We start from the raw sequence: 223,560 nt of genomic DNA, 5'->3' as shown, positions 1-223,560 counted from the left end.
GTGAGCCAGCTTCTGGTCCCTCTGTGAGTTTGAACCCACTAGGCAGACAGCAATCGTAATTTTAATCCCTCTTGTTGGAAAAGTGGGCTGATATGAGTGAGGCCTTACCTCCCTAGTGCTGGGCTTGTAGGTACAAGCCCACCATCACACGCGCATGTGCGCGCGTGCACACACACACACACACACACACACACACACACACGCACGCTCAGCTGGCACAGCACTTGCCCAGCGTCCATGAAGCCCTGGCTTTCTCTTCAGCTCTTCACAAAAGTGGTGCGTGTCAGGTACCTGTAATCTTGACATTCACTCGGGAGGGGGCGCATGAAGAGCATGAGTTTGAGGCCAGCCTGGGCTACATAGAAGACCCTATCTCAAAAACAAAACAAGCCTTTCCCTCTGTTTGTTTGTTTTGACACAGGTTCTTTCTATGAAGCCCTGGCTGTTCTGGAATTCACTACGTAGATCAGGCTGGCCTAGAACTCACAGAGATCACCTGACTCTGTCTCTCCAGTGCTTGAATTAAAGGTGTTCACCACTGCACCCAGAGGTCTTTCCTGAATTTTATATCAATTTCTGATTCCTGGCCTGCCCTACACTTCCACACTTGCCAGCCTGCACAACTGTATGAGCTAACGCTGTAAAATACATGCCACATTGGTTCTGTGCCGCCTAAATTCCAGCTCTAACAGGGTATCTGGCTTTACCTTTTCCTCAGGTTTCTGGGTAGTTGATGTGTTCGGAGGCATTTCTCGTAAAGACCAAATCTGGCCAGATTCAAATGACTGGCCTTCAGCTCCACAAACTGGGAACAATAATGTCGGCTGGATATGGCTTGTCACACTCTGTTTCTATTCGTGGACTTGTGAGTGATTTCTGGGAAACGCTTGTTATAAGGTAAGTCCTTTTCAGTGGACTTCACAAGTTCACCCTCAGGTAGTATTCTGTCAGGTAGAAGAAACTTCTTTCAGAGAAGCAAGGGGTGACAAGCCCTCTGGGCTGGCCATTGTCCCTGCTGGCATTGAACCTGCCTGTTCAGCACATGAAAGCATCGTCTGGTGCTCCCAAAGCCAAGCACTGGCAGCCCCCTGCAGTCAAGTGTGTGGGGTGGCTTAGCAGGGGTGCCTAGGCTGGTTTTGTAGTTTACCTTTTCAACACAAATGCAAAAGCCAGAGAGAGAGAGAGAGAGAGAGAGAGAGAGAGAGAGAGAGAGAGAGAGAGAGAGAGAGAGAGAGAGAGAGAGAGAGAGAGAGCAGGAAAGCATCTAGGCTTTGAAGCAAGCCAGCCTTCCTTCAGCTCCGTCCTTGAGCCATTCTGAGTGGAATGGAGTAATTGTCTGCTTGGAGACCTGCAGAATAGCGCAGGCAAAGAACAATTTGTACCTGGAATATATTCATTAGCTTGCATGTCAAAAGGCCACATGCAGATAGAAACCATTATCTTGGCATTCTTTAAAACCTAGCAGCCTTGAGACTTGAGGTGCAGAAACCCACGTGCCCATGTGACTACCTGTCGCTGTCTCCGGCCCTGCCTGGCTAACAGGGACAATACAGAGAGATGGTGGGAAGGGATACTTTAGACTCCTGCAGACTTGGATTGAAAGAAGAACAGGAAAGACAGGGGACTGTGCAAATAAGCACTCTATTAGGACCTATTTTTGGTGTCTTGGGACCCTCCTACTGGTTTAGCTTAAATTGATAGGGGATTTGGTTTGTCTCACTGGCTGTTTCTTCCCACTCAATTCACAATTACAGCTTTCTTCATTGTCATTAAAATACATTAACTGTGTACTTGTTGGGGTATGGCTTTCTGTTGAAATCTGCATAAAGACAATGTCCACAGCCCCCAGTCGGTGGAAAGAGCAGAAGGACCAGAAGGCATGAGTTTCCGTCCTGGGTCTATCTTGGAATGTTTGTTGAAACCTGCGCTTGTAAGAGACAAACCCTAGAACCATCGGCGTGCAGGTCTGCAGGACAGTGTTGCCAGTGTAGATAATGCCCAAACTGGGACCTAACGGTGAAGGCCTTGGGAGCTAAGGCGGGGGAGGGGTGCTGCAGGAGTCAGCTGTGGCCTCCCGGATGTCCTCCTCATGACCCTTTGCCACCCCAGCCTCCCACCACCAAGCATGTGTTTGGGATCCAACTGCTGGTCCCCGGTGTTCTCTTTCTTAGTTGGAATTCTCAGGGAATAACAAAAAGGGTCTCTGCCACTCAGCCTATGGCATCCTATATGATAACAGCTAAGGCTCAACAGCTGTCATTGTTCTTTTTCCAGATGCTCAGCAGCGAGGATGCAGAGGTGAGCCAAAGCGGTTCAGGGCTGCCTGATGATGGATTTGACAGGCCAGAATGAAACAAGATCAGTCTGTAAACAGAGTCTTTCCTACCCAGAGATTCGATGTTGCCTTGCTCTGTCACTGGCTGGGCATCATTTATTTACCAAGAGTCATGCAGACACCAGACGCCCAGAGATAAATAACACCCCAGCCCCTGGCATCCATATGACCAAGGAGTCTGGAATGTTCTGGGGAAGCTCCACCTGAGCTCCTAGCACCCATATACCCAAATAGTCTGGAATGTTATGGTGGAAGCCCCACCTCTCTCTCCCCAGACTCCGCCCCCTCAGAAAGTCCGCCAAACAAGACTCCTCCTCCCACCTGCTCAAGACTACTTCCATTGGGTATTTAAACTGCCTCCCAGAAAACAGACGCTCAGTTTCTCAGTCTCTCTTCCTCTTGGGATGGGGAGCAGGGGTGTTAGTATTCAAGCATCTGTTCTGGCCTGTCCTTGGGGTTCTGACAGGATACGACCTCAGTTGCAGCCACTAAGATCACCATCTGTGCATATTCACAATGTTTCCTTTTAAAAGGGCCCTGTCCAACTCTCTCTCCTCTTCTTTTCCCCTTCCCTCTCTCCCCTCCCTCCCACCTCTCTCTCTGCCTCTCTTCTTTGCTGCTGCTCCTGTCCCCAGAGGCCTGTCTCCCCTCTCCCCTTCCCCCTTTTCCCATTCACTTTCCCCCAATAAAAATCCCCTCCACCCAAGCTCTGTCACATGGCATCTTTCTCTTGCTCACTGATTTTTAAAATTACAATGGGGAGGGGGCACAGAAAAAATACCAGGGAACTCTATCCATTAAACCTGGGTGCTCCTTCCTTCCTTCCTTCCTTCCTTCCTTCCTTCCTTCCTTCCTTCCTTCCTTCCTTCTGTTTTTGTTTGTTTGTTTTTGTTTTGAGACAAAATTTCTCTGTAGCTTTGGAGCCTGCCCTAGAACTCACTCTGTAGACCAGGCTAGCCTCAAACTCACAGAGATCCACCTGCCTCTGCCTCCCAAGTCCTGAAATTAAAGGCACGAGCCACCATCATCCGGCTTAAAAATGGGCTTTTTCTAATTCGGTTTGATTTGGTCTGATTTGGATTGCTGCATCGACAGAGAGGCTTATTGAGATGCAGAAACTTTTCAAACAGCTTTTGAGCAAATGATAGAGAGAAGCTCGAGGAAATGGGACCGATGCTTGATTGAGGATGTCAGAGGGAGGCTTTCCAGAGGAGCTTACAACTGAGGTGAACTTAAATGTTAGGGAGTTTGTCAAGTTCAACCCACAGAATAGAGCAGGGTCATGAGGAGCTGGGGTTCTGAGTGTTATGGCGGAAGCTTCACCCCAGCCCCCAACATCCATATACCCAGAGTCTGGGATGTTATGGTGGAGGTTCCAGCCAAGTCCCCCTCCCCCATCTCCCTCCAAACCCTGCTGGATCTCAGAAAGCACACCAAATGATGTCCCCTCCCCCAGAGATGCTCAAGACCACTCCCACAGGGTATTTAAATTGCCCCCCACAGAAAACAGATATGTGGTTTTTCAATCTTTCTTTCCTGTCTCCTCTCTGGGGGAGCTGGAAGGCCATCCGGGAGCATTGTATCCATTAAACATGGGCTTTTTCTAATTTGGTTTGATTTGGTCTGATTGGATTACAGCCTCAGCAGAGAGGCTTATCAGGGGGCTGAAACTTTTCATTGGGCAAAGAAGCTGGGATACAAGGCATGATAATTTGAGAGACTAACTAGAGACCTTGTAGACTAGGAGGAGTCCAGATAGGGTGCCCTTGCCCCCAGCTTCCACATTCTCTCACTATCTCAGCATCCCCCACCCTACTCCCAGCCCCATGCCCTCCTACTTGCTGTCCCCAGCCTCCAACAGGTGCAGAGACGCCCAGATCCACCAGAGACCAAGAAGACTGGGGGTAGGCTGCCTGCCCGCCAAGCCCACTCCCCAGCTCAGCATTTTGGCATCCCTCCCACTACCATTATCTCCCGGTCCTACGCTGTTCCAAGACATCCCACTCTGTCAGAGATCAAGCAGATTAACAGTCCAGTATGCTACCTGTCTGCCCAACTCACCCATTCTCTCACCATCTTGACATATCCCCTAACCTATCACCATTCCTGTGCCCTCCTGGTTGTCTTATCCCAGCCTCCAACCAGGGTGGAAACTCCCTGCTCTATCAGAAACCAAACAGACTGGGAAAAGACCAGAAGGCCACAGAGTAAACAGAAACCAAGTAACAAAACACCCATCCAACAAAGACAAATGAAGAAATCAGCACCTGGACCTTTAAATACCCCAAACACAGATGTCTAGAGGCCAGTGTAAGAACACAAGAAACAACAACCAAGGCAATAAGTCACTACCAGCTACCCGACTACAACAAATCCTGGATATTGAAAACAACAGAAGCACAAGAAAAAGAGCTAAAATCAGCTTTATGGGGATGATTGAGGTTCTCAAGGAGGAAATGAATAAATCCCTTATGGAAATTCAGGAAATTACAGACAATTGCAAGAAATGAAGAAATCCCTAAAAGAAAACCAAGAAAGAAAAAAAAAGTTGAAAGAAATGAATAAATCAGTTCGAGACCTGACAATGAAAATAAAACAATAAAGAAAACACAAACTTAAGGGATTCTGGAAATGAAAAATCTAGGTATGCAGACAGAAAGGATAGACATAAGCATCACCAACAGAATACAAGAGATGGAAGACAGAATCTCAGGCATGGAGAATTCAATAGAAGAAATTTATACATTGTCATCAAAGAATGCTAAATCTAAAAAGTTCCTGACACAAAATATCCAGGAAATTTGGGATACACAGGACAAAACCTAAGAATAATAGAAATAGAAAAAAAGAGAAGATTTCCAGCTCAAAGATATATCCCAGCTCCCAGAAAATATCTTCAGCAAATTAATAGAAGAAAACTTTCCTAACCTAAAGGACATGCCTATGAAGTTACAAGAAGAAGCATCCAGAACACCAAATAGATTGGACCAATAAAGAAAATCCCCCTGCCATATAACAACTAAAACACTAAACATACAAAACAAAGAAAGAATACTAAAAGCTGCAAAGGAAAAAGGCCAAGTAACACATAAAGGCAGGTCTATCAGAATAATACCTGACTTTTCAGTGGAGACTCTAAAAGCCAGAAGAGCCTAGACAGACAGATGTCTTGCAGACTCTAGGAGACCACAGATGCCAGCCCAGACTATTTAATATCCAGCAAAAGTTTTAATCACCATAGATGGAGAAAACAAGATTTTCCATTACAAAGTCAAATTTAAACAGTATCTATCTACAAATCCAATCCTACAGAATGTGCTAGAAGGAAAACTCCAACCTAATGTTAACTACACCTATGAAAAACACAGGAAATAATCTCACACCAGCAAAACCAAAAGAAGGGAAACTCCCTCTCTCTCTCTCTCTCTCTCTCTCTCTCTCTCTCTCTCTCTCTCTCTCTCTCTCTCTCTCTCTCTCTCTCTCTCTCTCTCTCTCTCTCTCTCTCTCTCTCTCTCTCACACACACACACACACACTGCCACTACCACCAATGGCAACAACAACAAAATAGCAGGAATTAACAATAATTGGTTGTGTGTATATGTGTCTGTGTGTCTGTCCCTCTGTGTGTGTGTGTCTCTGTGTGTGTGTGTTTATCACCTGAGGGGTGGCTTTTCCTTGGTCTGTGAGGTTTCTGCCCAATCAATAATTCCCTTTGCTCTACTTCCTCTTGTCCTTACTGGCCTCTATTGTGGATTAAGGAAACTGTGTGGAGAAACAGCTTTCTAGAAAGGAACACTAGCCATCTCCTGTAATCAAATTGGTGACTACCCTAATTGTTATGAGAGAGCCTCCATCCAGTAAGTGCTAGAAATAGATGCAGAGATTCACAGACAAGCACTGGGCCAAGCTCCAGGAGTCCTGTTGAAAAGAGAGAGGAAGGAGTATATGAGCCAAGGAGGGTCAAGAGCATGACAGGGAAGCCCACAGAGACAGCTGACCTGGGTTTGTGGATGGGAGCTCACAGACTCTGTACCAACATCTAGGGAACCTGCGTGAGACCAACCTAGGACCTCTGCATGTGTGTGACAGTTGCATAGCATGGCCTGTTGGTGAGTTTTCTAGCAGTGGGATCGGGGCCTGTCCCTGGTGCTTCAGGGGCTTTTGGGAACCTGTTCCCCATGCTGAATTACCATACCCAGCATTGATGGGGGGAGGGGGGGCAACGCTTGGTCCTGCCTCAACTTGATGTGCTTTGCTTTGTTTGACTCCCATGGAAAGCCTTCCCCTTTCTGGAAAAAAAAAAGCAAGGAGGAGTGAATGGGGGAGGGGAATGGGAGGAGAGGAAGGAGGGGGAACTGTGATCGGGACATAAAATGAATGAAAAAATTAATTAATTAAAAAAGAACACTTGTGCTGGTGGATTGGCTAAAATGGTACAAAGATGAAAAGTACACAGGAGAAAGAGAGGAGAAACCTGGGGGACTCCAGTGATGGATGAGGGCTGCAGGAATGTCGGCTTGCTCTCTTAGTGGATGAGGGAAGAGGTGACTTACATAAATGCAGTTGTAGTTTGTATATGGAGTTTAAATCCCTGTGAATATGGGGGCATAGAGTAAAGACGTTTGAGGAGAAGGAGGAACACATGCTTGAAAACATGGTCTTCAGAACCAGCAACAATCATACAGAGTGTCCAGGGACCATGGACACTTGAAGGACAGACCAACACATTTTTAACAGTAAAGTGTACAGAGTACACCAGTCAACATAGCGTGTTTTTGGTATGAAAGTGATGGGTAAATTGCCCTGGGACTGTAACTCGGTTGTAAAGGACTTATCTGGCATGTGGGTGGTCTTGGGTTCCCTCCTTAGCACTGAAAAAATGCATATATATTCCAGTGTTTTGTAGAAAATAATCCAAAGAAAGCCATGATTTCTCCTTTGATAAATCCAGAATAATGTAGTAAGAATACACAGTGGAGTGGTTTCAGCAAACAAGTACAGGTTGTTTGTTTGTCCGCTTGTTGTATGGGATGGTTGGGTGGTTGGTTGCTTGATTGGTTAGATGGGTGGGTGGGTGGTTGATTGGTTGGGTGATTGGTTGGGTGGTTGGTGGTTGGTTGGTTGCTTGGTTGGGTGGTTGGTTGGGTGGGTTGAGTTTTGTTTTGAGACAGGGATTTACTCTATATTTCAGCTAGCCTCAAACTCATTATGTGAACATGAGTATGTGATGAAATTATCTAAGACCATAGTGTCTGTGTCCATGTAGTGTCTCTCTAGCTTAGAGAATAAGGAGTTGCTATGGCCTCCAAGAATAAGAACTGATCCTCCTATCTCAAAGCCAGCAAGGAACTGAAGCCCTTAATTTTATAGACACAAAGGAATCCATTGTGTGGCTCCTACCCAGCCAAGTCTCTGATGGACCACAGACCTGCATGGCACCTTGTGCAGTCTTTTGAGGTTCCAAGAATAGGATGTAGGGAACCCATGCCAGAATCCCAACACACAAATCCTTAGTGAGACCAGAATCCCAACACACAAATCCTTAGTGAGATAGTAAATACGTATTGTGTCTAGGCTGCTGCATTTCTGGTTATACTACTGTGCAGCAATACACAACTAATTCAAATGTGATGGCTAATATTACGTGACAAAGCCTTTAATCCCAGCACGCGGGAGGCAAAGGCAGGTGGATCTCTGTGAGTTGGAGGCCAGCCTGGTCTACAGAGCATGTTCCAGGACAGCCTCCAAAACAATACAGAGAAACCCTGTCTCAAAAAACAAACAAACAAACAAAAAAACTATGTGACAACTTGAATGGGGCACAGACACTTGGTAAACAATTCTGGGTGCGTGTAAGGATGTTTTTGGATGACATCAACATTTAGATCAGTATGCTGGGTAGAATATATTGTTCATCCCAATGGGAGTGTGCTTCGTCCAACCAGATGACAGCTGGAATAGAGAAGTCTGCCTCTCTCACAGTTCTCAGGCCTTTGAGCTCAGACTAGACAGAATTCACAGGTTCTCTGAGCTTTCTAGCCTGATGGATGTCCACGGCAGTCTTCACACTTGACAGACTTAATGATCATATGAAACAATTCAAATCCAACCATCACTGGGGCATTCTATTGATTCTGTCATTTTTGGAGAACTAATACCAAGGACATAAAATGCTATTGCACTGTTCTGTAAGCTTTTCTTCCTGTCTGTGAATATCTAAAATGAAAACTTGGGAAATGTTCTGAAACCCGCTGGCATCAGAGGCTCAGGGAACTTTCCTAAGGTGGGTGTGAGGGATATCATAATCTTAGCACACAAGAGGCTGAAGCAGGAGGATCTTGTGTTTGAAGGCAGCTAGAGCTACAAGGTGAGTCCCTGCCTCAAAGCACAACAGCAAGACAAAAATGAGCTCCAAATAAGATTCACTAGGCCCTCTCCTTCCTTCCTTCTCAGTGAATCCACTTGCTTTCAAATCAGGTCTTAAAGATGCACTAGACGCTGAACTTAAGCATAATAATAAATATCTTCCCTTATAGTACAGATCATGCTCTATAAACACTGTACTGATAAAGGTCAGCCTTAACCTTTGTTCTGTAAATGCTTCCTAGTTTTTCTACTGCCGAGTTATAAGACAAATGTCAGCATGAAGGCAGGTTTTTCAGAAAACGCAACAGCTTCACAGATGGCCTCTAATCCATGATCATAAAAGACAGGACTACAACTTTCCAACTGGAAATCATTCAAGATGTTTTTTTGAAGTCCCTACCATGTCACAAGTCACCTGGTTGCTGTGGGACATCAGTTAGGTAGACTCTGAACTGACTTCCCAAGAAGTCAAAAGATACCAAAAGCAAGGTGTCGCCTAGTATTAACATAGCCTCTGATAACTACTGTTAGTTGCAGTGTCTATTGCTGTGAAGAGACACCATGACCACAGGAACTCTCATAAAGGAAAGCAATTAGTGGGTTTGGCTTACAGCTAGCTCAGGGGTTTAATCCACTGTCGTGATGGCAGGAAGCATGGCGGCATATAGGCAGATATGGTGCTGGAGAAGCAGATGAGAGTTCTACATCCAGATTGGCAGGCAGCAGGAAGAGAGAGCCACACTGGGCCTGGCTTGAGCATTTGAAACCTCAAAGCCCACCCCCAGTGATACACTTCTTCCAACAAGGCCACGCCTCCACTCCCTCTGAGCCTATAGGGACATTCACATTCAAACCACAACAGCTACAAGGTAGCTTTTGCCCCAACTTGCTATTTCTGAAGTGACTTAGTAAATAGTCTTAGAAGCCCATAAAATGGCTCAAAACTAGTTTTAAGTCCAGTTCTAGGAGCTCCAATGCCCTCTTTTGGCCCCCATGGGCACCAGGAACACATGTGGTATATATATTCAGGCAAACATTCATGCACATAAAATAAATAAATTTTTTTTAAGAAGTGACTTGTCTTGGAATGTCTGTGGCTGCTCTGACCTTGTGTGTAACTGGACACTATCAGCATCTAAACCCTGACCTGAAACAAGCCAAAGAAAGCCTTTGTATCAGGTTGTGTGCCAAGGTATCATGTTCCTTTTAGGATGTCAAGTATCTGCTTGGGATTTATCTTACTGACAGCATCTTAATTTCCTCTGAAATGTTGATCTTTTCAAGCAGTCCTGGTGGAGCTGGCTGAAGCAATTATAATCCCCTCCCAAAACCAGACAGAAACCATGGCAACTCTGGTTTCCTCGGGCAGCACTTGCTTTAAGAATGAGCAAATGACCAATCAGCTCATGAAACTAAATACTCTATTATTACTAGAAGAAGTTTTTGAGACAGGGCTTGGAACTCATCACATAGTTCAGGTTGGCCTTGAACTCACAGAGATCCACTTACCTTTGCCTCCCAAGTGCTGGAATTAAAGGCATGAACCACCACACCAAACATAACACTTCCATTTTGAAAGAGTCCTTCTTCCAATAGATTTGAGGTTTTGAGAATGTGGCACAGAAAATATGAACTCAAACATAATGAAAACAAGAGATAACTTTCAATTTAGTTTCTATAGGTTCTTGCTAGGAAACCTAAGCTTGTCTGAGACTCTAGCTCTTCCTGTCTCTAGATCCTGAGTGTCAGTATTATAGGTATGTGCCCTGCCTTAGTGTGATGCTATTGATAATCTTAAAGAAATCAAAGAAATTTTATACCCATGAAATGACTAGACTGTGCTACACAAAAAGAAAATTCAGATGCCAAGAAAGAGTTCTTAGAAATTAAGAAATATGCTGCTAGTATTTTAGTAAATTCTTTATAAAGTAGAACGAAAAATCTGATGAAATCTTACTAAAAATAGAAAACATAAACATCAAAGACATGAATAATAAGAAAATCATATGGTGCATATAATTAGTCTAAAACATTAACATGCAAAAGTAGAATAGTCCCAAAAAAGAGTAAACAAAATAAATAAATCACCAAGAACATGATACAAGAATGATAAAACAAGAAGATTTATTATGAAAGGTTCTGTCACTAAAGCACAACAGAAACAGACTCAAAGATAAATTTTCATTGTCACTGGAGAGAAGTGCATAGTATCATAGCACTCAGGAGGAAATAAAAATCAAAATGCCAAAAAGGACCTCAGCCTCTGAAACACAAATACAAAATACGCCCCGCTTTCCTAACATGCATTGCTCTTCAATTAGCATTTTAAGAAAACTGCAAACTGTTAAAGAGAGCTTAGTACTTTAAGAAATATGTAGCCATTTCTTTTATAAGCATGGCAACTAAGCTTCCCTGATTTAAACAGACCTAGAAAACCTGGTGAGGTGAGTGGAGAAAGGGGCTAGGAAGACAGCATCCCACGTGACTCCTCCCAGTAAAGGCATCATCGTCTTCATCCATTTTATCCAGAACTCGGGGTGATTTATAAAGAACAGAAACGCATTTCTCTCAGTTCTGGAGCCTCCGTCCAGGACACTAAGTCTAAGTATACTCTCACATGAGGGAAGTAGAGAGCAAGCTCACTACCTGATGTCTCTTTCATCTAAGCTCCAGTCTCATTGATAAGAAAGAGCCCTGGCATCTCAGTTTCCTCCTAAGGACTCAGCTCTTACGAGCATTAGTAGCTGTCTGGGTCACTGAAACAGAATGCCTGATAGAAGAAACCCAGCGGAAGAAAGGATGTATTTTGGCTCACTGTCCCTGACGATTTCAGCTTATCCCAGTAGTAAAGGGATAAAGGCATTGCAGCAGGAAGGTGTGTGGCAGAAGCTGTTTGTGTCACCATAGACCAATAAACATGAGAGAGAGAGAGAGAGAGAGAGAGAGAGAGAGAGAGAGAGAGAGAGAGAGAGAGAGAGAGAGAGAGAGAGATCTAAGGCCTAACCCCAGACTGGTCCCATATCCCAAATTTCTAGGACCTCCTAAAACAACACCGTGAACTGAGGATTGGGAATTCAAGACATGAGCCTGTGGGAGATGTTTTGGATTGAAAGCACAATGCCATTACCCAGGCAGAATCTGCCTTCTGGGGGAGTCATGTTTAAGCTATGGTATCAATTGACCTCAAGTAATTTCAGAATACTACATAAAACTAGCAGATTTTTCATGATGAATTTCTAAAGCTCAAAATTCCCCTTGATAAAGGACCAACTACAAGATTTTGCTGAGTCTACAATCACACACACAAAAATGTAACTTAACATAGTCAGTCACACTGAAAATTAAGGTGTTTGGGTAGTCTGTCTTTATTAATGATGCTTTTCTTTGCCCCAGTTTTTAATATTGTTGATGATTTAGCTTTCTTTTAAGATACTTGGCCCCAAGGAAAAAAAACCAGCCTTAATTCATTTTGTTTACTCTCCTGACATTTTACAAGACACATTTATGAAGACCTAACTGTTCTGTGTAGCATTAGAAAGATGTAAAATGTTAAGGGATGCTTAAGCTGTGTAGCGTTGAATAGCACAACATTTGAGTGGCAAGATATAATTAGAGATCATCAGGGATGTGGCACAAAGTGTACTCAACCTCACCTCTCCCTGCTTAGCAGAGAACAGGGTGCCTCGGTAAGACAGGAGATTAATCAAATACAAGAAGAAATAGTAATTTTAGAAGGATCAAATTTTCCTGGTTTGAATGATAAAAACTACAAGACTTGTAACTAAAATGTAGTCAAGCCCGTTTCAACTGGAATCTGTGCTATTCATGTATAGATTAACTACAATCTATTTTAATTTTCATCTTACTTCCAAAAATATTTGTCCAAATACTCTGTAAATGCATTGGTTTCTTGTGAGAAAACATCCTATCTTTTGCAGAATATGTCTCTTTGCTTGAGGTTCTCTCCAAACAGGACCAAAACAAGGCCAGGACCATGTGATCCAACCCGTAGTCCCCAAGAAATAGTTGTCATTTTCTTATCCTAATTGCATCCCAAGGTCTCATCTCTCTTTGTGTGTGCCTTTGTGTCCTGTGACACCCCATACCAACATAAACTAAGGTGTTATATTTTGAGGCCCTGAAAGCATCTTCAGGAGTCCAGAAGTGATCCTCCAGCTGGATCTGGATGTAAGAATCTGAAAGGGCTCCTTCTCTGCATGTTCTCTTCTTTCAGTTTTTTAAGTCATCGTGTCAGGAATGACAAATGGAGAGGGGAAGTGCAATTGCTTGGTGTAGACACCCCAGAGGGCCATTTGCATCCTGTCTTTCGAAATCTCTCTGAGCCTTCCTGCCTAAGCTGTTTTGAGTTAGGTTCCTGATACCAGGACCCCTGTCCCCTCCCTGTCCTGCATTCTAACTAATGCTACACTTGGACACTCAGAGGCTCTGATGATCAGAAGGATGAGAGAGAAAGAGAGAGAGGAGAGAGAGAGAGAGAGAGAGAGAGAGAGAGAGAGAGAGAGAGAGAGAGAGAGAGAGAGAGAGAGAGAGAGAGAGAGAGAAGAAAAGCATCAGAGCACAGGATGAAAGTGGGGTCCCTTTAGACAAGACAGGTAAAAGCACTTTAGACAGGAACAAGTATAAGGGCCTTGGACTCCCTCCCCAGAAAACACACATGAATGTAAATGATGGCTAAAGGATACAGACAGGATATTGGGGCTGAACCATCACTTCCTTTTGTGGACTTGAAGTGACAGGCTGTGGCTTTTGGGTTCCTGGCATCTATTGCTGCCATATTGGAGGTTGAGCTCAGCATCTCATCATGCTAGCAAGCATGTCACTATTAAGTTCTATACCCCCAAGGTTTTCCTTCTTATTTTGAGACACGGTCTTGCTAACATACCCAGACTGGCCTAGGATGCACCTCGTAGTCCAGGCTAGATCTGTGTCTCAGCTCCCCTGAGTGTTATGATCACTTGTGTGAACCACAGTACCCAAACCAGAATATGTGTTTGGGTGTTGTGAGAGTTTACATATTGCTGCCATGAATGCTTCTCTGCACATCAAATGGCTGGTAGTGCTTGAGTTCTTGTAGGAAGCTGAGCTGGGAACCTCAGCTTCCTCCTCCCAGATAACAGTAACCCCGCAGAGACTTCCCACCAAGGCTAGCTAACCCCTCCTTCTTGTGCTGTAATTAGCAAGAACCCTAAGGTTCTGGGTCGTTGTGATACAGTTCCAGAATAGTACGAACAATCTTAGCTTTTTGTACATGTGTCTGTGTGTCTGTCATGTCAGGTCAAGTCCCAGCCTTACTGTATGTGACATGAGAGGCTATGAAAACTGAGTGTTTTGTGGGTGATCATCATTGTCTCCAGTAAGTTCAAAAAACAAATGAAGTCAGCCACCCACAAGGGTCTTTAATGAGTCAAGAGGGCAAACAGAGGTGGCTTTTTTTTGTTTGTTCAAAGAAGCCTGTCACACAAACATTTTCACAAAATTTAGAAACACATATCATATCATTTTACCTTAGTATGAAGTGCTTACAATCCATTTTGTATTAAATGATTTCCTTTGGTTAGTAGCAAAATTATGCATAAAATGAATTCCTTTGGGTTTGGAGCAAAATTACAAGTTACATTAATTATTAGTTAATTTTCTAGTTCTTATTTTCCCCAATCTCCAAGAAGCAAAACATTGCCCTAAACCCTAAAGCATCAAATTATCCTATCATACGGTGACCAGTCATCATAGCCTAAATACTAGAGCATCAGATTACCTTGTCTACAGTGACTAGTCATCATAGCCTAAATACTAAAGCATCAAATTACCTTGTCTACAGTGGCTAGTCATCATAGCCTAAATACTAAAGCATCAAATTACCTTGTCTACAGTGGCTAGTCATCATAGCCTAAATACTAAAGCATCAGATTACCTTGTCTACAGTGGCTAGTCATCATAGCCTAAATACTAAAGCATCAGATTACCTTGTCTACAGTGACTAGTCCTCATAGCCTAAATACTAAAGCATCAGATTACCTTGTCTACAGTGACTAGTCCTCGTAGCCTAAATACTAAAGCATCAGATTACCTTGTCTACAGTGACCAGTCATCATAGCCTAAATACTAAAGCATCAGATTACCTTGTCTACAGTGACTAGTCATCATAACCTAAATACTAAAGCATCAGATTGCCTTGTCTACAGTGACTAGTCCTCATAGCCTAAATACTAAAGCATCAGATTACCTTGTCTACAGTGACCAGTCATCATAACCATACTAAAGCATCAGATTACCTTGTCTACAGTGACTAGTCATCATAACCTAAATACTAAAGCATCAGATTACCTTGTCTACAGTGACCAGTCATCATAACCTAAATACTAAAGCATCAGATTACCTTGTCTACAGTGACTAGTCATCATAGCCTAAATACTAAAGCATCAGATTACCTTGTCTACAGTGACTAGTCCTCATAGCCTAAATACTAAAGCATCAGATTACCTTGTCTACAGTGACTAGTCCTCATAGCCTAAATACTAAAGCATCAGATTACCTTGTCTACAGTGACTAGTCATCATAGCCTAAATATTGTAGTGATGTGGACTGGAGCAACTATACCTTTCATCACACTATGATGTAAACACTCTCCAAATCTTTCAAAGCCTTGAAAACACAGTTTATAAATACTGTGTTTGCTTTGTTTTGAGGCCTGATCTGGTTAGGCATTTCAGGCTGGTCTCAAACTCATCATCTTCCTGCCTCACTCAGGGTCCCAAGTGCTGAGATTAAAGGTCTATGCTACCACAACCGTACAAATGCCACGTCTCCATCAGCTTATCACTTCCTAACTTTTCCTTTTCTTCTACATACTGCTAAGTAGGAGTGGCAATGACCTCAGCCTTGTAGAAATGGTTCCCATGTGAACCCTTAATCCAGAGGAAGACGCCGAACTTCTTCCATTAAGACTGGCCTCAATTTGAACTTGACTTCTCATCTCTGTTGTGTGGGGCCACCATTCCCTATACAATCTTCTGGTTTAGAGACAGGTTGTTTTACCCTCAAGATCCTTTGCTCGCCCAACAATGTAAGTTTTAATACAAACAGTAAGGTCTCTGATTGAAGTGTCATGGTTTGGGTAAGTGCCCTTGCCAAGGGCCCATATATTTCAGGGCTCAGCCCCCAAGTGATGCTTGTCGGTAGGGGGCAGGGCCTAGTTGTCAGCCTTTAGGTGATGGGGCTATGCTGTTGAGGGGGATGGTGGGATCCTGGTCCTTTTCATACTCCTTTTCAGGTCCCAGCCATGAGATGAGTAGGTGGTTTTGCCCTGCCAAGCATCTCTGTTCTTCCATGGTGTGACTGATTATAGCTACAACCTTTGAAACTAAGCTGACATAACCTGTTTATCTCCACAAGGTATACCTTATAGGTAATGGTAAAATAAAGCTAACAAAAGACAAATTGTTATAATCCAGGCAAACCTGGCCCCACCCTTTGGGGGCATGGCACAGAGTGTGCCCCTCTGTGCATGGCAAGCAGTACCCTGCCTCTGAATGCAGTTTCAAAGGTCCCTTAAGAGGCAAACTCCTCCCACCTCCTCTCTCTTTCTGCCATTTCTCTGAGGAGGCAGGTCACTGTCTCTCTTTCTCTCCCCCCTCTTCCCTTTCCCCAATAAACTTTCCACATATGTTTAGTCTGTAGGTCTCTGTTTGTCTCTCGCCTGCCTTTTGTCCCTCACCCACCACGGGATCCGCCAAAGGTCCCACCTCGAGCTGTATTCATTACACAAATGACAGACAAAAATCAACTCTGAAGAACAGTAGGATGCAGACGGCCTGGAGCTGCCCTGAGGAACACTGCCGACTTCAACATAGCCCATCTGCCCGCTATGCAGCTTAAGAGTTAGAGTGGTTCCTAAGAAAGCAGTCTCATTGGAAAACTCTTTTTGTGTCTAAATAAATTGTCTGAATAATTGTTTTAGTTTTCTTGAGAGGTTCATATATCTGCTACTGAGATTTGTATAAACTTCAAGCTGAAGGAATGACTTCCCCGAATGGCCAGATCACAAGACTCTCCACGGATGTACCCAGTTGCAACCCGAGTAGAGGGAGAGGTCAAAGTTCCCCAAGATTCAGTTAAGTTCTTGCAAGTTTTAGGGGAAAAAAAAGATGTTCCTCCATAGTTAGAAAGGAGTGAGGCTGGAGGGATGACTCACTGAGAAAGGTCATTGCCATGTAAGCGTGAAGACCCGAGCTCGAAACACCCTTGTAAAAAGAAGCCATGCATGGTAGTGTGCAGCTTCAATCCCAGCACTAGGGAGACAGAGAAAGAGACAGGGACATCTCTAGAGCTCCCTGGTCAGCCAGCCTAGCCAAATTGGTGACTCCAGGTTCAGTGAGAGACCTGTCTCAGAGAGAGGGGGAGGGAAAGAGAGGAAGGGAGGGAGGGAGGATGGAAGGAGAGAGAGGGAGAGAGACAGGGAGGGAGGGAGAGAGACAGGGAGGGAGGGAGGGAGGAAGACTGATTGAGGATATCTGAGGCCAACCTCTGACCTCACACGCTGATGCACACATGCGTGTAGGTACCTTCACACACACAGGTGCGCGCGCGCGCACACACACACACACACACACACACACACACCACCACACACACACACACACATACAGGGATGGTTGTGAATGCTAAGTCTCTTATCCACACATGTATGGAGACAAATAGAGGAATTACAGTCGTCCCTGCCTTTGATGCTACTCTGCTTCCCGACCCTGCTCCCCAGATGTTTTTCAACATCTTCTCAGCCTTGAGAGGCTGCACTCTGACCCCAGGACCTCTTTCTGTGACTTCCTTGGCCTCCCGTTTTGTTTTGTTTTGTTTTTTTCTGATGCTAAGAACTGAATCTGGGGACTCATGCATGCAGGAAGATGCTGTACCAATGAGTTATGTTTTAGTCACCCTTTTTAATTTTTGAGATGGTCTCACTAAATTGTCCAGGCTGGCCCACTTGTAATTCTCCTGCCTCAGCCTCCAAAGCAGCTGGGGTTTTATACAGATCTGTGCTTCCTGGCTGACCAGACACTCATGATCTCATTTCTGCTGATCAGGAAGTGTTCTCGTCCCTCACCTCCCTCCATTTCCCACCTGCCTTTCCTTGCCACCTGCTTCCCACAAGTGACAATCTGTTCTTCCACAGGTTAGCTGTGCAATTTGGTACGGATCATTTAGCAAGTCCAGTTTTCCTGTTTGTAAAATGGGATATTTAGATGAAATTTTCTTCAAAGGCCTCTTTGAATTAGAACTGCCACAGCCTTGCTTTCTCTCTGACCTGGGAGACTGCAGCCTGCCCCTGACTAGCCCTTGGTCCACAGAAGGACGGGCAGGTAGTGTTGAATGTGCTGAACAATCATGTACTTTGATGTCACTTGGAGTCTTGCAGTAACTGCACTGTTTAAGATGAACCCTTCCTGGCTCCGTTAGCTTCTTTTTTTGTCACTGTGGAAAAACACCTGAAAGAAAAAAGGCATGGTTTATTCTGACTCACGCGGTTCGGAGGATATAGCTCACCATGGAGGCTGGAGCTTCTCACAGCTGTAACAGCCAGAGTCAGGTGGCTAGCTATAGTCAGGTGGCCTTAGCAGCCAGGGAGCCAAGAGAGCTCAGTTGAGGAGAGTCCGGCCAGGCTATAGGCCTTAGAACCTATTCCCCAAAGATCCACTTTCTCCACAGTCTTCCAAAACAGTGTCACTAGATGATGACCAGGTAGTGAAGCACATGAGCCTGAAAGATAGTATCATTCAAACCATAGGAATAGTCTAGAACTGAACCAGATCTAGAATCAAGTTTTCTTCTCACATAATAGATAGGAATAGTCTAGAACTGAACCAGATCTAGAATCAAGTTTTCTTCTCACATAATAGATAGGAATAGTCTAGAACTGAACCAGATCTAGAATCAAGTTTTCTTCTCACATAATAGATAGGAATAGTCTAGAACTGAACCAGATCTAGAATCAAGTTTTCTTCTCACATAATAGATAGGAATAGTCTAGAACTGAACCAGATCTAGAATCAAGTTTTCTTCTCACATAATAGATAGGAATAGTCTAGAACTGAACCAGATCTAGAATCAAGTTTTCTTCTCACATAATAGATAGGAATAGTCTAGAACTGAACCAGATCTAGAATCAAGTTTTCTTCTCACATAATAGATAGCACACATTATGTTCTTGTATAGAGTGTGATCTAGGTATTGTTTCTCCAAATGGAGAAGCCAACACTGGATAACTTTAATAGAAAGGGAGGGAGGGAGACATGGAGGGAGGGAGGGAGGTAAGAAGGGAAGGAGGGGAGAAGAGTGAGAATTATTGGAACAATACCAGCGCCTCAAAAAATCCTTGGTGAACTAGAGAACTAGCCTCAGGAACTAGAGAATTAGCCCAGGCGCTTGCAACATTGACATACAGTTTGTACCAGAGGCACAGCCATCATGGAGTGCCATCTCCAGACCTGGACAGTCACCACCATGCATGAAGTCTCAGATCCATGCAGCCAATCCTAGTGATTTCTGGCCACCTAGGTCTTTTGGACCACTTGCTGGAGATCTAAGAGTCCAGGAAGAGGCATCTAATTGCTTTGGTCCCAGGATCTTGAGATGGAATGGTGTTGTCCCTGCTCCAGCTCCAGGATCAGGAAGGTGAAACTGGAAATGCATGCTAGCTTTTCTCACTTAGCAAAAACCCACAGGTGACATAAAAGACACATTGACTCGAGAACAGCATGGCAGATTTATTTAGTCAAAGTTCTACCTGACACAAGCACCTTAGGGGAATTGTCTCGCCAGAATTTTTCTGGAAGAATCAACAGGCTTGTAACTATAAATAGACTAGATAAACAAGAAGACTGGTCCTGCAGCACAAATGTGACAATAGGAGTTGGGATCCCCAGGACCCACATAAAGCACTGTGGGGGCAGAATGTCATGGTCACTTGTAATTTCAGTCTCAGATGGTAGAGAAGGGGGAGTCCCCAGAACAAGCAGGCTAGCAAGACTAGACATGTCGCCAAGCTCTGGGTTATACTGAGAGACTCTGCCTCAATGAGTAAGTGGAAGAATGATGGAGGACAATCCCTTCAACCTGGACTGCCACATGGACACACATGCACAATGCAACCGTGCATCCACACACGCGCACACACGCACACACGCACACGTGCACACACACGTAAATGGAAAAAGAAAGAAAGAGCTAAAACCTACCAGGAATCAACTGGTCTACTTATACAGATCCTTTTTGGCCTCTCTGTGTGCTTCCCTCTCTCCTGGGCATGGGGCTGGCAGGATCTGTATGGGGTGAGGGTCTTCAGAGAAGTGAACAGCCTTCCTGGGTTTTATGGCTTGGTTTGGTGGAAAGGGGTTCTAGTTTCTCTTAATTGTTTTTAAAAAATTATTAATTTATTTTTTACATTTTAGTCCCAGTTTCTCCTGCGTCCTCTCTTCTCAATTCCCCCTTCCTCCAACACCTCCCATCTGCTCCTCCGAGAGAGTAAGGCCTCCCCTAGGAAATCTACTGAGTCTGTCCCATCATCTCATCGAGGCAGGACCAAGGCACCTCCCCACCTCCACAGCCCTGTGTCTAGACTGAATAAGGTATCTCTCCATATAGAATGGACTCCACTAAGTCAGTTTGTGCATTAGAGTTAGATCTTGGACCCACTGCCAGTGGCCTCATATACTGTCCCAGTCACACCATTGTCACCTATATTAAGGGAGTCTAGTTTGGTCTTAAGCAGGTTCCCCATTTGTCAGACTGGAGTCAATGATCTCTCACTAGCATAGGTCAGCTGATTCTGTGGGTTTCCCCATCATGGTCTTGACTCATATTATCGCTCCTCCCTCACTTCAATTATGCTCCATGAGCTTGCCAATGGTTAGTTGTGGATTTCTGCATCTACTTCCATCTGTTTCTGGAAGAGGGTTCTAGCTTCTCTGGGGTTGTGGATTATAGACTGGGTATTTTTTGCTTTATGTCTGATATATACCTATGAGTGAGTACATACTACATTTGTCTTTCTGGGCCTGGGTTACCCCATTCAGGATGTTTTTTTCTAGTTCTGTCCATTTGCCTGCTAATTTTAGGACGTCGTCATTGTTTCTTACTGCTGAGTAGTACTGCATTGTGTAAATATACCACATTTTCTTTATCCATTCTTTGATTGAGGGGCATCTAGGTTGTTTCAGAGTTCTGACTATTATGAATAATGTTGCTATGAACATAGTTGAGAAATGTCCTTGTGGTGTGAGTGTGCCTCCTTTGGGTATATGCCCAAAAGTGGTATTGCAGAGTCTTGAGGTAGGTTAATTCTTAATTTTCTGAGAAATCGCCATACTAATTTCCACAGAGGCTACAAGAGTTTGTACCCCCACCAGCAGTACAGGAGTGTTTCCCTTTCTCCACATCCTCTCCAGCATAAGCTGTCATCAGTGTTTTTGATCTTAGCCATTCTGATCAGCATAAGATGGTATCTCAGGGTTGTTTTGTTAATCATCTTGAGAAAAAGGAATTCTGGTTTCTGTGACCGGCTCTGGGCAAGAGAGAAGAGGGAGAAAGGGGGAGGAAGGTGTGCCTTGAAGGCCTTGTGTTCTCCCTTAGCTCAAAGCACTCACCACAAAAAACCACCAGCCTTTGGAGGAGCATGCTTTTGCAGACGCAAGATCCTGGCTTCCTATCATCCTGAATTTGCCAAAATAGCAAAGATGTTTGGGTGCTGGACAGCCAAAAATGACAGCTGCTCACTTCACAGCTTCCTCACTTACGATTACAAGCTCCACTCATCATAAAGCTTTAATTGCATCGTGAGTGGGCTTACGGCTGAGCGGTTATCTTCCAATCCCTTCGTCCCATCACTGATTCATACAAATCACTAGGTGCTCCGGTTAATGAAAACATATTCATCAGTACAGTGACTAATTTATCAGGCCAGCATTTACATGGCTCCTCTGCATGGCAAAAATGAATATTAAGAATGAATAGTGAGTCACCAGAGGTGGGGGACATCTTCTGAGCACAGGGTGCCCTTGTCTTTCCTGGTACTCAATCCCGGCTGGAGATTCTGAACAAAGCTGAGGTTATTTTTCCCCTCGACAGTGCATTGTGGGTTAGAGATCTGTAAGCGGCTTATCTTGATTGGCAGTTTGATTGGTTCTAGGATGTACTAAGAGACATGCCTCATTGGCATTTCCAGAAAGAATTAACTGAGGGGGAAGCTCCCCCGCCCTGAGAATGGGCAGCATCATGTGGTGGGGTGCAGATACGTAAAGTGGTCCTAGTGAGAAGCCGCATGGCCTGCCTGCCTTCACTCCTTGCTGCTGAGTGTGTTATCCCATCTATCCCGTTGCCGCTGCGATCCTTCCTTGACCACAGAACCCAGCTTCCCCAGGCTCCAGCGTGGACTGAACAGTGCCTGTCCAGAAATCCCCAACTGAGGCATCCGAATGGAACTCAGCTGAATGGAACTCAGCTGATAGGGAGCGGTCAGCGACAAACTTTATTTTCCTGTAAAGTGACAAAAATAGTAAGTAGTTTGCCCTAGACATAGTGGGTGATACACATGTAATCTCAGCATTTGTCAGAGTGAGGCAGAGTTCGATGCTGGGCTATGTAGATAGTCTAAAAAAAAGGGAAGAAATAAAAAAGAAAAAAGAACTTGTTACTTAACTCTGCACAATGGTGTAAAAGAAACAATAAGCATTATGTAACCTAGTGGGTACTGGCTGTTTCAGTTTACTAACAGGCACTGAGATTTTAATTTTTCAAAAATTTCATGTGCCATATTACCCTTATTTTTATTCTCCCCCAATCATTTAAAGATGCAAATGCATGCTTGGTGATGGGCCTTACAAAACCAACCTGGACTAACCTTGGCTTATGGGTTAATCTTGGCTCATGGGCTAACCTTGGCTCATAGACTAAGGTTTGCTAATCTCTGTCAGACAGCCATTTTTTTTGCAGAGAAGAATCCCCAACTTTGGATCTTTTATTTACTCCTTTTGTATATTTGATGCAATTTATAACCACAAGAACCTACTATATGACAGCACTGTGCCAGATGACAGAAACAGCTAAGCCCCGATTCCTGTGATCTGGACTTACAGAACTTCAGTACAGGACTGGTGGTGACAAGCTCCTTAAGGCATGAGCACACTGCAGTGGCAGCCTCTGGGTTAGGAGACAAGGATACATGACACCTGGTATCTGGAAGGTATGAAGCATGTCAAATAAATACTGCCTACACCTAGGAATCAGTGACATCGAGTCTGCCTACAGCCTAGGATGAATGACACAGGGTCATAGGATGGCTGGAAATGTCTGGCCCAGCTGTAGCAGGGCTCTCTAGGATTAATTCCAGTGCGGTGGGCAACTGAGACCACGGGGGTAAGAAGTGAGCAGTACCAATGACACAGGTTTCTCCTCATCCTTACTGCACAGTGTTATGCATAGCGTTTTCACACAAGCATATAATGTGCTTGGAGCACCTTGCTTCATATCCCACCACTTCCTCTATCTCCGGCGTCCCCTCACCCCGCCTCGCTCCGTGCACCTTTGCTCCTCCTGCGTGTCCCCCCCTGCCTCGCTCCGTGCACCTTTGCTCCCCAGTTTTGTTTCTGCTTTGATGTCATCAGTGCATAAAAGATTTTGTGCAATGCATCACTTCCTGAATGGCTCAGTTTGGAAATCGCTAAAAGGTAACTTCTGGAACATTTGGGGTCATTTCGGTTTTCTCATTTACCAAACAATCCACCTGGGGGAAGATAATGGAGTTCAAGCACTTCTAAGAGGGGAATGTGCCACAGTATGCTCCAGACAGGGGAGTCAATGCTTCCCAGAGCCATGGCTTACAAAATGGGTTATCACATGACAGCAAGAATAAAATAACCATCTCAAATATTCATGAGATGTGGGACTCCTAACCATCTCACAATGCCTCCCTCGGTCTACATTAAATAAGAAACCTCCATTTTGTGCTTTGGGAGAAAAATGACTGAAGATTATACATTTGGCCTTGAAGTGGAAGTCTTTTTGAAAATCATGAATAGGAAAATAATAAATCGCTCATTTCAACATAAAATATAAGAGACAAGGACATCTACTCGTGCTCCAAGGACGGACATTGAATTTTCCATCAGGTAGTTGCGGAACGCTGTGCCACTCAATCAAAGATTCAGGATGCATTGCTCAGAGTGCATTATATTAAGAGATAGCATCTTGGAACACAGGATGCTCGGGAAATGGGAGGGACATTAATCTGCATTCAGCGATCATCTCCTGCACGCGGACACAGGAGCCTGATGGGAGATGAGCCATCCAGATGCCCACACCCAGGGGAGCTGTATTGGGCCGCAGCCCCGCGTCATTCAGCCGTGCACCAGGCTGCTCGCTCCTCTTCCGGCTCTCTCCTTCTGCTGGCCATAGGATTAGGAGATAAGGGACTCTAGGGCGGGTCAAGATGCACAAACTGCCCCGTGCTAGATCAGAGCGTCAAATTACTGTTCACCATCGTCTCTGGAGTAAGCACTACATTTACGTGGCTCGAACCTCAACAAATGTAACAAAACAAAACAAAACACGCCCCCTTCCTTCACCATCTCCCTTGCCCTCAGTTCCCATCTCCATATAGAATTTGTAATTAAAATTTCTATGTGTCTTTCCAGAAATACTTCATGCGTGTTATAAGCAAATGTGCTTTTAAAGATACTATTTTAAATTATGAAAATGGTTATATTAGTTGAGATCAAAGAATAGAATGGGAAGTTCCAGGATTTAAGGCCTCGTATGAAAATATAAAGCTCTTTCTCCAAGTCTAGGATAGGTGGACTAGATCGGCGCTCAGCTCCATACATTGAAGCCATCCAGGAGTCAGACTTCTCTGACAGCTCTGCCATTGTCACAGAGAAGTCTCTGTCACACTGCTCACACTGTCAGAGGAGCCCAGGGGAAAAGGTGCAAGATCTCCCTAGACACAGTCATCTACAGATAAAACCTTAGTCACAGGGCACATTGGTGTTAGGGAAGCTGGGAGATACAGTCGTAGCCCAGCTTCCTGTCTGTCCCTGCTCTCACTACCACCACAAAGAGGTTGCTTAGCCCCAGACCAAGACAAGGAGGGAATCAGTTCCAGGCTTTCGGCACATGCTATATCACCTGAAAGCCCCAACCCTGCTCCGCATCCCCACAAGTACAGCATATATCAGATTACAGTGTTTATAGGGGCACTCTTACGGAAGAGAGGCACAGTTGGAACAACCATGCTTGGGGACCAGTCCTACTTACCACAGAACCATGGATACAGGCTCCCTTTTATAGATGGGCTTAACAAATACATATTTAAGTGCTATTCTGCTTTGTGAAAATAACCTCGCCAATATTTAAGACTACTACAAACCTGTGAGGTTCATTGTCCGTGTGGTTAAACAGCAAAGAGTGGTTAGACAGTTGTCCTACGTCACAGAGGGGGACATATGCTATTCTTGGTTAAATAGTTGTCCTGGGTCTCAGGGGAGACATGCAATTCTGCCCTTTGTCCTGACGGACCCTGATTGCATGGACATTTCGATGAGATAAGGAAAGGAAGGGGAAAGACAACAAGTTTTGCTTCTGTTAAAGGTAGAGACAACTGCCTGTGATCCAGTTCAGCACAGTGCCTGTGAGTAGAAGCTAGAAGTCAGGCAGGAACCAAGGAAATGTATTGCTTTTCTAATTAAACAAAGGACACATAGTTGGCATTCATTTTCCTCATTTTGGCCCTTCAGTCCTGCACTGTGGATATGACATCAAGAAACTAAGCAGCCATATTGTGAACATGAGACCAAAGCTACTACATATGACTGAAAAAGAAGCCAGCTGCCTCCTCCCTGTATTTACGAGGGGGAAATGTAGGCATACTAAATTTAAACACTAAAATTGGCCCAATTTTATTTTAACTGATTCTGCTCTTGGACATTCCAGAATTCATAGGACAGTTGCCCTTGTTCAGAGGGTTCCTCTTCAGGGGTCTCCTCTCCTTCCTTAGGCCTGCTTGTCCTGTCCAAAGCTGTCCCAATGCGTCAGGCCCAGAACCAACTTCTCTATCCTGATGCACAACAGGCAACTTTGTCTCTTGGTCCCAGGACAGGACTTTCACCCAGCCACTGACATCTGTGAGACTGGATAGCCTCATCTCATCACCTCTACTAAGCTTTTATAAAGACCAAGAAACAAAGCATTGGCATCCTAACTTTGGTAAATCATAGCCTTTTAATAAAGTCAAATGGGCCAATGTACTCTAAGAAAAAAATATGGGCCTCTCAATTCTAATGGGCAGTTTTCAAGCCCTAAGAACCATAATGCTCACCTGCTGGGCAACACTCAGTTACAGAGGCCCAGCTCCCCACCCCCACCATGCCCAGAGAAATACCCAATCTGAACAATCCTTGGTCCATGGAGCAAAGGATTAGCCATAGAATTTGTATCTCATTGCTTTTTGGAAAACCGCAAAGGCTATTATGAGGCCAGTTTTTCTGGGCACCTTTTCTTTCCCATGACAAAGAGTTGTGGGCAGTTTCAGCAGAATACTAAAGCTGTGGTTTGGGGAGACAGAGCACATACTGGATTGGGGTTCATGGTGGGTGCATGGAATCAGTGCCAGGCATGGAATCCAAGAACTTACGAATGCCTGGTAGATGCTTTGTTACCGAGATAAATCCCCCACCCGGGCTCTGGCTTCAAGCATGATCTTTGGAAGGAGGCATTAGCTCTCTGCTAATTTTTGTAGCACTTTTATTCCATTTGTTTTCTGCTTGCTTGCTTTGGGGTTTTTGTTATGTTAGAGACAGTCTTGTTGTGTAGCCTAGACTGACCACAAGCCTGTGGTAGTCCTTTCGTCAGCAGACCGAAATTCCCAATTTATCTCAGAAGACAGAAAACAGACTGAGGGATGTATGATAAAGACATTCATCTGCCTTTACTTCTCTTAAAACCTATTTTGAACGGCATAAAACCATGTAGACCAGGAGTCTTGTGTTCTACATGGTCCGACTTTGTCACTTACAATGTAGGGTGCTTTCAGTAAGATTTGTAGACCTCGCCCCGTTCCACCTCCTCTGCTCTCCCTTCCTCGGGTCTTGGGGAGCCTCCTTACCAGGTGGGGTGACACAGAGTCACAGAGCTCTCCCTGCCCCTGGCTCCCCTCTTAAGTGTACCTTGCTGTTGGTCTTGCTAGCAAATGTAGTGCAACATCCACCTGATCTCCTCTCAGATATGGTTGCTGTGTTTGGATGAGCTTAATCTAGAAACTCAAGCTGTGTCTTGGGCCCCTCTTTGGGGACCAGCATTACAGAGGTCTTCCCTTCCTGTCCTTACCTCACCTTTGCTACTATAGTAAGTCAACCCTCATGAGTCCTCCATGAGTCCTGAAACATTAGTTCCAAGAGCTGGAGGATGAGGAGGGACACAGCCTGAAGCAGGGACACTTTCCACTGACCACAGGACCTTGCCCAAGTACACATGGAATGTGTTAGCCACTGTCTCCTTTCTGTCCCTAGCCCCAGTTGATAAACACATTGCCCTAGCAAAAATACCACAGACTGGGGAACTTGGGGACAATTGAAAAGGGCTTTTCAGGGTTTTGGATACTGGGAAGTACAAAGGTTCAGCATCTGGACAGGGCTGCTGCTGTGGTTTCATATGATTCTGCTGCAGCACCCTTTTGAGAGAATCAACACTGCTCTTGATGTGGTGGAGGGTGCAGACACCAACCCGCCTCCTGCAGGCCCTTTCTCAAGGGCTCTAATCCATCCTGAGGGCCATACTCTCAGGACTCATTACCTCCCCAACATCCCCTCTCTAAATAGTACCATAATGCATTTGCATTTCCATATATCACTGGAAGGGTACATATATATATATATACATATATATGTATATGTATATATCCAAACCACAGCATCCCATAAATCAGATAAGGCAGGCCTGCCTTCTATAGTCTTTCCCTTACCTTTGGTGTTTCTAGCCCAAAGCAGCCTGGACTCTCACCCTATGAATGCTCCTGGGAGTGGTGGGCACAAGTAACTTCCCATCATCCCTCTCTCCTGACCTGGCCCAGCACCAGGTCACCAGGAAATCCTCCAGGTTTCATCCCCACCCCCAATCGTCTCTCGTCTCTAGCTAACATCTCCCAATACTTCCGTGGTGGGTGTAGCAAGCCAGATGATAGCCTGCCAAGGAAGTTCACAGCCTCATTTCTGGAGCCTAGGAATATGCTACGTTGTGTGCTAAAAGGAACTTTGTAGGTGTGATTAAATTAAGCATCCTGAAGTGACAGATTATCCAAGTGAGCCCAGTGCAATTACAAAGGTAATCACCAAGGGTGAGGCAGGGAGGTCAGAGAGGGAGAAAGAAGCAGAGGGGCAGAGGGAGAAAAAGACAAGCTAGGGGAGAGGAGTGAGAGACAGACAGACAGACAGACAGACAGACAGACAGACACGAACCAAGGTATTCGAGGCAGTTTTTGAAAGTCACAACAGGCAGGGAAAACAGACTCTCTGCCTCAGGCCCTTCAGAATGAACACAATCCCACAACTGGTTATTTTAGTCACATTAAAGCCAGGTTTGGACTTCTGACCGCCAGAACTGTAGACGAGTAAATAAATCTGCACTATTGTTTAATGATTTATTTATTTACTACCTATACAGTGTTATGCCTCTATGCCAGAAGAGGACACCGGATTGAATTGTAGATGGTTGTCAGCCACCATGTGGTTGCTGGGAATTGAACTCAGGACCCCTGGAAGAGCAGCCAGTGCTCTTAACCTCTGAGACACCTCTCCAACCCAAATCTGCACTATTTTAAGATACCGATGTGATTTTTTTTTGTGAAGACAATAAGGAACTAACAAAGTGAAGTGAAAACTGGATCAACTCTGAAGTTTGCTAATATCTACAGAAGCTGGACACATGCCAATTTTGTGAGGCAGAGCTCCACTCCCAGGTATGGCCCCCACAGAAATGTATATATAGGTGGGCAGGAGATGTCACCTGCTGTGTTCATAGTAGCATCTTTGGACTTTCCCAAGCCTGAGAATAGCCCAAACATCTACCAGGAGCAAAAGAAATTGAGATATACAGACACAATAGGATGCTACACTTCTAAAAGAATGAGAAAAACCACAGCTATACGCTGTATATCATCGGAACAGTAACACAGGGGTGAGAGCCAGGCTATACTCTCTATGATGATAGAAAACACACAAACAGCAAAACAGTTCTGTTAGTGGTAATGGGTTCTGTTTCATGATCTGCATGATGCTTCAGTTTGTGCAAAAGCTCTGGACTTGTGGTCTATACCTTTTAATGTATGCTAGATATACATGAGTAAAAATGTCAAAAAGAGATGGAGGGGAGGAGACTAATGCCTTCGTAAAAGTTTGTTCTGTCATTTCTGGGACTGTCCAAGTGAACGTGTGTAAACAAATAGTGATCCACCCCAGGTAGTCCACCTTCTTAGAACCCACCTCTGCTACAACATGGCCTGTGCTTGTGCACCAAATGTTTGCTAAGAGACACAGGGGTTTTGTTTAAATAAAGGATACCAGCCGGGCGGTGGTGGCACACGCCTTTAATCCCAGCACTCAGGAGGCAGAGGCAGGCAGATCTCTGTGAGTTCGAGGCCAGGCTGGACCGACAGCCTCCAAAACAATACAGAGAAACCCTGTCTGGTAAAAACCAAAAAAAAAAAAAAAAAAAAAAAAGGAAAAAAAAAGAATACCTACCTAGGGGTATATTATCTTTCCCTTTGGGGGGCCTCAAAACTACAAACTAGTTTGAGACAAGTGTGTAGCCCAGGATGGCCTTGAACTCACACCTTCTGTCTCCTGCCTCTTTCCCCAGCGCTAGGATGGCAGGTGAGACTATGAGCCTGACCCCGGAAAACTATCTTTTATTGACATTATCTGGTCAGAAAAGGTCCACCACCGGGTCCTTCAAATGCATGAAGAGCTGAAACAATTCTACTGAATTTCCTTTTTTACTTGATGTTTCTGTGGCACTTAATACCTAATTTTATTTTGCAAAATTTTGTTTGCTTTTCTATTAAACCTTAATTAGAGTAATGAAATTGTAAATCTATAAAAATAAAGACAAAACGGTTGCTCCCACAATCACTCAGTCTAGAAGTAAGGCTCTGGCTCTACCTAAAGTGGGGGAAGAGAGTGAGGAAAGGGTCCCGCGGAAGCTGAATCTCAGACCAACTAGACGGATCTGAGATGGGAGGGAACGGGGACACAGACCCGGAGTAGGGACACCCAGGGGTCATCTCCATCATCCTGGCTGTGCCTCTACTCCTTCACTCCCCCACCTGTCTCAGCTGTCAAAGCTCAGCGGCCTGGAGGGGAGACGGGGCGGGGCTTAGGGGCGAAGGCGGAGCCTCGGAGAGCATCTTCTGGCCCCCGGGGCCCGGACAGGCCCGCCGCCCCCACCTGCAGCGAGCGCGGGCGCGTCCCTCCCAGCGGAAGCGCCAGCCCCGCGTCTGGCGAGGTGCGCGCTCCGCGGCTCCCGCTCCAGAGCTTCGTGGCTCGCCTGTGTCTGCAGAGCAGGGGCGGGGGCCCGGCGGCACGGACTGGGGACTGAGATCCTAGTAACCGCGGAATCGTAGACAGTCACCCAGCTCCGACAGCGCGTCGGGACCGGAGCAGATCGGGAAGGTGAAGGACTACTGCGGATCCGACAGCGCGTCCCAGGTCAGTCCTCCCGCTGCACTTGGGGAAACTTTGGGATGCGGTGACGGCTGCGAGACGAGGACACTGAGGGTCGCGGAGCTACATGGCCCCTGTGCGCCCCGCGAGCCGGTACCTGCCGCGCACCTGACACCGCAGCTGCCGGGGCGGGGACCGAGACCCTGCTACCTCGGACCACTGCGGGCCACCAAGGGCTAGCGGCTTCAAGGGCCTCTCGGGAGCCTCCGGCTCGCCCGCGCTTAGCCGCGCGCCTCCGGTCCTCGCCGGTCCCCAGCTCCTGTTGGCGGCTCGCGCCCGGACCCCGCGGGGCTGCGGATTCCGCCGTCTTCGGGCCTCGTGGCGCTGGAGGAGCGGCCCGGGGCCCAGGGCTGCAGGGTGGCGGCCCGCGGCGGGAGCGGCGCGTGCTCGGCCGGTGGAGCGCGCGGGTCGCGGGGGTCCGGCTGGAGCGCGTGGCCGCAGGTGCCTGTGGCCGCTGGGCAGCGGAGGTGAGGAGCGCGGGCTGGGGACGCGAAGCGGATTGCAACCTCTGGCTGCAGAAACCGGGGTCGCTGGGTGAGCAGTCCGGTCCCCGTGCACATCCCTGGCATCCAGACTCCATCAGTGGGAGGCCGGCTGCAGAGCGGCGCCTGCCGGGGCCAAGGACCAGTGCCGCCTGCTCTGACACGCCATCTCCCCAGCGAGGGCGGGGTGCTAGGCTGGCGGGCTGCGCGGGGACCACTGGCCAGGGCCTTCTGGCACAAGCCCTTGTCGTGGACAGCTGCCTGCTCTGGTTTGGAGTGGAGGAGACGAAATGAGCACCCCGCCCCCATCAGCGCCCCAACACTATCACCCCAGTCACCTTCCTTTGCCCTTCTCCAATAGCACCTTGGACTTGCTCCCTCCCGAACTGAGGAAAATCTGAGGAAACCGGGCAGGGACCTTGGAGAAGCCGCCGCCTGAATACTCAACAGCCTGGAAATCCAGTCACCTTTGTACCTCGCTGCTTCCCAGACACTTTGGAGGAGCAGGTTTGCCATTTCTACCCCCAAGCCTATCCCATCCCCCGTCTGTCTCTGCTGAGGAAGGGAGTCTTACGAGACAAGTTGGGATATAGGTACCCCTTAACATAGCCCCAGAGCCTGTGGGACAGCTCATAGGTAACTAGAAGGCATCCTAACTCTAGCTTTGTGAGGGAAACTAACTCCTTCCCTTGGGCAGTTTCTGAATATTTCTTAGAAGACTGGAGACCCAGGGAAGCCGGCTTTTCCTGGCTAGTCATGGCACCCTTTGCTTGGCTCTGACTCTCTCCTTCCTAGGAAGAGACACATTGTGCTTATGACCTCTGGCTGGCCTCGCGCCAATCGCTGCTTGGCCTTGGACTGCCCATCAGGACTGTGATTTTTTTTTTCTTTTTTAAAGACCTGATTAGGAAAGGCTGCAAGCCTCCTGTCCTAGAGGGCTCAAACTCTGAGACCTGTGGGCTCCCTAATCCCACTGTGGCAGCCCTCTGCCTTGGCTCCCACAAGAAAATCGCTTGTCAGACCTCTTGGGGGAAGATGATGGAGGCTTGCATGTGTGAGCACATGAAGGATTTGGAAGCCACCAGGCTACAGCCAGGGGTGAGGAATCTTTTTAAAAGGCTCACCTGATTCTGGGACTAAGAAAAGATGGAGACGCCACTGTTGTATGAAACGTGGCCTCTCCTGGTCCAGTCCCACTCAGCTCAGGGAACTACATATGCAGGACCTGTATTGGGTGGTGCATATTTGAAAGCTAGTACTTACTGAATTTCTAAGCAGTAAATGCATTCCGAATTTTAAACTCCTCACCATCATCTACTGCAATGTAGATATTGAACCCCCAACATAGGAACGATACCCCCAAAATTGTTAACTTTGAGAGAGCCCAGGTTCCCTGCCCCCTCTTCCCCATCAGGACAGGAACTAGGACAATGGATGGAACCATTTGAGCTTTAGAGTCATATGCCCACTTTACAGCTCCATAGTTAGGCAACTATTTTCTAAGAGGGGCACAAAGGAAAATCACTGCCCTGTCCAAATGAATAGAAAGCTGTGGATGGAGGCCAGACAAAGGCAACAGGAAGAATCATCTCCAAGATGGCTTTCCAAGCGTGTCAGTCATGTTCCACTGCCATGCTGGGTACCACACAAGTCAGGTATCCCAACCTGGGCGCTGCCTTGGGATACCTAAAAGGCAGGGAGATATTGAGATAAAGTACACAGAAGCAAGTATTTAACTCCAGGCTGGCAGATAATAGGAATGACCTTGGGAGGGTGCGCTCACCTTTCCTTCTCTCTTGAACAAAAACGTGGACTGGACCAGATGAGCACCAAGGCTCCCCCAACTCTAGCAGACCTTGTGTGGTGGGCTTGCCTGCAAACAGACTTGAGCTAGGTTGCTGTGCGTGGGATCCATTCCAGACTCATTTACAAACTCGTAGTCAGTGAAATGTGATAAACCGAACACTGTAGGGATTTCTAAACAAGGAATTAAAAAACTCGACTCCAAATGGGAGAGATGCAGGCAACAAATGACAGTGTTTATGTGCCTCTGAATAGCTTTGATTTCCTTCGGCAGGAGCTGACAGCTGGCTGACGGAAAGCTCACCCAGGGAGAGAAGAGAGACAAGTATGAGATTAGGAATAATGCTTTCAGGTAACTTTCTATTTCCATTCGGAGTGGGTGTCTGGGAGGGTGAGTGCAGTTATGGTTTGAATTGCTCCATTTATCCACAGATATTTTTTCCAAGGGCTCCTGATTCTAAGATGCCGGGCTTTGCTTCTGTCTTCTAGCTTCCTGGTAGCAGGGTAGAGAGCTGGGGTCCCAGCATTCAGCCTGCATGCTCTCCCTCTCTCCTAGCAATCTGCTGCCTCCATTATTTGTGGTCTTTCTGATCGATTTGGTCAGAGAGTCCATCTTTGGTTTCTTGCCCTGGAGACTGCTTGTTGCTGCTTGAGGTGGGGGCAGCATCTGGAAGTCTAGGTGCTCTGATCACAAGCTTTCAGACCACCATTTGTGTTTCATCCTTTGCCTTATCGCCACTTTGTGTGGTCCTGGGACTTCTGGGACTGTAGTTCTAGGGTCATACATACCCATGCTCTTCACATGACAGCACCCACCACCCTGCCAGTTCCTTCTCTTTGCAGAGTTAATTTTAAACTTTTCTCTTGATAATACCTTTCCTCTATTGTCTTTATTCTTGGGAGTATATGCCTCATAGCCTTTAAAAAAGAAGGTAAATAATTTTTGAGTGGATGCTTACCAGCAGAGAAATGTAGAGAAAGAATGTGCCAAGTCTGCAGTGATACATTCTAACTAAAGACGTCCAGTTTTAACAGGGAGTTGGGCTGGAGCCATAGCTCAACAGTTAAGAGCACTTCCAAAGGACACAGATTCCATTCCCAGAAGCCACATAGCCCCTTACAACCGCCCATAACTCTAGTTCCAGGGCACTTGATGCCCTTTCCTGGCATCTGAGACAAACAGCATAGACATACACGCAGGTGAACATTCATACACATAAAATGAAAATTAAAAAAGAAATGAAATAGAGAAGGGGTTTACATAGCTATTTAACAAATTAAGACCTAATAATGTAGGGACCCATAAAGAAAATCTAGTAAGTTCTTACTGGATTCCACTCAATCAGACCAAACATTACTGACAGAGTAAAAAGTCATTTCCAATAGTCCAAGGACAACTTTGTTTCATTTCTCAGGTATTGTCTATTGTCTGTTTTGTGGCATGTGTGCATGGTATTTGTGTGTGTGCATACAGGTGCATGTTGCTTCTGTATGAGCACGTGCAGGTGTACAGGAGCATGTGTACATGTGTGTGTGTGTGTGTGTTCATGGTGTGTAGACAGAGTTTCTGACCCACCTGGTCCCACAGTTGTTTAGCCCCAAATAAACACACAGAGGCTTATATTAATTAGAAACTATTTGGCCTATGGCTTAGGCTTCTTACTGGCTAGCTCTGTCTTAATTATTAGCCCATAACTACTAATCTATGTATTTCTACATGGCCTTATCTTACTGGAGAACACCCAGTGTCCTATATTCCCAGCAACTACATGGCATCTCCTCTCTGAGTCTTCTCCCCAGAATTCCCCTTGTCTGGTATCCCTGCTTATACTTTCTGCCTGACTACTGGCCAATCAATTTTTTATTCATCAACCAACAAGAGAAGCATATATGCAGAAGGACATTCCATCAATAGTGTGTGTGTGTGTGTGTGCGCGCATACATGGGTTCACACTGCTTGTGTGTGAGCACATGTAGGTGTGTGGGTGCTTGTGCACCTGTGTGTGTGCATGGTGGCCAGAGTTGACGTTAGATGTCTTCCTTGACCGCTCTCCACTATTTTGAAATTGAAGCTCTCACTGAACTTAGAGCTCACTGATTAAGCTAGTCTAGCTACCCAGTTCTCTCTGGAGGTCCCTGTCTTCACTTCCCATGTGCTGAAATTACTGGCTGGCCACTGTGTCTGCTCTACATTTATGTGGGTGCTGGGGATCTGAGCTCTGGTCCTCATGCTTGCATGGCAAGTACTTTATGGACTCAAGACATCTTCCTAGTCTTTACCATTTTTTTAAAAAAGAGTTCTTTTGCTAACTGGGAACTCAACACCAGGTAGGCTAGCCTACTGGTCAGTGAGGCCCAGGGATCTACCTATTTCTGCTTCTCTTCCCAAGAGATGGGACTACAGACATGTACCACAGTGTCCATATTTCTTTTAGCATGAGTTTTGGAAGTCAAACTCAGGTCTTCACGCTCACAAAGTAAGTGCTTCATCTACCAAGCCATCTTCCCATCTCTGTCATTTTAAAAGGCTTTGAATATGGGATGTGATAAAAAGAGGTTAAATTCTGAGATAAATTTCTTGAAAAGAAGAATGAATCAAGTAGAAGGCAAAATAGGAGAGCCTCCTCCTAGTGCTGTCCTTCCGTTCCGTGTCCACACGGCATCAGCATTGTGGTTCTCATTGTAACTAGTCTTCCTCTGTCTTGCCAGCTTGCTCCCAAATAATGATGCAGAGAGACTTCTTATTAATGATTAAAGGTCTGCCTTAGCTCAGGCTTGGTCAGATGATCTTCTAAAAAGGTTGAAGTTTCAATAGTCACAGAATGGCCCCACTATTAAAATGTGAGTGAACTCAGAAGTCATTGTAGCATATACCTACGGTGAAGACACTCAGGACACTATGGCAGAAAGATTGCGGGAGCCCAGGAATTCAGGCTGCCCTGAACAGCCTAGCTGGGGAACTAGCTCAATCAGTTAAGTATTTGCCATGTAAACTTGAGGACCGAGTTTGGTCTTCAGCATTCACAGAAATGGTGCACACCTGTAATTTTAGCACTGGGGAAGCAGACAGCCAGATCCAAGGGCTGCCTAGCCAGCCAAACAGCCTTATCAGAGACCCATGGGTCCTGGTGAGAGATCTTATGTCAAATAACAAGTTCCTGAAGGACACTGAAGATTGACTTCTGGCTAAACACAGGCATGCCCCACCGCCAGTGAGCATGTGCCTACATCCAATGATGTAAAGATGGAATTCATTCCAGTGAAAAGTAAGCCTCCTGGACTCCTCTTTGCTAGATAATTCTCCAGGCCTCAGGAGAGGAGGTTTGCCATTATCTACATGGCATGGTACTCAACTTCCCTGTAGTTCACAACATCCCTATTTCTGTAGGATGGAAAAGAGGCCACTGCCCCTCCCAGACATCTCCGTCTCCAGTTTGTTACCAGTTCCCTCTCCTGTAAGTGCTTAGGGTTAGTGTTGTAGAGAAGGACTTTACATGAGTGTGTGTGTGTGTGTGTGTGAGAGAGAGAGAGAGAGAGAGAGAGAGAGAGAGAGAGAGAGAGAGACCTAAAGGCTTTCCACGTTTCCACACTAAAAGGTTCTTAAGACTGAGAACAACCAGATAAGAGTCCAAATTCTAGAAGTCATGGAAAAGTGTAATATTGAAAGTCAGAGCAAGGCATGGTGGTGCACACCTTGAATCCCAGCACTCGAGACAGAGGCGGCCAGATCTCTGTGAATTCAAGGCCCAGCCTGGTCTACAGACTGTACATAGTGAGTTCTAGGACAGCCAGAACTACATAGTGAAATCTTGTTTGGAAAAAAATAAAGTCAGTACATGGTAACTTGTTCTTACTTCAGTGTCTGTTTCTTAAGCACGACTTTGGCTTTAGGATTTTCCTAAACTTGTTTTTGTGTGTGTGTGATTGCCACTGTATCATTACTTTGTGCGAAGTTACTAAGTGGTTTCTGTATTTGATATTATGTTCCAACACCTCCTAGTTCTTGGCATATTAAACCCATTTGTGTATGAAAAGTGCAAAGAAGTGGGTTTTTTTTTTTGGTGTTCTCACGTGACCTTTCAAACATTTGCTTCCAGAATAGACCTGCAAGTTGGGACCCACACTGCCATCTGAAGTCCTGCACCCCAAGTTTCAGGTATGTTTTGCTGGCAGGATAGCTTTTCTAGACTGTGGCAATAGGGGCATAAAACTGCAAAGCATTCGCTTTCCTACAGTTATGCACCCGCTCTCTGAGTGATCGGCTGCGCACCATGAGTGATATCAAAATGGAGTCAGTTCAGTTTGGAGAGCTGCCTTTTATGAGCTTATTCATGGCAATGCCAATGGAACTTTCGGCAACACATGCTGTTAGTCATGCCAGGGGAAGTGAACAGTGTTGTGCAAGGGAGGCCTCATATGACCTACCTCTGCATATGCTGACCTTTTCTGTGTACAGGCTCCTATGATACTGAGAGTGGTACTGTATGGAGGAGTGTGTGAAAATGCACTGTTTACAGACCAGACAGATTCCTCCAAATACAACGCCCAAGCGGAGAAATGGAGCATCGCCGGCACTTCAGAGGCCTGGGTCCCCCTTCCAGATCACACAGTTTTCCCTCCTCCACCAATAGCCACTTGCCCTTTGGATGCTACTCATAGTTTTCAGCTTTACTTTCATTGTTGTCCCACTGATGCTAAGAAAAACAGCTTCAACTAGTTAGGAAGCACAGCGCTAGATGAATTAAGAGTGATATCAACTGTACGTGGTGAGTCTCAGAAGGCTAGCTGCCTCAGGATTCATGAGCACTTGCAGGAACCCTTTAGGCAGGCTCAGGAATGAGGCTTAGGATCCACGCGGCTCATAGTCTCCAGCCTAGACAGCACAGTGATTGAGTGCCTGAAGGGAGTGGGCTTCTTCAGCCTCCCCTCCCCATCCCCAGTCCCGCCAGGTCTTAGCCCCAGGACATCAGAGCTGAGTGAAGAACAGAGCTAAAAGGAGCATCATTGGAGTCCTAGAAGCAGGACAGGAGGGGACATAGAAGCATCAGGACACAGCGCACAGAGACAAGAACTGAAGCCAGACTGCTGTGTGCTTTGGGCCTCAGTTGACAGAAGGAACATGTTAGGGTGACCGCATGGAGAACGTCTATGCACATATATCAAACTGGCAGGTCCCCCCAGCATTTTCTGGGGGCTTGGGGACCTCTTTTCCATGATCTTCAGCCTCTGTATCCTATGTGAACTGTTTTTCTTGTTTACTGTTTCATCTTGGTAGAGTCTATCCTTCTGTTAATTCTTGAGAGTATGTTCCAATTCTTGCCTGGAGGTTTGGCTAAATATAGAATTCTAAGCAGAGGGTCATTTCTCCTTCAGATATTTAAAGACACTTCTGCACTGTGCCGCACTGCTATTGTTGATGTACCTGAACCTAAATTCATGCTTGATACCTTGGTGTGTGACTTATCGCCACAGCCAAGGGCCCCTTCCCCTCCAGTCTGTGCTCTGGAAGTCTGCAGGCACGTGGTATGGGTGTGCACTGTTTCATTCATAATGCAATGCTCCGATAGGCCCTTTGATTTGATAATTCTATCCCTGTCCCCCACTCCCATTGATTACTTCTTTTGTTCCCCTTTTGATATAGTTTCCTTGCTGATGCTGTGCTAAAATACTCCTCCTGGGGAGGAGAGGCTTTGCTTGGATTACAATTCCAGCTCACAGTCATCCAGGGAAGTCAGGGCAGGGTCTCAAGGCAGGGAGCATCGAGGAATTGCCTGCTGGCTTCCTCACAGGTTCTTGTAGGCTAGCTTTCTGATCCGTCTCAGGACCACGTGCTTAGCAATAGTGTGGTCCACAGCAGGCTGGAACCTTCTGCATCAGTTACTAATCAAGACATTTGCCCAGAGACAGGCCCACAGGCTGGATCTATCTATATAGGCAGTTCTTAAGCCTTTTTTGTCAAGCGACTCTAGACGGTCAAGCTGACGGTTGATGCTAACTAGGACACTATTCTACCACTTTTTCTTGGTAGAAATATTATTTGGATATTGGAGTTCTTGGACTAGTTTTTCTGGTTCTCTGTTTCTTTCTTTTCCTGTAATTTATATTTGTTTTGTGAGACAGGGTTTCTCTGTGAGGTTGTCCTAGAACTTCTGGCCCTCCTGCTTCTACTTCCTAAGTGCTGGGATTATAGGCAGGTGCCATGAGCCCAGCTTTCTTCTTTTCTTTTCTCTGCACTGTGTTTGAGAGTCTCATCAATGCCACCACTCACATTTTCTGTTGCCTTGTTTTTCTTTTTAAATGTACATTGGTGTTTTGCCTGCATGTATGTCTGTGTGAGGGTGACAGATCTTGGAACTACAGTTCCAAATAATATTTCTACCAAGAAAGAGTGGTACTTGTATCCTAGTTGGCACCAACTGTCAGCTTGACAGCCTTGAGTCACCTGAGAAGAAAGACTTGATTTAGGAGCTACCATGTGGTTGTTGTGAATTGAACCAGGACCTCTGGAAGAGCAGTCTGTGCTCTTAACTGCTGAGCCCTCTCTCCAGATTCCTCCTATTGACTTTTGCAGGCTTCTTTCATGTTCTTTTGTGATTCCGTCGTCTCTGACTGTTCTTCACAGACTCTTACCTCATGCTTATGATGTCTCTTACTCCGTCAAGGGTACTGAGTTTTTGAAGTTTTAATTCTCCTGACTACTGTCTTTCCCCTCCAGTTTGTCATTCTCTGTTTGCCCTGGCCTCTGTCTTTCATGCAGGAAGACCTTCCATTTGCTTTCAGGTTTTTATTTTAACTATTGGCTCATGACTGAAGGGCTATATGAAAAGACCAGTGAGAAGACTGGAGCATTTGGGTGATACTTGTTAACTGGGAGCCTCGCCGCGGACGCTCCCGTGGCATGCGAAATCCTGTGGTATTTGCTCAGGCAAGTGCGGCTGTTAAATGCAGACCTGAACAGCTTCCTCCCGAGGGGTCAGGTGTCTTTCTGCAGTTGGTCAGGAGGGTGGGGTAGACTTCAGCTCTTTTCAGACAGTGGCCATTAGACAACCACTTGTCTTCAGTCCAAAGACCCCGTGCTTTACCGTTTTTTCAGAGCACAGACCTCTGGATGGCCCCGGGTAGAAGCAGGGCACCTGGGTGCTCCGGAGGAGTTGGAGGAACTACCCCCTGTCCACATTCCCCAGGTTTCCACATGCCAGCGTCCCTCAGGGATCCCATTGAAGGTGGGGCTGACATGATGGCGGGGGTTGGAGTTCCAGACTCAGAGTGTGTGGTAGGAATGAATGCTGCTGTCTGGGGAGGACGCACCTGAGCAGTGGAGGCTTTGCCTGTTCCTTGACACCGTCTGACCTGCCCCTCCTTATCTGGGAACCCCAGCTCTAAAGCTCCCTGCTTTACGGACTCTGTGTTTGGGGTAAGTTCTTAGCTTTCTCAGGCTAGGTCCTCAGTTCTTAGCCTTCTACGGTGCTGTTGTTTGCCCTCTGGCTTTGTGTTTGTCTTTTGAAAAACTAGCTAGTTTGGGCAGGTTGCGGGAGGGAGTCAAATGGGTTGTACGCATCTTGCCATGTAAGTCCTAACCCAAGCCAGGCACTGTGGTACTTCCTGAGTTTGGCTCTGCCCCCATAGGCAGAGTCTGTCATCACAGATAATTGCAGTTGGAGCTTGAGCAGCTCCCTTCCTTGTCTGCCTGCAAAAGTCTCTTCATAAAGAAGTTAATGTTAATTTTTTATTGTGTGTGTGATACCTGAGTAGACACATGCTATGATGCGTATGTGCAGGCTGGAGGACAACTTTCTGGAGTCGGTTCTCTCTTTCTCCCTTCATGTAGGTTCTGGGGATTGAACCCAGGTCATCAAGCTTGCACAGCAAGCACCTTTACCTACTAAGCCTTCTCATCGGTCCTTTATTTTATTGATTGGTTGATTGATTGATTGATTGATTCAGGGGCAGAGCCTAGGGTCTTTCATATACTAAGCAAATGTTCTACCACTGAATTGCACTCCTAGCCCAACCTGCTAAATTCTTGCACAGACTTCAAAAAGAAGCTCTGGTACTGGCTTCTGCAAAGCCAATTTTTATGCCTAAGTTCTTAAAGCTCTTTAAACCTTGTGAGTCTTGCTGTGACCAGCTCTGTGCATGGTCTCCATGAGCTCCTCGGGATGGGCTGGTATCTCTGCAGCTCTGTCCTGCGCCTACCAGGAACTTACAGGTGTCGCCAATGAATTCATTTCTGTGCATGCTCACTTTATTTTGTCCCCCTTCACTTTCTGCTGTCACTCCTTCTGGTAAGAGACAAGCGTGTTAACTACCTGTGCTATCATCAGACAGAAATTCATGTCCCATAATCTTAGTCCTTCTTATTTACTTATTTTGAGACAGGGTCACACTCTGTAGCTCCCACACTGGCCTTAAACATATTATGTAGACCAGGCTGACCTCGAACTCATGGTGATCCTCCTGCCTAAACTTCTCAAATACTGGGATTACAAGAGTGACCCACCATGCTGGGAGCCATAATCTTAAATTTAAAAGTAAGGGACCAGTCAGTTTACTGTGCTAGGTTGGCATTATGTAGAAATGAACAGCCATATTGGTCTGGAAATGTTCCTAGTTTTCTTTGTACAAGGATAATGCACTGTGTGAAACAAGGAGAGTCGTATCTATGTGGGTTTGACTACAGCAATTAATAAAATATGCTCTAAATAATGAAAAAAGCCAGTGACTAGTAGTGTAACACAAAAGATAAAAGACCCAGAGACTGATATTGGGGTTCAAACTTCAAGCTGAATGTCAGAAAAGCAAAGCAGCCGGTCACTGGCTTCCTACCTCTACCTCATGCTGAATGTGCTGGTCCTGTCTCCATGAGCTCTCACCAAGTCTCAGACTGTAACCTCTCCTCAGCGTGGCTGGAGAATGAATGCTTCATACTGACTACTGTCTTTTATGCTTCTCTAGTGCTGAAATTAGAGGTGTGAGCTATAATTCTCTTTTAGAATGATTCACTCTTGTATAGATCTGGGTTACCTTGGACCCACAGAGATCTGTCTATCACTTTATCCTGAATCCTAGGATTAAAGGTGTGTACCACCACCTCCTAGCTCTGTGGTTGCTGGGATTAAAGGTGTGTATCACCACTGCCTGATCTCTATAGCTTGAGGCTGACTTTGCTTTTCTGGATCCTCAGTAAAGCTTTAATACATTATAAATAATATATCACTATACTAGTAGAAACAATATTTTTCAAAATTTATTCAGAGTATATCTATATGTTATACATATCGTATTTATAGTACAATCTGATCTTTGTCATATACTATAAGCACAATTGAAAGACAAATTTTCTCTTAGCTCAATATTAAGTCATAATTATTATCCCTGTAATGAAGCTACATATTGAGGGAGTCAGAATCTGAGATAGTTAAATAAATTAAACATGTATTTTTAGAGTCAATGGTAAAAATTAAATGTTCATAAAGCCTGCGTGACTCCTTTTAAAGTTTTTAAAAATTTTTATTATTTTTATTTTATGTGTATACTTATATGCATGTTTTGCCTTCTTGTATGTCTGGTGCCTGAGGAGGCCAGAAGAAGGTATCAGATCCCCTGAAACTGGTATTACAGTTTTGAGCAACTATGTGGCTGTTGGGAATTGAACCTGGATGCCCTGAAAGAACAGTCAGTGCTCTTAATGACTGGTCCATCTCTCCATTTTCTTGCATTTACTCTAAGATTTGCTTTTATTTAGGTGTATGTGCATGAGTGTGGTGTATGCATTGGGGTGAGGAGGTGCAGGGACCCACATGCTTGGACTAGCACAGTCACAAAAGACTCGAGGAGGGTCCCTACTATTGCTTTCTGTCTTCTACCCTTGAGACAGGCTCTGTCACCGAACCTGAAACTCACCTTTGCAGCCAGGCTCCTGGTCAGAGAGATCCTGCGATCTCTTTCTCCCTGACCCTAATGCTTGAGTTACAGGCCCATGTGGCCATGCCTGGCTTTTTACTGGGGTTCTAGAGAGTCAAATCCAAATCCTCAGGCTCGCATAGCCAGCGATTTTACCCGCTGAGCCATTTCTCTGGCCCCCAAGTCATAATTCTGCTCTGCTTCCAGTAATAACATAATCCCATCTATGTGCCCTACACACATATTTCAGAAATAGACAAAAATGAATACAAGTTGGACATCGAGTCTGATTGATCTTCAACTTCTTTGATAACCAGGCATTGATTTCTGACTTTTGAAGATGGATGAAGGCACAGAAGTCTCCACTGATGGCAATTCCCTGATCAAAGCCGTCCATCAGAGCCGGCTTCGCCTCACAAGACTTTTGCTCGAAGGTGGTGCCTACATCAACGAGAGCAATGACCGTGGAGAAACACCTTTAATGATTGCTTGTAAGACCAAGCACATCGACCAGCAGAGCGTCGGTAGAGCCAAGATGGTTAAATACCTTCTAGAAAATAGTGCTGACCCCAACATCCAGGACAAATCCGGGAAAAGCGCTCTGATGCACGCATGCTTGGAAAGAGCGGGCCCGGAAGTGGTTTCCTTGCTGCTCAAGAGTGGGGCGGACCTGAGCTTGCAAGACCATTCCGGCTACTCAGCTCTGGTTTATGCTATAAATGCAGAAGACAGAGATACCCTCAAAGTTCTCCTTAGCGCTTGCCAGGCAAAAGGAAAAGAGGTCATTATCATAACCACAGCAAAGTCACCTTCTGGGAGGCACACCACCCAGCAGTACCTCAACATGCCTCCCGCAGACATGGATGAGAGCCATCCGCCGGCCACGCCTTCAGAAATTGACATCAAGACAGCCGCGTTACCACTCTCCTGTTCTTCAGAGACGGACCTGACACTTTTTGGCTTTAAAGATAAGGTGTTTCCTGGAAGCAGTGACAATACCTGGGACCCAGACTCTCCTCGGCAGAAGGCTCTGATGACCACCAACGGGCCCAAGTTATCCCAGGTTGGTTCGGCCTGGATCAAGAGTCCCCCATCATTAAAGCACCAGGCCAGAGTGGCCTCCTTGCAAGAGGAGCTCCAGGATATCACTCCAGAGGAAGAAATAGCCTACAAAACCACCGCGCTGGCACTGTCTAAGCGCTTCATCACCAGACACCAGAGCATTGATGTAAAAGACACGGCACATTTGCTCAGGGCCTTCGACCAGGCCAATTCCAGGAAGATGTCGTATGATGAAATAAATTACCATCCTTTGTTTCCAGAAGGAAACCAGCCATGCATGGAAATTCCCAATGACCAGGACCCAGACTCTAACCAGACCCTATTTGCCTCCACTTTAAAAAGTATAGTGCAAAAGCGAAACTCAGGGGCCAATCACTATAGCTCCGATTCTCAGCTCTCAGAGGGTGTTACCCCTCCAAACTTAGAAGACGGGAAAGTCGGAAAGAAAAAGATCTTCTCTCCATCTCCTTCCTTGCTAACGGGATCCAAAGAAATAATGGAGACTGTCCCTCCGAGCGCCCTGAGCAGGAGGAACCACGCGGTTTTAGAAAGGCGGGGCTCTGGGGCTTTCCCCATTGAGCACAGCCTCATGCAGAGCAGACCCGGGTTTCTGCCACCCTTAAATGTAAATCCTCACCCTCCCATCACAGACGTCGGTGTCAACAACAAGATCTGCAGCCTGCTTTCTTGTGGCCAAAAAGTGCTTATGCCAACGGTTCCTGGTTTCCCGAAGGAATTCAAAAGCAAAAAGATGTTGTTGAGGAGGCAGTCACTGCAGACAGAACAAATTAAGCAATTAGTAAATTTTTAAGAGACGCCTGGAAAACACATCGTGTTCAGACGTCTGGATCAGAGAAACATAGACTTAGAGAAGAAATCTTAACTGTATCCTTTTAAGTCTTAGCTAGTACATCACAGCTAGGCAAATCAAAACATAGAGCATTTTGTATTAGGTACCGTGAGCACACCATAGTATAGAGCTTCTGAGGAAATTCTACCAAAGTGAAAGATGTTGTTCTCAAAACCTCCAGTATTTATCAACTTCCATGTGGTCCAAGGGTTCCATCTAAACAAAACCCTCCAAGAGAAAGTTGCCTATGCTAGAAACCATTTTTAAAATTTCAGATTGGCTTCACATTCTACTAAGAAACAATGTTCTCAAGTTAGTAATTTTGTCAACACTTTAGTCAACAAGATTGTAATTTTCCATGATGCCAAAAATTGTCAAAGAAAACCCTGGCATCAGTCAAGCTAAACTACAAAGGAAGGGTAAGCAGATTAGCTAAAAATGTTGACTCAGGCAGGTAAAAGTCTCATTCAAAAACTGTAAACGTGAAAAACCAGTCAGAATGAGCAACCACGGTTCATACTGACTGCTAAGTCTGCATCAAAATGGCGGGCGAGGGGGCTGAGGGGGCTGAGGGGGCTGAAGGAGCTTACTGACCGTGCAAGGCTGATGACCTGAATCCACATAACAACTAGGCCCAATAGTGCCAGGTTCTGTAATCCCAGTATTCTCTGTGGGGAGATGAGGGGCAGAGCCAGGAGAATCCCCAGAAGCTCATGGCTCAGATAGTCTGACTAACGCTGAGGTGAAGAGACCCCGACTCAGACAAAGGGGCAAGGGATGACTGACACCGGAAAGCTACCCTCTGACAGCCACACAACCCTCCCCCCAACTGGCAAGGCAGGGCAGCACACCACATGCCAAATTCTGTTGTTTTTGCACTGTGTATCCCTTTCAAATGAACTTACCAATCATGTTACCTTACGGAATTTTTTCTCATGCCATTTTTTTCGTATCTTATACCAAGATGATATAAAAATTAAAAAGTATTCACTTTGACTTACATTAATCCTGTCTTCCTAAAAGAGACACCCAAAACAGGGTGGGGGCAGGATGCAAAAAGTTTGGGATTGAACATAAATGGAAATTAAACGCTTGCTTCATTAAAAAAAGAAAAACTGATTAATAGATTAGTTTAGTTTAGTTAAAATTACAAAATCCAAGTAGAAACTTAACCATAAAATGTATTACTGGGTCATTACTAAGCAGTATCTTTATTTCTGAGATGTAGTTATTAGACAGTCATATAAAGATATATAAAGATAATGTCCTCGGTGTGACATTTGGATCATCTAGTACTTTAGGGTCTATGAATAACTTTTAACAAATACACACTATAATAAGATAGTTAAAAATGACAGTATTACCTACATGACTTCCAAGTATGGTATTCAAAGAATCCTTCACTTGTAGCAGTTCTGAAGCAAAGACTAACAGAAACTAGAACCCCCATGGCTGTGGAGCTAATGACATCATCTACAGCTTTATTTCTTTGCCCAACAGGTGGCACGATGCCTTTCTTGGTAATTTGATATGAGCAATTTGAAATGTACATAGAAATTATGTAATTATCTGTGGCTTTTATTTTAAAAACTAATTGCAGGTTTTTTCCATTTAATGTTTTGAAGAAAAAATTAGTTACATTAGAAAATACTTTTTATTCAGAAACTAAAATTGTACTGATGTTTATAAGTAGCTGAATTCCTTTCGCAAGTTTTAATATCACAAAAAGTACTTGACCTCACATTGTAAGGACACAGTTTGGAAGAATATGTATATAGAGTAATTCATTATCAAGATGCTATCAATAAAGATTTAAAATATCATTTTGACTAAGTTTTATTTTTCCCTCAAATACTAATAGTAAACATTTCAACATAATTTCAAGAGAAATTGTGCCACACATGTAACTTAAATAACAAAAGTTAAGAATAACTTGTCTTCCCAACATGAAAACTTAATTTAACATGATTAAAACTTTGTTGGCCATCATTAGAATTTTTTACCTTCTAGCAAGCCTAAAAACATTTTAAATTCTCAGGCTGTCAGAGTCTGGCTGTAAGTCATTCAGTGAGGCTTTTTACAGCACTAAATGGGTGTCACTGGGCACCCATGATGGGTCACCAATGTTTTCTACAGGAATCTGTGTGTGTGTGTGTGTGTGTGTGTTGTATGTGTGTACACATGTGTGTATGTGTGTGTTTATTCTATATTTTGCTTGAATTTCATGTAGAGTTTGATTTAGTTTTAACTTAAAGGTCAAATAATACTTCACATACTGGTTTTACAGGTACCATTCTTAATTCCTGGTGAGCAGAATTTCCTAGATTATAACTAATAAAGACCCAGGGAAATAGTCATTCACAGGGGCAGGGCAGCCCTCGTCACCATCTAAAGAAGGTAGTGACATCTGCATAGTGTATCCTTTGTGGCATCAAGTGACAGAACCCTTTACAAATCTCATCCTGTTCCCTAGTGATTCGATTGCTTAAAAGAGTGACTGTATCTTGTGGGTGATGACAAAGTGTCTAGGAACACCAGAGATAGAGTCAGTCAGCTGCAGCAGACTTGCCCAGCAGCCTCACCATGCACAGGTGAGTCAGTCAGTCATAAAGGACAAGGTGACATCACTTGCAGGAAAATGAATGGAAATAAATATTATCAGGTTAAGCAGGACATGCTGGACTTAGGTAAATATACATATCGTGACATGCAAAATCTAAATTTAAATATATATTTCAATATGGCTATGAAACATAAGTAGGAAAGGGTCTAGTTGTAAGGGGAACAAGAGAAGGTATTGGGGGGTTATATATGAACAAAATGTATGATATTATCTGCAGGAATATATTAAAATGAAACTAGAGGGATGGTTTGGTGAGGAAAGTACTTTCTGGGTAAGCATGGAGACAAAGAGTTTAACAAAGCTAAGCATGGCTATGAGCATGTGTAACTCCAGGGGGTAGAGTCGAGAGTCTGAGGCGGAGGGGGCGAGTTATGGCTAACCAACGCACAAGTTCAAGATGTAGTGAGAGACCTTGTCTCAAAAAATAAAATAGAGAACAATAAAGGAAGACACCCAAGGTTGACCTCTGGCCTACACACATACACACACACACACACACCTGTGCATACAGCAAATAGATGTTACAATTGTAAGGTATTTCCACCAAGGAACATACACACACTTGTAAAGGCAAACAGAAAGTCTGTATTGCCAGCTGGCAGCTGTGTGGGAAACTTGCCCAAATTATGTAGCCTCAAGCCACAGTTAGTGAGAAGTAAAACCACAGAAGCCAAAAGGCACGGTTGGTACATGGAGGGACTTTCCCTCAGACTAGGGACTACGTCTTTGATGGATTAGGTCTTTGTTCCTGGTTTGGCAGTTGTAGGGACTTATGTGCTGGGTTGTAAGGTCTGAATGGCGCCTCTAACATGGTACGTTGTCAGTTGTGCTAAGGTCTCGAGGCTTATTACATAAGGACACATTTTGTATAATGACTATGTGCTAATCAACTATTTAGAATAAAAGCAAATTTTAAGAGCATCTCTTACCAACTTTGCCCTTGCCGATGCAGCCCTGGGTGGTGATAACGGTGTTGCTTTATTGCCTACTTTTAAGAAATGGCAGTTTGGGGTTTTGTTTTGCTTTTTTCCTTGCCTTTTGTTTTGTTTTGAGACACGATTTCCCTGTATACCCCAGGCTGTTCTGGAACTAGTTCTGTAGATCAGGCTGGCCTCAGACTCAAGAGGTCTGTCTGCCTCTGTCCACCCCAAAGTGTTTTTCAAATTAGACTCTCCATTCCTACCCCCTTCCTATCTTCCTCTTCCCCCTTTTCTCCATCTCTCCATCCCCCTTCCCAACTCTCTGTGAGTCTCCCTACATTTCCAGGCTGACCTAGAACTTCTGGGCTCAAGGGATCTATGTGCCTCTGCCTACCAAGGAGCTGGGATTATGTGCAATACCTCTGTGCTTAACTCGAAACCTATTTTAATACAATGCTTAATCCAACTGGAAGCCATAATTCTTACTAGATTAATAATTGTGTTTATATAGCCTTGTCTAGTTCCAGTGTTCTCTAGATAATATTTACTTTGTTTTGTTGAGATAGAGTCTTACTGTATAGCTCAGGCTGCACGTCAACTGAATGCTGGAATTATAGGCATGTACCACCATACCTGGCTATTATTTATTCTTTGATAATTATGTGCATATACGCAATGTATCTTATCCACCCATAGCTGGTTCTTAGATCACAAGTCCATGTTCCTAGGAGGGTCAGAGCGTAGCAAATCTGTCACCTATGGTAGACTCACCAGCCCACCTCCCAAGTTGATACCTTGTCTCTGCAAACCTTCTCTTAAAGTCTACAATTAAAGGGGAGGAAACAAGAGGGAAGGCTAGGAGGAATGCACTGTGCATATCAGAAACTGCGAAGGACTCCAGTCTGCTGGGATGCAGGATCAAATCTGCAGTGAGAAGCTAAGTAGTCATGAGCACAGTGGGTTAAGTGACATGGGGTTACGATGACCAATGGCTGATGAGGGAGATGGATGGCCAATCACTGGCTTAGGATAGTCTGTGTAAGCTGGAGCTGCCAACAGAACTAGATCACAATGCTGGAAGATTAATCTGTGCCCACCACGGGTCCAGCAGTCCTTAATCAACTGTGAAAGATCTAATTCTGCGGGTGGCATTTAAGCCAGAGTGTACGCACAAGAAAAGCTGTGGTTTGAATTGAGAATGTCCCCATACCCTCCCGTTCTGAATACTGGCTCCCCAGGCTGGTGGCACTATTTTGTAAGACTGGAACCTTTCGGAGGTGGGGCGTGCAGGCAGAGAAGTCATCTGGGTGTGTTTTTGCAGGGTACAGTGTGACCCCTGGTTGGGAGCCACTTTCTGCACCCTGTCTGCTGGCGCATGCGTCCACGCCACGTATCCCACCATCATGGACTGAAATTGCTTCCTCCAAAACCATGACTCCAAACGAAGCTTTCTCTCCTTAAGTCGCTCTGTAGAGTTTTTTGTTTGTTTGTATGTTTGTTTGTTTGTTTGAGACAGGATTTCTCTGTGTAACAGCTCTAGCCATCCTGGAACTCACTCTGTAGACCAGACTGGCTTCGAACTCACAGAGATACACCTGCCTCTGCCTACCAAGTACTGGGACTAAAGGTGTGCACCATCAATGCCAGGAACTGTAGGTGTTTTTGTCACACTGACTCAGAATTAACCAATGCAAGAGGATGGAAAAGGTGATCAAGTCTGGAAAGTATTTAAAAGTGAGTAAAAGCGGTGTGCAGCTCAGAAAGACTCAACTGGGATTAGATGGCTGGCCTCAGTTACTGAAATGAATGATGAAACGACTGAGCCGAGTCTTTCAGATGAAGTCACACATGACGAGAAAATGAAGCTACTGGAATATTTCCACTAGGGATGTCACCCATAGAGAAGCTTGCATTAGAGAGACATAGGGTACCACTCCTGGAAACACCCAAAGATGGCTGCCGATCAGACATTCAACAAGAGCACCTCCCACTTAATGACCTTTGAAACTGCTTCATCCAGAAGGTTCTTTGAAATGTCTTTCCATGTTCAGAGTTCTAGACTAAGCAGGAAAATTGAAAATAGGTTTGGAATCTCAGTCGTGCACACGAAGTTTTGCATTGTTTTTGTGTTCAGCCAGTGTTGGTTATGAAGGCATGGCTTTTGATTGCCGAGTAAAACATTTGGATTCAAACCAATTTTCTCAAGCTGAAAACCACTTACTGGCTGACTTCTGCACCTGAGGGTCCTCACTGGTATCCAGAACTTGGAATAAAAGAAAGAAATCACTTCCAGGAGACACACGGAAGCTGCCCTCAGGCAGACGCTGAGGTAACAACACTCTGACTGGAGCAGACTTGGTCTTCCCTGCAGCAAGCAGGCATGGTGGAGCTGTTCTCAGAGGTGCCATGTCAGCTGAAAGGAAGAACACAGGGGCCTCACTGGGTCAAGCTCGTAAATCACCACAGGCAATAATAAAGTGACTGCAGGGGGCCACGAGGCTGTGTGATGGTGGGGATGGAGCCTCCAGCCTTTCACACACTGTGGTAGTTTGAATGAGAAATACCCCGCAGCCACAGTATCTGATCACTTCCTAGTGGGTGGTGCTGTTTGGGGGTGGTTAGATGATGTGGCCTTGCTGGTGAAAGTCTGTCACTCCAGGGAGCCTTGAGATTATACAGCCTTGCCATTGAAGATGTGAGCTCCCAGCTCTGGCTGCCTGCTACCCTGCCTCAGCACCACCGTGACAGACGCGTCCCTCCGGAACAGTAAGCCAAAATAAACTCTTCCTTACTCGTCTTTGCTCATGGTGCTTTATCACAGCAACGGACGCGTAACCGACACATGTTAGGTAAGTGCTCTGCCCTGAGCCCCTGAGTTCCTCTTCTTTCATAGTTACCCTTGAGCTGACAAAGAAGCAAGACTTTCACAGTCAAATACCTTCATTAAAAGTTTGGACTTGTTTATGTTCTTTCACTCCAAGAAAAGCAAGAGAGTGAACACCAGCATCAGCTCAGGCACCAGCTATGGCCGGCCTGGTGCTCGGGCGAGCCTAGGCACAGGAACAAGAGCAGCGGGCAAGATCCAGGAGGCTGGCCAGCCGCCCGCGTCCCCGCTCCCTCTCTGCTGTAACTGTGGACTGTGTGGGAAGTTTTATTGTCTAAGTTATGAAATAAATGCGTAGTAAAGTCAAAAGCTCTGTGGGGGTGGGAATGAGGTTGAGTCCTTAGAAAACAGGATTACTGAAAGAAAAGAATGTCTTTCTTGGAGTGGAAACTAGGTCCAGAGTTAGGTGGGTGGAAGTTTTCATTTTCCTTTCCAAATGGTTGAAGTAGAGTCAATGACCCTCTGAGAAATAAAGCCCCAGCGGGCGATTTTCCCGTTCTGCTCCCATCAGCCAGGTCGCCTGTCAGTCACCCTGCTTGTTTCTCGAATCCCCTTTCCCATCACCCCACTTTGGGTCTTCATCTTTCTTCTCTTTGAGAATCCCCAGTGTGGTTGGCTCTCTCCTGCCTTCCTAAAATTCCATACTGTCCACAACCATTCCCTGCTTAGAGTGGGAGTTGTGGTCCCAGGATTCCCACAATCCTCCCCTGCTTATAGTGGGGGTTATGGTCCCTAGAGTCCCACAATCCTCCCTTGCTTACAGTGGGGGTTATGGCCCTTAGAGTCCCACAATCCTTCCCTGCTTACAGTGGGGGTTATGGTCCCTAGAGTCCCACAATCCTCCTCTGCTTACAGTAGGGATATGGTCTGTGGAGGAGCCAAGCATCTCAGCAATATCTCAACTTCCTCTCTGCCATCCAGGACCCTCACCTCAACCAGGATGGAGTCCCAGCTGGGTCTTGAACATGGAGACCAGATGTCTGCTCCATTTCCTTCCCCACTGAGCCCCAGAAAACTTGATGGGCTTGTTCACAAAACCATGTGACGGGTCAGACTGTGGTCCCAGGCACAAAGCAGACGGGCAGGCAGAGGGAAGTACAGGCAAAGAGGAAGAGTAGTGTGGGTATGGCCGCTACAACCCTAGCCCGTACTCTGCAGGCCTCTCGACGTCAAGCCCCGACAAGATCTTCCTGGGCGGGCGAACACGGTCGATCTCGATTCTACAGAAAGGGCTTCGGCACCTTTGCGTCTTCTTTTAACTATTCTTGTCTTTGCCCATGAAATATGACTCCCAGTACTCCTCGATGGCAGGCTCACATCTAAAGGAGGTACAGCACCTTTCTGTGAATTCTCCAGATGCTAACTGATCACAGGGGGGTTAAAAACCCGAGAACTAAACTCCAAGCAAATCAACAAACTGTTCCAAATCACTCTTAATAATTTCTCACTGGGGAAGTCAACACACAACGCCTGACGAGCAGTTACACCACTCTCACAGGACCCAACGTAATTGCACATTTGAAAGGCTCTGAGTTTCGGAACAATCAGATCACTTACCAGTGTCTCTTCTAAGGTGGGATGGTTTTGTGAGTCACGGAGAGCAGAATTCAGATGCTAGGGGATGGTGACAACAGCAGTGCCTTAGGCTTGGGAACATGGAAGAGCCAAGTATTTTGTGCTTGAATTTTCCAAAATTCTCTGTGCATGTGAATACATAAGCTTTGCATATAAAACCATGCCATAATGCAGTTTTGCAAGCACCACATCTTTCCACATTAACAGAGACTGACTTTTCAGTGTCTGTTAGCATCCTATGGATTTCTGTACATCAAGGTCTGTGAAAATACTATCAAAGAGTGATATGTATAACTTACAACACAGTAAAATATACATCCCAGTAACTCCTTGCCATAGACCCCTTCCAAATACGCACGTTAACACAGCTACAGACACTTTCACCATTACCCCAAACTGCCCCACTTCCTAATCCCATGAGTAACCATTATGACCGCTGTTGCCATATGTTAGTTCTGAATGGCTGTGGTGGTTTGAAGGAATAATGGCCTCCCATAGGGAGTGGCACTATTAGGAGGTATGGTTTGGCTAGTGGAAGTATATCACTGTGGGTAGCGGGCTTTGAGGTCTCCTATGCTCAAGCTATGTTCAGTGTGGCATACGGTTCACACCCTGTTGCCTGCAGATCAAGATGTAGCACTCCGGGCTACCTCTGCCTGGATGCCGCTACGCTTCCCGCCATGATGACAATAGACTGGGCCTCTGATCTGTAAGCCAGCCCCAATCAAATGTCCTCCTTTGTAAGAGCTGCTGTGGTCATGGTGTCTCTACACAGCAATAGAACACTGACCTGGTACAAATGGACCCATTAGTATGCTCCCAGTGGCCCCCATCCCTTCTGCACTGTTTACTATCATCCTTACAGCACGAATTAAGTGGTTCAAATGGTTTTTAGTGCTGTGTAGCAGGTTCATCATATTTAGCAGTTCTCTTGCTGGTGGAAATGTGTTGTTTTTAATTAGGGCCTCAGAATATAGCTGCTATCAACATTCTATCACAAGTCTGTTCTGTGAGCACAGGAATGCCCCTGACGTCATGCTTATGCATACAATGGCTGGATCCTAGGGCAGAGATACTGTCTTTATTGGAAACTGTAGGAATGTTTCCTTCCCCTCTACAAGTTGTCAGTCCATCTAGTGCTGGCTGTTCCGTGATGATGTATGTACTATCTCACTGCAGCTTAAATTGCTGGGCGTATGGATAATTTATTTTGTGGAGTATCTGTTAAGTTTTTCTAATTTTTAATTCAAACCTTTGGCTTTTTACCAGTTTATAGGCAAACTTCACATAAAATGAGAGTCCTTTTTCAGATAAACCCCAGTGCCGTCTTTTTTTTAGTTAAGGATTTATTTTGCCTCAATGTGTCTGTGCACCACATGAGTGCAGTACTCAAGGAGACCAGAAGAGGGCATTGCATCCCGTAGATCTGGAGTTTCAAATGGTTGTAAGCCACCATGTGGGTGCTGGAAATTGAACTTCCAGTCCTGTGGAGAAGCTGTAGGGAAAAAGAACCAGCCAAAGAAACATACTCTTAGCAGAGCCAAAGAAACACACTTTGGCCCTGCAACCAGAACCAAAGAAATGCACCTTGACCCTGAAAACTCTAGTGCCAAAGAAACACACTTTGCCTTTGGAATCAGTCAGTGAAAGAAATACACCCTGGCCCTAAATCTAGAGCCAAAAGGCTAAAAAGGACCAGTGAAAGAAACACACTTTGACCCTAAAACCAGAGCCAAATCTGACCCTAACCTTGTGCAGAAAACTAACCAATCCTTGAGCAGGAGCTCTAGCCAATGTGAGCTCAGCATTGAAATCTGACCAATCCCCACTCTGGAAAATTCCACCCCCGAAAAGCCCTATATAAATTCTGTGTCTCTTCAGCTTGTGGCTGTCCGTACTACCTGGCTGTCCTCTGCTACTCTGGCTGAGGGCAGCCACTCTCCTGGATAAACCCCTTCGATGAGCTTTGGGTAAAGACCTTCCGACCCTGGTCAGAGCAGAGCAGAGTGAGCAGAGCTGTAACACTTTTGTCAGGGAAACCTTCCCTTGGCAGACTGGAGTTGTTGCACTCTGCTCTCCACTCTCTGGAGAGCAGAGCTGAACTGTAGCAACTTCACCTGGTGAAACCTTCTCTTGCCAAGCAAAACTGCTACACTGGGCAAACATCCTCAGCTGGAAGACCCTCTCCTGCTGGAGCAGAGCAGATACATCAGGGAAGCCTTTCCCTGAGGCAGGGATGTAAGCTGCTACACTTACTGCAGCCACCTGTGGTGGTCCTTGGCTCCTGAGCCCCAGGATACCTTTCCATCTGAGCTGTGTAACACTTAGTATTCTGCGGCTCCCAAGTGCCAGAATACCTGTCCCACCCGATCCGACCAAAATGCCTACAGAAGCTCTCAGTGCCCTTAACTACTGAGCTTCTTTTGACGAGAAGCTTGCTCAAGTCCATTTGTCTGTATTTTCTTTTAGAGTTCGTGCTCCCTGCCGCCTCAGAAGTCATGAGGTCTTTACACGCACTGCCAATGCTTCCGAAGCTTGGTTTTTGTCTTTAGCGAAAGGTGCTCTTCGGTCGTGTGTGTGGTGTGAGGAAGTCAGCGAAGTTATTTGCCCACACAAGTAACCATTCAGAACACAAAAACTGCAGTAGAATAAAGCTCACGATTCTTTTTAAGTACTTTCATTCCTCAGAACACCTTAATTCATCTGTTTAAACCCAAGTGGCAGCCTCTTGAACGTCACTTATCATCACATACTATTGTTTTAAGACTGTAAGGCCAGAAAGATGGCTCAGCAGTAAAGGTGTTTGCTCCCAAACCTAACAACCTGAGTGTGATCTCCAGGACACACATGGTGGAAGAAGAGAACATATTTCTCCATATTTTCCTCTGATCTCTACACAGGCATCACAGCACACTCTCCTGTACATGCATCATGACACACTCACGTGCACATGCATCATGACATACTCACATGCACATTATGACACACTCACATGTACATGCATCATGGCACACTCACGTGCACATGCATCATGACACATTCACACATGCATCATGACACACTCACGTGCATATTATGACACACTCACATGTACATGCATCATGGCACACTCATGTGCACATGCATCAGGACACACTCACATATACATGCATCATGACACACTCACATACATATGCATCATGACACACTCACATGCACATGCAAATAATAAATAATAAGTATAGAAACAGTTTTCAAGAAAATTGTTAAGAGTTATATAGGAAGTACTTCATTCTAGACAAATATATTGTGTTCTAGTTTCATCAAAAAGGAGTTAATTTATTAATTCAATTTTTACAAAATTAACATCTGATTATTATAGAGAAGTTACAAAAAATTGTTTTTGAGATAGGGAATCACAATGTAGCCCAGGCTGGCCTTGACATCTTGATCTTCCTGCCTCAGTCCCCCAAGCCCTAGGGTTACAAGCATGTGCTACCACACCCAGCTTGAACCTTTTCACTATAATTTTATACAACTTCATTGCAGTTGGTAAAGTCTTTCAGATGTGTGCAGCCATGAAGACATTGTAAAGGAAGAGTAAGTATACAACAAGCATTCTTGATTGGATAACTTAGTACAAACCAATAATCACATTAATACAGCAATGAATTCAGACAAAGCAGAGGAAGATGATGAAGCCGAGAGAGAAAATAACTAGAAAGTGTCTTCTTGTATTCCTAGAGTGACTCAGATCCCAATGGCTTGTCTAAATTCATGGCTTTGTGGTTCCAAAATATCATAGAAAACTTGGGTTTTATTAAAGTAGTCTCGAATGTAAAGTAAATCTTCAGTGGGATAACTGTCATTCTTTCCAGTCCAAACAGTCAGGCTGTACCTGTATTAAGACAGATGTGTACAAGAAAAGTGAAAGATAAGAAACCGGTAAAACAAAATTCCCCAAAGCCTACCGCAGTCTAAGCACTCTGCCTGGCTTCATTCCTTCATCAACATCACAGTGACCAAACACGAAACAGCTCCCCGCTGCTGCCTCAATCATAAGCCACTTCTGTTTCACTTACAAGGATGTTCCGGGGCTTAGAAACCCTCGCTGCAGCACAGAAAACCAGGCACAATTTGTAAACAGAGCCGATCAATCAAAGACTCTGTCCCTTAAGCAAGATTACAGCTGTATCCCTGGCTTTGCTCAGGAGTCTGGTCAGAGTGCAACAGAACGCATGATGGAAGAGACTGAAGTGACCAAGTGGCACTGTCACTCCCAACACTCAGTCACTCATGATTCGCCTCGGAGGTTGTCCCATGACATGACAGAATGCCAAGAGACGCCACTGCAAGAGCAAATGTTTGTTGGTGAGAGAGCTCATCGGGAAAAAACACCTATTGCCAAGCCGGACGACCCGAGGTCAATCCTGAGACCCACCTGGTGGAAAGAGAGAATCAGCTCCTGTAAACTGTCCTCTGGCATCTGCAGGCACATGTCACCCCCCCCACAAGATACATAAGTACAAGGAAAAAATAAGAACACATGCAAAATTTTACATATACACGAACATGCCAGAGTCGGGGGATTATTTGCTCTATTTCCCTTTTTATTGATGTGGCTGCTACACCATGCCTGGGGACGCCACACTCTTCAGTAGTCACATTCCTTTTTCCCATAAACTTGTTAATGCAAAGAGACCTCTAAAGCATTTCTGCCACTAATGAAACACAGGTTATCAAGGAGCACGGTTGTTAAGCTGCCTTCCTGATGAGAATTGAAAGTAAAGGAACACAACAGAGGGGAATACTTCAGATTTAGTTCCCACAAGTGATGTGTGACACACTGAAAAGAATTTTAAACTACAGCATAGGTCACCAAAAAAGAAAACGGTGAACATTATCTTTTAACTCTCTCTATTTTTTTTCTCAGCTGGAATCTATTAATTTATCTCAGTACCATGGGAATGAACCTTATAACAAGACACAGATATGATCATTTGGGTTAAGGAAAGAACTTCAGGTCATTTCTATCTCATTAAATAGCTCTCCATTTTACTAAAGCTGAAATGGGATAAATAAGATTATTAAAGGGTACCAAATTGGATTCATTTAAATCAATTCTCAGGATACATTTTTAAAAAATGGTACATAAATCACAGATGTAGGTTTTAACCAGTTATTATAAAGTAGATGTCAGTGTAACCAGAACACAAAGCAAGAAACTGGATGGGAACCACCTCAGGGGCAACTGTGTGTCCCTGCTTCACCACAGCCTGTCCTTGGACCCCTCCTCTCATCTGTTCTCTTCTTACTTCAGGAAGTAAGGCACATAAGGCAGATGCTTTGATTGAGGAAGAGGAAGAGGAAGAACACATATTTATCTTTACTCAGATTTCCACACAGTAGCCGATAGCTGGTTAATGAGGACTGTGTAGACAGGGGTTAGGCGTTAGTGACTGTGGTTAGGAGGACTGTGTTAGGAGGACTCACATGCACATGCATCATGACACACTCACGTGCACATCATGGCACACTCATATGCACATGCATCATGGCACACTCACGTGTTTGTAGGCAGAGGTAAGATGTTAGTGACTGTGGTTAGGAGGACTGTGTTATGAGGACTCACATGCACATGCATCATGACACACTCACATGCACATCATGGCACACTCACATGTGTGTGTAGGCAGGGATGAGATGTTAGTGACTGTGGTTAGGAGGACTGTGTTAGGAGGACTCACATGCACATGCATCATGACACACTCACGTGCACATCATGACACACTCACGTGCACATCATGGCACACTCACGTGCACATCATGGCACACTCACATGCACATGCATCATGGCACACTCACATGCACATGCATCATGACACACTCACGTGCACATCATGGCACACTCACATGTGTGTGTAGGCAGGGGTGAGATGTTAGTGACTGTGGTTAGGAGGACTGTGTTAGGAGGACTCACATGCACATGCATCATGGCACACTCACGTGTGTGTAGGCAGGGGTGAGACATTAGTGATTGTAGCTAGGGAGGACTGCATAGACGGGAAAGGCTTTTCACAGCAACCCTGTGGTTGTATTTGGTTTTTGAACTCATGAATTAATGATTGAGAAATTAACTTCAGAGCCACTAAAGGAGAAATAAAAAGGCAGGATAAATGCTACATGAGATTGTGCGACAGATGCTGGTGGCTTTAAAATTTCCCATTTTTCTTACATAACAAACCACTTCATTCTGTCTACACATTATACAAATGAAAGCCACATTTCCTGGACTTATCTGCTGCTGGGAATAGTTACAGATTGTGACAATAGGTGAGTACAAGAAGAAGACATGTGACTGCCACACTGCAAAACAGTCCCCAGCCTTCTCTGCCCATGGAAATCAAACCTCATCAGAAGATAGGGAGAAGCCTTCTACATGTTCACAGAGGGACAGTTCATCCAGAAGGTAGAAAACAATTAGAAGTATTTTTGCACTGAATTTTAGGACTTTCAACTTTATAAAGCAAACACTAAAGGGCATGCAAGGTTAGATAAGTCCTGATCATTATAGTGGGGGACTTCAGGACCCCACTCTCATCCTTAGGTTGGTCCTTCAGATCCCCCCAAATCATCAGAGAAATGTCAGAGATAAATTATGCCACATATCAAGTGATGGCTGCAGGACATCTCAGCCAACTGACAGGGAACAAATAATTCTCAGTGGCAGATGAAATCTCTAAAATCAATTAAATTATAGATCACAACGCAAGACTTAATAAAACTGAAATACCTCCTACTAATGTACCATACTATACTGAACTAAAAGTATAAGTCAACAGCAAGAGAAGCCACACAAACTAAGTCAACACTCAGAGACTGAGTGATGCACTTTTGTTATTTAATTGATCTATTTACTTCTGAGGATCAAACCCAGGACTTTGTGTGTAATAGGCAAGCACTCTACCAACATTCACACCCCCCCCCCAAAAACACTTTTGAATGAATAATGAGCCACTGAGTAAAGCAGAGAGAGATAATTTTTGAAATCCCCAGAATAAAATAACAGCACAACTCACTGGAACCCTAGCGTCAAACTAAGGAAGTTCTAACAGGAAAGCTGCCTCTAACACTGCCAGAGGAAAGCAGAGGGGGTGTAGACACAGGCAAGGCCTTTTAAAACAGCTCTAAAAGCATAGGAAATAACTCCAGGAATTAACAATGGAGTGACATGAAATTAGAAAGTTCCTGCACAGCAAAAGAAACCACCATCCACGAGCACAGTCCACAGGATGGAAGTCTGTGCTGGCGGCCCTTCAGAGCTAACATTTAGAATACAGAAAAAGAACTGCAAAAGTTAACCACCCAAATCCTAAATCTTTCAATCAATAAATAGACTAACAAACCGAATAGAGCGTTCTCAAAAGAACAGAAAGACAGAAAGAAAATAATATCTTTAAAACTCTTCAACATTTTTAGCCATAATGCAAATATAAAGTTCGGGATTCCATATTACCACAAGAAAACAAATTCTGGAGAGGATGCAGGAAAAGATAAACCACTGGAGGAAATGTAAAACTGCACAGCCACTAAGGAAAGTGGTGTAGAAGTTGCTCAAAGAACAGAAGATAAAACTACCACAAGACTTAGCTATGACACTGCTGGGCATACACCCAAAGGATTCCGAATCCTATTACACAGATAAGCTGCACATACATGTTTGCTGCCACACCATTCACAATAGGAATGAAACCATCCTAAATATCCATTAGCAGATTGCTGGAGAAAATGGGGTACATATACACAATGGGATTTTATTCAGCTATAAATAAAATGAAATCACAACATTTGTAGAAAAATGGAGTTGAAAATTATTATAGTAAAGTATCCCGGAGGCATTGGTTTTAAAGATATGGAGACCATCTGAGGCTTGGTGCTGTGTGGCAGGTCTGGAGCTCCTAAAGAGAGCCCAGGAAAAGGACTCTCGCAGTTTTGAAAAGTCACCAGAAACACCAGCCACAGGGAAATGGAGCCAGCAGGGACCTAGAGGGCAGGCTATGTCTATGCTGCTGAGGGCGGGGCCAGAGAGAAGACCCAAGTTCCTTGGGGAAACCCAGAGGGCTATGAATGAATCCAGATACTGGGCATTGAATTGTTTGCATTTTTAGAGTTTGGTTTTGCTTATGCAGATTATGTTTATGACCTGTATCTTCCCTCTTGAAGTGGAAAAGGTATTTCATTTTTTGATATTTCAAGAATATTTAAACTTTCTTAAAAGGAAATTTTTTAGTTTTACAGAAGAAAATTAAAAACCTGGATATTTTTTTAAAGAACAGCTTTGAAAATATTTAAATTTATAAGGCTATGGGACATTTCAAGTTTACAAGGTGTTTTATATTATTAATATATTATCTTGTTTTTTTTTGGTTTTTCGAAACAGGGTTTCTCTGTATTGTTTTGGAGGCTGTCCTGGAACTCGCTCTGTAGACGAGGCTGGCCTCGAAATCACAGAGATCCACCTGCCTCTGCCTCCCGAGTACTGGGGTTAAAGGCGTGCGCCACCACCGCCCGGCTGGGGCTGTACTCTTAATGCCACCTCCAGGCACATACTTCCAGCAAGGCTGTACCACCCAAACCTCCCCTGAACAGCATCACCAACTGGAAACCAAGTGTTGCATTACCTGAACCTATGAGGGACATTCTCATTCAAATCACCATAATAATTCTTTTTTTTTTTTTCCCCCTAGATAGGGTTTCTCTGTGTAACAGCCCTGGCTGTCCTGGCACTTGCTGTGTAGACCGGGCTGGCCTCGAACTCACTGAGATCCATCTGCCTCTGCCTCTCAAGTGCTGGGATTAAAGGCATGTACCACCACTGCCTGGCAAAGAATGGTATTTGTAATAGAAATTGAATCCTGAAGTTTACATGGAACTATGGAAAATTTGAATATCTAAAAACTTGAGCAAGGAGAAAAATATTGGAAGTATCACATTCTTGATTTAAAGTCAAATTACAAAACCATAGTAATCAAAACCACATGGTATTGGCATAAAAACAGAACAGAACCATGAAACAGAAAAGACCACCTAGAAATAAGTCAACAAACTTAACGTCAAATGTTATTCAATTATAAACCGACAAAGTAGCAATGCAGACATTATCTGCCTACTTGACAATAAAGACTGAAAATCCTAAAGTCAACCTAATAAAGCTACCATTTAGATCGCTAAAGGCTGTGAACTAGTTCAGAACTGCAACGTCAGGAGCCCTGGGAGGCCAACACATTTCAAGTACAGGGCTGAGAAAGACAGCAGTTTTCAACGCCTATTCTAATGTAAGTAATTCAGGGTTATCTTAACAACTGCAAAGGTGAAAGCTACCAGGGTAAGCATCTAACTGGAGCAATGAAAGGAAATCACTAAGTCATAACCCAGAAAAATAAGTCCAATCCAAGCGTTTACTTCAAGAATTATCATCTAGTCTTAGAACAGGGGAGATGGTGTCTGGGTAAAACTTTTTTTGAGACATGGTTTCTCTTTGTAGTCCTGGCTGTCTTGAGTAGGGCTGCCCAGGACTCACACAGAAGAAGGGTGTGATGGTATGAGCACACGTCTATAACCTCCACATGTGTGGTTGGCGGGTGGACTGGGGGAATCCCTAGAGCAGGTTGGCTAGCTCGCCTAACCAGTCTGCAAGCACCAGGTCGAATGAGAGCCCTTGTTTCAAAAGCTATGGTGGAGGGTGACTGGGGAACATATGCCTGTGAATGCATCTGCATGCACATGTATGCACATGTGCATGTGTTCCCATGCATCCACCACACATACAAATTATCTAATCAAAGGGTTAGTGGAAAGGATACACCAAGGAACTGAAGACTTGTAGGAAACTAAGAGAGCAATAAACTACTTCAGTCAGCTGTAGCTAAATAAATTTAAAAACATGGACTGAACAATTATATTTTCTTGTTTGTTTGTTTTTTTGAGGCAGAGCTTCTCTGTACTGTTTTGGAGGCTATCCTGGAACTCGCTCTGTAGACCAGGCTGGCCTCGAACTCACAGAGATTATATTTTCTTAAATATAATTTATGAGACCTGGCTTCTAAGGCCACTTAAACAGTAAACATAAAGGTCGTTCAAGTTCAGCTTTCCCCAAAGCCTCAGGTTTAGAAGATCTCTCAAGCAGACCATTTAAATGTTATTTTCAGTATCTTGGAATACATGAGAAAGTATTTTTATAAAATGCTCATACCTAAGTTGAGAAAGGAAAGCGTGCAGATCCATGCTGAGTCAGCACTGAGAAGCACACGAAGGACTGGCACACCACACACAATAGCACAATCAGTATCCTATTACTGGCACCGAGGGAAAAGAAGATGCATTTTTGGGCTAGACTGGACGGAACTTGCTATACAGACCAGGCTGGCCTCAAACGCACAGAGATCTGCCTGCCTGTGCTGGCCTTGCTTTCACAGGAATAGAAAAGGCCCTTGGGAAAGATGGAACACACAGGGATTTGGATGCTTGTTTGGACTGGCATCTTTGCAGGCCGTGAGAAGCTTTCAAGTTAACAATGACCATAATCACCAATAACTGGACACTTTGCTAGAATTCTCCATGTGGGCATTATGCTATCTGTGTGAGAGAATTCTTCCCTGGGGGTGTCCTGTGCAGGACAGAACACACTCATGGCTCCTGGCACAAGAAGCCCCTGGAATCCCTGCCAGAACTGAAACATCCTCAGCATTATCTGCTGGAGAATTAGGCTGCCCCTAGTACGACCACTTGTTCTGGAAACACTAAGAACTAAACACTAACTGAAAAAGGGAAAAGCAATGAAAGCTATCAAAGTTCAAAAGAGAAAATATCATAGTTTTAAGAGGACATATATGTGTATATATGTACACACACATATAATTGCTTTGAAGACTCAAAAATCAACTGAAAAATCATTGAAAATGATAAAATTATTGGAAGATTTGGGCATAATGTAAGTATGCAAAAATAAATGACCACCTACATAGCAGTGCATATTATATGTAGATATAGATATATGTATATCAACCAATGCAGGGTATAAAGGATGAATTCACAATAGTAACTCAAGCGGCTAAAGTGATAGCCGGGGGTTAAGAACACACACTGCTCTTGCAGAGGGTCCAGGTTCAGTCCAGTACCCACACGGGGTTGCTCACAACCACTTACAAATTCAGCTCTAAGGACCCAACACGCTTGTCTGGACTCTGCAGCTACCTGCACTCATGTGTGCATGCTTCCACATGCATAAACACACACACACACACACACACACACACACACACACCTTTTAAAAAGTCTTAAAATAGCAATATATAATAATGCAATGTAGCCTCACAGACCACAGAGACTCATTCTCAACTTCTTCCTTTGACATGTACTCAGGATAACTGAAGGAGAAGAGAAAACTGTAGCACATCACTAAAGGAAGGCTTAGCTTCCAGTCCCCTAAGCCTCAGTCAACTTCATACACAGAACTTGCATTCAGGGAAGCGTTTCCCACACTCATGCACGCATTGCACACACAAACACAGGCAAAGGCCAAGCAACTGCTTAATAAAAATGACATAATGAAGACAGCCTTTAGTCCATAAATACGAACAATGATGAAATATAGTGCAATTCATGAGACGTGGTGTCACGATTGGTTTTTCTAATGATAACCTAAGGTAGAATACCACCCTGACTCTTCCATGATTTTTAAAAGACTGCTTATTTATATACATATTTACATATTAGTCCAGAGCAATATTTTAAGTGTTGGTAATTTATACTGTTTATGTCACTAGAACTCATTACTTTAAAAATATTTCTCAAACATTGTCCTTATAGTGAAAAGATGGGTCATGGAATAGTTAACTACTAATATTTCTGTAACATTGTTATACAAATTCAGAACAAAGGATAAAAATAATCACTCACTGTTATTAAAATATTATTATTATATATTATGTGAGACAGTCTACTGTGGAAAGACCAAAGCTTTAAAAAATTACTGTTAACTTACAGTACAGAATGGTCTTTGAAATAGCTTTTTGTCATGATCTACCTCCATGTGTAAAAACATAGGGTAAAAAATCATTTCTATATAACCCACCACTTTCAGTTTGAAAGACTTAACAGTAGATGTCTAAGAAATGTACAGTTTCTGCTTAGCAGAAAAAATATTCTAAAAGCTCTTAGACCTGATCATACCCAACAGCCCAGCAATGTCTTCTGGTAGCTGCTAGTCCGCATTTTACAAGGCCCACTATAATCATGTTTGAAAGGATTGTTTCTGATTGAGGGCTCTTGGACTAGCAGGTGCCTCTGGGAGTTGCAAATTTTCAGGATCAGACATGGCCTTTCAAAACCATTGTGAGCATCCAGTGGAAATACTGCAAACTGCACAGGAACCATGAGCAGCCTTGGCCAGGTTCCTCAAGGCTGTGGCTCTAACCACATGGTGCTTATGTATATGACCACTAAGTACTCTTTTTTTTGTTTTTTCAAGACAGGGTTTCTCTGTATTGTTTTGGAGGCTGTCCTGGAACTCGCTCGGTAGACCAGGCTGGCCTCGAACTCACAGAGATCCGCCTGCCTCTGCCTCCCGAGTGCTGGGATTAAAGGCGTGCGCCACCAACGCCTGGCCACTAAGTACTCTTTATACATGAAAATAATCTCTTTATATTGTGACTGTTTCTCAGACAGGACTATACATTTTAGAGTTCTGTAAGAGAATATAATTTTTATACTTTAATTTAGTGCCATAATTTAAATAGCAATCTTTAAAAATTAATATAGTATGCTAGCTGACTTCAGAGTAATTGTCCAACACTAATAAAAACAAAACTAGAAGCAGAGTTAATAATAAGAGTTCATAAATGACATGCCTGCCCCAAGAGAATGTCTAAAGCATTGCACACTATTAAAATAATGATCTCCTCCTTAGCTCAATACATGTCTCTTCTACCAGCTAGCCAGAATTGGTTTCAGTTGCTTGCAGTGCAGATCCAGACTAGTCTATTGTCTCACCATCTAATGTTTCTCTTTCACCATAATGCCAGCTACCACTGACAAGTTTAATTCATCCATAAAAATTTATAGTTCAGCTTTCCCATGCAAGAGGAATCATAATACACAGGCCATTCTGAACTTTAATGCTTTTCACTTAACAGAACTACCTTAGAGATTCATCCACAATAAAACAGGGAGCCCACAGCATGACCTATAACAAGTATTTACTATCCCATCATGAGAGTATTCCATAATATACTCAGCCAGTTTCTGAACGGAGGGTACTTGGAATGTCTCACATCTTTTATAATTACAAGCAATGCTTTGAAATGAGAAGTTGCCTCTCTGTGTGCACATGAACTTTTTCCGGGAAGACATGCCCTTATTGATGAAATCCATGCACATGCCAAACTATTCTTCAAAGAATTCAACCAGTTTGCATCTGTGATAGATTCATGTCTTCCTCCTCTGCTCTGTCCAACCTGATGAATTAGTAAATTGGGCCTTTTGCTAGATGGTTGTAAATTTTTTGTGTGTTTTGTTTTTCGAGACAGGGTTTCTCTGTATTGTTTTGGAGGCTGTCCTGGTACTCACTCTGTAGACCAGGCTGGCCTTGAACTCATAGAGATCTACCTGCTTCTGCCTTGAGAGTGGCTTGCGCCACCAATGCCCGGCTGGTTGTAAACTTTTTTATGAGTTAGAATTCTTTATATCTCTCTGACATGTATAATCATACCATTTAAATCAAAATTTCTTATTTTTATGTATTGTATTCAAATGTAGCAAAATTTTATTTCCTGGTTTCTGGACTTGGTGCCTTTAACACCAAGAAAAGCATTCGATTCTGAAACTATACCAAAAAGCTGGCCTTGCAGAGAACCAAAACTTAGTTCCCAGCACCCATAGGTGGCTCACAACCATATGTAACTCCAGTTCCAGGGGATCTGATGACCTTTAATGACCTCTGTGAGCATCAGGCATGTACACAGTACACATACATACACACAAGTAAAACACTCATAAACAAAAATAAAATAAATCATTTTTAAAAAGCATCCTTGTCTGTTCTTCACGCATTGTCAATTTAATATTCAAGCATTAAATCAATGGGAATATACTTGGCAAAAAGACTAAGGAAAACTGTGAGTACAGCTTTTTCTAGATGGTTAACTGCTACTATACTAGTTATTAGACCTCCGTCTTGGTGGCTGTAATACCAGCTTATTCCCACACTAAGTTCTGTGACGGGTGTGAGTTGGCTTCTAGGCTTCTACTGGCCCCAAAAGGCAGTACCTAAACTGCTTTAATATTTGTATCTTTAGAGTATGTGTCAACATTAAATATATGGTATAGCTAAGTTAAATTTATTTCTTTACTATTTTGACGACTTTATTTCTAATTATGTACCCATGCCTGTGTGCAAATGTGTGCAGGTGAGTGTAGATGCCCTTAGGAGGTGTAATCTCTCTAGAGCTGGGGCTACAGGCAGCAGAGAGTCAGATGACTTGGGGGGGAGGGGGGAGAAGAGGCTGGGGGGGCTGAGAACTGTACTCAGTCTCTGCAAGAGTTCTCAACCACTGAGCCACTTCTCCGGCCCTCAAGATGTCTTTTTATATCATCATCATCATCACTAGTGTGTGTGTGTGTGTGTGTGTGTGAGCGCACGAATATGCTCATGTATGAAGGTCAGAGGACAACACTGTGGAGTCAACTCTCTCTTTCCACATTACATGGGTCCCAGGGAATGAAATCAGGCTTTTGTGACAAACATGTATTTGCTGGAACATATTGCCAGCCCCAGCTAATTTTTATTGTATATCAAAAGATTAAAGTTTTGTATGAAAAAGAATTCTGTAATGGTAAATATTCAAAGATAAACTACATTTTCTACTTATAACTAAAAGATGACAACATTTACTTGGAAGTACCATGTGTAAAAATTGTGGAGGATGGGGTAAGCCATGCTAAGGTTTGTTGAAAGGGGGATCAGTGTGCCGAGCTCATCAGTTTTCATTCCTTCTCTTTTGTACACACTGTCCCGTCAAAATTATTATGCCATGACTTAAAAAAATTTTTTAGATAGAATCTCATGTAGCCCAGGCTAGCCTTTAATTCCCTGTGTAGCTGAAAATTTCCTTGAATTCCTAATCCTTCTGCTTCCAGTCTGCAAGCGCTGGGATTGCAGGCATAGACCAGCGGACACTTGGAGAATGTCGCGTCCCTTCTGTTTTTACTGCCCACACACCCACACCTCAGGCTGGTATGATGACAATTCATACCTGTTGGATCTCTTCAACAGCCAGAGTAACTGGGAACAGGACTGCCTGACCAAAGCTGCCCTGACAGGAAACGTGACAGGCTGGGTTAGTCCACTGCATACGTGGTCCATCTCTTTCACCATTGTCCAACTGTAGCCTGGAGTGAGAAGAAAGAAATATAAGTTTCTGATGGGAATCTTGGAAGTCAACTAACTAAAAGACTCAATTATCCAGGGGGAAAAACTCTGTCAGTAATTAACAGATGAATTCCTAGAAAGTCCTAGAAAGTTCACAAAATCTCCATTGAGTTCAGAGTGAATTAAAACATTATAATGCAAGGAAAAGATTACTCTTGTTTATGTTTTTAATGGTGCTGGGTAAAGACATGGGTCTTGGGAATGCTAGTCAAGTACTCCATCATTAAGCCACCCAACAACAAGGAAGTGTTCAGGGACAGAGCTGTGTTCTTCAGCCACACTCAGACTACTGTCTGAAAAGCTCCTACGTGCTTCAGCTTATATACTGAGTTTGCTGTATACTATTTGGGGAAATGAGTCCAATGTTACACATTTGCAAACCAACTTGGAATTTTCTCAAAGCAGTTGAAGACAAATTTTGGAGAATAAACATTTCCCACGGAAGCTTGTGGACAGATGTCACCAGGGTCTATGTGGAGGGACAAGGGAGGGCACACACACTTGCAGGGTCGGATCTTTCCTAAAGGCCCTTTGACTACATGGGATGACCTTTAGTGACTTTACAACTGGACAAAGGCTTAATTTGGCCAACAGTAAACACTTGATTAGAACTGACACTTGATGACGAAGTTTCTGTTCAGCCTGGTCCTGCAGCCATTTAGTACCATATAAAGACACAGAGACTTCTATTAATTATAAACTATTTAGCTGTTGGCTCAGACTTCTTATTAGCTAGCTCTCTCTTAATTATCAACCCATTTCTATTAGACTATGTATTGCCTCGAGGCTGTGGCTTACCTGTAATGGCCAGCATGTTACTCCTTTGGCGGCTACATGGCTTCTCCCTTGTGACTCCCTCTCTGCCTTCCTCTTCCCAGAATTCTTCTAGTCTGATAGCCCCACCTATACTTCTTGCCTGGCTACATCCTGCCTGTCCATTGGCTGAAACAGCTTTATTCATCAACCAATAAGAGAAACATATGTTAACAGCATACAGAAGGACATCCCCCATCGACCACCTTCATTGACTTTCTCCGGATGCCATCCCGTTGTCCAACCCAGGGAAAACGTCACATCTGGGAAGAAGGATGTCACCGTGTCTAGAAAGGCATTGGCATCCACCACTTTGCTGCTTCCGTTTGGCCCAGGAAGAATGTCCGCATTCATCCACACAGAACACTGCAGGCGCTGCTTCACGATGTCCAGGAGCGGCATGGATGCTCTGGCAGCTGCCAGACTGAAAAAAAGTTTGTGACCAATGAACCGTCCTGCACTGAGACAGTCTACCTGTTCTTGAATTCCAAACACTAATATAAGATGTCATGTGGGACTGGAGGGGAAAGACTAACGCACACAGCTTACTTAAAAATATTTATGCTTATTTTTCATGAAAGGAACTTAGAGATTTTACAGTGATAAAGTAATGCCAGTACGTATGAACCAAACGGGTCTCAAAACTCCATATTCGGGTCACTGAGAAATGATGCAAAAAAGGTATAAATGTCCACTTTCATCCACACCTAGGGTACAGCAGGGACAGTAATGTCCACTTTCCATCCACACCTAGGGTACAGCAGGGACAGTTGGGCATGTTCTGAGAGTGGTCCATGCCACACCTCAGCCTTTGATAAGAGACTCTGACACTTGAAATCCTGCGGGCGACGAAGTTTCTTTTCCTCCATGCATGAGTCGGTGAGTATGGAGACAAACACATTTCACAAAATGCCTGGAAGGTGTAAAACTCCATTTCCTAAAGCTAGCACCAAGCCAGCTCTGTGCTGTGAGCATCTTCTGTGGAAATGAGGGAGGACGATTCAATCCCACCTCAACAGAGGCTTGCCTTCTCGCCCTGCAACTGCTGTGCTCACAGACTTCAAACAGCTTTCATTGCTGTTTTGACTTGTTTATCTGTTGGGTTTTGAGACAAGTCTCACTATGTAGTCCTGGCTGGCCCAGAACTTGCTCTACAGATCAGGCTGGCCTCAAACTCAAGAGATCCACCTGCCTCTGCCCTCACACCCTGGAATTAAAGGAATATGCCACCATGCCCAGCTTGCAAATGGTAAGGTTAGCATATCGTTTTCTTTGTGTGCATGTGTGCATATGTGTGTGTGTATCTTACTGTTCTCAAATACACACACACACACACACACACACACACACACACACGAGCACACGAGTGCACGCACGCGCACACAGACCACACACGATGACACGGGATGGGATGACACTGCCATGACTGTTCAAGGTTAGAGTTCAAGATCTTAACTGAAAAACCAAAGCGAAACAAACAAACGGACACCACCACACAGCAAAGCTACAGAAATGCAACAGCACAGACTTGACGCCAGACTTTGAACTGCTCCAGAGCCCCACACTGAGCACTCGTCCCCAGCCTGTGGCACTATGCTGTGGCTGGCTAGGGGCTTTAGGCTGATAGGAGTTGACTTCGAGGGGCAGGCCTGTGAGGACTCTCCCTGCACCTGGTCACAGCTTGCTTCTTGGTCAGCCGCCACGTGGCCAGATTCATCGCACAGGAACATTGCCCCAGACAGCATCCATCCTCTCCAGCAGGGTGAACTGAAACTCCTCTGAAAGTCTGAGCCAAGGTTTGACAGATGTTTCCGTCGAATAGCATGGTCACGGTGATACAAAAGTAAACCAATAAAGACTGAGCTTCATACTTTATCCTGCAGTCTTAGGAAGCTCATCTAGAAATTTAAGGCAACAGAATAAAAACACCCCTAAAATTATAAGTGACTTAAAATTGTATTTTAGAAGCCAGGCGGTGGTGACGCACGCCTTTAATCCCAGCACTCGGGAGGCAGAGGCAGGCGGGTCTCTGTGGAGTTCGAGGCCGGGCTGGACCGACAGCCTCCAAAACAATACAGAGAAACCCTGTCTCGTAAAACCAAAAAAAAAGAAAAAACCAAAAAAAAAAAAAAACAACACCTGTATTTTAGAGGAAAATAATCTTTGTTAAAACTGAGAGTGAGATAAAACTCCAGATAAAATTTAAGCATCACTATATATGATAATTATAATGCCATATTATAATTATGTATTATCATTTGTATGCTATATAACATAGTCTGGTAGCACAAAACAAGTTCCACTATGTTCATAGCAGCATTATTTGTAATAGCCAGAACCTGGAAGCAACCTAGGTGCCCCTCAACTGAAGAGTGGATAGAGAAAATGTGGTACATTTACACAATGGAGTACTATTTAGCAAAAACAAAAACAAAAAAAAAAAAAACAAAAACCAATGGAATCTTGAAATTTGCAGGCAAATGGATGACACTAGAAGAAACCATCCTGAGTGAGGTAACCCAGTAACAAAAAGAGAAACATGGTATACACTCACTCATATATGGATTTTAGACATGAATCAGGGGAGTGCCAGTTTACAATCCCACTGCCAGAGAGGCAGGGAAACAGGAAGGACCCTAAGAGAGATATGCATGGCACCCCAGAGAAGGTGGAATGAGGCAAGATCTCCTGAGCAGATTGAGAGCATTCGGGGGAGGGTAGAGGGAGCCAGGACAAAGAGTGGGAGAGAAGAGGAGGGGAGAGGAGGACATGGGGGAGCAGGAAGGTTGAGTTGGGGGAAGAATAGAGGAGAGCAGGATGAGACATACCATAATAGAGGGAGTCATTATAGGTTTGAGAGGCGATCTGTCACTAGTGAGATCTCCAGAGATCTACAAGGATGACACCAACTGGCAAATTAAGCAGTAGTGGAGAGACTACATTAAATGCCCTTCCCTAATAATGATTTTGACGTCTGTCTTACATACCATCCTAGAATCTCCATTCAGTGACAGACAGAAGCAGAGGTAGACACCCACAGCTAAACACTGAACTGAACTCCTGGAACCCAGTGACAGAGAGGGAGGAGTGATGAGCAAAGGGGTCAAGACTGGGCTGATGAAACTCAGAGAAACAGCTGACCTGAACAAGAGGGAGACCTTGGACCCCAGACTGATGGCTGAGAGGCCAGCATGGGACTGATCCAGACCCCCTGAATGTGGGTGTCAGTGAAGAAACTCAGGCAATCTATGTGGTTTTTGGGTAGTAATCAGTATTTATCCCTGGCACACAAATGGACTTTGGGGACCCATCCCACAATGAGGGATGCTTTCTCAATCTGGACACTTTGGGGAGGGCCTGGGCGCTCCCCGGAATGAAATGACAGACTCTAAAGACCCTGCATGGAGGGCCTTACCCTCCCTGGGGAATGGGGTGGGGATTGGATAGGAGGGAGTGGGCGTGGAGGGGAGGGAGAGGGAGCTGGGACTGACATGGGAAGCAAGCTTGTTTCTAATTTAAATATATAATAATAAAAAAAAGAACACATGGTGGACAGAGGAAACCGACTGACCCCCACAGGCCTGCTGTGGAGTTTAGGAACACACACACACACACACACACACACACGCACACACGCAAGCAAGCAAGCACATGCACACGTGCACACATTGAAAAAAAAAGAATATTTACGCGCAGGCTTAGAATGTAGCTCAGTGGTAGAGAATACACTTAGCATGCACAAGGCCCTGTATTTGGTCCCAAGCACCACATACAGGGGAAAACAAATGAACTCTCCAAGTGCAGCTAGGCGGATGCTCTCCACTGCCCACCATCTGACACAAGCAGGCTATTTATGCCCCCAGCCTCCATTTCTTCATATGGAGGTGAGAACAACACGTCTCTTGGCATTGTTATGGAGATCACACAGAAAACACATATACAGCTTCCAGAGCTGTAGCTAACACTCGTGACCTCTATGACTCTGGAGAGCAGTGCACACTCTTGGTCGCTAAGCCATGGCTGCAGCCCCAATCACAGCATGTTGTACACTGTTCTAGCAGAGGACCCAAGTTTGGTTCCCAGAGCCCATACTGGGGCTCACAATCACCTGCAATTCAGGTCCAGGGAGTCTGATGCCCTCAAGTTGCCTCTGAGGGTGCGTATCCCCAGGCATGTCCACACATACATACACACAATTAAAAAGTAAAACAATTAGAAAGAAACAACAGTAAACACTCGAAACCCCGCACATGTGGAAGAGGAGGGATCTAACCGTTTAAACTGCTGAGCACTACAGCTTAATCCTGGGAGCCGAGCCTGGCTGGCTCAGCCGTCCTCCTCAGGTGACTCCTCAGCTGCTCGGGGACCAACACTGCTGATAAAGCTGATGACCACTCACTGCCCACAAAGCTCTCTGGTTCAGATGATTCCTTAACTCAGATGTCCTTGTCAATCCAGACTCCTGTACATCTGGGTTCTATGCAGCTACTCGCCACAACAAAGTGACAAGGTTTTCTGGGCATTCACCCACAAATGGTGACAGTCATCTTAATAATCTTACAAGCTTTTCAAATCCCTACTCACTTCCTGAGATAATTTGACTGTGTAAAATTTTTTAAAAATGTATTTATATGTGTGCCACGTGGCTGCAGAGAGCGGTGGATTCCTAGGCTGGAGTTACAGGCTGTCTGTGCTGCCTGACATGGGTGCTGGGAGCCTTACTCGATCCCCCGGATCTTAACTGCCGAGCTGCCTCTCCGGCCCAGAGATAACTCAGAGACGGTCGGTTTGCCGCCATTTCTGGATCTGAATGGCAGTGGCTACTGGGGGCATGTGGTAAACCATTCTTCTTCCCCCAAACTCAGGCGTTATAGCATTTACACTGCCAAAAATAACAAAAGGCAAACCCCTGTGATGGCCTCTGGAAGGAAAACGACAATAACCCCTGCTCACATGATCAGTTCCTGAGAGTTAGTAATGTAAAGGGTACTCTGATTACTGAAGACTCCCAGATACACCTCTCCACCAACGCAAAACAGTCAAAGCACGTACTGGCTCTGTTAGCACCCTCTGCTTTCAGAGCACTGGTGGAGGTGCACACCTTTAGTTTGTTATGCTGTGGTATGACAGTCACATGACTCAAAAACAACCTTAGCCATCAACATGAGGTTGATTTAAGTCTATTCGGAGACACACAAAGGCCTGAGATTCCATTTTCAGTTGGCAAGGTGCAAGAGTAGGTAGCCAAAGACAGACATGCACCTGTCAATGTTTTCCCGGAAGTGAATTCTGCAACAATAAGAAGCAGGTTGTACAAATACCTCTTGAAATCCAACTTGATGCCCTTGTTGCTCTTCACGACCTCAGCCAGCCACTCCTGCAGAGTGTTATCACTGTTTGTCTCAGGAGGATGGGCCATGATTGGCTGGCCATGCTCTGATCCATCACTAGGAAGAAGGACATCAGCCTCTATCATGTGGGCAGCACCTGCCCAAGCAAGAGAGCTGTGTTACTGCCGAACCAGGACGGAACTACAGGACAAGCACATCAGTACCACGTGAGAAGGAAGGAAAGAACCACGTACCGAGTAACTGTTGAATACCAGGCACTGCATGAAGCCCGCACATTATCCTTACAACACTCAGGTCGTAAGCCATGATCCTACCTACGAATCCTTTCTAGTATCTAGTAAAATAGAGTACACAAAGGAAAGGTGGAACCAGGCTGGCAGGAAGGCTTCCCTTTAAGACAAAAGCTTTAAAGGAGTTTTAGAAACAAAAGAAGGGAGAAAAGCATGGGTTTTTGGTAGCAGTACTTTTCTCAGGTGGGCTCTGGTTTGCTAGCGGCAAGCAGAGACTTGCCGCTGGCTTAAGTGAGGCTTCCTGACTCAGCATTAAAAAAAAAAAAAGCCAACAAGGTTCTTTTAAGAGGCTTTGCTAATGATTTAAAAGTTGTACGTACAGCTGGAAGTGGCAGTGACCACATCTCCAAGCCCGCAGCTGGAGTTACGCTTACGCCCGCCATCTTGGAAAAAACAGCAGTTTAAAACAGCTGAGGTTTTACCAGATAAGACACGTGGCCAGAAAAACATAAAGATTTACAGTAAAGTCAGACTTGGATGAAGAAAAACCTCTAAATGTTTACAGTGTGTTTAAAAATATACATAAGACTTAGATACAAAAAGTAACGACATAGTGGTAAATAAATAGAGAAGCCGGCTGTGGTGGCGCATGCTGGTAGGATTTGCTGCAGAGGCAGAGGCAGGTGGATTTCAAAGAGAAACCCTGTCTCAGAGAAAAATGAATAAAAGTAAAAGAAATAAAATAATAATAATAATAGATAAATAAATAAGCCACCCAAAGATGGAAAATACACAGAGAGTCTGGATACTGTATGCTATTGTGTTTTTCAGTTTTTTGATTGCTCAGAAAGGAACAACTGCTAAAGTACGCTTGATTATAAATGCTGCTGAATTAATTCAACTTATATCTTTTGAAAATGCCTTGACTTCAAAATTTAAGTATAAGGATATGTTACTTGGAAAAGGAGTTTTTATTTATGTTTCTACAGAAAATGAAAATCTGAGGATTCCTTCCAGGCTTCTGTGGTTTGATGAACCAAGACCCCCGGAAGCAGTGGACCAAGTGTTCCAACAACTGAAACAGCTAAGATGATGCAGTCTTACAGATCCTGAAACTAAGGTTTCTGAGTTTTGTCATGATCCCCATGGTATGAACAGTGCTCCCTTTCAGCACGAAGCAATTTGGAATGAGCGACGTCCTAATTCCCATCTTGTTTATAAACCTTTGTTTTCATTTAAATGGGATTGTTTATAATTAGCTAGTGATCATAGCCAATCTCTTTTTAATGGTAAAAAGGGGAATTATGGTATGGGTATAGTTTTGTATTTATTGATACAAATTCAAGGTCAATTTTGTGATATGTATATTTTTCCTCTTGATTAAGTATTGTGCTTATACTGATCTTTTAAAACATAACGCATAATTAAACACAGATTATGGATAGTTACTTATAATAGTCAGAACTTATAGTTAGGTAAGTTAGGTTTTCTAGATATACAGAAATATATTTGAGACAGATAGGCAGTCTTCAAACCTTTCAAAGACCTTCAGAAAATGGCATTTAAAATGGTTTAAGGTTTTTCTTGACAATGGGAAATGTCTGCTCCTGGCATCACCAATTACATCTGAGAGGAAGATGGACATCGAAGAGACTTGTTATGGAGTTTGCTTTCAACGTGGTAAGATTAGCCATTTGGGCAAGAAAATGCTCTTGCCTGGACTACTTGACTGCTGCTGTATAAACTGGGCATGCAGGACCCACAGGAAAGTGACTACTAAACCCAAACAGTCCTTCAGGGTTCCTGATTCATAGAAGAGTCTACGAGACTTTCTGCAGGACACAGAAAAATGACTGACAGACTGCTGATGCAGATGGACAGTTTGAAATTTCCTGCTTTGCTGAGAAATCTTTTGGACACATTGTGGCCTATGAGCTAAAGATGGATGCCCCAACATTACAGAGGAACTGTGGGTGACTGTCCAGCAACCGAGATGTCTCTGTCAATCCTAGTGTTATCCTAGTATTATCCTTCTGTGGTCTTTGATGGAGTTGAAGATAGTTATAGTTTTCCTTAGTTATGATAAAGATAAGCTACATATAGAACTTTGGACTCACAAAGATGGGATAGATGATATTTAAATCTTGCTGAATATTGATAGACAAAATATTGTAACTGTGTTCTTACTTGATAACTGTTCTGTTATATATAATTTGACTATGTTAAAGTTAAGACCTTTCTTTTTGTTTAAACAGAAAAGAGGAGATGTTGGGGAAGTCCTGTGTATATGTCAATAAAGCACTGTTGGCCAATAGGGAAGTAAGATAGGCGGGACTAGGAGTCCAGGAGGACTCTGGGTAGGAGAAACACAGAAGAAACACAGAGAGTCAAGATGTAACGCCATGGAGTAGGAAACCTGGAAACCTCTCCGGTAAGAGACATACTTAGATTAGCAATTATGGGATAAATACTTAAGTCAGAGCTAGCCAGTAAGAAACAAGCAAGGCCAACAGCTTCATAATTAATATAGCCTCCTGTGTGTTTATTTGGGACTGATGTGGCTCTGGAACCAGGCTGGCAGGAAGGCTTCTCTCAAGCCTTCTGTAAAGGGAAGCCTATTAAGTATTGTTGGAGCTTTCTAGTAGCAAAATAGTATAGATGAAGTGAGGGTATCCCTCAAAGGTGCTGCTTGCCTAAGTATGAGCAAAGCGCTGGCCCTACCTCAAGTACCACACACACAGACTCATACTTGTACACACATACAAACACATACACACATACACCTGTACACACACAAACACATACACACCTGAACACACACACAGACATACACACACATATACACCTGTACACACACATAGACACATATATACCTGCGCACACACACACAAAGATACAACACATGCATATACACCTGAACATACACAGAAACACACAGTCACATGCACACATACACACACCTGCACATACACAAAGATACAGATGCACCCATACACACACACACACACACACACACACAGATATAGGCACACACATATACCTGCACACACACACACAAATATAGATGCACCCATACATACATATACATATACATATATACACACACATGCACACATACATACATAGATACACAGACATATGCATATATTATCTTCTTGATATTCAAATTAGAATCCATGGACATTCATTGTTCATGCCTGAAACTCTACATAAAAATTAACATCTTTGCAGTCCAGTGGTGGCACACCCCTTTCATCCCAGAACTCGGGAGGTAGAGGCAGGTGGATCTCAGCGTGTTTGAGGCCAGTTTGGTTTACAAAGCAAGTTCCAGGACAGCCAGGACTGTTACACAGAGAAACCTTGTCTCGAAAAAAATTAAAAACAAAAGAAATTCAACATCTTTGATTTAAAACAGCTACTTTTAAAAATGACTTGTTTTGTGACTGCCACCACACAGACAAGGCTGGCCTCCGACTTGCACTTGTGCTACTCCAGCCTCCCAAATGCTGGGATTACAGGCATTCACCACCACTTCCAGCTCCAGGTGTCTGCTACCAGGAGATTAACAGAGACAGACATCTAGAAGTAGATGCTGTCCTAACAAACCCTGGGACCTGGGGAAGCCTTAAGAGTAAGGAAGGAACTGTTCGTGGGAATGGGCAAGGCAGCATAGGAGCTCCTTGACTTGAGAATGGACATCTGTCTTAATTTGCACACTTATTTATCTTGGGTACATATGTGTCTGGGTGCATGCGTGTATGTGCCATGGTATATATGTGGGAGTCGGATGACAATGTGCAACAGTTGGTCTTACCCTTCTACTGTGAGGGTGTGGGTATGAACTTAGGTTGTCAGGCTTGGTAGCAAGCACCTTTACCCACTGAGCAATCTGTCTTATACAATAGTGAAACTTTGGCAACACTGTCATTTGTAGTAATGGCAGAAACATGGAGAGGAGAGGACACAAATGAATTTGTGGAGTTGATATAGGTGGTTTCCAGGAGATGCTCCAAGTGTCAATTGGTTTCTTTTAACAACCTATGCTAATAAGATAACTAACTAACTGTTGGACGTTTTAATGGCACACTAAGGAAATATTTCCAACTTAGCCCCAAATACTGCTCTAGAGACCCCATTTTCCATACAATTCCATTGGCAATTACATTTAAATGAGTTTGCAGCAGAAAAACTTTCCAATCAAAGCACTACAATAAAATATCATTTCAGTGCCAACACAGCCAACAGGGCAGCTGCAAGGCCCTTTATTAACCCTCAGGACAGCACCTGCTCCCACACAACTAGATGAAGAGGGTTTAGAATACTAAGAGTATGTATCCATAGTAACCAAATCTGCAGACCAACCAACTCAGAATGGAGACTACCACAAAGCAATCTGGGTATGTGGCTTTTGACTGGAGGAGTGGTTTATAATTTGGTATGTAATAAACCCACAAGCTGGGGCTAGAGAGATGACTCAGTGGTTATCAGCCCTGGCACTCTTGCAGAGGTCCTGGGTTCAGGTCCCAGAATCCACAGGGCAGCTCACAACTGTTTGTAACTCCAATTCCAGGAGGTCCAATGCCCTCTTCTGGCCTCTGCAAGACAATATTCATGCATGTGATAGACAGACAGACATGCAGACACAACACTCAGACACAGAAACTTACTGAATAAGTCTTAAAAATAAAGCCTACATGTTTATGGGAGACACATACAATAGAATCAAAATGAACAGAGGTAGTTCACATAGAGCTCAAAATGAAAGAAGTTTGTGGGTTCCCAAGGGTCACAATCGGGTCTGAGCAGTCAACACAGATACAGCCACTTCCACAGAGACACCACCAGAGCCTCAAGGGCAGTTCTCTTTTTTCTTAACTATTACATACTTCATTTGTTTATGGCACTTTGTGCATGCCATATTGCATATGTGGAGGACAGAGAGCAGTGTGTGAGAGTTGGTCCTCTCCTCCCACCACCGTGTGCATCCCTGGGATCTCACTCATGTTGTCAGGCTTGGTGGCAACTGCCTTTATCCTTTGAGCCATTTTGCCATCCCGTCAAGGGTATTTAAGCTTTTAGGAAACACAAATCTAAATCTAAGTGACATATACCAATTTGCACACACTGGGGTGCTGGCCAAAGATGTGAAGAAATTAGAATCCTATCCTCACTATCAGTAGGAACAGAAAAGAGTACAATAATTTTGGAAATGTTGACATTTCCTTAAAAATGTTCCTTAAGCAGTGAAATTCAAATTAGTCACTCCTTTGCTTTCCATATGAAAAACCTAAATTCATGCCCGTCAAAACTTGCAGCGAACACTGATGCGCAAAGACAAAGGCTCCCCAGAAAAGCATACCCCCCACTAACCACCAGACAAGCATGAACACTTGTAGCCTGGTTCCTACTAACCCATGTCTTACACAGACATCTGGAGCCTATTCTCTCATAGTCCAAGGAACCATCCACAAATGGTCAGACTCAAGGAAAACAACTTACACAGTGATGTTTACTCCTTAACAAGATTATGAGCTTGTGCCATCAGCTGCAAGCTTACCGAGCATCCCACAGTGAGACAGACTGTCCCCCTTCACTCTGGCAAAGAGGACTTCCCTGCTCCCTCCCGGAGTGGGGTCCCATCTCTGCTTTCCTTTGGTGTATGTCAAGAACATTTCTCCTGCTCACACCTGCTGACTGCTTTTTAGCACGTGCTGCTGGCTTCCTACATGCTGGTTCATAGGACAGACAGGAATAGTGCTTGTGGTAGCCCAAAATGGAAACAACGGCTTGTTAACTTAGAAGTGGCTAAGACCTGCTCTGTGGACACGATGTCTTCCTTTGTGCGCATACCAGGACATCAACAAACCCCAGAAACACTCACTAAAAGGAGGACGGCAGGAGGTACAGGACAAGGATACGTGGGCTACATCATGGGGGGTTCAAGTCAGGAACAGGCGTTTATTATTAGAGATGACAACGGGACTGACCACAGGCTGTGTGGGAGGTTAGCCAGGCCTGGCCTAGTGATGGAGCTCTGTAATTCTCACTGCTTGTGAGGCTGAGGCCTAGACTACAGGGAAAGGTCAGCTGGAGAGATGACAGCAGTTTAGATAGAGTTCTGGCTTCTCTTTAGATCCCGAACACCCACATAGTGGCTCACGATCGTCCACAACTCCAGTCCCAGGGAATTCAATGCAGTGTTCTGGTTTCTGGGTACCAGGTACACTCATGGTACACAGACATACGTGCAAGCAAATCACCCATACACATAAAATACATACACTGAAATTGGAAAACACAGACAAGAAAGAAACAGAAGAAGAATGCTGGGGCATAGATTAGTGATAGTGCTCGTCCAGGATTTTCAGAGTCTGTGCTGAACATCACAAACCACACATTCCTGTAAAGAAAGCAGCCACATGAGGACAGCAGGTCCTTAGCCATGGGAGGAGCTGAAAGGCCAGGAAAGATGGAGTATCAGAACCACGGCAGGCAGATCTGAAGAATAGAGCAAGCCTGTGCAGGGGTTTCAGGCCACTGCGATGGTTTGGAGGCCCTGGAAACAGCGCACACCCTCCACACGGATGGTGGGAAATAGAGCAGAGGTTTAGCAAACAGATGTCAACCATTTCTTGTATCACCATGACACGAGGACATATGGCACAGCTTAGCTGACAGGGGAATGAGCCTCATGATTTCTAACTGCAGCAATCGTCCCTGGTCCAAATTTTGGAACCGAGTCTGTCTCCAGAGCCAAGGCCCAGCAAGCATCCACACAGTTGCTGCCCACTCTCCAGGGGGACCCTGTGCTCTATCGTCCATTGACTCTGGCAGACTGGCTCCCAATCCAAGCAACTTACAGCTCAGGACATTTTTCTCAGGTTTCATAAAACATACTGAGTTCATATATTCCCCAAGTAAAATATTGAAGTAGTCAGACATGGCAGCTCATATCTGGGATCCCAGCACTTGGAAGGCTGAGGCAGGGGGATCACAAGTTTGAGGCCAGTTTGAGTTACATATATGTCAAAGACTGCTTCAAAATAAATAGGAATGAGAAAAAAATCTTTAATAGAAACAGTAGAAGCCACTTACTCTTCAACGCCTCCTGCATCTGGGACTTGTGGTTGGCTGCATGGTACCAGATGATCTCAGCACCATCTTCTGTCGTGATCTGATTGTTTCTCAGGAAATAATCCAGTATATTTTCACTCCAGGACCCTAAACATGACAATATTTACATGAAAAGGAACATTGTTTTTGATGGGGCATATATTTAAGGCAGACAACATGATGCTGTGAGATACATGTGGCAAGAAATTAGTTTCTATTCTGAGGCAAATAAGCATGCCCATCGTCTCCCCAGTGACATTCTTAAATCCCGATGTTAGTGTGTTTGGGTGTGCCCATGTGTGTGCATGTGTGTGCATGCGCATGCATGAAGAGCAGCTAAAATCTCATCAGCATAAGTCTCACACACAGTAATTTTCATTACCCATAGTCCTCATGGTGCCATTAGATCTCTGGATTCACTCATCCTACATATCTGAACTTTATCTGCAGGTCAACACATCTTCATCTCTCCTATGAGCAGTCAATGCTGTGTTCTCTATTTCTATGTAGCTGAGAAATTTTACAGATAAATGAGATAATGCAATATATTTTCTTTCTGTGGCTGGCTCATTTCACTAAGTGCAGTATCTTCCAGGCTCACACACGTGGCAAAAGCACGGGTTTTGTCAGAGCAGAGCGCTACTCTGCTGGCAGCACATACCACATCCTCTTTACCCACTGGTCTGTCATTGCAGGCTAGGGAGGCTCCCACACCTTGGCTATTGTCAATAATGCTCACAGACATTCAATTACAAGGTAGTGGTTTCCACACCATGGGTATGTGCCCATAGGGGGGCACTGGTGGGTTACACGGCTAAAATTTTTTTTATATAAAGGGGCAAAAGATATATTGAGAGAGGAAAACCAAGCAATTAGAATAGGAAAAATAGATTTACAAAACTGAATATGTACTGTGACATGTAGGTCTGCGATACATGTAAACATACGTCAAGTTATAATTAGTAGCCATGTGGTGTGTTCTGGAGGTCAGAGATGTAAAAGCATGAAGAAAGAGAACAAAATTGCTAAGAAGCAGACATTTAAAAGCAGAAACTCTACACTGTGTCCTCCAAAAACCCGGGTCCTCTGCGTACAGACACAGTTATACTGAAAACTGAGGGCGGTGTCCCCCATCCCAGCCCACAGCGAAACCAAAAGCCCTGAGGGTGGCAGTCAGTTTGCAGCCCCTTCAACAGCACAGAGTCCGTGTGTTGCTGCAAATCTGCCTTCAGGCGGTGGCCCTCTGGGCAGCTGAGTGCTTGAGCTCAAGGTAGCAATCACAGCCTCAGCCGGCACAGGCAGATATAAGTAACGCACATATTGCCAGTTGCTTACGGCATACCAGATTTCCCTTTAATCTCCTCCCCAAGCCCCGTTATTCAGTGCCATGCCTACCCACACGGAATGCATAGCATTCTGCCAACTGTTGATTTATTAACTCTGCCTGGCAACCATTAAAGGCCTAAAAATTCTATTGCCAGTAAAACATTAGGAAAAGTCGAGGCTGGAGAGGTGGCTTGGTGGTTATCAGCTGCTGCTCTTCCAGAGGCCCAGGTTGGATTCCCAGCATCAACACGAATGCTCACAATCTTCTGTTAACTCCAATTCCTTGGGGACCAACTCCCTCTTTTAGCCTCCAAGGGCACTGCACACATGTGAAGCAGAAGCTCATACTCAAGCACGCACACACACATAAAAGTCAATAAATCTTTAATATCTACGCATTAGGAAAAGTAATCTTTGTTCAGAAAATAGGACCTCTTTAATTTTGAAACACTTCTGTTCATTTTGACAAGTACATGTACCTCCCACAAACATGTGGGCTTCATTTTTTAAGAATTATTTATTTTCTGTGTCTGAGTATTTTGTCTATATGGATGTCCCCTATGTGTGTGCCTACGGTCTGCAGAGGCCAGAGGATGGCATTGGATTCTGGAATTGGAGTCACAGTCAGTCGTGAGCTGACATGTGGGTGCTGGGAACTGAACCCAGGTCCTCCGCAAGAACAACCAGCCCCAGCATGTGGATTTTTTACATACCAAATTACAAACCACTCCTTTAGTCTGAAAACAGAAGGCTATAAAGTCAGCATCTGCCATTGCTTACCAAGCACTCTGGAAAAAGGAAGAGGGTTGGCTAAAGAGCCCACTGCCCCCCTGTGGCCCCCACTGGCCCCAGTGTCCCTCACTTTCCCTAGGGTCCCCCCACTGACCCCAGCAGCCCCAATTGCCTCTAGTAGGGGCTCTGTTCACAAGAGTATGCATGAACATCACTTTTTTTTTTTTTTTTGGTTTTACGAGACAGGGTTTCTCTGTATTATTTTGGAGGCTGTCAGTCCAGCCTAGCCTTGAACTCAGATATCCGCCTGCCTCTGCCTCCCAAGTGCTGGGATTAAAGGCGTGCACCACCACCACCCGGCAAACATCACTTTTTATTTTTGGTTGTGAGCCTAGCCTTTAACGGCTGACCCATCTCTCCAGCCCCAAACATCACTTTTTAAATATTCAAGTTAGTCATTGTAGAAGGCACATTAATTCTTAGTTATGACAAACAGCCAATAAAAAGAAAGCAATTAAATCACAGTATACATTCATGATAGAAAACATAATGCATGTGGCTTTGGACACTTGACTCTACAGCTCAGAAGCCCAAGACAGGAAGATTATGAGTTCAAAGCCAGCCTAGACTACACAGTCAGACTCTGTTTAATATGAGGTAAGGAGTGACAGATAGACAGAGACCAAATACTCTGCAAATTGGTCATCCTTCCCTGACACATAGGTTGCCAAAACAAACCTAGATATTAGGTGTTTCCACGGCACCTTCCAGCTGTGTTTATACTGCATTTGGAATTTTTATAAAGGCACCTTACAAATTAGTAACAAGACACAATGATGCAGGATTTTTAAGCCAAATACATTTACTTTGGGTAGATTGCTGCTCTGTTCTTAGTGACTTACAATGGGGGTTACATCCAGATACACTAATTGTTGGGTTAAAATATCCTAACTCAAAATACACTCAACACACCTGCTGAGCATCATACCTCAGCTCAGTCTATAGTAAAATACTTGGAATATGTAAATTTGGTCTCTTTGAAGTGGCCAAGACAACTTTTAAAAGAAAGCATTTAATTGGTGGCTGGCTGCCAGTTTCAGAGGGTAAGTCCATGACCCTTACAGCACAGAGCATGGCAGCTGACAGGCAGGCATGGTCCTGGAGCAGTAGCTAAGAGCTTATATTGTATTTGAAAGTTGAAGGCAAGGTTGGGCCTGTCATGGGGCTTTTGAAATTTCAAAGCCCATGCCCAGTGACGCACCTCCTCCAATAGGCCACACCTCCTAATCCTCCCCAAACAGTTCCACCTACTTGGGACCAAGCACTGGAACACAGAAGCCCATGGGGGCCATTCTTATATCTGTCTTTTGATTAAGAAATTCTACTTCTTTGTATTTATTCCATAGATGGATACGCTCATTTTGGGAGAATACATTACATTCAGTACGTTTAATGAACTGTTTGTAGTAGCAAAAGAGTGAAACTTCACATGTCTGTCAGCACTGAATATGGATCATTCCACAGCCAGTGAAATGAACAAGGCAACTATACACGTACCCTAGGATTTCAGACAGGAGTGCAGAAAGTGTTAGGAGCAACAGTGCAGGAAGAGTAATGGGGGCCTGTCAATATGTTATCCAGCTGAGAAGGAATGAAGGCTGCCAGTCAGATGCCTTCAGCATCTTTGCAAACTCAGGATTTCTCTTTTAGATTTCATGTGAGGGCATGAGATATTTTAGTTCCAAATGGCATTAGGGCTCCTAATCAGATGACTTTGAAATGGGAGGACGTTTGAGTATACAAATTCCAATAACAAGGTCCTTAGACAGAAGGAGGAAGCCCAGTAAAGTTGAGATGATGTAGTGGGAGGAACTCAAGCAGTCACTGCTGGCTTGAGAGACGCAGGAAGAGATCCAAGGGGCCAGAAAGGCAAGAACACCATCAGCTATACCTCCTGGAGAAACCAGTAGTTAACACCATGCTTTTAGCCCTTGGAAATCTGGCTCAGACCTGTGATACCCCCTGGACCAAGAGTTAGGTACAAGGGACCTGGAAAGCTGCAGCTGCATTTGTGGGGACCATGGAATGAAATACCTAAGAGACATAAGGTCCACTATGGTTTGGGAGGCGGAAAATGGTCACCTTACTCCATAAATATGCACTGAAGTCACAAAACCTTCCTTTAAATCCACAGTACCAAACCAGAGGGAGGCTTCCAGCCCTGGGGCAACCCACTCTTGTTTCCTCTTTGGAGTTTGACAAATGGAACAAACAAAAAGGAAATGAAGTTAGAGGGTGGTGTGGTTGGATCTGAGAGAAGGAGGAGGGGCCAGAGTGACTGTGATAAAAATGCATTGTATAAAAATCTTCAAAGGGTTAATACAAAACAATATTTAACGCGTATGTGCATGTTAAAAGTGGAAGGTAAGAAGATGGTAAGCAAACTGTCTCTGGAAGGATCCACCAAGGAACGAACAGTAGAAGCCTAGGGGAAAATGGGTAGAAAGTCAAGGAGCATAGCCCTTCCCGTACCATTCTGAACTTTATGTATTAAAAATGAATTTTCAGTTTGTATTTGAAACTACCGAGTTACCCTAAATGGTTTCTAAAGCCCCCTTGTGACATGCAGACATTCACTCCGGTCTCTGTAAAATCTGCCGCCAGACCTCCTCCACGCCTTGAGACTACTAGAACCTTCCACACCCAGCAGTCACCCGCGTTTACAACCGGAATACCAGAACCGGGAAAGGAGCAGGCGGCGCCCGCCAGGCCCTCGGTACTTACCCGGGCCCCCAGCGCATGCTGCCATGGTGATGGAAGGACGCCGCCGACGCGCAGGCGCTAAGGGTTGTCATGCACTAGGGTTGTCTCCGGTGGCGGAAACCAGATGACCGGAACCTCGGTGCCACGCTGGAAATAGTGCGCACGCCCATTACAGCCACTGGCCTGGCGGGGCGCCACCTCCCAGCAGCGCGGAGGTGCAGTTGCATTGCTGGGCCACTTGTCCCAGCCAGCTGTGGACTGCAAAGCTATACATCCCCTAACTGCACAAGAGGAAGTGGTTCTCGCCCAGCCTTCAGAGGACAGTGATTTCAAGTCACTGTGACTAGAGGGGCCATTATTTTTAGTCTCTACCATACCTCCATAGTCTCTTTCCAGCCCAGCCAGGATTGTCTCAGAAAACACTAGTTAGCCCCACCGCTTTCTAGTTTTTTTTTTCTGCCCGTATCTTCGCATTTAAATGTAGTTTACTTTTTTACACATTTAATTTACTTCTATACAAAAGGCACAAACTACGCCGCTCTCACCTCAAGTTTATTTATTATAGATACAGAATCAACTATGAGTGCCTGCGGTCCAAGAACACCAAACCATTTACCCCAAATATATTTGCAGTTTCATGGAGCTTTTGCTGTTTAAGGAAGCCATGCATTTGGGATTTTCCAAACGCTTTGATGGAAACACCAGGTTGCAGTTTACAGCAAATAAGCCCATCTTAGTTTAGGTTTTCAGGGTTCAGTTGCTATCTGAAGGTTCTTAGCCTTTAGGCTGGTGGAAGTTAGTGATGTGCTGTTAACACACTCCAAAATGTTTCTCTTAGTCACAAGATTGACAGGGCAAAAGTGGGCAATGCTATTAAGGGAGCTAAAAACAGCGCAAGATAATTGACTCAATCTTCAACATACCAGCGCTGCACAAACGCCAAGTTCTAACCTTGGCCTTGCAGAATATTTTTAACATAGCTGTGGCTCCCCCAACCCTTAACTTTAGTTAACACATCCACTGTATGATTCTGCTTTTATTCTTTGTTGCTGAAATATAGTTTCCTTGTGTAGCTACTTTTTTGTTTCTGTTAATAGATGATACGTTTTAATTCATATTGTATCCTCAGCCAGCAGCTTGGCTGAGGCCAACAGGATTTTTACACTTTTCCTAATGGACAGGATTTTTTTTTAAAGATTTATTTATCTATTATGTATATACAGTGTTCTGTCTGCATGTATGTCTGCAGGTCAGGATGAGGGCACCAGATCTCATTACAGACTTTTGTGAGCCACCATGTAGATGCTGGGAATTGAACTCAGGACCCCTGGAAGAGCAGTCAGTGCTCTTACCTCTGAGCCATCTCTCCAGCCTGATGGACCGAATTTTACACTTTACTTTTCCTGGCACTTCGTGGCACATTCAGTATGTGAGGTTTTCTGGATAATTTAGGTAATCCCAAATTTAGCTATTCCCCCTTAGGTCTTCCCATCTATGAGTTTGCCTACTCACGCAAGGGCCTTCGTTATATGTAGAACCTTGTGTGGAGCCTGACCTCTAATTTCTGTCCCACCCACGTGGGTAGCTGTCCCAACAGGCACCTACTACCAGCTCTTATCTGGTAACTGGGCATCCCTTCTTAAATTGTGATGTTTTAGGGTGAAGTTGTATTTTAATCAGCTTTGTTTTCGGCATAAACACGGATCAACACAGCTTCTGGGGTTTGTATGTTCTTTGCCCTTAGCACATACTACTTGGGTCAAGGACTATAACAATCTTGAGATATCTAATTTTACCAGAAAAGTTTTTAGCTCTTTTTACTGATTGCTAAAAACATTAGTATGTGTCGATCATTTCTAGCTGCTACTAAAAACAAGTCACCATAGTCTAAGCTTAAAGAAGAATCTTGTATGAGCTGGTTTTTCCTGTGAGTCAGGATCAACAGCTTCAGAAGCAGGATTCTGAAGGTGAGGGTAAATCCAAGCTGCTTCTGAGGCTGGTTTAAAGGCTTGGCTGGGGTTCGATCCACTTTCCATTCAAGCTGTGCTGTCAGGAATCTTCAGTTCCTCATCAAGTAGGTGTCTGTGCAGTAATGAGATCCTGCAACAGGTTCCCCCGACACTAAGTACTGCACAGGATATCGATTCTCCACATGTGGGTCAGGACCCTTGCACAGGGGTTGCATATCAGATGTCCTGCACACCAGGTATTTACACTGTGATCCATAATAACAGCAAAATCACAGTTAATTTTATGGATGGGTCACTAAACATGAGGAACGGTATTAAAGGGTGGCAGCATTAGGAAGGTTGAGAGCCACCAGAATAGAAAGGCAAGCAGAGCTGATGGAGAAAGGAGTAATGGGAGAGGGAGACACACCAGTCTTCTGGGCTCCCTTCTGCCACACCTGCTGTCACCCACTGAAAGGGGAAGTTTGACCCCAAAGAAGTGACCCTCCAGGTTAAGACAGCTACTTAAGATTACTTTTAATTTTAACGTTAATAGAGGCTTAACATTATTTATAAAGGGCCTTTACTGGAGCACCTGAACTATACTTATCTGTATAAGCATGGAAATAAAGTTAAATTTTGTTCCTACAGATGTAAAAAAATACCTTCCCAAAGGTATTCATATGAAATTGCACACCATTCCAAGCTAAATCCAAAATAGAATATTAATAACAAAAAATTAAACTACCAAAAATCCTGGAGTGGAAAAAGTAAGAGAGAGTAGTGGGGGTGAATATTACCAAAGTACTTGGCACGCACACATGAAAATGTCACAATGAAATCTATTATTTTTCTGGATCTGGTCATTCACACCTGTAATCCCAGCACTTGGGGAAGACAGAGATGGAAGCAGGAAGATCCGAGTTGGAGACCAGCCTAGGCCACACAGCTGGACGTTGTCTTTTCCTCTTCTTTTGATTCCTTGTCTTAAAAACAGGCCAACCACGGGCGGTGGTGGCGCATGCCTTTAATCCCAGCACTCGGGAGGCGGAGGCAGGCCGATCTCTGTGAGTTTGAGGCTGGGATGGACCGATAAGCCTCCAAAACAATACAGAGAAACCCTGTCTCATAAAAACAAAACAAACAAACAAAAAAAAAAACCAACAACAAAAAAACCAGGCCAACTATTAGTCTTTACAGTTAATATACCTTAACAAAAAATATAGAAAGACTAATATATCAATTAAGTGGAAAAAGATAAATTTAGACAGTAAGGCTTAGTGCCAGCAGAAAAAAAGTATTCAAATAAAAATAACCATGCAAGTGTGTAATAAAAATGTTATGATGAGAATACTCCTAAGAATGCAGGCCAGATTTCTAAGGGATTTTTGTTCCTTTCCGCATTAAGATGCTTCTTACCAGTCAGTGAGTAAAAAGTGTTCTGAAAGAAGCAATGAGACCTTTATGATTCTAAATATAAAGCTACATATATCCAAGTAATTGATGTGCTCAAACTATGCTTAATGTGCTACATTTCACATAAAAATATCACTATGAAAAATGGTGTGGATGACCCTGGTAAAATTACAAACTATGAGTCACTAATCCTACTACTGAGTGTGTTGGTAAAGAGAGTCACTGACAGGAGATACTGTCATTTGTGACAAAGATGAAACTGACAGGCGTTAGGTGAAGAAACACAGGCTTGGGAAGACCAATGCTGCATGACTTCACGCCTATGTGGGACCTAAGAGTGCTGAACAGAAAGCAGATGCTGGACTGAGGGGGCAGAGCTGGCAGAGGAAAAGGAGACACTGGGGAGATGTTGGTCAGGACACAAAACTTCAGATAGGAGAAATAAATTCAAATGTTCTCTCGCACAACACAATAACTACAGTAATCCCTATGTTGTGCACTTGAAGAAACAGAAAGGAAGTCCAATGCTGTTATGATCTCTGCACCTTGGAGTGGTACCCAAGAAAGATGACTACCTATTGACTGGGTGTGGTGGAAGATTGTAATGGCAGGTGGGAGGCAAAATTAACACTGCTAAGCGTTCATGTTTCTTTTTGCTGAATTGCGTATATTATATATATCGTCAAACACTGAACAAAACATAAAACCTAGAATGAGTCAGAAGTTTCTGTTTTATTTCAAGACAGTATTTTAAAACTTGAATCACATTATCAAAATTATTCTTCCTATTAAAAACCTTCTGTATTTTATTTTATGAAGCAATACAGAAACCTAGGCTGCCAGGAATCTACATGACCATCTGTATAAGACTTATTCAAGGCCAGTCGTTGGTGGCACACGCCTTTAATCCCAGCACTCGGGAGGTAGAGGCAGGCAGATCTTCGAGACCAGCCTGGTCTACACAGCGGGTTCCAGGACAGCCTCCAAAGCCACAGAGAAACCCCGTCTCAAAAAACCAAAAGAAAAAAAAAGACTTATTCAATTATAAGGTGAGATATTCAATCTCTCTACAGCATTCTGGGTGTTCAAGATTTCCAGTCCAAATGCCCACTATGCTGCAAGCTCCTCCTTAGACATGAGCCTCCTCTCGAGTGCCCCCTGCACCCACTCAAGAGTCACTTCTCCACTACAGCAAGGAAGTGTTCCTATATGTTAATTATCTGTTTCATACATCTAGTTCCAAAGGAGAAAATGCAGCACACAGACACACGGACTGTTCAATAGATGCATAAAACAAGATATATTTCACTTCATGTTTCATACACAGAGAAACTGAGTTGCATTAAGTCTTAAGACCATAAAGAGATGTTGTAGACTGACTATAAGGAGTCACCTGATTTCTTTACTAAAATTTCAAATAAGTGCAATGTGAAGACTATGACCAAGCAAGTGGTAAATGCATTTAGAAAAATCCATCTCCAAAGAATGCTGTAAAATGTGCCTCTAATATTTAGGCTAGAATTCCAATTTTCATTGGTTGTAGACACTTTGAAAACAAATTCAAAGTTACTTCATCACAGAAGAACCTTCCATTATTTGGCAAATTCAATATTCATAAATTGTGCAGTTAAACTACGAAGGAAGTATACAATATACTGAAAAATAAACACATTATGTAAAGGAAACAAAATGAGCTTAATAAGCAGCCATCTTTATATTATCCTTATATTACATCATTTCGATAAACGTTGTGAGTTGTATGCTGCCATTTTATTTACTATTTGTAACACCATGTTGTTACAAATATGCCTTTGGCTTGTCCATGTGATTCAGAGGGAAACTCTGGTTCTAAGACCTTAGCTCCCGAGTTACATATGTGACTGGATCTCCAAGCTGTGATGTTTTACAAATATCCTTCTTAAAACAGTGCTATTTAGTGTGGTTTCTTTTCTTGATATATACAGTGAGTGTTTCTGATACAAAAAAATATACTCCTCATAATAAAAGTCATTAAAACAATGATTACATTTTATATAAGTTAAATGACATTTTTCTTTCTCCTGCTGTTTGAATTAAACAAGAAGGCTCTATCACAACCTTTAACTTTATGTAAAATATTCCATTATAAAAATAACTGCCATAGAAAGAATTAAAAATATGCAAAAGTAACAAGTTTGTTAAAATTTATACTTCATACATTGGGTTCAATCAAGACATTCCTAAGGATTGACATGGAGTAATAGAAACCTGTTTCAAGCTTCAGTTATTGCTACACAGTGACCACTTCCTGGGTCATCTGGCCTGTCATCATCTGAAGAGTGTCAAATACAGTGGTGTACTTTGTAAAGAAGCAGAAAGTGAACACAGTGTGATACAAAAATATTACCTATTTATATATTAGCAAAGATTTATAAAACACATTTTAAATCATATGTTGCTATGGAAACAACAGACTTAAATAGAGAAGCACAAAGTCCTGAAGCACCCACAATCATTTTAATCAAGAAAATGATATATATATATATTTATATATGTATAATAATTTGAGAAGAAATAAAGGTAAAATTCTAAGTTTAATCAAACAGTTTATCTAATCATGGAGGTAGATCTCCATTCCATTTATACAAATAAGTTATCAGCTTTAGTCAAATAAACAGAAGTCTAGACTCTTGAAACTGGTCTTCACTACTGAAATACATTTTAAAGACTTCAAAGCCAGTATTCTCACTAGCATACACACAAAACAAGTGTCTCCTTCATTAAAACCATTCTTGGCATAAGGAGGTATAACTAAGTGCAGATACTTTGGCTTAACATTTAAGTTACACAGTAAATACCATAAATTTTAAGTTAGAAGAACTATTTTTTCTTCTTAGTTCTTATAATAAACATAAAGCTATAAAAATGGTGGATTCCTTAAATTTTTAGACATTTAAATATTGTGCTAATGATTCTGAAAAATCATTCCTGCAAAATTATATATTTCAATTATCAAACATTTAGTGTAACATTTCAGTTTTAGCGCTGGGGTTCATTTTAACAGATGAGTTTGCAACATATAACATAGCACATTCTTTCACTCAAAAAGGTTTTCTAAAATGGAAAATGTTAACTCTATTTCTAAGGGCACACTAGAGTTGGAGGTCCCACCGTGGATCACAGGTAGCAGTGCACTATCCAGTTCATTTAGGTAATGCTGAGGCAGAAGTTGGCCTTCACAGCCGGCCTGAAATTCAACCTGGAAAAAAGAAATCTTGATAAGGTAACCCTAGAAAATTAGTCCTCCTGCGTTGCTCAGTAGATGAATATACGGAGTATTTGAATATTCAGCTTAATGATGTTGGTAAAATAATGTTATTTTCAAAAGTATATTCTCCCATTTCCCTTATCTCTTTACTACATAAATTATAACATGTATTATAAATAGTCACTGCTTTATAATTCGGATTTCAATTGAATACATAAGTAAAAAGAAGTCTGAAGGTTTCTTAATAATTAGCAATGTAACTAAGATTGAATAAAAATGAATTGAAAACTCAATTTACCGTACTTCAAACTGTTGCAACACTGTGTTTTGTGTGAGGTGTGTGTGCAGTGTCTGCGTATGGGTGTCTGTATGCAGTATCAGCTGCGCTCCCCTGTGTGTGCACAGTCCAGAGGCTGACTTTGGTGCCTTCCACTATGGCTCTCCACTCTATACAGGGTCTCTTACTGTTCCAGCTACATGGACTAACAGCAAGCCTCAGGATCTTCGTGTTTCTGTCCCCACAGTACCAGGGTAACAGGCTTGCACCATCATACTCAGCCTTGATGTAGGTGCTGGGGTCCAGGCCCACGTTTGTGCAGCACGTGCTTTACCTACTGAGCCATCTCAACACTACTTAAGGGTTAATGTTACTGATGTATTGTACTTCTATATATTTAACTACACAAGCAAACAGTGCTTACTCAACACTCACAGGTAGTTTCCTTGAAAAGGGTCTTGAAATACAGTAAGGAAGCATGAGTACAACACATCTTGCTGGAGAAACTAATATATGAACCCCTGTTTAGAAAACCAGATTCTAATGAAGAAACTGCCCTGAAAATCTCTACCTAAAGTTCCAGCAAGAGTTACAAAACAAATGTACCCAAAAAGATATGCACTAAGATGTTCTTGAGGAAAATAAATGGCTTTTTCCATGTAAGAAGAGCACTGTTCATAGCCAGTAGAGCTGTATATTAAGGTAACAGTGGGCATCATATTGCACCTATCAAATTGTCAAAGTTCAAATGTTCCATTGGGCTTGAGATATAACAGTATAGAGCACTTGCCTAGCATGCACAAGCCCTACAGTACAAGGGTGTGAACAAAGAGCTGTCTCGGAAATCGCTGACAGGAGCGGAGGGAGGCAAGAGGATCGCAATCCAAGATTGGGCTACAAGGTGAGATCAAGGTCAGACTCTGCTGTGAAATAAAAAAACCAAGGGCTAGAAAAAAAGCAAAACAAACAAACCAAAAACAGCTCTAAGACAGAACATCTGCCTTGCATATAGGGGACCTGGGTCTAAGATCTCAGTGCCAGCCGGGCGTTGGTGGCGCATGCCTTTAATCCCAGCACTCGGGAGGCAGAGGCAGGCGGATCTCTGTGAGTTCGAGACCAGCCTGGACTACCAAGCGAGTTCCAGGACAGTCTCCAAAGCCACAGAGAAACCCTGTCTCGAAAAACCAAAAAAAAAAAAAAAAAAAAAAAAAAAAGATCTCAGTGCCTATTTAGGGAAGTATGTTGATATCCATTGAGTGCATACTTGGATCTGGCCACTGTACATCCAGGGACTCATTTTATGGCTATGCTTACATTTATGCAAAAGCAAAATACTGTCAAACTAAACTTCAATCAAAATATACCAAATAATATGTAATTGTCACTTATTTAATCAAATATGACAACTATTAAAAAGGGCTGGAGAGATGGCTCAGTGGTTAAGAGCACTGACTGCTCTTCTATAGGTCCTAAGTTCAATTCCCAGCAACCACATAGCTCTGATGCCTTCTTCTGGCACAAAGGCATACATGTAAATAGAGTACTCATATACATTAAATAAATCTTAAAAAGAGTACGTACTAATATGTAATCTCTGATATATTAAAATATGGCATATAAAACATTTTGAAGAGGAGTGACAAAGGTTTTTATTACACATACACACTTGCTTGTACATGCATACAATCACAAGAAATAAATAATCCTAATTGCAATAATTAAGGAGAGTCTGGGGATAAAGTAGCTTTGGAAGTTAAAAGTAAGAAGAGATCTATCTTTGCAGAGCTATGCTGGAAAGCATCTACTTTGTAGTCTAGAGTTGACACCTCCAAGGACCACCAATTCCATGTTATACCGAATGACTGCTGTTCCTTGGAAACATTTAATGAAATTATGTATGTGTGCGTGTATATACCTTCAGATTTTTAAAATTTTGAGTCATATAAATTTAATTAGAATAAATTTCAAAGCTTATGACACAGGAAAGTTACAAATCAGCAAACTCTGTTCTGCAGGCCACCATATTAAGTAAAAGATTTCACTGCTCACAGCCATACTCGTTCAACCAAAGTAGCAGCGTCTCACTGTAAGAGGTGAATTGTGGGAGACACTCTACAGCCTACGATACCAAAGACAGTCACTCTTCTGACTTCAGTTAGAGATTAACAGAGGTAATACATGTGAAGTATGCAGCAATTTCTGGCTTAGAACTGGAGGGCAGCTCAGTGGTAGGATACTTGTTTAGCGGTAAGGCCTTAGGTTCCATTACCAGCACTGCAAAAAGCAAACAAATAAAAAAACCCACCACCAGCAAAAGCCAGGAGATTCCCTTTTCTCAAAAGGTGAGATAAAAATCATGGTATTTTAATATAATTTATATCACTTTCAGGACTATCAAGTTGGTTCAGTGAGCAAAGGACTTGTGGACAAGTCTGAAATGTGAGCCTAATCCTTACAACTCAAATGACAGAAGGAGAGCGCTGACTTCAACATCTGCACACGGCACGCTTGCCCCACAGAGAAGCACGTTTATACATGTCTTACCATATCAGTGTCGACGGAAACTCTGAGTCCAATTCTGTTCATTCTGTTACTCTTCAGAGTTCTCAGGTGAGGGCATAGGGCAGCACTACAAGCCATGGCTATTTCTTTCGCAAACTGGTAATTAGTTGATAAAACAGATACATCTCGGTCCTTTAGGAAGTAGAACACCTGAAAAATCAGTTAAATTAAAAAAAGAAATCATGATTGTGAAGGCAACAATTATTGCTTTCAGTTTAACTTTAATAAAAATTAATTAGACTTTGAAATCACTGGTTGACAGCATTCTATATCTATAATCTGAATCTGTACAATAAATAAAAACTTAAAACCAAAGATGACAGATTATGGGAATGGCTTGACTATTTTTGCCCAAAGTTGCCTTGCATCACTGAAACCCTAGTTAACGCAGTTCAGAGCTCTGTGTGGAATTAGTCAGACAAAGAAACACTGCTCTGTGGTTGCTTCATCCTCTACAGCCTGCACCCTCTGCACATGTGAGGTCACCAAGATGACATAGGAACTTCTTGGCTGACTGGTGGGACTGCCAGGTTAGGAGGCTGTGGTGGTTCCGTAACCTCACAGTCTCTTAAAAAACGCAGAATGTGAACAAATGGTTTTCACATGAGTGGCAATTATAAGCTGGTGGCAATAAAATCTTTTATTGTAACATAAAAATAATATAGTAAAATAACAGTATAAAATGGCAATTTTTCAAAATGCAACTATTAGCTGTCAGGAAGTACTATCAAGATGAAGGCTTAAAATACATGCAAATTCAAATCTGGGGTGTGGGAAACTATGGATGGGAATCTGCTTCAGTGTGTAAAGTGGAGGGTATAATACTCTATAGCTAAATATCTATAGGCTGAGTGTGCAGTATTTCCAAGTACACACACACTCATGCATGCAGGCATGCACACATGCACATGTAAGCACACTTACAAACACTATCCTAAACACAGCATGTGAAGGAAAGAGACCTTTCTCTATACCTCAGTGCATTTCACAGTCTCCTCTTCAGTTTCAAAATCTGCTTCCAGTTTTATTTTTTCACTTGGAAACCCTTCTAATGATATTCCATCTACTGCACTGACAACACTATTAATAAAGTAGAATACAATATAGTTAGTTAACAGTGCTTTCCATGAAATTATTGAATTTGGAAAATGAGATGAGAAAGTCAAAGTTTTACATTTAAAGCAGCAACAAATATCTCAATTACATATAGATAATTATTTGTCATGATTCCTTGATTATACAATAATCTTTTCTCTAGTAAATTATATCTCCTTTTTCATATGTCCACTTCAGAGCCAAGGGTTAAGATACTTCAGTTTCTTAACAGAAAAGTATCTTACAAATTCAGAGCTGTTTTCTGGCGTTGAGGATGTAGCTCTGGGTTTGATTCCCAGCACCACAAACCTTCACCCCTAGCACTCAAGAGGCCAAAGCAAAGGATTTCAAGTTTAAGGCCATCCTGGGCCACATATTGAGTTTAAGTTTGGCCTGAGCTACATGGCAAGACCTAACTTCAGAAGTCTATTTTGGAATCCTTTCCTTCTTTCTTCTAGATCCCTTAAGGCATCTCAAGAAATGAGAGAGTATGAGCAACTGAAAAGAAGGACTTAGCAGTGTTGTCTGGTGAGGCCTCAAACATACCCATTTTTAATTCTAGTTTATACTTACAGGGAATTAATAGAATACAATAATCAAAAGGAAACCCTTATTTACTTGACAAAAATATATACCATATATCAGAAAAGACATTTTGCCTTTCTTAGCCCTGGCAGAAAGCTACCTAACTGGGTTTTAAAATCAGTCCCTCCCCAATTTGACAGTTCATTATAGCTTCCTGACCAAGAAAACTTAGGAATCTGGTTAGTTACATGTTTGAGAAAAATACTATATTAATTGGAGTAGAAACATTAAAATTAATGCATAATTCTGTATTCATTCAAGAAATAGTTCACTGCATTAAAAGGATGTTTTTATTCTTCCCCTCCATCAAATCAATTACATTTTAGTAACAAGAAATTCCTACCCTTTATTCTTCTTTTCTTCCGAATCTACCCAACAGATGTCCACGCACTCTCTTAGGTCTACTGCATCAACTTTCCCACAAGGAATCTTAAAGTCCTTTTGCTCTCGTAAAGCCAGCCGTAAGCCATCCATGGTCTCTGGAGTTATTTGTACCATTAAGCCATCTAGAAATCAAGAGTTATACTTCATATTGAGTTTGCCAAATTTAATTATGTGTGCCAAGTACAGAATTTACTATTAAAATATGTTTGGTGCAAGATACAAGTTTTAAATATCCTCTGCTAATCATTTAAGTGTTTGTTTTTCACTAGAAAAATAAAACTATTTCATAAAGTTAAGAATTATTTTTAAGGTTATGCAAAAACAATGAGTTATACTCCTTACTAACAGCACAACACAAATGTCACACACCATAGTTAAGCAGGATGTATCCTAGGATGTAAAGATGATCTGACACATGCAAATCAAACACCACATCAACTTAAGGACAAAAATCATGCATCAATCATCTTGCAGAAGAAAACACTGAATACAATTCAACACTCACTCATGAAAAAAAGTCAATAAATTAGGTTTCGAAGGAACAAAAATTTCAATACAGAACAAAGTTATGTTAACATCACAATAGAAGGGCTGTGAAATGCTGAGACCATTTCTTTTAAGATGAGGAACAAGACAAGGATGCCCCTTTCCCTACTCTTAACACACTACTGTAGTTAGTCAGACACTAAGACTCCCTCGGTTAAGTACTGAGCTGAACTCAAAAAAGCCAGTAACAGAGAGGGAGGACTGATGACCAAAGGGATTAAGACTGGGCTGGTTTAACCCCCAGAAACAGCTGACCAGACAAAGGTTAACTCTTGAATCCCAGGCATCATCCTGGGAATCCATAATGGGACTGATCAAGACCCCCTGAATGTGGGTGTCAGTGAGGAGGCCTAGGTAATCTATTGAGCCTTGGGCAGTAGATCAGTACTCATCCCGAGTATACACACGGACTTTGGACTCCCATCCAACAATGTGAGGTGCACTCTCACCCTGAACTCTTGGGGGGAGGGTCTAGGCCCTGCCCTGGATGAAATGACAGACTATGGACACCCCCATGGAGGGCCTCACCAATCCCTGGGGAAATGAGGGGATAATGGGGGGGTTAGGGGGGAGGGCACGGGAGGAGGGGAGGAAAAGGGAGAGGGACCTGGAACTGGCTTGTGAAGCAACTGTGTTTCTTATCTAAATTTAAACTAAAAAATAAATTAAAAAAAAAAAAGAGGAAGCAAGAAAGGGAATTCAAACAGGAAAGAGGGAAGTCAAATTGTTCCTGTTTACAAATTGTATGAGTCTGGCAAAAATCAGTTAAAACTGAATCAAAATCAAGTTACAAAATAAGCAGCATGCTTATATACATAACAAGCATGCTTACAAAGGACATCAAGATAGCAATCTCTCTCATAATAGCAACAAATAGCAATAAATTTAATGGAGAAAGCAGATGATTTCTACAGTGAAAATGACAATAATGAAAGACTTGACACAGGAAAGTGGAGACATGGCCACGGTCATGAATTAGAAGGACTAAGATGGTCAATACATTAATGTTGTCCAGAACAATTACATACTCAAAATAATCTCCATCTAAATAAAGCATTCTTCACAAAGCGATACAAACAAATTCCTAACCCTAAACTCTCAGGAAAGCACAAAAGACCCAGAATAGCTAAAAACCATCACCCGTGAGGAAGGAGGCTAAGGCATCTTAGTAACTCATAGCTCTCCACACACTATGAAGTTACAGTAATCTGAACAGCACAATATGAACATCAACCACACACCGCCACACACACACACACACACACCTCCCAACAGAATAGAAAGCTCAAAAATAAATTTACCCATTCAAGCCACTTGATTTTCAACAAAGGGGCCAAAACGTTCACTGTAGAAAAAAGGTCTTAATAAATGGTGCTATAAAGTGATTATCCACTCAGCATAAAGCAGAATGAATCCTATGTCCCTATCTCTCTACATGCACAAAATCTCCTCAAAATGAACCAAAGGCCAAGTGCAAGATGAATTTACTGGAATAAAACACAGGGAAAACTTAAACATACACACAGATAGAACTTTCTCTCTCTCTCTTTTATTTCTTATAAAAAATGAAAGCACAGCCGGGTGTGGTGGCTCATGCCTGTAATGCTAATATTCAAGGGGAAGGAAGTCCCAGCACTCTGGAGGCAGACAAATTTTAGGCTAGCCTGGACTACAGACTGAGACTTTGTCTCACAAAATCAAATCCTGGCTAATAAATTCACAAATGTTCTGAAGCCATTTCTTTAATGAAGTTTTACAAATGTCCCAGAAATATACGGGAAAAACATTAGCATCACTACAGTGAAATGCAAATCAAAACCACTATGTTTTCTCATTCTGGTCAGAACGGCTATAATGGAAAACAAGAAAACAAAAGCTGGCAGGACCAGAGAGACAGCTCAGCAGTTTAGAGCACTGACTGTTCTTCCAGACGACCCAGGTTTAAGTCCCACCACCCACATGACTGTTTACAACCTCTGTAACTCCGGTTCCAGGATATCCTATGCCCTCTTCTGGCCTCCATAGAACTATATATTAAAATGATATTAAGGAGATAGAAAAATGAGAATTTGTCCATCTACTTATGTATTTATTCTATTTATTTATTCACTTTACTCAGTTATTTTATGGTGCTGGGAATTGGCCAGGATTCCAGCACTGAGTTATAGTCCAACCAGATAAAGGGAGACTTTATATACTGTCAACAGGAATGTAAATTAGCACAGTCATTATGGAAAACAGTACAGGAATTCCTGAACAAGCCAAAATTATGGCTACCTTATAATCCAACCATTCACCTACTGGGTGTACCTCAAATGAAATGAAATAATCAGAGATAAGCTAGACCGTTGCGGTCTGTGACCCTAGCACTCAGGAGGCACAGGCAGGAGGGTTGAGAATTTGAGCTCAGCCAGAGCTACACAGTGAGCTCAGGCTAGCCAAAATAGTAAGACTATCTGAATGCTCTCTGATGTTCCCCACAAAAAGAAACAATAAAAACAAAGAAAAAAAATAGATACTTCCACATCCTCTTATTGTAGCATTATTCTTAACAGCCACAATATTAGATCAACCAAGGTGTTTATCAACAGGAATGAATAAAAAATGTGGTAAAAAGACATAATGGAGTATTATTGAGCAAGATGAAAAACTGAAATCCTGTCATTTACACAGCAATGTGGATGGAACTGGAGGTCAGACAATAGATGAAGTGTACAATCACAGAACGACAAACATTACTTTGCTTCAGTCATATGCAGATACATTAATAAAAGAGTTACTTTCACATGAAAAATAAACTGGCTCCTAAAAGTTGGGGAGGGTAGAAGTAGTACAGAAGAAGAGACTGGATGATGGGTACCATAACACAGCTACATATCCAGAGTGTCCCACATTCAGAAAGGCAACTAAAATCTACAATTTACACTATAAAGAACTTGCAGAGGAATCTGAAGTCTGTCAACACAAAATAGCAAGAGTTTAAATAGACAGAAATGGTAATTATCCTTTACATTCTATATATGTTCCAAATTATCAAAATGTCATCTTCATAAGTAAGAACAATTATTATATGCTAAATCGAAAGGAGGTGGAACCTACAATATGTAACATTATAAACTACTAAGCAGTTTACAAAAAGACAACCAATAGAAAATAGGCAAAAGTTTAAGTGAGTATCTCACAAATAGCATGTGTTCTATAAATATGAAATAAGGCATTATATATGGCAATAAATAAAATGATCATATTCAGAAACACAAAGTAGACTAATAATACCATCTATGTAGACTAAAGAGGAACTTGACACCTTCATGCTAATAAGGATTGGTACAATCACTTTGCAAAACCATTTGAAAATATTCTGGGAAACTGAACATTTACCAATCTAACTGACTCAGGAATTCCAATTTCAGGTATATATCAGCACTACTGTTTGTCATAATAGAAGAAACAATCTAGAAGTTCATGGTCAGATGGACAATTATCATATATTCACAAAATATTATTGCACTGAAGCTGAACAAGCTACAGTTGCAGACTATGCATAAACCAGAAACATAAACAATGTGCATATGTATATGCAATTCTGCTCTTAGTAAGTACAACTAAGTAATGTATTCTGTAAATATACTCATATAAGAAAATACACACAGTAGTCACTCTAGTAGCTAATTCTTGGGGAGGGGAGAGGAGAGAAGGCTTAAGTAGAACCAACACTGTCATGCTCTAGTTCTTGGCTAGGAGATTATTTCACATAAGTTTGTGATATGACTGTTCTTAACAACTTACACTGTTCTTTTGTAAGCATCAAATATATATTTTATTTGTTTGGTTGATTTTTGTTTTGGTTTTGGTTTTTGAGGCAAGGCCTCACTATGCAGACCAGGCTAGTCTCTAACTCAGAAATCCACCCACCTCTGCCTACCAGATGCCACCACACCTGACAAATGTATTTCTTAAAGGTAATGGAAAAATGGCTTTATATTAAGACAATCAAAGATGAAGGTCATACCTTCAACTATGCTGGACTTGGCAAGAAATCCTGAAGATGTTTTCAGCGCACCGTTGAATACCACGAAACTTGCTCCTGTCACTGATAATGAATATTGTTATATGGTTAATCTGTTCATCTTATGCTATATTTATTACTCAAAGTGTCAAGCTTACACAGTTTAAGTATTCAATAAAGTTTTTGCTCATAACACATTAGAAATACAATAAAAACCAACACAAGATTAAAATATTGTATAAAATAGCATATCTAATGATGGATTACTGTATTATTTAAAATGTTTGTGCTTTTGTTAATGAGGGTGTCATGAGTCAAATTCACTGCAGGTGAACACAAAATGTAAAAGTCTTTGGAGTGCCCGTGGGACAAATGAATGTAACCTTAGGGGTTGGGGAGTGTGGTTAAAGTGCTTTCATATATGAGCATCAGGGCCAGTGTTAAGATCCCTAGAACCCACGTAAATCCTGGCCGAGTCTGGTAGTCTGCTTGAATTCCAGCCTTGGACTCCTCAGACCAAGTTGGCCAGCAAGACTAACAATATCAACAAGTGTTAAGTGTTAAGATAGACCCCGCCTCAGTGAACAGAGTAGAAAAGCAATGGAAGATAGGGTTCCCAAAACCAAACTCAGGTCTCCACACGCACACCTGCACATGTGCAGCTAAAGACATGAAAAGCACACATGGATATAAACATCAACACCACACACAAAAAGCAAATATAACCACTGACACTAATTTCACCGCTAGGAACAAAACATGTATGCATACAAGGTTATTCATAATAGTATTTTATAAGTATCTGAGGAATGGTAGTTATTTATGACAATAAGAGACAGTTAAACGATAAATAATTACAAAATGAAAAGTTACAGACACATGAAAGTTCCTTACTAACATAGAATAATCTCCAAGAAGTGTTACAAATAAAAAGGCAAGGTGCACAATGAAATGTGTTACAAGTTATCTGAAAAACTGGGAGAAAGATGTCTTGAGTGTATGCATACCCGGGTACTTGCTTGAATATATACATTATACAAACAAGTCTCTGGAGAGATATACAAGAAAGAAAACTGGTTTGTTGCTCTGTAAGAGGATGGCTAGATGGTTAAGAGAATACCCTTTTCACCACAACATCAACACAAATAGCCTGAATCTTACCCCCACACACACACGCGCCACTATTAACAAATAAATACTTAAAAAAAAAAAACCCAAATACTAAAACTCCCTAATTTTAGGGGCCATGAAGATGGCTTGGTCAGCGAAGTGCTTGCTGGACAGGAATGGGAACAGGAGTTCACGTCCCCAGTCTGTGGGAAGATGGAGAAAGAAGACCGTGGGAGTCATCAGTAAGTGCTGGGGACATTTGCACACTGTGTGAAGGTGCACTGCTGGAACTGGTGTGATAAGAAGCTGAACGCCCACTAGCTAGGCAGGAGGCAAGATTCCCAGGGACACAGGGAAGAGGAGGAGGAACCGAAGCAAGCAAGGACACAGCAGTCATGGAGAGGAAGCAGAGGTGCACGGCGCAAGAGACGCTGGGGCCGTGAGGAACTCGTACTATAGATGCTGTCCAGCGTGGGGCTTGAGTATCCAAACACGGGGCCTGAGAAAGCTAAGGAAAGTTCTGGATAGTCCACAGTCTCTTAGGCGGGCTGATGCTCATTGCCCACAGAGGAGCAGCTCCTGGCTCCTGCCTGTGGGCTTGAGCCAGCTGCCATGCCATGTGCTAAGCCAACTGCACTGCTGACAGATGGGCCCTTTAGGGCTTGGTTCAGGTGGGCAGAGGATGCTGCAGACATGGAGAAAAGCCAAGTCCAGACACAGAGACACACACACACACACACACACACACACACACACACACACACACGCACAGACAGACACACACACAGGCACACACACAGACAGACACACACACACACACACAACACAGACACACACGCACAGACAGACACACACACACAGACACACAGACACACAGACACACACATACACAGACACACATGCACACAGACACACACACAACACAGACACACACACAGACACACACATACACAAACACAGACACACACACATACACAGACACACACAGACACACACACAGATACACACACAGACACCCACACAGGTACACATACAGACACACACACAGACACACACAGACAGATACACAGATACACACACAGACATAGACACACACACACAGACAGACATGCACACACACAGACACAGACATACATGCACACACACGCAGACAGACATGTGCACACACGCAGACAGACACACACACAGACACATACACACAGTGGGTAGTTTTTGGTCATTTGGTGGGTTATGGATGTTTGTCATCATTTAGGGGGTTGTTGCAAGTTGTTACTGGTCATGGGCAAGGAAAAACTAAGTAAAGGTTAGATTCAGAGACCTTATTCTGAAAAGAAAAAAGGGGACATAGAAAGATAGGATAAAAGGATAGATTACTGAATCTACTTTTAAACTAAAAAGGCAACTACTAGTCTTAAATATTTTACATTGGTATGGATTTTTGTATACTGATACAAATTTAAGGTTATTTTTGCTATACTGCATTTATGTTTCTACTCTTTTTAAGGTATTGTAGCTATACAGCTCATTTAAAAACTGTTTAGGATAATTAAGAAATGTAGGTTACTAGTGAATCATCTAACAATAAAACTTGTAGTCATGTTAGGTATGTTTTCAAGGTCAAACGAGATATATTTTAGATAAACAGATCGTCTTCAAACACTTTGGAGACCTACAGAATATGGCATTTAAAATGTTTTAATAACACAAGGCTTTTCATGGCAGTGAGACACATCTGCTTGGCAGCACCAATCTACTTCAGAGAAGATGATGAGCATTCAAGAAACTCCATATAAAGTTTGTTTCCTGTGTAGTGAAAGTCATCCACTGGGCAAGAAACTGCCCTTGCCTTTACTGCTGACTATGCTGTCCAAACTGGACAAGCAGAACACAAAAGAAAGTGAGTGTCAAACTTTGCCAAGACAAGGTAAGACAGTCCTTCAAAATTCCTGCTTCACAGAAAAGTCTGTCAGATATTCTAGTTTGTAGGCCAAAGATGGATGTCCCAATGTTACAGAAGAACCTTGGGTGACTGTCCAGGCAGCCAGCTGTCTGTCTTTTCTATAGTTTTGGAAGTTGCTTGCTCTGTTCTTCCTGTTAAATCAGGTAATATTATATCCTCCTCAGATCTTCAATGGGGTTAAAGACTAGATATTTATAGTTGATTTTCCTTGATACTAAATCCAAAAAAGAAAAAAGAAATGTATATAAGAGATGTTAAATTTACAAGGTTAAAAAACATAGAAACTTAAGTTGTTTATCTAAGAAGATGTTTTAAGGTCTAAGAAGGTATTTTTAGGATGGTAATAAAGTTATGATAAAAAGAGGTTTAGGTATAAAACTATGGACTCATTAAGACAGGAAAGATAGTAAAGTGCTGTTTCTGAGTTTGCCAAATACAAATGTACTAGGCATGGCATGGCTAATGTAATTCTTACCTGCTATTTTTCTAACTGTATACAGTTTTACTATGTTAGCATTAAAACTTTTCCTTTTTATTTAGAAAAAAAGGGGAAATGCTGTAGGCTATTTGTACACTACGTGAAGTTTTATTGCTGTGATAGGTGTAATAAGAAGCTGAAAAGCCAATAGCTAAGCAGGATGTAGAGGTGGGGTTTCCAGGGAGAGAAAGGAAGAGGAATCCAGGCGTGTAAGGGATGCCAGGAGACATGGAGAGGAAACAGAAATGGGAGGTGCAAGATGAAAGACAGACTGGCAGCCAAGGAGAAATTACTGCTACAAGTGAGTCTAAGTGAACTGGGAGGCTCAGGCTTAGGAAGACCCTAGCTAGAAAACTGAGATGGTGAGAGCTAAAATTATCTATGTCAATCCCTGACTGCCATGTGTACACATGTACACACACACACACACACACACACACACACACACACACACACGTAGAGAGAAATCTTAAAGTTTAATGACAAAAATGTCAGTTAATGGTAAGTAAAACAGCAAAGTATGAAAGTGTAAACATCAAGTATAAACTATTCAACCTATGTATTAAGAAACAAAAAAATACAATAAAATGTCTCTCTCCCTCCCTCCGCCCGCCCTCTGTGTTTTATGTATGATGCAGGAACCCTCAGAGTCCAGAAGAGGGCATCAGATACCCTGAAGCTAGAGTTACTGGCAGTTATAAGAAGCCTGATTTGGGTACTGGGAACCAAACTGGGTTCCCTGCAAGAGCAGTACATGCTCGTAACTAATGAACTCTCTCTCTAGCCCTAAAAGGTTTATCTTTATATTTAATTAGGTATATGTGTGTGAGGGGGGCACGTATGTGAACATGAATGTAGTTGCCCTAAGTGGGCATCAGATCCCCTGGAGTTGTAGTTACAGGTAGTTTTAAGCATGTGGGTGCTGAGAACCAAACTCAGGCCTCTGCAAGAGAAGTGGATACTCTGAACTACTGAGCCATCGCTCCATCCCTCCCCTGTTTCACTGATTTTCAAAACATCATCATTTCAATTAGAAAAAAATTATTAGCAGTGAGAGCATGAGGCTATTTTAATGCTATCCTGTGATAATGTATCAATCTTATGAACCACCTATCACTGAACTTTAGTCTGGTAATGGCAGCAGCCAGAGCTGAGGAGACTGTCACAGAGGCTGCTCACTCCACCATCTTCATTTTTGCATGCCCAGTTTCTTCGCTTTGTAAGTCATCCTTCATCCTTGTCCACCTTGTGCCCCGCCCCCAAACAACAGGAGCTGAGCTGAGACTCAACAAATGTAAAAGCATCCCATCCAGAGAGAAATCACAGAAAGGAACATTCTCACACTATGGATACATCTGGAATAGACTTCTAAATCTTCACATCTAATGTAGTCAAAAATAAAAACACAAAATAGAAGCAATTTTTCAATCAATTATTTATGAAGCTGAAATGTTAAGAATACCACTCCATCACTAACTCAGGAAATAAGGTATCTATTTCTTTTTGGAGGGATCTTTTAAGTGGGGCTTCATAAATTACCTTTCCTTGGCTGGCCAGTAGCACTATTGGCCTGAGTTTGGTAAACTCCATCACATTGTACACATACCAGATGAGAATCTGCTTCCGTACTAAAACTAGCTCCAATGCTGATGACATGCTCGTTAGAAGAATTTATTACCTTCATTACCTGAGGAAAAAAACATCACATTTGTTAAGAAACATTTTGAACACTTATATCTAGCCTAGAAGTTATATTATTGACCAACTTCTTAATTACCAAGCTTTGGTCTGAACAAGCCTTTGGGAATGTGACAAAAAAAAAAAAGGAAAAAGAAAATCTCAATTAATAGATAAAATGATAAAAAGGTTGAAAAAAACAGGGGATGGGGAAAGTCCTTCTGTAGATATGTCTGTCTTATTGGTTGATGAATAAAACACTGTCGGCCAATAAGGCAGCAAGATAGGAGGGACTAGGATATAAGGAGGAATCTGGGAAGTGTAGGCAGAGAGGAGTCATCATCATGTGATCCCAGGAAGTGACGTAACTAGGCAGAAACTGCCACTTGCTAACCAGAGGTTTGGAGGTCTGTACAGACAGGCAGAAAGTGATGCAGCTGGTCAGTAACATGATATAAGCAGGGACAAACAGGAAATCACCCTCTTCTCTTTGGAGATGCTGAGCCATCATCATGTAGCAGGCAAAGGAGTTGCAGGTCTGGCAAGCCAAGACCACGTGGAAATACATGGATTAGTAGTTACAGGTTAATAATTAAGTCAGAGCTACTCAATAAGAAGCCCAAGCCTATGGCCAACAGCTTTATAACTAATATAGTGTCCGTGTGTTTCTTTGGGGTAGAGAAGGGCAGCGGGACCTGTTGGGCCAAGAATCTCACATTACAAATGGGATCAAGCAAATTCTCTATTAACAAACCAATTGTAAAAATTTAAAAACATATTATTACAAAATAGATATTTTCATTCAAAGCAACAACAGCAAAATGCAGTCTCAGCAACTCCATTGTTCAACTGTCTTTAGATCTGGATAGAGTACACTTACATCATTGTACTTTCTCCTGGGTATTTTTATACAGCTTTTTCCCATTTCCATATGAATCAACAGCTGATCGATGTTATGCAATGTATACTGGTAATTTCGAAGATCCTACATAAAATGATCACAGTTCCATCAACTAAACATTCCCATCAGTATCTGTAGATTAAGCCTCCTGACAGAGTCCTATCAAAATGCTACCCAGAAACAATCCCAACTTGAAAAACAAAACACCTACCATTAAAAACCCACAAACTAATCCTTCCAACTACTACTCAAAAGTAACAAAGAATACTCTCAGAAAAAAAACTACGGTGTTTAGAGTCCACTCTCCTTTCCTTTCACAGCTCTCCCCAAATAGCAAGAGTTATTTTTATAAGTGCTCCTAAAGGCTCAGATGTTAAAGACTTGTTCACATCTCATGGTGTTACTGGGACAGGAGAATGTCTAGGAGTAAGGCCTGGGATTCTGAAGGCATGCTCTTGTAGGGAAAAGTAGGATTTAAACCCTTCCCAGATTCCTTCTTTGCTTCCCAGGCTCTATAAGAGTGGCTTCCTCCACCAAGTACTCAGGCTGCCAAGTGACCCTGAACTAATCTTCTGAATCAGAAGCAACAGTAAACTATTCTCTTTACAAGGATTATCTCCATACTTTGAAAACGTAACAGAAAACTGAGAGCCTTCAAGCTAGCTGTAGATGGGAAATTGAAAGTAAGTTTACTACTTTCATATAGTAACAAGAAGGGAGCCTCAGACATCACCCTATCCAGGCTTTCCTACTACACATGGAGACACCAAGATCATAATTTGTTCAAATCACAAGGCTGATTTACTGTACTAACACTTTTACTAAAGCTCTGTCAATTTCAGAGGTTTGTGAAGAAGTCTCCCATTGGCAATGGTGGCACACACCTGCAATCCAGAACCTGGGAGGCAGGACAGATGGGTCTATGTTAGTTAGTTCAAGGCCACCGTGGGCTACATGAGATTTAATCTGTCTAAAAGACAATACATAAAAGCAACAGTAAAGCTAAGCAAAGGGCAGTCAGAATTAGGGACACATAAATCAGGAGACACTGTATTCTAAAATGAAGCAGAGCTCATTTACATTAAGTGGCTTAGGACTTTTTATAAGTAACCTTCAAATATCAAATACTCCAAATTAAAATGAACAAATAAAACTAGGTGAAATATACTAAATAAGTTTAAAGCAACAGTATTTAAAAACAACACAACAGCGCAGTTACTTACAACAAGTAAGTTCATTATAGTGTGTCCTATTTCTCCAAAAAGAGGTTTTCTGCCTCTGACACTTGTTAGAGGAGCAGGATATGCTGCGTATAAAAAAAGAATAATTGGTCACTATCAATAATAACAGAAAGTCCTAAGTTTATGGTATTTACTTTTCATTTCAAACAAGCTGCATATAAATGCCCGAGGTGATATTTTGTTTACGATCTAACAAATAAAGCTTACCTGAAGACCAGCGTGCAAAGCTAGCCACATTAGTTAGTCATAGAGGCCAGGCAATGGTGGCACACACCATTAATCCCAGAATTTAGGAGGCACAGGCAGATGGATCTATGTTAGTTCAAGGCCACCTTGGGCTACATGAGATTTAATCTGTCTAAAAGAGAAACAGAGTTCACCCAAAGGTGATCCCAGCACTGTGGAGGTAGAGACAGGAAGGGATATGGGTGGTCAAGAGAGGAATATAAGGTAGGAGGAGACAGGAACTCATGGCCATCTGAGGCAGTCAGTCTGAGGATGCAGTTTGAGAAGTCTGAGGACAGGATCACCCCTTTGGTCTGAGCATTGGTAGAGGTAAGACCTCTCTAGAGGCTGGCCACTTGCTTCTCTGATCTTTCAGCTTTCACCCTGATAGCTGACTCCGAGTTTTATTATTAATACCAAATACCACCCAGTTAGGTATCAGAGAAAAGTAAAAGATGCCTATGCATCTGCTAGATGCTACACTAACTGATAACCTTTCATGGACTGCCTTATTTAAATCCTACAACAAGGGTGCCCACACCTACTTGCAATAAGAAAACTGAGAGACAGATAAACTTGTTCACTTAACTAGGTCTTTCTGATTCTAAAGCATTTAATGTTTTATTTTGTTTCCATAAAATTTCCAATGGAAAAATTACAATAATTGTTTTGACCCCTACAAAATTTTCTAATTTACAGAGAAACAGAAAAAAACTTGGCATTTTGGTGTTTCCATCTGTAGTGTTGGCCTTTTATGTGTAGGTCAATACTCTACCACTGAACCATAACCCTGGCCCCCAAATTAGAGGCTTTAGAAATATTTAGTCACTATTACATTGTGGTCACTCAAAAGCAGTAAAATATTTTTATACTTCTTAGGTCATGATGATAAAAGGAACATAAAGCGTCAAAGGATCCAGTGCAGAAAAAAGGGAGCAGACAGGGTCTTGTTGAGTATCTACCTTCTCATTAGGGTGCACACTATAAAAATAACCACTATAATAGTGTTAGACTCTTCAGCTGTGTAAAAGCAAGCATGTAAATATACACAAGCATATGTATCTAGGTGATACATTCTGTAGCACTTTTGAGTAATTAGCTAACCATTAGGAACATAAAAATCAAGTGAGGTAGGTAAAACCTAGGGAAACGGCAACCACTTCTCTAACATGCTGTCTCTAAAAGTCATCAACCCTTGACCACACCAGCAAGTGCACAATAGTACTACACCTAAGGAGCACTGCTTTTATTTATGATGCAAGTGCAGAGGGAGGGGGACACGCTACAACACACACACTAATTTGCCTAACACACACTTAAAACAAAACTCTCAATAATACATGATTTTGAGAAGAGTTTAACAAAAGTTTCTTTTGAACAGGAAAGTAAAATCAAGTGTGGTGGTGCACGCTTGTGGTTTGAGCTCTTGGGAGTGAGGCAGGAGGATCAGGAGTGCAAGGTCATCATCAGCTGTCTGCTTAGTGACCTGATGACTAAGAGTGGCCTTAGCTACATGGAGCCCTGTCTCAAAAAGATGGCTTACAGTTAAATTCTCAGTAAGTTATATAATTTATGAGCATGCTGGCAGCTCATGACACACCAACTTGTCTCCCTAACTTGATACAACAGGCTTATCTTGGAAACTTAAAATCCCACCACATCAAAGTAGTTCTATTAATCTAGTAAAAATTACTTAAAGAATTTCCCTGAACCTATTGTTTCATCATCAGTATATTTGAAGATAGGACACATTATTATTCTCTAACTTACCTTTGTATTCTGCTCCCAGTCTCAACATTAAGCGCATAGGGAAAACCTTTGCCCATGGAATCTCCAGTTTGTGGATGAGAATACCACAGAGAAAAGGACTCCTTGGTACTGGGAGGTCGTCAAGCTTCTGAAAGGTAGGTGTAATAAACAGGAACCCTCCATGATCCTTGCTATTGAGAAAACTCTCAGTAAAGGTCAGACTGTCCAAGTTTTCTATGTACTTTCCTGGAAATAATATTATTAATAAAATATTTTAAGTTGTTATTATTTTGATGAATCATTCTGAGCCTGAATGTCCCAATATAAATTTCTTTAAGTAAAAACAACATATGTTTTTGTTTTTGTATTTCTACTCACAAAGAAGCCTCTATTTGGATTGGGGTATAGCTCTTTGGTAGAATGACATATCTCAAAACCCTAGGTTCAAGACATAGCACTACAAGAACATTAAGAAAGAGGAAGGGGAAGAGAAGACTCTGGTGAACACTGCACAGAGCCAAGCCACTCCTGGAGATTGGGATGGCAACTGTAATAAAAATTTGAAAATGTTTCCAGTCTTGTTTTTCTCTTTTGTGCATGGCAATAAGAAAAATCATCCCCCACATCTAGTATAGATGGTAAGTATATAGATACATTAAGAAAAAAAATCAAGGAGGCAAAGGTATTTCCATTTTTAAAATAAAAAATTTATGTGGAAACATTAATTACATAAGATTCTAGATTTAAGGAAATGAATGGAGATTAAGCTTTTTTCAGAAACCATCAACATCTTCACAAGATAAATCTTTAGTATAATTAGCATAGTTGAAACACAAATGTCTTTCACTACTTTATCCATCCCCTAAAATCTCAGCAGTTCAAAATTAAATAGTATACCTTTTAAAGCATCCTTGTATATGGTGATGAACAGTCTAAAGATGTCCTTAGGAACTGTATCCTCATTTGGCAAACATAGCAACAGGATAATAATTTCTGCCTGTGCCAAGCCATGCAATCCATTCGTTGAGAAGTACCAATATTTATCTGAGGCATCTTGAAGAATAATGGCATACAACTATAAATGTCAATTTTTTAAATTTAAAAACTAAACATTGTTTTTTAATAAAACACAATTCATCAAATTTTAAAGATTCTCTTCATAAAAACTTTAGGTGTTTCGGATTCATTTAAGAAAAAACCAAAAATTCTCTCGTAGGAGTCAAGTAAGAACTCTAAAGTAAAAGATGCAATAAAATGCTGGAAAGATTTGCATTTGTTTCACTGAGTGAAAAACAGACTAGCGCATTATTGAGTAGTAAAGATTATTATTGAGGATGATTTATTTCCTTAATTTATTTTAATTAGGTCACATCATTGACTTTAGAAATGCCTTAAATGTGGTGGCCCAGCAATGAGAAACAGAGGAAGGAAGACTGTCACAAGTCTGAGGCCTGCCTGATTGATACAGTGAGTCTAGGCCAGTCAGGGATATGTGCTAAGTCTCTGTGTCAAAAAGAAAGAAAAGAGGAAAAAATCTTTATTGTTACCAAATCATGATTCTATTTACTATAGTTCAATTTATCTAGAAGGATGACAACTAACAGTAAACATCAAAATGCTCTTCAGCTGGGCTGGGAAGGCGAAATGCTTAGATCCCATACCTGAAGCCCAAAGCCAAATAACCATGGGAGAGATGGGAAGAGAGGGAGAAGGAAAATGAACAAAACAAAAACCCCTCAACTAAGATGAGCATGCCTGTAATCCCTGCATTCCAGAGGTAGAGAGGCAGGAGAACCTCAAGTCTGAGCTAATCACCAATCTATATAAATTATCTATAGTTACATTTGACTTTAAAAAATTCAATCCTGTTTTATTTTTCACTATGGTCAATCAAAATGCAACAAGAAAATATAATTACTTTACATATCTTTATTGCAAAATAATCAGAAAAATGAATCTCTACTTACAAAATACTAACTTGACATTCACAAGCAGGTTAGCATTTAGAACAAATGTTGCAGGAGGAAATCTTTCACCTTCAAGAAGCGAAATGATCTGCTCATGAGATGGGTGTTCTTGTACTACAGGCACTAAAGGGCAGACATATATTAATATTAATAAGGATAAATATCCTCTCAAATATGCTTACAATTAAAAAATGTATAAATCCATAAAAGACTGATGAAATTTAAACAAGAACAAAATGTTTCTTGAAACGAATTACCAGCCTGTTCCATAGTTACATACTCATTTTTACCTTCCTACCGACTAACATAGAACAGATAACTCTGATATATATGAACACATATATTCAATTACCATTTACTTATATATTTGTGCATTTTTCAAGTAAAAAAAAAACACTTTTATCAAAAATGGATTCTAGGGACTGCAGAATGGCTTAGTGGATTACATTTCTTGGCTATGAAAATTTGATTCCCTAGAACCTATGGTGGAAGGAGACAGCCTCACCCCACTAGGTTATCCTTAAATCTCTACACACAAGCTGTGGCATACACAGACACTCAATACACATCATAATCTCAGTTCATCTCACTTTTTACAAGAAAAATGGAGACCCAGCATGATTAAATAACATGTTTAAAGTCATACATGAAATAAGTAGCAAACAATGACCTAAAATTCCTGGTTTTGTCACTGAATTTGATGCTATTTGAGAATCACGTTTTGTAAAAGTAATAAATAAAGTATAAAAGTTAGAGTTAAAAACCCCAAATAGAAATATTTCTCATGGGTTTCCCTACTGTATTAGACTTTAGTTCATCCTAAGTCAGAAACCCACATGCAATAAATGACTCAAAAGTTCAAATAGTTTCGTATTTATTTTGTATAAGTAAGACTTTCTATAAACTAATCACCCCTTTTATAATCATAACAAAAATTTTAAGTTTAATGCATTTCTTATACTACAGACAAAATTAGTATGTTCTTTTAAAAAGGTTATTTTCTCCTGGGGCAGATATGGTAGCTCACATCTGTCCTCTCAAAGGCCTGGTCTACACAGCAAGTTTCATGACAGCCACAGCTACATAGACCTTTCATTGAAAAACCAAAATGAAGCATTCCTTTTCAACTTTAAGTAGCCACTATCCTACCTGATCCTTCTTCTCCAGATGTGGTCAGGAGGGGAGGCAAACCAACCTCACCTTCAGGCAGAAGACTAATCTTGTTACAGACACGTGTGGCAATGCCACACAATGCCCTGTAGTCTGAGACATTAGCAACAGGGAAACCAGGATGAGCAGGCACAGCAGCAGCAGCAGATGGCTCCTCACTGTCCACAAAAACATCATCTTCTAGTGTGAAAGGGCCAGGCATGGGCAAGCCTTCAGGGCCTGTGCTCAGAGGCAGTTTTCCCACAGGTGTAACATGAGAAACAGGACTTGGAGTTATCTCAGGTCTTGTAATATCTCCTATTTCGTGGTTTGATTTTTCCACTAGAGTAGAATGGGTATGATCCACTGTATTTATAATCTGTGAAATAGGGGAAAAAATAAATCATTCTCCGTTCAAGAATGAAATGCTGACCTCTATAACCAAACATATTTTAATAACAATAAAAGAAACCAATACAGGTTCCTAAATTCTTCTAAGGTTGAATTTCTAAGAGATAGAGACCATTTGACTTCCGTGAATTCGGGGACATAGCACATTAAGGAGCACAGGGTTTAGTTAGTAGTTTGGTAACTACTCCTGTCTGCTCAAGACCTTTTACTTGCAGATGGTATATACTATGTGCCTTCTACTTACACCAGGTATAGCATGTAAACTGAAGCAAAAGTATCACCAACAAATACTTTTTTGAATGCATGGAAACCATTAAGTTAATATCAATCTAAAATAAACTATGATTCTCACAATGCAGTCCAGGGACTACTGAAGTCCACAACATCCTTCCAGAGAGACAATGCAGTCCTAGATTTTCTTCATAAAGCCCTAAAGAGTAAGTCACAACGCACTACACATGGAGGCTACCCTGAAACAATGCCACTTGCTGCTGAAGTGATCTGATTTTAAATATCCTTTTTCTTAAAAGATATCTCCTACTGTCTTATATAGTATACAGTTTATAAAATAGGTTCATTATTTTTAATTAATAAATACTTCAGTTTTCTCTATCTTAGTTTTAAAAACAAATTACAAATACATAAAACCTGCATAACATAACCTTTGGGGTTCTCTGTAATGCTTAAAGCTTATGAAAAGGTTCACTGTCAGAAACAGATATTAAGAAGAGTAAAACAGGAACTGGATAGATGGCTAGCAGTTAAGACTGCTTGCTGTTCTTGCAGAGGCCCAGAGTTTGATTGCCAGCACCCACAATGGGTGGCTCAAAACCAACTGTAGCTCCAGATTCAGGGAATAACTGCCCTCTGGTCTCTGTGGGTGCCTGCACATACATGAACACACCCCCACAGACACATACACATAAATTAAAACTGAAGTAAATATTTCAAAAGGTAAAGTTTAAAATCTATTAACATTAATCTAAGCATATCTCAGATTTAGGAAATCCAGGTTCCATAGTAAAGCAAGTCTGAGTACATAAACGTTATGTTTACATTGTAGCACAGGTAACAAGTGTGCAATAACACATATCTAAACAAAAGTATTAAAAACACTTTAGTACTAAAAAACACGAACAGCCTTTTTGAGCTGTTGGAAACTGAAGCTGACATATCTGCTCCATCAATAACTCCCACAATCTTTAACTCATTAATAATGCAGATTGCAAAGTGCTATAAGGGAAACACAATACAGCAAAATATGCACACACATATCTCTAGTGAAGGCATCACATGAGGAATTATCTACAAAATAAAATTTCATGTAACACAAGTTATATAGATTCCTTACTGTGGGCACATCAGGTAAGACAGGACTAAAGTCATCAGAACATTTTTTACTTCCAGATGATAGTTTCGTTGTATCAGCAACTTCACCATTTGGCAGTATGCCATCTGCAAACCACACTCTCTTCTGTTCTTTGGAGCCCAGCCCTAAAATGAGTTGGAAAGGTGAACTGCTTCAGTTTTGACAATACTGCAGTGAAACAATTCCAAATGGGTCAGTTAATGTTTTCAGAATCCTTTTGCTATTCATGGCAAGTCCTACATTCTCAGGGCTGGAGCATGAAAATGGCTTCCATAATTCATGTACCCTGAGCAAAGTCCATGCCTATCTAGTTCACACCAAGAAAGAGCAGTAGAACAGCTTTAGCCGTGGGAGTCACATGCTCTGGAAGGAAAGGAGAAATATTATACTTATGGACAGTGGGAAGACATAAGGCCTCTATTATTGAAGTGAAGTATGCATGCTGTAGCATGTTAAGTCAGCTTTCCATTGACAAAACAAAGCACCAAGAAAATGACTTAAAGGGAAGCCTTTTGACTCATAGTTTCAGAGGGGTTAGTCCAAGGTGACTTGGCTCCATTCCCATGGACTTGTGACAAAGCAGTACACCATGGTGGAGAAGATGTACAGAGCAGAGCTGCTCACCTCATGGTGGCCAGGAAGCAGAGAAAGATACAAAACAAGGAAAACAAGATGCAGACTTTCCAGGGAGGTCCCCAGTGCTCTATTTCCTCCAGCTAAGTAAGCCCCACCTTCAAGTTCCAACACCTCTCATAAGACCATCAAGGATGAAGTCGTCGATAGATTAACTCATTGATTAGCTCAGAACCCTAGAAACCCAACCACTTCTCTGAAGCCTGGCATCTGAACAATGTACTGGGGACCAAGCCCTCAACACATTGTCTTTGGGGAATGTCATATCCAAACCATAGCAAGCAGTGACTAAATACAACTTAAGGGCTGTAAGATGCAGAGATAAAAAGCAGAGATCAGCGCATAACAGCTAAGAAAAGAAAATCATACATATAATAGAAAAAAGTAAGTCTGAAAAACATGTGAAGAAAAGGAAAGTGGATCATTTATGCATTCACAAGATCTTTTTGTATTTAATTTAATATGTAAACAGTAACACTGTAGTTCTTACAATATGGTCATGAACCTTATTAATACTCATGACTGAAAAAAAAAATACTCATGACTGTTTCCTCTCGAATCTAGAGGAAGTGTCTATTTATAAGCAAGAATACTTGTTTTTTGTTGTTTTTACAAAGTATCTAGATAGAAAGTTAAGAGAATTAAAGTTGATGATTTTAAAACAATATAAAATACACAAGTAGTTTCACACTACTTTTCTTTTTTTTTTTTTTTTTTGGTTTTTCGAGACAGGGTTTCTCTGTATTGTTTTGGAGGCTGTCCTGGAACTTGCTCTGTAGACCAGGCTGGCCTCGAATTCACAGAGATCCACCTGCCTCTGCCTCCCATGTGCTGGGATTAAAGGCATGCGCCACCAATGCCCAGCTTCACTCTACTTTTCAAAATGGAGAAGACATGGATATATGTATTTGCAATATGAGTGGGTTCATTAAACAAGGTATCTTTCTTACATTTACAATACTCTGATAATAATTTAGGTTGTTCATTTAAGAACATACAAATCACTTTAGATACAAATTTATTATCTTTAGGGTTAAAATACCTAATTGCATAACTCCATCTCTATTCGTATGTGATTATAAATAGAGAATAGCTATTGAGTGATAATCTACCCCCCAAAAATGTCAGAAGAATCAAATTTATCTTTATCTGATATGTACAGTTATTTTCTAAAATATCAGTTTTTACTTCCAAAACAAATGTCTGCAAATATATGCTGGCCCTCTATGAGATTGAAAATGCCACAGCTAGAACAATAGCAAACAATGTAAAGGTTTAAAGTAGATTTTGTAACCAATGACTCATGGAAGGTCCCTTGAGTTCAGAACCTGAGACTAGCCTGAGTCTTAAAAACTAAAGACAATAAATAATAGCTTGTTATTGTGGTAAAATATACAATTAAAGGATTATTTACTTGTTATCACTAGAACCCAAACCCTTGTACTACACTGAGCTCTTGAGTGCTACGTTGCAAATGTGCAAAGTACAATCTTAGCAGTCTTTGCTTTCTGACTGACTGTGATCACATTATGCCAGTTGTAGGGAGTGGTGGGAGAGGGAGACCAAATGTGGAAAGGGAAAGGACTCTTCCTGCCCTCCTTCCTTGTTGCAGGATCCCTATGCAGGTAGTAGTAGTAGCAGCAGCAGATATGTTGCATGTCCCATAATTTTTCATCACTCATAACATTAACTCTAGACTCTCCCTCAGTTGCCTGAGCAATAGCCATAAGAGACTTCCTTGATGCCTCCAGTATTTGTCATATGGCATTTTCCCAGAGATCACAGCTTCAGACATATGGTGCTTTAGCCCCTAACCCCCATGTCTGAGAGCTGAGCACCACCAGAAAGCCCTCTCTAAGTGCTACTATTGCTTTCTCCTTTTCATCCTGCAGTCCTAGTGGTGGTGGCAGCTGCCTCCTGCAGCTGTTTGTTTATAAGACTCCTGAGCAGGTCTCCAGTCTCCAACATATATGTTTAACCAATTCCCTGTACACATCCCTCTTGACCTTAATTGGTTTCTCTCCTGTCTAGCCTCTGACAGCCAGAGTAGTTCTATTTGAATAACTAATCCCAAGTGTAAACCATAGTAATTTACTCTGGTTACCTTCAACATTTGGTTGTTTCAGTGCTGAGGTGGGCAAAGTTGTAGGTGAAGGTATGCTGGATGTGTGGGTCTCCTGAAGTGGCTGGGTGGTGACACAATCTTTAGAATGATTAGACTTAAGACAAGAACCACTGGGACTCATCATCCTTTCAAATGCCTGAGCTATAAAGGGGGAAAGAATAGTATTAAAAACTCATGTTTTTAAACTTCCAAGAAAGCTATAATAAATACTTGATTTTTCAAGTTGTAAGGAGAAAGAAATAAACGGCCAATCAAGAGAAAGTGGTACTTGACAAAGATGTCCGAGTGACTAATACAGGCTCCTTTTGACAAGTTATAGACGATTTATTTCAATATTTTAATTGGTGTATGCTTGGTATCTACTACAGAAAATCATCTTTATTGAGTATGAATCTTTTTTTTTTGTCCTTTTACTCCTAGAATCTACTAGCAACATGCTCTAGAGTGATTCTTTAAGACCTAAATAATTATTTACTTAATACTCAGTTTAAATCCTTTATGGTTTTCTAATTAGAGTAAAACTTAAGTTGTCTGACAGGTTAAGTGGGTTCTACATCCCTAGTCTCGTCTCTCAGTACAACCCAGGGACTCACCAGGAACCAGTGACCTGAGCCTCCTTGTTCTTCAGGTTCACAAGTAAAGCTTGGGCTGTCTATTCTCCCTCAGCCTAGAGTATTCTTCTACAGGTTCTCACACAGATCCAGTCTATTTCTTTCAAGTCTCTACTCACACATCATATTATTAAAGCGCATTATTATGGCCACTAATTTGTTTCTGCCTTTGTACATTTTAAGTTTAGGGTATTATTACCATCTGTTTACTATCCCCTTATCTCCACATTCAAAAATTCCCCATCAACAGAACATCTATTTTGTTCTCAGCTGGAACTCCAGAATACAGAATAGTGCTGGATATCACTGAATAATCTTTCAATAAAAAGAACAGTACTGGCAATGACACTTTCAGCACGTCTCTAAACCGAATGACCATGAGTGCTATCACAGCTACAGTCTTCCTTAATATCACTCCATGATGGCACTCTTGGAAACTGTTTCCACTAACCAGCAAAATCCACACAGTTTACATTCTAGATTCCACATCTACCAGACAGCATTCACATGCTGATGAAACTCACACAATCTCAGCAACTTTCTCACTGTCCACAATTTCTATTCAATCTTTTCTTCCATTCCTTCACTGACTTCATCATACAAACATTGAATCATCTTTTTTGTATCTGATGTTTAAATGATTACTTCCATCATTTTCTAGCCTATAGTTGACATTTTCTTGTAATATATAACCACTAAACGAAAATAATGTAAGATATTGAAATAGAATAAAAACAAGTATCTAAATAAATTCATTCTGTGTGTGTGTGTGTTAATGGGAGTTAAACTGTGGTCTTGTACATGCTAGGCAAGCTAGGCACGCACTCTACCATTGAGCTACATTTCTATTCCTCTACATTATAGCATTGATAGACCAAAACTGTATCTCAGTATTCTATTAAGTCTCTTTAATGAGCATATCTTTCTCTCTCTTGGACTGTATAGTCAGAATATCTCGTCCCGAAATCTGACCTGTTAACTCAAATTTTCATGGCTTTTTAAGTAGGAACTTTTATGTGGGAACTTGCCCTAAAAATTGAATTCTAGCAAACTGCTTAGGCTAATAGTCTTGGCAGCTGTCTTCTAGGCTACAGATACACTGCAAGAAGAAAAACAATTATAAGCACGTAGCTTCTTAAACAATGGTAATAACATAAAAAATATTTTTTAATTATATTCTATTATCTTCCAGAGCATAGGTCAACATCAGGGAGTAGAGCAGCTTACCTCAGGCTAACAGACTCACATCAGAGCTTTTTGGAGAATTGCTGAAAAAATTTATCTTCATTCAAAAGAGAAAAACAAATTATTATCAGGTATTTATTCTCCTGGCTAATAGGAGCTAGTTCATAGGCCTGGTCAAAAAAGGGTCAAGTAATTTTTGTTGTGAATTAAACTGTCAACAATTCTTTGAAAATGCAAGAACTATTCAAAAGAACAGACATGTATCTAGGGGTGAAAACACAGCATAACACACACACACACACACACACACACACACACACACACACACACCCCTCCACCACCACCAGACAACAACAAAAAACCTGTGGGAACTCAAAGAAGACCACTGCTGAAAATGGAAACTAGCTAGAGAGCCAAGAAACAATGGGAACACACACATATAACATTCTAAAACTGAGAATGGAAAAAGATGAGACCAAAATGTGCAAACAGCATGGTGGTCCTCTGAGTTTATAAAATCATATATAATACCTTATCTCTTACTCTCATTTCAGGCAACTATCTAAAGGATAAGAACTACTACTTGCCTTTAACATTAACATTAATATTGAGAACCAGTAGCTACTTGTATGGATGTTTCCATTGAGATGATGAGGACGACAGGGATAATGGAACAGTAGGGGATGAAATGCAGCACTTAGGAACTTAGTACCTGTTAAAAGGTAAGGAACTGCCACTCCAGAAGCTGAACGCTTCCCTTCCAGACTGGTAGTGTTAATTGTGAGAGTAGAACAAAAAGAGAAACCAAGCCTTGGGATGTCCCACCTAAGCCAGATAAGTCAACACTAGGTCCTTGCCTTAAGAAAATAAAGAAGTTTATCTTTGTCACAATCAAGTTACTTTTAATATATATTCATTTAGTGGAAGAAAACATGTCAGGTTAATACTCACCTTTATTAATAGTCTCATAGCAGACTACACATACTCTTGCTTCCTTTTCTAGGTACTGAAGCTTACATTTCCTGCTACAACAGACACCACAAAATACCTATAAAGAATAAGATACTACATTTGTTTTTGTCTCAAGTATATTTATTAGAAGCAGGGGAGAGGAGCTCAAAACCTAATAAGCTGAAACCTTTATTATATGATTCATTTTTCTAATCACCATAATCATAAACAGAAATTTAATGTTCTTTAACTTAAATGAGCATGATAATTAATCTTGACTGCCAATATCAAGTGGAAAGAGAGATGTCCAGGTGTTCTGGTTATGTCTGTGAGGGTGTTTCCAGACAAGACTGGCAAGCAGAATAACAAGTAAGGGACAAAGACATACCCTGGATTTGAGCAGCAATGCCCAACAGACTGGAAGCCTGGCAAGCATAGAGTGGAAGAGAAAGGCAGCAGTGAGGACCAGCTGCATTCCTCCTGCATCTACTGCTGCTGTCATCATTCATGGACAACCGTCGACTCTCCAGGGACCCCAGGCCTTCACACCACTTTTCTCAGAGGCTTCCGGTGTCTTCAACTAGGCAGCGACTGCACTATCTGCCTACACATCAGATAACCACTGCTGGACTAATGAGCCTATCATCAAATCTAATAAATCCCTTTATAATTACATATATACATACATATTTATCCAAAAAATATATGCCAACTGTTCTTATAGAGAACCCTAATACAAGGGATGTTTTGTAATTTATAATCATATTTCTGATAAGGAAATATTTTTTAATCAATTATGTTAACTGAAAGGCAATAAAAATTTTCTTTAATAAATATGTCTATGATTTAAAAAGCTTCCTGTAGCAGCTAAATATATAACTTAGTGATGCTGAGCTTGCCTACAATTTACACAGACCTGGTTTTCACAAGTACAACATTATTTTGCTAAGATGTAGTAGTTTGATCCCAAATCAACATATAACTGAAAAGTGCTAAGTAAAAAGCACATCAGTTTTTAAAGACAATTTCCTTAGAGTTTATAGACAATATATTTATCCTCAATAAGAACACAAACAAGCCAACTGGCATTTTAGTGATTTCCTCAGCAGTGATCAGGAACCTGGCTGCAAAGTGGTCTTAAGGTGAAGTATTTAAGGACAAAGGGGACCCACTGAGCTTGGAACATCTGGTTTATCAATATTAGAGAGCACAAACAAATAGAGCAGCAGTTCTCAACCTGTAGGCTACAACCCTTTGGGGTCACAAATCAGATATCCTGCATATCAGATATTTACATTGCAATTCATAACAGTAGCAAAATTACAATTATAAAGTAGCAGCAAACAACTTTATGTTTGGGGGTCACCACAGTATGAGAAAGGATTAAAGTATCACAGGATCACAGCATTAGGAAGGTTGAGAATCACTGACCTAACAGGATAACGAAGTAACTCAGAATTTGCCTGATGTAAGAGGACCTAGTTTTAATAGCAAGGCCATGAACAAATAATAAAAAGCCAACATTTTAATAACTTACTTTCCCACAAGCTCGGCAGTGGTGTCGCCGTTTTGTAAAAGTGAATTTGACTTGGCAGTTCATACAGTTTGGAGCTTCTGAATCAGGAACCCAAGCAGGTTGTTTCTGGCCCAAAACCAAGCCTTCTTTGCAAATGTTTTCAGGCGGAGAATCCTTGTTTGCAGTTACAAAACCAGATCCACCCTCAAAATTACTTTCTATGTCAATGTAATTGGAGTTGAAGCTAACCTGAGAATCAGGTGTGTGGTCAGCAGAGTGAGTGGACACAGCAACGGCATCTGCCATGCTTGCCTCACTCTCTGGCACATCTTGGATGTCTGGCTTGTTCATTTCCTTTGAAGAACTTGTTACTGGTGGAAGGCTAAGCAATTGCTTAGGTCTGGCCCCTCCAACAGCTTGGGTGTTAATACTAGGGACTAGCAATCTGTTCACTATGTCAGACTTACTGGTTGGAACTGTACTTTCTGCAAAAGGACCACCATTTTCCACTGTGTTTTCTTTATCAATTGTTTCACAAATCACAATACCACCGTTTTCAACAGCAGCTCCAGCTTCAGCATTGAAATATGTATCACTGGCATTTTCATCATTTAATCCTTTCATATCCATCTGATTCATCTGAGACTGTGAATCATTTACACTTTCTTCAAAAGACACTGTGTTAGAGTTCTGAAGACACTGTTCCTTTAGGAAAGCATCAAGTTCAGCATCACTGATTAATGTGCCACTTCTTATGCTTTCATCAATATTGAAGTAATCTAACTCCTGCCCATCCATATCACTGCTGGCAAAGGTAAGACCTTCGCATCCATCAGGAGACTCTGGGGCATTCGAAGCACACAGTGCCAGTTGAGACTCTGCAGCTGCAGAAGAGCTGGTATCCTCAGGGGACTCCAAAGACTCACCAGGGATTACCATCTGCTCAGGTTCAAGCTTCCCATCTTCCTCCTTTTCCTTTACTGGATGAAGAAATATGCTTTTACACTTTTCCTCTTTCAAAAGATCTGCCTCCCTAGAGAGTTCCCCATCTAAAACAGCATTCCTCTGTATATCTTTAAGGACAGCCATTACATCTTTCTGATCTTTAGACTCATCAGGAGGTAAAAAATCACCATGCACATTATTATCAATTAACGGTCCACACAAAAATTCAGACGATGAAAAACAGGAAAGTGAAGAGGGTACATCTTCCCTTGAAACATGTAAAGATGAAGAAGAAATCTGGACTATATCATTATTATCTTTAAGGTCTAAATTTCTTGAGTCTTTTTTTAGAGATTGTTTCATAAACACAGCAGTTCTGTTTTCCTGGAAGGAAGAGTCAAGTAACTTGAAGTTTTCATCTTTTGAATTTGTGTCACTTAGGCATATCCCTTGATTTTCTGGAAGATTGTAAGGCATAGCAGTTGTGTTATCTCCTTCTTCTACACACTCTGTATTTATGACTGATACATCCACTCTCTCTTCTGCCAAATAGCCATCGTCTTTTAAAACTTCACATGGTAGCCTCTTATTAGATGTTTCAGAACTTTGTTCAGTCAAAGCAGATAAAATGTCAAAATCAATTGTTTCTAACTCATTAGAGACCTTTTCATCCTTTAAATTTTCTGTTCCACTATATTTACAAGAATCAGAAAGTGCTGTGTCTACTTTTAAACCCAATTCTTTAATCCTACTAACATCTCTGTTTTTTAGGTCACAGTTGATGTCATTCTGTTCTTCTCCAACAGCATTACTACCATGGTCTAGAGAAGAAACAGTGAGAGTATCTGAAACTGAAGATAAATCCAATGCAATCAAAGCATCTCCACTAGACTTAGAGTCTTCTGGCAATAACTTTTTAATGTCTTCTTCACTATTGGTGGCATGTACTAAGTTACCCATGTCACTTATCAGGTCACAGACAGGTTTACTACATCTTCTCATACATGAAGGCTGGATTTCATCTGAAGTACTAGCATCTACAGAAGAAAGAAGATCTAGTCCTGTTACGTTTTTTTCATTCTGTCTAGAAGTTAGCCCCTCATGTGTCTTCTTGTTGAGGAAAGTCTCATTTGCTTCATAGCCTGTTTCTGATGAGGCACAACTACCAATGCATCTTTGGTCCTTTGGCAACAGTAAAGCTAGCTGCGGAGAAGCCAGCTCTGAAGAAACTGAACAGTGGTTAGAAGCATATACATTCTGTGCATCTTGGAGATAATCTTGTTTATCTAGTGAAAAAATAGAGATACAAGGCTATTCAGAAGACCCAAATCAAATAAAGATTACAAAGATATGCTTTCTAGGACTTTCAATCAACTTCTTATTTGCTCTGAACTGTTGCAGTTTTTACTTAATACGGTTGTCATAAGATTAAAGAAATCCCATCTATAACTCAGCTACATTATAAACCAAACCAGAAGAGGCTGAAGAGCTATCTTTTCTTAAACTATTTTTGTTCTGTCATTGTCCTGACTGTTTTTTTGTAAACTTGGCACAAGCTAGAGTCATCTGGGAAGAGGAGCCCCAATTAAGAAAATGCCTCCACCATATGGCCTCTAGGCCAGCCTGTGGAGCATTACCTTGATTAATGATTGATGTGAGAGGGCCCCTGCCCACTGTGGGTGGGATGACTCCTGACCAGGTGGTTCTGGGTTGTATAAAGGAGCAAGGTGTGAGCCATGAGGAACAAGCCATTAAGCAGTACTTCTCCACGGTTCTTTTTCAGCTCCTGCCTGACTTCCTTTCATGGTGGAATATATACCCTAAGGTGAAACAAGCCCTTTCGGCCTCAAGGCTTTTCTGGCCATGGTATTTATTACAGCAATAGAAACCTAGCTAACATAACATAACAATGTGACCAAGACTGAAATCAAATTTTGTTTGTTAAAGGAACATTTTAAGATTCTAGTAGCAAAGTAGAAAAAACAACAAACCTGGGTTCTGCTCAAAATCATCAAGAAGTTTGTCCAAGTCACTGACAGCTGCTTTAAAGTAACTGTCCATCCTACCTGTAGGCTTACTCAGAATTTAATTCTTGTAACCTAGAAAATAAAAGTTACAATATTATAATAATTTTCTACCATGCAAATATTATGCTATCTATTCTGTACCAATACAACTATCAAAGTAGAAACAAAAATAAAATTAAAGCTGGGCATTGTGGCATATGCTTTTAATCCCAGCATTCAGTAGGAACTCTTCGGGTTCCAGACCAGCCTGTCTACAAAGTGATTTCCAGAACAGCCAGGACTGTTACACAGAGAAACCCTGTCTTGAAAAGCCAAATGAATAAATAAACAAACAAATAAAAAGTAAAAATAAGCAGTACTTCTTTTCCATAACATAGGTTGAAAATGCTCTCTCCATGAAAGTGACAAGAAAGCCAACTTTTACATACAACATCTGCACAGACGAGCTACTGTATGGGAGAGAGGGCATTTGAGTGTGATGCATGCACATAAGTGTGCAAGAGGAGAAACCAGAGGAGGACAATGCATATCTTCTCTGTCACTATCAACTCACTGACTTAAGAAAGGTCTCCCGCAGCCTACAACCCACAACCTCAGAGAAGCCAGAACCCTCTTCCAGAAACAGATGGAAGCAGATGCAGAAATCTACAACTAACCAATGGCCAAGCTCCTGGAGTACAATCTAAGTGAGGGAGGAGTGATAATATGAACAAAGGAGTCAAGACCATGATGGGGAAACCCACAGAATCAGCTGACCTAAACTAGTGAGAAATCACTGACTCCAGTCTGACAAATGAGGAACCCGCATAAGACCAAACTAGACTCCCTTAATATAGGTGACAATGGTGTGACTGGGACATTATATGAGGCCACTGGCAGTGGGTCCAAGATCTAACTCTAATGCACAAACTGACTTAGTAGAGCCCATTCTATATGGAGAGATACCTTGCTCAGCCTAGACACACAGTGTGGGTGGTGGAGAGGTGCCTTGGTCCTGCCTCAATGAGATGATGGGCAGACTTAGTAGACTTCCTAGAGGAAGCCTTACCCTCTCTGGGGAGCAGATGGGAGGGGGGAAGAGGAGGGAGCAGGAGGAGGAACTAGGATTGGAATGTAAAAAAAGAAAGAAAAAAGGTCTCCCAGAGAACATTTCATCTATGTGGGTCGGCCAGCAAGCTCTGAGGATCTACCTGTCCCACACCATTGGGTTACAGGTACACACAGCATGCCTGGCTTTACCATGGCTTCTATAACTTCAAACTCATGTCCTAATTCTGCATGGCATGCAATCTTTCTCTCTAGTCCAATATTATGAATTTTTTAAAACACTCACCTAAATAACTCATGAGTCAGAGACTAACAGTGAAAGGCTACAAATACTTAAATATTAAAAGTTAAGTAATATAAAATATACTATATACAAACAGAAAACTAAAGTTAGCTTTATGAAAAGATCTGTTGAGTAGCAGAGGCAGAAACCAAATGTGCTTGAGACACAGCAAGTCTCTACCAGTGACCAACATCAGAAGGGAAGAACCCAAGTTAAGGGGCTCTTTCTGCTTAAATGGGATAAACGAACATCAAAACTATGAAGAACACACAGAAATGAAAACAAACCAAATCCAATTTAAAAACCAAGCAATCATAATAACATTAAACTCAAAACAAAGAACCCCACCTGGTGGAGGGCTGCTAGGGTACTATTACTCTAAAAATTAATGAATTAAAGAAAATTAGCAGAGAACCCTTCACTCATTTACAGAATACACTTCTAGATATCACTATAGGTTACTGAGGGAACATTCTTTAGGTAAGAATTCCAGTAAATATGTGAAGAAGGATTTAAACTTAAAAAAAAAAACTTTTCATGGCTCTTAATGCAATTAATGCTAAGCAACTGTTACCAATGGATGTTAAACCTTTAGAGAAAAAGTCTGATAGGGACTTTATGATGTAGGGTTGTGTCAATACACTACAATCCAGCCATCAGTTTGCCATCAACTTTGTGGAAGAACACATCACACAGAACATGAGCCTGAGTCTGAAAACTATGTTTTCAGGAAATTCAGTTGTATAAGACAGCTGAATAGCATTTTAAAAAGCAACCATACAAATTAATCCAAAAAGTAGAAGACTATATTCTTCAAGCTGTCTGTGGTAAATGATCAGTTTGTTGGGGGGGGGTGAAAAAAAAGGCCTTCCCAAGTGCTGCCAACTATCATTTTTGTAAAGCACAATAAAGCTATGCAAAATTTGTAAGAATACATATAAACAAAAGGACATGATAATTAAGAACATTCAAATTTTGCCTGGCATAGAGAATGAGCAGGAATGATGTAAGGTTTTTTTTAAGAACTTGTTATTATTGAACTAAGGCTACAGGTGATTCAGAAATGAAGAGCACAGTGAGAGATAACACCTAAAAAAAAAGCACAGAGAAATGAGGAAGAGATACATATAAAATAGAAATTTAGAAATCCAACAATAGCTGGGTGTTGGTGGCATACGCCTTTAATCCCAGACCTCGGGAGGCAGAGGCAGGCAGATCTCTGTGAGATCTGGTCTACAGAGCGAGTTCCAGAACAGCCTCCAAATCAATACAGAGAAACCCTGTCTCGAAAAACAAAAAACAAAAAACAACAACGACAACAACAAAAAAGAAATTCAACAATACAACGAGAACAGAGTTCCCTAAGGGGAAAAGAGTATGGGAAATTTTCTTTTGAAGTCAATGCCAGGAATTTTTCCAGAATTCACAAAAAAATTGAACAGATAAAAATAATACAGCATATATGTCTAATAATTAGGTTTTCACAAACTCAAAGGATTCTTGTAAGTTCCAGAAAGCCAAATTGGACCCATCCAAACAGGTCAGATTCACTCCAGATATTATTCAACCTCTCCCTGGTCCTGGGACTCCCTTCCCTCATCTTGGGACCCCTTGGAAGCCCCTCCCTCATCTTACAATCTTCCCCTCAAATACTAGGACCTAAGAAATAAAATTTTAAACCTAACTTTGTCCTCTACTCTGCTAACATCTTGCCAGATCTACAGAGGCACCAGAGAGTCGCATACAGCCTGGACTGCAGAGAGTCCCATACAGCCTGGACTACAATAGAACAACCAGTGTGGCAATACCCCAACTTTCTCAGGTTCCCCCAAAGATGATCGATGCCCCCAGGTCAGCAGGAAGCAGTCTTAAGAACTCAACGTCCTTATTCCTGAACCTGCCACATCTAACACCCCCATCTCTTTTTAAATCATAAATAAAGGTGGGAATGAAAGGTTCAGGCATTATGCTGGCCTGCCCTGTTACCTGGCAAGATGCACTCAGGCAGCACTCTGGCCAGCCCAGAGTTCTGTGAGAACCACGCAGGTGCAAAGGACCCCTTTAAAGGACTGACCCCTGCCCGCTTACGCTCTCTTTTATGGGATCATTGAGACACAAAAAACAAAACAAAAATACAGCATATCACAATAAAAAAGAAATTCACACTTTCAAGCACATTACAGGGAAACAACTGAACTCCAAAAAGCAGCCAGAGAGAAAAGGTCATTTCAAAGTTACAATTATGCTCAGAGCAAGCTTACACCAAGGTACATTTCAGAAGTAGTTTTAATAACAATCTATGGCATCTCAATTCAATAAAGCCTGTTGGCTCTTGTTTCCATTTTCAAATAAATCATTACATTATACACATAAAAATGTTACAAAACACAGATATAAAGCCAATGAAAGGAATTTAGAGGAAGAAACAATGCAGGAAATAAGAAAACACCAAGACATATGCTAAGAGAAAGAAACTCTTACACAACTACAAAACAGGAACACAGAGCCATAAGGAAGGAACATAGGGACAACAGCTGATCTTAAAATCATAGAGGCTGGAGGGACTCAGAAAAACGGTTCTTTCATCAGACACAGTAGTAACAGGATTCAATGTATTCATTAAAAAGAAACAAAACTTGAAAATCAGCAGTTTAAACTTTCAATTTGGGCAACTATACTGAAAAACCAATTATCCTAAATTAGAAATAGAAAAATTAAAACTATAGAGTGTTAGGAGCAGGGTTGTGGTGGTGGTGGTGGTGGCGCACGCCTTTAATCCCACCACTTGGGAAGCAGAGGCAGGCGGATCTCTGTGAGTTAGGCCACCTTACTGGCACTCATATATTTGTATGTGTTTTGCTCCTTTTTAAAAATTGTTTTTATTTGTTTAGATTTTTGACAGGGTCTCATCTAGCCCAGAATGCCTTTAACTATATATATATATTTTTTTTTTAATTATATACCCAAGGATGACTTTGAACTCCTGACCCTCTACCTTTACTTCTCTAGTGTTTCTGTTACAGCTGTACACCACTACTTGGAAGACAATGCATGCGAGTGACTTCATTCACAACTGCCAAAAGGTAGAAGCAACCACAACCATGTGTCTTTGATTGCCACACGGATATAAGAACCATGGTGCATATTATTATTTAGTGAAATGTGTTAACCAAGTCACAAAAATACAGGACAAACACATACTGCTAAAAAAAGACTCTGTATTTACTCTATGACCCAACTACATAGCATTCTGGAAAAGTAAGACTATAGAGATAATGAACATGCCAGTGATTACCAATGGTATAGAACTCAGGAGGGCTGGAGAATACAATAGATGCTTCATGGGAATAAAGCTACATCTATGACACTGCAATGGCAAACTAAGAGAAAACGCACTTGAAAACACCTATAGACCTTTATACCACAAAGAACGCACCTCAATGTACACAATGAAAAAGAGTACTAGCTAGACATGGTGGCTCATGCCTGTAATTCTAGCACTTGGGAATCTATGACGGGAGGATTGCAGCATGTTCAAGGTCTGTCGAGGTTACACAGTAAGTTCCAGGCCAGGGCTATAGAGTAAGATCTTGACAAAAACCAAAAGACTTTTAAAATCAGGGATCCCAGAATGAAATCCTGAATGCAACAAGAGTCAAAAGTTATTACAAATGTATGAAACAATGCCATTACAGGGAATGGAGGGAGAAGGAAATGTACTAACTTTTGGAAGCGTTTAAGACTAAAAGCAAAAGGCACACAAGCACAGACTCTTCTGTTACCTACAGTAACTCCTAACTTTATGTCCTTGCAGGGGGTTATTTAAGTTACATTTACTGTACCATCTGGAGTAACTTTCTCTTGAAATTTAAACATCCATAGGATAGGGCCTAGTATTTTATTCACTCATAAATTCAGTGTCTCCCCCCTCCCAATTTTTTTTTGTTATTTTACATGTATAGGTGACTTGCCTACACATATGTCTGTGAACCACATGAATAGCTGAAGAGGTGTCAGACCCCGTGGAATTAAGTTATAGGCAGTTGTGAGCCACACACACATGTGCTGGGAATTCAACCCAGATCCTCTTAAAGAGCAGCCAGTGCTCTTAACTGATGAGCCATTGCTCTAGCCCAATATTCAGTGTCTCTATCAGCACCTATCATATAAGGTATACTGTTGAGTAAATATATTTCCAGAGAAAAGCAACAGAATTGGCTATCATTCTGGCATGACACTTCTCAACAATAACAACAGAAACATTGGAGCCATGCCTCTAAAATTCTAAAAGTAACAAATGAAGCCATCAACCAAGTGTGATGGTTAAAATATTGTCTAGACATACTGAAAGGGGTGTTCTACAAATATGATAGAGACTTCAAGGAAGATAAAATCTTGAGTCTAGAAAACAAGCTATTCTTTATCAGAGAGACACAAAGGAATTCATACAAGATTATGGTAGCCCAGGAAAACCACTATATTGCAGGGCCAGAAACAGAAGCTAGGTACCACACATCTGATGAAATATACTGCAAAGCAAAGTCATTATTGTATACATTTGAACCTACTCATAGGTGAATAGCATATCTTGTCTGAAGGGTTAAAATCCCAAAGAATATAAGCTACACATTAAAAAAATATATGAGCCAAGAAGCAGAGGCAGGCAGATCTCTGAGTTCAAAGCCACCCTGATCAACAAAATGAGTTCCAGGACAGCCAGGGTTACACAGGGAAACCCTGTCTCGAAAAGCCAAATATATAAGATTCATAAGAGGTAGATATAAAAAACTAAGGTCACTTCTAACTCCGGAAAGCATTAATTACATAATGATACAAACACAAAGTAACTCAGTTAGTTAACATGCAACTAGCTACAGGATAACAGGAAAGAATGTGCATTGCAGTGTTCAAAGAGAAGGGTGGAAGCAGCAAATGTAACTATGATACAAACTAGAATAGGGTAGGAGTGTGGAGGAGAGGTAACTATACAGGTAAATATGCTATTTAAACATCTGGAGATTTAAAAAAATGAAGTTATTGGCACTGAAGCAACCTGTCTCCGTTTTGTGAGAGAATTATTTCTTTACTGCCCTAAGGCATCTACATCTAGTAACAAATTAACTTCATTTGTAGGCATTTAAAGTATTATTATTTGTATCATCCATGAGAGAACTGAGAAACAGTTGCTGAAACCATTTTCTGTGTTCCATGATTCACACAGGAAGCCTAGACTAAGATGGATTTCTCTGGAGAGTAGAATTCTGCATAAGAACAAGAAAGGGTAACTAGGTTTTTCATTATAGATTTCTAGTATTATTTAAATCTTTATGTAGGGTATGGTTATGCCACCCCCTTTTTGAGACAAGATATCAATCACTATGTAGCTCTGGCTGGCCTTGCTATGTAGACCAGGCTGAACTTGACTCTAAAGATCTACCTGCCTCTGCCTCTTGAGCATTAGGATTATCCCTTTAACAAAATTAAAATTACATAAAAGGTAAAAACGTAGACTAGGAGTGGTGACATATGCATATAATCCCGGCACACAGGAAGCAGAGACAGGAGGATCACCCTAATTCAAGACCTGCCAATCTGATCTACATAGAAATTCTGGTCCAGCCAGCACTACATAGTGAGACACTGTCTCACAAAACCAAAGTAAATGAATAAGTTCATACATATTTAAAAAAGTAAAGAAGCTTTGAATATAGAATGTATCAACAACAACAAAAAACTATCACCAGCTGGGTGGTGGTGGCACACGCCTTTAATCCTAGCACCCAGGAGGCAGAGGCAGGCGGATCTCTGAGTTTGAGGCCAGCCTGGTCTACAGAATGAGTTCCAAGACAGCTAGGGTTACACAGAGAAACTGTCTCAAAAAACAAAAACTATCACCAAAAGTTCTAAAACAGTTTATCACTAGCAAAATCCAGAGCTGCTTTTTTTTAAACAAACCAAAGAATTCATTAAAGAACATCTTTTAACACACTGCTAAATATTACATTATTTGAAGTGCCAAAAGTACAGGAAACAATACAATTCAATAATTTGTAAAAGGTATGACAATGCAAATACTTTACATTGAGACCTTTTAACACGAAGTACTACTAAGCTGTGGATTTTCTCATTTCAATCAAACAAAGGGAAGGGTGATTTTGATCTAGCAATCTATTATAAATAGAAGAAATAAAAAATGTACAATATACTCTATATTTGAAAGTTTATTCGTAGAAGCACTGATGATGAGATTGTTTTCAATCTCCTGTATATGAGAATGACCTTTATTTATTTATTTGTGTGGGTGTGGAGGTCAGAAGGAAACTTTCCTAAGTGACTAGTTCTGTTCTTCCACTGCGTGTCGGGGACAAACACCTCAGGTGGTCGGGCTTTCGCTGCACACACCTTTACCCTTTAAGCTATTCTGCCAGCCCAACGATGACTTGAGATAATTTTACTAACTTGGCCATTTATATACTCTCAGATTTCCAAACACATTTTATAATATTCACTTTTAAAAGTGGTTTTAAAGGTCTCTTCATGGTTTAAAATGGTAGCAACAGGGAATATTAATAATAAAGATGAAACCTAAAATTGCTAAAGTGAGAGACGGTAAGGACATGAGCAGAGACTTAGGTGAAGATGAAAAGAAACAGAAAAACAGCTAAAGAACCAGAACTTCTGGAGACTGAGACAAAGGAGAAGGCTGGGATTAACAACAGATCCCACTGCGGGGGCTGTAGGTAGACTAATGGAGATACACTGACCATCACAGACAATTCAAGAGGAGCAGGAAGGAGGGAAACACTTGAGACTACTGTGTGAAGTACCTTGAGAACATCCTGGGGGAGATGTCCAAGTGGCTGTTGAATGTAAAGGACCTGGAATGCAGAAAAGAGTCTGAGATACAGACTGGGAAACTGGCAACACATAGCTGTTAAGGAAGTGACCTAGGAAAAGAATACAAGAGCACTGGACATCTGATGATCCCTAAACCTGTCTAGATAAAGTTATAACCTAGGTTACATATACTTCTGTAGAAAATATCCAATATGCAGTGCGGAATGAAAGAAAAGCACAAAGCTCTGTACAATATACATCCATTCTCTACAGAGACGATAGCATTGCCGGGGGTTGGTGGCACACGCCTTTAATCCCAGCACTCGGGAGGCAGAGGCAGGTGAATTCGAAGCCAGCCTGGACTACAGAGCGAGTTCCAGGACAGCCTCCAAAACAATACAGAGAAACCCTGTCTCGAAAAAACAAAAAAAGAAAAAAAATATATAATGCAGCCTTACAATATAAAAATAATAAAAACCTGTTAGAAAGGCTGCTGGACACTAGACTTTAAGTGGGTAAAATAAATTATATGGAAAGACAATAATATGACCATGAAAAAAATTTCACTATACATTGAATAATTAGGATTTAAAAACACCATTGGTTGCTCAGTAAGTTGAAATAAAGTTTTTTAAAAATATAATAAAGTACATGATGTTGGTTAGGTATGAGTTTTAAGAAAAAAAAATCTCAACTGTTACTGACAGAAAATGATATTGCCTCTCAGGCAAACGATGTAACAATTTGTAGAAATAGTCTGGGGGGAAATCCCAATTCTCTCTTTAAATTCAAGAAAGTAACCCAAAACCACTGAAAAATATTCAGATACTTTATCAATCATTAGAGGAAATAATTCAAACAAGTGACCTGGGAACTCAACAGAAAATTATGAAAATCATCCAAGTTAATTCCTATGTCTATCAAAACACAAAAGAAGGGGAGTAGGAGACATAAGTCTAAGATTTAGCAATGCAACCTTCAGATAAATGCTAGCACACGTGAGCAAAAACACATGAACTTCCAATGTTGCAGTTTGTAAGCGAGAAGCACATGAGAACGGACTATTTAATATAAGAATGGCTAAATGCATTCCTCTGCTTTGCTGAGAAAATAGGTCTGCTCTTTTCTAACCACGTGACTACCCAAAGACAGGTTTGCTTCATGGGCTTTAATCTAAACAAGCCTGTGCTCCAAGATGAACCGAGAAATACAATTCAGCTGTCTTCTATGACGCCAGACATTAAAGTAACTTGCTTCGAGGTAAAACAATACCTTCCTGCTCCCTAAACTTAGTTTGGAAAGATAGTTGGTTTCCAATCGAGATACTTAGCAAGTACATAATGTTTTTACTTTTACCTAGCTTTTATTGTTGAGACAGCAATTTACTGTGTACCCCAGGCTGGTTTGTAGCTCAATTCTCCTGCCTCCACAGTTACTTGCTGGGATTACAGTCATGCTCCACCATGCTTCCCTATAAAACTATTAAGTGCATATGTGGGAAAAAAAGAATTTTCTGTGCTTAAATTTCCAAAATGGTAAATATATTGCATTAGCAATTTTTTTCTCAGTTGTCATTACCCTCAATCACAAGGGTATTAAATGTGTAACAGAGTATTATGATTGAGGATAAAAGGAATTTTGTGAGGTAGCTACTTCAAAAGATGCTTTTACTCATATTTTATGTGTATAGTAAAAAGGTAATCGGTATATGTGTAAGGTTTTTAAAAACAAGGGAAGGCTAAGCAATCTGATCCTTAAATTTAAAATGTAACCGGGGCAAAAAGAACAAAGGAAAATGTCCAAATGTTAAGCGACTGACCACTTTTGCATGAAAGAAATCTATCATCCCTTATTCTTTGCTGTCATTTTTAAATAGCTTACCACTAAATATGTAGCTTAATATCCAAGATAGAGAAAAAGAAGTTACGTGAAAAATCAGAGCTCTACTGATTCAAGTCATTAAACTTCCGCCCACTCAAGACACGGCAAACTCGGAGGAGTAAATGACGGAATCCGATGACATCACTAATTAATTCTTTGAATTAAAAGATGAACTTAATATTAAATTTACGGACCGGGTTTCTGACCTGTCCAACCAAGAACATGGGATCGGAATGTAGCAATTTGCAATCACGGTCGTACAAACAGGTTAACGGCTAAAAAGGCATCTCTTCAGAGGCACTAAAAAGAAAAGGCAGCGGGGGCTGACACTGGAGCATCCTTGCGACGGAGTCGCCGGGGCCAGTGCGCTCCGGGCCGGGCCTGCGGTGGGATCAGATATCCCGGCTGCACAGCGCCCAGGGCGGCCAGCGGGACCCCGAGGCAGGCAAGGCCCAGCCGTCGGAGCCCGGCGAGCCGGCGGCCACCCCGCCCCTCCGCCCGCAGCACGATGAGGAGAGGCCGGCGGCGGCGGCGGCGGCTCCCGGGCTCTTACCTCCCCACACCCCGCCGAGCTCTCGGGGACTCGACGCGACGCCGCAGTGAGGCGTGAAGAGCGACCCGGCCGCGACACCACGGACTGCGCGACGCCGACCCACAGCCCTGCCCCTCCCGGCCCAGCAGACCGGCGCGCAGGCGCAAAGACGGCATCCAGCTGCCACGCCCCCCTCCGGGAGGCGAGGCCTCTGCGCGTGCGCGCTGCTTGGGTCCGGGCTGGTGCGCCGGAAGTGACTGAGCGGCTTGGCTGCAGGCTGGAATCTTGTCGCCGTCCTCGGGACTCTGTGCCGCTGGGCTCGGGGGGAGGGGTGGGAGGTGGGGGCGACTCCAGCCACAGCTTAGCTGACGCGGCGCCACGGTTCGCGCACCATTTCTCACCCCGGGCAGTTCCCAGAAGCCCGTCTCCCGAGACGGAGTCGCCAGCCCCGCCCTCCCTTCTGGCTGTACTTCTGCATTGCCATCCGGTTGTGGCCTCTAGAGCGGCTGCTGTCTGAAAAACAGACGGAGAAACTGAACGCCGCTCGCGCGTTTTGTGCTTCGACCTTCGTCGTTTTCACCCCAAGTTTTCTGAAGCTCAAACCAGAGAAGCTCGGGGACAGCCGGCGCGCCTCCGCTTTCGAGACTGCCAGCGTTATCGCTGTGATTTGTGCTCAGACTTCACACCCTCAATCAGCAGTTTGCAACCGCGGCTTGTGATCCTTCAGGGATTCTGAATCTCCAGTTTTGGTTTTCCTAAATTCTTGAAATGGAATTGTGTGATTCAACTCAAGAGCAAAACTTTTGGTTGCGTGAAATGATGTGTGTGGTCTTCGACAGATACTGCATAAGATATGCTTTGCTTACATTGCCTAATTAAATTTAAGAGTAATTCCACAAAGTGCGGTGTCCATTTTCTCTATTACACATTGGACACTGTTCACAAGTAAATGGGTCCGTCACCTTTTCGGAACCTCAATTCAGAAGCAGGAACTCAAGTGTGCAAATTCACATTAGGAGCAAAAGTATAAATATAGTATATTGTAAAGACAAATAAGACATTTAAAAATAAACAAAACACCAACACTTAATAGTGTTTGTACATCAATTCACATACTTGCATAAGTGTCAACCACATTTTATTCATGTTCAAACTCAATAGTAACAAAGACAGAAGTACTGTGTTCTCTATAAATCTGATTTACCAATTTGTTTAACTTATGGATGAATCCCACTAGTGAAAATGATGTGGATATTCTCATACTGTGGTGTGGATATAAGTTAAGAAAAATTCACATATAAGGTAGGTCTTTTGAAAGCTGTCAAATCCTATCAAGGACCTTAAAATTTTCATATGACCTAAATAAACAATTTCTCATTTGAAATTGTAAAGAAGTGCTTTAGGACAAAATTATTTGTATTCAAAATAGACATCATAACTACTTTTTAATTGACAAAAGGACTAATGAGACGGCTCAATGGGCGGAAGTGTTCGCCATTGGAGTCTGGCACCTAAGTTTGAACCCTGAGAACCTGCCTAGTAGCCAGTTGCAGTAGCCCAAGTTTAATCCCCAGGCACACCTGTAAGGATAAGGGAGGTGAAGACAAAACTTTAGAAACTCATAGGCCCGGGTGCTTCACCTCCTGGGTCCCAGTCATTTTTCTTGTCTTTTTCTCCTGCTCACTCTTAAGATTAGGAGTGTGCTCTTGACCACTGAAACTAAGAATCCAGTCACCTATTCCCTCCTCCCCTTTTCACTGTATAAATTTGAGTTCTAATCCTATCACTTATTAGCTGTATGACAGAAAGTGCTAGGCTTAAACACTCTCATGCTGAGATTGTGATAGAAATAATGTGTAGCTTGAGATATCCACGTAGCACAGTTAAATGGACTCAATGAATCATTGCTGCTCTGGTGGCTGTCCTCCTGTGAGTTGTTGGATTCTATTCATGTTGGTATGCCAGTGCCCTGTGATTATAGTACATCAATAGCCTTCAAACATATTTAAAAACCTACTTTCTGGGGCAGCAGTTCTGTCAGCTCTTTCAGAGGACCCAGACTCAATGGTCATCACTCAGGTAGCAAACCATGCCAAACAGTTTGCAAGTCCAGTTCTGGGGGAACCAATACCCTAGGCACATGAGTAATACATACATGCAAGCAAAACACTTATACACATAAAAGAAAATGAATTTTTAAAATGCCGACTCTCTTAACCTAGAACAAGTCTTTCTTTTTTTCTTTCTTTCTTTCTTTCTTTTTTTCTTTTTTTTTTTTTTTTTTTTTTTTTTTTTTTGGTTTTTAGAGACAGGATTTCTCTGTAACTTTTGGAACCTGTCCTGAACTCACTCTGTAGACCAGGAGACCAGGTTGGCCTCAAACTCACAGCCTGCCTCTGCCTCCAGAGTGCAGGGATCAGCCACCACTGCCCAGCTAAAGCAAGTCTTGATGGCTATTCTATTCGACTGTCACCTGGAGTTCTTGTTTTGTTGTTTGTTTGTTTGTTTGTTTTCAAGGCCTGATCTAAAATCTTAATAGCACCAGGGTTAATTTAACCAGTAAGTGATTTAAAACTAATGCTTCCAATTCCTGGTCAACACTCCCTTTTTCTCTGGTGACTGTAAGCACAAACCTGAGTTCAGAGCACAATGCAGACTAAACTTTGTACCAAGCAGCAATACTCAAGCAGTTAAGGGGAGAGAAGTCTACAATAGCAGTTTACAGAGCACACACAGAGTGACGTTTCACACCCACGATTCATCCAGGAGGCACTCAAACTGTCACTCATCAAGAATGCTTTACAAATAGGTGTTATTTATTGACCCCCTACTGCCTTTTAGCCCTTAGGTGAGACAAGCTAAACAGTTTGGCTCAGCTGTTAACAAGCCTGGAGTTCCAGAATCCTTCCAGGTGTTGGAAACGCTCAGCTATGCACAGCAGCGCTTTTATCTACATGGACCTTTATCTTTCTAGCACACTGAAGGGTCCGAGTCCTGTTAGCCTGTTCTTCTTTTATGCTAGCATTAGCTATTGGGAAAACAGCTTTTCAATTCCTGAAGCAAAGTTATAATTATGACACCTACAAGACAATTTATTTGAGTGTGTTTTGAAATCAGTGACAAAGAAGTGAGTAAGAATAACAGAATTTGCTGATAAGTGTCATTAAAACATTCGTGCTTTTGACACCAACACAAATACTTGCTTATATACCATGATTACACTGTATTTCCTAGCAATGACAGGCTCATTGGAAAATCTTTCAGTGCTCTTATTATCTATTCATTGACTGAATGATTTATGTTTTGACAAGGTCACACTATGTAGTCTAGACTAACTGCATACTTCTGTCTCAGCCTCCCAAGGGCTAGGATTACACCCAGCTTTTGTGGTGCTTTTTAAATGACAAAGGAGAAGAAACTTGTATGGGTTTTTTTTTGTTGTTGTTGTTGTTGTTATTCTGTTCTATTAAAGCGATTTCTTTAGCTTATTAATGGCAGTTTATTTGGGTAACCTAGTCTCAGTTCCTAAATATGTACTAAGTAAACTAAAGCAAATGGTTATGCATATACCTTAGTTTTCTTTTTTAACAGTAGTTTTGGGTCCAGAAGTACTTAGTTAAATAAAACAAAGATAGTTTATAACAGATTATGTTAATAAAATTAAAATTGTATTAACAATAAAAATTTTACTGTAGCAATGTGACTTTGAGTCTCAGTTGTTTTGTAACACGTGACTGTGTTTGTTTGCCCAGACCGGCTGCTCTATAACGTTAAGTTCAAAACTGCCACTTTGTTAACTTGTGGCTTCCAGAAGTTAACAGAAGGAAAACACACATGCCATTAAAAACTAAAGCCTTTCCCATACAAATGCAGTCATACTTTGTATCTCTTTTATTTGCTCTCAGGAGTTTTTTTCTGTGCAGTACATTATTATAGGAGTTACAAGAATTACAAATATGAGTGATTCATGACTAACACGGAAGAAGTTCACAGTCCACCCTGCCATTCTTTTGTTTACCAGCTTAATCGTTTGGGAGACAAATGGAAAATTTGTAATGGGGTAGAGTGGGGAGATCTAAATTCTACATTAATATTACTGCCAAAGCCAACCCCCTCCCTTTGTTCCCACTGAGATAGGATTTCTCTGTGTAGCCCTGTCTGTCCTGAAATTCAATATGTAGATCAGGCTGGCCTCAAACTTAGAGCTCTGTAGTCAGATTTTTCAAGGATATTCCCTCTGAGACATCAGCCTGCCTCTGCTTCCCACGTGCTGGGATTAAAGGTGTGTGCTGCCACCACCCAGGATATTCTTTTTGGTTGTTGTTTTATGAACCTTAGAAACCTAGTGTTTTATTTGTTACTTTTGGAATGCCCTATGAACTTCCTAATTTTGTAACTAATATTAATTTGTCTTTATTCTTGAGAATTTCATACACGTATACTGTGAAACATGATCAAATCCATCCCCAGCTTTCTTTATGCAACTCATATAAGCCCCACCTACTTCATGGCCCCTCCCAACTCCATATTCTCTTTTAGAAAATAATACTCTGGGGTTCCATAGTGTAATGGCGAGCACTCTGGACTCTGAAAATAATACTCTGGGTGGTGGCCATGCACACCTTTAATCCCAACACTCAGGAAGCAGAGGCAGGCAGAACTCTGTGCATTTGAGGCCAGCCTGGTCTAGAAAGTGAGTTCCAGGACAGCCAGAGCTGTTAAAAAGAGAAACTTGGTTTCAAAAAAAATAAAAACAAAAAAAATTAATACACAAAAAACTATGAAGTCCAATTAGTGTTTCCTGGATGTGTATGGGTGCAGGGCCACCCACTGGGATATGGGACATCTACTTGTCCCCCATTTTCACACAAACATGAATCACCCTCCCCAAATAACTCCCAACTACCAATATCTCCTCAGTAAGAGATGGGGCTGGGCAGCACCTCCGGAGTCCAAGCCAGAAGTCTGGTTGGATTGGTCTTGTGCCGGTCTTCACAGGTAACCATAGCTGATGTGAGATCATGCCAGAAGTTTGCGTCTCACGGCATCCCTCACCATCATCTAGCTCTTTGCCCCTCCTCTTCTTCAATGTTCCTTAGACCTTGGTCGTGGTAGCAGAGAGTGAGAAAAATATCTCATTTAGGGCTGACCACCCAGACTCTTATTCTCAGCCCTTGGACCACTTATGCATTACAGCATCATCCGTTGCCTGCTGCAATAAGTACTTCTCTGACCAGAGTTGAGAGTTTCCTAGGTCTAGGGTATAAATGTAAGTGTTTAGAAGGCAATTTGACAACATGGCCATTTAGCAAAATCACAATAGCAGGTTCCATCCTAGGGCCTATGACCTCCTAAACCATGGACTTCTCAACAGGATTACAGTACCAGATACGAAATTCCCTAAATTGATATCGGATACCTTCCTCAATTGCTCTCCGTTGCATTTATTGAGGCAGGTTCTCCCACTGAGCCTAAGCTCACTAATTCTGGCCCATCTAGTTAGCCAGCTTGCCTTGGGGATCTACTGTCTCAGTCTCCCAAGTGCTGGGATTAAATGCATCTACCATACCAGCTGGCTTTTACATGGGTCCTGGAGATCTGAACTCCACAACTTTGTGTAGTGAGTATTTTATCCACTGAGCTGTCTTCTCAGCCTCCAACACTGGCTTCTAAAAAGTATTGTTAAGAACTGAGGGTGAAGCTCAGGCAAGCAGTCCCGGGTTCAATCCCCAGAACCAGAGAAATGCAAAGACCAGCACCAAAAGACTTGATTGAATTCATAGTTAAGTTACCAGTAGCCTCACAGTCATTTTGCAATCCCCGCGTGTGGTGTATTGCGTGTCTGTGAGTCAGAGGACAAGGCCCTACACGATGCATGAGCTCTCATGTTGGTCTTAGGGGTAGCAACGAGGCATAGTCATCCCCAAGACTTGAGACAGAGTTTCAACACTAGGACACGGGGATTCTTAGTAAGGAAATCATTGGAGTTCTTTGCCAAATGCTTTTGATTCTCCTGTCTTCTAGGTATATGATGACAGCATACTTCCTGCCCCCTCCCTTGTGACTGAGTAGAGCACACAAGACGGACCCAGGCAAGTCAACCATGAGCAGGAATGGTGTGTGTCATTTCTGTTGTGCCCAAGTTACAAAGTCCCCAGAGACCACGAGGAAGACCCACCAAACTGCAAAAGCAATGTTTAATGATTGTTCATCCAACCATGACAGCAAGCTGACACAGCAGCCTCCAGAAGGAGTGAAGTCCCCTCTCTACTGCTAGGTTTTAAAGACAAAAGTTACAGGATTACATCAGTAGGTACGGGTTGGTTTCTGATTGTTGACATTTGGGAACAATCAGGAGAATTTCTCAAAGTCATATTTTGGCATGAAACACCTGTGTACCAATTATTTTCATTGGTCAATGCTGAGAGGGAACATTCTATGGTTTCTATGGCTTTGTCTTGTTGCTTGCAGGTGGCCTGTTGTACATAGATACCAATAGTTTTCAGAACTATATCCTAGAGACTACAAGGGAGGTTTTGTTCCCTCCTGGAGCTTCTTTTGTGGTCAAACAGTTCCCAGGAACCAAGCATGTAGGAGGCTAGGGGGTGGGCGGTCTGAAGTTTGTGTTCAGTTTTGGCCCTAGGCTTTGGAAGGCCAGAGGGATCTGGAGTTTCCTTGTGTCAGAGGACTATGTGTCTTTTCTGTAGCCTGTTATGGCTCCTAAAGCAGGGGGCTGAGTGAGCATCTGGTCCCTTTATTTCTAAATTATTAGAAGTGAAGCCATTGAGTTTAGTTTACCCCCTTTCAATTTCTAGGCTGGATTCTTTATTCAGAAAAGTGAGATCACCCAGAACCTACTTTCCCTCTAGGACCATGACTGCGGAGACAGGCTGTGGATGAATCCTCCAGAGCCTAATGAACAGAGTATCTCTGCCACAAGAAAGAAGTTTGTTGTCCTGTGCCACCGGGACTGTGGGAGCTTAGTTGTTTCCCAGAGGATCAGCTAAATCTTTAGATATCCCCTGAGATTTGAGGGTGGCTATTCAGAAAGATTTGCTGAGGTAGTATCTACAGGAGAGCATGTGAGCCGTTTACTAGTGTGATATGTTTCCTTTTGCTAGTAAATTACTCCATGCTTCTAATTATTATGATCTGTCAAATATATTCCATCAAAAAGAAATGTCTCAGGGAGACAGGTAAGTTATTCTATTGTGAAAAATGTGAATCATATGTAGAAATACGTAGAAAATGTCAAAAAATGCTACGTTCTGAATGTTTGGATCCCCTCAAAACTCATATGTTGAAATACTACTTCCCAGCCAGGCGTTGGTGGCGCATGCCTTTAATCCCAGCACTTGGGAGGCAGAGGCAGGTAGATCTCTGTGAGTTCGAGACCAGCCTGGTCTACAAGAGCTAGTTCCAGGACAGTCTTCAAAGCCACAGAGAAACCCTGTCTTGAAAAACCAAAAAAAAAAAGAAAGAAAGAAAAAAAAGAAAAAGAAATACTACTTCCCAGACTGACAGAAATAGGAAATGAAGGCTCAGGGGCGTTGTGAGATCAGAAGGGCATGGCCTTCAAAAAAGGCCAGTCCCTTCCACCATGGGAGCACTCAAGGAGGAGTCCTCAGAGAAGGAAAGGGGACCCTGCCAGACACCAGATCTGCCAACACCTTGATCTTGGACCTCCTAGATCTAGAATTGTGAGAGATAATTTTGTTGAAGTTTGGTTTCTCGAGACAGGGTTTCTCTATCTAGCCATGGCTGTCCTGGAATTTGCTCTGTAGACCAGGCCAGGCTTGAACTCACAGATATCTGCCTGCCTCTGCCTCCTGAACACTGGGGGATTAAAGGCATGTGCCATCATGCCTGTAAAGAGATAAATTTTGTGTTTGTTTTGTTTTGTTTTCAAGACAGGGTTTCTCTGTGACTTTGGAGGCTGTCCTGGAACTAGCTCTTGTAGACCAGGCTAGTCTTGAACTCACAGAAATCTGCCTTCATCTACCTCCCAAGTGCTGGGATTAAAGGCATGTACCACAAACGCCCAGCAAGAGATAAATTTTTAATTTGTGTTATTTTGTTTTAGTTATTTTAATGAACTAGGACAACAATGTATTTATGACTCAGTCCCAAAAACCAATAGCTCACGGTCATAGATCTTATTTTTATTTTCTATCCCATAACACTCCTCTCTCTCTCTCTCTCTCTCTCTCTCTCTCTCTCTCTCTCTCTCTCTCTCTCTCTCTCTCTCTCTCTCTCTCTCTCTCTCTCTCTCTCTCTCTCTCCCTCTCTCTCTCTTTCTGGTTGAGAGTATTATTGGAAATCTAGTCCAGAATTCACATAGGCCGTGTTGAAAGACCCCAGGCGGGGGACTTTCACGGGAGGGAGACCCGAACCCAAGGAACACCGAGGCCACGAGCTTGGATGCAAACAGCAAGAGGCTTTATTGATAATACACGGGTACCCGGGGCGTCTCAGTCTCGGGAACTGAGAGCCCCGAGCTGGGGACTCAGGGGTTCTTTTATAGCAAAAAGCGCAGTACAGAAGCGAGAAGCCTAGTTACGGGACCCTGATTGGGTAATTTAAATGAGGCTGGGGCTCAGAACGAGGTTTCTCTCATCTGGACAGAGAGGCAATTAAGGTTTCTCTCAGAACTCAATTCTCGGCCTTGGCCCTATCTGAAGAACAAAGGTTTCTGTGCCTGCCCAATCTTTCTGGGCTGGCTATGCAGACCATAGACACCTGTGCCCCTATCTGGACAGAGATAGTAGTGACTATTCAGCTGCGAAGACCTTGAGCTGAGCTCCCTCCTGATAAAAAATGGCTGAGCTGTGGGGGAATGGAGTTTTCCATAAGCCTCAGCTGCCTGCGCTGGGCCGGGGTCTTTCATTCCCCCATTGCTCTTGTAACTGAATGAAATCTTTCATTCAGAGGTTTCTGCCATCTCGAAATCCCTTTGCTTTAGCTGCTGGTATTGCTGAGTCAAGACCAGTGATTGTACAACCGATAGCCTTTCTTTTATCTTGGCCAGGTTGTCTCTTACCACTCCGTTATGGTCTGCGTAAAAGCAGCATTCTTCTTTAAGGGCCGCACAAATTCCCCCCTGCTGTAAAAATAAGAGGTCTAGTCCCCTTCTATTTTGGAGGGCTACTTCTGCCAGGGCAGCGACAGATTCCTCTAAAGACCGAACATCTGCACACATTACTTGTTGTAGGAGTTGGAACTGTTTAGTTTCCTGCAGTGCGGCAGTACCGGTTCCTATTCCTGCTGCTATGCCTCCCATGGTTAGTCCTCCTAGTAGGATGGCAGTAGTGATGGAGATAGGTTCCCTCTTACTGCGGTCAGGTTTTATCAAGTCATAGTCAGAGGGGTGGTAAATTACCTTAGGCCATAATTCTATCAGAACACAATAGTCAATGGTGGCATTTAATACCGTGGTGGAGACACAAGGGGTTAATCCAGTGTTGCATGCCCAATATGTCCCATTGGGGGCTATCAAGTAGTGGCCACTTTGGGGCAAAGGCTCAGTGGCATTGCATAGTCCTTGATGCGTAGCGGGGACTTTACCTATATATAGTCCCTTTCCAGACACTTCTGAGATGGTTAATTTATGTTGCATGGCTGTCCCACAAAGTGCCCCGGCTGTGGCCTGTTTTGTATATTCGCCCACAACCGCTAAGCCTTCATAATAGGGAGGTTGCGGAGTCAGACAAAGCCAGCATTCCTTAGTCTTATCTGGGCGAGTTAAATTCAGAGTGGCATATGTCCCTTTAATTAGGGCTAATATTCTATCTCCCGTGCCTTCAAGGGGGGGCCCGAGGAGGGGGGTTTGGGAGTGCTTTCTGTAGGCGCGGGAGCGGCTGTGGTTTTAGGCAGGGTCATGGGCCTGGTATCAGCCTTGGGCAGAGTAGGCTAGGCTGCTTTTGATCAGCAAGGACCTGATTAGGGCCTATTGCCTGTGAATTGACAGGAGCCACCTTACATCTGATTGTAAAGATTACCCCCTTGTCTGGCCCGTACAGATACCAACGCAAACCCCAAGTATACCCAGTCTGCCAGTCCGGGGCTTGCTTTCCCTGCGCAGTGAAGGAAATGGCAAGAGGCCTACCTATCATTCCAGATTGTCCTTTGTCCCAGCCTCTGCGTACCTGTATTTTATCCCAGGATGAGGATGGCCTCCAATATGAGTCCCCTGTAGTCTCGCACCCCCAAGCTGCACAGAAAAAGTAGTCATATCCCCCACATTTCTGGGCCTGTTGCCAGGCATGCCCATCTCGGGGGTGGACATAGAAGTCCTTTGAACTTAGCTGCTCTCTGGCTCTTTGATCAACACACCCGGGGGTGGTTTCTCTGGAGTCCATGAGTGCACGTCGACGTCTGTAAAAGTGGGAACCACTGGCGCATGCCTTTGGGTGGCAATGGGGAATGTCCCAAGTGTCCAACCCTGCTACCAAATCACAAAATTCAGGCCATAGAGTAGGCCACCATGTCCCAAGTGCATGTGGTTCCGTGACAGCATAAATGACCTCCCCCACTTGGGAGAGAACCTCCCAGGTTAATTTATAAACGGTATGGGGACTGGAGGCCACACCAGTGTCTGATTTTATGAGGAGGGCTATTAGCAGGAGGGAGAGGAGCGGGTAAGTTTTATTTTTAGAGGATTTTGAGTGCGCTGAGCCTTTCATCCTGGGTCCAGATCCTCAGGGAAGGCAGCTTTTACGTGCCAGGCATGTATCCAAGCAGCAATCCCGTCCACCTTGAGAGCAGTAGGGGTGGTTAACAGGACCGTGTATGGTCCCTTCCAGCGGGGTTCAAGGTTCTTAGCCTGGTGGTGCCGGACCCAAACGCTGTTCTCGGTAGGCTTGGGCCAGAGGCTTCCAGACTTCCTGCTGAACCAGCTGGAGTGCCTGCAGGTGAGCTTGAAGAGAGGAGGAATTGGCATAGTCAGAAATATCTTGGTCAAAGAACTGAACAAAGGGAATGGTGGTTCCATGTAAAATCTCAAAAGGGGTGAAGCCATGGGGGCTCGGTGTATTCCGGGCACGATAGAGGGCAAGGGGGAGCAAGAGGACCCAGTCTTTAGTGCCAGCTACAAGCGATAATTTAGTTATAGTCTCCTTAATGGTTCTATTTATTTGTTCTACCTGTCCTGAGCTTTGGGGTCAGTAAGCACAATGTAATCTCCAATTAATCCCCAACAAGGTGGCCACAGACTGACTTACCTGAGAAACAAAGGCAGGCCCGTTGTCTGTCCCCAATACCTGTGGCATTCCGTAACGGGGGAAGATTTCTTCAAGAAGTTTCTTGGTGACCACCTTTGTTGTCTCGTGCTTGGTGGGGTAGGCTTCAGTCCATCCCGAGAAGGTGTTAACAAAAACCAGGAGGTCTGTGAAATCTATTTCCCAGTGCACCCCAGGCCGGTGCCCACGAGCTCGGGTTCCCATGGGTAGCTTTAGCCTGGTCATATTGACGTGGGCGCAGGCATCACATTGCTCAGTCACTTGTTTTAGTATTTCTTCTATTCCCAACAGGTAGCGAGTATTTTCTTCCCGGGCTAACAGTTCTCTCATTTTCCTGGAGCTCAAATGAGTGAGTTTGTGTAGGCTGTTAACCAAATATCTAGTCATTAGGCGGGGAAGGACAGTCTTTCCTTGATAGGTCCAGAGACCATCATGTACTCGGGTCGCCCCCAGTCTTTTCATGGCTTTGATGTCTTTTATTTCATAGTCCCATGACGGGGAGGTCTTCTCGGAAGCCTCATTAGTTACAGGGACTACAGCCGCCTGGAGGAGGTGACTGCTGCTTTCCAAGGTCAGGGCAGCCTCCCGGGCGGCCAGGTCTGCCCTCCGGTTTCCCCGGGCGACTGGACTGTCACCTTTCTGATGCCCTGGGCAATGTATAATACTGAGGGCGGTTGGCAAGTGCAGAGCCTCTAAGAGGGCCAGGATTTCCTTTTTGTTTTTAATGTCTCTGCCCTCTGAGGTCAATAGCCCCCTTCGCCTATAAATTTCACCATGGATGTGAGCGGTGGCAAAAGCATAGCGGCTGTCTGTGTAGACAGTGAGTTTCTTACCTTCTGCCAGTCTCAGAGCCTGTGTCAAGGCAATCAGTTCTGCTCGTTGGGCTGATGTTCCTGGCGGCAAGGCCTCGGCCCAAATTGTTTCTGACTCAGTTGTCAATGCAGCACCGGCTTTCTGCTCTCCTTGATGTACAAAGCTGCTTCCGTCCGTGAACCAGACAAGGTCAGGGTTGGGAAGGGGTTGATCCGTGAGGTCAGCTCTCGTCCCATGGACCTCAGCCAGGACCTGCAAGCAGTTTTGAGTCTCTGCTTCCCCGGGAGGGGGAGTAGCGAGGCGGGGTCTAGGGTCACCGGAGCCCCGGAGTGAATTCGGTCCTTGTCCAGCAACAGAGTCTGGTAATGGGTCATCCTGGCATTGGTGAGCCAGCGGCCCGGTGGCTGCCTGAGCATAGATAGTCAAAGGCTGCCCCAACGTCAATTTGTCAAAGGGTTCAGTCAGATCAGGTAACCCCAGAGCTGGGGAGCTGAGCAGAGCCTTCTTGATGTCCATGAAGGCTTTCTCCTGGCTCTCCCCTCAGTCAAAGTTGTCCCAAGATTCCCAGGTCTGCATCCTGCCATTCAAAGGCAAACAGTGGCTGACTGTCTTTGTGTAACCGCAGGCAGAAGAAGGCATCCTTCAAATCCAGGACTGAGTATCAAACATAGTCAGGTGGCAGTCCACCCAGGAGGTTATAGGGATTGGGGACCATGGGGTGTATGTCCTCAACCCGCTTATTGACTTCCCGGAGGTCCTGGACCGGCCTATAGTCATTGGTTCCTGGCTTCTTGACTGGCAACAGGGGAGTGTTCCAGGGGGACCGGCAGGGGGTTTGGGTCTCTGAAAGGTCCTTCTTTCTAAGTGAGGCCCCCTTTGTCCCTCTCTCTACCTATCCTGTCTCTGCGACTACTGTGGCCAACAGTTTAGTCATTTCTCTGTTACGCTTCTTGTCCCTTGCTATCCTGTCTCTCTCATTTCCTGTCTCTGACATTCTGTTTACCTCTTTTCTCTCTCTCTCTGAGCTTCTCTTTTATTAAAAAAATACGTTCTGTCTCCCTCAATACATCTGGTAGTGTATACCCCTGTCATATGGGTTATACATTCTGTAAGCTTCCTTAAGTCTTTCAAAAAATGCGGCTGGCGATTCCTCTGCCTTCTGAACTATCTGTCTTACCTGGGCCAAATTTATAGATTGCTTATCCGTCTTTCGGAGACTCGCTACAAGCAACTGGCATTAAAGACATTAGATGGGTCCTACCTGCCTCAGTGGTGAAGTCCCAGTCTGGGCAGCATCAATTTCATTTGGAAGCTGCTTAGGTTGTCCATTTGCCCCAGGTGGGGTGATGGGTAGTAAGAACCGACTCCAATAGATCAGTCATTCTCACAGGATCTGCTGAAAAGGAGGGGTTATTTTTTCCAGTTATAAAGATCTGAGGCAGAGAACGGCCAGTACTGCAACTGGCCATCATGGCCCGTCCGGAGGCAGGGCGGTTTAATCCGGAGCGGGCTGAGGCTACGGCGCCGCCCGGAAGGGCCAGAGCGTCTGCCGGGGTGCGGGGCCGAGGGCGTGGCGGCCGCTCTCTGACCCGGTCCATCGCGGGCCGCAGGGAGGCAGACACAGCTCCCCTCGCATTGTCGCCGGTCACATTCAGGGCGCCCTTCGCGCAGCGGCCGGGACGCTGAACGCGAACCGGAAATGGGCCGCAGCCCGAGCAGTGCCGCAGCGGCGGCGGCGGGGGTTAGGGAAGAGGAGGGGGAGGGAGGGTCATAGACCGGCACTTCCCAGGTAACTATATAGGGTACTTGGTCCGGGTGGCCCTGGGGTCCAGGATCCATGACTTTCTCTTTCACCTGGAAAATAATTTGAGGGTTAAAGGTGCCATCTCGTGGCCAGCCAACATCAAAAGTTGGCCATTCAGAAGAGCAAAGGATGATCCATGCTTCTTTCGCGCGACAGTCCGGTTACGAGCATCTCGAGAGCGATGACAAACGACATTCAGACGGACGAACAGATAAGAAACAAAAACAAACAGATTTTCGCTGCGCGGCTTTGACGAAAGTCAAAAGCAAATTCAGATCGGGGACGGGGGCCTTGTGCTCCCGTCCTTGTCCCCTATCAGGATGGAAACTCCCTCGGCCAGCGGGACTTCCCCAAACAGACAGGGCAGATTCCTAGGCATCTACCCCAAACAACCGAGTCCCTAAGAACTCCAGCTCCAGATACAGACCTGCCCCAAACAGACGAGTTCCCTAAGAACTCCAGACGGGGCAGATGGACATCTGCCCCAAACAGACGGGGCCCCAAACAGACGAGTTCCCTAAGAACTCCAGACGGGGCAGATGGACATCTGCCCCAAACAGGCGGGGCCCCAAACAGACGAGTTCCCTAAGAACTCCAGACGGGGCAGATGGACATCTGCCCCAAACAGACGGGGCCCCAAACAGACGAGTTCCCTAAGAACTCCAGACGGGGCAGATGGACATCTGCCCCAAACAGACGGGGCCCCAAACAGACGAGTTCCCTAAGAACTCCAGACGGGGCAGATGGACATCTGCCCCAAACAGACGGGGCCCCAAACAGACGAGTTCCCTAAGAACTCCAGACGGGGCAGATGGACATCTGCCCCAAACAGACGGGGCCCCAAACAGACGAGTTCCCTAAGAACTCCAGACGGGGCAGATGGACATCTGCCCCAAACAGACGGGGCCCCAAACAGACGAGGCAGATCGTGTCCTAGAGCTGCGGTCGGTGCCACCAGATACAGATGTATACAGCTGTATATTACAGACGCAGGCGCAATAAAACAACAGGCATAGACAGACAGCAGACAACAGAAACAACAGAAATTTAGTCCGGACAATTCTTACCTCCCAGAAGTGGGTCGGTGGTCCCTGGGCGGGGTCTCAATTCCCGGCCAACGCACCAAATGAAAGACCCCAGGCGGGGGACTTTCACGGGAGGGAGACCCGAACCCAAGGAACACCGAGGCCACGAGCTTGGATGCAAACAGCAAGAGGCTTTATTGATAATACACGGGTACCCGGGGCGTCTCAGTCTCGGGAACTGAGAGCCCCGAGCTGGGGACTCAGGGGTTCTTTTATAGCAAAAAGCGCAGTACAGAAGCGAGAAGCCTAGTTACGGGACCCTGATTGGGTAATTTAAATGAGGCTGGGGCTCAGAACGAGGTTTCTCTCATCTGGACAGAGAGGCAATTAAGGTTTCTCTCAGAACTCAATTCTCGGCCTTGGCCCTATCTGAAGAACAAAGGTTTCTGTGCCTGCCCAATCTTTCTGGGCTGGCTATGCAGACCATAGACACCTGTGCCCCTATCTGGACAGAGATAGTAGTGACTATTCAGCTGCGAAGACCTTGAGCTGAGCTCCCTCCTGATAAAAAATGGCTGAGCTGTGGGGGAATGGAGTTTTCCATAAGCCTCAGCTGCCTGCGCTGGGCCGGGGTCTTTCAGTGTAAGCATTGTCAAATCTCATTGTTAATTTTTTAAGTGTAGATTTATGAGACAATTTTCAGAATAGAAATAACAATGTAAAAACATTTCCTGTGTTCAACACCATTGATCACTTTTACTCCCTCAATACTTACTTAGTTTTCTATAAATCAAGTTCATGTAGGAAGGGGAAGTAAAGTGTAACCATTGACCAAGAATTTCAGAAGAGTGAGTTTCTCCTCTTTTGTCTTCTAAAAAAGCTCCATTAGCTAAGAGTCCCAGCACTACATACACCAAACAAGGAATAACTACAACACTTGAGAGCTGGAGGCAAGAGTATCAGAGGTTCAAGGTCATCCTCAGCTACAGAGATTTTAAGGCCTTTAATCCTTGACTAAAAAAAATAATTAAAAAATAAAAGACCAGTGGTTTTGTAGTTGGTTTAAATATATGTAAACTTTCTTACACACAAAATATTAAGTGTGATCCGGGAAGATGGCTCAATAGTTAAGAACACTTACAGTTCTTACAAAGGACCCAGGTCCAGTTCCCAGCATCCACTTCAAGGTGGTTCACAACCTTCTGGGACCTCTGGTTCCAGAGGATCAGATGCCCTCTGACCTCCACAGGTACACATCCATAGACATAATAAATAAATATTAAATCTTCATCTAATCTATAATACTAATTCATTTATCATCGAACTTTTGTACTTTTGTAAACATATCTAAGACTTTTCATCATAGTTTTTACCATTCCAAGTATTTTTTTAAGATTTATTTATTTATTATGTATACAGTATATGCCTGCAGGCCAGAAGAGGGCACCAGATCTCATTATAAATGGTTGTGAGCCACCATATGGTTTCTGGGAATTGAACTCAAGACCTCTGGAAGAACAGTCATTGCTGTTAACCTCTGAAACCATCTCTCCAGCCCCCAAATGTTTAATATTATAAAAAAAAGCTATCATATCCTTTGCTGCAATCAGTAAAATATTAAAATGGTCAAAAGAATTATAATGAAATTTAAATAAGTTTAGAAGTTAGTTATCACTTTATGCTAGGTTTCTACTTTCTTATTTTTCATAAAGCCATTTGGATGAGGATCCTTTTCAAAAGCTGCTGGGAGTATGTGTGAGGAATAGGAGTCCTGCTATGTAGGAATGATCTAGAACTTGCTGTATAGACCAGGCCAGCCTCAAACGCACAGAGGTCTAACAGCTCTTCCTCTCAAGGGCTGGGATTAGAGGTTTGTATCACCACACCCAGCCCTTATTGAATATTTTTATACATTCAAGGACCACAATCATATCATTTCTCTACAAAGTTGCAAAGATATAGACACAGCATATTGGTACACATATGTGTAAGCCTTGTTTTGAAAATGGTACAAGGAAACTCACTAGAGCTCAAATGCTAGATGGGATTGGCATTACCAGACAATCAGAGAAGAGCCAACATTTGGTCACCTAATTCTCCTGCCAGTAGCATGCAAACAGGAGCTAAAGAGAGAAGTAAAATTCAAATCAGAGGAATGAAATCGAAAACTCCACTTACTAGTCACATCAGTAGGAGCTCAAGCTCAAACCATAGTTAACTTGCTGTGCAGATACCAGCAACAGTGAATTTGTCTCTCTTCTTACCTCTACACAGGAAAGCCATGTGTGTGTGGTTTAACACTTTAAAGGAAGTGCAAACTAAATATGGAAAAGAAGAACATTGCCTGCCTCTGCTAATGTCTTGAGTGCAGGTTTTGCAAGGAGGTCTGCTGCCGCGAGCTACTGGTGGATAGTGGAACTGGAGGATGTGGGTGGGGCCACTCTGCTCATTCCTCAGGCGCCGGGTTTTCCCTACGAAGGTCACTTCTGCGCCCATTTTCTTCTTTGTACAAGGACTCTTGGGTAGAATCCCTGGCCTTTTACTGTTTACTGTCCTTAACTCAAATCTTCTCTTCCTTCAAATATGCTCTTATTTCAGTGATGGTTTGCCATTTCTGTCACGGGGTAGGGTTATTTGGGGCGTTTTCCTTTTTCTGTGTTTTTAAAGCTTAGATTTGGTGGAAGACCTCAGTAAGATCGAAGAGTGTGAGTATTAAATGATGCGTGTTTTCTTTCCAAAGACATCCACAGACAGCAAAGCTCCACAGACACTGCCTGAGTTCAACCCAGGACTTAGGAACCTTCTAGTTGTTTGTTTTACTGCTTAAGATCCAAGGTGGGTGCATCATTTCCAGTAATCACACATCAGTTTCAACTAACAAAAGGAAAAACGGAGGCACGTGTGTAGAAAGATGCGCATATGCGCCAGCTCTTCTGTAACAGTAGGGCCTCTGGAGCTGTTATAGGACACTCCCCTGGTGGCCAGAACTAATTCTTAGGGCCACATACAAATACAAGGAAATCAAATGCATTAGCTTCTTTTCTCTTTGCCGTGGCAAGATATCAGACAAAAGAAGCTTAAGAAAGGTAAAATTTATCTTGGCTCACAGGTCGAGGGTGGAGTTCATTGTGTCAGAGAAGGTGTGGTGGTAAATGGCGGGAGGAGCTTGGGGCATCTGTCACTATGCCAGTCAACAAGCAGAGAGATGAGTACTGGGGTTCAGTTCACTCTCTCCTTTATTTAAAGCAGAGGTCCCCGCACACTCAGGGTAGGTCTTCCCTCTTTATTAGACCTTTCTAGAAATAGTCTCACAGAAGTCATGTGTCCTGGATGATACTAAATCCTGCCAATCTGGCAATCAAGATTAACTGTCATACTTCGGGATTGTATTCATTTTAGGAGGGCCTGAGCCCAGCTGAAAATTTCTGATGGGGAAAAATGGGTACCAGGAGGAAATAATGACTTCTCATATACTCTTTTTGAATCTCTGTGCCACAGGGAGCTCTCTTGCAAAAAATACAGGAATATTCTACCAAAAAGCTTGAATCTGAGTATAATAATGGCTACAAATCCCAAATAAGGCTGCTGTTTCAGTCTCCCAAAACATACCATTAAGGATCATACAATCCAGTTATGCCAGCACCATTTGTTGAAGATGCTTTCTTTTTTCCATTGTACAGTTTTAGCTTCTTTGTCAAAAATCAAGTGTTCTTAGGTGTGTGGGTTAAAATTAGGGTTTTCGATTCGGTTCCATTGGTCTACCTGCCTATTTTTGTGCCAATACCAAGCTGTTTTCAGGACTATAGCTCTATAATAGAGCTTGAAGTCAGGTATGGTGATGCCTCCTGAAGTTCCTTTATTGTATAGGGTTGTTTTGGCTATCCTGGGCCTTTTGTTTTTCCATATAAAGTTGATTAATGTTCTTTCCAGGTCCTTGAAGAATTGTGATGGAATTTTGATAGGGATTGCATTGAATCTGTAGACTGCTTTTGGCAAGATTGCCATTTTTATTATGTTGATCCTACCAATCCAAGAGCATGGGAGATCTTTCCATTTTCTGGTATTCTCTTTGATTTCTTTCTTTAAAGACACAAAGTTCTTGATATACAGGTCTTTCACTTCCTTGGTTAACATTATCCCCAGATATTTGATGCTGTTTTTGGCTATTGTAAAGGGTGATGTTTCTCTGATTTCTTTCTCAGTCACTTCATCATCTGTATATAATAGGGCCACTGATTTTTTTGAGTTTACCTTGTATCCTGCCACATTGCTGAAGGTGTTTATCAGCTCTAAGAGTTCCCTTGCGGAGTTTTTTGGGTCACTTATGTAAACTATCATATCATCTGCAAATAGTGAAAGTTTGACTTCTTCTTTTCCTATTTGTATCCCCTTTATCTCCTTTTGTTGTCTTATTGCTGTAGCTAGAACTTCAAGTACAATATTGAAGAGATATGGAGAGAGTGGACAGCCTTGTCTTGTTCCTGATTTTAGAGGAATTGCTTTGAGTTTCTCTCCATTTAGTTTTATGTTAGCTGTTGGTTTACTATATATTGGTTTTATTATATTCAGGTATGTTCCTGTTATCCCTGATCTCTCTAGGACCTTTATCATGAAGGGGTGCTGGATTTTGTCAAAGGCTTTTTCAGCATCTAGTGAGATGATCATGTGGTTTTTCTTTCGCAGTTTGTTTATATGGTGAATTACATTGATAGATTTTCTAATGTTGAACCATCCCTGCATTCCTGGGATGAAGCCTACTTGATCATGGTGGATGATTTTTCTGATGTATTCTTGAATCCGGTTTGTGAGTATTTTATTGAGTATTTTTGCATCGATGTTCATGAGGGAAATTGGTCTATAGTTCTCTTTCTTAGTTGTGTCTTTGTGTGGCTTGGGTATCAAGGTAATTGTAGCCTCGTAAAAAGAGTTTGGCAGTGAGCCTGCTGCTTCTATTGTGTGGAATACTTTGAGGAGTATTGGAATTAGCTCTTCTTTGAATTTCTGGTAGAATTCTGCACTGAAGCCATCTGGGCCTGGGCTTTTTTTGTTTGGGAGACTTTTGATGACTGCTTCTATTTCATTAGGGGTTATAGGTCTGTTTAGATTGTTTATCTGCTCTTGATTTAGTTTTGGCAAGTGATATCTATCCAGGAAATTGTCCATTTCCTTTATATTTTCAAATTTTGTGGAGTACAGATTTTCAAAGTATGCCCTGATGATTCTCTGGATTTCCTCAGAGCCCGTTGTTATGTCCCCTTTTTCTTTTTTTTCTTTTTTCTTTTGGTTTTTCGAGACAGGGTTTCTCTGTGGCTTTGGAGGCTGTCCTAGAACTAGCTCTTGTAGACCAGGCTGGCCTCGAACTCACAGGGATCCGCCTGCCTCTGCCTCCCGAGTGCTGGGATTAAAGGCGTGCGCCACCAACGCCTGGCCTATGTCCCCTTTTTCATTCCTGATTTTGTTAATCAGCATGCTCTCTCTCTGTCTTTTGGTTAGTTTGGACAGAGGTTTGTCTATTTTGTTGATTTTCTCAAAGAACCAACTCTTTGTTTCATTGATTCTTCTCAGTGTTTTCCTGGTTTCTACTTGATTGATTTCCTCCCTCAATTTGATTATTTCCTGACGTCTGCTCCTCCTGGGTGAGTTTGCTTCTTTTTGTTCTAGAACATTCAGCTGTGCTATTAATTCTCTAGTATGACTGTTCTCCAGTTTTTTCATGTGGGCACTTAGTGCTATAAACTTTCCTCTCAGCACTGCTTTCAAAGTGTCCCATAAGTTTGTGTATGTTGGGTACTGGTATGCAGAAGACTGCAGATAGATCCATGTTTATTACCTTGTACAAAACTTAAGTCCAAATGGATCAAAGATCTCAACATAAATCCAGCCACACTGAAACTTTTAGAAGAGAAAGTGGGAGATATTCTTCAACGAGTTGGTACAGGAGACCACTTCCTAAACATAACACCAGTGGCACAGGCACTGAGATCGACAATTAACAAATGGGACCTCCTGAAACTAAAAAGCTTCTGTAAGGCAAAGGACACAGTCAACAAGACAAACAGGCAGTCCACAGAATGGGAAAAGATATTCACTAACCCCACATCTGACAGAGGGCTAATCTCCAAAATTTACAAAGAACTCAAGAAACAAGTCTCCAAAACACCAAAGGATCCAATTAAGAGGTGGGGTACAGATCTAAATAGAGAATTCTCAACAGAGGAGGCTAAAATGGCCAAGAGACACTTAAGAAAGTGCTCAACATCCTTAGCCATCAGGGAAATGCAAATCAAAACAACTCTGAGATACCATCTTACTCCTGTCAGAATGGCTAAAATCAAAAACACTGAAGACAATTTATGCTGGAGAGGATGTGGAGAGAGGGGAACACTCCTCCACTGCTGGTGGGAGTGCCAACTCGTACAGCCTCTTTGGAAATCAGTGTGGAGATTCCTCAGGAAAATGGGAATTAATCTACTGCAAGACCCAGCAATTGCACTCTTGGGCATATATTCAAATGAGGCAAATTCATACAACAAGGGCATCTGCAGCCCTTGTTCATATTCATGTTCATAGCAGCATTATTTGTAATAGCCAGAACCTGGAAGCAACCTAGATGCCCCTCAACTGAAGAGTGGGTGGAGAAAATGTGGTACATTTACACAATGGAGTATTACTCAGCAGAAAAAAACAATGGAATCTTGAAATTCGCAGGTAAATGGATGGCACTGGAGGAAGCCATCCTGAGTGAGGTAACCCAGTCGCAAAAAGACAAACATGGTATGTACTCACTCATATATGGTTTCTAGTCATGGATCAGAATAGTGCCAGTCTGCACTTCCACTGATAGAGAGTCTGGGAAACAAGAAAGAACCTAAAAGATATGCATATATGCATAGTACCCAAGAGAAGAGGATTGAGACAAGATCCTCTGAATGGATGGGGAACACGGTGAGGGGTGGGGGGGTGGGAGCTGGGAAGAAGAGAAGGGGAGAAGAGAAAGAGAGAGTAGGTCATGGGGGAACAGGAAGGTTGAGTGGGGGGTTAGAATAGGGAGAAGAGGGAATCATATGTTAGAAGACAGGTCAGACACCAGAGTGACCTCGAGTGATCTAAAGGGATGACACCAATTGGCAAGCTATGCAATAGTGGAGAGACCACTTCGAATGCCCATTCCTAATAATGAACTTGATGTCTATAACCATCTGGGAGCCTTCATCCAGTGTCTGATGGAAGCAGAGGCAAACACACAATTAAGCACTGAACTGAACCCAAGGAACCCAGTGGCAGAGAGAGAGGAGTGATGAGCAAATTGGCAAAGAATGGGCTGGCAAAACCAGCAGAGACAGCTGATCTGAACAGGGGAGAGCTCTTGGACCCCAGACTGACAGCGGGGAGGCTAACATGGGACTGATCTGGACCCCCCCAAATGTGAGTGTCAGTGGGAAGGCCTGGGCAACCTATGGGGCCTTGAGCAGTGGATCAGTGTCTATCCCTGGAATACAAACAGTCATCGTGTGCCCATAGCACAAAGAGGGATGCTCTCTCAGCCTGGACTCTTAGGGGAATGCCTGGACCCTACCCGGAGTGAAATGACAGACTCTAGATATCCCCTATGTGGAAGGAATTGGCAATAGGGTGGGAGGCTGGGTGGGAAGGGGAGTGTGGGAGGAGGGGAGGGAGAGGGAACTGGGATTGACATGTAAAAGAAGCTATTTAAAATTAAAATAAAAAATGATAAAAAAAGAAAAAAAAGATTAGAAACGGAAAAAAAAGGATCATACAATCAGTGTACACTCATCCATGAAGTCAAATGAGAACGCCCGTGTCCCACCCACAACGTCTCCTCTCCAAGTCCATTTTCATGAAAAGGTCTACTCTCCCCAACCCATTTGCTCAACTTCTATAATCTCCAAACTTCCAGCAAACGGATTCTCTCTACCTTCCTGTTCTCTTGCTAAAGCCAACAAGCTGAATAAATCCGTGCTCATCTGTCATCTTCCTTGGCCTCTCAGTGCCTGGTGGAAAGGGTACTTGAAATGCTTCGTCCTTTGGGGTTTCATGATGCCAAGTGCACTTCCGGAATCTCTTTGTGAACCTGTGGGAGCGTCTCCTTCATTGGGAGACACTCCTCACAGGTCAGTCCCCAGTCCTTCTCTTCCTTACGTCCACACACAGATAACTACATCCCCTTCAGACTCCCATTATCACCATGTGTTAATGATTCCCAGATCCCTCTTCTGAGTCCCAGTCCAGCTAATTACTCTTTTACCTCGCGCTCTCACAATAACAGAATATGGGAGTTAGGGTGGTATCAGCTGCAAAATAGAAATTCAACGACTATCAACTAATGGACAAACACAATCCTACTTAAAACATGCATGTACAGAGCTTACTCTCCTTTATAAATTTAGTACTTTTCTTCAGAGTATGGAATCTAGCAACGTGGCTCCCTGTAGGAGAAACAAAGGCATCAGAGAAACCCTACATCAAACGCTCGGTATTATGTTTTGGATCTGATCCAGTTCTGCCCCCAGCATTCACTTTACCAAAAAAACTGAGTCATTTGCTCCAGGTAGGGACTATGCTGCCTTTCCCAAAACTGTGACCACCCCCACCTACACACCCTGAGACTGTGAAGCTTTTTGTCTCCCGTGGATCCTCAGCCCTAACCCTCACTTTGTGAATCCCACCCACTGTGACGCCAGTATAATGGCCTATTGGGTGAGTCCTCCACGTAATGAGCTACTGGGTGTTACATAATCTGCTCTCTTAGCCATCCTCCTCTGAGTGCAACGCCCAGCCTGTCTCTAGATTAGCTCACCTCAAGCCAGGAGGCTCCCTGTCTTGCAGGCAGCCCATGCTTGCTACAACACCAGGCTCTTCATTCGCTCTGACCTCTGCCTCAAATGCACTGTTCCACCTTTTCCACACTCTCCAGATATTTTATCCCGAAGTCCCTTCCTCCACGAGGCTTCCCGGCACACCTTATGTAAATGGGCCACATCTCGTCTGCCTACCCTGGCACTTTATATGACTTATTCCAGCTTAATGTTTCTTCTCTTAGGCCTACAAATTACCCTCCACATCCAGGGGTCCTACATCTGTGGATTCATCAAATGGCAGATTGAAAATATTCAGAAAAAAATCTTTAAACTATCTGATGTAATAATAAAAGGAATTAGAAGCATCAAATCAGAAAGTTGAGTTGCCATGACAACCATTTCCCAATTTGATACTAAGGCTGGCAGAAGCCTTAGAAAAATGAAGTTCTGGGAATTTGTAGTGTAAGTCATAAAAACATGCATTCTGGAATCCAACAGTTTGTTTTGATCCTAGCTGTGGTACATGGCCTTCAAAGTTAACTCCTCAGTTCTGGTCCCTTCCTTTTACTGTTCTCAGAGTAAGACTTGTAGGAATAACACTTGACAGAGAGTAAATACCAAAACATATTAGAAGTTGCTATCACTACACAGAGGCAACTGGGGGCAACCCAACAGCTTAAATGATGGGATGCAGGGAAGGGGCCTGGCTCACAGCAGTCTGAGGAAAGCTCGCTACAGCTATAAATGTGTCCTTCTCACATGGATGTGGGCCAGGATCAGCCTCTGTGAGCTGGGCTCTCCCTCAGGGTCAAAGCTAGTGAGATGAGCCAGAGGGGGACTGTGGGCAGGAATCTGTCCCAGACAACTTGCCCCTTGGCTCAGGGAGCCACTGGCCTTACAAGCGTAGTGCCAGTTCCTCAAGGGAGAAACCCCACAGCTGAAATTGTAAAAAGGGAAAGATGAGACTCTTAACTAAATGACAGGCCACTGATGATCCCAGAGACATCTCTTCCACAGCATTCACAAGACCGAATTCTGATGTCCTCTTTCTTCCTATCCAGTGTGTCACACCGTTCCGTCTCCCCCTCAGCCACTATTGTGGGTTTATGACCATTTCCTTTTCCTCTGCTGTGGCCTCTCAGCTGGTCTTCAGCTTCTCCTCCCCTCTCTCTCTGTCTCTCTCTCCTTTTTTTCTCTCTCTGTCTCTCTGTCTCTGTCTCTCTCTCTGTCTCTCTCTCTCTTTCTCTGTCTCTCTCTCTCTGTCTCTCTCTCTCTCTCTCATTTTCCACCTAGAAGTCAGAGTCATTGGCTATAAATACAAATAGGATTATCTGACTCTTGTCTGAAACCTGACAAGGACATGGCATAAACATCCCAACCATTCTTGGATTTCCCAGAGAGCTCATCTCTTAACCTAGTGTCTATTATTAAAAACCCCTCCCCTTGATTTGAAGGGCAATGATGTGCACCATCTATTATGTATATTAGTATGTACTTATAGGATATCTATTTTAGTCTTGATTTACCATGCTATAGGAACTTTATGTGACTTGCGATTTTTATATTTTTAGATCTATTTGGGCTTATTTTTCATAACTCAACAGAGAATTTTTGTGCAGAATTTTCATTTTGTAAGTTTTAAGTCTTCAGAAGTATTTTTATAAGTCTTATTTTTAGCTGACTCGTGTGTGTGTGTTTTCAGGTGCTCAAGGAGGCCAGAATAAGGTATCAGATCCCCTGGAGCTGAAGTTACAAAGAGCTATTTGTAAACTGATGAGACCTAAACTCAAGTCCTCTGGAAGAGCAATAAACACTTTTAACTGTATAGGATCTTACAATGTCAGCCAATCAGTAAACACTTTCTGTAAACTTTAAGTATAATTGAGGATTGTATGTTTTATAGAATGTGTTCCTATAAGATTTGTTATAAGAATATTCCTAAAACTTGGAAATATCCCAAATCAGGCAATTTCTTATACATCTATTCATAGCACATGTAATTGTATGTAATTATATAAAGAACTTTATCTCCTGCTAGGTAAAAGTACAAGATGATGTCACAAATTGTTCTGTGCTTAGATGAGTTATTTGCCAAGTAAGGCTAGTGACACTTGCCTCACAGGACCATAGTAAAGATGAAATGAGGGGTGTCTTAGTTAGGGTTTCTATTGCTGTGAAGAGACACCATGACCACAGCAACTCCTATAAAGGAGACATTTCATTGGGGTGGCTCGCTTACAGTTTCGGAGGTTCAGTCCATTGTCTTCATCACAGGGAGCATGGCGGTGTACAGACGGACGTGGTGCTGGAGTTGGAGCTGAGAGCCCTACGTCTTCCAGGCAACAGGAGAGAGACTGACACTGAGTGAAGTTCAAGCAAAAGACAGCAAAGCCTGTCTCCACAGGGACACACTGCCTCCAACGAGGTCATACCTGCTGCAGCAAAGCCCTATCTCCCAATAGCGCCTTTTCCTTTGGAGGCCGTTTTCTCTCAAACCATCACACATGATGTGGATACAAGTCTCTCCAAAGCCTCCAAAGGCAGGGCAAGGGCAAGGTGCTGCAATTACAAGTCAGACATGTTTAAAAAGACTGTAGGTAACAGCATGATAGACACGTGGGGCGGGGCTGGAGAGATGGTTCTGCTGGCAGACTCCTTGCTGCAGAAGCCTGAGGACCTGAGTTTGGGTCCCCAGCACCCATGTAAAATGCAGGACAGGTGGGGTGTTGTCTGTAATCCCAGCACTCAGGAGGAAGAGACCAGATCCTTGAAGCAAGCTAGCTAGCTAGACTGGACACATCTGTGAGCTCTGGGTCCAAGTGAGAGACCCTGCTTCAGTAAATAAGGTCAAGTGCAGTGAGAGATCTATTAGATGCACCTGTGGTGCTGACCACACCCGTTTGGGCATGGTCACAGGTTCGTACCTGAGCTTGTGGTATTTAGTCTGGGGTCTGGGACCGGCTTGCTCTCTCTAGCAGCTGATGGGGTCATAGAGGAGAACCTGGGAGGATCCTTGGATCTGGAACCCGTGGCGATCACCCACCTCTTATGTAAGTGCATTCTCCCCAAATAAACTTCGAATAACCTGTACTGAGTCTAGTGAATTAGTGAATCTTGATTCACTCACAATAGTTGAGAGTTATCATGGAAGACTATCAGTGTCAACCTCTGGCCTGCACACACACACACACACACACACACACACACACACACACACACACACACAAGAACATGCACACACTTATGTATGCACACCTCACACATGCACACATGGAGGCGAAGAGGATAAACATGCCACTGGCATGCACAAAGGAGAATCTCTGACTCTATGAGAAGCCATCAAATCTCATCTTGCAGAATTCTGGAGTGTCGGGGAGAGAGCACTGAGGTATTTGAGGGGATGAGTTTGGAAGGAAGTGTCTCCACAGAAAACAGCCTCAAATTACTGAGCCATTATAGAACCCGCACTTGCGTGTGTTGGTGTTTTAATGCTGGTGTCAGCCTGGGCACCTTCATCAGGAATCTGCTTCAGAACCAGGGGGATCTGGATTTGAGTCCTGATACATTGTCCCTGTACGATCTTTTCTGCCACCCATGTTCTTCAGTTGGCCCGGGGTCTGGCATATAGAAAGCCTTCATCAGAGAAGTTTCTTCTTACACTAGGTGAGAGTCAACACAGAGACCCACAAATGAACAAAGTCCTAAACTGGATTTTCATCAAACCCTTCAAGGTTCTGGAAACTCTGTGAAAGAAGAGGCAGGAAGATTGTCAGAGTCAGAGGTGATGGATGACTCCAAGAAAACAGTGTCTTCCAGACACGACAGGAATGATGGACACATGAACCCCCAGAGACTGTGGCTGTATGCACAAGACCTGCAAGGATTCAAGTCAGATGGGGTCGCAGGGCTGAGGGCATGTGTTCCTGTCATGACCCAGAATCTATCTGAAATTGATACCAGCAGGCGAAGTTTTCTCCAATGGACTCTGACTAGGTCTATTAAGCACGCTTCAGGGCAGGCTCCAGGCTCAAGGGTCATTGACCAATACAAAACGAACTCAAAGGTGTTTTGTGGACTTTTTGTTTCATTTTGCTTTGTTTGGACATTTTTTTTTGTCTTATTAATCTTTTGTTTATTTTGTTTTTTGTGTTTTTCCAGAGTTTTTTGCTTTTTTGTGTTGTTTCCTTTTTTGAAATGGAGAAAAAGTTGGGTAGGTAGGGAGATGGGGAAGATCTGGAATGAATTGGGGTGGTAATAACAAAAATATATAATACAAAACAATTAAATAATTCTTAAACTACAACACCCCACAGACATGCCTACTGGTCAATCTGATGGAAGCAAGTCCTCAACTGAGGTGACTCTAGTTTGTGTCATGTTCATGAAAACTAACTAGCACGGAGCCACTAAATATTTTTAACATTAATGCACTGTGCTTTAAAGCACATTTAGGTCTAGAGAGAGATTGAGCAGCATACAATTCTCATATACTCCTTCTTTTCCTGACCACAGTCCCTTTTCATTTCAATAGAAACAATTTGCTAAAATGTTGGAGCAAGCTTATTTCCTTTCCCCCTTAAATGTTCCCACTAGAATTCCTCCTATCCTTTCTTCCTCCCTCTCTCCTTCCCTTTCTCCCTCCCCCACAACTTATTCTCCACATAGTGTTGACTAAGAAAATTAAGTAGAAAAATTCAGCTCAGAACTCAACACCATTGATACTGCTTCTCTCTGAGCTTCCCTTTAATAATCTACAAAGTCCGTCATTTCTTTTCCCATCCAGGAAACCTGGTACTGTTTATACAGGGACCCTTGGGCAGAAAGAACCGGTTCAGCTCTTCAGTAGAAAAGATCATCTCATTATTACAACAGGCCATCTGCAGCTATGACCTCCAGCGACCTCCTTTTTTATTCTCATAGATGTTGAGTGATTAAGCAGGCCTCAGTTGAGAGTGAAGTGTTGTAGATGATAATGCTTGAACTGAGTATGGCCAGGCATAAGTGTGCTTACATTTAATGACAAAAGCTCTAAATATTTGGTTTACTCATTATTAGAATAGTACTTTGGCATCCCTCTGTCTTCTCCCTCTCATTTATTCTGATTTCCTTTTCCTGTATTTCATCCGCGTTCGCCAACTTTGGTACCAATTCTTTTCCTTCACCAGTTGTTATTTAAAGGCCATTGAAGCCAGTTTTCTGCTATGTAAAGAAATGCTTTACTCTTCTTTAGAAGGCCCAGTTGTTTCTGAAAGACTGTTTGCTCCATGTCAGGGACAAATTAAAAAATTCTTAATTTTTGCCGGGCGTTGGTGATGCACGCCTTTAATCCCAGCACTTGGGAGGCAGAGGCAGGCGGATCTCTGTGAGTTCGAGGCCAGCCTGGTCTACAAGAGCTAGTTCCAGGACAGCCTCCAAAGCACAGAGAAACCCTGTCTCGAAAAAAAAATCTTAATTTTTAAATTACATTTTCATTTACTTTGAGTAGGTCTGTGTATGTATATGGGTGTATGTACTCTGTGGCACATGTATAGAGGTCAGAGAGCAATTTTCAGGAGTTGGTTTTCTCCACTGTGTAGGGCCAAGAGTCAAACTCAGATTTTCAGGCTTGACAACAGTTGTCAGTACCTGCTGAGCTATTTCACCGCCCCCTCCCCCAAAACAAAAATTCTTAACTAAATTCTTAGGATGTAGAATGGTGTAGTCTCCTTGCATGTTGTGTTTCTGTGGCAAAGCATTACGACACTTAGCAAAATCAGGTCATTTCTAACTGTCCTTACATAGTTGGTGGGTTGGGAGTGTGCATGGGCAGCACTGGTGGGTTTATAAGGAACTGCCCTGGAAGGCTGTGGAGTCACATTCCTGCGGCAAATCCATAATTGCTGGTATCTGCAAGAATTACCTCCTGAGTTATTTATTTTCTCCAAAAGGTACCATATCAGTGTTGCCTTTCTCAGAGTTGAAGGACAAAGGAAAGATGGGATTTCAGTTAGCTTGTGTCAACTTTCCTTACTCATTATCTTAGTCTCAGTGGTGTGGCTCCTTCCTGATGTAACAACTAAACAAAAAATGTCAGTTTTGAAAAGAACATTAAAAATGAAAATATTTAAATCAGGCATATCAAAAACCAAAGCCTTGGTCCTGAAATCCTTTTACTACTCAGTTTTCTGCACATTCTGGTGAGTGGCTCTATCCTTCCAGTTGCTCAGAATAAACTTGGACACAACCCTTATTCCCCTCATATTTTCTCAGAGCCATTGGGCAAATCTTGGCTCTGACTATCTTCTTATCATCTGGTACAAACTATTGTCACTTTGGTCTATTGCAGATTTTTTCAATGTAGTTGCCTTTTGCTCTGCTGCCCATGAAGAATGTAGTTTATCTGCTTCAGTAGTAATCCATTACTTATGTTTGTGTTTTGCCTTCACAGCTTTGTTCTTGACTGAACACTGTTCTTCTGACATCTATGGAGTACCCATGAGTTTTCTTCCTGTTTAACTATAGCTTGGGATCTCAGTGTCTTATTGTGCACCCTCTAATCCCTAGGAGTAGGAGCACTGAAGCTAAAGAAAAAAAAGCAAAAACTATGAATCACCTATTCTGTGACTTTGTCCTACATCATGTAAACAGACCTGTGGGAAATAACCATGACTGTAGTGTGGCTGGCCATTTGCCCACTTACTCCCAGACCCACTCTCTGCTCTACTTTGTGCTGCTCTAGACTGTAGAATGTTGACCGCTTCAGTGACTGTTACGTGTCTTCTGTGTGTTGAAGGCTTCATCCCTAACTGAAGATGCTAAAGTAGTAACAAAGCCTAATAGACAGTCTTCCTCTTGTTGGGGCATGCACTTGAAAGGGTATTAGGACACAGTCCCTCCTCTTTCTCTTTCTGTATCCTGTCTATAAAGTAGACAGATAAGTCATTGGCCCAAAAGCAATGGAACCAGCCAATCAATCATCCAAAATTTTGAGCCAAACAACCTTCTCTCCATAAGCCAATGTCTTAGATATTTTGTTAAAGTAATGGGAAGCTGACTCACACCCAGCAAACTGCATTAAACAGGCATTTGGACAACTCATTTCTAATTAAGATGTCAACTCCTAGAAGGACAATGTTTAGAAGTTATCTTAGCTAAGGTTTCTATTGCTGTGAAGAGACACCATGACCATGACAACTCTTACTTTTCCTTTTTTAATTTAAATTAGAAACAGTCTTATTTTATATATCAATCCCAGTACACTCTCCGTCCCATTTTCCCATGCTCCCCCAGTGACCCCCATCCCATCCCTCTTCTGCTCCGTAGAAAGGATGAGGCCTTACATGGTGGGTCATCAAAGTCTATCACATCATTTGGGGCAAGGCTTAGGTCCTCCTCCATGTGTCTAGGCTGAGAGGGTATTCCTCTATGGGGAATGGGCTCCCAATGTCCATTTGTGCACTAGATATAAATGCTGTTCCATTATCAGGAGCCTCATAGACTATCCAGGCCTCCTAACTGACACCCACGTGCAGCGGGCCTGGTTTCGTACTATGCTAGTTTCCCAGGTCCCAGTCTGGGGTCAATGAGCTCCCGCTAGTTCTGGTCAGCTGTTTCTGTGGGTTTTCCCAACATGGTCTTGACCCATTTGCTCATCATTCATCCCTCTCTACAACTGGATTCCAGGAATTCAGCTCAGTGCTTAGCTGTGGTGTCTGCCTCTGTTTCCATCAGTTACTGGGTGAAGGCTCTGGGATGGCATATAAGGTAGCCATCAATCTCATTATAGGGGAAGGCTATTTAAGGTAGCCTCTCCCATATTGCTTAGATTCTTAGTTGGGGTCATATCTGTGGATATTTCCCTAGTGCCAGATTGCTGTTTAAACCTATAATGACTCCCTCTATTAAGGTATCTCTTTTCTTGCTGTCCTCTATTCCTCCCCTGACTCAGTCTTCCTGATCCCTCTTGTTCTCCTCCCCTGTCCTCCTCTCCCCTTCTCTTTTTCCTAACTCCCTCCCTTCTCCTTCTGTGATCTACTACCCAAGGCTCAATAAATTGCCTAGGCCTCCTCACTGACACCCTCATTCAGGGGGTCTTGATCAGTCCCATGCTGGATTCTCAGGCATCAGTCCGGGATTCAAGAGCTAACCCTTGTCAGGTCAGCTGTTTCTGGGGGTTAAGCCAGCCCAGTCTTAACCTTTGATCATCAGTTCTCCCTTTCTGTCACTGGATTCCTTGAGTTCATTTCAGTGCTTAGCCGTGGGAGTCTGCCTCTGCTTCCATCAGCCACTGAATGAAGGTTCTGTTTCCCAGACTCTCTGGTCATGGGATTGTAGGCTGGCACTCCCCAGATCTATGTCTAAAATCCATATATGAGAGAGTACATGCCATGTTTCTCTTTTTGTGACTGGGTTACCTCACTCAGGATGGTTTCTTCTAGTGCCATCCATTTGCCTGCAAATTTCAAGATTCCATTGTTTTTTTCCCACTGAATAGTACTCTATTGTGTAAATGTACCACATTTTCTCTACCCACTCTTCAGTTGAGGGGCATCTAGGCTGCTTCCAGGTTCTGGCCATTACAAATAATGCTGCTATGAACATAGTGAAACAGACATCCTTGTTGTATGAATGTGCATCTTTTGGGTATACGCCTAAGAGTGCAATTGCTGGATCTTGAGGTAGACTGATTCCCAATTTCCTGAGGAACCTCCATACTGATTTCCAAAGTGGCTGTACGAGTTGGCATTCCCACCAGCAGTGGAGGAGTGTTCCCCTTTCTCTACATCCTCTCCAGCATAAATGGTATGACAACTCTTATAAAGGAAAACATTCCATTGTGGTGGCTTGATTTTTAGTTGAGAGTCTTACTTCATTATTGTCATGGCAGGAAGCAAGGCTGATGCAGGCAGATGTGGTGCTGGAGGAGCTGAGAGTTCTCACATCTTGATGCAGACACAACAGGAAGTGGTCTCTCTCACTGGGTGTGGCTTGAACATATATGAGACCTCTAAGCCCACCTCCACAGTTACACACTTCCCCCAACAAGATCACATCTACTCCAACAAGGCCACACCTCCTAATAATGCCACTCCCTTTGAGGGACATTTTCCTTAAAAGTCTCAAACTTATTTCCAAGCACCACAGGATTTTTTTTCTCCCTTGTGTCTCTGTTGTGTGTGGCATTTCAGCCAGAGTTGGAGCCTTATGTGGGGGTCCCACATCCTTTCAATTCACTTTGGTTCTGCCTCCTCTCTACTTTGTCCTCTGTCTGTGGGAGCAGTAGTGGGTTCCTGCCCTTTGTCAGCCCTCTGTTGCCTCACTCAGTACCTTTGGACAAGTTCCCCACATTGAATTTATCCTATCAAAATCCTCAGTTCCATTTCCTTGGCCAGACATTGATGGGCGTGGCTGTCTTTCAATTCCTGCGGTGTGCTGCTGATGACTGCTCTGGTTTCCTGCTGCACTGAAGTTCTTCCAGCATGTGACTGGTGTTTGCTTCCTTACATACCTCCCTGGGGGATTAAAATCAGTCTCTGCCTCCTATGAATGTAGAGTCATCTTAGAATCCCATTCTAAATATTTCATTTTCAAAACCAGAAATAGCAGCTTCCGTTGAAAAAGTTCTTCATCAAGCATTGCCTCTGCCTAGTGAATTAGATGGTTCTGAAACATTTTCTTGGGCCATTGCTATGATCTCACTATGACCCTGTCTTTATCAGAGGAGAAAACCAAGGCTTCATGAAGTTAAATAACAAAATGATATAGCTGGTGGGTAACAAAGCTAGGTTTTACATATGCCTCTGTGTGGTTAAAGGGCTTTTGATGACCTCGGTCAAATGCTCATGTGCATTTGTGAATCATTTTCAAGCACCATGTCCAAATAAATAAATAAATAAAATAGAGAGGAACTTATGAACCCATGTAGCACTGAGGCCAACATAGCAAACAGGAATGAAAAAAAGAAAAGAAGGCCAGGTGTTGGTGGCTCACGCCTTTAATCCCAGGGCTCTGGAGGCAGAGGCAGTTGGATCTCTGTGAGTTTGATGCCAGCGTGATCTACAGAGCAAGTTCCAGGACAGCCTCCAAAGCTACAGAGAAACCCTGTCTCAAAAAATCTAAATGAATAAATAAATAAATACATAAATAAATAACTACAGAAAGGAAGGGCAGGTAAGCTCTTGCCTTTCCAGAAGACCCAAGTTCAAATCCTGGAACCCACATCTCACAGCCACCAGTGACCCCAGTTCCAAGGGATCCAACAACCTTTTCTGGCCCCTGTGGGCAGCTGCACACATGTGGCACTTGCACACATACACATAAATAAATAATAAAATAATATTTTTAAAAAGCAGAAGAGAAAATCATCAATTTCATGGGAAGTAAAAGCACAAAGCATAGCTACATTTATTGTCAAGTTGCAAATCCTCAGAAGGGTGGTGGCCTTGTTTCCCAGACAGTGCTTGAGGTGTACATGTGTCGGTTTGTACTCTGGGTCTGTCTGTGACAAATTAACACTTCATCCTGCTTTCTCCCTGCTGCCTGGCATCCCCATTGCCAGTTCCTTCCAGTATTGGCTGCCATTTTGGTGATTATATCTAGCCAGACTAAACCAGACAGCTAAAAAATATTTTTCAAGATGCGTTTTAAGAAATAATAAGCTATATTGTTGAATTTAAACACAAACACTGTGTACCCCCCAAAAAAATCACTCCACACTCAGAACTCCATAATTCCATCCTTCTTTTCTATGACAAAGAGGAAAGATTTCTTGGGTGAGCCATTGCTTTAAAGCCATCTTGTTCCTGATTCTTATATTAACCAAGCTGGTGCAAAGTTACTCATGTTTCATTGTTTATCCCAATACAAAGCAAAATTGCATGGAAACGATTTATGACTTGTGATAACAATAAAGATTTCTTCATGCAATAATTATGAATAAATAAGAATAAATTTCTACTTTTCAAAAACATTCTGATTCCTGTCATTTAATAATAGCATCCATCCTATTTATCACGGTAGGCTATGCCTTTTAAGGTTTTACATGTTTTCACGTGAAACTTATTATAAAGTTATTTACTAGACTGTCACTGGCTATAAAATGTACCAATTATAAAACAAATGTTTTTTCATATCATTCTATTTTTAGATATTGCTAGAAAAAATTTGTATAACTTCCTATAACTGAGTGGAGCCTGTAAGAAAATAGTAAACCCTCACTTATTTACCTGAGGATTCTTTAATATAAATATATAGTTTTTTAATGCCCAGAGTTTTAATGCAAGGGTCATGGCTTTCTCCATGGCTCTCAATTCCTCTTGTCTAATCTGGTTTCTGGGAGGACTTCATTCAAGTCCTCGATGGTCATCTGACTAAAGGAGATGATGCTTTCCTTATTTCTGGAAATGTGAACTCAGCACCCTTCTTCACCTCCTTCTTCTGGAAATGTGAACTCAGCACCATTCTTCACCCTCTATTCCCTCGGTATCTACCTGTCCCATGACAAAGCTCCAGAAACCGGCAGTGCTGCTGGCAATTGTCCTTAGGTGATGGATGGGGACAACCCAGGCTAGAATCTTACTGGACAAATAGAAGGATTTTTAGCAGATAAACAAAAACCTAAACTCAGCATTTCTTAGAAACCTTACAATGTGGGTTTCTGTTTGTGGGGAAAGTTGTTACTTCCTTCTCTGTCCCAAAAGTTCAACTACCTTGGGCAAAGTCCATCTACTTCCTGACTAACCAGAACAGTCCGCTCAAATGCTCCCAGCTGCTGACTGTCATATAAAACTTGCTTTTCCAATGAGCTTCTATTCTCTACTGTCATGAGCCAGCTTGGCAGTTTGTACCCCCAGTAAACTAGTTTTCTGCCCATGGAGTGGTCTAATTTGGTGGTTTCACCTTGCTTGCTTGATACTGCCTAGACAGTGTTTTTATCTTCTAGCCCAGAAATCTTAAGACAAACACAGCAAATACTTGGGAGTGCAAATGTTCCTGCCAGGTCCCAGTTTGCATTTTGCATTCTTCTGGGTATGTACCCAGTTGTAGAATCTCTGGATTAGATACTTTGAGGCTTAATTTTCCTGAGATAATATCACACACACACACACACACACACACACACACACACACACACACACACACACACATCTTTTCACCCCAGAAAGGGAGTTTATGATGGAACAAACTAACAATACACAAAAACCAACTCGGTGAGTCAGTGGGTTCTTCTTGGGGTTTTTATGGGTTTATGGGTCCACTGATGGGGAGAATGGGTGAAGAGTTATTTCCAAAGTGCATGGATAACTAAAAGCAGCTGTGTCATGGGAAGCCCCGCCCCCACATGGTGTCTAGTCACTGAAGTTGTTGACAGTGGCTATGCCCTCTTTGCAATTCTGCAGCTCAGAGTCTCCTTTGGCAGGTGTTTATTCCTCTTTCTAATGCTGAGGAGGGCTGTGAGAATCCCCTAAGTTACCTTCTCCCAGATACGTGTGTGACCTTTGGCTTACCTGCTGAGACTCATGAGCCTATACTCCCCTAAAGGGAATGTCTTAATTCGGAAACTGCTGTAGTATAAATTCTCAGAAGGAGAAATACTGGATTACAACATAAAACAAATTGATGATTTTTCCTTCTGTAAGTTTACAATGATTTGCGCCGGGCGGTGGTGGCGCACGCCTTTAATCTCAGCACTTGGGAGGCAGAGGCAGGCGGATCTCTGAGTTTGAGGCCAGCCTGGTCTACAGAGTGAGTTCCAGGACAGCCTCCAAAACAATACAGAGAAACCCTGTCTCGTAAAAACCAAAAAAAAAAAAGTTTACAATGATTTGCATGCCTCCCAATAGTACATAGTGAGCCTGCTTCCCCCACAGAATTACCAATGGAGAATATTTACTGAATGTGGCAGATACAAAAACAAATTAAATAAAATGTTTTAATTTTACACTCTAGGACTAGAATTATGGACAGTTGTGAGCTGCCATGTGGGTGCTCGGGATTGAACCTGTGTCCTTTGGAATAGCAGTCAGTGTTTTTAACCGCTGACTCATTGCGCCAGCCCCCAGGGCAGTAAGTTTTAAAACTGAATGTTCATACTCCCAACACTAGGGAGATGGCTCAGTGAGAATTGCTTGCTTTGAAAACATGAGGATATGAGTTCGAGTTTCTAATATCACTTGAGATGGGCCTGATGGTGTGTATCTGTAATCCCAAAACTGAGGGAGTGGAGACAGGCATATCCTGAGGGATTTCTGGTCAACCAGTCTAAACAAAAATGATGAACTTCTAGTTCAGTGAAGAGACAGTATCTCAAAAACTAAGGTAGACAATAAAAAGATACCTAAAGTCAACCTCTGGCCTCTACACAAACATACACAGGTGAACATAACCCTACACCCCCCCCCATGCAAGGTCCCTTTTCAGAAGCTATTCACCTTGTTGTTGAGGTAGCATGTCTCACTGGGTCCTGGGGTTTGCTGATTAGGCTAGGGTGGCTCACTAGCAAGTTCCAGGACACTGCCTCTGCTTCCCCAGCGCTGAGGTTACAGGCATGTCTCTGCCATCATGTCTAGATTTTTACGTGGATGCTAGGGGCTGAACTCATGTTACGCAGAGTACTTTACTGAGTTATCCCCTCCCACCTCTTTTCTTGGAAAAAAAGAAAAAAGTGTCAGAAATGATAAAGTGTTCATTGTATTATCTATCCTCTTCCTGGGAATATCAGTTTAGTCACTGATATTCATGAGTTTAGGCTAAAAAATGTATACAAAGCCATATTAAAAAAACACAAATAACTAAACTCAAATTGTCTACATCAATGACTGACTCAAAAATATTTTCAAACAAAAAGAGAAGAGAGGATATGGATTATCATATGAATAAGACAAATTAATGATTAACTAAGTCACCAATAATACATCAGTGTCCCATTAAGGAAAAAAAATGTAAGTACTTCCCCTTATCGCTTAACCAAGAGCAAGTCCAGATTTGAATTCTCTACTCCATGGTCCCTTGTCTTCCATCCTTTGCTGCATGAATTCAAATCTGTGCCTGCCTGAGAGGCTGTCCCGTGAATCTGTCCCTGTGTCTGTCTGTGTCTCTTTATATCTGTCTCTAACAAAGGGCTTTGCTCTGTTTTTATTGAACAGCACAGAAAGTATTGCATGGGGGAAGAAATGGTATATTTTATAGATGTCTTTAACAGAGTTTACAAAGGATTAAGTCACCGACTCCAAATGATCCCAGGTGACCCAGATAACAAACAGTACTACAAACACCATTGTTTACCAACCAATATTCATAAATGCTGCATTCATCACACTTGGTAGATTTTAGAAGGTGGCTTTCAACCTCTATATTTGCCGCTTTCAGCAAATGGTACACATGCATTACTCATGGGTCAGGGCATGGAGAGTGCATAACTTATGATTACAGCTATGCATTAGCTTTGGTTGTAAAAGTTGATTAAGTAGGAAATCCAAAGCAGGTATGGTTGGTTGTTCTCTTAAAGACAGGTTAAACACAGGCTGAGTATACAGTAGGATAGCATTCTTAAATCTTGAGTGATTTCAAGGTTTATTATTAACTTTGGCTGTGAAGTCCAGCAAAAGTTGTATGAATGCTACCCAGATCCATTTTTCTCTACAAACTAGCTGGTCCTACAAATAGCCAGTGCCTTGGAGTGTAAGAAATATTTTTGTAATATTTCATTGCCACAAATTACAACTCCCCACTTAAGTGTCTGTTTTAATAGAACAGTTTTTAAATAAGCAAATTGGTTGTCTAGGTACGTCCATGTTTTATACTTACATAAAACACAGTCACCAGTCAGGAATTGCCCTGGATCATCCCCAAAACAGTGACTATTGCCATCGTTAATTAATTTAAGGCTTTTCAATTCAACGCACTATGTAAATTAAAAGCATTGGCTTTCTACCAAAATATATGATCGTTTGATACCCGCATCAGAATTTTGAGTGCTATCCAAATCTGCTGTTGGCCCCATCTAGCAGCTTAAAAACACTGAGGCTCAGAAGGGTTAATTTATTCAAGGTCACAAACCAGGAAGTGGCAGAGCCAGAGTCTAATATGAGGTTTTGACGCTGGTAGGGATGATCCCCAGACCCTTCCTTATACTATTCCACCGACAACAGTGTCCTGTATGCTCTCTTGTCACATGTGTTCTGTCACTACTTCAGAATCCCCCACCTGCTTTTGGTTCCCTTTCCAGTTCCAAATTACCTACCCCACCTATGCTCACAAATCTCCAAGATTTAGATCTGAACAATATACATTTCAGTCCAGTGTTTAATCAAAGATGCTGACCTGGGCCTTTTGTTTTGGTTTTTGAGATGGTCTTGATCTGTAGGCCAGGCTAGATTAGAACTCATTCTGTAGCCTAGACTGGCCTCCAATCTGTTACAACCCTCCTGCCCCAGAGCTGAAAACCTTTATTGGAGCATTGAGAGACATATCTTTTATCTCTAGTGTAATAGAATAAAATGCATTGGCAAGAATAACTTTGGGTTTTTGTTTCAAATAATTTCCCCAGTAATTAATTTTTCTCATTTAGTCACAGGTCTTAGTTTATCTTACTAATGACTGTCTTATAGAAGCTGCAATTTAGCTCCATAGTAAATAACCATCCTGAAGACAGGAATCAAATCTGAACAAAATATATTTAAAAAGTCAAGAACCTTGTACTATGTATGACAGGCTTGTTACATTAACATTTAACATGTTTGATATCTGTCTATTTCTATATGTATTTCAACTGGACTTGCATTGTCTTACTGTAACCTTTACTAAATTCTAATTTGGAGGCTTGGAGTATAGCTCAATGATAGAGTGCTTACCTAGTATATGTACAAGACTTTGGGTTGAGTCTTCATTTTTTTCTCAATTTTTTCTATCTTACAGACTCAAATATTCCTATTAGTGTCATTTTCATGTATTTTTTCATTCAAACTTCTTTTCCCAGTACCATAAATGTCCCCACATTTTGTCTAAAAGAAACATTTCCCATCATTTCTATCTGTCTGTCTGTCTGTCTGTCTATCTATCTATCTATCTATCATCTATCTTCTACCTAACTATTCTGTGAGTCAGTGGGTCTCATTCTGTAGCCCAGTTACAGCTGGCTATATAGCACAGGCTGGCCTCACACTTGCAATCCTCCTGTCTCTATCTACCCTAATGCATGCACAATATCATATATAACCTTCAAGCACTTTTTCTGAGACAGAACCTTATGATGTGTTAATTTAGTGTGAATTTAATTTATAATGTTAAATAATATCAATAGATATTTTAAACAAACAAATCAACAAGAGCAAGGAAACTGTTTTTGTCAGCCTAAGAGTGAAATCAGTAGCATGGATGGTGGCTTATTCTGCTATACAGTTTAGAGAATATTCTGATTTATTACTTTTTTTTTTTTTTTTGGTTTTTCGAGATAGGGTTTGTCTGTGGCTTTGGAGGCTGTCCTGGAACTAGCTCTTGTAGACCAGGCTGGCCTCGAACTCACAGAGATCCGCCTGCCTCTGCCTCCCGAGTGCTGGGATTAAAGGCGTGCGCCACCAACGCCCGGCTGATTTATTACCTTTTCTTTTTAATGACTTACTCATTTTTATTTTATGTGCACTAGTGTTTTGCCTGCATGTATGTCTGAATGAGGGTGCCTGGAATTGAAGTTACAAACAGTTGTGAGCTGCCCTGTGGATGCTGGGAAGTGAACCTTTGTCCTCCGAATGAGCAACCAGTGCTCTTAACTGCTGAGCCTTCTCTCTGGCCCTTATTTAGCCATATTCTAAAGGGAACTGGTAGCTTGGATTTCTGAATTTTTTTCAGTTACACATGGCTAAGGATGCCTTCTGTAGCATGTACAAAATGAGCTACTCTGCAGTGCAAATAGGGATTTTGTGGTAAGAAATGAACTCCCAACACATTCTTATGGAACACTGACACATTTGAAAGTTCACATTGTTGTCTTAATTACAGCTCTGATTTGAAATTCTGATCTAACCTCTTTCTGATCTTAAAGATCTACAGAATTCAATTTGAAAACCCAGAGGCCTGGAGAACTATGGCACTGGGCAAAACAAACAAACAAACAAATAAATAAAATTTTAAAAAACCTATTTGTGGGGGGGCGTTGGGGGGAGGGCACGGGAGGAGGGGAGGGAATGGGAGAGGGACCTGGAACTGACTTGTGAAGCAACCTCGTTTCTTATCTAAATTTAAACTGGAAAATAAAATATTAAAAAAAAACCCTATTTGTGATTCAACTCTCTTGGGCTTCACAGGTAGAACTGTTTCACAGTTACTTTCCACCCCTTATAATAAAATACAGCACTTTTCAAGAAACTTCTACCTTGCATTGAAGGTAAATCATGGGCCTGGAGATGCAGCTAGTAGGTAGGATGAGCTAAACCCACATAAACTAAGTATGAGAACATACACTGTAATCCCAGTGCTCGGGAGTGGAATCAGGAGGACCTGAAGTTCAAAGTCACCTTCAACCACATAGAGAGTTCAGAGCTAGCATAGGCTAGAGACCTTGTCACAAAAAGAGAAAACATTGAGGACACAGATGGTTCCTTGCCCCCAGACTTCTTGACCTGGGAGTGTGGGCCACAATCACCAGGAGCTCATCATACCAAGTGCCACATGAGGTTTCTAGGTCCAGGCACTTGAGAGAAGAAAAGCAATAGCTCTATGCCATGCATTGTGGCTGGGACAGGCAGGGGTCAACCAAGCTGCCACCTGTGACTCAACCAGGATCTCTGGTGCCAGGCAGCCAGGCACCATTATGGTGATCCAGTACAGAGTGGGGAAATGGAAGAGAGAGACAGAGATGATAGAGAGAGGGAAGCAGAACGGTTCACAGGCTAGCAAGGGAGGCAGATCTGAAGAGGTGAGAGGGTTGCTGAGGAACAGGATGGTATGAAAAGCCTGCTGGCCACCTGTGCCCAAGGTGATGCCCAGGGCTAGGCTAGTACCAAGGGCCAGATATTGGTCTGAGGTCCTGAAGCAGCTGAGAGGGGCTGTGTTGGTGTCTGTGGCTCCGGTTGTCACTAAGAGCTGTGCAGTGACATGTTGGTAGCCGGGGGCCATGTTGCTGTGAGGGCCATGCCAATCTGAGTGACCTATACTGCCACCTGATGCCATGGTAACATCCTGACCCAGGCTGCTGCCGAGGACCACATCTGGATACATGGTCCTACTGCAGATGGGATATGCATTGATATCCCTGGCCCATGTTGTCACCAAAGGCCACATGGATGTCCAAGATCCAGGCTGCAACCTATGACCAGGTCTGTTGCCAAGGGCTATATCTGGATCTGTGGACCTACAGCAGCCAGGGTCTGAGTTGATGTCCATGGTTCCTGTTACTACCATGAGCTGTGTGGGGGACGAGGGTCTGGTCAGCAACTTGAGACCATGTGGGTGTCCAAGGGCCATGCTGCTGCCTGGATCATACAGAGCTGGGTGACCAGGGCTGTCACCTATGGCTATGGAGATCTTGCTGGGTCCACTGCCTAGGGCCATGTCTGGGTCTATGGTGGTGCTGCAACGGGGGCAGCCATGATAAGAAGATTACATAAAAATAAGTTTTTTGTTGTTGTTGTTTTAAATTGGCTGTCTAGCGGTCCTCTAGGGGAGTTATTGCCAGGAAATGGCTCCTGGGGGAAAGGAAGTCAGTTTCCTCAATGCAGCACTAGTGAGTTATCCGTACTACAGCAGACTCCCTACCCATGCTCATCCAGTCAACTGTGATTAAACTCAGTGGGTCAAAAAAAACAAAGGAAAACAAAAAAGACAGGAAAGTAGAGGGGACATACTGGATAGTGAGGGATCACCAGGAGCAGGTTAGAGAGGCCAGTGGGGTGAAAATAACCAAAAATTATAATATATCAATGTTGATATATATGTGAAATTCTCAAAGAATAATAAAAATAAATAGAAAAGAATGGTAACCTGAACAAGGGGGACCTTTTGGACCCCGTACTGATGGCTGGGAATCCAGCATGGGAATGATCCAGACCTCCTTAATGTGGGTGTCAGTGAGGAGGTCTAGGCAATCTATGGGACCTTGGGTAGCAGATCAGTATTTATCCCTGGCATACAAATGGACTTTGGGTACCCATCCCAGAATGAGGGATGCCATCTCAGACTGAACTCTTGAGGGAGGGCCTAGGCCCTGCCCTGAACGAAATGACAGACTCTGGATATCCCCCATGGAGGGCCTTACCCTCCCTGAGGAATAGAGTGGGAATTGAGTGGGGGGCTGGGGGCATTGGTGGGAAGGTATAGGAGGAGGGGAGGGAGAAGGAGCTGGGATTGACATGTGAAGCAACCTTGTTTCTACTTTAAATTAAAAAATCTAAAAAAAAAAAAAAAAAAAAAGAATGGTGACCAATCTCCCCAACAGGTCAGTTTCAATCAACAAGATAATGTCTTCCCTCTGCTTTCATCCTTACCGAAGAAAGTAGTCTCAAACTAACCAGTAAATTACGTTTCTATTGTGCTATTTCACAGATTTAACAAGGAACCTCTCCCTCTACCCCGCCTTCTAGACTGTTAAAGAAATAAAAACAAACAACGTACTTTCCTTTTCTTGTTTTTTTTTTTTTTTATTCGAGTCTTCACTTGGTTGATGTTCACAATGGTCATTAAGGTCCAAACTTCTCTAACTACTGAGGTAATATGCACCTCTTATTCTAGGCCTCTTTCTTGGTTGAAACAGAGGAACTACTCTAGGCTGACGACAGTTACGACTGAAGCTGGCTCTGCTTCTGATGGCTTCTACCGGAAGCTGCTAAGGGTTCTCCTTTTGCCCAGGAGAGCTTTTCTTGCAATGCGGGAGTTGAAGCGGTTATTTCGAGCCTTCTTTGTCAGACAAGCATCAGAGTTCCTGGAGATCTTTTCTTTCCTAGGAAGCACGCCCTCCGTTACCTTCGGGTTCTGCTTGTTGTTACCTTCCGTCCTGTCTGCTTCCACGAACTTCTGACATTTCCTGTCCTGCACGCAGTGCATCTGCAATGGCCTGCTGTGCTGGGGCCCCGCTTCGTGGAGATGGTACTCTCTGAGAATGTCTACCCTGTGCTGCAGGATCTGACATTCGTTCTCTAGCAGGGCTGCGATCAAATGCAGCGAGTGGGTGTCGTGGCTCAACTTCTTTACCTGTTCCTCCAGCTCCTGCTTGGTCGACAGTTCTTTGTTGGGCTGGGTTGGGTAATGGACTCGAATTTTTTCCAAGGTATCTCTCCTTTCTTTCTGGCACTCCTGATACGACTTCATTATTTCACTGAGCTCATTGTGTTGTCTGCTCCAGTGGTCTGTTTCCTGCAGTAACTGTTCCATGTTGTTCCTGAGTCTTCTGTATTCCCCACGAATGTGAAAGGACCCATAGTGGCCTCTTTCTATGTTCAGATGCATGCCATCACAGTCTCTCTTCTCTTCTGAGCTGCAGCGATCCCTTGCATACCCTTGCATCATCTTCCTAGCACTCTGGCTATTCAATATCATCTCCTGCTTCTTTATGTTCCATTCTTTCTCTGGGTGGACATTAATGAGCATATCTCTAAATCGCGTTTTATTTCTCTTACCAACACCTCTGATTTTAGGGTCTGACATATCCTCGGAAGTGTAGGCATCGTCAAAAGACTCTCTGACTTCTGTAGTCATCTCCTCACCGCCTGCTATACTTTTAAGAACATCTTTGATGTCTTTTAAGAGATTGCTAAATTTCTGTACCATCCCTTGTCTTTCTAGCGGGCGAATACTATCCTTTGGTGGTGGGAGGGAGCCCCAGCAGAAGGGGGGGGGAGTGATCCAATTTCAAGGAGGGAAATGGTAATCCCAGGGTTCGGTGGTCCTGGTGGTCCTTGCTTAACACAAGGAGTAGGATTAGGAGTTTGAGGTGGGGCAGGCCTCTCAGCTGAGCTGTCACAACTGGCCATCAGGGCCCGAGGAAAGCAGAAAGCCTTGGAGATTCCAGGAAGGACAGATGGCAGTCTCCTGTGAGTCGGTGGAGGAGATGGAACCAAGCAGTAGTTACAGGACCAGAGTTAATGACTGAGACCAGGGAGATGGTGTTCAGGTAGGTGACATCTCAGACAGCCTAGGGGGGAGGGGGTGGGAAGGGGGACCAGGAGCTGGGGCTCCATCTCCCTTCTGCTAGGCTTCTGGTATTGGGGCCCTAGCAACTAGGTCTTTATTGTGTCATTGCTCTTCTAGGGCCTGTCCAGACATTCTATTCCCTTTGCATCACAATGGAAGTCTCTTAAATTCCTGCCTACAGCTCAGACCTCACACCAACCTTACTTAAAGACCTCTACCACATTCTTGCTCCTCTCTTCTTTGCTAGGTGCTTCACCCTAAGGGCATTTCAGTAATTTCCTACCTCACCCTCCCACCCCCGCCTTCACTATACCACACTGTGCCAACCTCAACCACAGAGCCACCTAAGGGTATAGCTGAGAGAAACCCCACCAGGCCCTCACTCTTCCATGGAAGGGGGCGTTACTGCCCCTGCTATTATAAAAGAGTTAGGGATGTCTGGTGGTTTTGAATGGCTCCCATAGGCTCAAAGATTTGAATATTTGGTCACCAGGGAATGGCACTATATGGATTAGGAGGTGTGGCCTTATTGGAGGAAGTGTGACACCTAGGGTGGGCTTAGAGGTTTCAAAAAGCTCACTCCAAGTCCAGAGTCTTTCTCTCCCTGATGCCGGTGTGCTGCCATCCTTCCTGCCACGATGACAATGGACTAAACCTCTGAAACTGTAAGCAGACCCCAATTAAATGCTTCCCTTGATAACAGTCGCCATGGCCATGGGGTCTCTTCACAGCAATAGGACAGTGACTTAAACAGGGTACAAAGCAGAATTACCAACTATTTAGTGATTTTAGGGAACAAATATCAGAAAGCCCTCCATTCTAAACTATTCTACTGAAACCCAGGGGTGGTGGCACATGCCTTTAATCCCAGCACTTGGGAGGCAGAAGTAGGTGGATCTCTGTGAGTTCAAGGCCAGCCTGGTCTACAGAGTACCAGGTCAGGCTCCAAAGCTACACAGAGAAACCATGTCTCAACCAGCCCTTCACCTACCCCCATAAAACAAAACAAAAAACTATTCTACTGAATGTTGAGGCTATTGGAATTAATCAACAACATAATTACAAATTAAGACTCTCTCACTCCCTCCCTCTGTCCCCCCTCCCGTGTGTGTATATGTGTGTGTGTGTGTGTGTGTGTGTGTGTGAGAGAGAGAGAGAGAGAGAGAGAGAGAGAGAGAGAGAGAGAGAGAGAGAGAGAGAGAGAGAGAGAGAGAGAAGGGGTAAATGTTCTACCTCTGAACTTCATCCCCAGGCCTCCAATCGTGACTTTTTCAAATTAAATATGGAAGCTTTAAAATTGGTTTTCTGAGCTTCCTACTCTCCCAGTCAGTGCTGTAAATTTGGTGATTTCTCACAGTACCTGATTAAAATGACAATTTGTCTAAAATATTTGAGACAACTCAATCCAAAAAGTTGCAGAAATAGAAAGCTCCCACTCAACCCCCATCCAACAAGCATCCTGAATAACCAGAATAGAATTTTCGAAGCCAATGTCAGCACAGTGCTAGTATCTAAACTAGTTAATAAAGTGAAATCACTTAGCCATACTTAATAAAATCACCTTAACTCTCCTGGGTTACCCAGTTCTGCTTCTAGATCACACTGCATTTCCTTGTCGTGTTCCCTTCCTTTCAGGACTCGCCTGATGGTGACATCAAATTTCTAATCAATTCCTAGGGTTACAAAATTTAGGTAAGAATGTCCCGGAAGTGGAATGCCCTCGGTTTGTGTGCCCTAAATCTAGTGACTCCATTTGCTTGGGCTGTTGTCTTATCCTCTGTTCAGTTACCATGTTCCCCTTTGTGATTAACGGGTATAGTCTTGATATGTGAAGGTCCTGTCCCCTTCATACTTCTGTGCTGACTTTAGTCCCACAAGAGAATCCAGCCTGTGTTGTTATAGTATTATTTTAATGGTGGATTTTATTCCTCCCTCATTCTTTTTGTATTTACTAATAGGAAGCATTTAGTAAAGAATTCAATTAGTCATTTTCAATTATGTGTCTACACGAGCACGGATATATAGATACTTAACAAAATTACCTAAGTTTAAACACAATACTATCAGGCTGGGGAGATAGCTCAGGGGTTAAGCACACTTGCTCTGAAGGTAAGAAGTCCTAAGCTGAAATCCCCTAAACCCATATAAAAAGCCAGACACTTTCATGCATTCCTGAAACCCCAGAATTTGGGGGTAGATATAGGTGGCTATTAGGGGCTCCTTGACTAGCTCTGCTGGTAAAAATAAAACATACCTTTGTTTTATGTAGCTGTTTAATAGTTTACTATTTGTTTGATGTGTGCACATTTTTGTGTGCATGTATGTGTGTGCACCATGTGCATGCCTGCTGCTCTCAGATCCTGAAGAAGGCATCGAATCTCTGGGAACTGGAGTCAAGGGCTCCATGAGCCATTATGTGGGTGCAGGGCAACAAGCCTGAGCCTTCTATAAGAATCTATAAGAGCAAGTGCTCTTAGCTACAAGGCCATCTCTCTAGCCTTCTTAATAGCTTAAGAAAAAAAAAGCAGTATGACCATTAAGGTTACAGCCTTAGGTTCACAAGGGATGCTGTGCAAAATGCCAGTTCTAACTTTTTTTAAAGATTGATTTATTTTGATTATTATTTTTTTTTTGAGACAGGGTTTCTCTGTGTAACAGTCCTAGCTGTCCTGAAACTTACTTTATAGACTAGGTTTGCTTCAAACTCACAGAGATCCTCCTGCCTCTGCCTCCCAAGTGCTGGGATTAAAGGTGTGCACCATCACTACCCTGGCTTGATTTATTTTGAATACAATGCACTCAAGAAGGAGTCACTGGATCTCATTGTAAGTGGTTGTGAGCCTCTGTGTGGTTGCTGAGACTTGAAGTCAGGACTTCTAGAAGAGTAGCCAGTGCTCTTAATCTCTAAACCATCTCTCCAGCACAAAATGTCAGTTTTAAAAGTGACTGGTGCATGTGGAGACCAGAATAGTGCAGTAGACCCCCTGGAACTGGAGTTACAAAGGGTTATGTGTTGCCCTGTGGGTTCGGGAACCAGACTTTTCCTGAACAAGTCTTCTTCTGTTACCACCAGGTGGTGGTATAGATCTAAAAATTATAAACTGTGGCTGAGGGAATCAGAAAGAAGCAAAGGGAAACAGAAATGTGTGGAACAGACATGTGTTGGGATCTCAGAAATGTTCTTATCCATAGTCCTGATTTTTTTTGTCTTTTTGCTTTTATATTCCAAAGTTTCCCTTCCCTCCTCCCTACTCAGAACCCCACCCTTTACTTCCCCTCCCCCCAGTCCTCTTCTCCTTTTATTTCTCTTCAGATACCCGCAGGCCTCCCATGAATATCAGCCAGTCATGGCATATTAGGTTGTATTAAGTTGCAGTGACACTAGGCACCTACTCTCCTATATGAAAAGAAACACTGCAACAATTCATGCGACCCAAAATGGGCAGCTTCACCTTGAAGAGAAAATTTTCAGAGCTATGAAAAGGACAACAATACTAATTTAAAAAAATGTATTTACTTAAAAGCATTCAGAATGTCAACAAAACAGCTGCAATTTTTTTTACAATTACAAAGTGATATTCAGTTAACAGAACAATTATCTTCATATAAGCTGCATCAGAGACAACTGAAGATGGAAAAACAAAACAAAAAAAAACAAGAAAAAAAGAAACTACCATCCCCATATATATCTAATTTGTGCTGTGCACCAACAAGAACCTGCTTTAAATTTCCATGCCAATTACAACCCCCAGACTGTACCAGGCAAGGTTAGTGGCTATTGAAAATACCACCAGGACAGGGCTATCTAAAGACACATTCCGTAGTGTGTTAACTATACAAAAAAAGACATAAAAAGACACTGTACAGTTTAAAAACAAATCTTACACAGACTTACATTTCAATTTTTTTTTCTTTAAAAGGAGTGAGTTGTGTACAGGGGGGTTAAATGCTTTATAGACAAAAAAAAACTGCACTAGAACCAACTTATTCATCATCTTCTTCGTCTTCCTCCTCTTCCTCATCCTCTTCACCTTCCTCATCATCTTCTTCTTCCTTCTTTTCTTGCTCTTTTCTGCCTCGACCACCCCCGTTTTCGCTGCATCGGGTTGTCCTTTAGCTCTGTGAGCAGCAGTATCCTTTCCATGCTTCTCCTTCAGCGTGGCAGCCTTCCTTCCGTGGGGCTGCTTGTCATCTACAGCAGAGCTGTTCCATATCTCTCCCAGTTTCTTTGCAACATCACCAGTGGACAAACCAGGGTGTTCTCCCTTGATTTTTGGGTGGTACTCAGAACAGAACAAGAAGAAAGCCGAAGGAGGCCTCTTGGGTGCGTTGGGGTCCTTGAACTTCTTTTCAGTCACCCCTTTGGAGGGGATATAGGTTTTCATTTCTCTTTCATAACAAGCCTTGTCAGCCTTTGCCATGTCTTCAAATTTCCCCTTTTATTTTATTTTATTTATTTATTTATTTTTTGGTTTTACGAGACAGGGTTTCTCTGTATTGTTTTGGAGGCTGTTGGTCCAGCCTGGCCTCGGACTCACAGAGATCCGCCTGCCTCTGCCTCCCGAGTGCTGGGATTAAAGCCGTGCGCCACCAACGCCCGGCCTCAAATTTCCCCTTTTCTTTAGCAGACATGGTCTTCCACCTTTCTGAGCACTTCAAGAACTCTGAGAAGTTGACAGAAACATCCGGGTGCTTCTTGGGCTCGGAAATGTCAGTTCTAAAGGACTTGACAAAGTTATAGGTAGCCATAACCCATTAGAGTCTGGGCCACCTACCTTCTGTGAGTCTGCTGAGAGTGAGGTTCTATGGGCAGGAGGCTGAAGTATGTTCCTTGGAAGGAGTAAGCTTCCAGCATTTGCTGGGACTGGCTCCTTTTCCTCAGCTGTTGGAGACAAGCCTGTAACAGCAGTTCCATTGTTGAACAACACCCGAGCAGGGATTGGTGAGAAACCAGTCCCAGAAACTTCCTCTAAGAAACAACAGTTCAGTATTTGTAGAGAGAGACAAAAGAGGCCAAAATTAGTCTGGTCCAGAGAACTATGATATCTCAATCAGACATTCAGAGCCAAGCTTCTCACCACCCACAGAGCCTCCCCCACAAATGGCTAGTGTCAAGGACAACTAATTGTTACTATAAAATTTACCACTTGGGCTTGAGAGATGGCTCAGTGTATACAGGGACCAAGCTGGAACACACATGGTAGGGGGACAGTACTGACTCTAGATAGTTGTTCTCTGACTTGCACATGCCATATATACACACACATATAAACACACACATAGACACACACACACAGACACATGCATACACACTCACACGCACAGACACACACAGACATAGACAACCACATAAAACATGACAGACAAGTCACACAAAGACACACACACACATAGACATAGGCATATAGACATACACATAGACACATACACACACTCAGTAAATGTAATAAAACATTATATGTACTACTTAGGAAGATAGTGAGATTCCCACTTAACACTTTAGAAATGGACAACTCACAAATGAGACATGAGATAAAGCAAGAACTTCCCCCAACTGTTAAAACGAATTACCATGCTACCATCTCTCTGTGTCTGTCTGTCTGTCTATCATCTACCTGTCTATCTTTCTATCTTCTATTTGTCTGTCTGTCCATCTATCACCTCTATCTAAGAATTAGCCCAATGTCTCTCTTGAAGCATATATCCTTTAAGTCTTTTTATAGCCGTTCTGGTCTGGTAGTAGTTTTAGTCCCTGCTGGAGAAGGAGGGGCTTTAGTCATTCTGTGCATGACAGTATTTGCTAGTTAAATATTCAAGGCAACATTACAGGACATACTAAATTAAAAAAAATGATGATACTCATCATCAAGTAAATTCAGCAAGAGAAGTGTGACACATGTGCTCTGGAAACTATCTAAGACCATGGCAAGATGTTAAGTATGGACATAAAAGAGCTAGTGTGTCATGGTCGCCGATAAGTGGCTTCGTCTACCTAGGGTGGCAATAGCATACATGCAGCACGGCCCTTCCCAAAGTCGTGTGGGCAGAAATGGGCACGCTGGTCCCAAAGTGGTGAGGAAAATCAAAGGTCCAGGACAGCCCAGTGGCCTTGAAAAGAAATAACGTAGGAAGTCTCACACTACCTCTACGTCAAGACTTGCCATAAACCTGCAGTGGCATTAATTGTGCACACAGGAATCAATACAACAACACAGAGCTCACACTTAGTCAACTAAGAGTCAGCAAAAGTACAAAAGCAGCTCAAAGAGTGAGTCTTCCTCAGCCACAGACGCTGCAAACACTGGACATCCACATGCAGATAAAACGGACTTCACTCTGAGTCAGAAAAGGGTGACACCTCCCGTTGCTCATCAGTAGGGTCACAGTAAACACTGTTTGTGTTTGCTTTCCAAGACAGGGTTTCTGTAGACCAGGCCGGCCTCTGCCTCCACCACTACCCAGCCAGTAAACACTCTTGTAACAAGAGACAAGTTAATGAAAGAAAGAGATGAGAGATGAGGGGGAGCAAATTTATTTTACTACAGTTTATCTGGTGCAGGGCCTTTCAGGATTGAAGACCCAGAGTCCAATGACAACTGCCTTCTTATGTTAGGGTCTGTGAAAGACAGACGGCCATGTAGGAATGTGGTTAGATACAGGGGAGTGACCTAGTGGGAATAGGCTTGGGGCAGGGGTGAGGGGTTGGGGGGGTAAGCCTGCTCCATTATCCTTGGGCGCTCTTGAAGCTGATCTAGCGCTTGGGTACACAGATAGAGTCGGGGAGGTCAGGGCTAGCATTTCTAGGTTTTATGGCTGGCTTTGAGAGAAAGGGCTTCTTGCTTCTGTGACCCACCTTGGAATGAGGAATTTGTTTTCTGTGACCATTTGGCTGAAGGGGGGGTTGGGAGAGGCCAGGGGGTGAGAAATATATGGTATACTTGGCCTTTGTGGGCACTCTGAAGACACAAGTGGCAAGGTGGCTTGCTAGCACCATAATAGCATAGTTTTATGTCATTAATAAGACCAATAACTCCTGTCTCCAAAATTGACTTATCAAAGAAAATAAGACCAATGAATCTTGGTTTGAACAATGGAATCATTACTCGTCCTTCCAAATCACTCTTTCTTGGTCATCGATTCTGCCTTAGCTTCTAATTACAGCTTCACTTTCTAGAGCTAAAGGGACACTCAGTAAATCATTTTTTGCAAGAAGAAGGTGAAGTCAGGTATAATGGCACGTGTTTCTAGTCCCCACACTCAGGAGGCTGAGGCAGGAGGATGGCTGCAAGGTCTTAACCTTAAGGAAGGGAAGAATCTAAGCAGCTCACCTCCAGATGTCAGATTTCCCACTCCTCACACCTTCCCTTTCCATCTGCCTCCCCCTCCCTCATTCCCTTCTTCATTTTTCCCTCCTTCTCTCCATCTCTCTTTGACACAAAGTCTTGCTATGCAGCCCTGGCTTTCCTGGTATTCACTATGTATCCCAAACTGGCCTTGGACTTGCAGCAATCCTCTGCCTCAGCCTCCTGGGTATGGAGATTATGGTCATGCACCAGCATGCCTCGTTTCTTCCTTTACTTTAGGTCCAAAACACTCATTTACCTCCTCAAGTATTTCTTGATGCTGGGGAAATGCCTCGGTGGTTAAGACAGCTGGTTTTGCAACTATAAGGACTTGAGTTTGGATCCCAGAAAGTTAGACATGGTTTTGTAGGATGCTGTGGCACTGCAGAGCCTAGCTGAAAAACATGAGCTCCGGGTTCAGGAAGCTCAAAGGAAGAAGGCAGAGAGTGATAGAGGAGGACATCTGATTGTCCTCCTCTGCCCTCCACATGTGGCCACACAGGCGTAGGCACACACATTCAACCACACTCACACACATACACACACAAAGTAGTGACTTTTAAAAAGACTTTGTTGCATACATGTGACGAAAGCTCTAAATAACAAGAATTACTGTCCTGCTGTGTTCCCCACCCACCCTCCTTTACAGGCTCGGCCTGCTTTCCAGAGGTAAACTGTAAACACTCAAGCTGACTCACTCCTCAACTGTTTGAACATGCCTTCTTACCCTCGCACAAAAAAAAGTCCCCCAAAGACTTCCTTGCTGATAAACCCAGAGGCAGCTCTCCATTCTTCTGATGCCCCCTCAACACAGTGTGCTACACTTTCCATCCGGCGAGTCCAGATGCGCAGGCTCAGGATGAGCTCTGACGGCAGACAGCCTGACCCAAACCGGCTTAGTCACTTCTTAGTCCAGCAACTTTGGCCCTAGCTTACTCTCCCGGAGCCTCAGTTTCCCCATTGGTCCCATGGGGCTGTGGTTCTGTTTATATCATGAGCCTGGATGTTATGATACTGAGCACAGTGTGTGGCATTTAGGAAGTACTAAAGAAGCATGCGTTTTGTTTCTTGAGACGAGGTCTCCCTCTCCACACGACTCAGCTTGAGAAACCTCAATACACCCTCTCCCCCTTTTTGAGACTCAAAAGGTTGCTTCAGTGGAAAATTCCCCAAGGTCCCTTCCCCTAGACAGGGAACAAGGTCGAATTGAAAAGAACATCTGGTCCAGAGTGCTGATGCAGGACACCGGCAGGCTGTTAAGATAAGTTTAATCTTGACCTTGTGGTTTCTCCAGGAAGGATGAGTTATGTCTGAGCCTCTTACAATACCCCTATAGATTGCGCAGGTCTGCGCCTGCAGTGTTAACCTCAGGTCTTTCAAGCTTCACCTTGAACTCTTGCATCTGCCTCCCAAGGACTGGATCACAGGGCTGGATTACCATTCCTGACTCCGAAAACTGGACATTTTCATTTTTATTTATTTTAAAGACATTTTAAAATATGATGACTCCGGATCAGTTCCTTGCCCACTCAGTGACTCCTGCTACTGCTGTTCGGAATGAGCGCTGCATAAATTCCCAAAAGAGTTGAGAAAAGCTCATCCTCCGTCCCTCAGCACTTGGTGGAGTAGATTTACAAAGGTCCTTACCCAGCTCCAGAAAAGCAAACCCAAGAGCTAAGGAGATAGCTCATTGGTGGAGCACTTAGCCCTCCCAAGACCTGGGCTCAATGTGCAGCACTATTAAAAACCTAAAACAAAAAAAGGAGGGGTGTATCACCATGTGCTCCTAAGTCACAAACAGCCCTACTTCTGGATACATTTTGTTTGATTTCTGTTCCTGAACCTCCACAGAGGTTCATAAATGGGAAACCCGGGAACATCTTTCACTCCCCTTCTTCCCCATGTCCCTCACTCCCTGGATCCAGCCAAATCCCAACCTTTGTGTTTCCTACACCTCTCTGTAGCCCCGCCTCCAATGTCATCCTCCTTCCTCGATGGATCGGAGTCCAGTCCCCCATCATCTTTCCCTTCATCCTGCAGCATGGGGGTTATGTTTAACCCTCACCTCTGCACCCCTCCACCCTGCAGCATGGGGACTGTGTCTGAAGGTCTTCCCCCACCTCTGCACCCCTCCACCCTGCGGCGTGGGAACTGTGTCTGAAGGGCTTCCCCCACCTCTGCACCCCTCCACCCTGCGGCGTGGGGACTGTGTCTGAAGGGCTTCCCCCACCTCTGCACCCCTCCACCCTGCGGCGTGGGGACTGTGTCTGAAGGGCTTCCCCCACCTCTGCACCCCTCCACCCTGCAGCATGGGGACTGTGTCTGAAGGGCTTCCCCCACCTCTGCACCCCTCCACCCTGCAGCGTGGGGACTGTGTCTGAAGGGCTTCCCCCACCTCTGCACCCCTCCACCCTGCAGCGTGGGGACTGTGTCTGAAGGGCTCCCCTCACCTCTGCACCCCTCCATCCTGCAGTGTGGGGACTGTGATGCTTCACAAACACAGAGAGTTAAGAACTCAGTTTGAGAACCAAGCCTCTAACCCTTGGGCTTCAATGGAATGCATTCCTTTCTTCTTCCCATCCTCTCCTTGGACATAGGACTTTCTCTCCTATCTCTCCCACTACTGTGTTTTGGAGCAAATCACAAGGTTAACTTCGGGCAGCTTGTCTTGGAGTGACTCTTCCCAAGGAACAATTTGAATGTCTAATTTCTGTATGTACATTGCAAACTCACAGTCTGTAAGATATTCTTTGGAAATAAGCAAGTCTACCTGCTTCTGTCACTTTTTTGTAAGTGGCCTTTCATCCTGACTTTTCCAAGATGTGGGTTTAGGTAAAAACAACAGCAGCAAAGACAAAACCAAAAACTCTATTTTGTCTGTCTGTCTTATACAAACCTTGTAAAATAAAACAATCGATATATATGGTTCTATGTATGCTGAATGAAGTTTTTCAGGACACAGACACGGAAGATCCTATCAAATTTGGCATAATTGTAGGTAGATATTTAAAAGGTATCTGAGGCTGCCTTTTAGAACAGTGGATGTGTATGAAAGAGTGCAGAGTCACCAATGGAGAGCCTTTTTTTTGTGATGGACATCTCCCTTCTACTAAATGGACTGACAGAATGACTGCTTCTGTAGAAAAATAATATAAGGGACTGGAGAGATGGCTCAGAGGTTAGGAGCACTGACTGTTCTTCCAGGGGTCCTGAGTTCAATTCCCAGCAACCACATGGTGGCTCACAACTATCTATAATTCAATCTGGTGCCCTCTTCTGGCATGCAGGCAGAACACTGCATTTGTGATAAATAAATAAATCTTTGAAAAAAAAGGAAAAATAATCTAAGATTGGAGTTTTGTTTAGCTTTGTGGGCTCCCAGACAGACTAAATGAGGGTGAGTGGAGGGCTCCTATTGTAAAAAAAATAGATGATGATGATAGATAATAGATAGATAGATAGAATAAAAAGGAGCAATAGAAAGAAAAGGCAATCAAGATTGTTCAGCGCCCAAACTCACAAATGACTTCCTACAAATTCCTCCTTAATTTATAGGATTAATGAACTTGTATCAAATTTAAAGTTGGTAGTGTCTTCCCCAAAGCATTGAGTATAATATTAAACAGCTCATAAGGAAGCAAAAAACAGTGAGGTATTTTCATATTACTATCAGTTCAAAATAGATAACAATTCAGTCTTAGAATTTAATCTCATGCCACTGCCCTGCTTTCTACACTGGAGTCTTGAGGGACAATGACTCATCTATACTGTGACTCAATTTTTCATTGGTAAAACTGAAATGCCATCAGGCTGGAGAGATGGCTTAGCAGTGAAGAGCACTGGCTGTTCTTCCAGAGGTCCTGAGTTGAGTTCAATTCCTAGCAACAACATGGTGGCTCACAACCATCTCAGTGGGATCTGATGCCCTGCCATAAAGGCACACATACAAATAAAGCACTCATACATAAATAAAACAAGAACAACATCAACAAAAAATTCCTGAAATACCATTAATCTTTAGTTCACAGAATATTTAGGAGGACCAAGTGGGAAAGTCCAATGTGTGAGGCTAGGTAGTGGTGGCAAATTCCTTTAATTCTAGCACTCGGGAGGCAGGGGCAGGCTGATCTCTGAGTTGGAAGCCAGCCTGGTCTCTAGAGTGAGTTCTAGGAAGCCAGGGTTACACAGAGAAACTCTGTTTCAAAGTAAATAAGTAAATAAACAAACAAACGAATGAATGAATGAATGAATGAATAGAAGAGGAGAGAAAGATTGTGGCTCATAGAATTAGAAGTTCTAGCTGACGATCAGGAAAAACTATTGCTCCTAAGTTTCTCATGGGGAAGCACACATTATACCAAACAGCATGGGCAGGAGGCAAAGAGAGGAAGGGGCTGGGGTTCATGATCCATTTAAAGAAAATAACCCCTTTGGAGTCTGGAGAGACGGCTCAGTAGTTAAGAGAACATAGTGATCTTCCAGAGGAGCAGGATAATTTGGTTCTCAGCGCACACATCACGGGGCTCAATGCTGTTTGGCAACACAGCTCCAGTAGTTCAGGTGCTTCTTGCTTCGGAGGATGAGCGCACATACACACACATGCATGCATGCACACCCACAATGCAATGTGCACGTGCACACACAATACTCATATACAAACGTGTGTATACAAACGTGTGGAGCTGGAACCAGTGGTGGTCACCTTCCTCTTGTGTAAGTGTGATCTCCCTGAGTAAACCTCACTTAACCTGTACTGAGTCTAGTGAATCTTGATTCTCACGCAATATATCACTATACTGAAGTTCCAAATCTTTGATGGGACATAAGGAGTGTCTGATTAGAGTTACCCTTAACCTCCCCTTTTGCCCAGTGTCTCAGAGACATAAGAAATATTACCCCTTACACACAATAGAACATAGCTTATTTTTTCTCACTTGCTTTCTCCAACCCTTATCCTACCAAAATCAGTTATTTTCCATTTCTTTTCCTTTCATTATTATTACTGCTATTATCAGAAAGAGGGTCTCATTATACAGCCCAGGCCAGCCATGAATTCATACTCCTCCTGCCTCAGCTTCCTGTGTATGGGATTACAGTCATGCACTGCTCTGGCCAGTTTATTACTGTGTTTCCCCTAACATGGCAGTTCTCAACATGTGGGTTGCAACTCCTTTAGAGGGTCTGCCAACCATTCCACAGAAGTGACATATCAGATATCCTGCATTATCAGATGTTTACATTATGATTCATAACAGTAGCAAAACAACAGTTATGAAGTAGCAACAAAAATAATCTTATGGTTGGGGGGTCACCACAACATGAGGAACTGTATTAAATGGTCACAAAATTAGGAAAGTTGAGACCCAGTGATCTATTAGAGTGTAACTCCATAAAGGCCATACTTTTGTCTTATTTCCTGTTGCTACTCTAAACTTATTAATCCATGACTCACAAAAGACATTTGCTATACCTTTTGTCTTATAGATGAATAAATGTTGGTGAGTTGCCCAAGCAAAGTCTGTTGATGAATCATCCTCAGATAAGAAATAGATTGTCATGAGTTCAGGGTCAACCTGGGCTGTAGTGAGAGACTGTCTCAGACTAGAGAAGGTGGTGGAGGAAGAGGAGGGAGAAAAAGGAGAAAGAGAAGAGGAGAAAATAGTGTCTAGAGTACTTTGAGTGACCACCTAGGACTAGGCATAGGACTGTCCAAAGACACTGGTTCACTTCAGCTCATCTTTTCGCAGACAATAAGACATCCCAGGTGAAGACCGTATCAGTAACTGCAGAGGCTTTCACCAGTTTCAAAGGACAGGTCAGCAAGCCACCTTCACATAGCAAGCCTCTCAGAAAGGTTTATCATGGTCTTCTTGGAATTTGTTGACAGTCCCTTGTTTTTTAAAAGGTCCGGGCTTTTGAAGCATGTGAGTTTGTCTCAGGTCAACAGCTTGTACTTTCCCACTGACCGGAGCCCAATTTTCAGTCTGTTTGATCCAGACTTCTGTCGTGGGGGCCTTGCTTAACAGGAAGAGGAACCTAGCTAAGACCTGTTTTCCGTGCCTCACCCTCCACTCTAAAATCTCTCCGTGTAGGATTTTCTCCAGCTGGAATTTCTGATTGTTCTTCTGTTTTATTCTTCCTGAAAGAGCTTTATTGGAAGAGTGCTGACTTTCTGCTGAGCAGTTTAGAAAGGCTATCAGCCTTCCAATGTTTTGTGTTCATTTTCCAGCAAAGTTTTGGCTTAACACAGCGAGCAAGACTGTGTTCCACTTCTGTTTCCAGTCTGGGCTGAGCTATCAATTAGACTTCCATTCAATCTAGGTTGGAAATGGCCTTTCATCCTGCTTCAGCCGTGGTTAACAAAACCCTCTTTTGTGAGACATCCATCATCTGCCTTTACCTTCAAAGCTTGGTCATCTGCCAGCAACTGCAGCTGCACAGCACGGCAACTCAGAACCTGCGTCCCATTTTCTTTGTGAGAGTACTTGCTATGTTTTGGAAATTTCTGACAATGCTAATTTGGCTCATTTCACTCACTTCAATCTTCTGCTTGTTATAAATATTCAAGTCTCTCTTTAAACACACACCCACACACATGCATGCTGCGCGCACGCACGCGCGCACGCACACACACACACACACACACACACACACACACACACAGGGCTGTGGATAAAGCATGGTGATAGAACATTGCCAAGCACATATAAGGCCTGGGTTCAGTTAGTTGGCAGCAGCAGCAGCAGTGGCAGCAACAAATAATCATTTTGTTTTGGAGACAAGGTCTCCTGTAGCCTCAAATTCCGCAGATAGCTGAAGATGATCTTGAACTTCTGGTCCTCCTACCCCTACCTCCTGAGTGCTGGGGCCCACATGGTGGAGGACAAGAATTGACTCTCTCAAGTTGTTCTCTGACCTCTGTATGTTGCGATGAGTATGGGGAGCTTGTAGTTTTATGGGTTTAATTGTTTGATTTGGCTATATACTTGAAAGTGGGATTGTGGGATGTTTTCTTTTAAAATATTTTTATTTTAAAAAGTGCAGGCATAGTTGTTCATGACTTTAATCCCAGCACTCAGGAGGCAGAGGCAGGAAGATCTCTGTGAGTTTGAAGCCAGCCAGGGTTGCACAGTAAGATCCGGTCTCAACAGATAAATAATAGACATTTATGTATTCTTTGAACATTGTACATATTTATACTATGCATTTTTATCATATCCATTGAGTACTTCCACCAATTCCTTTTAATGCTCCCTACCCATTTAGTGTTGTCCACATGTGTGTGGTGTACTCTCCACTGAGGCATCAGACACCTACCAGATGCTGTCTCCAAGTAAGAGTGATTTCCCGTCAGCAGCCTCCAAATGTCAAGAGCCCCTGTACTAATGGTGAGGTCTCAGGGGACCCTCCTCTGCCCATTCTGGAATTCAAACCGACATAGTCTTGTGTGTATCTTGTGCAGGTAACCACAGCTGCTGTGGGAACGTGTGTCCAGTAGACACGTTGTGTCCAGAGGACAGCATTTCACAGCTGTCCTCCTCATCCAGTTTCTTACATCCTTTCCTCAGCCTCTTCAGTGGTTTTCCCCAAGCCTTGGATTGGGGCAGCGGGTTGATGCAGACGACCTGTCCTAAGCTGAGCACTGGACGCTACTCACGCTTGGCAACTGGATCTTCCTTCTAACAGGGTTTGCTTTGTGTACTATTGCATCACCCATGACAGCCAAGTATTCTACCACTGAGCTACGTTCTCAGCCCTCCTCTAGGAGTTTAGCACTTCAGGTTTCTCGTTTAATATGCTTGAGTAAATCTTTGTATATGGTGTAAAACACTCACTTCCATTCTTTTTCATAAGGATATCTGGAGTCTTTTTAAAATTCCTTTTAAATGTCAAGTATACATGTACCTTGGTCATTGTCGCAGTTGGGGCTTGTATTGCTGTGACGAAACACCATGACCAAAGGAAATTTGGCTCGCACTTCCACATCACTGTTCATCACTGAAGGAAGTCAGGACATAGGACAGGAACCTGGAGGCAGGAGCTGATACAGAGGCCATGCAGGGGAGCTGCTTACTGACTTGTTCCCCATGGCTTACTCAGTCTGCTTGCTTTTAGAACCCAGGACCACCAACCCAGGGACTGCACCACCCACTGTGGGCAGGGCCCCTCCTCATCAATCACTAATTAAGAAAATGCCCTACAGGCTTGCCTACAGCCTGCTCTCACGGAGTCTCCCTCCTCTCAGATGGCTCTAGCTTGTGACAGGTTGACTTAAAACTACCCAGCACCATTGACCCCTTGTCAAATTTACATATGTCACTGTAAGGCCACAGCCTTTCCTTCCTTGTTCATCCCCAAGATCATACATTAATATAAACACCATGATGTAAAACAAGTTCTACAGTAAGAAGTTACAAATTCAAATATATAAAATATAAATATAAAAAATATACAGTCTCTTTTAAAATCCAAAATCTCTTTAAGACTCCAATTTTTTAAAAAAATTTTGCCACCAGTTATGGTGGCCCAGATTTGGGAGGTAGAGGCAGGCCAGCCAGAGTAGCCAAGGCTACATAGTGAGACCCTGTCTTAAGAAAAAAATTACAATCTCTCAGCTGTGGGCTCCTGTAAAATAAAAAATAAACTAATTTTGTTTTAACTTCAAGAGGGAAGAACCAGGGCACTGTCCCAATCTGAACAAGGGAAAACCAAACTCAGCAGTGTAAATAAATCAATGTCCACTCTCTGTGACTCACTCTTGATCTTCCGGGCTCCTTCAGAGGGCTTGAGTTACTTCTCTGGTTCTGCCCTACACAGTACACACAGCGTGTCTTCTAAGCTCTGGCAGGTTCCACTCCACTGCTGCTGCTGCTCTTGGTGGTCATCCCATGGTACACGCATCTCCAAAATGCTGGGGTCTCTGCTCCAACTGCTGCACTTTCGCCAATATCATCTCTTAGGCTGTGGTGCCAAGCCCCAGCTTCTCTGAAGGAGCCCTTCAATCTTAGGTCTTCAACTGCCACAGAGGCTGCGCCTCACCAGTGGCCTCCCACAGCGCCAAGCCTCAGCTGTTCTCCCTGACTCCTTTATGCCTTCAACACCAGTACCACCTGGGAAATTCTTACACATGACTGAGTTCTGCTGCCAGCCTGAGCTACAGCCTTGGCCACCTCTGGAGAACAGCTTGTGTGTGCTGACTCTGAGGAAACACTTCCCAGAAGACTTCACCTCAGTGATACTGGTCTCTTCTTCATCACAGTCCAATCTTGCAGCCCCCGCTGACCAAAACCACAGATTCTTAGCTCCAAATATGCAATGGCCCTGATAGAGTCTTCAAAATTCTCCCTGAAACTTCTCAGACCAGGCCTTCATCTTCTGCTTGCCCTCGATAGTCTTATCTTCTACGTCAACTGTGTTCTTTATGCTTTCTCCCTAAATGCCCCTCCCCACTGCAGGCATGTTTCCAGTGTCCTGGCTTCACATACTCCAGGCAAAACACAGGAAAGATCGGAAGCTAGCATCCACATATGGGAGCACGTGACCCTTGTGTTTTTGTGCCTGGGCAACCTCACTCAGACCTGTTGTTACTGTTGTTGTTTTAAGACTCCCCCATCTCAGGCTGGAGAGATGGCTCAGAGGTTAAGAACGCTGACTGCTCTTCCAGACGTTCTGAGTTCAACTCCCAGCAACCACGTGGTGGCTCACAACCACCTGTAATGAGATCTGGTGCCCTCTTTTGGCCAGCAGGCATACATGCAGACAGAACACTGTATGCATAATAAATAAATCTTTAAAAAAAAGACTCTCCCATCTCCACCTTCAGTCCGTCTTGTGGCCTTATCGAGATTAGTTGATCACAGGTGGAGTTTTGTACTATCTTTAATAAAAGGGAGCAAGCTGGACAAAAGGAAATGCAAAATGTACAGTTTGAGGAGAGAAAAGAAGCAACAGAAAGTATAATGGAGCTAAGTCCAGTGCTCAAGGGGACAAAAAGTTTTTTAAAAAGCCTGATGTTAAATGGAAGAAAGGGAGTACTGACGTCAAGAACCCATCCAGATAAGCTCCCAATTTGTGAAAAGGAATTTCTAAAAAGCTTAAACAATAAGGAAACCATCAACAACAGAAAGCTGATGCAAATGTAATTGAACAAGAGGCCAAGTTTCAGCCCCACCAAGCAGCAGAATTTGGCGGTTTCAGCCCCTTGGTTATGGCCTTAGAATCAGGAATACAAGAAAGGGGTTGTGGAATCTCCCTCTGCAGGTAAGGAAGGATGCTGAGGCCAGACATGTGTCAGGGGTGGTCCTGTTTGGAGGCCCAGAGAGGCCATTGTGAAAAGCTGTGAAGGTGAAGTCTGGATTGTGTTGGAGACCCCAAGATGTTGGAGATGCCAGAGCCAGGCAGGACAGAAACCTCCATCTTCAAGCCTGGTCTACAGAGTGAGTTCCAGGACAGCCAGAGCTACACAGAGAAATCATGTCTCAAAAAAAAAAAAAAAGAATTAGGATCCATGTGGACAGGTGTGGACAGACTAGCTCACAGGAAAGCTGTCCCACCTGAGGACATACTAAACTGCTAAGAATATTTATTCTTTAAAGAGGATGTATTTCTCTCACTGCAGCTGCTTTCACAGCTCCCATCATGCGGCTCTGCTAAACCTGTCTGCTTTTCTGGTTCTAACTCAAGAGAGTGCAGCTTTTCCTTTTCCTTGTCTCGTTTTCTTACAGATACTGGCCACAAACTTAGGCATGCCTTCCCTGACACTCTGGACTTTCTCACCTGTTCTTTGAAGCCCCTCTGCCCTTTCTGCCACAAAGCTGCTTGCCAACCTCCGTTGTCTGAACACGCCGGCTGTCGTGGACCCTAAGTCAAAAAGGCACGATTTCTCTCTTCCTTCTCTCCATGTCCTCTTCCTGACAGCTGCCGAGATTCACAACCTGTCTGCCCTTACCTGTTTCTCCAAGACACTAACAAAATCGCCCTCAAACTTCCTTCCCAGTCTGTCTCTGAATTCATTCATTATCAAGACCCCAAGAGGGAACTCCTGTTCCTCAATGACAGCCAGAGCATTTCTCTGAAAACTCAGGCAGATGTAGTTCAGTGATAGTGGGCTCCCTTAGCGATCAGCAGGCCCTGGGTTGGATTCCTAACAGTGGACGAAATTAAAAAAGAGTAATCTTGAGATAAAGACTGTCTAAAGTGATGCGTTGCAGCAGAGGCATTGCTGAGAGAAGTTTACAGTAGCACAGCATGGGAAGTGAGATGAGCCCCCAGGAGCTAAGGAGGACGACAGCAGTGTATCCAGGAGGTTGGGCTGGTCTATGCGACGAGACCCTGTCTTTACAAAGGAGAGACAGAATCTCAAACAACCTGGTCCAGATGGCTGGCAGGGTAAAGATGCTTGCTGTGCAAGCTTGATGGCCTGAGTTTGAGCCCCGGAACCCACAGGAAGGTAGAAGGAAACCACTGACTAGCAAGTTAGCCTCTGACATCCCGCAGCTCATATACCCACATTCACGTCACACGCACACAATTGCTAAAAATAAAATTATCAAACAAGCAACCTAACTTTATACTCCATACATCAAGAAACTAGAAAAGGGGGGGTGTAAACTAAGCTCAAAGTCAGCAGAGGGAAGGAAAAATGAAAGTTAAGGAAAAGACATTCAAGTAGTTTAACTTCGTGCTTTATTTTTAACCTTTTGGAGTTGAGATTTCTTTGTTGTTGTTGTCGTTGTTTTGAGACAGGGTCTTTATGTGTGTGTGTAACAGTTCTGACTATTCTGGGACTTACTACACAGACCAAGCTGGCCTCAAACTCCCAGAGATCTGCCTGTCTCTGCCTCCCATGGAGTTGAGATTTTTGTCTCCTGGATGAACTGCACTAAGGGAGCTTTTATTTCTGAAGTTTCTCACAAGTCTTTGTAAAAAGTAGCCATATCCCTACAATGGTTTTGTTGTTGTTTTGAGACTGTATCACTAAAGTTCGCATGTGACATGTGGCCAAGTATGACCCAGAACTTCTGATCCACCTGCCTCCACCTCTGAGATTCTAGGTGTGAATCTCCATGCCCAGTTTTATGACATGCTAGGATTAGAACCCAGGCCTTTACACATACTAGGCAAGCATTCCACTAACACACTGTCTTTGCTTTCCAATGTTTTGATTTGCCACTTCTGTTTGAATTGTTCCTTTCAGTCCTTTGATTACAACATAAACCCACTTCTTTAAAAGGTTTTGTTCTTTCCAGAATACATTGCTGTTACCTTCCCCAAGCATTAGAGTACAAAATGTATTAATCAACAGTTGCCACAGGGGGTTCAAAATGCATTAATCAACAAATGTCAGAGGGGACACAGGATCCTTCTCTCTGATTCTTAGTTTCACTGACAAAATAATTTGAAAATGGATCCAGAAAGAACTTGAGGACAATTTTGTTGGCGTTTGAGAGAGAGAACAGTCATGATTTCTTCCTGAGGAGTGGGACCTCGATCCCACTAGCCAGCTGGTGCTTACTGCCAGCATATTCCTGCAGCTCACGGCTAACTCGCCATGCTGCGCATCGGCATCACGGCTGGGTAGGACTGATTCTCCCTTGGCAGCGACCTAAGACTTTATGGTACTGTGGAAGCTAGATTGCAGAAAGGAAGGCTTCAGGTTAGATTTGGTGCAGATCTTCCAACTTGTGTCCTAAGTGGTCAGTGTCTTCAGCAGTGGGGACTTAGCTTCAACCTCTGAGAATTTTTTCTGTATGTTTTTTTTTTAAGATTTATTTATTTATTATGTATACAATGTTCTGCCTGCACATATGCCTGTGGACCAGAAGAGGGCACCAGATCTCACTACAGATGGTTGTGTGCTACCATGCGATTGATGAGAACCTAACTCGACCTTTGGAAGAACAGCCAGTGCTCTTAACTGCTGAGCCATCTATCTCTCCAGCCCCATCCACCTCATTTTTCTTTAAGCTGAACAATATTCCATGTGTATATGTACCACATTTTCATTATCCATCCACTGAAGGGCATTTGTGAATGGGGTGGCAATGAACATTGCTGAACAAGTTATCAATGGAGTAAGGTGTTGAGTCCTTTAGGCATACGATGAGGGGTGTTATAGTTGGGTATATGACAGGTTTATTTTTAGTTTTCTGAAGATTCCTCCTTCATACTGACTTTCAGGGTGGTTGTACTAGCTTGCATTCCCACCAACGGTGAACAGAGAACCTTAGATCACAGGGAGCTCAACATCAAGGGATGTATCTACAACAACTCCGAAACCTAAAGCCCAGGGAACATCAGAGAAGAGGAAGTGGAAAGGTTGTAAAGCCAGAGGACCAGGAAGTCTCCTAGAAATGGCTACTTAAACAAGATCTGAACAAAGACTGTATCATTAGACATCCTTAGAGACAAGGGGGAAAGCTCATGATGTCTCACCCAGAGACAAAGAATCAAAGGCAACTTACGATTGCTGGTGGGGAGGGGGCAAATTAAATCTCTCTCAGGGGTGAGTCCTGTTACTGGTTATCCAATACAAAGTGGTCAGCCCTGAAATCATGTGCACACAAACAACAAAAAAAGGACTCATCAGGTTGCATCTAAATATTTGTGCATGCAGGCACACACATACGTCACAACAGTGGCATGTTCAGTAATGTCACTCTTGTTTTCAAGAGGGACCGTAGCTGGAACTAGGTATGCATGCCACAGGGTCAGGGCAAGTAGGTGTAGGATTTGGGCTTGCATTCAGAAAAGGAAGAAGGAAAGAGGAGGAAAGGAAAAAGCCACTTTCTGAGGCTAACTCAGAAAACAAGTGGGCAGTCTTGGTAGAGAAAATCTGCAAGGATTGCACGGGGGTGGGGGGTACTCCTGAAGGGTGTGGGCACATATCCCATTAAGGGAGATAGTTACAATTCCCATTTCCTTATCATGTCTTGGGGCATATCTTCCTTCTTTCCACCTCTGGCTTCAGAAAATTTGCTTTCTGTTGTAAAACAGGATTTTTCTCCTTATTACAGGAATCCTTTGGCCTTGTTTGGGCAAGAGAAGAGCTTATGTTCATATGAAAAGCACATTATATATAGAGAGAGGTTCACTGGTGCCGATCAGGCTATTTGCTTCAGAGGATATCACCATGTTGGTATTAATTACTTTAACTTAAAGGAGGTGCCTAATATCCCCTACCACAATGAGTATATGACTAGTTACCCTGAAACTAGTCATTTACAATCTGTGCAATCATACATAAGTGGCCTCATTGTGGAGGTCTCTTGGGGTTTTTGTCTTCTTAGAGGAAAGAATTCAGTCAAGAGACATAGACAGATTAAGCAGTTTGTTTGGGAAAGTTAAACCAAAGCCTGTCTTCCAAAGAGAGATTGATGGGGAACTGGCTGGTGGGGAGGGAGGGAGGGAGGGAGGGAGATAAAGAACAGAAAAGAGGAAAGTTTGAGAAGAATCAACCAGGTGTGGCAGGCACACTCCAGTAAACATGGGAGGTAGAGGCAGGAAGGCAAAGACCTCACAGTCGTCCTGGCCTAAAGTTCCACACTTAAGCTAGATGAGACATTGTCTAAAAACAAAACAAAACAAAACAAAAAAACCAACCAACCAAACAAACAAACAAAAAAAAAACCCAAACAAACAAAAACGAAAAACGAACAAGGACTGGAGAGGCAGATCAGTGCTTAAGAGCCTTTGCTGCTCTTCCAGAGAACCCGAGTTGAGTTTTGTTCCCACACCCACGGGGCAGTTTGGAACTGCCTATAATTTCAGCCTTAAATTGACCTCTGAAGGCTCCTGTACTTGTGCATCTTACACTCATACAGACAAATACACACTCATGAGTAAAATTGAAATAAACAAATACTGGGACTTGGGAGACGGCTCAGGAGTTAGGAGCACTGGCTAATCTTCTAGACAACACAGGTTCTCTTCCCAGCACCCATTTGGTGGCTCACAACCATAGCTAACTCTACTCCCAGGAGAACCACCACCCTCTTCTGGCCTCCTCAGATACTGCACACATTGGAGTACAGACAAGCATGTGAGCAAAACATCCAAACACATAATTTTTTTAAAACTTCAAAAATCTTTAAAAAATAAAGACAAACAGCAACCAAACAGAACACTTATCAATGACAAAAATAGCTTTATTTTACAGCACAAAGACTAGTTAATAAAACTGTATTGTACTAGGGTTTGTATTAAATGAATAAGAACAAACTGTTCTTGTCCCTCAAAATTAACAATATAAGCTGATAACTATTAATTTGCTTCATTGCAGAAACCATTTTACTGTATATATCTAATAGCATCATGTTGTACTATATACATATATATGTATATATATATATATAACAGAAGTTATTAAAAAGAAAACAGGATGTAGCTCAGTTGATAGAATACTAGTCTAGCTTGCATGAAGACCTGGGTTCAAAGCCAGTCCTGCATAATCCAGGCATAGTGGTGCACACCTATAATCCCAGTATCTGGAAGACAGAAAAAGAGGGTCAGGAATTCAAGGTCATCCCCTGCTACATGTTGAATCTGAGGCCAACCTGGGATACATGAGACTTTGTCTTGAAAAAAAATGAGCAAATTAAAAAAAGAACAAAAGAAACAAAAAAAAATGTGTGTTTGTGTGTGTGTGTGTTCATCTGTGTGTCTCTGTGTGTGCTGACCTTGTCTGGGTTTTTCATCGGGCTCAATTAGGTTTCGTACAATGATTTGTGTAATTTCCCTCATTTCTAGTCTCTGAAATAGTTTTTGTCAGACAAAGATTCACTGTCCCTTGAAGTCTATTAAATTTCTAAAACTTCCAGTGTGAACTTCTACATGGACCGGATGGTGTCTAGACAACCCGACAAATTTAGCAAAACAAGTACACATGCTTAAGTGAATCTTTTTTAAATTATGCAAATGTTTTGCTGAGCTAGCTAAAAAGTAAGTAAATAAAAAAGCAAGCAAAATCAGAAATTCTAAAGAAGCAAGAAACCAGATTCTTCCCTCTGGGCATCTCCAAATCGTAGCTAAATCCTAAGGAACTGGAATCTTGGTTTTGCTGGCTAAGTCTATTACAGGTGGGTCGGGGAGAAAGCCCACTGCAGAGTCCCCTAGAGTGTGGTGATAATATTGTTCATGATTTAATAAAGCTTGCCTGGAGATCAGAGAAGCAAAGCAGCCAGCCACTGGAGAGTTCTCACCTGCACCAAGTCGCAGAGCAAAGGTGCTCCACCGAACCTCAGGTTGCATCTCTAGATTTCACCGCTCTTCACCAAGAATCCTAGACTGCAATACTCTCTTCAATGTGGCTGGAGACTAATTGCCTCTGAGACTGCACTGAGCTCCTCATATACTCTCTAGTGCTGGGATTAAAGGCCTAAACTCTTAAATTTTTAGACTGACTTGTTATGAGAAGCTTTTTCCTTGAGTGGAGCCTTCCCGCCCGCCTGGTTCCAGATCCGCATCAGTCCCAAATAAACACACAGAAGGCTATATTAATTATGAAGCTGTTGGCCTTGCTTGTCTCTTACTGGCTAGCTCTGACTTAAGTAATTACCCCATAATTGTTAATCTAAGTATGTCTCTTACCGGAGAATAGTTCCGGGCTTCCTACCCATGCGGTTACATCTCGGACTCTCTTGGGTTTCTCCTTCCCAGAATCCTCCTGGACTCCTAGCCCCACCTATCTAGATTCCTATTGGCCAGCAGTAATTTATTGACATATACACAGGACTTCCCCAACATCTCCTCTTTTCTGTTTAAACAAAAAGAAAGGTCTTAACTTTAACATAGTCAAATTGTATATAACAGAACAGTTATCAAGTAAGAACACAGTTACAACATTTTGTCTATTAACATTTAGCAAGATCTAAAGAAAATATCTATTTCATTCTTGTGAGTCCAAAGTCCTATATGTAGCTTATCTTTTATCATAACTAAGGAAAACTATAACTATCTATCTTCAACTCCATCAAAGACCACAGAAGGATAATATATAAACACTAGGATTGACAGAGGTATCTTACTGCCTGGACAGTCACCCGAAGTTCCTCTGTAGCGTTGGGGCATCCGTCTTCAGCCCATAGGCCACAATGTGTCTGGAACACTTCTCAGCAAAGCAGGAAATTTCAAACTGTCCATCTGCGTTGGCAGTCTGTCAGTCATTTTTCTTTGTCCTGCAGAAAGTCTCGTAGACTCTTCATGAAGCAGGAACCCTGTAAGACTGAGTTCAGTAGTCACTTTCCTGTGGGTCCTGCATGTCCAGATTATACAACAACAGTCAAACAATCTAGGCAAGAGCAGTTTCTTGCCCAAATGGCTAATCTTGCCATGTTGAAAGCAAACTCCATAACGAGTTTCTTCGATGCCCATCTTCCTCTCAGACGTAATTGGTGCTGCCAGGAGCAGACATTTCTCAATGTCAAGAAAAACCCTAGACCATTTTTAAATGCCATTTTCTGAAGGTCTTTGAAAGGTTTGAAGACTATCTATCTGTCTCAAATATTATCTCTATATATCTAGAAAACCTAACTTACCTAACTATAAATTCTAACTATTATAAGTAACTATCTATAATCTGCATTCAATTATGCATTACGTTGTAAAAGATCAGTATAAGCACAATACTTAATCAAGAGGAGAATATACATATCACAAAATTGACCTTGAATTTGTATCAAAAAATGAAAAACAATACCCATACCATAATTCCCCTTTTTACCATTAAAAAGAGATTGGTTGTGATCATTAACCAATTATAAACAATCCCATTTAAATGAAAACAAAGATTTATAAACAAGATGGGAATTGGGACGTCGCTCATTCCAAACTGCTTCCTGCTGGAAGGGAGCGCTGTTCACACCATGGGGATCATGACAAAACTCAGAAACCTTTATAAGTCTGTATTTTCGGGGTCTGTAAAGCTGCATCATCTTAGCTGTCTCAATAGTTGGAACACCTGGCCCACTGCTTCTGGGGGTCTTGGTTCGTCAAACCACAGAAGTCTGGAAGGAATCCTCAGCTTTTCATTTTCTGTGGAAACATAAGCAAAATCTCCTTTCCCAGGTAACATATCCTTATACTTAAATTTTGAAGTAAAGGCATTTTTAAAAGATAGAAGTCGGATTAATTTAGCAGCATTTATAATCAAGTGTACTTTAGTAGCTGTTCCTTCCTGAGCAAGCAAAAAACTGAAAAACACAATAGCATACAGTATCCAGACTTTCTGTGTATTTTTCATCTTTGCGTGGCTTATTTATCTATTATTACTTTATTTCTTTTACTTTTATTTCTTTTTCTCTGAGACAGGGTTTCTCTTTGGAAATCCGCCTGCCTCTGCCTCTGGAGTAAATCCTACCGGCGTGTGCCACCACAGTGCCGGCTTTTGTATTTATCTACCACTTTGCCGTTTCATTTTCTCTCTTAATCTCATGTATATTTTTAAACACAATGCAAACCTTTAGAGATTTTGTTCATCCAAGTCTGACTTTACTGTAAATCTTTACGTTTTTCTGGCCACGTGTCTTATTTGTAAAACCGTGGCTGTTTTAAACTGCCGGTTTTTCGTCAAGATGGCGGGCGTAAGCATGATTCCAGCTTACCGCCTCAGTCCATGCTGACATCCAGCAAAAGCTGCCACTTCCAGCTGTACGTACACCTTTCAATCGTTAGCAGAGTCTCTTAAAAGAACCTTGTTGGTTTTTTTTTTTTTTCTTTTTATGCCGAGTCAGGAAGACTCCGGTAAGCAAGCCACGTGAATCTCAGCTTGTCGATAGCAAAACAGAGCACACCTGAGAAAAATGCTGCTACCAAAATCTGTGCTTCTCTCTGTTCTTCTGTTTCTAAAATTCCTTTAAAGCTTTTGTCATTCTACGTGGAAATTCAATCCCACTCCTGATCACCATTATGTTAAGAGAAGCTTTTTCTTTGCTAGCCGCTTTGGTTTATCCCCCGCCAGTTGCCTGGGCTCTGCCGCTTTGTAGTCCCCAAATAAACACACAAGACGCTGTATTAATTATGAAGCTGTTGGCCTTGCTTGTCTCTTACTGGCTAGCTCTGACTTAAGTAATTACCCCATAATTGTTAATCTAAGTATGTCTCTTACCGGAGAATAGTTCCGGGCTTCCTACCCATGCGGTTACATTCTCTTGGGTTTCTCCTTCCCAGAATCCTCCTGGACTCCTAGCCCCACCTATCTAGATTCCTATTGGCCAGCAGTAATTTATTGACATATACACAGGACTTCCCCAACACTGACTGACTTTTGTGTAGCACTGGGTGGCCTTGAACTTAGACAGATTCATCTGCCTCTGTCACCTGAGTCCTGGGATTAAAGGTGTGTGCCACCACTGCCCAGCTTCTATGGCTGTAGCTAGTTTTGCATTTTGATCCATCAGCCAATCTTTGTTAAATCATAAATAATATATCACCACACCAGAGTCTCCACAAAGCTGGTCTGTAGGCAGATGAGCCCAGCCTGTAGCAGAAAACTAGAAATAAATGCAGAACAACAATAAGGAAAATGGCTTTTGTTGACCTTCATGCTGAGCGTAAGGAAAGAAATGTGTTCCTGGAAAAGCTAAAACAGTTTTTATTTGGGCACAGAGTGGCCCAGAATAAATTCTTCATCTTTGTAAACAGGTGTGGTCTCAGTGACTAGGTATTTCTGACCAATGGATGTAAGTAATTGTACTTACTCCATTTCTTTTTGGAATTATCCATGTGTGAACATAGCTTCTTCTCTCCTGTTCCTCTTTCCCAGCCGGTTTCATGTAGCTCAGGATGGCTTCAACTCACTACCTAGTGAAATCTGATCCTTCGGTTTCTGTCTCCTGAATAAGATTCCGTTAATAGATAACAGTTTCTTTCTGGCTTGATTGATCTGAGAAAGAGAGGTATTGGAGCAGGCAGTCGCCGTTTCTACTGTGGTGTCACAGAATCACAACTAGCACATGAAGGAGTCTTTAAGGAAGGTCCCGACCTGTTTGACCCAAGATATGTGCAGTAAAAAAGAGCCAGCCCTAGTGATGAGGGCAAACACGTGAGCTGTGCTTGTCTTCATTCCAAAGGAATCCAGAGCATTCTGTGCATGCAGGGGAAGTTGAACTGAATTACTCAGAAAGGAATGTATAAGAGAGTATGTGCATGAGAGACGTTGTGAGCATGTATGAATGTATGTGTGTATGTATGTACTTATGAGTGAGTGCACATGTGCGTTCCTGTGAGTGCATAACCATGTATATGTCTAAATGCGTGTGTGAGTGTATGTGTCTGCATATTTTAGTGTGTATATTGTTGTGCCCACTCAGAGAGGACCCCAAGGCTTTAAGGAGCTTAACGACCCCCAATGTAAATACAAGAAGGTTTGTTTATTTCCGGAAAACCAGCTAACTGGGGCTTAACTCTGTCAGGAGAGTTGAAGCCCCCCTCCCCTCCTCCCCTCCAGTCACAAATGCAAGGCACTTTTAAAGAAAAAAAAAAAAGAGGTGAGGGGGAGTCCCGAGGCTGCAAGTCCCAGTCCACAGGGTTCCCATGGTTACAGAGATTATTTAGCATACCAAAGGTTATCATGAGACCTTGAGAAGAGGGCAGGGGGGGTCCTGAGGCTGCAAGTCTCAGTAGGGTTCCCATAATTACAGTAAATCTTTATGCACAGTTATCATAAGGGCCTTGAGAAGACAATAACTGCATTTGGTTAGGTAGAATTAATTGGCACATCTGTGGTCTGGGATTCCATGCCAGAGCACATCCTACGATTGTGGGCTAAGGGAGTATCTGCCAATGCTGTTGCAGCTGCTCGTGGGTCTGAGCTTCTGATCACGTAACCCCTCACTTAGTTGGGGACTTTTATTCTCCTTATTATGTTTTATCGTTACATTCTTCCCCTAGTCTCTGGGTATTATTTTCTCCATCCATTTTCCTCAGTGGCCCAGAAGACATCATATACATGTGTGTGTGAGTGTATGTGTCCATTTCAGTGTGTGTATGTGAGCGTATGAGTGTTTATGTGTGGATGTATGTGGTGTATGTGAATGTGTGTGTATGTCTGTGTTATTTAGATGTGTTTTAGTTATCATACTCAGGCAGGGTTGGGAATAAAATGAAAGTATTAAACTGAATTTTTTTTTTTGGTTTTTTGAGACAGGGTTTCTCTGTATTGTTTTGGAGGCTGTCCTGGTACTCGCTCTGTAGACCAGGCTGGCCTCGAACACACAAAGATCCACCTGTCTCTGCCTCCCGAGTGCTGGGATTAAAGGTGTGTGCCACCAACGCCCAGCTTTAAACTGAATTTTAAAAGTGCAGTTTTTCCAACTGTAGGGACAAAAGTTCCAAAATAAAAGGGCCCAGAACCCTACATGCCTAGACCTCAACCCAGCAACTTGTGCTGGCACACAGCTAGAACCTAACTCTGGATGGCTACTGGTGTTAAAGAATGTACTGACTCAAGCTGGTGGCCTCTGTTTTCAAAGGATGCAGGAGATAAAGTCAGGGCCTAATTTCCTTGAGGACTGTCAGGGGCCGGCAAATTCTGAGAATTTGTCCACTGTGTTTCTGTTTGCAGTATCTAATCTTCTCTAAATTTTATATCAGTTGCGGCATGCCAGGCACAGTGGCACACACCTGCAGTCCCAGCTACTCCAGAGGCTGAGACAGGAGGATCGCTTGAGTCCAGGAGTTGTGGGCTGTAGTGTGCTATGTCTATTAGGTGTCAGCACTTAATATGGTGACCTCCCGGGAGCTAGGGACCACCAGGTTGCCTAAGAAGGGGTGAACCGGCCCAGGTCGGAAACAGAGCAGGTCAGTTCTGGCATGATAAAAATTCTACCCTATACCTTGGTCTCATTGTCACCAGCACAACACTAACATTTTAATAAAATACTCTGTTAGAGAAGTAATGAGGAGTGAATATAATCAAAATATTTTGTATGCATGTATAAAATTCTCAATATAGTCTACTAAAATGTTATTTTTATTTGTTAAAATAATGGAACTGTATTTTACTCATTTATGTAAAATACCTACCATAAATCATAATTAGCAAAACTGGGCTTCTCTAAGCAATCATCCAATCATGTTTCACTTCTGCTGGAAAAAATAATGTGCTATGTGAATAATTGGGTTATACATTCCACAGAATACTGTAAAATCCAGGGAAATAAACTGCAAAATGTATTTGAAGAAGTAGTAAGTACAGTCTGGTTAAAATCATAATAAATATGTTGATATTTAATCTATGTCTATAGGAATCATAAGAACAAGACTATATACGATTTTTCATCAATTTATAATGCATTATTTGCAGTGAAAATTATCAAGTATCAGTTACTGCAAAAGTGCACATTAGATTCTGGTGCTATGTTTTAGAAGTTAAAATGTGAAATTTTCAGATATATTACCATTAATTACATTTAACTGCTAGCATCAAAATTGCTTTGTGTATTTAAGGGAAAGGGGAAATGATATGTGTGTATATTAAACAACTAATGCATTTCCAGCTAGCATATGATTTCAGCATTTGTTAAGATGAGATAGAAAACATTAAACATTATTCTATGAGATGAGCATCTACTATAATTGGAACAAAGACTTAAAGATAGGTTTGCTGAAGTGTTTTGATTTTTTTATTGATGGAGGATGTCTTTCTGTATGCTGTGAGTATATGTTTCTCTTTTTTTGTTTTGTTTTGTTTTGTTTTTTCGAGACAGGGTTTCTCTGTATTGTTTTGGAGCCTGTCCTAGAACTCACTCTGTAGACCAGGCTGGCCTTGAACTCACAGAAATCCACCTGCCTCTGCTTCCCAAGTGCTGGGATTAAAGGCGTGCATCACCAATGCCCGGCCTTATATGTTTCTCTTATTGGTTGGTGAATAAAGCTGTTTTGGCCAATGAACAGGCAGGATGTATCCAGGCAGGAAGTATAGGTGGGGCTACCAGACTAGGAGAAAACTGGTAAGAGGAAGGCAGAGAATGAGTCACCAGTGAGACACCATGTAGCTACCAGGAAGGTAGGACACCCCAGAATTCTCTGGTAAGCCAAGACCATGTGGAGATACATAGATTAATAGAAATGGGTTAATAATTAAGAGAGAGCTAGCCAATAAGAAGCCTGAGCCATCTGCCAAACAGATTCTAATTAATATAAGCCTCTGTGTGTTTATTTGAACTAAACTGCTGCAGAACTGGGCAGGACAGAAACTTGCATCCATATCTTATTGAGTTATGCCTTCCAATCCAAATGAAGTCACTTTTGGAAAACTCATGTGGAGTTTTATCACACACATTAGCTCTGGTATGAAAAACACGGCTGTTTTATCTGAAAACATCAAGTCAAGGTCAAGGGATTCTATCACACCACCAAAGAACATTGTTTTAAAAAATAAAATTAAACAAAGATTGCAGGGCAAAATGAACCAATCTATTTTCCCATTCACTTCTTACTATTTCTTACTGAGAGTCTTTCTCCATCCTCTCTCTACAGTAGCCCCTGTCTGCTAAGGCTCAGAAAAGTGAGGAACTGCCCTTACCACTAATACCCAAACCACAGTGTATCCATCCACCTCCCCTGCCTCTCAAATATAGTTCTATTTTTTTCCCAAAAAAGTGTTATTTACTAATTTATTTAGGGACAAGGTTTTGTGTAGCCCAAGCTAGCCTGGTATGTTTTATGTAACAGGTGGCCTTAAACTTCTGATTATCTTGCCTATACCTCCCTCCCAAGTGCTGGAACTGCAGCTGTGGATGATTACTTCCTGTTTATGTGCTATTGCAAAAGTTTTTTCCTAACTGAGCAACTTTCTACACTTGGTGCATGTTGTGCAGGTACCATGGAATGTATGGAGGTCAGGGGACAAGACTCCTATATGGGCTCTCTTCACCACGAGAGTTCTGGGTTCAAATTTGCATTATCAGGCTTGATGACAGGCTCATTGATCTGCTGAGCCATCTCTATGGCTCTAAAACCTCAATTTTGTTTTATTGTTATTTTTTTTATCTAAAAAAAATACATATGACACCCTCTGAGGCCATAGGGGGCTGATCCCTGAAACCAGAGTTATAGTAGTTTGTGAATCACATGACATAGGTGCTAGGAACCAACTGAGGTCCTCTGGAAATGCAGATTATGCTCCTAACCGCTTAACCATCTCTCAAGCCCCTCTAAATTTACAATGTTAATATAACATTTCATTCTTGTGTGTGTATGCACTCATGTTCATGTACATGTGCATGCACATGTATGTACCAGTGCATGCATGTGCAGAGGCCCAGAGTTGACATTGAATATCTTTCTTGGCTGCTCCCTCCTTTGTTTACTGAGGCGGGGTATCTCATTTGAACAGAGCTCACTTGTCTCCTAATCTGGCTCCATCTTGTCCTGTGAATCCCCTCCCAGTGGGTCTCTGCCTCTCACAGGCTGGGGTTACACGTGGCCCCTGTGCCTGAATGGCCTTCATGTGAGTCTGGTAATCCACCTCTAGAGTTCACTCTTTAACCGCTGGGCCACCTCCCCAGCCTAACCTTTCACTATGAATAGAAACATGTTGAGGCTGGAGAGATGGCCCGTGGTGAAGGGCACGCACATGTTGCTTTTGCAGAGGACCGGTGGCTCCCAACCAATCATAACCCCAGTTCTGGGGCCCAACAGGTGTGCTGTGGTGCACATACATGTAAGCATGTAAAAATTTCACACAGGTAAAGTAAATGAGTCTTTAAAAAACAGAAAGAAACGCGTGTATCTGGGGATGAAGGAAGGCTTGGATAGGTTTACATGTATGGATTCATCATGAAAGGAGAATTTGCTGGCATCTTTGAAAACTCAGCAGGGCAATGAATTATGAGGAACAGCAGAATGGCTGAGGGGAACATTTTTATAAGATATAAGAAGCACTGTTGCAGTCACTGAATCTAAAACACTAATTGTAGGGGTTCATTATTTTATAGACTCATAAGGAAGAAAAACATTGCCAATTAAGCTGTGACAATCTTTTTTTTTCCGCCCAGAAATATTACACTATTCAAAGAGCTTTTAAAGGTGTATTTTAAAAGTTTTTAAAGCTTATAAAATAAGTGGGATAAAGTATTCTAAATTGTCTTCCTCAGTCAGTGTGGCTCACACGGATCACAGCTTGACTCCTTCCATTCCAGTGGAGTCACATACATGCTGACACTAAGCTGCTTGTCTAACCCAGCAAGAATGATCAAGAGTAGAGAGAAATAACAATGAAATGGTTCTAAAGAAGAAAAACAAGGATTAAAAAAAGAAAAAAAAGACAGGTTTTGTTTTTTACCATTTTTTCTTTTCCAGACAAGGTCTTGGGTAGCCCAATTTAGACTCAAACTTGACCTGAACTTTTATGTAGCTGAAGATGACTTTGAATTCATGACCCTCTTGCCTCTACTTCCCTACTGACAGGATTAGAGAGACATGTACCGGGTTTCGTTCAGTGCTGGGAATTGAACCCAAGGCACCATGCGTAGAGATGAGCATTCTATGAAGTGAACTGTATTCCCAGTCCAACACTTTGTTTCTTCAGCAATTTAAAATAAATCCTATGGGTTAGGCATGGTACTGGATGAATAGACTAGGAGTTCAAAGTCTTCCCTTGGCTACATAAGCTTCAAACTGCATGAAGCCCTGTCTATGAGCAAACAGGTCCTCAGCTGAATCTATTTTTAAAGCTTGTTTAAAGAAATGGACTGCTCCTGTGCAACTGGGTACCACCGAGAATAAGCAAACAGGATTCGTAGGATTCTCTTCCTGTGTAAGCCCAGGGAGGAAATGCTGCCTTTTTTCCCCTCACAGAACAAGGTAGAGGCCTTTCAAGAGAAATTCTCAGAGAAAGCCTTTGATTGATTTCATAAAGCTATAGGGTTCTGAAGGCTGTAACTGGCTGTGGTTCTGATCCAGCAATCACCTCCAAAGAACTTGCACTTCAAAGATGCTGAGTATAATGACTCAAAGGGAGACACCAAGAGGCCTTTGTTTAAAGACAATTTGAAGATAGGCCAACATAAAACAGTACTATTTAAACAAATTACCTCACCTTTAGTGCTTCTTTTACAAAAACGAGAGCAGATTAATGAGGAAAACTGAGGGGGCTGGGGAGGGAGTGGGTGTCAGGAATGTAATTTAAAACCAGTTGTGTGACTCTGTAGGGAGGGATCTCGCGTATCCGCATCACTGACCGTGGGCCTGGTCGTATCCACATCACTGACCATGCCTGTTGGGGCCTGGTCACAGGTACGTGGGGTAGGAGAGATAAAGGGAAGAAGGAAGGGGCTGGAGCTCTCTCTTTGGGGCTGTGATGGAGGTCGGAGTCGAACAGAGCGCTGGCCTCAGGTCTCGGCTTCTCATGTAAGTGACTTCTCTCTCTCTCTCTAATAAAGTATCATACGACCTCCCTTCCCGGTATCCTTGGCGTGGCTCATTCACCATCTTCATGGCTCAAAAGCCGTTTTGTGTGACTTGGAATACTGAGCTAGAAGTTCGCCACCAGACAGTTCTGATAAGATCTGGGTCTCCAAAGCAAGCCCCTGGCAGGCCACCAGGCAGCTCAGGTGTGCCAATCCAGGACAGGCCTTGCTATGCCAATGAGGTAACCCCAACATAGTGTTGACATGATGGTGAATCAGCCCCAAGCTGTGAGCCCTCAGAGTGTGAGCCAGCGAGCTCCTGAAGCATCCTCACCAGAGAAGATTCCCCAGTGGAAGCATATAGCAACGCTCCATATAGCCCACAGGCTGTGCTGTCCCGGGGGCGCAGGGGTGGGGGAATGGGTGGGGCAGGGTGGGGGTGGTATAAATTGCCTTTGTCTCCCTCACTCTTCTGTCAATCTCAGCTATAAGCTGTGTTTACTTGAAACCGGGATAGTGAACATTTTGGGGATTGAATTTTAAAATAAAAGAAAATAGAATAATTTCCCCTGGAATGCAGAAGAACAGAAATGAACCATCTTTAGAAATGCTTTTAACACCTCATAGTCACAAGAATATAACTTATTTTAACCAGGCTGGGAATCAAGCTGAGATAGTGCCCAAGATTTAGGGTCTTGGGAGTTCGACTGAGCTGAACATAATGCCTGTGGGTGTCAGGACTGGCCTGGCCCTAAGATAACAAGTCACTTAGGCTGTTGCAAAGCACAAGTGGCCTCCCTCCTAAGAGTGGGTTTTATGGTCTACAAGCAGTGCTCAAGATATATGGGGAAGGTCTTGGATAAATAAAAAGGTAAATTCTGGGAGATATGGCAGAGCCTGTCTCATAAGACAGCAAGGACCATCAGGTTCGCAAAGGACAACATTCCTAGCATTCCAGGAAGAGCAGCTTAGCTCCTCATTCCTGTGAAGAGGGGAGCCGTGTGTCTGACATTCTTGGCTTCTGCAGTGCCCATCTGTGTGCACAAGGCTCTTGGCTCGCTACATAGGAACGTGACAAAGGTGCAGTTGGGGCAGTTTGACAGGGAAAGGCTGTGGCCAGGTCACAGTCTGACTGACCCTCATCTCAGGCCCTTGTCTCCGTCTTGCAAACGTCAGGGAAATGACTGCTGCCTGGAGAAATCTCCCTTCGCCTCACGGGGTGTCAGTCTGTTGTAGGGCTGTGATTCTGGACTGCAAGACAAAACTCAGGGAGGGACATCACAGAAGCAAAATGGAGTCTGGTTAATAACCAGATCCCTTCGAAAGGACTCACTAAAAACCTGAGTACACCCAAACTGAAAACCCAAGTGTACCCCATACATCTGAGAAATGGGGGACATGTTTCCTTACTGTTGGCATCAGGACTAGGCCTCACCATAACCAGAAAGGACTAAAAAATTGAAATTAATATGCTCCCAGAAGGCTAGACAGGGCTGAAAAGCCTGTGGAGCTACTCCCTCCCCATTCATTAGTGTGGAATCTGAGTCCCCTGGAGTGTTGCAGAAGAGTCTTTCCCTTCACATTGTCTATACTCAGGGGACTCGCCAAGCAAATCAATAACGCGACGGGATTAAAGGGAGAATCTTTACAACACGAAGGCAGAATTTTAAAGCACTATTTTAGAGCCCCAGAACCAGCAGTACTCTGTGCACACACAACTGTGGTAATTGTACAAAGGAACCATTTCTTCCTTACTGCCGCGGGTAGACCCAGTCGGGGCCCCTCAACCCGGGGAGAATCACAGATCAGGTACTCAGGTGGGCAGAGAGTCGGTGAATGACAAACAGGAACACAAGAGAGTGCTGGATCTGAGTGTAATTTCTCAAAGCATGCATCAGACTTTTATAATCATTACAATAGGAAATAAGTTAAATTTGTACATATGTCAAGGTACATTGAAATCAGTAAAATTGACACATAAGGTACATCATAAGACTAAAAGATCAACATAGAAAAGTTAATTTTGTATATATGTCAAGATACATTGAAGTCAGCAAAATCAGCATATAAGACACATCATGAAACTAGAAATTCAAAATAGAAAATCAAGCACATAAGAACTGTCAGTAGCCAGACAGTGGTTACAACCTGATAACATCAGTTCTGTCTGAGATCAACCTATTCTTAGAATTACTTCCCCTGTCTCATGTGCATATGACCCAGCCATAGTCCCAATTCTTGGTCCAGTGCTTAACTCACCATTGACCTGCCTTTTTGAACTTTCTGATTATATTATTTTGTTGTGCCTTGGATAATAGACCAAGGGGGTCTTGTTCTAGCAAGCCTTTTCATGAAATTCAGGGTGTAGTACAGCACATGTCCTCCTATTATCTTCATCATAAATTCTAGCATAAGGAAGAGGAGCAGCTATTGACCTAAACACTTGGGGAAATTCCCTGTTTACTGGAGGAGCCTACCATTGGCCCCTGATTTTGTTGGTTTTGTTTCTGGCAAGGAAGTTGGAACAATAGTGGTGGCCAGAGGAGGAACACCCAATTTTACTGGACCTTCAATCAGATTGGACCCTTGAGGCATACTTATTTCTACACAAAAATTAATACCAAAAAAGATAAGGTGCAGAAACATCCACCGGTTATTGCTAGAGCAAATCTGGAACCCATTCTTGATATGGGACATAGGGGACCTTCCAGGAGACCAGTTTCCATGAAATTTTTGCCTCAGGCCCGTGACCAAGGTTTTAGACTTGTCATGCAGACACCACTGGAGTGGGTATGGCACCTTATGTCGCCTGCTGTGGAAGCTATCACCAGGCAACACTGCAGTAACCTGTGTGTGGTCATTCCCATCACTTGAAAGTAAAAGTCCTTTGAAAATTCCAGCCAAAAGAAAGACTCAGCCCACTTAGCTCTCTTTCCCCTGGGGCAGACAGGACTTTTCCTGTCACCCTCTTCTCTTCTGTCCTCTCTGTTTGTCTCTTTATCTTATTTTCTTACTTCCCTCTCAATAACACACACCTCTACTCCCAGTACTCAGGAGACAGAGGCAGGCGGAGCTCTGTGAGTTCAAGGTCAGTCTGGTCTACAGAGTTAGTTTCAGGCCAGCAAAGGCTACACAAAGAAACCCTGTCTCGAAAAACCAAACCAACCAAACAAAAAACAAAACAAAAAAAGAACTTTCAATATGAGTCACGTCTAAGGGTCTCTGTTTCCCATGGGCCCGCTGTCCGTCATCCACAAACACAGGACTGGGAACCTGTCACCTGTGGTCTCAACCATTATTCCTTATTCCTAACACTCTCCACATTCAATTTTCTTTCTCTTTGTAATTAAAAGCAAATCATGGGAAGGAGGGATTAGTCCTCCTGTCAAACATAAGCAGCAGGATGCAGAGAGTGCCACTGGACTTGGGGGTGGCTCCCTGTGACCCGGAGATGCAGAAGACAGGCCAAGGCACCACCTTTGTTTTCTAGACATTTTAAGAGCAAAAAAGAAAAGGCTGGAAGCTAGACCAATGTGCGATTTGCAGTTATTGTAGAATTAAGGAAAAATTGATCATGTTTATAATGAGATTTTTTTAGACTTATTGTGTGTGTGTGTGTGTGTGTGTGTGTGTGTGTGTGTGTGTGTGTGTGTTGGAGGTATGCACCTGAGGCAGAAGATGGTGGCTGTGAGCTGGCCCGTGTGGGTGCTGAGAACTGAACCCAGGTACTCTGTAAGAGCTGCAAGAACTCCTAACCATTGAGCCATCTCAGAAAACGGAAGGAAAAGGAGTTACTGGAAGGAGACTTGGGGCATAGCAAGAAGGAAGATGTGGTAAAAGGAACATGGGAGCTTATGGAAGACCAGTGCTCTAGAGAAGGGATTCTGGATGGAGCTGCTGATGGTTTTCGTCAGAACCAGAGGATTAACAGAGACTTGACGACCTCCGGAAAGCCAGTGCGCAACAGAAGAGAGTGGAGTCAGGTCCCAGGGCCAGGGGGCGCTAGACAAGAAGAACAGGAGTAGGGAAAGGGGTTTTAGCCAGTTTTGCCCCAGACCCCATCTGGACCATGTTTATCTAGTTAGCTTCCTGTGGTGTAAGCGGCCTGACCGATGTCCAGATAGCATCTTTTCTGACTTAGACGGCAGATGCCTCCCACATTGGAAACTACTTTGCACCACAAGAATCACATATGGTGTCCTCTAACACATAGTCATGGGCAATATCCCCTTTACCAGTGGAACGCATTTGTCACTGCTTGATAACTCCTCTTTGACGACAACATGGGCGCACGCGCGGGGGTGAGGGGTGGGGGCGGGGAGGCCTAGGGTGTTAAGGAGACAGTTTTCCTTCACCGCCTAAAGCAGGGCGATAGAAAGAAACAAGATATATTTGCAGATGTGATAAGCAAATGGGAGGACGGCTGGCAATGTAGCTCCGTGATAGCACACCTGCCTATCACGATTCTGAGCCCCCTCCCACAGGAGAAGTAGCTGTCCTCTTCATGAGGGACATACTCAGATACTCCCCAAAGTCCCTCCCTCTGGGCAGCGGTTTACAGAGTCGCTGCTGTGCCTGCCCACTGAGTTGTTACTGAGAAGGCCTAACTTTTTTCTCTTTCCTCTTTTTACAACTCCCCTTCCTGGGTACAAACTCGAGTTCTAAACCCATCACCTGTTTGCCCTAACCTTCTCACACACTCTGAAGGCATTTTTCACTCCCTTCTTCCAATATTCACACCCAGTGCAGCTCCCCAGGTTCCCTTCAGAGTCCGCATTAGAGTCCTTTATCAAGCAGAGGACTCTGCGTGCCTCGTGACCCAGGATGGAGCTCTGCCACCGAAGCTGCGAGGGGTCCTCGTTAGAACACTGTGCAGGGCCCCGGGAGAAAGAGAGGGCTATTGGAGAAAATGGATTGACATGGTTGATCATCTGAGAAGTTAGAATGGCTCACTCGCTATGCCTTGCTCAGCAACTCAGAAACACCTGCCCAGAGGCAGCACTGCTCACATCGATCTGGGCCCTTCCACATCTGTCATCAGATAAGAGACTTGACTGATGATTTGGTTTGCTTTCAGGCCAGTTAGATGAAGGTATTTCCTCAGCTGTGGATCTTGCTTCCAAAATGACTCTGGCTTGTATCAAGCTGACAACAAAACAAAACAAAACAAAATTAACCAGCACAACTGACCCCTTGTCAGCTTGACACACAGACACATCACTATTCAACTAGAACTATTCTTCTTGTTTGTCCCCAGGATGTCGTGCCAATATCACAGTATAAAACATTCCAACTTTTAGAAGTCCTAGAGTCTTTGAAGATCCAAACACTTCAAAAGTTCAGTATCTTTAAAATATTCAGTCTCTTTGAAACGTTCAAAATCTCTCTCAAATTCCAGAGTCTCTTAAGGGCTCCTGTAAAATAAGAGTTAAGCATTTCTCATTTTAAAAAGGAAAAGCCAGGGCATAGTTGCAATCAGATCAAAGCAGACATCAACGTCCAACAGTGAGCTCAGTGTCCGACTGATGGGACTCACAGCCCCAAAAATCTTCGAGCAGTGCCACCTCTCTGGCTCGGCCATCCACAGCACACACAGCTTGTCTTTTAGGCGTGGGCCAGCTCCGCTCCATACCTGATGCTGTCCTTGGTGGTCATTCTGTGGTACTGACATCTCTAGGTCTCCACCCTAACTGGCTGTCCCCCCACCAGCAGCCTCAGTTGCTGCTCTTCTCAGGGACTCTGACTCTGACACATGTTGCCAAGCCACAACTTCTCTCCATGGACCCTTCAGTCCTGGGGCCCCAGGTGATGAGTATCGATTGTCTAAGCTAAGCAAAGGGTTTGCTTTAGTGGCTCTGGACTCTTCTTAATTACAGTCAATTCTTTGGCCTCAGCTGACCAGAACCATAGACTCTCAATTCAAAATACTGAATGTCCCTGATAGAGTCTGACAGGAACTCACAAACATCCCTCTTGAAACTTCACAAGCCAGGCTTCCATTATCGTATTGCTCTCAACATTATCTTCTCTTCCAAACTCCCACAGTAGCTCATTAAGCTCTGATTATTCGATGGTCTTTTCAGTGCAAAGTTCCAAAGTTCTTCATAATCCCACCTAACAGCATGGTCAGGTCTGTCACTGTAGCAGTCCACTCTCTGGTACCAACTCCTGCCTTTGTTTGCTTTTCTATTGCTGTGATAAAACACCATGACCAAAGGCAGCTTGTGGAGGTAAGGATCTGTTTCATCTTCTCTCATGTCACACTTCACCACTAAGGGAAGACAGGGCAGGGGCAGCAGGCAGGCACGGAAGCAGACATCAAGGAGGAACACTACTTACTGCTTGCTTCCCATACTGAGTTCAGCCTGCTTTCTCAGATAATTCCAGACTATTTGCATAGGGGTAGCAGTAACTGGGTACTCCTTCATAAACCACCACAGAAGAAAATATCCCCCACTGATTTGCCTACAGGCCAGTATGATGGGGTATTTTTTTTTCAATTGAGATTCCCTCATTCCAGATGTGTCTAAGTTTGTGTCAAGTTGATAAAAACCAACACAGGTCCCAAGAGACTTCATATAGGAAGACCATAGAGAAACATTACTAATTTTTAAAGTTCAGCAGAGGGAGCCGGGCAGGGGTGGCCCATGCCTTTAATGCCAGCACTAGGGAGGCAGAGGCAGGCGGATCTCTGAGTTCAGGGTCAGCCTGGTCTACAGAGTGAGATCCAGGACAGTCAGGACTACACAGAGAAACCCTGTCTCGAAAACCAAAAAGAAAAAAAAATCAAAGCCTCAGCAGAGGGGTAGAGCACTTACCTAAATTGCACCAGGCCCAGGGTTCAACCCCTCACACTGACAGCAACAGCAAACCCTAACAGAATGCATCATTGGTTTTCTTCCTCAAAGCTGTTAAAGTTTAGTCACTTCTTGAATTGGAAGTGAAATTTGTAACTGAAATTCCTAAATTAAGTAAAAGTTTTAAAGGAGGGCTGTTGTCAGGTATGATCTCTGTGGATGTCTGTGAGTTTGAAGCTACCCGGAGCTTCTGACCATCCAGGGCTACCTAAAGAGACCCTGTCTCTAAAAAGGGGAGAGGATGTTGTCTATTTTTCATTTTGATTTAATAACACACACATCTCTCTCACTATTTTCAGCTCAGTATGTGGTATTTTTAAATATTTACCTCTATCAAAAATGATCTTCAAATTCAAGGAGGGTAAAAAGCAAATTACAAGCTACTTATTTTTAATTTTATATGTAGCACACATATATAATTATGTCATACAAACTGAAGCTAGTTTAGTTAATTTAAGAAAATTTTTGTGGGAAGACTATTTTACCTGGTCTGCCAAGAGCTACAATCTTACTGAAATAGATCTGTTACTGCTTGTTCCTGAAAGAGCCACATCAAAAGGGCCCGACTGTACAACTACCTTCAAGTTAGGAACACCACGTCTCACTTCAAAAAGTATGCAGACTACTTCAAAATAATAATAAAGAATTAAGGTGCCACTGCTTCTGTTGGTCTCCTATCAGTTCTTCTATTCTTGTTAGTTAACCATGACTAGAAAGGATGCTTCTACCCCAGACAGGTCCTCAGAGTGGCGAGGAAACCTCCATGCCTGGCCACAATAATTTGAGGTCTTTGATCGACGATCTAAGACGAGTGCCCACAGTTTTTTTTCTCTCTCTCTCTCTTCTTGCTAACAAACCCTGTGTAGAGTTACTTTGTGCAAGTAGCAAACAAGCCTGCTGGCAGTCCAGGGGTCAGCCCAGTCCTTCAGTACAGAGGTCTATATTAAGAGACTGGAG

The 223,560-nt window shown here is 42.9% G+C and overlaps 4 protein-coding genes, 1 long non-coding RNA gene and 1 pseudogene across 11 annotated transcripts in view; 2 read left to right on the top strand and 4 right to left on the bottom strand.

Annotated features, from left to right (window-relative positions):
• Window positions 1–2,931, top strand: part of LOC110339570 — a 3,952-nt gene extending 1,021 nt beyond the window's left edge. For both annotated transcript variants that reach the window (XR_002381624.2, XR_002381623.2), the window contains 2 exons: window positions 719–897; window positions 2,275–2,931. This is a non-coding gene — a long non-coding RNA (uncharacterized LOC110339570). The remainder of the gene's footprint in view (window positions 1–718; window positions 898–2,274) is intronic.
• Window positions 2,932–22,297: 19,366 nt separating this feature from the next.
• Window positions 22,298–86,544, bottom strand: Fam151b (family with sequence similarity 151 member B). Of its 4 annotated transcripts, XR_001197493.3 has the most exons (7): window positions 86,400–86,544; window positions 81,540–81,665; window positions 74,185–74,350; window positions 69,070–69,287; window positions 67,875–68,010; window positions 52,567–52,707; window positions 49,837–50,538 (listed from the first exon to the last, which is right to left on the bottom strand). XR_001197493.3 is itself a non-coding variant. In XM_040728989.1 (6 exons), the coding sequence occupies exons 1-6, from the start codon at window positions 86,422–86,424 to the stop codon at window positions 22,353–22,355; spliced, it is 684 nt and encodes a 227-aa protein (XP_040584923.1). In that variant the 5' UTR covers window positions 86,425–86,544; the 3' UTR covers window positions 22,298–22,352. The 4 variants fall into 4 exon arrangements, 3 of the variants coding, with proteins under 3 accessions (XP_040584923.1, XP_005065717.1, XP_040584922.1); XM_040728989.1 differs by lacking the exons at window positions 49,837–50,538; window positions 52,567–52,707 and adding an exon at window positions 22,298–22,365; XM_005065660.4 differs by lacking the exons at window positions 49,837–50,538; window positions 52,567–52,707 and adding an exon at window positions 55,882–56,461 and having other exon boundaries at window positions 86,400–86,543.
• Window positions 30,217–46,405, top strand: Ankrd34b (ankyrin repeat domain 34B). The gene is made up of 5 exons (XM_005065661.4): window positions 30,217–30,467; window positions 31,326–31,471; window positions 33,042–33,119; window positions 36,865–36,923; window positions 42,988–46,405. The coding sequence occupies exon 5, from the start codon at window positions 43,011–43,013 to the stop codon at window positions 44,541–44,543; it is 1,533 nt and encodes a 510-aa protein (XP_005065718.1). The 5' UTR covers window positions 30,217–30,467; window positions 31,326–31,471; window positions 33,042–33,119; window positions 36,865–36,923; window positions 42,988–43,010; the 3' UTR covers window positions 44,544–46,405.
• A 3,912-nt stretch (window positions 86,545–90,456) lies between the features above and the next one.
• Zfyve16 (zinc finger FYVE-type containing 16) lies at window positions 90,457–137,415 on the bottom strand. 3 transcript variants are annotated; one of them, XM_013126333.3, is made up of 19 exons: window positions 137,280–137,409; window positions 134,836–134,886; window positions 126,643–126,750; window positions 123,728–125,937; window positions 122,191–122,287; window positions 119,423–119,584; window positions 116,668–116,810; window positions 114,906–115,284; window positions 113,757–113,879; window positions 112,687–112,842; window positions 111,811–112,035; window positions 109,798–109,880; window positions 108,554–108,658; window positions 107,536–107,683; window positions 102,452–102,532; window positions 97,853–98,015; window positions 96,804–96,909; window positions 95,812–95,979; window positions 90,457–92,981 (listed from the first exon to the last, which is right to left on the bottom strand). In XM_013126333.3, the coding sequence occupies exons 3-19, from the start codon at window positions 126,710–126,712 to the stop codon at window positions 92,820–92,822; spliced, it is 4,581 nt and encodes a 1,526-aa protein (XP_012981787.1). In that variant the 5' UTR covers window positions 126,713–126,750; window positions 134,836–134,886; window positions 137,280–137,409; the 3' UTR covers window positions 90,457–92,819. The 3 variants fall into 3 exon arrangements, with proteins under 3 accessions (XP_012981787.1, XP_005065569.1, XP_012981792.1); XM_005065512.4 differs by lacking the exon at window positions 134,836–134,886 and having other exon boundaries at window positions 137,280–137,415; XM_013126338.3 differs by lacking the exon at window positions 108,554–108,658 and having other exon boundaries at window positions 137,280–137,410.
• Window positions 137,416–180,540: 43,125 nt separating this feature from the next.
• Spz1 (spermatogenic leucine zipper 1) lies at window positions 180,541–182,124 on the bottom strand. Its single transcript, XM_005065659.2, is given in 2 exon segments — window positions 180,541–181,758; window positions 181,761–182,124. Coding segments are annotated over 2 exon segments (1,155 nt in total). The 5' UTR covers window positions 181,896–182,124; the 3' UTR covers window positions 180,541–180,738.
• Window positions 182,125–185,967: 3,843 nt separating this feature from the next.
• On the bottom strand, window positions 185,968–186,804 carry LOC101834153 (annotated as a pseudogene).
• Window positions 186,805–223,560: the final 36,756 nt, after the last annotated feature.

Source organism: Mesocricetus auratus, unplaced genomic scaffold (genome assembly GCF_017639785.1).
Source record: "Mesocricetus auratus isolate SY011 unplaced genomic scaffold, BCM_Maur_2.0 Super-Scaffold_100020, whole genome shotgun sequence".
In the NCBI taxonomy this organism is placed as follows: Eukaryota; Metazoa; Chordata; class Mammalia; order Rodentia; family Cricetidae; genus Mesocricetus; species Mesocricetus auratus.
The sequence above is the reverse complement of the archived record's forward strand: the minus strand, read 5'-3'. Positions and strand labels throughout refer to the sequence as shown.

Bases quoted from the DNA above. Each gene is read 5' to 3' on its own strand.
- Ankrd34b (XM_005065661.4), top strand. From the start codon at position 43,011: ATGGATGAAGGCACAGAAGTCTCCACTGATGGCAATTCCCTGATCAAA.
- Fam151b (XM_005065660.4), bottom strand. From the start codon at position 86,424: ATGGCAGCATGCGCTGGGGGCCCGG. The intron at 68,011-69,069 runs GTGGTCGATGGG...TTCTCACTCCAG, and splicing joins TCCGGAGAAAGTCAATGAAG to GCTACAGTTGGACAATGGTG. The intron at 56,462-67,874 runs GTATGAATTGTC...GTCTTAATACAG, and splicing joins CTGTTGAAGAGATCCAACAG to GTACAGCCTGACTGTTTGGA.
- Zfyve16 (XM_005065512.4), bottom strand. From the start codon at position 126,712: ATGGACAGTTACTTTAAAGCAGCTGTCAGTGACTTGGACAAACTTCTT. The intron at 125,938-126,642 runs GTTTGTTGTTTT...TTTTTTCACTAG, and splicing joins TGATTTTGAGCAGAACCCAG to ATAAACAAGATTATCTCCAA. The intron at 102,533-107,535 runs GTAATTTATGAA...ATTCATTATCAG, and splicing joins TACTGGCCAGCCAAGGAAAG to TGACAGGAGCAAGTTTCGTG.